Source organism: Ceratotherium simum, chromosome 4, assembly GCF_057802395.1.
Source record: "Ceratotherium simum simum isolate JZ-2026a chromosome 4, ASM5780239v1, whole genome shotgun sequence".
Lineage (NCBI taxonomy): Eukaryota > Metazoa > Chordata > Mammalia > Perissodactyla > Rhinocerotidae > Ceratotherium > Ceratotherium simum.
The window spans coordinates 9,378,825-9,667,182 of NC_141903.1; the positions used below are offsets into that span (position 1 = coordinate 9,378,825).

A 288,358-nucleotide genomic window follows, 5' to 3' on the forward strand; every position below is an offset into this window, starting at 1 on the left:
TCTGCTGCTGTGGAAACGGCAACTTTCATTTTTTCCTTCTCCTTCTTAAAAGCTTTGATGAACGGAGGCCCGGACCCTGGCAATTGCTGCGACAGGTTGCCCTTTTCCCACACCCCACGGGACAACCAACTCTCTTTCCGTTGATCATTCATCTTAGGACCCATTCTGAATCTTCCTTCCATCCTGTCTTCTCTCTGAATATCACCAGATGCTGATTTTCCCCTCCATATGGGGCACTCAGGACTGAATTGGGTTTCTTACTTGTGGTCTGGCCAGCAGAGGGAGACGGGTGCCAGCCCTTCCACTCTTCTAGAACAGGGCCTCTCTGCCCTAGATGTACACTGGAAATCACTTGGAGAGCTTTTAAAGCCGACTGATGCACATGGCCCCACTCTAGAGATTCTGATTCAGAACCTGGGATAAGGCCCAGGCATTTAGCACTTTAAAAAATTTCCCCAAATGCTGCTCCTCAGTGATTCTGATATGCAGCCAGTGCGGAGAAACACTGTCCTAAACCTTATAAGGGCATTTAACAAAGGCATCTGAAAAGGTCAGAGGTATGTATAGCTTCAGATGTGGCTTGATCTAGCAGCTCAATGATCTCATCAAGAGCCCAATTTCTGGTTTATTTTTTTATTTTTAAAAATAATCTCTCTTCCTTGCCATCTGTGATTCTGGTTTATCTGCCCTTTGGTTATCAGAGGACCCCTCAGCATTCCTAAATGGCTACCAACATGTCTTAGGACTACATGCTGTCTCATTCATGTCCAGTAGGAGAGAAAACATTTTGTCCCAGTGTTCCTAGCACAAGTCTTTTTTTTTTTTTTTTTTGTGAGGAAGATCAGCCCTGAGCTAACATCTGCCAATCCTCCTCCTTTTGCTGAGGAAGACTGACCCTGAGCTAACATCTGTGCCTATCTTCCTCCACTTTATATGGGATGCCGCCACAGCACGGCCTGACAAGCAGTGCATCGGTGCCCGCCCCGGATCTGAACCTGGGCCGCCAGCAGAGGAGTGCGCGTGCTTAACACTACGCCACGAGACTGGCCCCCAGCACAAGTCTTGAGATTCATGCTGTGTGGATTGGCTTAGGAATCAAGCCCAGCTCTGAATTAATCATTGTGGCCAGGGGCATGGCTCAGATCATGTGCTCCATTCTTAGCACTGATGTGGTCAGTTCCCCATCTTAGCTTACGGTATATACTACAATCATCTGGGCAGCTTCTAAAGAATCTGATGCCCGGGCTCCACCCTCAGAGATTCTGCTTCAATTGGTCTGGGGTGGGGCACGGACATCGCATTTTTCAAGGTTCTCCAGGTGATTGTGACGTGCAGCCAGGGTGGCGAACCACGGCCTGGACCTTGTACAGCCTCAGGATGCAGGTTCAGACCCCACGTGGGAAGGGTCACAAGTATAGAGCCTCTGCGTGGGCCTAAATGTATGCCTTGCTGGGGGCCAGCCACATGTCCAGCGCCCTTAGATGGCCACATGGCTGCACTCGGGAAGCCCAGACAGGGAAACAGAAGTGTGGCCCCTACAATTTCCAACCATGACAGGCACAGCCAATGGTGATCAGATCTGGAGTATTTCACGCCTGCCTGAGCTGTGGTGGCCTGTTCTTGCTAGTGATCCAGGAGGCTTTCCCCTTCTCTACGTTTGTGTCCTCATCTGCTATTTGGATTCAAAGAATCCCTGTGCCTCTCTGAACTGACTGCAGAGGAATGAGATATGTGTGAGGTCCCTCAGTTCCTTGGGGTGGGGCCTTCCTAGTAGGAAGCCTTTAGGATGGAGTGGGAGGAGTTAACTCTCTCTGTGTAGCTGTGCTACCTTAGGCAGGTGCTCTTACCTCCCTGAACTCCAGTGTCCTCACCAGCAAAACCAGGAATCCACCTCCCAGAATGCTCTACCGTGAGCATGAAATAAGATATTGTATATAAAGCCCCTAGGGCAACGCCTGGCACATAAGAAGGGTTTAGTAACGTGCTTTCCTTCCACAGATACCACTGTTAGCTCTTCATCTTTCTAATGTGATGTCAAATGGGGAAACCAAGACCCATAGTGTCCGACATAAGTAATCATTTGCTGCTTATAGGCTGAAGCCACTTGATCAACCCCTGGACTCCAAGGCCCTCAGCAGGAGGTCCCGACCACCTCTTCATCTCTGTATCCCCATCATACCACATGAGGCTCCAGACTTTCTACCGCAGAGCATCTTGGGAGTGGGGGTCTTGTTGGAAGAGTGGTGTTGAGAGCTGCAGTTAAGCTCTCATTAAGCTGCATTTCATAAGGTCACAGTATTTGCATTTGAATTGGATGTTTGCTTAGGGGCAGGTGAGGACGATGCCCTGCCTGGCACAGGGCCTGGTACCAAGTCGGTACTAATGACTGAGTGCCAAACGAATGGACTAGCCTCCCCTTTTCACAATTTACCTCTCCTGCCCAATGGGGTCATGGAAGAAATGAAGATTAAGAGTGTAAGAAATAGTTCTGTTTATTGATTAGAACATGGTATAAAATTACAGCAATTTGCAGGCATTCTGGGCTTTCTGGGAGGGACATGCAGCGCTGAGCTCTAGCAGGAGATGGAGAGGAGGCGTGGGCCCCTGGGCCTTGGCTCCTTTCCTGGGCATGTTAAGGGACTTGGACTACCAGCACAGATGCTAGTGTGAGAGAGCATTGTTGGTCCTTGCCTCTGGAAACAAAGGACGTGGGCAGTCTGGATCATCAGACAATGCCATGCTTAACAATTCAGTCCTGTCTCACATATGTTAGCTGCTGACTCTCCCAACCTAGTCATGGTAGATTCTTATCGTTCTGTATAATGCTCATTCTTCCCGCCAAAGGAAGGGCAACAGGCACATTGGTTTGGGAGGCCATCAGAGAGTGGTGTGCATTTGGCTCAGGTCATCTTGCTTCCAGATACATCAAGGTCTGCTGGACTTGGAGGCAGTGGGCTGGGGCACGCAAGCAGAAAAGTGTGCACTACTGTTTAAGCTCGAGCAGAGGGACCTTCCATAGGGCAGCAGTGTGAAGAGATGAGCATGCTTCCAAAACAAAGCCAATTTCATCTTGTCTCTCTCAAGAAGAGGGAGGAGGAAGAGCTGGCCATCAGAGACTGAGCCACGTGATGCTGGGTTCCATAGAAAGTCTTCAGCAGAGAATTCTTCCAAAGTGTAAAAGGCATTTCTGTCCCAAGAGTCGGTGTGTAAAATCAGAACAAGGGCAGATCAAGGTGTTAAGGTGGTTGTTTAGTACAATGTCTCTGAGAGCCGGGTGGCTATGTCCACAGTTACATGACATTTTGGAACAGCTGGAGGGACCTCATGATGTTGTCATCCTGGGAAGGGAGGAGAGAAAAGAGAGGATGGTTAGAACTCTCCCAGGCTCCTCCCTGAGAAGCTCTGTAACTGGTGAGCTAACCTCCAGCGTGGGTTTCCTACGCAGAGAGAACCCTGCAAGGGTATGAGAAACAAGGAGTAAGGGGTGGGGACCTGAAAAGTGAGCAACTCAAGGCAAGAAGCACCTTCTCTGCCCTTAGAGACAAATTCAGAAGAAACAAATTATCCAGTAAAACCGTGAGTACTGCATTTTATGAAATGATTTTTCTACATCTACTGAAAAGATCACATGCTTTTTCTTTTTTATTCTATTATGTCATTAATCACATTGATTAATTCTTGAAGGTTAAGCTAATCTAGGATTCTTGTAATAAACCCTATCTATTCGTGATGTATTATGCTTTTTCCTATTGCTGGATTTGATTTTTTGCATCGATGTCCAGGAGGAATATATTAGCCTGAGAATTTTTTTATCTTGTAATGCCTTGTCAAGCTTCCGTATTAGGGTGATGATAGCCTCATCAATCAAGCTGAGAAGTTTTCCCTCTTTCTTTGTTCTCTGAGTTTGTATAAGATTAGCATCATTTCTTTCTTAAATGTTTGGAAGAATTTACCAGTGAAGACATCTGTGCCTGCCATTTTCTCTGTGGGAAAGTTTTAAATTACAGATTCAATTTCTTTAACAGACATAAGACTATTCAGATTTTCTTTTTTTTTTTTTTTTTAAATTTTTTGTTTATTGCAGTAACATTGGTTTATAACATTGTAAAAATTTCAGGTGTACATCATTGTACTTCTATTTCTGCATAGATTACATCATGTTCACCACCAAAATACTAATTACAACCCATCACCACACACATGTACCCAATTATCCCTTTCACCCTCCTCCCTCCCCCCTTCCCCTCTGGCAACCACCAATCCAATCTCTGTCCCCATGTGTTTGTTTATTGTTGTTATTATCTACCACTTAATGAAGGAAATCATACGGTATTTGACCTTCTCCCTCTGACTTATTTCACTTTGCATCATGCCCTCAATGTCCATCCATGTTGTCACAAATGGCTGGATTTCATCGTTTATGGCTGAGTAGTAGTATTCCATTGTGTATATATACCACAGCTTCTTTATCCATTCGTCCCTTGATGGGCACTTAGGTTGCTTCCAAGTCTTGGCTATCGTGAATAAGGCTGCAATGAACACAGGGGTGCATGTACCTTTGCAAATTGGTGTTTTCAAGTTCTTTGGATAAATACCCAACAGTGGAATAGCTGGATCATATGGTAGTTCTATCGCTTGATTTTTGAGGAATCTCCATACTGTTTTCCATAGTGGCTGCACCAGTTTGCACTCCCACCAGCAGTGTATGAGAGTTCCCTTCTCTCCACAACCTCTCCAACACATGTTGTTTCCTGTCTTGTTAATTATAGCCATTCTGACGGGCGTGAGGTGATATCTCATTGTAGTTTTGATTTGCATTTCCTGATAGTTAGTGATTTTGAACAGCTTTTCATGTGTCTGTTGGCCATCTGTATATCTTCTTTGGAGAAATGTCTGTTCAGGTCTTTTGCCCATTTTTAATTCATTGGGTTGGTAGTTTTTTGTTGTTGAGATGCATGAGTTCTTTTATATATTTTGGAGATTAAGCCCTTATCAGATGTATGGTTTGCAAACATCTTCTCCCAATTGTTAGGTTGTCTTTTCGCTTTTGTTGATGGTTTCCTTTGCTGTGCAGAAGCTTTTTAGTTTGATGTAGTCCCATTTGTTTATTTTTTCTATTGTTTCTTGCCCGGTCAGATGTGGTGTTTGAAAGGATGTTGCTAAGACTGATGTCTAAGAGCTGCCTATGTTTTCTTCTAGAACTTTCACAGTTTCAGGTCTTACATTCAAGTCTTTAATCCATTTGGAGTTAATTTTTGTGTATGGTGTAAGGTAAGAGTCTACTTTCATTTTTTTGCATATGGCTATCCAGTTTTTCCTAACTCCATTTGTTGAAGAGACCTTTCTTTCCCATTGTATGTTCTTGGCTCCTTTGTCAAAGATTAGCTGTCCATAGATGTGTGGGTTTATTTCTGGGCTTTCGATTCTATTCCATTGATCTGTGTGTCTGTTTTTGTGCCAGTACCATGCTGTTTTGGTTACTATAGCTTTGTAGTATATTTTGAAATCAGGGAGTGTGATACCTCCAGCTTTGTTCTTTTTTCTCAGGATTCCTTTAGCTATTCAGGGTCTTTTGTTGTTCCATATAAATTTTAGGATTCTTTGTTCTATTTCTGTGAAAAATGTTGGAACTTTGATAGGGATTGCATTGAATCTATAGATGGCTTTAGGAAGTATGGACATCTTAACTATGTTAATTCTTCCAATCCAAGAGCACGGAATATCTTTCCATTTCTTTGTGTCTTCTTCAATTTCTTTCAGAAATGTTTTATAGTTTTCGGTGTACAGATCTTTCACCTCTTTGGTTAAGTTTATTCCTAGGTATTTTATTCTTTTTTTGTTGCAATTGTAAATGGATGGTATTCTTAATTTCTCTTCTTACGTTGTTAGTGTACAGAAATGCAACTGATTTTTGTATGTTGATTTTGTATCCTGCAACTTTACCATATTCGTTTATTACCTCTAAAAGTTTTCTGGTGGATTCTTTAGGGTTTTCTATATATAAAATCATGTCATCTGCAAATAGCGACAGTTTCACGCCTTCCTTTCCAATTTGGATCCCTTTTATTTCTTTCTCTTTGCCTGATTGCTCTGGCTAGACTTCCAATACTATGTTAAATAGGAGTGGTGACAGTGGGCATCCTTGTCTGGTTCCTGTTCTTAGAGGGATAGCTTTCAGTTTTTCACCATTGAGGATGATATTTGCTGTGGGTTTGTCATATATGGTCTTTATTATGTTGAGGTACTTTCCTTCTATTCCCATTTTATTCAGTGTTTTTTTCATAAATGGATGCTGGATCTTGTCAAATGCTTTCTCTGCATCTATTGAGATGATCATGTGATTTTGTTCTTCATTTTATTAATGTGGTGTATTACGCTGATTGATTTGCTAAATGTTAAACCATCCCTGCATACCTGGAATAAATCCCACTTGATCATGGTGTATAATCTTTTTAACATATTGTTGTATCGATTTGCTGGTATTTTGTTGAGGATTTTTGCATCGATGTTCATCAGTGATATTGGCCTGTAATTTTCTTTTTTGTGTTGTCCTTGTCTGGTTTGGTATCAGGGTAATGTCAGCTTCGTAGAATGAGTTAGGAGCTTCCCTCCTCAATTTTTGGAAGAGTTTGAGAAGGATAGGTATTAAGTCTTCTTGAATGTTTGGTAGAATTCACCAGGGAAGCCGTCCTGGTCCTGGACTTTTATTTTTTGGGAGGTTTTTGATTACTGTTTCGATCTCCTTACTGGTGATTGGTCTATTCAAATTCTCTACTTCTTCTGATCCAGTTTTGGAAGGTTGTATGATTCTAAGAATTTATCCATTTCTTCCAGATTGTCGAATCGTTACATATAGTTTTTCATAGTATTTTCTTATAATCTTTTGTATTTCTGAGGTGTTTGTTGTAACCTCTCCTCTTTCATTTCTGATTTTACTTATTTGTGGCTTCTCTCTTTTTCTTGGTGAGTCTAGCTAAAGGTTTGTCTATTTTGTTGATCTTTTCAAAGAACCAGCTCTCGGTTTTATTAATTTTTTCTATTGTTTTTTTGGTCTCTATTTCATTTATTTCTGCTCTGATTTTTATTATTTCCCTTCTTCTACTGATTTTGGGCTTTGTTTGTTCTTCTTTTTCCAGTTCCTTTTGGTGCATTGTTAGATTGTTTATTTGAGATTTTTCTTTTTTGTTGTGTTAGGCCTGTATCGCTATAAACTTCCTCTTAGAACCGCTTTTTGCTGTATCCCATAAATTCTGGCATGTCGATTTTCTTTTTCATTTGTCTCCAGGTATTTTTTGATTTCTTCTTTGATTTCTTCATTAACCCAGTCGTTGTTCAGTAGCATTTTGTTTAATCTCCATGTATTTGTGGCTTTTCTGATTTTCTTCCTATAGTTGATTTCTAGTTTTCATACCTTTGTGGTCAGAAAAGATGCTTGGTATTATTTCAATCTTCTTAAATTTATGGAGACTTGTTTTGTGGCCTAATATGTGATCAATCCTGGAGAACGTTCCATGTGCATTTGAAAAGAACGTGTATTCTTCGGTTTTTGGATGGAATGCTCTGTATATATCTACTAGGTCCATCTGTTCTAGTGTGTCGTTTAAGGCCAATGTTTCCTTATTGATCTTCTGTTTGGATGATCTATCCGTTGGTGTAAGTGGAGTGTTAAAGTCCCCACTATTATTGTGTTACTGTTCATTTCTGTTTTTATGTCTGTTAATAATTGCTTTTATATATTTAGGTGCACCTACATTGGGTGCGATATTTACAAGTGTTATATCCTCTGTTGGATTGTTCCTGATCATTATGTAATGCCCTTCTTTGTCTCGTTTTACAGTTTTTGTTTTAAAGTCTATTTGTCTGATATGAGTACTGCTACCCCAGCTTTCTTTTCATTGCCATTTGCGTGAGTATCTTTTTCCATCCCTTCACTTTCAGTTTGTGAGTGTCTTTAGGTCTGAAGTGTGTCTCTTGTATGCAGCATATATATGGGTCTTGTTTTTTTATCCAGTCAGCCACCCTATGCCTTTTAATTGGAGCATTTAGTCCATTGACGCTTTAAAGTAGCTATTGATAAGTATGTACTTACTGCCATTTTTAACTTTTTTTCCTCAGTGTTTTAGTAGTCCCTTCTCTGTTCCTTACTTCTTCTATACAGAATTGATGGTCACTTTAGTTTGACCTCTGTCTAAAGCTGTACTCTTTAACTACCCTCCTCCTCCTTTTATGTTTTTGATATCATATCCAACCTCTTTTTTGTGCATTTGTATCCATTACGCTTCTAATCGTGGAAATAGATAATTTTTCCTATTTGTGGTCTTCTTTTCCCCCTTAAATCTGTCCCTTTAACATTTCTTGTAACACTGGTCTCTTGGTGACAAACTCCTTTAATTTTTGCTTATCTGGGAAAATTTTGATCTCTCCTTCCATTTTGAACGATAACCTTGCTGGGTAGAGTATTCTTGGCTGTAAGTTTTTTTCCTTTAGCACTTTAAATATATCATGCCATTCTCTTCTAGCCTGTAAGGTTTCTGCTGAGAAGTCAGCTGATAGCCTTATGGGGTTTCCTTTGTATGTAACTTGACATTCTCTTTATGCGGCTTTTAGGATTCTCTCTTTATCTTTAATTCTGGACATTTTGATTATGATGTGTCTTGGTGTGGGCCTCTTTGGGTTTATCTTGTTTGGGGCTCTCTGTGTCTCCTGTACCTGGATGTCTGTTTCCTTCCTTAGGTTAGGGAAGTTTTCATCTATTATTTCTTGAAATAGATTCTCTGCCCCCTGTCTGCTTCTCCTTCTGGGACACCTATAGCACAGATGTTAGTGCGCTTGATGTTGTCCCAGAGGTCCCTTAGACTGTCCTCACTCTTTTTAATTCTTTCTCTTTTACCTGTTCACCTTGGGTAATTTCTTCTAGTCTTTCTTCCAGCTCACAGATCCGTTTTCTTCTGTATCCTCTACTCTGCTTTTGAGTCCCTCTAATGAGTTTTTCATTTCCAGTATTGTATTCTTCATTTCTGATTGGTTCTTTTTATATCTTCCATTTCTTTGTTGACATTCTCACTGAGTCCATCTATTCTTCTCCCCCAGATCAGTGAGCATCCTTCACTCTCTTAGTTTCAACTCTCTGTCGGGTGGGTTGCTCATTTCTGTTTCACTAAGTTCCTTTTCTGGGGTTTTGTCCTGTTCCTTACTTGGAATGTATTCTTTGCCTCTTCATTTTGCCTCTTTCCCTGTGCTTGTGTCTACGTGATTAGGTAGGTCAGCTCGCCTCCTGCTCTGGATAGTTGACCTTATGTAAGTGATGGCTTAGAGGCTTCCAGTGTGCTTCCTCGTTCTCAATGTTCCAGGGGTGACCCCTATGTGGGCTACGTGTATCCTTCTGCTGTGGCCTGTTAGCTCTCCCTATAGGCGCCCAGGGAGGCTGAGTTATGCTCCTGGCCAGCTGTTGTAATGCTCAGCTGCTTGTAGTTGTTGTGGGCCCTTCAGTCTCTTTATCAGCTGTGGGGAGCCCCAGCACAGGTGGCTGCAAGGTCTAATACCACATTTGTGTGGGAGGATTTCTTTTAAGTGAGTAGGCCCCCACCGTGGCAGGTTGTTAGGCTCAGGGCCTTACAATTGCTGTAAGCCTCTAGCCTATTAGGTCTCTTGTCAGCTCTCTGAGGATTGCAGCTGGGTGGGGCTGGCCTCAGGCACAGGAGCACCCAATCGTTTCAGGCTTTGGAAGGTGGGGCAAACCTCCTATGTGGGTCTTTGAGAAGCACAAGTCTTCTGCAGCTGACAAACCCTGCTGCTCACAGGTCCACACACACAGTCAACACAGTTCTGCCCCGTGTGAGTGCCCCAACCTCCACAAGTGGACCCAGTCTCTCCATGGCAGGAGCTCCACACACTCTGCCACCGCCCCACACTCTCCACCCGCTCCTTGTGCACACCCTGCCCCGCTCAAGTCAGCTCAGTTGCCAGGCTGCAGAGAATCCAGTCACCAATCTATGCAGGCCCACACGTTGCCTGAGGGCTTGTTGTTGGGTGGGGCTAGTCTCTAGGGTGGGCTGCCTGCCCTGGCTGAGCTGGATTAAATCGGTGCTCTAGCGGGTGGAGCAGACCCTGGGCTAGCAGGCCTCAGGGAGAACTCCAATGGCGTCTGTGTCAGCACGCTCACACCAGGCCACAACAATGGCCGCCGCCAATGTCCCAGTCCCTGGAGAGGTCTCACCCCTCACCGAGATGCACTCAGGGCCTATTAGGTGAGTCTCTTGTCACCGGGCACTGTGCACCTTTCTTTCTGGTGATTTTAGGATGCTTTCTGAACGGGTGAGTTTGTGCGCGGGCCCTTTAAGAGCCAGTTTTAGTTTCTTTGTGAACCGGGTTTTCTGGGGTGCTCCCCAATGCTTTAGTAGCAGGCAAAGTCAGATATTATGCCGCCGCTGGTCTCGACAGTGCTGGGTCCACAAAATGCCCACAGCGGGGAGCGCTCCCGGCTCAGGGCCCCGCGCCCAGGGAGGCTGCGTACCTGTGAGCTGCTCCCGGCGCCGTGAAGCTGGCGGCTTGTGAAGGTGCCAGCTTTTCCTCTCGGAAGGAGTCTCTGCCTCTTCTACCCCAGTTAGGATTGTCCGTTGTTGCAGGAGTTCCTCTTATCCAGTTTTCAGTTCTGTCTCAGGGGTAATTTTTCCACGAGTAGTTGTAAATTGGCTGTGTCCACGGGAGGAAGTGAGTTCAGAGTCTGCCTACGCCGCCATCTTGACTCCGCCCTATTCAGATTTTCTATTTCTTTTTGTGTTAGTTTTGATAAATTGTATTTTGCAGTGAATTTGTAGATTTTGTATGTTGTCAAATTTATTGGATAATCAACTATTATCCTTTTAATGTCTGTAAAACCTGTAGTGATGTTACCCTTTTCATTCCTGATATTGATAATTTAAGTTTTCTCTCTCTTTTGTTTAAATCAGTCTTGCTTAGCATTTATCAACTTGATTAGTTTTTTCAAAGAGGCAACTTTTGGCTTTATTGATTTTCTTATTGTATGTTCTCTATTTTACATTTTTTAATTGTATAATCTTTAAGGAATAAGTATTGAAGTCCTCAAATATTTGGATATTAAACAACATACTTCTAAATCCATGGGTCAGAGAAGAAAATATTTTTAATTAAAATATAATGAAAATATCACATATCAAATTTGTGGGCTCTAAAATAGTACTTAGAGGGAAATTTATCTTTTGAAATGCATATATTAGAAAAGAATGGTTAAAAATCAGTGTTCTAAACCTCCATCTCAAAAAGCTAGAAAGAGGGGCCGGCCTGGTGGCACAAGCGGTTAAGTGTGCGTGCTCCACTGTGGCGGCCCGGGGTTGGCTGGTTCGGATCCCGGGTGCACACCAACGCACTGCTTGGCAAGCCATGCTGTGGCAGCGTCCCATATAAAGTGGAGGAAGATGGGCACGGATGTTAGCCCAGGGCCAGTCTTCCTCAGCAAAAAGAGGAGGATTGGCAGATGTTAGCACAGGGCTGATCTTCCTCACAAAAAAAAAAAAGCTAGAAAGAGAATCTAGAAAATTGAATTAAAATAAAAAAGCAGAAGGAAGGAAATAATTTAGAGTACAAATGAATGAACTAGAAAGCAGACCTACAATAGGAAAGACCTACAATCAGCAAAGACAAAAGTTGATTCTGGATATTTGAAATCTTTTAAAAGTTATTCGAACTTTTAAGGTAAGTATATGGGTTCTGGAGTCAGGCTGCCTACATTCAAATCCTGGCTCTATCACTAACTAGCTGGCCAGTTATTTAATCTCTCTGTGCTTCTGTTTCTTTATGTGTAAAATGGGATTGATCACAGTATCTGCCTATATATGGTTTGTGAAAAAGAAATGACATAATTAATGAATAGCTATAGAGATTGCTAATGTGAGAAACTAAACTAATTTAAAATCTTCACTTACTTGTTAAACAAAGTCAAAAAAGCACACTGCAGTAGGGCATGGAATTTGAAATTATAGTGATGGAGTTCAAGTTCCATCTCTGTCTCTTACTGTGCCTTAGCCACGTCTCTTAACCGTGCAGTGCCTCAGTTTTCTCTTCTTTAAAATGGGTATGATCAATACTGCTGTTCAGCCAGTTCACAGTGATTAAAATGTCTAAATATCTCTAACCCTGTTGATAAGTAGCTGTGACCTGAGCCTCCTGCCCAGCATCTTCCCCTCTGGCTACCTGGTAACTGGCCCAGGACCCATGGGCCACCCAAAGATCCATCAACTAACCGGTTGGCAAGCTTAGCAGGGGTCCTTTAGGGCACTGCTCCAGGGCATTGGTCAAGGTCAGTGGTCAATTCTCAGTCCATTCTAGTTATTAAATATTCTGATGATCACCCTGGATATACGCTGTGCTCTCGGGTTGCTGTGAGGTTTCCGCACTGTACCTGAAACGTCTAGGTGCTCAGTATGTGTCAATCACGTCTCCCCAGCTTTCTTACCGGGTGGAGCTCAGAGTAGCTGTGAACCCTTCTGAAATAAGGTGGGGATATAAATGCATTTTTCTAAAATAGATGAAAGCAACTATTTCCAGCTCAGTCTCTGGCAGAGACGCTGGAGTAACGAAGGTGTGGTCACGGACAGGCAGCACCAGCATCACCTGGGAGAGTGTTAGACGGCAGCAGCTCAGGCCCCACCCCAGGCCTGTTGAACTAGAATCTGCAACCAGATCTTCAAGCAGCTTGTTTTGCCCTTTAAAGTCTTAGAAGCAGTGAGTGGTTCAGGGCATTTGTGTCAAAATGAGGATTTCAAGACCCCCATCCCAGATTTCTGAGACTGAGGCCCGGAAACGTACATTTTCAGAATCATCCCAGGCAATTCTTGTGCACACTATGGTTTGAGAATCACAGCTTTGCATTTTTCCCCCGGCTATTCTCTTGTAATCTGGGTAGAGGGTCAACGAGCCAGAGGCAGGTTGAACATGATGGTGTTGCCCAGTTGAGAAGTCTGTGGTTTCACAGAGACCCCCTCTGGGCTTTCCCATCCCCTACACCCCACTCAGTCCTTAGCCAAGACCAACCACAGGCCAGTCCGGGGAGTGGAGATGGTTGCACTTCTGAGTTGTGCTGGTGGTGTTGGCGGTGACGGCTCTGACCTGAGGGGGTCTCAGGTTTCTCATTCTTTTCCTTCAGGTCCCCAAGCCCCAGATTGCCTTTCCCAGATTTAGAGGTTTTTGCCCTGAGATCTCTCCTTACCTCCTGACAGGATTCGAGAAATTCGTCTAAAGTCACAATGCCGTCTTTATTTTTGTCCATTTTCTGAAAGACACAACAGGAAGCACTTGAAAGAACCTGGTAATCTGTATTCCAAAACTTACTTTTTGTCAACCAGCTTTGTCCTGAGAATTAGGGTGGTCTTTCACTGGCCAGACACCTCACCCAGGCCCTGGTTACAGCACCTTGACCCCCATGAGCTTCCTTAGAACTAAAAGATGTGCTACAGACTTTCATCACCTCATCCCTGGGTTGTTCCGCTGACAGCCTACGTCTTCCCCAGACTCTCCTCTAGCCTGTCCCTCTGGCAGAGACAACACTGGACGTGAGGGTTCTCGTTCTGTCTCTGTCACTTACTGTGTGACCTTGAGTGAGTCTTTAAGCCTCTCTGAGCCTCTGCTTTTCCCATCTGCAGAGCGAGAGGACTGGACTAGAATGAGCTCTGACGTTGTTTGAGACTCTACTACTCCGTTAACTTTTTACTAAAACACCACTATGACCGTGCCACTCTTCTACTCATAGATGAACAGTAGCCACCCACCCTTTACCGGAGCAAGGCCCAACTCTTCAGTGTAAAGATCTCACAGTCCCCTCACCTTAGTTTCCAACCTCCTTTCCCCTTATTCCCCAGATATAAATGCTCAACACCTACACAAATGTGCTTAAGCATGTCTTCTCTGTTTACTCTGATCCCCCAAGAATTTTTACGGAATCTAGAGTCCATACTATTCCATTTATACTTAATAATATGCTTCCCTGTTCTCTTCTGTAGTGTATGCTTGTCTGCTTAACGAGATCATCTGTTCTTGGAGGACAATACACCTCATAATTCTTTTCTGTTTCCTGCAATGCTTAGTGTCGGGTCGGACACAAACCGAGGCTCAGATGCTTGTGCACTGACTCATCTAAGTTGGGCTCAAAGCTCATGCACAGGGTGTGTCCGCTTACTTGGAAGAAGACGTCCACGTGCTGCCTTGGAGTATCTTCTTTGAGCACAGGATATGTGTATTTCCCCATCATGTCATAGATGGCTTTGACAATGTCCATCATCTCCTGGGGAGGGGACATGGAAGCACAAAGTGTGGGAACCGTGAGGTCAAGCTCTTCTTAGGTGACGGAGTTTGGGGCTTTTTGTCCCCCTTGCAAATAAAAGTGATTAAAAGGACCTTCTTCAGCTGATGAGAGGGAGTTAGAAAGCAAGCTGAAGGGGCTATATTCTGGGAGCTTCCTCCTACAGAGAGGACAGTAGAAAGTTTTTTTTGCCTTCAGAAGCTCTTGGGTAGGTTACCTCTTCTTGAGCATTGTCCACGAGGGTTATGTGTGGGATCAGGGTGGACATGTTTGTGCACTGATCAGCCTCCACCCCATTTTTGGAAGATCTTCTCCCCACTCCATAATTCCTTTGAGTGGTTGGGCCTGGGTGGCTGTGTTTGTACCAGGTGACCTATCTCTGTGGTCACAGCTGATTGGAACAAAGGTGGATATCTGACTAAAGCTGAGCTACTCAGTTTTTCTCTCTTGAGAGGTTTGAATGAAGAGGCACAGAAATGTAGGCAGAAGTGGTAGAACCCCAGAGCTGGAAAGTCCCGTGGAGTTGGGGCCAGAGTCAGCGCCATGGGCGAGCTGCTGCCAGGTTTTAGCTGAGGTTAAGGGAGAGCAGAAACCCAAAACTCCTGCAAAAGAGTAGAACTTCTGTAAGGAGTTATCATGGAGCAGATGCACAGGGAGTAGAGCTGATGAGAGAAATGCTGGGAGAAAGCGGGAGAAAAGAGAAGAGAGGAGAATAGAAGAGTAGAGGGAGGAGGAGGAAGGTGGGGATGGGGGAGAAACAGAGAAACGTTCGCAGGAGCATGTGCATGTGCACACACACCCACACGGACACAGGCTCTCGGAGAAAAGCAACTGAAGAAGAACCAGACAGTAACAGAGACCAAGAGAAACCATGGAGAGGCAGTGTCTGAGAATGGTTACCCTATACACTAAAACCTCCTCTTGGGCCTCCCCCACCCCTATGTTGGAGGCATCTTGAACCTGTCATTCTTGCAGAGGAGAATGGATCCATCTTGATCTTGGAAGATGCTGGAGGAGGGGGAGGAAAGAGAGGGGAAAGAAGAGGAGACACAGAGAGAGAGAGGCTAACAGCTTTCTAGTTTCAGTGGGGATTAAATGTGTTTCATCAGACTCTATATCTTTACAAAAGTCTCTCTTAACTTAAGCTAGTTTATGTTGATGATTTTCTAGTCTTTGTAACTAAAAGATCCCTTTTTCTGAAGCCAATAACTACTGTTCTCGGTTGCTGGAGGCTGATAGATGTTACAAATCCTATCATATTTCTTTCCAATCTTTCGATACTTCCTGATATAGAGTAAGTGATCAGTAAATACAGGTTTCCCCTGCTATCCGAAAGTGGACGGTTCCTTACAAAAGCCAAAATGGCATAAAGTGAAGAAGAAATTACCATTAATTTATATGGGAAAAATTTTTGAGCGTTCCCTGACCCCAAAAATAATGTACCAAAATAAATCGAGATAAAGCACAGATGCTTTGTCTTTTTCACAGACACAGTTCAAAGCCATGGCGGCTTGACAATGAGATGCTGAGTGTAGTTTTGGAGGAAGGAGCTTGGCGGCGCCACTCTCCCTGCTTGGGGTGTAGGCTGCCTCTATAATGGCTTACTGCAAAATGCAGGCTGAACGCTATTTTCACTTTTTGTTTTTTTCCATAAAAGTTAAAATCCTCCTCATATTTCTTTCGGTTAGCGAAAACAGGTACTAATATGGGTCTTTCATAAAAGGGGACTCCTGGATAGCAGGGAAAACCTGTGCTTGTTAAAATAATTAAGTTGTTCCTAATATTAGTTTATAGCTCTGTTTCCCTGAGACTGTGAGCTCTGTGAGGGCACATGCTGCGTCCTTCGGTGCTAAGGTCTCTGCACCTGGCTAGGAGCCCAGTAACAGTTGAGTGCTTCTGTGGTGTTCTCCTGATCGCACTGGCCAGGCATGGAGTTCCATGGCTTACCTGGCCCCTCCCTCCTCAGAATGGGGGGAAGGAGTGTAGGAAGACAACCTTCTCTTAGGGGTGTTTGCAGTAGTGTCTACAGAGACCCAGCCTCTGTCCTGGGTTCTGTGCCTGCTACTCCTCATTCCATGGGCTTATTTTATTTATTTTTTGTTTTGTTTTTAACCTATTGTTAATATTTTTAGACTGAACAGAAGTTGCAAAAATAGTACAGAGCGTTCACATATACCTTTGACCCAGCTTCCCCTGATGTTAACAACTTAGCACAATGATCAAAAGCAGGAAATTAATAATGCTATAATACTATTAACTAAATAAACTAAGAGCTTATTTGAATTTCATCAGTTTTTTCCCTAATGTCTTTTTTCTGTTCAATGCAATTGAATGTGTTGCCTGTTCAATGTGTTCCCACATTGCATTTAGTTCTTTGTCTCCTTAGTCTCCTCTAATCTGTGACAGTTTCTCATTCTTTCTTTGTCTTTCAAGATCATGACACTTTTGGTATGAGTACTGGTCAGTTATTTTGAAGAATGTCTCTCAGTTTGGGGTAGCCCCTGGTTTTCTTATGATTAGATTGAAGTTATGCATTTTTGACAAGAATACCATAGAGGTGATGTTATATCCTTCTTAGTGCATCATATCAAAGAGGTACATGGTGTTGATATATCTCATTACTGGCGATGTTAACCTTGATCACTTGATAAAGGTGGTGCCTGTCAAGTGTCTCCACCGATTTTAGTATCTGTCAGTGGATACTGCCTGCAAAAATTATGACTGTGGTGTTTGCCTAATGATGATTTTATATTTCCTTTATTCTTCCTATATTTATTAATTGGAATTCTTCTTTAAGGAAGAGTTGTTCCCCACTCCCCATTTATGTATGTATTCAATTATTTATTTGAATATGTATTATTATTTATTTGAATACATACTATATTATTTGAGTAGATGTATTATTTACTATGGACTCATGGATATTTATTTTATAGGTTATAATCCAATACTATCATTTTTTATTTTGCTGCTCAAATTGTTCTAGCTTTGGCTATTGGGAAGTCCTTCAGGTTGACGCCCATAGTTTTTTGAGATGCCTATACCTTTTTTTTTTTCTTTTTAAGCACTTTCCTACTTTCCAGCAGTGCAAGACGCTCCAGGCTCATCTTGTATTCTCTCTTTCCCAGTCCTGGAATTAACCAGTTCTCCAAGGAGACTGGCTCCTTTTGTTGGAGAATGGTATTTAGAAACCAAGGTCTGGGTGCCAGGTGTGCTCATTGCTACAGGCCCTGTCAATGGACAGAACTAGGAAATATATGTCTTTATCTATGTGTTTATTTTAAAATGTGTGCTTTACAAGTCCTTTGCATCCATAAGCTGTAGGTTTCCTTCCTGAGTATCTTTTATTGGAGCAAGGACTTAAAGACCAATTTTGATTGCCGTCTCAGGATTTTCATTGCCTACAATTTTGATGAGATTATCTCCAAATGACTGTCAGGGGAAGATCCAGCTATATTTTCTAGGAAGCTGTTTATCCTCACTTTTCTTTTCTTTTAAACTGCCATCCAGAGAGGTCTGATGGGTATTAATGCGGACAATTTTGTCTGGTTTCAAATAAGAAAAAGGGAACTGGAGTTAGTGAGATGATTTAGTGATGAAATAACAGTTGAGCCAAGGTTGAAAACCAGTGTTATAAGTCCCATTTTATATATTTCTTTATATATTTTGTGAAGTGGTGTGTGAATATTTTGGAATATCATATATTTGAGTATGTATAGAAGCATTTAATTATTTACAAAATTGAGATAATATTATATATACTACTTTCTAAAGTGATTTTAAAAATATAATGTATCATACTAATTTTTATATCTTATTACTCTTGCATGATTATAAATGACCAGCTGTTATTCCATTATATGTATTTACTGGAATTCATTTAACAAATCCGATACTAGTGGATGTTAGGGTTTTCACACTTTTGGGTTTGTTCACCACTTTATCTTCAGTACCGAGAACGCCTAACGAGCCCTCAAATATGTGTTGAGCAAATACATGACTGAATGAATGAGGAATGAAAGCTGGGAGACCCTTGTGGGGTTGAGGTGAGGATTGGAGATGATATTTGTAATCCAGGCACTGTGCCTGGCATGTAGGAGCTCAGGAAGTAGATGTTCAGGATGGTAAATGCAAGCTTCCACTGAGATGCCAGGAGACAGGGGATACCAAAGTGAGCTTTGAGGTAACCTGTGGGCCTCTCCTTACTAGACACCACATGTACTCTGAGGCTCTGCAAGTGTCAAGCAGTGAAGATTCAGAAATTATTTCTGATGATTTCTTTAGGGATGGCTGCACTTCCATCACCCTCTTCTGTGCTTTTATTTCTAGGCAAAATAGGTGTGGCCAATATGATCCAATGGTGGTCTCCTCCTCCTCAAAGATCTCCCTCTTCTCTTCTAGGAGATGCCTGCAAGTCTACCATTCCAACTTTTAGCTTTTTTTTTTTTGTTTGCCTTGGAGCAGTAAAGTCCCTCTCCAGGAAATTTTTTTTTCCTTTGGTGAGGAAGATTGGCTCTGGGCTAACATTGTTGCCACTCTTCCTCTGTTTTCTATGTAGGATGCCTCCACAGCATGGCTTGATGAGCGATGCCTAGGTCTGCGCCTGGGATCCCAATCTGTGAACCCCAGGCCGTCGAAATGGAGTGCCTGAACTTAACCACTACGCCACCAGGCTGGCCCCTCAACTTTTAGCTTTAACTCATGGCTGTTAACCTGTTCAAGTGCAAGTTCCCCTGGGAAGAGTAACTCTACACTAAAATAAATCATTTACACCTCCTTCGAGATGTGCACTGAATACATGTGACCCAGTGAGAATGAATGAAGCTGCTTAATCCTTTCTTGAATGCCTGGGAACAGGGCAGGGTAGGGCAATGGGGGAAGTCAAAGGCCATGACCTTCTTCATTTTGCCGGAAACTAGCTCTGTTAGCCCCAAAACAGAACTCTCCTCATTCAGACAATTTCATCGTTATGACTGGGGCTGTTTTCTGTTTAATCAAATGCCTTCATTGTAGCTCTCTCGTGCCCCTGGCCTCAGCTCACTTACCTCTTTGTTTATGTATCCATCTTTATTGATGTCATACAAATTAAATGTCCACCTTAGTTTCTCATGAACAGTTCCTCTCAATAAAATCGACAGAGCGGTTACAAAGTCCTGAGAAGTGGAAGAGGCATGAGCTACATTAACCACCAAGCCATCGGGGAGGGTGAAGCTCTAACGTTGGGTCAGACTCTATGACTGCTTTTATAGAATGGTATTGCCCATGTCCTCAGTCCCCTGAAGGATACGATCAAGCTCACTGAAGAGCGTCCCCCTTTCCATTCTGTACCCTGCCCCATTTTTGGGAAGGAGCCCCCTTGAAGAAGAATCGAGCTCTGTGTGTGCCGACACCTCCAGACACAGGCAAACACAGCCTCCTCTGGTATTGCCTTATCCCATGGCTGCAGTTATCATACCAGTGGCGGTAATCTAGTGGCTAAGTACGTGGACTGTGGAAACATACTACCTGGGTTCAAATCCCTCCTTTTCACCTTGGGAAAACCACCCAATCTCTCTTTGTCTTACTTTCCTCTTCTGTAAACTGGTAATAAATAATAGAACACTACCTTGTAGGGTTATTGTGAGGATTAAATGAGTTAATATATGCAAAGCACTAAGTACAGCGCCTGCCACAAGGTAAGCTCGGTGTGCATGTGAGCTGTTAAACTTGTCGTTAGTCCCTTGAGGCCCTGAGTTCCTGGAGGGCAGGAGCATTTGCTTCTTCTTCTCTCTGTCTTCAGGAAATGCTTGTTAAATGGATAAAGGTTTCTTTGTCTTGACAGAAGCATTTGATGATCCAACCCTTCCCCCAACACCCCACAATTTAGAGGAAGAGGTGATGGGGACCCGGGGACTCCTGGGACAAGCATACCTCGAACTTCACGGAGCCTGTCTGGGTGGTGTCGAAGGCATGGAAGAGGTAATGGGCATATGTGCTGGCATCTGTAAGGCAGAGAAAGGAAGGCAGGTCATGGGAGAGAGTGACCTCCCTCCCACAGAAGGGAGGGAGGTCACTTAAAACAGTAAGAAAGAGAACGGTGATGCTGGGGGACAGAAAGGAGAAAACTGTGGAGTGGGAATTGCTGCTGGTGTGAATCAGGACCAGTCTGGCCCTCCTGGGGTTTAGGTGGGAAGTTCTAGCAAGAGCCCAGGCAGGCCCTTGCCCCTCCATCCATCCATCCCCAGAGAAAAACTCTCCTGCCTGTCTGTGTGTATAATTCTTGGTGGGTGAACGAAATGTGTGGAGACGATGTTCTTCTGAGTGGCAGTGCCGTGGAATGAGCACTCACTGGGGAGCAGACAGACCTGGACTTGGATAGCAGCCCTGTCACTACATAGCTGTGTGACTACAGGCATCTAACACAACCTCTCTGAGCTTCACTTTCCCATCTCTGTACAATGGGATGTAGCAAGACCTATTTCTTGAAAAAGTTTTTGAAAAAGTATGTTAAACTTTTCACATAGTCACATCATTGAAACCATCATCAAGGCTGCCACGTAGTCAAAACTCAATGAAGAGTGGCTCAAGAGAACTCAACAAACAGCGATTCGGGGTCTTGCATGCGACGAAGCTGCCTCCCTGCTTGGGTAGCGGCCCTATACGGGGTCCCACACACAGGAAGGCTCCTGTCTGCTGCTAAAGAGGCCTGTGAGAAACAGAGCCCAGGAAGTGTTCGCTATGCTTGGATGTCCATTCCGTCAGGACCCAGGGGAGGGGTCCCGCAGGAGTTAGCTCCTGGGGGCAGGAAGTGTGGTGGCACGTGACACATGGAAGCCACAGGAAGAGCCACTGATGTCCCAGGCCCAAGGGGCCAGAGTGGGTTCCCGCCGGAGTCAGGCAGGGCAACAGAGGATCTGTGGGCCTGGACACTTGCTAACCTGGATTTATGAGCACAGTTTTATGCTCCCTGCATCTTTTTGGATGAGTTTATTTTGATAATTCTGGTGTTTACTAAAGTTCTTTTTTGACAGCTTGCCTCAGCTGTTGTGAGGGAAAGCCCGGAGAGTGTGTGGCACGACGGCACAGCTAACACGGCGAAGCTTTACCACAGATACTTACGGGACCTAATCCTGGTCTGCCGCTCGCTGGCTGTGTGATATTGAGTGAATTGCTTAACCTCTCTGAAACTTAGCTGCCCCATCTGAGATAACAGTATCTGCTTTCTAGAGCTGTTGTGAGGCTTTATAATACTGCTTTATCTCTCCTTCTCTCTTAGCGAGGGTCTATTTTCAGAGCTCTTTTCTGCTAAAGCTTAAGCAAATTCCACATCTTGTAATAAGGGAGAAATCCTGCTCTGAACTCTCCCTGACCTTCAGGAGGAGGCAGACAACAACGGAGCACGAACTTGGAAGAAGCTGGGAGGAAGAGAGGGAGCTGGGCAGGATCTTTCTCAAGGTTGGACTCACCTCCATGAGGGAAAAACTGAGCGTAGATCTGCTTGAAGGTTTCCTCGTTGACCACACCGCTGGGGCACTCCTGCGTGGAGGGCGAGAGTCAGTGGAAGGTTCTGAGGGCTGCCCCAGGAGAGTAGACCAGGCCCAGCCCTGAGGTCTAGGGTTCCCCGTGATCCCTGGTGGGCGGGGACTGGGCCACCACCTGTGTGCCTCCATGTCTCCAAGGTGAGTGGTCCGGAGGTAACCCCACCTTAGGACGGAAGCTGCTTTGCAAAATGATGAGATGTTATCAGAGGATGGGCATTGTGGGGTGGAAAGAGCTTGGGTTTTGGGACTAGAAAGACTTGGGTGTGGACCCTGGCTCAGCCCCTTATAAGCTGTGTGACTTTGGGCAAGTCAGTCTCCGATCCTCAATGTCCTTACCTGTAAAATGAGGCTAACAGTACTTTCTCAGCAAGGCTGCTGTGAGGTTTAATATATGAAATAATGTGGTAAATTAATCCATTGGCATTCAGGATTACACAGCAGTCTGTGTGAGCTCGGTTAGCAGACCTAACTCCCATCATTTGGGGGGCACCAATAAGATCAAGAGTGTGAATGTGTTATGCTAACACTAGAACCTGGGCCAGGGTGAATTCTCCAAGGTTGTGTCATCCTGTGAAGTGTCTGGGCTGTCGGCCCCTTTCCTGTCTACTGAGATTGCCTCATCCTTGCCTGGAGTCATTCTTTCTAGCCCAGTGGTCTTGCTCTCATGCCCTCTTTATAGATTCGGCCTTCTTTTTCCAATTACACATCTGGGAAAGCTCCCTGATGGGCCCCCGTGGCATTTGGGAGAGCTTAGCCCGAGGTGGGAAATCCTGCCTAAGCCTTTGGAGGCCGCGGGGCTCTTACGTTTTTGAAGCCTCGATAAAGGACTTGAAGTTCCCTCTTGGTGAAGTTGGTCTGGGCCTCAAGCTGCTCCAGCCCCTCAGGCCGATGGCAAACCATGGTCATCTCCAACTCATCTTCAATCTTATCTGGAACCAGAGGAGATGGCATTGGATTGGCTCACCTTGGCGGTCACTTGTCAGACCACAGTCTGGGCTGTCAGAAGAGTGTCATGACCCAGGACATAGGATTGTGGGCTGGGGGTCACACTGCAGATGACCTTCCTGTCTTGAACCCCACCTCCCTGCCCAGTCACTTTCTGTCCCACAATCAGTCCAGCCATTACTCCAGTGTGTCAGACGCCACCTAGGGAGGGAGTTTCGGCATCGGAGATAAACTGTTCCAAGTGGAGATGAGGGCAGAAGTGCTAAAACTAAGTCCATATGAAAACATTTCCCTTTCTTTCAAAATAACATCTTTGCTTATTCAATTTGCTGCCCATTAAACTACCTGAATATTCTAGAGACATAGGTTAGTGAGCGGAATGATTAACATCCTCCAAATAGCAAAGGGAAAGAAATCTATTTAAAAAAAGAGTTAACTCTCACCATTTGGGACTATTAGAGGAAGGTTAGCATCATTTAGCAAAGAGTTCAAATTATAGCATGTTAAATTTTAATTTAAAAATATGAATGTATTTTACAGTATTGTTTTGTAGTATCTACTAGATATCCCTAAATAATAGGAAAATGACTTAAATGGGAACTACTTTATATAAGTGAAAGCTTCTGAAGCATTTGAAGGGCTCTAAAAACTCTTGTCTTATGTAGTAGTTTAACTATTCCTCCTATGTGTACTACAAAGCACTATAATTTTGCACTAGTTATCTAGAAAGTGTCAGTCAATTAAAGCGAGAAATCTGCCTGTCTCCTATTGAATGATCACAAAATGCAAATAAGTGGAACTTGCAACGTTTTACCATCACAGAAGGGTAAGTGAGTGTTTTCCTCTGGGCCCTGCCAGAATGCTTTCTATAAATTTACTCCAATCAGGAATCAATTGCCGTCTAACCTTCTCTGCCCATTGTTGTCATGCAGACATTACCAAATCCATATATTGAATGACTGTTAATCTGGGCTGGTGAGAATAGTGATGAGATGGGCAGGCTGCTGGGAATGTACACACACCCCATGACGAGGGAGGGTGAGGAGAGGCTGAGTCTCTGTCTGAGAGAACAGGGCGAGCAGGACCATCACACTGTGTGCATTTCTCTAGTCAGTGTCAGTCTCTTCGCACCAGATTCTCTCTGCAATTGTCACTTTTCCTTTTGAGACTTTGATCTTAATACAAAAGGAATCCATCAAAGTGAGTTTATTTTGTACGTCTTCCCTAAGGTACTGGATGTTTGGGTAAGTTTCCACACGAGAGGCAGAAGAACTTGGTAACAATTCCCAATTGTCATCTTTCTCATGTGCAGGCAATATGTATCACCTTATCCTGCTGGGAGGAAGGCAGATTGTTCAATATAAATAAGATATTCTGTTTATACAACATCGCAGCAAGTGGCCAATTTCCTTATAATTCTTACAGAGCCTTTAATTATTGTTATGTTTGTAGCTAATAAGTTAAGTAGCAATTACCTAAACACTGCAGTGTTTCTATATAAATCAAAGGACCGATTCTCAAACAAACAAAACCCCCAACATAAGTCTAATTCAGAATACTCACAGATCTTTTTAACTCATTTAAAAATAGAAATCAAATAGTTGGTTTAAATTTCCTAGCACTAGATTTAATTGCAATTTTATTTTAAAAAATGCATACATATTTAACACTGTGGAAAGAGGTGAAAGCTATATTAACATGTAAATAAGAAAGATGGAAATGTATTTTTGGAAGAAATGATGTATTTTTGAAGGTGTCTGGTATGCCTTTCCAAGTTTATCTTATCTAGAAGTTTAAAAGATTTTTTTGCAGTATTGTCTTATTTCTATGAATCCTCCAATGACTGAATTCCTCACAAGCTCAGGGAAATCTCCTTGCAGAAGTTTGAGAGAATCTTTCTGATTCAGAAACAGCTCTTGCTTACCATCTCCTTTATTATAAATGCACTAAGTATTGAAATATCAAATATTAAACCCACTTCATTAAGGTAGAACTGAACTTTATCAATAAAGGAGTTTTTTGCTGTCTGGGCGGCAGGATCAATTTCCATATCAAACAGAATTTGTAATATCTGAATATTTGGATATCGACGGCTGAGATTTTGTTTTGTTTTGCTTTTTCATCCTCCTCTAATTGTTAGGCTGTGGTAACAACTGTTACGGTAGGAAATTCATGTCTCTGGGGCTCAGGATGCTGGGAAGTAGCCTGCATGCGAGGGGTAGGGGCTTAAGCCAGTGGTTCTCGAATTTTTTTTTTTTTACTGTGTTTCACAGTAAGAACTACAATTGACATCACAATCCAGTATACACATACAGATAAGCAAATATTTCGTGAAATAATACTTTCTCTCACTAATGTGGGATGCTCTGTATTCTCAATTTTAATCTATTCCTTTTTAAAAATGTGCAGATTGAGTCCCTGGGCGCTATACAGGAGGTCTCAGTAAAGGAAGGAGGGTGGGCCAGCTCCCTGGTTGCAGAAAGAGGAAACAGAATTAACAGGTGGGGAGCCTCCTTCACAGTTTCTTTTGAGGTTTGTTAAGAGTCTCAAAGGCCAAATGTTGCTTGTTATTATTATTTTTGTTATTAAAAATAATAATGGGCCAGTTGCTAAGTCAGATTGAGTTTGGATGACAGAGATCAAAGTTAACCCAGCGATTTAATACTATGATGATAACTTTATAACAGGAATAAATTAGATACTTCTGTCTGTAAAGCACTTTTAATCTGTAAAATGTCTTCATTTTGGTCCCGCTACAACGTTGCAGGTGGTTGGAAGTGGGGGACTATTATTCTCTCCATCTGAATAGTAGGAAGATGGCTGTCCTAATAGATAAAGGGGTTTTCTAACTGTAAGTACTTTCAAAAGAAATGGACTATCTATTACTGGGAAGTAGTTAAAGCGAGATAAAATAACCACCTGTTGAGGATGCTACACAGGAAATTCTCAAGCTGAAGGAGAGGTTGGAGAAGATGATCAAGATTAAGTGGTCCTTAATGTTTTGGGGTCACAGACTCTTCTGAGTGTGGGATGAAAGCTTTAGACCCTCAGAAAAGGAAAATGCACCTAACCATGGCATTTTACCTGTTATTTCAGTGAGTTCCTGTATTTCTTAAACACATGGAGCCCATGTTAAGGGCTTCTAGCACAGGAGATCTCTACCAAACTCTGCCACTAACTGGCTTTGCCTGAGTCCTAGGTCGTATAGCCAGTTGGTGACAGAACTGGACCTGGAATCCAGCCAGTCCAGGGCCTCTTTTATAGATCTGGCTTCCACATGCCCCTACAATGGTTTCTGCTTCCCTTGAGCACAAATTGCACATTGGTTTGTAACTAGCCTTGCAGTAGTTCTGCTCCTAACAAGCTCTGTGTCTGTGTACACGTGAGACCCTTAGATATGAATACTAGGAAGACCCAAGCCTTTGGTCTTCTCTCTAGTGAGGTGTCTCCTCTGTTAGGTCCATGACCATGACCATGACAAAAGGCCATGACCACGACCATCTCCTTCTCCCTGGACTGGAGAATAGCTTCTCCATCATGGGGATTCTGAGTTGGACTTTATACTGACCCATCTAGTTTTGAGGTTACAAAATGGTGGCCCTTGGCATGAACACAGCCCAAAGATAGGCCTTGTCTGGCCTATAAAATGTGTTTTCGTTTTCTTGGGGAATTAATTGCCAATATTTAAAGATGAAGGATTCATGTACAAGTTTGGATCCTCTCTTGGAAAATGGGATTATCTGACAACTTTGGTCTCAAACTTTCACAAGGCAACAATCTACTAGAGCTATGCAGTGGCTGTTCCCTCCGGGCAGCCAAAGCCTTTAGAGCTCCCTTCACTCTCCTCTGGCTCCCTTAATTCATTCATGCTCCCTGCCTGGCCCCGTAGGCATTTGAGCTTTTGGTTCCTGAGCTATGCTGCTAACCTCTCACTTGCCTTCCTCCTACCTCACACCACCCAGTCTACCACCCTCTCTCTCCCACTATTTGCTTATTTAAACACATTCCACTTTGTTTCACAAAAGACTTGAAGCTCATCATATGAAATAAATATAATAAAATAAAAAGAGATAAAGTAATAAGAAAAACTGCTTCAGAAAATGTTGATTAGATTAGGAGGTCAAGACCACAGGGAAAAGGAGAACATAGAAATTTAGGTCATTTGTTCTAAGCAGTTACTACACTTGAGCCACAAATTGGCTCTGAGCTTTTCCATGTGTCTTGTTGCCCATGAGAGGAAAACATACCATTTTCTTCTGGGAAGCAACTTGTCTCTAAAATAATGTTTCCAACTGTTTCTGTATAGGTGAGGTTTGCTAATAAGGGACACAGAAAGTTGGGGAGTGAGAAGACTAATTATAAAATATATACTTGATTAAGAAGTTCTTCCTTTGAAAGTAATGTGACCAAAGCAGTCAAGTTATTTTAAACATTTTTACCTCTCTGATACTGGTAATACCACCAGGCGATGTCTAGGAAAAAGTAAGAAGACATTTTACCAAATCCATTCATCAAAAAAGCAAAACACACTTTTATTTTCCATGGAGTTTCCGCTCTGAGGGTGTCCAGGTCACCGTCCAGCTTGAGATATGCGATGAGGTCTCATAGCAGAGCTGGGGCTGACCTTCTTTCTGTCTCGTTCCCGGGTCAGAACAGGCAAGAGCAGTGGGTCACCACGCGGTGCCCACGGCTCCCAGCAGGGGGCTCATTGAGCATGCCCACAGCCATGCAGCCATGCAGCCTGAAGAGAGATGGGATGGCGTGGGGCAGAGGATGCAGGGATGTGGATGGGCCTTGGAAACACCCGCAGGTTTGGTGGAAGGGTGGCTTATAAGATACCCTCCATAACGGAGGTCCCCTCGCCCCTCTCTGCTACTTTGTGATTTGAAGCTGCACATCTTGTAGGATTCTTTATTTGCTCATTCAACAACTATCAATGAAATGTCTACCATACATATATCTGTGAATGAAACAACTCCATTTCCTGCTCTCCTGGAGCTTACAATCTACACGTCTTTGCTTCTCTCTTCCCTTCTCAAGCTTAAGAAGTAACACAGATGCAGAAAAGGAAAATGGCTGTTGAAAACACTAATTAGCATGTGAGGACACGGGCAGAGTGGATGTAGGCGAAGTCCTCTGATATGCTAAATATAAGACATAAGAAAAACATCAGACCTGGAAAATCCTCCACGGCATGGTGGAGCTGGGGGGATACAGGTCCCAGAGAGCAGGAAACAGGGTTTCTATTTGCTGCTCTCCTGCTGGCCTTTTGGGTCTATTTGGGGGTCAGCCTGGTCTTCCTCTGAGGCTATTATTTGAATGTCCTCCTGTCTTCCCAGTCCCCTGACCAGGAGTGTGTCAGGCAGCCCAGCCACCACTCTACGTGTGTTTTGGTTACTCCCACCCCCAACCCCAGAGAGGAGGGGCTTGTTTTCCTGCTGCTCCTACAAGTGGTGGTGTAGGTGGGTGTCCAGTGGTAAGTGTTCTTGCTCTTATTGCCTGACCTGAATCCCATGGAGGAACTTATTTTGCTGAATTTAGTTGCCCTCTTTTATCACTCTGATTAAGTAGCATTTGTATCTATTTACTTTTTCTAATAGACTTTATTTTTAGAGCAGTTTTAGGTTTACAGAAAAATTGCACAGAAAATACAGAGAGTTCCCATACACCCCACCCTCACAGTTTCCCCTATTATTAATATCTTGCTTTGATGTGGTATAACTGTTACAATTGATGAACCAAGATTGCTATATTATTTTTAACTAAAGTCAATAGTTTAAAGTTCACTCTTTGTGTGGTACAGTTCTATGGGTTTTGACAAATGTATAATGTCATGTATTCACCATTACAGTATCCTGCAGAATAGTTTCACTGCCGTAAAAAATGCTTAGGTAGCATTTTCACAGAGATACATCTAAAAATATGGATTGATATTCTCTGGCACGCCAGGAATGTGATACATATTGGGATAGGGAGGAAAAGACATTATGTCTGTTCATATGGAGTTCTCAGACTGGTGGGGAGACACACACATGGACCAGGATTACAAACTCACATGCCAATAGTAGTTGGTAGGTAATTTAGATGAGTCAGGTGATGGGCGTTCAACTATAGAGAGTGGTGGGGACTGAGAACTGGAGACTCATTGCCCCATGAAAGGGAAACAGCTATTACACACCCAGTTGTTGTCATGTAGAATTTAGGCCCAATGAATCCAGATCTTTAGATTTTTCAAGAGATGTTACAATTAGAGATTGTTTGTGTCCTGATTCTTAGCTATTATCAATGAGTTTAACATTTAAAACATACAGCATGGGCCACCCATGATATTCCTGTTTGTAGGATGCTGTGGATTGCTAGTCTGGAACTCTTCAATGACAAATCATTCCAAGCAAGGTGGACACGGCTAAGACACTGGGAGCCAAGAGGAAGAAGCTCTTAACTAATGCCACCTCGATGACAGGGAACGGGAAGGGGTGGCAGGGACGGCTTCAAGGGGAGGTGATCATTTATTTGAGTCTTGAAGGAAGAGGGGACAAGGGAACAGCATATGCAAAGACACAGAAACTGAAAGACCTGGGAACGGTGAGCATTCTTGTAGCAGAGCTGACATCTCACTGAGAACAACTAGAAAAGGAGGATTAAGAAAAAAATTGCATCTGTTTGAAGGCATTGGAAAGCTAACCAAGGTAGCCCGCACTTTAGAAGCCACGACTCTGGAGGGAAGAAAAACTCATTAAGGTGAGCCTGACAGTCAATGCTGCTTTTCAACTCCAAGTGTATGCTGAGTTATAAGTGGCCTGGGTAATGAGGCTGACAACCCGAGCAGAAAGGGCCTGCTGAGAACAAAGGACGTGAGCAGAGCTTTCAGCAATCTGGGAAGACAAACGTGGGATCAGCTCTACTAAGACATTCAGGACTTGAGGGGCCAAGACTGGAGGGGCCACAGAGAAAGGGAGCACAGAGAAATGAGCCTGATAGCTGAGCTGCTCATTCTCTCCAGGCTTTTGATAATTCCTAAGTGACAGAGGTCAAGAGAACCTAAGCAAAAGCCATAGCCAGAAGGTTGCAGAGCTTCCAGCAGGCTCACAGTGTTGGGGGGTAACTGCTGGCCTTCAGGGAACTCCTAGGAGGAGGGTTTCCGGGAAACACTCAGGCTACATTCTAGGAGCGAGGGCAAATTAGAACTAGGTCAGTCTGTACAAAGACTGAAATTCAGCCTCGAAACAGCTCAGTCCCTATTTGGATTAAGTTTATCTGCCTCTACTCTATTAACTTCCAGAAGCTGAAGGCTCCGCCAGATCGTTTACAAATTTTTTATCCTAAGGTCCACACTCATGGAAAATTTGCCAGTCATGTTGAGAGACAGACCAAGAGAAAAAGACAGAATATGGTGATATAGTAATAGATCTATAGGTGAGCTAGATATTGGACTTATCAAGCATGGGCTTTAAAATAATGGTGAAATATGCTCAAGAAAATAGATAAAAAGATGGAGAATTCCACCAGAGAACTAGAATATATACAAAAAGTAAATTAAAAATTCTAGAATTGAAAAATATATTATCAAAAATTAACAACCAAATAGATCAGTTTAACAGCAGGTTAGCCACAGATGAAGAGAGAATTAATGATTTGGTAGATAGGTCAATAGAAAAAGATACAGACTGATGCACAGAGAGAGGAAAAAAATGGAAAATACAGACAAGAGCATAAGAGACATATTGGACATGATGAAAAGTTCTCACATATGTGTAACTGGAGTCTCCAAAAGGGAGGAGATAAAGAATGATACCAATGCAATATTTGAAGAGATAACAAATGCTAATTTAAGAAAATAGATGAAATATATCAAGCCACAGATATCAAGTCACAGATTCAAGAAGTACTACAAACCCCAAGCAGATAAACACAAAGAAAACCACACATAGGAACATCCTAGTAAAACTACTGAAATACAAAGACAAATAGAAAATCTTTAATACAAGAGAGCAATTTCAGATAAAAACCAAACCCTAACTAAATGCTGCTTGCAAGCATAAGGACCCAGCAGAGGTAAAAGTTAAAGGCTGGAAGAGGAGACAGCAGCCAAACCCAAATCAAGAAAAGCTGGCATGGCTATTTTCAGATCAGATGAAGTCAACTCTAAGGCAAGAAGCTTGGCTAGAAAGAGGGAGTTTTTGTAATGAAAGGGGCCATCTACCAGGAAGATAGAACAATTCTAAATTAGTATGTGCTAATAATACAGTTTCGAAATACATACAAAGTGAAGGCTGACAGAACTGAAAGGAGAAATAGCAAATTCACAGTCATAATTGGAGATTTAAAAACACCTCTCTCAGTAACTGATAAAACAAAAAATCAATAAAGGTAGAGAAGATAGGAGCAATGCAATTAACAAACTTGGCCTCGCTGACACACTAGAGCTCTCTACCCAACAACCATAGACTACACAGTCTTTTCAAGTCACGTAGAACTTTTACCAAAATTAACTGTTTCCTGGATCGTAAAGCCAATCTCAACAAAGTTCAAAGAACTGAAATGATTCAGAATGTTTTCTGTCCTGAGTGAACGTAAGCAAGAAATCAAGAGCAAACAGAAAATAAGGAAATCTCCAAATGTTTGGAAATCAAGCAACACGGTTCTAATTCTTAAGTAACCCACATGTCAGAGAAGAATCTCATGGAAATTAGAAAGTATTTTGAACTAAATGATAATGACAATATGACGTATCAAAACTTGTGGGATGCTGTTAAAACTATATCCAGACGGAAATTTAAAAGAGCATGACATACTGGAACTGCAAATAATTTACATGACAGTGTGCATAAAATTGAGTGCTGTGCTTCCTCCTGAAATCATATTTCTAGTGTTTGCAATGGTTCATTTTCAATGCTGCCTAGGCTATGTTGGTTATGTTAGAGACTATATTAGTGATGGCATGCAGGCATTGGAAATATAATCTCTTCTCTCCCCTAAACACGGTCGGTTGGTTTATTCTGGATGAGTTTAGCACCATCTTTCTGATTGACGACTTACCCAATATAATCAGGGGTGAAGACCCTTGTTGGTGCCTGCACAGAGCAAAGCAGGAAACAAGTTCCATTTGGTTCTGAAGGGTAATCCTGGAGGCTGGGATTCTTACAGCTGAGGCCTGGAGGCGAGTCATAAACTCACTCAGACACACACAACTCACCAGCTCTGAATTTTTATAAACTTAACAATGAGTCCCGGGAGTGCTAGCTGAGGCTTGATAAAGATTTTCTGAGTGTTCCAGACATTTTTTCAGTCTTCTTGGTTCAATAAAACTCAAATCATGTTTTGCTCCAAGCATTTGTTCTCTTAATCTTGAAACCCTCCTGCCCCTTTTAAGCAAGATTGAATTTATACATTTCTCATTCATTTACACCGCAGTCCTGAAAATGTTCTGAAAAAACAGAGTCCTACAAAAAAAATCTTTCAGTACTGCTACTTCCATTAGATGAGAGTTTCCAGATCAAATGACTTAGAAATTCTTCCATAGATAGTGTATTTTAGTTCTCTGATCTTTCTTCCAAAGTGAGGGTGTTTTCGAGCGCAGCCTTCACATCAGCACACTGGCTGGGGTGTGAGTGCACCTCACAACTGCTTGGGAGGGTTGTGGTGATAGAAATTAACTGTCAGAAATGTAACACAATTATTAAAAGCCCACAAAGTCACTACACAGATTGTGACATAAGTGACAATTCTGTTGGTTGTGTGCCAGTGTGACATTCACACATTTTTCACCAATACTGAAAAAACAAAGAAATTCCTGGGGCAGAAGTGAGTCATTTAGCTCTCAGTCAGCAGAAAAAAGGAGCCCTACAGGGTGTTTCAGGACAAGGAACAAGGCCACATACATTAGGGACCCTTCTGTCCCCTCATCCTCAAAGCAACATTTTAGTCCAGCTAAGCCCCTGACCAGGCTTCAAAGGAGAAATGTCAGGTGCACTGGAGCACCCCTCCCACAGGCAGAAGTCTCTAGATACGCTTTAAGTGGACCTCTTTGTCTGGAAAAAGTGCCCGGGATGAAACTCTTGATGGTTTACTTAGGCAGCTCCAGCAGTCTCCACAGCGCTAGGGGGCAATCAGAAGAGGCCCAAACCCTGCCACCAGCTGGCATTCGGGGAGCAGTGGGACAACCTCCCACCATGTCTCCTTTGGTCTCAGCTGGACACTGCCCTGAAGTTCCAGCACCTGGAGATAGCCAGTTAATGAGCGGCGGCTGCCCTGTGTTGGGGACAGAGGGCACATTGCCCAAGATAAGTGGGTCTAGAATATTTCTGCAGGAAATAAGAGGATGACATGGGTGGGATGTTATTACTCCACTTGACTGAGAAGCTAAGATGATGATTCACTGCAAATGAGAAGCAGGACAGAAAAGTAGCGTCCAGGGAGAAAGGGGGCTTTTAGGTTTAAGATGGAAAAATGAAGGTGCAAGGTTGAAGGAATTACTCCAGGGAAAAGTAAAATTGCCCCGTGAATAGGACTTATCTCAGGTTGGCACAGAATTTTCTCATCCATGGAAACTCATTGGATCAAGGTCAGGCTAAGGTGTGAAAAGCCTGTCTTTCAGTCTGCTTTTTGAAGAGTAGTTCACTGCTATCCAGATAACTCAGCAACTTGCTAAGTGATGGCTTGCTTTGGTGGGCTGGTAAATGTTTAACAACTGGCTCTTGGGGAGGGGAGAAAAGCCTGATTGATACCATTTTCCAATTTCCCTGGTGTAAATATTCCCACCATGGCCTGGTTCAGGCTGTCAATGTGAAGTCGCTGAATATGGATTTAGGAAGCGAAGCTTACAATCCACCAGTGTGACCTGGTTCCATCACATCACTGCTGCTATTTTAGCATACTTTATCTCACATTAGTGTGCTAAAGTCCTGAAAACCAAATTCGTAAAGTAGGTTTAGCCCCTGTAATCCAACCAAATAAACACTTTCTTTGTTGTTAGTGTGAAAATAAACTTCTGTACATCATATAGAACAGTCACAAGCTGGGAAATAACGGAGATTGGCCAAGCAAGCTTTTGCTGGAATTCAGTATTAACAAATCCTCATATTAAACGCCCGGCTTGGTGAGCTCAGAGAGCATGGTAATAGTTTTAGAATTGATCTAATCATCTCACTGTCCCTAGGAGTTATGTGGTTATTAGACTAATTTGTGCTATAATCATACCCACCTTGTAGCTGTGAATCTAAAGGAGAGAAGATATGTAAAGTGCTGTATGCACACAGTAGGTGCTCAAGACACAATTCCCAACTTATAGTGTATCCTGACTGTGATTTTAAGGGTCATTCTCAACAGTAGAATTCAATAACCATGTCTGTTAGACACTTTCTAGGTCACGATTATGCTTTTTCTGACGGATCTAGTTAATTCAGCATGCTTCTCTTCGATATGGGAAGATTTTCTTGTTCTGTGATTACTTTGTCAGAGAGGTGCTTAATTGCCAGTTCAGATTGGACATTAACTGGCTAAAGTGAATATTATCACTCTACGTTAACTGCAACGGACATAAACAAACACAAAACCCTGGATAAAAGAGCATCGAGCACCTCGGTCTGCAGATTGCCACGGCACAGGGCACAGTATCTGCGGGGGGTGGACACCAGAAATAGAACCTGGAGCGTCAGTAAGTAGACATAATAACTAACAGTCATTGAGAAAATTTCCTGCCTCTTCTCCCCGAGAGTTATTACATGGCTCCATGTCCTCTGCCCTTAATAATCCAGACAGTCAACAGTGTATATTGTTTTGGTCCATTTCTTAGCTGGAGAAGGGAATTGGACATTACCCTCCACTGGAATGTGAACTGCCAGATGCAAAGACTGCAGCCAGTTCATCTGAGAATGGATGTCTGCCTGCCCAGAGGCAGGGAGAAGATGGCAAGGTGTCATCTCCAGGACTCAGCTCAGAAGCCTCTTAACTGTGCACTTAATAAATGAAGCCTTGACAGACATACCTTGAATTATTAATGAGGTTATTCAGCTTTGATTGTTTCCTTCTTTTGGGGAGAGGTTATTCACTCAAATGCCTTTGATTAGACTATACAGTACATCACAATTGGGCATATTTTATGTGCAACTTTATGGTGATAATAGTTCTGTCTCATTTAGAAGCAAATCAGACATTATGAACTTCTTGATTTATTAATGTATTGATTTCTATAAATGTCAGCGCATCTCACATCCCGTCACAGAGCCCGGGAGCAATCAGCGGAGAGCCAATAAAAATGTAAAATGAAACCATCATAAAAAAAGGAAATACTGCCTGTTTCAAAGTTCTGCTGCCTCTCAGAATTGTTTCAGGATCTGGATCATTACCACGAAGGCATCCTCCCACCCCGAAGGAAACACAGCCTGCGCGAGGCTGTCTGGGGGTGCTCTGTCCTGCTTGTCTATTCTGTGTGGACTGAAATAAAGAAGAGGTGAAGAGTCGGACCTGGAGTGGCCCCCAGAGCCAGTGCCAGACTCCTCATCCCAGAGAAAGCAAGAGGATACGGGGGTCCCTCTCCAGCAGATTTGCCCCACTACAAGCCACCACCTCCCTGCTGAGGAATCTTCAGCCCAGATTCTCCAGCTGGCGTTGAAGGGTTTACACTGGGGGCCCAGTTCTCCTTTCCAGCACAACTCCCCACAACTACCTGGCATGGGTCTTCTGCAATAGCTGCAGTCTACTGGTGTGTGTGGACCTCTGCCTCTGCCAGAGCGTGTGATGAGCTGACCCCAATCCTAGCCACCATTTAAACCTGGCGTAGTGCCGTCTCCTCTGGGCAGCTCTTGCAGACAACCACATAGACAGCTCTCTCTCTGTCCAAACCCCTGAAGCGCTTATTGTCTCTAACAATCACCCAGCAGATATCAGAGTCTACCTTTGGGTGTTGCAGTTTCCATTTACAGGAGTAGGGGTGGGGTGGGGTGGGGGTGGGGAGGCTGTGTCTGTTCCTGTTTTGTTTTTATTTTTGGCATCCCACTCCCTCCCTGATGTTTAGTATCCACTCCACACACAGTAGGTGCTTAATAAGTGCTCATTATTTGCTAAAAGTGTGTAGAGCTACGAGGAGCTAAATAGGCAACATATGGGGCCGGCCCCGTGGCTTAGCGGTTAAGTGCGCGCGCTCCGCTGCTGGTGGCCCAGGTTCGGATCCCGGGCGCGCACCGACGCACCGCTTCTCCGGCCATGCTGAGGCCACGTCCCACATACAGCAACTAGAAGGATGTGCAACTATGACATACAACTATCTACTGGGGCTTTGGGGAAGAAAAAAAGGAGGAGGATTGGCAATAGATGTTAGCTCAGAGCCGGTCTTCCTAAGCAAAAAGAGGAGGATTAGCATGGATGTTAGCTCAGGGCTGATCTTCCTCACAAAAAAAAAAAAAAAAAGAATTCTGAGACAGCAGCCAAGAGGACATCTGGAAAGTATTTAGCTAATTTAGCAGCTAATTCCATCGTTTGACAGTTTAGTTCAGAAATCACAATTTGGCAGCCCATAGGGTACAGTTATCATCTCACTTCTTTTAAATGTGAATTTTACTAACATTTATTTCACATAAAATAAGGATTTTTGGCTTCTCTTTAGAAATCTGAAGTTATGGCTATGCACGCTCACATTACCACATGGCAATAATCGGCTGGAGCTGACGAGCAGTTGCTTGCTTTAGACAGGGCATGTGCTCTCTAGTAAACCACAGTCCCCACGACTCCCTATTACCTCTCCAATACTCAGACCACGGGACAGTTGTTATCCATCATCTCTCATTTACATTACCTACTTTAGTCTGTGATCCCTGTTTAACAGTCCTTCTCCCCTTCCCCATGCCATGTTTTTCCAAGTGACTTTTGTGTGTTTTGTGATAATCTAGAAACATTGTCAATCTAGAAATAACAGAATTTCATTTTTGGGTCCCAAGCAACATGGAGGAAAAAGGATGCCTGGTGATTAGAGAGGACCTCTCTACAGATTCAGGCTGTGCCCTTACATGTACGCTTCTGTGCTGCTGACACCACACGTATCAAGAATGGGGTAGACTTAACTTACAGGCTCTGGTTCAGGACATTTCAGCCTTACATTTTACACAGTACTTTTCACGATGCTTAGCTCATCATCTGATTGACAGATGCTTTCTGGCATCAGGGACCATCCAATGGGTCTCCCCTGGACCCACTCCGGTGTTTTTGTGGTTGTTTCTCTGTCTCAGCAAGTGAGGGACCCAATTTCTCTATTCAAGCTTCTCACACTTTCTGCACTGGAGCATTTGCGAGGCCCAGTTTGCGGTGGCAGGAGGGGAGACATCAAATAGTTTCAGGGGTTCCTCCTCCCTCCCCCTCCTCCCCTGCCTCAAGCTCCTTGCCATCCATTTAGCATTTCCAATTTTGCTTCCCTCTTCTGAGCATGAAAGCAGCCTTCACTCTGGGTGACAAGTTGTATAAGTCACGGAGCACACGAGCTACAGAGAGATGTTTTCATCCTGCCCTCTAACTTCACAGATATGGCTCCAGGGCCCAGAGAGGGACCCAGACTTGTCCAGGGTCCAGAGAGGGACCCAGACTTGTCCAGGGTCACACACTGGATTCCTGGCAGAGCGGGATTAAACTCAGGTCAGTCCTTCCTTCAATTCAGTGTTCTTTTCATAGCACCATTTGCTCATTCATCAAATAATTACTGCATGCCTATTAGGTGCCAGCCGCTCTTGTAGGCACTGGGGATAAAGCAGGGAACAGAGGTGGTGATGTGTGCTGTGAGTGAAAATAAAGCAGGGTTACAGGACTAGAGAGAAATGGGTTGTGGAAGGCACATTTTTATACAGGGTGGTCAGGGAAGGTGGCAGCCCAATTCAGCATCAGCAAGAGGGGAATGATGGTAAGCTTTGCAGCCAAAACAGTCAGGCTTGAATCCTAGCTCTGCAGCTTAACAGCTGGTGAGCCTGAGCAAGTCTCTTCCATGCTCCAAGACTCAGTGCTCTCAACAGTAAAGCGGGCACAGCAGCCCCCACTTCCCACTCTGTTAGGCTCAAAGGAACCACTACATAGAGAGTGCCTGGCATGTAGAAGGAACTCAGTCAAGTCCCCTCCTAACTTGGTGAGGGCGGCTGGGGCTCAGCTTCCTAATGGGTGTCTTTGCTTGGCTGTGAGTGGGGTGCAACCTAGGGAGAGCCCACATGACACTCCATTAGCCCGGACAGCCAGCTGGAAGACTTTTGTAGTTTAAGATGGTGAATGAGCCAGGATTAATTAGCTGAGTTAGTTTGTGAATACATTAGTGGGTCACAGGGCTCTGAAGCCATTTAATCTGAGGAGTGGTGGGTGGCATTTGCTAAGCCTGGAGTGATGCTTTGATGGAACTTTCCAGATCAGAGTTCGGCTTCAATTCCCAGCCCTTCTGCATTCTTCACTGTGAGATAGCAGTATTTCTCATCATTTTAGTCTCAAAGTGGCTTACCATAAAGCTTAAGTTGGATCATAGGAGTCTTTGAAAATTGAATATCATATATAAGAAACCCAAACAGTTTCCAGTCATGCCTTCTCTGTGAAGCCTTCCCAGGCCTCCCAGCCTGCATCCAAGCTGGTCTATAATGATCACTTCTACGGGATGATGTGGTGGGAGACTTGGAGAGGAGGCACACCTCCCTTTTCATCTTATACCCTTCACTACTGTTGGAAATATTTTTAAAGCTATGTGTATGGATTACTTTTATAATTTTAATGTTTCAGTAAAAAACATTACATTTTAAGTCGGATAATGGTAGGTAGATTCCATGTGTTTCAATGTGAAGATGGTCCTGATAAGTCTGGTCTGGTGTAATTGGTGTTTAGTTGTTGTGTTTGTTTTCTGGAATAAAACTTTTTTCAAACAGAATATGATACTGTGGTGATCTTTAGTGCTCGTCACCAACTATTTCGGTTCTCCTCCTTCCAGGAACATGCTTGGATGCACTTCCTGCCCCTTTGAAGGTAGGTGGATCATGTGACTGGTGCTGGCCCATCTAAGGGGAACAAGAGTGATGCGTGTTCCCTGATGGAGACAGGTGTTAGGTGAATATGTTTTGAATTACAGTTGAGCAAAGTGCTATGGAGGAAAGGTATGGGTTGCCGTGGGAACTTGAACAGACAGATCTAACCATAACCTCAAGGCTTCTCTGTGGCAGTTCGGATGCCGAGCTGGAAGGAGGAGAAGGGGATGGCCAGGTGGAGAGTGAGGGAGAACACTCTGGACAGAGGGAGGGAACAGCCTCTCCAAGGGCCCTGAGGTGGGAAGAGAGGCCTGCTCTAGGAGATGAGAGAAGGCTGGTGTATCGGGAGGCTGGGACGTGGACAGAGTGTGAGGCACTTAGGGTCCCTGTTAATAGTTTCAGGGGCAAACAGCAAAACAAGTACAGTACAGAGGTTTCTATTTTCTTGAGAGGACGGTGGAGAGTAGTGAGTTACAATAAGAATCACCCAAGGAGGTCTGATATTAATCTTAAGAGAACTGAGACATACCCAGCCCCTCCCCGCTTGGGGGCACTTCATGGAGAATGGCTTTGCAGGGCCAGCTCTCTGCCTGATGGCTTTCTGTCCCTCCTTTCCTTCCTGGCTCATTGCGATAGAGAGCCTCCATCAATCAACAGGCCTGAGACCTTAGCCTCTGTCCCAGCTCTCTGCAAGAGAGAGAAAAGGAAGAAAGTCCATTTCTCCCTATCAGCTAATATAACTTACAATTTGAGATATTTGAAGTTTCAGCTGGGATAACAAGGGGCTTGGTAATTCCTATTTAGAATGCCGAAGGCTGAGTCAGGCGTGGCTGGAGACCTGAGTCCATGGCAGCAGGAATACCACAAGGCTGGAGAAAATCTCTTGGGACTGTAAGATTTTTTCCTAGCTAATCAGTAACTTCCTGCTTTATCCTTATTTTACTTAGCCCATGACCTGCAGGAGGAAACAGATCCTGGTAGTTGTAATTAAAAGGGAGAGATTAAATATGCAAAAGAGATGTGATAATTATTGAAGCAAAATCTAGGAAGGTGGGAAGCAACAGCACCAGGATCAGGGATGTGGGTAACAGTGTACGCATTTCAGATTACTTCTCAGAAAAATTCCTAGAAGGGGAAAAAAAGCAGGTTTTGTAAAACAGAAAATTTCTACCTATCTATCTATCAATCATCTATCTATCAATCATCTATCTATCTATCTATCTATCTATCTATCTATCTATCTATCTATCATCTATCTATCTATCTATCTATCATCTATCTATCATTTATCTATCTATCTATCTATCATCTATCTATCATCTATCTATCTATCATCTATCTATCTATCATCTATCTATCTATCTATCATCTATCGTATACCTATATATCTCTAAGATATCATACACAAAAATTTTAGCAGTGGTTATCTCTGAGGGTTGGGGTTAGGGATGGCTGTTATATTCTTTTTGCTTATGTGTGTTTTCTACAATGAGTAAGTACAAATTTCTAAGAAGAAATCCATAAGGATTATTTTAAAATCGATTTAAAGGACAAATGTGGAGCACCTCAGAAGCCCTGGGATTAGGGGTGGGTGGAGCCCAGAGCCCAGCGCTGCCCTGGGGGTCCATTCTCTGCGGGGGAGCCTGGGACACCAGGGAGGCGAGGGTGCAACGCCTCCGGCTGGGAGATCTTTGTGTAGCCTTGGCAACATGTTATGTTTATCAATCTCAGTGTCAACACTGGGAAATGGTAGGAATAACCCACACTTTGCAGGGCTCTTGTGAGACTTAAATGAGATAATAAATGGAAGTGAGACTGGCACGAAGTATACGCTCAATAAATGTTAACAGTTCCTGATAACTCTTTTCTGACTTGTGAAGAAAAAGGACACAGCACGGCTAGAGGCAGTGGGTTCGACAGGATGCCCTCCATTCTGGAGGAGGCGTTTCTGAGATGTGGGGAGCTGGGGGTGGGATGTTGGGGGGTCTTCCATTGATCAGAACAGTAGCTGACATTGTGGAAGCATTTCCCGGGTCCCAGGCCTGCATCTAGTGCTTCATGTACATTGTCTCATGTAACCCTCTCAAACCCTGTGAGCTCCACAGCGCTGCCCTTGTAAAGACAGAGAACCTGAGACTTAAACGTGTAAGGTAAACGGCCCAGGGCCGCACAGTTAGTAAATGCAGACCTGGGACTCAGATCCAGGTCTACTCGATGCCAAAGCCCATGTTCTTAACAAACAGCTGCATTATATCACTCTAGCTTTATAACCACATAGAACTGGGTTAAAATTCCAACTTCGCTACTTGACGCCTGATCTTGCCCACGTCTTACCCATGTCTCATGAGCCTCATGAGGACCAAATGTGACAAGGCTTGTGAAAGGCCTGTAACTCGGCCTAAACCCAGCAGTGCTTGTCATGTGGTGCTTCCCTTGCTCCCTCACCCGCTCCCCCAGAGGGCATTCCCACAGCATCTGGGTCTTCTGAGGAAGTGTCTCAAAGCTACGCTGCTGAAAAAGCAATTTTTCGCTGTAGCTGTATGGATAGATTTTTAATATTTAATTAGGGAGACCTTCTGCTTGGAGAGAGGGCAGGACTTGTTATTAAATCCCTGCTGCTTGGTCTCCCTCACATGCCCGTGGGATTATTCATTCATTTCCAGTCACACAATTTAATATTGCAACAGCTAATGGGGAGATGTTGATAATTTGTAAAACTGGTTGGTCCCGAGGCCATTGGAGAAGCTCCATGCCTGGGCCTGATGTGGGGGCTAAAGCAGATTCTTGGGAGATGAGGGCTCTCGAGAGCTTCTTGTTCATTATTGCGAATATTCATGCGCCTTCTGAGCACTGGAGGCCATGTTGGGAGCCATGAGGATTAGAAAGGCGTTTACCACACATTCACTTCCTCAAGGAGTTAGGACTCTGGGACACCTGAATGCATTAAAGGGTTTTTGTGTTAAAATTTGTACCCGGGATTTGTTTTAATCAGGTAGAGTAAGACATGCAGACATGGAAATGACTGTCTTGAAGGAAGAAGTTTATTCTCACAGATTCCTAGAAACAGGAGGCATTGAGTGCCATGCAGGGCCACACGGGGAAGCACCAGGGTTAGTCAGGAGGCAGAGCTGGGGGAGAGGGCACAGCATGGCCCAGAGCCGTTTTTGGGGTTTTCATGGGAAGGAATGAGTGAGGCAGGACAGGTATGTTGAATAAGCTTAGGATTGGAATGTTTGAATAATTTTGGCAATCTCTGGGCTATAGGAGTGGTCCCTAGTTGTTTGGTACCAGGCACTGGGGTGATTTAGAGCAGAGGGAATATTGGCTTGGTGTGTGAGAGTTAGATAAAGAAGATGGCTGGCGTGTGGGCTCTGGATTGGTTGGTTTGTTTATCAAGGCACACTTGCAGTGGAGTCATTTACTATCCCTAGGAATTAGCTAGCTGTAGGAGGGGCAAGCTCTCCAGGATCAAGGCCCCAAATGCCAGAGCATCAAGAATACAGAAAATAAGAAAATACAGCCAATAGAGTTTGGTTCTGCAGTCAGACAGATGTGGGTTCAAATGCCTACTTTGACATTTTCTAGCTCGAGTATTGGGCATGAACATCCCTGCGTCTCAATTTCACATATTCATCATCTCTCCCCAAGACTCTGCAAAGCTCCAGCCCCCACCCTGTAGGCTCAACCCTACCAATGGGTTCTCTGCACGAACAGGCAGAAGGATCTTTGTAAAACAGTCATTCTTAGAGCACATAATTATGGAGCATCTAGTACCTGCCAGGCACTTTGTGGTTATGGTTTGGTGCATCAAGGGACTTAACCTAAGAATCACAGAGACAGGGCCAGCCCAGTGGCTTAGCGGTTAAGTGCGCAGGCTCGGCTACTGGTGGCCCGGGTTCAGATCCCAGGCGCGCACCGCTTGTCGGCCATGCTGAGGTGGCATCCCACATACAGCAACTAGAAGGATGGGCAACTATGACATACAACTGTCTACTGGGGCTTTGGGGAGTAAAAGGGGAAAAAAAAGAGAAGGATTGGCAATAGATGTTGGCTCAGGCTGATCTTCCTTGAAAAAAAAAAAAAAGAATCACAGACACAAATATAAAATTAGAACTGTGAGAAGTGCTGCAGGCGGGAGCTATTTGATGCTGTGGGAGGGAGCAGCAGGGGGCTCTGGTGTGGTGTAGACAGTCAGGGAAGGTGTCCCTGAGGGAGAGGTGGTGGTGCTGAAATCTGAAGGAGTGGGAGTTTACTAGATGGGAGGAAGGGACGTGTGTGTATGTGTGTGTGTGACATTCTAAGTAAGTAAGGAGGGAAGACGAGGTGAAGCTTTCCAGGAACCTCCTGTGTAGAGGCTCTGGGGAAGGAGAAAACAAGGTGTTCAAAGGAAACCCATCTGAATATGTCCCTCACTTTAAAGCCTTCAATGGGGCCCATTGCCTGCAGGAGAAAGGCCACACTCTTTAATAAGGCATTCAAGGTCTTTATGATCTGCTCCCTGCTTAGCTTTCAAGTTCTGTCTGTTGCTTCTCTCCTACCCACTATCACCCCACTACACACACACTCACTCTCTGCAAGTACTTGCTGCTCCCCCAACACGACTTCCTGGGTGACACTTTCACACCTTTGCACAGGCTCCTGCCTCCATCTGGGGCCTGATTTCCTTCCCTCTCTGCTGGGTTATTTCCTGGGTTTCCCTCAAGTCTATCCCATTGCATTGCACACCTCCAGGGGGCACTATTTAGATTACAATGTGAACCGTGCCTGCTGGAGTTGTGTATTGTGCAGCCCTCTATTAAATGTCACCTCAAGAGCTGCTTCCTCTGAAACGGAAGTTTTTCTGTCTTCCCTAGACAGCATGAGTCTGACAAGATCCCTCTCCTGCAGCATCCATCACTTTGCCTGGTGGATACAGAGAGGCTTTTCTGTCTCTCCCGACCACGGGCTCCTTGAGGGTATGGCACATTCAATCACTCATTTAACAACTATGTGTTGAGCTCCCATTCTGTGCTAGGAACTGTTCCAGGTGCCAGCAACATGGTCACAAACAAGTTAGGCAAGTCCTCTATTCAGCAAGACTGACACGTTAAACAAATAATTGCACAAATGAATACGCAATTATGAATATTCTTAAGTGTCATGAAGGAAAGGAGCGGGGGCAGCATGAGGAAGAAAAACCAGAAGGAACTTTATTTAAGTTAGCGGGAAGGAGAGTTTGCAGACATATGAGCTGAAGCGTAAAGGTGAGAAAGAGTGGTAGGAAAAGAGTGTCAGGGAGAAGGAACAGCATATGCAAGTATTGTGAGATGAGAACGAGCTTGGCCTTTTGTGGAACTACGTGGAAGCCAAGTGGTGGAGCAGAACAACCAATGGAGGAAGTGGTGTCAGGTAAGATGGTGATAATCAGATCAGTCAAGTTCGGGTTTTTATCTTTAAAAGCAACGGGAAACAGAGGTATCAAGTTTCTAATTGCCCCAAACTGGAAACTCACCCAAGCGTCCATCAACAGTAAAATAAACAACAAATTGTTAGCGTATTCACACAACGAAATACTACACAGTGATGTGAATGAATTAACTACAACAGCATCCAACGATATAGATGACTATAGAGTGCAAAATAGGTAAAATTAATCTCTGCTGTTAGAAGTCAGGATAGCGGTTATCCTTGGGGAGGAGTGACTGGACTGGAGCAAACAGGGGGCTTCTGGGATACTGTAATGGTCCTCCTTTTTTTTTTTTTTTTCAATATCTGTGTGTTTGTTACATGGGTTCTGGTGCATATTATATTTCTTTTTTTTTTTTTTTTTTTTTTTTAAGATTTTATTTATTCAGTTTTTTCCCCCCAAAGCCCCAGTAGATAGTTGTATGTCATAGGTTCACATCCTTCTAGTTGCTGTACGTGGGACTCGGCCTCACGTTGGACGGAGAAGTGGTGCCTCGGGGCGCTCCCGGGATCCGAACCCGGGCCGCCAGCATCAGAGCGCGCACACTTAACCGCTAAGCCACGGAGCCGGCCCGACATATTATATTTCAATAAAAGTTTTTTGTTTTGTTTTGTTTTTTGAGTAGATGTAGAAGAAAGACCTGCTAGAAGAGTGTTGCAACTGGATAAGAGATGATGCTAACTTTGAAGGAGACACATGAGAGGCAGATTGTGATTCTGGCAGAGAAAATCCAGCAGACTTGCTGATGCAGGGGAGGGGGTGTGAGGAAAAGGAATCGAGAGGTGACAAAGAAGATTTTCCAGGCTTGAGCAATTGGGTGGATGGTGGAACCATGTGGTGCAGTGGAGAAGACTGGGAGAGAGCTGTGTCACACTTCTTTCTGTACACCTAGCCCCAGCAATTGGGCTGTTACGGAGAATGAGTTTAGTTAAGGCTGACTTATCTTTGGCTATTGTAAGTCAAAAACCTGATGATCAGGTGGGGTAGTAGAGCTAGTTACCACCCTTGTATTCTACACATTTCATCTTAGGCTAGTTCAGAATTATCTGTTCTCCAAACTCAACAGCTTTTTGTGGGAGGGTTCATGGATGTCTGTCAAATGGACAGAACATATGTATTCTCTGTGTGTGTACAATGCCAGGTTATGTGCATGGGCACATATGTGTAACAGCTTCAGATGTTCCTCATGATTCTAGATGTTGAGAGGAGAGGAAAGGACATCTAAAGAGCCTCTCAGTGCAAGTTGCTGTGTCCAATGCATTTCACACCCTCAATTATATACTCTTTAGATAATCTCGTGAGGATTATTTTATAAATGCCCATTTTCTAGGCCATTAGGGCTTGGTTATTAGTTATCAAGTGACAAAGTTGGAATTTGAACTGTGTTTGGTTTTGATTTTGCCACACGCTTCTGTCTGATCAGGGATGAAGGTCTGGCGATCAGTCTGTCTTAGAGAGTGATGGAGTCCATCTTCCCATCTCAGTCTCCATGATGACAAGAGGAAGTCCTGATGCTTAGAAGGTGCTTGGAGAGCTCTAAAAGAGAGCAGCTCTAAGGTTCTGTTTTGCCATTTTAAAAAAAACATTTACCCATAATGTCTCTTTATAGGATAATAAAAATGAACCATCTGTGTTTCATAGGAAAACATGTCTCAGGCTTATTAAAAATATATGAATTTTTACTTTAAGATGGGATGGCCATATTATTCAAAATTGTAAGCCAAAACGTATTATCTATTATTAATTTATTTTTAATGGACATCTTTCTTATAGATTAGCATTCTAATTACTTCTGAAAAAGTGGGCAGCAGCGAGGCGAGGTTTCCAATTAAAATTGTCCTGAAGATAAATTGAGGTCTTTGGCTGAAAGCACTTCAGCCTTTTCCCCATCTGAGAGCAATAGCATCTGTCATCTCGGAGGGGCTGGGCTGGGATTCTCACTCGTGTTAGATCTGCCCCAAGAGTTTGAGGTTCTTCTCGGGAGTGAACCGAGGTGCTTCCAACTACAGTTCTGCAAAGGCGCCATCCAAGAGCCAGATCGGTGAGGGTGAAAGGCAGCAGGGCAGAACCGGCTCCAGCCTGCCTCTTGCTGCTTTCCCTCCCCTCGGCTGCCTGCCCTTCCTAAAGGCCCCTACTTGCTGCTTGCTTATCTCCCCACCAAGTAAAAATCAAAAAGTGCCTGCTGTAGAGACTGCGGCTCATATTATATGAAAGGAGAATTTATGGGGTCTTTCAAATACTTTATATAATTGAAAAATCTCAGCATTTATAGTTTGAATGAAGCTCATTCATGTCAAATCAAATTAGGTCATGTTGACTGAGAGCCTTCTATGGTCAGATGTTTGCATCTGTGCAGTTGGAGAAGTGGAAAGTCTTGGACGCTGTGCCCAGGAGGTTTGGCTTGAAATCTATACCTGTCACACACTCGTTGTGTCCCTTCTGCAATTACGTCGCCTGCCCAATGGTGTTTCCTCGTATGTGAAGGACACTCCCTTCTCAGGGTCTCCCCAAGGATTAGGTGGACACTAAGGACACGGCACATAGTAGGTGTGCAGCAGGTGTGGCCCCTTTCCTTTCCCCTCCTATTCCTGTGTGAGGAGGGCAGGGTGGTCCACTGAGCTTTGGGTCATCTGCCTGGGTGTCAATCTGGCGCCGTCTTTAAGGGGCAATGTGTAGGAGGGCTGGCCATCCCCAGGGAGGCCAGCACAAGGGAAAGAACACTGAACCACACCCCTCAAGCCCTGGTTCGGTGTTCTTTGCTGGGCTGGGCATTTCCATCCTCTGAACTTCTATTCCTTCTGCAGGAAAAAGTGGGGTGGGAGCAGTGGCACTGGATTTCTACCTTTCCAGCCTTGGACAGTTGTCTCTGTATTTTTAGTTTATTAATCAATTATGGATCTAGTCTCCAGAAACTTCTCTAAAGTCACCTTGAACCAATGCTATTTTCAATTTATATTAATTTCCTCTTGAGATACCAAGTTTCAGTAAGTTTATTAGTTTTGGGTAAGTCAAACTTCTTTTAATCCATCCTAGTTTACTTCTTTTAATCTTCTAATTTCAGTACACTTGGATTTGCTCAACATTCATTTGTGTAACAAGCATATAAAGATGTCCATGCTCTCCATATTCAGATTTTAGGAAAGAGAAGATTTATAGAAAGGAAGTTTAATGCATTCCTACTATGTAAAGATATGCTAAGTGCTTTCACATTTGTTAATCTCCTTTTATCTTCCCAGCAAACCCAGGAAGTGATATTAGCATACCCAGTTTGCTATCAGACAAGCTAAGTCTCAGAAAGCTTAAACCACTCTCCCGGGTCCCACAGAGAGTAAAGCGCTTGTACTGGGCTCTGTCACCAGATCTCTTTCTGTAATGTAATGCTGCTTACATGATGTTGCCATGTTGCAATGTCGGGCCCGGCTTCTTTCTGCCTTCCTTCTCCTCTTTACACATCAGAGAGATGGAAGTTATTATTCCCAGAGCTGCTCAGCATTGATTCTTTGCGTCTTCAGACCTGGAGGGTTTTTTTTTTAAGCCTCCTGGCCTTGTCTGAAAAGGCTTGGGAAAGGCTTGGAGTGAAGACTCAAGAGGAGGAGTCCTCCAGGGCTACCATCCAGCAGCCCGTTTCCTGCTGCACTTGGCCTTGGCAGGATCTTAGGATAAAGTGCCATGACTGTTGCAGCTTAATGCAGACCTGGCTGAGCAGCAGAATGTACATTTAACACCATGCATGTTTAATTGCATCTGGCCAATGAGTGTGTTGTATGTTTGGGGATCTTTACTTAGGTAGTTCTTGGGGAAAATTGAGGGCACGTATATCAAGCAATTTTTGAATTATGTCTCTATTAGCATCTGTGAATGTCTCCTCGGGGAAGCTAGGAAAGCTCTATTAGCGGAGCAGTTTAAAACAGGATTGGAGGAAGCAGTGGGGGAATATCCCAGAGGGAACAATAATTACAAACAGCACTTCCGTGTAAACAGGTCTTAATGTGTTTTCTATACTGAATTCCTGAGAGCGAGACTCTCAGGTGGTGTCTCAGCACCCCCTCCAGGACCGCACCCCTGAAGTGTTGGGAACTGAGGCAGATGGCTCAGTCTGCCCGCTGGATCCCTGGGGACCAGAAGCCTCTCAAACCATGGCAATGCTGAGCTGAGGGCAACAGGATGATAAGGGCATTGTTGTGTGACCTTGGGCAAGTCACTTCTTCTCTTCAGGCCCTTGTGGAATATTTATAAAGTGTTAGCACTGAGCCAAATGCTCTCACTCAATTTATTTCAATGACTCCTCCCACATCTTGCAAGGTGGATTATATTACCCCATTTTACAGATGAGGAAACTAAGTCTCATGAGAGTTAAGCACCTTGCCCAAAGTCATTAGTCAGAAAATGGCAGAGCTGAATGTTAAATTCTGGCCTGTGACTCCAATTCCAGGGCTACATCAAGGACAGTAGATCATTTCCATGCTCTTTAAAGTCTTATCCAGCTAAACATTCTATGAAATATACCTCTTTGGTACCAGACGCTTGGTGATCTCATCTTGGCTCTTGCAACACACCCTCAACTTATTTAGACTCTAGCAGCCTCGTGAACAGAAACATCACTCATAAGTTCTGTGTTTTATGGCTGCTGCTGGTTCCAGTGTTCTAGAGGTTATGGCTCAGGCCCAGCGCATCCATAAGGCATCTTAACTGATGGTTGGTTGTCATGGTGATGATACCATAGAGAAATGCTGTGGCCCTGGCTGGGTCGTATCTCTTCTGTCCACCTTGAAAGCAAGTAGACCATATGTAAGAAGTTACATAAAATAGAATCATGGAATCATGAAAACTTCAAGGCTGGACAGACCTTAGATATCATCCAGTGGTTTTCAAACTCCTATAAAGGCAAGAAATTCTTTAGTCAAAGAAAATTTTGGAGGCTAAGTATATAAAATAGATGAAAGCAATCAGATGCTGGGGTTAAAGTGGGAGATGAGGAGAATGTCATTTTCCTTCCCCAAATCCCATACAGTGGACCTTAAGGGGATTTTGCAGATCAGCATTTGAAACCACTGATCTAATTCAACCTGCTCATTTTACAGTTGGCCAGGGTGGGCCCAGAGAGGGACACTGATGTGCCCGAGGGATGGGGCTGAGGCTGGAGTCCAGGTCTCTGGGCATGCCGCCTAGGGCTCTTTTCCTAACCACGCAGAAATGGCAATGAGGGTGCCCCAGGGTTGGGCTTGAAAGAATTCTCAGGTCCTTTGCTATGAAAAGGATGGTAATTAATTTGTGCATTAATCCATTCACTCACCAGCTTTTACTATTCGTTAAATAGGAGAACTTGCTTTATTCTTGGAATATTCTCTGAAATCTCAGGGGATAACCCCAGGGCAGGCCAGAGGAGACTAGCAAGCTTCTATAAATATTTGGGATGTGTATTAGGAGGGGAATAGAGAGGTTTGGAGAAGGAGCTTGCTTTGGAGGAAACACAGGCCCACTGGAGAGCAAGGAGAAGGAACTGTGTGTGGTGGGAGATGTGCAGTCTCTGCTGGCCAAGTGGGAAGCCTTTGTCTTTGGCCCTAAATGCATTCTGAATTGTGAGGAAGCTTTGGAGATAAACTCCTAGGCCCACGATTTATTGGTTAATTGTTCATTCATTCGATGCTTACTGAGCATCTACTACCTGTTGGGCATGTGCTGAGCGGAAGGAATCTGTGGTGAACAGGCAGACACAATCACTGTCTTCACTGTCTTTGCCCCTCCCCAAGTCTCCAATTTGTCTGTGGGATAAAGGCATTTGTTCATTTGTGCATTCATTCAACAAATGTTTGTTCTTGGGGCCAGAACCAACTCTTCTCTTAAAGTTGATTCCCTCAGGAGGCATAGCTAAGAGTGAGGTGAGGGGACAGGTCACCTCAACCATCTTCTCCCTAGTTTTTAAAATAAGCAAATGTGGAAGCAGCTAATAGTCAAAAGCCAGTATACTATGTTAGCACCATCATTAAAAAAGAAAAAAAGACTTTGCTCAGGCTCTTCACACACAAATTCACAGACAAAATGATTGCCTAAGCAGGGTCTATTTTTCAAGAGTAAGTCGAGGTCAGTCAGGGGGCAAAAGGAATGGAATATAGGCCAGGTAAGCTTTGATGGAGATGGATTAAAAGCAGGGAAGTCAGGGAGAGAATGAATGGGAGGACAAGCCGAGTGGGCATCACAGGAGAGGCCCCGAGGAGCATGAGGGAGGTTTGGGGCCCTGGGGCTGGACAGAGACAAGACAAGGGGCACAGAGAGGGAAGGCGAGGGTAGAGAGGAGGAATCTTCGACTTTGTATTCTTTGAATGCTGCCTTGAGGGAAATAAAGGAACAAGACTGCAGTGTTTATGCATTTCAAGGGCAGTGGGCCACCGGAGGACTGAGCTAACTGTACTAAAAAAATGACTGTGTGCGACACAGAACTCTATTCCAGAAAACCTCAGATGCCCAGCCCGAGAGATGCCTGAGGAAGTAACCAGATAGATTGTTCTTTACAGCCAGGTTTGTGGACATTGGAGACAAAGGCTGGGTTCCTCCCCGGGGCTGGTTTTGTCTGGGGGGATGGTGTTCTAGCCGCAGCGCAGTCTCTGGAGGCTGCAGCACCAAGAGCAGTTGGTAAGCTGTTAATTAGCTAAGCAGACTCCAAAGGCCAATGATTACAGGACAGAACTCACTGGACACTCAGGTGACCCAAGGAGAGTCAAGTGCTTGCCTCTTGACTGGCTGAATGTCCTCCTGTTAGTGCCCTCTGTCCCCACCCCCCTCACTCACTCTTCATCTCTTCTCTGCCACTTCTGACCATTTCTCTCTTCTCTGTTCTCTTTCCTTCTGCCTCTCACCTTCCCGTCTTCTCTCTTCTCTTCTCCTTTCTCTCCAGTTTCTTCTATAGTTGAAAATATTATGGACATTCTAAGCAGATTTATTTTATTCCTTAAATAGATTTTATATTCACTTTTCCTAATATAAAAATCAGGTGGTGATCCTTCTCTGTCAGGACCCAGCAATCCGCACCATCATCTTTAGCTTCTGAGCCCTGGCTCACAGTAGCACTCAGCCCCGGTGATAAAAGTGCACTGGGCAGTCAGGGCAGGCTATGGGCACTTCCACTATTATAGACTGCAAAATAGCAGTTATTTCACACCAGCAAATCTAGTGTGTCTTTTGCACTGGATTTTCAGAGATTTTCTCAGCTGCAGGATGGGTTTGGGGGGAAGGTGAGCAGGTTGCAGAGGGGGACCTGAAGTCAGTCTCATTTTGTTGATCAGGTTGGGGGTATTTAGGCTGTGGCTTAATGAAGGGGTGGCCACTTAGGCCCGGGCAGCTCTGAATATCCCTTTGAGATCCAAAGGGCTGCGAAGGCTTCTGAACACAGAATGCACTCTCCTGACTGGAGGAGGGGAAACCCGTCTGTCCAGTGGCTCGTCATACAAGTAGAGAAGTTTTAGAGATAGAACTAGGAGCCCACCCACAACAGGAGACGGGGTTGTCCTCATGGGAGATGAGAGACCTGAGGAAACCCCTCCAGTCACCTTGAAAGAGGTATGTTCTGGGAACATCATAAACCTTGACAATGTGAAAATAATAATATCATGAACAGATTTGGTAGGTAGAGGAAAAGAGAGAAGTAGAGGAAATAAAAGTGTCCTCGTCTTCTGATTTTCAGAGAAAGTGGGCATTAGATACTGCTAAAAGCCAGTATTTAAGTAATCAAGGATTAAGTGCACCATTTAAAGTATGTCTACAGAAGAATTACAAATAACTAACCAAATATGGAGCTATAAAGAGGAAAAAGAGAAAACAGAGAGGTTTGGGGCTAAGATTGTAGAGGCGTAATCCACCGGGTTACTTTGTTTATTCAGTGGTGGGAAGGTATATGAACTCTGGAGATATATATATATTTCCCCAGATCATGACACAAACACACACACACACACACACACACATATACGGGATGCTCCTTTTAAAGGCGCTAGGGGAGAATCCACTCCTTGCCTCTTCCAGCTTCTGGCGGCTGCCAGCACTCCTTGACTTGTGGCTGCATCATGCTGATCCCTGCCTCCATCTTCACATCACCTTCTCCTCTTCTGTCTGTGTCTAATCTCTGACTGTGTCTCTTTTATGACACTTATGACGGCATGTAGGATCCACCCAGATAATTCAAGATAATCTCCTCATCTCAAGATCCTTAACTTAATCACACTTGCAAAGAACTTTTTCATTATAAGGTGACATTCACAGGTTACAGGGATTAGGACCTGTTATCATTGGATGGCCATGATTCAGCCCACTACAACATAACTGTATTAGGTTAAGTGTATTTCACCAAGAAGAATAATACAAATATTCGATGAGTAGAAATAGTGATATTCTAATGATCCAGGCACAGCTTAAGTGTGAGTTTTGCTGCATCTGGATACTGGAAAGTGCCCTGGAGTAGGACTCAGAAGACTTGAATTGAGTCCTGAAATTGTTACTTCTTAGCCATGTGGCCTTGAAGTCAAAGCCCCACAGTCTCAGTTTTTTTAAAACTATAAAATTAGTTCAATAATAACACAAGATCTTTATATCTCACAAGATTTTTCCACTGTCCAAGTCAAACACTGGATAGGTAATCGTTTCTTAAACTATAAAGTACTAGACAGGCACTAAGCCCATAAGAAATGGCTACAGCTGGAAATGTGTGCGTAGTTGGCTTCATATGAACCAGATTTCAAGTCTTTGTCCATCAATTGGATCAAGCAAACCTCCAGAGTAATACTACATGTTTCACACAATTTAGAATGCATAGAAAATTGACTCTTTCTAAAGACCCCAATAAACACACCTAGATTGTCATGGTTCCCCCAAGAATTTGTCAAGTTATTATTGTTGCTATTATTTTTGGCTGTGGTTCTTGCATAGCCTGTGACATTCCTGATTTTACATGGTCAGAGACACAGCAAAATGACCCTATATTTAGACAGATATAAGATATGGCAGCACTTTGAGAAACACTGATATGTGCCCAACTGCTTCAGTCAATGCTTTCACAGGAACAGTGACTCATTTCTGAAGTTACCATGGCAGAACCAATAGACATGACACTTTGGGAAGGAGGGCTGTTATCTGGTGAGGGTAAAGTTATATACGGCTGGCCCAAGAGCAGCAGGTGAGAAGAGGCAGAGAATTAACTGGTAATGGTCTCAGAACCTTCTGGGGGGCGTTACCTCTCTGTCTCCTTCACGTCCCTGCTTTGATCTTCTCTCTGCAGCCTCTGCTGTACTCACTTTGGTGGAAGTGGTGATGAGCTCAATTGATTAGCAGGCCCTGGCAGTGAAAGCTAGGTATGCATGGTGACATAGCATAATGGAGAAAAGTCATCCCAGTGTTCCTACTCTGGAAATTTCATTGGCAACTTCCAAATCCAAAGGGAAGGATTATACTGCCCAAGAGGCCTGGTGGATTTAAACCAAAGACATAAAGCATGGGTTTTGTCTTTTTCCCCTGATGAGTAGTGTATTCATTTGACTGACATGATCTAAAGCATTAAGCATTTATGAAGTAAATAATAAGCTTGGTACTTCCCCGTGTGGCACTTCATTTAATCCTTATAACAACAACATGCAGCATTACCACTACTGTTATGGGTTGAATTGCATCATCCAAAAAAATATGTTGAAGTCCTAACCCCTGGTACCTGTGAATGTGACCTTATTTGGAAATAGGGTCTTTGCAGATGTAATCAAGTTAAGATGAGGTCATTAAGGTGGGCTCTAATACAATATGACTGGTGTACTTATAAGAAGAGGACAATACCATGTGAAGACAGAGACACACAGGGAGAAGATGGCCATGTGGAGATGGAGACATAGGTTGGAGAGATGCTGTCACAAGCCAAGGAACACCTGGGGTTACCAGAAACTGGAAGAGGCAAGGAAGGATTCTCCTCTAGAGGCTTCAGAGGGAGCATGGCCCTGCCAACACCTTGCTTTTGGACTTCTAGCCTCCAGAATTGTGAGAGAATAAATTCTGTTGTTTTGAGTCACCCAATTTGAAGTAATTTGTTACAGCAGCTCTAGAAAATTAACACAACCATCATTCTCATTTCTCTATTTTTACAAATGGGGAAAGTGAAAGCTAGCTAAGAAATGGAACTTGCCCAAGGTTGCACAACTGATAAATGGCACAGCCAGGATTGGACCTGGCTTTTTTGACTCTGGGGTCAATATCTGTGCTATTTCAAAATTACCACTAAAAAATAAAATAAGAACAGGGCCAAGGGCCTAAGAAAGACTACTGATGGTTTCTTCAGAGATGCTCCACTCCTCACTTTAAGTTGATTGCATCACCTTGGTCTCAGGGTATTTAGGAGGAGGTGGTATTCTCTCCTTAATACTGAAATGGGTGAACAGTTTCCATATCACATACACATTAAAAATGTGTATACACACATTTGGACCATGCACATTTTGGACCATATGGTGAGGGTTCTAGCATTAGAGCTTATTTGTTGTATAGACTTAATGACAGACCACAGACCCCATCTAGAGGTGGCTTGTTGAGGCAGTTGGTGTCAAAAACAGAGGGTGAAATTTTAGAGACAAATACCTCCTTCTTGCTATTGCTGTATCTTTGGAAATTTTATGTAACTTCTCTAAACATGTCTTCTTCCTTACGTAAAAGGAACAATGATATATACTTTCCAGTGTAGTTTAATTTTTTTCCTTAGAGTGTTATTTTGAGAATTACATTAGCTCATGTGTATAAAAGCACCTGGCACTATACCTGGGACATTGTAGGTGCTGAATAAATGTTAATCCCTTCCTTCACCTGGAGTTCCTGGAGGCAGTTTTAAACATATGTTCTTTACCTTTCACCTTAATCCTCTCATTATTATAATATTAGATGAATATTAGATGAATAGCCTCTGTGGTAATAAAGCCAAAAGCTGTAAGCTTGAGAACCTAAAGCAAGAAAAGAGAGATGGATATCTCTGGAAGAAAGAGCAGGGTAATATTTACACTGCACCTTTAGCCTTATAAGGAAGACAGAAGCTCCTGCATTAATTTGTAATCTTAATGGATGTCTGCTCTGAAGCTATGAACAGGGATGGAACATGTTCTCTTGGGATCTGGTGGAGAGCGAGGCTTTGGTCAATTGTTATGGACTGGCAAGCTGAGTTTGGAGCTTTAGAAGAGAACTTTTAAGGGACTGAGGGCCAGAAAAAGTCTCTGTGTGCACACAGAACCATTCTTCTAGATTGTTAGATTTCAGGTGGTTTTTTTTGTGAGGAAGATCAGCCCTGAGCTTACTTCCATGCTAATCCTCCTCTTTTTTTTTTTTGCTGAGGCAGACCGGCTCTGAGCTAACATCTATTGCCAATCCTCCTCCTTTTTTCTCCCCAAAGCCCCAGGAGATAGTTGTATGTCATAGTTGCACATCCTTCTAGTTGCTGTATGTGGGACGCCGCCTCAGCATGGCCGGAGAAGCGGTGCGTCGGTGCGCGCTCGGGATCCGAACCCGGGCCACCAGTAGCGGAATGCACGCACTTAATCGCTAAGCCACGGGCCGGCCCTCAGGTGGTTTTTAAGAAAGAAAAGTTTTCTGAATGTGCTTCAGCTTTCAAAATCTCAGGAAACATGAACGTAGACTCATAGAATCATAGATTCACTAAATTTTAGCTGAAGCTTAAAAAGCTCTTACTTACAGGGCTAACATATAGAACAGATAAAGTGGAGCTGGTTTTGTTGAAGCAGGGATGAAGGGCTCAGAGACTGCCTTACCTCCCTCCCCACAAAACTGAATACAAAGAAATCCTTGGGTCACTGTAGAATTCCATGAAGCAGAGGTTGAAAATTATCAATATTCTCATAGGAAAATAAGATCCAGATGAAAAAAAATGACTTGACCAAGGTTAAATAGAGACAGATCATTGGCAGAAACCAGGTCTCTTGACTCCTAGTCAAGACAGCTCACCAAAACACATCATTCTGCATTTCAGTCTCTCATCTACCTCAGCTTTGGCTGGTACTTTTGCTAGTCCTTTGTCTACCAATGTATTTCATTATGATGTATGGTTATGGCATGTGATACTTCTTGGAAGAGAAATTCTGTCTACACTATGCAGTTAAGGAAGAATATACGTTGAATACGCATTGTATATACATTGAATATACATTGTTGGAGGCTGGTCTTGTTTAATGCATTGCTCATCAAAATTGGAATCTTTCCAGGAGCCTACTTTAAGTAATAAGAATCATATAGAAAAACTATGTTCTATTTGGAACAAAATCTCATGAGGAGGAAGAAAGTACTCTTCATTTCTTGAGCTTTTTTAACTTTGGAAACCAAACCACTAACTTTCTAGTCATAATCAGTGTAGTTAACCTGAATTTTTAACCGCATTTTCACTAAGGAATGGAAGCTAAAGTCACAGCTGATGAAGTGGTTTTAGAGTAAGGACTCTTATAAGAATTGAGGGTTAAGGGTTGGGAAAAGGAACTGACATTTGTTAAATGTCTTCTAACTGTTGGGCTCTGTGATCAGCGTTTTACAAAAATTTTTACCACCATAATCTTCCCCAACTAATTCTTAAAGTTAATCAACATAATGACTTTTAAAAGTCATTGGCTTCTGCCAACAATAGAAATAGAAACTTTGAGACAGGACTGTGATGTATTGTGCTAGTCTCACACAGCTAGAAATCCACCAAGACTCACATGCGCATAGACCGGAAAGAGAGGATCCTAACGCCCCTCGCGTTCCCCCACTCTCCCGGCGCCACGTTTCAGGACCACGGACAGCGCACCACTGGGGGAAAGTGAGGAGGGCGGGGATCAATACCGCTCTGATTCAGCCCGGCGTTTTCAAATCTCTGGGGTCTCCGCGCTACTTTCCGTGCGTTTTCTAAACTACTCTCACGACAACCTAAGGTGAAAAACACACTCATATAAAACAGGAAAGGAAGGTTCGCTTACCGTCTGACAAGTCAATCAGCCCCAGGTAGTGCAAAAGTTTCAGAGAGGAGCACACGACCACCACTATTCCCAACGTTTGGAGCCCCTCTGACTCGCCCTCCGCCCACATCCTCACGGAACACCGGAGCACCAGCCAGACGCCAGGCGGACATTTAAAGCCAGAAAACCACGCTTCCAAGCCTCCCTTCCCGCTGTTCTCCTAAGAGCACGGTTTATTTTCACCAGTCTCTCTTCCTTGCTGTCTCCCTCCCTCCCTCCCTCCCCTCCACTCCTCCCCTCTCTCTCCTCCTTTCTCCTCCTCCTAGCTGGCAATCTCTACGTTGTTTCATAGTTATCTTTGCTTTTATTTCCTCTCCTCCCAAGGCAATTCCCCCAAAGATTAAGCAACCCCTAAACATCTGCTACCTGAGTGTAACCACAATTTGGCAACATCTCGGGACATATTCTCTGCGACTCAGAGAGAATGTGTGTGAGTGCAGACTATATCAAAGACATCCAGGAAGAGGCTTATGCTTTCGATCTGAAATAGACTTGGAGGTGAATGCTATTTTTCAAAGGGACAGGAATTTGTATTTACTCCTCCAGTGAAAAACAAATCAAGCTTATTTTGGAGTACGGGGGGTCCCTGCTTTGACATCACAAAGGGTCCCTGGAAACCATATCACCAAGAACGTAATTGCAAACTGGGCAGAGTCCACAGTCATATTTGTGTTTGGGCTGGTTTTATAACAGTAGTAGAAATTGTTAAAATGGTAGTTAGGCTGATGAAGTGATCATTGGGCAGCACTGAATGAGCAAAACTTCTGGAAATAAAGCAAAAAATGGGAAAGCAAAAGAGTGATGCTATTGGTGTGTCCTAAGCTTCTGGACTTTGTGGGGAACTTTATTCTCTTCCTACACTGAATTGTCAGCTGTGAGCCTGGAGGGGAAGGGTGGTCAGCATGGTGAAGAGGGAAGATTGGAGACTTAGGCCATAGAGACCTTCCTTGGGAAAGTTCCTTGGTCTCCATGAGGACCAGTTTCCTCTTCTGTGAATAAACCTACCCTAAAGAAGAGAACCCATGCCAAGTGCAAGAATAGCGTATGCACTCAACAAATGCTGGTCTCAGATTTTGAGAATACGCTGTGTTGGCAACAATGTGGGGAAAAGACACTCTCATGACTTGTTGGTGGGAATGTAAATTCATACAACCTCTTGGGAGGGAAAAAATCCATCAGAAATAAAAAGTGTATATACTATTTGGTCCTGAAATTTCATTTATAGGGATGCCTACATGTGTGCACAAATATATATGTACAAGGATATTCATCGCATGATTTGTTTATAACAGGAAAAGACTGAAAAAACTTATATGCTCATCAGTGAGGAAACTGTTAAATAAATTATAGTGCATATATAAAAGGAATGCTATACAGCCATTAAAATTATACAACACATTTATGTATCTTTTGCTGGAAGAATCCTGAAAATATATTAGTAAATGAAAAAAGTAAGTTGTCTAGTACATTACCCTTTTAATTTTGAAAAGGGACACACACAAACACAATGGCATAATATATTTCCAGAAGGATACACTGATAATTGAGAAGTTTGGTTGCCTCTGGAGAGGAGAACTGAGGGTCTGGGGTCAGAAGGAGACATGTTGTTGACATTTTCTCCCATGTAAATGTGTAATCGATTTTAAACAACAATAACTAAATGTGAATGCTGGTCTCTCCTTCCTTTCCTTCTTTGTGAAAGGGGCAGAAATATTCTACATATCTGAGTGAGACTCAGGAAACTCTCATCTTCTCTGCTCTGCACCTCCCTTCTTGGTTCAGTATATCAGTCTCCAATCTCATTTGTGCCTGGGCAATGGTGTCCTGGAGTCAGCCCATTCCAGCTTGTGACAGCTGATTGTTAAATTTTCAGGAAATCAGCAAGGCAATTGTTAAACTTTTGGTGGCTTGAAATCAGCCACAGCAGGAGTATTTACACCATGGAAATTGGTGAACACTATAAATCAGGGCTTCCTCCCCTCTGCACCATCACAGATTTACCAGGACACCCCTCTGCCATTCTGGATCCCACCTGCCCCAAGGAAAACCTGATAAATTCACCTGCCCAGAGGTTTTCCTGACTTAGTGTGTTTCCTCTCCTCTGGAGCCCTAGCAAATGTAACCCTTAACCCAATGGGCTTAGTCAGATTTTAGGCATTAGCATAGCCAGACATGAGGAATTAAATTAGGAGCAGAGGGACTTCCAAGTTTCTGGTAAGCCAATACTTTGTTCTCTTGGCTTCTCTAGCCTGTACCTCTCCTGATTTCTATCTGCTCCATCCTCTCTACTGCTTCTTTTCCAACAACTTGCTGCCTTGTAAGACTGGTGCTGTCCCTGACTCTCTCACCTCTGCATTCTCCCCTTGTGCAAGCTTACGCATGCTCACGGCTCCAGATGTCAGCTCTGGGGAGAGGCCTCTGGTCTCAGCCACTTCTCCGTCCTACATTTTCACCTATTGCCCTGTTTTACCTCACACACAACATTCCCAGTTCAGGTCCACCAACAGGTATTACTGAGCATCTGTTAGATGCAAGGCCAGGTGCCAGAAGCTAGACTTAATTCCATGCCACTTTCTGGAATTTTTGGGAATGAATGACATGAGAAGGAGGAACAGTAGTTCCCACTTTCTGCCTTGCTGTCACCATGTAAAGACTTAAATTCTTCCACGAATTCTGGCCTCAAAGACAAGTCCCCTCCTGATTGTCTCCTAACCTTGAACTTCAGAAATACCTGCCTCTCAGGTGAGTTATCTCAATGACAACTAGACAGTCTTAGCTACTATTTTCTAGAAATTGTGAGGTGCTTTACACAGGCTGTGCCCCTGGATTCTCGTATCATATCTTTGGGGGTATTGCCACTTTTCACCCCCAAAAAGATCAGAGACAAATTCAGGTGTCATAGGTAGTGGGTGTCTGAGTATCAAAGCCAGGTCTACCTGCCTCCAAAGTCCACGCTTTCCCACACATCCAGCTAATAAAATGTGTATCTGTGGTTTGGTATTTGTGAGAGATACATGAATTATTTATTAGAGAACCTGCCTTTTTCTCACATCACATTTCCATCCAGCATCATGTGGTGTCTGCACAAATCTCCCCTCTCCGTGTAACCTCTGTTTAAATTTTTATTGAAGTTCCATCTTTCACTTGATGAAAAACTTCTGTCCTAACTGGAGAACTTGTGGAATCCATTTCACAAATTGCTTTTCCTTATTTCCATATAGATTGTAAGTGAATGTGTTTGCATTGTAGATATGAGCCTGCACAGAATTGGACACTTCTCTCGCTAATTTGTACCAAATTACTATTTTTGGCCAAGAATCTTCATTTTGTTGGCCCTCTTCAATTCTTTATCAGCACTAGCAGGTATTTTTTTCTCCAAGCTGTTTGCCATAAAGAAACAAAGGTTTGATCATTCATGAGAGATTCTCTCTGCATGAGGATGGCAAGGGTGGGAGTGGGGGTTGGGGGAGAGAGGGATGTGGGTGGGTGGGTGGTGAACCAACCTCATGTACCAGATACCTGACTTTTGTTCTGACTCAGACACCACAAAAGACTGGCTCCCAATTCAGACCTTCACATCCTGACAAATGAACACTGGCCAGGGTCTTCAAGGTTCCTTAGGAATCTTGGCAACCAAGATGGTCCCACTCACAAATGCCTAGGGTCTTAGTCAGCTCAGCCTACTATAACAAAATACTGTAGACTGGGTGGCTTAAAGAACAGATATTTACTTCTCACAATTCTGGAGGCTGGGAAGTCTGAGATCAGGGTACAGCATGGTCAGGTTCTGGTGAGAGCCCTCTTTCTGGCTGTAGATGGTTGCCTTCTTGCTGTATCCTTACATGGTGGAAAGAGAGAGAGAGCTGTAGTCTCTTCCTCTTCTCATAAGGACACTAATCCAATCTTGAGGGTTCCACCCTCTTGACCTCATCTAAACCTAGTTACCTCCCAAAGGCCCCAATTTTAGCTACCGTCTCATTGGAATTAGGGCTTCAACTTATGAATTTTGGGGGGGGACAAAAACATTCAGTCCATAGCACCTACTTTCTGCCAAACACTCGCAGGGTCACAAAATCTCTGGGTTTCAATTTTAGCTCTGCCATCTACTGGCTGTGTGACCTGGGACAAATCATTTAAACTTGTGCAGCCAATTTTCTCACTTGTAAAATGGGGATAATATTGGTACCTGTATCATAGGATTGCTGCAATAATGAAGTGCAAAAATGCCGTAATTGCTTAGCACAGTCCCTGACACTCAGTGAACGGCAGTAAGCACAGAGGTTCAGAGCACAGCTTCCGGGGTCAGACTGCCTGTACTGACTCTTAACTCTGCTTCTTCCTTAGCTCTGTGACTACTGGTGAGTTACTTAACCTCTCTGTGCACGAGTTTTCTCACCTGTAAAACAGAGATAATCATAATACCTACTTAAGAGAGTCATTGTAAAGATTGAGATGAATTAGTAATTATGCATGGAAAGAACTATTTTAGTATCATTATCATCATTATTATCCATGTGCTCGAGGAGATAATAATCAGCAGGGTCCCATGGAGAAGGCATAGGTTGTTTGTGTATAGTTTGGAGGTTTGGATCTGGACAGACGGAGGAATGCCATTTCAGCTAGGGGAATCAGACTTCCTCGGGAAATCGCTAGGTGCTTGAACTTTAGATCTCCAGCCACACAGCTTCCTTCCAGACAAATGCATTCAGCTGAGTATGGTTTGTTGCTGCTTAAACTCCATTTGTGTGTCTGCCCCCAGCAGTCAGAAAATAAAATTCTATTTTAGCTGCTACTTCTGCTGCTCTCAGCTTGTTCATTGCTGTGTAACCTGAAGTGAGCAGAGGTGTCCTGTGGTGCAGTGTCCCACAAGACTGGAGTTGTTCACTTAGTTAACAGAAGACACACATGCGATGCCATGTCCATGGTCACCTGAGTCTGTAGGGCTTGCTGTTGGTATGTGGTGTCTGAGTGGTTCTCCTGGTAAGGTGCTGTCTAAGTCTCATTTTTATAAACTAATATGGCAGGAGCTTCATCTTTCAAAATGTTCTGCTGCGGTTGGTATAAAAATAATGCCAATAATTGCATTTGGAGTTTTCTTATCTTTAAAAGGTGGGAAAGAAATGAAAGAATTCCTCAGAGCACCATCTCTGGGCTCTCAATTCTATCAGAAAGCAAATTATTTAACTGCAAGATGGTTATGGTTCAGAGAGAAAATCATTACTATTCCCATCACTGGTCAAAATGGGAAAATTATTTCTGTATTCTTTATCCTAGCCCTTATCTTGGTGCCCTTTTGGGGGCACTGGCTGGATTTGTTTAAATTAGTTTTATAACGATGATGATAATTGTACAGTAACAAAGTAATGACATATGCCTCTGTCCCTCCTTCCTGCCTGCCTGCCTTCTTTCCTTCCTTCCTTCCTTCCTTCCTTCCTTCCTCTTGTCCTCCCTCCCTCCCTCCCTCCTCCCTCCCCCCTTTCCTTTCTTCCTTCCCTCCCTCTTTTCCTTTCTCAGATATTTACTGGGCATGTTTTAGACACTGTGCATAGATGAAAAGAAAACTTCCCTTTAGGAAGTTCATAATGTCTAAAAAGTCCTCTAGAATTTTTAATTTGCAAAGTTCTGTGTAACTTTTTAAATCACTTTGCCTATTGTAGTTTCTCAACAAATATTTATTGAAAAAAATACTAAGCCACTCTACGTGTTAAACTTTTAAATTAGGGCACAGCATTATTTTTGTTTTACAGATAAGAGAACAGGGGTAAAGAGAGGGAAACTAAATGCTCTTAGCATTTTTCATGGGCAGGCACTGTGCTGGACTTTCACACAGGTTTTCTCCTTTATCTTAATTATCACAACAATGGGTACCAACTTACAGAGGAAGCTCAGACAGGGTCAAGTGTCTCCCAGGAGGTGACCTAGCTCGTTGGTGGCAGAGCCAGGCCTGGCGTTCAGGTCTGTGTAATCTTTCATTTAGGGTGTTCTCTGGCTACCCGAGGCTCAGCTTCCCAGTGGTCAGGAGTGGTGGGCAATTAAGCACAGGGCTCAGAGCTGGTCCTGGTCCACAATTTTTCTGTTTCTGCTCAGTTCTTTCCCTCAGGCCCTTTGCTTCTCTCCCCAATAATAATAATTGCAGTAATAATCGCCAGCCCACTCTGGGTTAGATATTTTATACTTGTTATCTCATTTAGTCCCAACAATGATCTGACTTTTTTGCTAGTCATTATTGCCCCGTTAGGATATTTATGGGACGGGGCAGATGCTGAAAGGTAAAAAACCTCTATGCATCTGGCTGGAAGCCCTTCTCTCATAAACACATCACGGGAAGAGGTGTCCTGCATCAGTCAGCTTCCCATGGAATCCCAACTGGGCTGGTTCTCCACCCCCGGGACCCCAGGCCCTCAGCAGTCAATTCTCAAAGCCAGATCTGTTTATTTGCTTTTGGTTTATCATCAGCTCCATGGAGACTGGGGGCAAGGGAGACAACGAGAGAGAAGCTTCTTGGTTTTTCTTCTTGGATTTTAGAAAACCCTCAGGAAAGATCATCCCAAGCACCTTAGGAGATCAATTTGGGGAGGATCTTGAATGCTGCTTCCAGAATTCTGTGTCCTTTGGGATGAACTTCAGTCACCCCACATCCCTCCCCCGCCCCGAACTTTCAGCCTGCAGGACTCATTCTTCATTCCCCATTTCCTCAACATTCCTCTCCCTTCCCCGACCATAGTCCCAGGCTGAGGAGGTGGAGATGTAGGTCTCTCTGCTTAAAACAGGCTAGAATATAGGAGCCGTCACTTCCTGGCAGGGAAGAGTAATGAGAACATTTATTGATGAGTGCACAATGTTCGCGTTGATTGTCAGTGCAAATCATTTGTTGGTTTGAGCAAAACTTAACTGTTGTTGGTGGAAAGTCATTTGTAAATAAAGTCAGTGAGTCATGGTGTTTAAATATCCACTGACGTGTTTCAATTTTTACCTCCTTTGCTTTCTTAGGAGGGATCCAGGCTCTGCTGCTATTTCAACAGAAATTTTAATTCAATACACACATTCTTTCCTTCCTTCCTTCCTCTCCTTCATTGCTTTCTTCTTTCCTGCCTTCCTACCTTCCTTTCTTCCTCTCTCCAATATAATGCTTCCTGTCTAGTATACTCCAGACACTAGGGATTCAACAGTGATGAAGTTCAATCTCAGCCACCAAGGAGTCTCCAGTCCAGCGACTGTCCTTACAAACAGAACCACAGACGGGGCACCAGTTCTAACCAGCCATGTTCCAAACAGAATGCATTTGATATTGCCTTCCTGGCTCTCAGAATTTGACTTGCACTGCCCTCCACCCATTCCCTCATCTGTTTTCCTACATGGAACGTTCTCTCTGCTTGGCTCAAGACAACTCGGTCATCTCTTGGGGCTCAGCTGAAGTTTTGACTCTCCACAATCTTCTTTCTCTGAATGCAGGGCATGTATTTATTTGTCAATCATGTGTTTTTTGGGGGAAATCTCTTGCTTTAATTCCTTGCATTGCTAATTAATTCTCAGTTACACTGGTGAGAGTTATTATTATGGTAGGAAGGCAGCATGGCAGAGACACAAGGACGGGGTTTTTTTTTTTTTATAATTTTATTTATTTATTTATTTATCTCCCAAAGCCCCAGTAGATAGTTGTATGTCATAGTTGCACATCCTTCTAGTTGCTGTATGTGGGACGCGGCCTCAGCATGGCCGGAGAAGCGGTGCGTAGGTGCGCGCCCGGGATCCGAACCCAGGCCACCAGTAGTGGAGCGCGAGCACTTAACCACTAAGCCACGGGGCCGGCCCCGAGGATGGGGGGTTTGAAGGCAGACCTGGTTCCATTCATGTCTCTGACACTCACTAGCTGGATGACCTTCAAATGACTTGACCTTACTAAGCCTTCATTTTCTCATCTGTGAAATGAAGACAGTGGTGCTTCCTGAGTCCCAGGACACCCCCGTTGGCCATGAAGACAAGAATGGTTCCAAACACTCTGGCAAGAGCATCCTCCTTCCTCCAGGAAGGCATTCTCCTCCTGCCCCCGAGGGATGTGTCTGTGGGGCCCCGTCCAGGGCCTGACATGGGACAGTCCATGGGCTGACCTTTGAAAACTGGGGGTGGGGTGGTGTTTGCTTATGTGTTTATCTGCCCAATAGGCCCCCAAATTCATTTCTTTTATGGGATAATAGAATATTAGAGGAGACAAATAAGTCTGAGGAAGCATCCTCAAGAATTCTCCAGTGCCAATGATTCTCAACCCTGCAACACCTGAGGGATGACACATTCCTATGGGGACAGCAGCTGAGGCAATGACTCTTGCTTGATGATACAGAGGTGAACTGGAGAAAGGATTTCAGAATCTCCAAGGGGCAGATGTGTGTAATCAGGAGAAGTTCCCCAAGTGATTCTGCTGTGTGCTCTTTCCCCATTAGAACCTGTTCACTCTAACTCCTTTAAAAAGCATTACAAAATACTTCAGCATAGAAAGAGGTATACAAACAATCTGATGAACACTCAGATGCCCATCCTAGGAAATAAAGTTATACCGACAGAGTGGAAGCCCATGTACCCTGCTCTGATTGTACCCCTCCCCCCTAAATAACCATATCCTGAATTTGGTGATTTTCATTTCCACACATTTCTTTTTAGTTTTACTACATATACACATATATGTACATTCCTTAAACAGTACATGGCATCATTTTACGTCATTAAACTTTATATAGATAGAACCGTTCCACATGTGGGCTTCTGCAATTTGCTTTTATTATTATTTTTTTTTGCTCAAATAAATGTTTACGAAATCATCTATGTTGACGTATGTAGCTGCAGTTCATGCATTTTCACTTTTTTATTATATTCTACTTGGTGGCTATGCCACTATAAATACACCATTCAACTGTTGTAGATAGTTAGGTTGTTACCACTTTTCTGCAATTGCAGACTCTGTGGCTCTGACTGTTAAGCAGCACGCTCCTGATGCACATCTGTAGGAGTTCCTTTGCGGCAGTGGTTTTCAATGGCAATTTTGCCCCCCAGGGGACACTTGGCAATATCTGGAGACATTTTTGGTTGTCACAACTGGGGATGCTACTGGAATCTAGTGGAGAGAGGCCAGGAATGCTGCTAAATATCCTAAAATGGGCAGAACATCCCCTACAACAAAGAAATCTCTGTTCCAAAATGTCAATAGCGTGGAGGTGGAGAAACCCTGCTTTAGGGTAGGAGCGGAATTGCCGTATCACAGAATTTGTGCATCTTCCACGTTACTAAGTATTGCTGAGTTGTTTTCCAAAATAGTTGTACTTATTTACACCCCAACCAATAGAATGTGTAAGACTCCCATCCACCCCCATTTTAGTGACTTTTTTTTTGTATTTTTTTTTTCTGAGGAAGATTCACCCTAAGCTAACATCCGTGCCAATCTTCCTCTATTTTGTGTGTGGGACACCGCCACAGCATGGCTGACGAGTGGAGTAGGTCCATGCCTGGGATCCAAACCCACAAACCTGGGCCACCGAAGTGGAGCACACGGAACTTGAGCCACTTGACCTTTAGCCACGGGGCTGGGCCCAACAGGTTTTTAATAAAACGTGAGGCTTGGGAAGGGTGTGGAGTGACTTGGACAAGGGTATAGAATGAAATGACATTAATAAAGTGTTGACAAAGACACAGATGTTATATCTTCCCAGAGAGGACACAGCAAAGGAAGATAAATCTAGCCCTCCATCCAAGAGACATTTACAAAGTGTCTATTATGTGCCAGAAACTATACTTTACACACAGTGTCTCTAATCTTCCCAAACTGTAGAACTTAGTATTGATAGAACAGCGTGCTTAAGAGCATGGGCTTTGAAGTCAGATAGACCTGGTGTTGAGTCCCAGAACAGCCCTGAGCCTTGGGAAAGTTACTTGACTGTTCTAAGTTTCAGTTTTCCTCACCTGTAAAATGGGGATCATAATAGTACCTACGTCATAGTGTTGTTGTGACAGAGATAATGCAATAGGTGATCCATAAATATTAGCTGTGATCATCATCATCATCACTCTCATTTAATAGATCAGGAATAGAGCCTCAGAGTTTAAGCAAATTGTAATCACAGCTAGTAAGTGGTAGAACTAGAATTTGAACTCAGGTCTGTCTGACTCCAAAGTTCATCTCATTTTGACTATGTCATGTTGCCTCCCTAAGAGGGAAGGGCTCCTAGCCCCATCCCACTAATCTGGACTTTTTTGGGGGGTGGGGTGCAGCCAATATGCATTACTAAAAGTCAGACTTCATCAAATGCTTTTAAATAACAAAGTTTAATGGTTTCATGAATATTTAGTAACTCAACTAAGTAAAACAAATGCTGCCAAGCCATCCGTCCCCTGGGGACCTGCTGTAATAGACAGAAAAGGATGATCTGTAATTAGAATATGGACTGCATGCAAATGATGATTCTATAGAGTAGGAAACAACTTACTCTCTTACAAATTATGAATATCTCCTTTACCATATTATTGCTATTAACCTGCCCCATCCCTGAAGACAAACCAACTAAAACCTATCGCCTCTGCAAAGGATCACAAATTTCGAATTAGTGGTGTCAGAATGAACGATGCTTGCCTTCCTATACCCTGTTTGCAATCATGTCCTCCAATTTCTCCTCCATTCCCCCCCCCCCCCGCTTTCCTCCTGGGAAGACATTTGTCTTCAGAGGCTGGCAATGAGACATTTGCCATTATACACATTATGACATATTTTACATATGCTCCAAGAAGCCGTGGCTAAATTATACTGGTGAGTTATTAAAAACAGCTCTCAATGCTATTATTATTTATTGCATTTCCAACTCTCTGCAGCAGCTGATTACACTGCTTAATCTTGTATTTTTTTTAATTCCCCACCCTGAAATTAATTCTCCCTGCAATGAATAAGCAAGGTCAGCCACACTGTGCACCCTTTGGAAAGGAAAGTTTGGATTCTGGAAAGGAGTTTGATTGACAGCCCTGGGACGGAGCCTCTGTTTCCCCCAGGGAGGAAGTCTCTCACTTGAAATATGAGCATCTCTTCTCCGAAGCGCTTCCAGAAGGAGTTCTCCAAATCACAGGTCTCACCAGATCAGTCCCTTCCGTGCAGTGTCTGCTGCTCTCTTTGGTATCATTGAAGGTCCTTGGTGATCTGGCCCTGCCTACCTCCCCGCCTCACCTGGTCCAGCCCCCCCTCTCCATCCAGAGCAGTCATCACAGGGACTTGCATTTCCTCCAGTGCCAGGCCCTGCCTTCTGAGCCTTCCTACCGCCAGTTCTTTCACCTCAAATCTGCCTCTGCCCTTATTTCCTTGGCAAACACCTTTTCCTTTCAGACTCAGATTTGGAAATCTCTCCTTTGGGAAGCCTCCCCAGTGGGGAACATGAGCGTTTCTTCCCTGTTTCCGTGAAACCCTGTACTTACATCAGTGTAGCACTTGACAAACTGTATTGTCACTGTGTATTTGTTTCTTGTCACACTGTGAGCTGCTTGAGAGCAAGGGTAAATCTCAGATGTTTAAGCTCCCAGCATAAGGCCTAGCACAAGTAAGTGCTTTAGAAATTAAGAAATCCAAAAATGGAAGCAGTGTAGTAGAGCAGAAAGAGGCAAAGCTCTTGAATTAGGCACTTATTCATTCATTCAACAAATATTTATTGAGCATCTATTATGAGCCAGGAACTGTGCTAAACACTAGAGATACAATGATTAGAGATCAATGGTTATAGTGCCCATGGCCTAATGAGGGAGAGGTACATGACTCAGATAATAGCATAAGCATATAATTATAAGCTGTGACAAGTGCTATAAGGGAAAAATACTCAGGGCTATGACAACATAAACATAAGGCCCAACTCAGGCTGGAATTGGGGTAGGGAGTTTCACCAGGGGTGCCTTCCTTGGGGAAGTGATGCTTGAGCTAAGAGCTGAAGGATGAATAGGCATTAACTAGATGGCAGGTAAGGCAAAAGCATTTAAGGAAAAAGGGACAGCATGTGCAAAGTTCCTGAGGTGAGTGGGAGCCTGAGTATTGAAGAGGTGTCTTGGAACTGACTGCAGGCCAGTGCGAGAGCCAGGGAATAGGCAGGGGTGGAGGGGGCATGGTGACGGATAAGACTGGAAGACACTCAGGGGTCAGGCCATGCAGAGCCTTATAGACCACATCAAGGATTTGTCTAGCCTGAGCACAATGAGTTTTAAGCAAAGGAGCCACATCATGAGTGTGTGTATGTGTTTTAAAACGTCTGCAATGTAGAGACTAGAATGGAAGGCGACAAAGTGCCCAGAGATTGTGGGGTATACACCTGCAGACTGCTTCAGATGACACAGCAGCAAGGGGACTTAATGACTAAAGCACCACATGGAGGTGGGAAGCCTTCTAGAGGTTCTCATGGAGACAGCTGGACTATATGTCAGGGTCATAGGCCTGCTCCAGGATGTCCTTCTAATGCAGAAGCTCATACTGGGGAACGCTCAGCCTTCCCTGGGGTTAGCTGGTTTGGGGGCCTCTGCTTTAGAGTTGAGATCCCAGGAGCTATCATACCTGAGCTCAGGTATGATACTAATTTATAGTTTATGTCTCTAGGGTAAAGAGATTAGAGAACTAGACTTTACCTCTAAGTTCTACCTCTAACTTCTAGGTCTTGGAAGGGTTAGGTCAGCTCCAGAATAGACTTAACTTGCTACTTTAGGAAGAATGAAACCTTGGGATGTCATCTGGTTCATCTTTCCATTCCATCCATCCATCCATATCCATCCATCCATCCATATCCATCCATATCCATCCATCCATTCACATCCATCCATCCATTCTCCATCCATCCACCCATCCATCCACCATCTATCCATTTATCCAACAAATATTCACCGAGAAAATGCTGGAAGAGGGTCTAGAGCCTGGCCTCTGGATCCCTAATACAGTCCTTGTTTTGCCCTGGTCCACACCTGTCATTACGGGTTAGTGTCTCTCAGCTGTAGCCATGCGGATGGAGTCTGGCCCAGATGCTGTCATAGAATTCTGTTCTTTCAGTTCTTTTGTTGCTGAATTGGAGCCCTAGGCAAACCCTGCATTCTTCTCTCTGGATTTAATTGGCCCATTATTTTAAACTTTTGTAGATAAGGGAATAAAAAAGTCAGTGGAATATTGTATTCATCACATTCAAATTAATATGCTTCATTACCACAAAGACAAGGAGTGTAGTTGCAATATTTTCTCAAAACTTTTAATTGAACAGAGCATGGGAGGGGGGAAAGCGAAAACGGAAACCACCAAGCTCAGATGTTGTTTTTCACTTTCTCAGAACGTGTGCTGTTTGTGATCCGCTCATTTCATTAGTGTTAATTATGAACTAAAATAAAATGGCATTTAACACTGTGCTGAGACTTTAACTAAAGCCAAACCTTCATACCCAGAGACTCTCTGAAGTCCAAGGTGGTTATTTTAAAATGGTATAAACTTCTACTGAGCCAGTGGTGCCCCCACACCCACTCTATCCCCTGCTGTTGGAAGCCCACTACTTGTGGAAACCATCCATCCACCCATCCCTTCAACAAATAAACTTTAACTTCAACATTTAAACTTTAATGTAACTCTGGAAGAAGAAAACGAATATTTGTCAAGTATAGCATCACTTCAAATACATTATCTGAAACCTAATACAGCATCAGAAACATAAGGAACTGTAAGCATAGTTAGTAGTATTGTATACATTATCTCATTTAATTGTCAAAACAGTCCCATGAGGTGGGGACAGATTATTATTATATCTATTTCACAGGAAGTAAAACTGAGGTCCAGAGAGATTTGGTGACTTGCCCAAAGTCATATTCACTCCAAGTTTTCCTGCTTTATAATGTTGAGCTAGAAGGAGTATTCTGGATTATCTGTATTCATTCATTCATTCATTCATTCATTCAACAACCATAGATCACGTACTATGTGCCAGGGCCTGTGCTAGGAGCTGGGGAGAGCTCAATCCTGTTGCTCACGGGTTCAGTGGGGTAGGCAGACAATTGAGTGGTGATTCCAAGTCAGTGTGATGGGTGCTGAGATAGAGAAGCAGAAGGACTGTAAGGGCACCAAGCACAGCTTGGGAATCTGAGAACGGTTCTCCAAGGAGGTAAGATTAGTGGAACAATTTCATCCAGGATTCCTACAGAAGGACAGAGTTAGAAGGGTGGCCTAATGGCTCTTCTTCCAGAGACTCTGGCAACCCCAAGCCCAGTTGCCCAGCAGCAAATATGGCACAGTGCTGATACAGCCAGACTGCAAGAGGAACTCCAAGAAACGTGGAAACCACCCCCCCATAGCACACCAATGACTGACCACAGTCATTCGGGCTGCCTGGTATCAGGCTCCGTGGATAATGTTGAAATATCAGTGCCTGGCACAGATTAGGCACTAATATGTGTTTGTATTCCCTTCTTCCCTGTTATGGTTCCCCAACTCAGCCTGGTTACTGAGTTTTGATACCTTAACTGGGCTCATCCCCTGCACGCCTACAGTCTCTTTAATGAAAAAAATCAATACAAGAGAGCAATCACTGATATGGTTGGGAATCCAGGGACTTCTAGGGCTGCTTATTAACAACGGAAGAGGTGGTGGCCCAGACAAGGGAGAGCCACCTGCCCCATACAGCACAACCAGGACTTGGACCCTGGACTCTTGACTTCAATTTGCTGATATTTTCCTTATCTTAGCCTAGTCCAGTGGGGAACCTTTTAGGAGATGCTCCTGTACTAGGCGGGAGGTCAGGATGCTGTAGAAAGTGACTCTTGCTCATAGAGATTAGCTTTCTGTTTGCCCAAGTCCCCTCCCCTAGCCAGGAGCCTCACTGCATAGGGCCTCGGTCTGTCTGTGACTTGTCCTGTCAGCTCAGTACTTAACCCCTCAGAGGTTTCTCCTCTTAAGCTTCATCTGCAGGGAAAATGGAAGCAGTTTCAAGGAAAAGCACATACTGCTTTTGGCCTCTCCACATCTGTTCCCTGAGATTTCCTTCAGGCATGAAACCTGTGACTCAAAGTGGCAGTCGGGTCTTAGGGACCCCTCAGTCATGGTGATCAGTTTAGGGATGGGCACACAACCCAATCAGAGCTGATGAGATCTTATGAAACTTTAGTTACATGAGCCAATAAATTCCTTTTAGCTTAAGCAATCTTGGGATGGTTTTTCTGTTACCTGCAACCTAAAGAGTCCTGAATGATGAAATAATAAAAATAGTAATTGATATGAATTGAGTGCTTACTCTGTGCAAGGTACTGTTTTTGAGTTCTTAATTTTATGAGCTTATTTAGTATTCACAGCCTTATAGATACGTAACACTGTTATCCATACATTAGACCTGGTGAGGTTAAATGTAAGTGATGGACTGGGATTTGAACCTGGGCAGCCCAGTTCTAGAGCCAATGTTCTTGACAACAACGCAGTACTGCCCCTCGGTCTATACCGTTTTCAGTTAAACCCCAAGGGCCCTCTTTTCCATTTGCTGGCCCTGTAGAGAGATAGTTCCTCACCCATCTACCCAAATTCTTGGGAAGTACCTGATCAATTTTCATAAGGTCCTTGCAGAGGAGTAGTTTTCTTGTGTAAATACATCCCTCCCAGAGGCCTGCCTACCACACTAAGCCTGCACTTCTATGATTGGGGGTGTGTTTCTTTGGATTATTAATAATAATTGTAATTATAATAATAGTTTTTACTCGTTTAATACTTGCTATGTGCTGGGCCCTCTTTTAAACACTTTGTACACATTATCTCATTTAATCCTTAGAAAAGAGGAAAGTAAAGTCAATTCTTGTGGCCAAGGTCACAGAACCAGGAAGTAGTCTTGCCCTCTGAGCCTGCTGGAGGACACACCCTGACTCCTGGGCCTCCTGGATCTGTGATCACCCAGAGGGAGGAGTGGGCAGGGGCCCAGGGAACAGACGGCTCAAGAAAGGCCAGAATGACTTGTCTGTTCCAACCATATCTGCGGGGCCGGGAGCAAACCATTTCCTTACTCTCTGGTGGTGATATCCCTTGGTCTGATGGACAAGATCAGAGTGGAAGTACAGAAAGGACTTCTTAAGAGCTAGCAACTAGCAACAAGGCCAGGTGGAAATACCCCAAACTGTGGCTTTCTCTGCTGTTGAGTTATTAGGGATATTAATCTTCCTCCCTATTCTTTTATATAGTTGCTAGATTTTCCACAACAAGCATGACTTACTTTTATACTCATAAAGAAAAGGAAACAAAATAACAACTCATTATGAAAATTAACATAGGATTTTCCAATAATAGGAATCAGGGTTCCTTGGAGAAATGGAAGATTCTAGGGCTGGGGCAGAAAACACACAAAATGAGCCTAGAGCATCTTATAGTGCCAGAGAGCAAGGAAGTACTCAACAAACAAACAAAACCCCCCACAATGATGGGGGTATGTTAAAGAGACACAGGTGCCAACAGAAAGGGTGCTCAGAGCCCAAAGGTGGAACAATTTGAACAACTACAGAAGAATTCCACATAATTTATGTAGATACTTCTTCACCCTCAAGGAGGTGGGGCATAACTCCCCACTCCTTAGGTGTGAGCTGTGCATACTGACCTCCTTCCAAAGGTGACAGGATGGAAAGGGGGAGGGGGATAAGCTTTACAAAGGGGAAATCTGACAAACACTGCCTCAGCCAGGTGACCAAGGTTGACACCACAGTGATAAGCTATGTTGACTGTGTGTGTCCCTGACATGATGTGGTGTGGATGGCACGTTACCTCTGTGGTTTTCCTCCCCAAACCCATAACCCTGGTCTAAGCATGAGAAGAACTTCAGCTAAAACCCAACTAAGGGACATTCTACAAAACATCTTCACAGTAACTCCTCAAAACTGTCAAGGTCATCAACACGAAGGAACGTCTGAGAAACTCACAGCCCAGAGGAGCCTAAGGAGACATGCTGACTGAATGTCGTGTGGTATTTTGGATGGGATCTTGGAACAGAACAAGGACATGAAGAAAAAACTAAAGAAATCTGAATTAGGTATGGACTTTAGTTAACCATAATGGAGCAATATTGTTTCATTAATTGTGACAACGCCAAGGTAAGATGTTAATAAGAGGGGAAGCTGGGTGAGGGGTATATGTACTCTCTGTACTCTTTTTGCAATTTTTCTCTAAATCTAAAACTATTCTAAAACAAAAAGTTTACTTTTAAAGTTAGACAGGAAAAATGAAAAGGAAAAAAAACATAGATAGGAACAGGGAGGGGCAGAGGTTGCAGATGTGTGTCCCAGAGGCCTGGGATGGTCACTTAGCCCCTGCAGCCACTCGGCTGGAAGGAGAAACTGTTTAACTTCCAAGGACTCTTACTTTGCCCTTTTTTTCCTTAGAAAAACCTAGATTTCTGTAAACAAGTCTGTTTGCTGGACCAGAAGGGAACAAGGTTATTGTAACTAACTGGCCTTCCCCAAGTCCCACAGGAGTCTCCAGGCAGTAAGATTCATTAACTTGGTATTTTCTAATGATTAACTCTGATCAATAATCTGCTGGGTCTGGCCTTAAATCAATTGCCCCGTTAATGAGAATGAAAGCACCATTTTATTATCAAGCCCTGGACCTTTGCAGAAAAGGCTTCTGGGGTTTTGGGCTTCCATTCCCTCTGCTGAATGTCAGGTTAATTAAAACTCCCACTCAGGTACCCAAGCCTCATGCTTGTGACTCGGAACAAAATTAGCTGGAGGGAAAGACTTCTGGACAAATGGTTAGAGTCTTTCACTCAGTGAGACACTCAGTTGGTGAGTCAACTACATTTTACTGAGGACCTACTAAGTGCTCAGGTCTCTGCTCAAACACCACCTCCTTAGAGAGACACCCCCTTACCTTACCACCCTATCTAAAGCATCAGTGCCCATATGCTCTCTGGCCACTGTTTTAGTTTTCTTTAGAGTGTTGATCACTACTTGATATTATATTTAATATGTTTGCTTATTGTTGTTTTTTGTTTTACTCCCCCACTAAATTGAAAGCACCCAGGAGGGGCTTGATCCTGAAGGTGATGGTGGGCCATGGAAAGAAGTGGCATGGTTGGACTTATGTTTTGGAAAGATGACTCTGTTTGGAGTGTGTGGAGGACTGGAGAAGGATGTAGACAGGACTGGAAGAAGGTGTAGACAGGATTGGAAGAGAGTGTAGACAGGATTGGAGAACAATGTAGACAGGATTGGAGGAGAAAGCAAGAGGGAAAGCATAAGGCCAGCTGGGAGGCGGTTCAGAGATCTGGTGAGATGTGACGGTGCCGATGGGATGGAGGGGAGAGGAAGACTGCCGTAGATTCTCAAAAGGTGGAATGGACAGGACTTGTTAAATTATTGGCTATGGATGGAGAAGGGGAGATTTCAAGGATGACTCTCAGATCTCTGGCTTGGGTACCAGTTCTCTGAGGTTGAGAACATTGCGGAAGGACAGACATGGGGGCTGACCTGAGATCGGATGTTATCATGTTTCCTAGGAAAGGAGCATTTGATGTAGAATCCAGGAAGTTCTCTTTCTGTTCTTCCAACTCCGATAGTGCCCCCAACCCTTGTCTTCTATAGGAGAAACTCTGGAGACTGGAGTTAAAATCCCCATTAGCTGGCCTGGTGTATGTGCTGGATAGAGAGGGCTGGTGGGAGCAAAGGGTCGGGGGTGAGGTGGGAGATGAAGGCTCAGGCTACCTCCCCGCTGGCTCCTACTGAAATGTGACATGTACACAACTTCTTTTGGACCCGTTGCGTCGGCATGGTGGTGATGGTGCTCAGGGCAAGCTACCCCAGGAGGTACCACTCTGATATGCAGATTATTTTGAGCTGAAGACAATAAGGACTCAGAGAACTCAGGAAGAATATTTGCGTTTCCCCTCCCAAACTGCCTAAAGAATTTAAAACAAAAGATCTGTTTCAAGAAAGAGTTATTATCATGATGGCTGTAAAGATAATGTAGGATAGAGGTTACAACAGGAAAGGCACCAAGCCTCTTTTATCAAAAACCCTGTCTCTCCCTGACCACATTATCTATAGATGACCCTGAAAAGAATTGTCTTCCTGGCCTCTGAAGTCCCAGACCACTACCCACCCCCAACACAGTTCCTCGCCTTTAGCTGCAATACTTAAGCGGGCAGCTTAGACAGAGGGACGAGTTGCTCATTTCTGAGTTTCTCCCATGTATACATGTTATTAAACTTGGTATTATTTTCTCCTGCTAACCTGTCTTGTTAATTATTTGGCCAGCCATAAGAACCTTAAGGAAAAGGGCAGAGGGAGATTCTCCCTCTTCCCCCGACAGTGGGAATGAACAAGTGGGTAAGCGTGCAACATATACTTTTACACTGAATTGCAAAGAGATGAGAAGATTGTAATATAGAGTGGGGGAGCCATAACTTATGTGCCTTTTCAGCCTCAGCCCCTTTCTTATCCCTGAGCTCAGGAAGGTCCTCTGCTGGGTCAGGGAATGCAGCTGCTGAAGGCTCCAGATGGAAGTACAAGACCCACATCCAACCACATGGCTTACAGTCTTAAGACTTCTCCACTCCTGCTTGCCCAAAGAAATCATGGATGGCTCGGTCATCATGATTCACCAACTCCTAGAACCTTGGAGTTAGCAAGGATCTTAAATGCCACTTACTGTCATCTCCTTATTTATAGGCCAGGAGTAGATGGACATACCTCGACCAAGGTCAGACAGGAAGTTGTGATAGATGTGATATTCCAAGTCACGTATGTGAATGTACACATGTGGACAAATACCCATGTGTCCCCATGTCCATGGACACACACCCTCAGGGAAATGTACACACAGACCCATTTGTGGACTCCCTTCATGTGCTTTACATCATGGATAACCCCCAAACGTGTAATTCCAGCCTTGTCTGACCTCTCCCTTGACCTCCAGACTCATATTATCAGCTGTCTGATCAATATCTCCACCTAGATGGCTAACTGGGAGCTCAAACATAACAGGTCCAAAACCAAACCCTTGATTTCTGTCTCAGCAAACTTGCTCCTAAATAAATCTTTTGGTAAATGACAACTGCATCAGGTCAAACCTAGGCGTCAACTGAGATCTTCTCCTTCCTTCGCCCTTCCACTCTCCACACAGATGCCCAGCAGGACCTGTTGGCTTCATTTCTAAAATATATCATGAATCTCTATTTGTTAATCTCACTTGGTTCTCCAGCAAAGGACACACCTGGACTTGGAAAGAAGTCCAAGAAGGAAAGGAGTAAGGGGCAGCCAAAGGCAGGGGTTGCTGAGGTCTGCTCGTGGTGAAGGGGAGTATGTGGAAATGGACAGCTGGGGGGAGGGTGCTCTGGCTGGTCAGGAGCAGGGAGCCCACCTTGGTGGGACTCTGGGGCCATCTGAGGAGGAAGCAGGAGAGAACCTGTCCCTCTCTCTCTCCTCTCTCTGCTTCTTTGGCCTAGAAGCAGACAGCAGGCTCAGGGGCTGAAATCCGCATATGTGTGGAACAGGAAGGCTGCAGCAGAGGTGAGAGCTGGGCCTGGAGTCCTGGTCTCTCCTCACTCCAGGTCTTCAGCTGCCACCCAGCTAGTAGGGGAGGGACATAAGGACAAGTAGCCGTTAACTGGGCTTCTCGTTACAGAAACTACAATCAAAAGTGTCGAGCTCTGATCCCCAGCTGGCACCACCCTGTAATTTACTTTAAGCAGGCAACTTAGCGCTTTGTATAAAAGTCATTCTTCTTTAAATATTAAGGGGAAAAAGTTTCTCATTTTCTTTGGCGTGGTTTTTATTATATCTTGAGGGCAAAGACTTCCAATTTCAAAATGGAAATCAATGAGAAACATGATTGAATTTTGGAAACTTGGTATCACAGCTAACAGTTCTGGACTGTGTTGGAGGTTCTGAAGGCTATCAATAGGTCTATAATTCATACTAACAGTTTGGGGATTTGAAAAGTGACTGGGTCTCGCTTTCCCATGAAGTAAACTTAGAATCCAGTGTTACTTCAAGCCTATAATGTTCTACATTCTTTTGGGGCTAGTGACATCTTGAGATAAGCTTATTTCTTTGTACCTTTCTCCACACTCTTCCCACCTCATTGGGTCAGGGTAAGGATTAAATGGGCTGATGTACATCAAGAAACAGGCCAGAGTGGGCAGTAAATAGCAGGTCTTATAATCATTCTAATCTTGGGATCCCAAAGGGGCCAAGAAGAAATCCAGGGGTGTTATTAGGAGATGAACGGCAGAGTTGTAATGAAATGGAAGTAATTCCAATAGTAAAAGCTCTCCTCTTGAGGTTAAAGTTCTGAAAGCATATTGAAACAGGGAACAATAAGGCAAGGAATCTGGTTCGGAGCCTGGTTTAAGACCCAACACGGAACGTTCCCTCTGCTGTGTGCATTAGTTCTTCACTACCCTCCACATATTTTGGAACAGGCAAGATATTTTCAGACATGCAAGATTCTGAATGAGCCTTCAGGAAAGAACTCTCTAGAGACACGAGGAGAAAGGAAGAAGGGAATCCCCCCAAAAGTGTCAACAATGCTTTTCTCTGGGTGGCTTCTTTTTCCTTCTTTCCAGTCCTCTGTATTTCCCAGGTTCTCCATAATGAACAGAGACAGCATTCATAATGAAATCCAGGGTCCTACACTCTCAGTGTCTCCCTATACCCTCCCACACCTCTGTCATGAGTCCCTTTGAAATATCCCAGTTTGGGTGTCCATCTGTTTCTTGTTGGGATCCTGACATAGACTCAGAGAGAAGGAATTGTAACCGTGAAGAGAGTAAAGTGAAGCAATGCCATGAAATTCTAGTGGCTCTAGAATTTCCACAGGCTCTAAGATCCCTGCCTGCCTTCTTGTGGTGTTCAAAAAAAGGGGATGGGAGAAGACAAACTTGTATTTGTGAAGCATTAAAGGCATGCCAACAAGAAATACAACTCTTGTCTTTGAAGTACACAGAGTGGAAAGAGAACAGAAAAAGAGTAACTTTCTCACCACGTGTCCAGATGTTTTTGATGCTGGGCCTGCGCACCACCTACATGACCTTGTGCACCACGGGCCCTGTGTTTTTGGAAACATTGGCTTAGATGGCTGCTCATGTTCTGTCTGCTCTGAGGCTGGCCGAGTTTCCAGGCTCCCAAGTCCCAGACAAGAACATGAGAACAGTTGTATGTTCAGACCCATTGTGGGAGGCGTTGTTGGATTGGGAACTGGGGACTGATGCAGCCTTTGGGGCGACCCTTCTCAAATGCAAATCTGATCAAGTCACGGCTCCATCCGTTTCTTCCTCCATTCACTCACTCACTCGCCAAATACTCCCCATGTTCCCACCCTGGCCTGGGTGCTAGGTCTCAATGTGGCACAAGACAGACCCTTCCTGGGCATCCCACCACCAGCAAGAAGAGAAGGTCTTTATACACAATGGAGGGCCTCCGTGATCTGCCCCTCCCCCCACTTTTAAAACTCATCTCCCGACACTTCTAAGAAAAGCGATTGGTGGTATGACACCCCATACTCTTTTGGCTTCTGTAGAATCCCTCATGCTAACTTTTTTTTTGTCTCGGTGCCTTTGCTTATACTGATCCCTCTGCCTGCAATGCCATTGCTGTAGGCCCCGCTCAGGCGTTACCTCCTCCATCAAGATCCTCCTTAGAGACCTCTTAGATGGCCCCTGTGAGGATTCCTATCCCAGCAGTTACTGCACCTGAGGCCCCATCTGTTTCCTTTCCGGGATGTGAACCCTTTGAGGCCAGGGCCTGGGTATCATTCACTTCTCAATATGCCTGGGGTCCAGCAGTGTGTCTGGCACCCAGTTGGTGTGCAGTAAAGGTTTGCTGAATGACTGAGTGACCGAGAGGAGATCCAGGGCTGCTGCCCAGCCTGGAGGGAAAGCCACCCAGTTTCTGCCACTCTGTGGGTATGCACACACACTCTTGGAGCAGCTGGTTTTGCACTAGTGCTGAAGTCTCTCTCGCCGTTTTTAACTCTGATTTACCACCAGCAGTCAGGAATCTTAGGTGATGGGACAGGTGGTGTCTGTAGGAGCCGGGGAAGTGCAAGGTGGCTAGAACGACATGGGGGCAAGTTGTCCGTCCTTGGGAAGTGGTTAATCTCAGGGGTGGTCAAGGGCCCCTCACCTTCTATATGGACACTGAGGCCCGGCCGAGGAGGGGGGCTGGGCCTACAGAGTGGGCGGCAGAGCTGAGACTCAGAGGCAGGCCTCTGACCTCCCACCCCACCCCCATTTTCCAGGGCTCTAGAGTGCTGTCCTTGGGGTCTGCGCTCTCATTTGACCCTGACTGCAAATACGGCTGCGGCCCTGCGGGAGAGGCCTAGTTCAAGCTTTGGGTGTGTGAGTGTGCTTGTGCGTGTGGACGAGCAGAGGAGTGATGCTGCATTGTCCTCATGTGGGGACAGGGATGTGGGTGAGCACACGTGTGGGCTGCACCTCGGGTCTGGGAACCGGCCTTCCCCTTGGCCTTCAGGTCCAGGATGGCAGTAGTTTCTGCTGTTGTCAGTCCCAGGGCATTTCATCCTCCCTTGTCCCTTCTCTTCACCCCTCTCCCCTTTCTAAACAGCCCCCTCATAAAACTCCCTTTGATTGCCTTTTTGATACCTATTTCCTCCCGGGGCCTTGACTGCTACAGAGTCATCATCTTTTCTACTTGTATTTCCCCCTTGCCACCTGCCCCGACTCAAAAACACAGAGTTCTCTCAGGTGGGGTGTGTCAGGGCAGAATGCACAAACACCAACAAGTCTACCTGGTTAGGTTTTCAAAGGTTGCAAAGCCCCAGAACCAGAGAAGGGCACGGAGCTGAGACAAGGCGTCTCAAGCAGAGGCGGGGGAGTCAGAGGCTTGTCCCCCTCCTCCCTTGACAAAGAGGGTCCCTGGGCTCGGGGAAGGGGAGGAAGAGGGGAAGTTCTATGGGCTTCCTGGGGCTAGAAGAGAACTGTTGAGACCTCAGAGGGAAAATGGCCACATCGTGTGTGCAGGGGCTGCGACCCAGAGAGGTGCCGTGCTTCACGGATGGAGCAGAGCGTGGCCAGCCCAGAAGGGATGCTGATGGGATGGCAGATCTCTTAGCAGAGGTGGGTGACTCAGGATTGGATGAACTTCCAAAGGGCTCAGCTCTGTGTGAGCCTCCTGGGACCCTGACATCACCCCAAGGGGTGTTTCCTGGACCAGGGCTGGGGGCACCGGAGGAAGCCACAACCATGACTCACGTGTCTGGAGAGGCTGGAGCCATGAAATATACACAGCTGCTGTCAGATCTGCTGCTCCAGGCAGAGAGGAGAGGGGAAAGATACTACCTTCTCCCTTCTTCCGACCCTCCCATATCCTGCCCGTGCCTCTGTGGTGGAATAAAGATGGTGCAGACTCAGAAGTCTGGTCTATGAATCTGAATCTGGGCTTGAATCTGGGCTTCCTGTGACGGCTCTGACCAGTAGGGTGCAGTGAAAGTGATGCCATGCCCATTCTGGGCACAAGGGGACTGGTGGGTCCGCCTTGGTCATTGGAGCCCTGAACTGCTCTTTGAGAAGAATGACTGTCCGATTGGGGACACTGTTTGGAGCACCCCTGCCACTACACCAAGAGGGGAGGGGCTCAGCTGCGTCCAGTCTGCCAGCTGTCCCTGCCAAGGCACTGGACGTGTGAGTGAAGCCATCTTGGACTGGCCGGTCTAGACCAAGCACAGCTGAATGTCATCGCGTGACTCCGGTCAACACCGCTTGGAGCAGAAGAATCACTTGGCTGTGCCCTGTGCAAATTCCCGGCCCCCAGAACTGAGAGATAATAATGCAGTGGTTGCTGAGTTTGGGGGTGGTCAGTTGTGCAGCAACAGACAACTGGGACAGCCTCCCATGGGGGGATCCCAGGTAGAAGCCAGCTGGCAGGGAACCCCAGAAATGCAGGCTGCAGGGTCACGCCCAGGATTGTCTCAAGGGCTCAAAATAGAAGTTAATTCTAGTATATTTCTTGCACACTTGAGTCTGTGCACCAAGATTCATTCCTGGAAAACTGGAAGGAAGCTTTTCACAGGGCCTGGCCCATATACGTGCTCCATAAATTGCAGCTGTTGCCTATTATTAGGACAGAGTGGCAAGGGACTGGGAGAGGCTAAGAGGCCATGTCCTCCTGGCCATGCCCCTCAGAGCTGGGCTCCTCTGGCTGCTTCGGGAAGGCAGGGGGCCAGAGGCAGAGCTCTGAGCCTTGAGAGCCAGGAAAGGACGCACAGAGTCAGTGCCAGGCCTGCTCTGCACTCTCTCTTCCCCTCACCCCAGCCCTGCTACGCCAGCCCCTTGGGTGTCCACGGCCTTTCCAGGGCTGTTATTCCAACCACCCACAAGCTTTCCCCCAAACGCAGATCTTTTCTAATTTCCTGCCATGTGGCAGAACCATCCGTCAATGAACAAGATGACTGATGGGTCTGAGAGGGACTTGCTTCCAGAACAGGATTTTCCCCCACAGCAGGAACATGGTAATTAAACCCATAACTGAGAGAACCACGTTTCCCCAAGCAGAATGTCAGTTCTCACAGCACAATGCAAATCAGAAGTGGAATGGAAACGGTCAGGATGCCAGCCATGGAATGTGCCTGTTCTTATCACACTTGAGGCCAAGTTTCCTCCTTCTCTGACACAGCAAGGAGGGCAAGAGCAGTCTGGGCGCCTGAAACCGGGGGAAGAAGCCAGCTCTGTAGACCCCTCTATATTCCCCATGGCCATCAGCACACGGGGACCTGCTTTAGTGAGGGTGGGCACAGACTGCGGTTGGCCTGTCTGCATGCAGCCATCTCAGACTCTGGTTTTGGTTAGATGCATGTGAATTTAACCAAGTGGGGGTAAAAGTTTTTTTTTTAATCAGAGAGAGAGAGAGAAAATAGTAAAGTGGAGTGGAGGAGAAGAAACTCAGTCTTGCCATCTGGAGCTACACTCTACAGCGAGTTACGATCTCTCACGGCTGTGGTTTCCCAGAGGCGCCTCTCCTGGGTTCAGTGTGTCCTGCACATTAACGTTAACATATATCGAACATATATAGTTTTCATACAACGTGGCCCCAGATACATGCCAATTTCTTCATCCAATGCACAACTAAACAAAGAGAAATTTCTCTTAATGCTAGAGGAAAAAAGAAAGGGTTTTGTTGGACGTGTTTTGAGTTGGTATATTTTCAAATATTACATTTTAATTTTCATATATTACGTGATGACTTAGGGAATTTCAAGGGTAATTTTGATTATACCCAATTTTTATCTTTTGTGCTGACTCTAGAGCCACTGAAGTCATTATTTTATAATCTTTATCCAGTTAACTTATGAATTCTTATTTTTATAAATAGTAATGATGCAAACTTGATCCCAGATCATTTTTGCATTGTTCCAAACTTCAGGTTAGCATGCTCCAAAATAATGGTTTTATAACACACATTATAAGTAGAGTTTAGAACCAGATAGTGTTAACATCATCTTACTATATTCCAAAAAGCCATAAAGAAAATTTCTGTTCTCACCATTAACCAGGTAATGTTAGTGCAAGTCATGTACCTAAATGTCCTGGCCCCCAAAATACTCTGGAAATGAGTTAACATTGTAATTTTCCCCAATAAATGGCTAACCTCATTTAGCCACAGGTAGACTTGAGCTGTATCCAGATGTAAACCACGGATAATGTCCACATAGGAGAGAGTAATGAGCAAATCCAACAGTAGCTGGAATGAGCACTTCGTTTTAAATATGTTTTACCCTCATTAAATGTATTAATATTCATGAGTAAATGATTATATATATGAATTTCCTATGATAATGACCCAGAGTCAGCCAATCTTCCCCCTTTTTAAATGGAGACCCAGGGCCGGCCCCGTGGCTTAGTGGTTAAGTGCGTGCGCTCCGCTGCTGGCGGCCCGGGGTTCAGATCCCGGGCGCGCACCGATGCACCGTTTCTCTGGCCATGCTGAGGCCGCGTCCCACATACAGCAACTAGAAGGATGTGCAGCTATGATGTACAACTAACTACTGGGGCTTTGGAGGAAAAAAATAAATAAAAAAATTTAAATGGAGACCCAGCATCAAAGTACAGCACAATTTTATTGTGATGAGAGTAGTATATACAATTTTAGGAATTTATTACCAAATTGTGGACATGACTGGAATGTGAGTTCATTCAAGGTTTCAGTTGCAATTTACTCTTTGGGGTGTCCCCACAGCACTGAGCACAGAGCCTGGCACATGGTGGGCGCTCAGGAGCACGTGACAAATGGAATAACAGGTGCCCAGGTGAATGGCATGGATACTCCATGGCAGAAGAACACAGAGAAAGGCAGGTCCCAGCGGCGCAGGGACCAGGACAGCCTTCTTGGAGGAGGTGGGACAGAGCTGAACCCCAGAGAAGGGGAGGCCTGGGGATTGGTGGAAAGTTGTGCAGAGGACATTTCAGAATGAGAGGAGGGAGAGACAGACAGAGATAACGGTGTAGGAAAAGTGAAATGGCATGGGAAAGGGATGAGGACAGTGTGACTTTTGGAGAAGGTGAATTGCTGGGTAAAATGGTCACTTGTGGGCTGGTCAGACCAGCACCCTCTTCCGAGGAAATGTTCTCCCCCAGTTCAAATGTTTTTAGTGAAAATTGCAATATTCCTATAATATGAGTTCGCTCCCTGGTCACCAGCTACTTAATGGGTGGGACTCATCCGTCTTCTTCATGGAATGTTGGAGCTGGGATAAGGGTATCAATTCACTCTCTCTCTGGGAGGCCAAGCTTTTGATATAAACCTGGAGCTGTTGGGGGATGGCCATACTCTGCCATGTAGATTGGAAAAATGACAGCATGTCTGCAGGTAAAGGGAGGCAGAGATGAGAGAGTGCGAGAGGGAGCGAGCGAGAGAAAGCGGCCTGGGGACGCTGTGCGTTCCAGGCTGGTCCCACCCAAGGCCCAAATGCCACCCTCCATCAGGATGCCTCTGAGAAGTCCTCTCTTAGGCTTAAGATAAACGGAATCGGTTTCTGTTACTTGGCACCAAATTAGAGACTTTTATGTGCATCCTTAGCATGAGTCTGGACTGCGCAGAGAGGGCCTCACAAATCATGGCACAAAATCCCTTCCCAAACCTGGCTGTATTCTCGCTGATCCATGTTTTACGACCATGATGAAGAGGGAGGAGGAGGAAGCGAAGAAGATGCGTTCATTTCACGGCTTCCTGCTCTTTGCCAAGGTCATCGAGCTGATCACACCTGGGCAGCAAAAATACTTCTCTCACGGCCCAGGTGCACACAGCAAGATGCAAAATTCTGGGTCCAGAAAATTCTGACAGATGCCATTTCCCTTGACAGAAAAGGGGTCCAGAGCTGGGCTGTCTTTCCTCCACTTCCTCCCCGGCGGTTCTTCTGTCCGTCCCCCAGTCCTGCCTGCCTGGGACTCCCGCCTCTGACACCCACCAGTCTCACTCCCCACCTCTCTCCCTGGGGAAGGGAGGGGGCACTGAACCCTCTGGATTGGGCCTGGACCTTCACTCCTTCATCCCTGTCTGATGTGTTTTCTCTCATCCCAAATAAGCAAAACTAACAATGAAAAGCTAGGCATATAAACTTCCAGAACCAACCTAAATGGTTGTAAGCTTCTGGAAGGCAGGGACCGTGCCTTAGTTTTTTGTTTTTTGGTTTTTTTTTTTGCAGAGAGGGGAGGGAGGATGCAGAGTGGTGTCAGAGAAAGAACTTGGGCTTTGCTTAACCCCTCTGACCTTCAGCTTTCCCATCCATAAAATGAGAAAGCAGTAACTATCTTTCCACAGGGATGTTTTAATGAGAAAAAGAGAGATGATGGATGTGGAGGCACTAGTACACGCCTGGCATGTCATGGGCATATAAATAAATGGTAGTCCCTCCCTGCCCCAGCAGGTACCCTCGAGTCTGACACCTAACGTCACTCAGATAAGCACGTGACAGTCGGAAGACTTCACGTGACAGTCGGAAGACTTCTCCAATCCAGCCCCCTGCTCTTCATCCTAAGTGGGCAATGCCCTCTTTCCTCTGTGTCTGGCTACCTCAGATGAGACCCAGTGACTTCAGGCCTTCTATTCATGGCCCCCGGGAACCCCCTGCCCCCAACACAACTACCTGCAGCTCTTCCCTGCTCTTTGTTTCCCGAGCTCTCTCCTCCTCTGCCACAGCCAGCCAGCACCCCCATCGCTCACCCGGACAGCCACAAACGCCTATTTATTTGCCAACTAACTTCCTGGTGGTTTAATATCACCTTGAATTACTGTACAATCTCTTTCAAGTTATATTTGATTATTTTTCACATTTAAAAACATGAACACAATTACCCAACAATGGCACGTGTGGTTACAGTCAGAAATAAAATAGTATAGCAATACTATCTATGCATCTTAGACAAGTAGTCAGTCCCCGGAAATTATGTCTCCAGCACGGAGCCAGATCTGCAGTGATAGGTACCATATAAATGCATATGAGACCATAAACAGTTACAAAGGGAGAGGATGCTGAATAATTAATCCACCCGCCTCTCCAGGAACGTTCTTTATAAATCTGTCCCAGGCGTTCATTTATTTTTTTTTTACAGAACCAAATATTTAAAAGTAAAGAATAAGTAATGCCTGGGAAGGAGAGACATAAAAAGAAAAAAACAGTGGGAGGGAGATAGAAGATTATAGATGATGAGAGTTTCAAGATTGCTGTGACATCGCCTGGATGGCGCTTGTTAAGGAGATGGGCGAGTGAGGACAGGATGGGGTTCCATGGGGAGACAGGATTGGTTTGGGGTCAGATCTAAGCATTAGGTAATCATGCTGGATTAATGCCATGAACATCTTACCTAGGCTCAAGTCTATGTGTACTTGGAGAAGGAAAAACCCACAGGCACATTTAGAAATTTCTAGAACTCTCCTCCCTTCCTTTGATACCACTAGATCTCCAAGAATCTCAGGATAAGCAAAAGATTTTATGTGAACAATCCAAACTTGGCTTTGATTTGCACCCCTCTGTTTAGGGATACCTACCACCTCTCAGGGTGACTTGTCTTATCTCTGGAAGTCCTGACTGTTAGAAAGTTCTTCCTACAGAGTCCAGAGTTGCCTCTCTGAGACCCACCTATCACTAGTTGCCCCCCAAAAGCCAAGAAGAGCCGCAACCCTTCACATATAGTACCAGCGATCAAGTCCTACCCACCCCTTCCCCTGGCTACTGGGCCTAAAATTCCTCGGATCTGAGATTCCTTTGGGTTCAGAAGCCCCCTTTTAAAATGTGCTCCTTGTACCTATTATTCATACTTTAGCAAGAAACCCGCTTGTTACTCTCTTGGTATATTTCAGATCTACGGTCTTGATCAGATACATGCTTCGCAAATATTTCCTGTCACCCTGTTGCTTGCCTTTTCTTTTTCTTAACAATACCTTTTGGAGCAGAAGTTATAAACTTTGATGAAATCCAACTTACTAATAGAGTGATGGTAGAATGTAAAATGGTGCGACGACTTTGGGAAATCCTAAATTGGCAATTTCTTAAAAAGCTTAGCATTCAGCTATCATATGATCCAACAGTTCCACTCCTGGTATTTACTCAAGAGGAATGAAAGCATATGTCCATATGAAAACTTGTACATGAGTATCAGAGTGGCTTTATAGGAAATAGCCAAAAATTTGATATAACCCAAATGTCCATCAACAGGTGAACGGATAAACAAACTGTGGCATATCCATACAGTGGAATACTACAATACTCCTTAGCAATAAAAAGGAGCCAAGTATTCAAGTATGCAACAACTTGAATGAATCTCAAAACAACCACGCTGAGTGAAAGAAGACAGATAAGAAAGAATACCTACTGTGTGATTCCATTTACATAAAACTCTAGAAAATGCAAACTACTCTAAAGTGACAGAAAGCAGATCAGTGTTTGCCTGAGGTGGGGGACGGTGGGGAGGGGGTGGTTGGAAGGAGGGAGTTACAAAGGCCATGAGGAAACTTTTGGGGGTGATGGCTATATTCGTATCTCGATTGTGGGAGTTTCAAAACTAACAACATTTTACCCTTTAAATATGTACAGTTTCTTGTATTTCAATTATACCTCAAAATATGTTTTTTTAAAAAATAGATTTGAATCTTTACATTAAAGGGTATCCAACTTATAACCTTAGCAATACTTCTTAAAATCCCCTTTTCCCTCCTCTCTGATTTTCTTCCTTCTCCCAGCTGCTTGGGAGCCTCTCATTCGTAACGCACAGACGGCGCTCTGGGAGATGCGTCCTCTGCGACTTTTCTGGCTCTTTCCTCACTCACCCCACTTCCTCTTTATTATGAAGACCCACTGCGCCTTTCGGGCTCCGTTTTCAGTATTCTTTCATTCCATGGGGCCCTTACCTGAATTTTTCACAACCAAGGAAAGACAAGGAATCACCTGGCCTTCCTCCTGCCTCTGTCTCTATTTCCCTTGTTGCAATAAGAAGCCTGGGTACCTGCCTAGTTAGGACAGGATTGTACTGGAATGGAGGGGTTTCGTGGTGAACAGGGCAGGGCTCCTACTAACGTAAAAAGTGTCTTTGTTTGAATTTGAAAATGACTCTCCCTATGGGTGAATGAACTTGAAAAATACCTCCCACTGGGCAGACCTAGACTTGTAAGAACCCGGTTTTGGGAACAGATGGCATCATTGTGTGAAGTAAAAGGTGTCCCCTTTCTCTGGCAGACATAGCCCTGCAGCAGGGCGCATGGCTTGGGGAGGAGAGCATGGCTGGATTTCAGTTATCATTCACTCCCTTATCAAGAGCTTTTGTTCAGTGCACGAACTAAACAACAGAGTGGCAGCCCTGGCAGAGAAGACGCTTTGATAGCAGGCAAAGCCAAATAGACTTGAGAGGCAGGGAAGGTTGAGAACACCACTTGATAATAAATCTCATTCCTACATGTATTTTTTTTTCATAAAATGAATTTATTCACTCAATTTTTGAGGGACATTTAAGTTGTATTCAGTTTTTGCTGTTGTAAATGATGCTGCAACAAATATTCTCGCATATATCTCTTAAAGGACTTGTTCAACAGTTTCTGTAGGGTAAATACCTAATTGTAGCATTGCTGGGTCATTTTTGGGTCATGTTCAATTTTTCTAGGCATTGCCAAACTATTTGACAATGTGAGTGTACTAATTTACTTTCCCACCAGCAATATATCAGAGTCCCTGGTCCTCCATGTTCTTACCAATTCTTTGCTACATTTCTTAATTCTTGTCGATTTGGTGGTTATGAAATTGTGTCTCACTGTATTTTAATCTGCATTTTTCTGATTACTAATGAGGTTGGGCAACTTTGCATAAAGTTGTGGGCCTTTAAATACTTTCTCTTCTGTGAAACTCCTTTTTATATCTTTTGCCTATTTTTACGCTGGGGTGTTTGTATTTTTCAACTTAGATCCTAGGCCGTGTTTATACTTTCTGGATGCTAGTCTTCTGTTTGTTATACATGCTGCAAACATCTTCTCCCACTCTGGGGCTTGTACCTTTACCTTCTTTAGAGTGTCTTGCAGCGGACAGAGCTTTTAATTTTAATGAAGTCAAGTTTTTATGGTTTGTACTTTTTGTATCTTATTGAAGAAATTCTTTCCTAACCTGAGGCCACAAATATATTTTCCTCTATTGTCTTCTGAACGTTTTAGCATTTTGCTTTTCACATGTGGGTATTTAATCCACCTGGAGTTGATTTTTATGTAGAGTATGAAGTAAGAGTTCAATTTAATTTTTTTCCCTCATAGACTACCAATAGTCCCAGCAGAGTTATTTAAAAGTCTGCTGTTTTCTCCACTGCTCTGCGTGCATCTCTGTCACATGTCAAGTGTCTATATCTGTGGGCGTCCTGTTCTGAGCCCTCTGTGGTTCTCCGCTGGTCCATGTGTTTACCCTGCACAACCGCATGTCCTCACCACTCCTGCTTTAGCCTCAGTCTTACTTGGTGGTTAGATCAGTCCTCTCATCTTGTTCTTCTCCTTCAAAAGTATTGTTGTCATTCTTAATCATTTGCATTTTCATAAATATTTTGGGAGTAGCTTTTAAAGTTCCTAAAATGTTGGAATTTTAATCAGAATTGCATGAAATTCATAGTTCATTTTGGGATGAATTGATATCTTTACCATGGGGAGTCTTCTAATCCAGGATCATGGCATATTCTCTCCTATGTAGGTGTTCTTTAATGCCTTCGATACAGTTTTATTAATTTCTCTACACACGTCTGGCTTGACTTTTGTGAGATTATTCCTAGATATTTTATATCTTTAATATTATTATTATTATTTTTGGTAAGGAAGATTGGCCTGAGCGAACATCTGTGCCAATCTTCCTCTCAATTGTATGTGGGTTGCTGCCACAGCATGGCTTGACGAGTGGTGTAGGTCTGCACCTGGGATCTGAACCCACGAACCCTGGCCACTGAAGTGGAGCGTGCTGAACTCAACTACTACACCACCGGGCCGGACCCTATTTAATATTATTTTTAAAATTCCATTTTCTATCTTTTTGCTTCTGGTGTTTTTTTTTCATTGATTTTTATCCAGAAACCTTGTCAAATACTGGAATTCTAATAACATATCTTAGATTATTTAAATGTAGACAATCATATCATCCATAAGTAAGTTTTTTCTTTCTAATTCTTACACATTTTATTTATTTCTTTTGGCTACTGTGCTAGCTGGGATTTCCAAAACCATGTTTAAAAGAAGTGATGTCAACGCCCCTAAAGTTAAAGAGAATGCTTTCAATGCTTCTTCCTTAGGTGTGATGTTTGCTGCAGGCTTTTTCCAGAGATCCTTTATCAGGCTAGAAAGCTCTTTCTATTCCTGGTTTGCTATGTTTTTAAAAAAATAATGGATAGAAGGTAGATTTTGTCAAATGCTTGCACCTCATCTGTTGGTGAGTACATAATTCTTGTCCTTCAATCTGTTAATGTAAATTTCTTGAAGTGACTTTCTAATATTAAACCAACCCTGCATTCCTGAGGTAACCTCAGCTTTTTTATATTGTTGGATTCAGTTTGCTAGTATTTTGTTGAGGATTTTCAAAAATTATGTGTATCTCCATACATGATATTAGCTTTTAATTTTCCTTTCTTTGTTAGACTTTGATGTCAAAGTTATGCTAGCCTCATAATGAGTTGGAGAATGTTCCTTCTTAAATTTTTCCTCGAATATTCCTTACAATCTACTGGTAAAAGTGTCTGGGCCTGAGGATCTTGTTAAGGAAAGGTGTTTATCAACTGATAATTTCTCTAAGGTTTCGATTTCTTCTTGAGTCAGTTTTGGTAAGTCTCTATTTTTATAAAAAATATTTATATTTCCTATAGGTTTTCTAATTTCTTGCAAGAATGTTGTTCAGAATATCCTCTTGAATCTTTTAAGGTCTTCAGCATTGTACATATGTTTCCTTTTTCCTTCCTAATATTTATTTATGCCTTCTCTGTTTTTCTTGACCAATCTTACAAAAAGTTTATTTTATTTATTTATTTATGTACAAAAATTAATTTCTGCTGTTCTTTATTAGTTCCTTTTATCTACTTTCTTTAGATTTATTCTGTTTTTCTTTTTCACATATGTCAAATTGTATACTTTGTTCATTAATGTTCAGCCTTCCTCCTTTTCCTATATAAGCATTTAAATCTTCAGGGCCAAGCACTGCAGGGCCTGGGGATCATCTGCTCCCTCCTGAGGCCTGAAGGTCGCCCTCTTTAGCCCTCAGCTCCTGCTTTACCATAATCACTGCACCAGAAGCTTTTGCTGAACTGCTTAGGCCCAGCCTAAGACAAGGCCCGGCCTGGGGGCCTTAGAGAGCCAGCTGGACCCTGGGCTTCCTGCCGGCACCCCCTGCGACAGCCCCAAGTCTTCCAAGGCCTCTCCATTGGAAGAGGCAGCTGGAAACCATCTGCAATTCTTCTCTCCCTCCCTTGTCCCCAAAATCTGTTGAGACACCCATCATTTTTCCCCTGAGCACTCACTCCATGACTTGCCTGGGTGCTGGGGACAAAGACACAAACCAGCACTGCGTCTGGGTGGAGAGGCAGGCATGCACACTGTTGCTGTTTCTCAGCTCAGCTCTTCTCCCCTCAGCCAGAACTGAAGCAATAGTCTTGACTCTGCCTCTGGCTTCCTCCACTCTGCTGTGCTCACCCAGAAAAGCCAGACCAACGCTTGTAGATGTCAACACATTCAATCTCGGCTCAAAAGTCTACGGTGCTTGATCGCTGACCGCCTCAGGCACTCATCCGGCCGCTCCACGAGGGCAGGGACCTTGTGGACACCACTGAATCCCCAGGACCTACCACAGAGGCTGACACTGGGTAGGCGTGTGGTAAATATTTGCAGAAAGAATGGGAGAAAAGTGGCATTCAAGGTCCTTCATAATCCGGCCCCACCTTACTCTCCCCAAGACATCTTTTCCTTTCCCAAGATTCTCCATGGACCTTCTCCTATAGCCAGACTTCTCCACGAGGAGAGAGAGGCAATGGCCCTGTTTTGGGTCAGCCCTGCCATGTACAGGTTAGCGCTGATGGTTTAGTGCAGACGAGGAGGGTAAAACTCGGGGAAGTTCAGCGACCCATCCAGTGAGGGCTGGTGAGTGCTGTGTCATCTCATATACCTCACCTTGCTTTATCCCCAGAATGACTCCGGGAGGGGCTACTAACGACCCATTTAGCAGGTGAATGCACAGGGTCCCGGGTATCGAAGGCCTGGCCCACAGATGCCCAGGTAACTGGGATCTGAGCCCAATATTGGATTGCAAGTCCTCTGCCTCCTACACGACCACTTTTTCCTACTGTGGGGTGGGGGGCGAAGAAGACATAGAAGCCACACACTGGAGATAGTTACATAGGTAGGGCCCCTGTCCTAGAGAGGCTGAGAATCTGATGGAAAACTCAGAGCAGCCATGAACAGTTTGTTTTGGTCTGAATCTGGAAGGTGAGTCTCACTTCCTGGGCACCTGTGACACATCAGGCCCTGGAGACACAGTGATGGTACTCTGTGGTCCCTGGCTTCAGGAGTCCTGAGTCTAGGGGAGTAGGAGAGCCTGGTGGGATCCACGGAGGCAGAGCAGTGAGGAACACAGTCAGAAGACATGGGGTGTAATGCTGGTGTATTAGTTTCCTCTGGCTGACATAACAAAATGCCACAAACTTGGTGGCTTAAAAGAACAAAAATTACTCTCTTACAGTTCTGGAGCCTGAAGTGTGAAATCGGTCTTGATGGCTAAAGTCAGGGTGTCTCCTGGCTCCCCCGGAGGCTCTGGGGAGAACCCCATTCCTTGCCTTTTCCATCTTCCAGCCTGCGTTCCTCGGCTCGTGACCCCTTCCTGGCACCATTCCAACCTCTTGCTCCCTTCATCACATCTCCTCTTCCCTGTCTGATCTCCCTCTGCCTCCCTCTCCTCCTCTCCCCTGTCTGATCTCCCTCTGCCTCCGCCCCTGTCTGATCTCCCTCTGCCTCCCTCTCATGAGGACACTTGTGATGATGTTTAGGGCCCACCCTGATAACCCAGGATCATCTCCCCTCTCAAGATCCTGAACTTAGTTACATCTGCAGAGTCCTTCTTGTCATATAGGGTAACTTTCTGGGGGCCGTTATTCAGCCTACCACACCCAGATTAATCACTTCTTAACCAGTTGATCCTGGGTAAGTCACTTCATCTCTCAGAGCCTCGGTTTCCTCCAGTGTGAAATGGAGATAATAATCCTCATTGCAGCTCACGGGTTTAAAGATTAAATGGGATGATATGAGGAAATTACGTTGCATTACACAGGATATCGCTTTTAATCATTGCACTTGAATTCACTTTGCTCAGATCCACCCTCACCCCTCGGCCTGCCCTGGCCAGGTTTGATGCAGACACAGGTAGACAAGTTTAAAAACAAAATGGGGGGTCTTGAAGTAAATTCCTTTGGAACTCCCCCACATCCATCCTTTACACCTGGCTGTGGGGCAGGAGAGCACGGCGGGTGGGCTGAGGCTTCGCTCTGATGACGGTACTTGGAAAGCAGAATGGGAGGCTGATGGTGGCACTTCCTGCCGCTGTTTATTCAGTGAGCTGTGACCTTCTAGTGACAGTGCCTATCGGGAGAGGGGCAAGTGTAGGGGGAGCCATTCCATCCGCTTCCACAGGCTTTGGGTGGCTGTGTCACTAGAGGAAATGAGTGTCAAGTTCCTGGCACCGTGTGCCTACAGTCAGTACTCAATACATGCAGGCGCCCTCCCCTTTGTCTCCTAGGTGCCCCTGCTTCTTGAGGGCAGCTCCCGGGCTCTTGATGCCTCTTCCCTTCTTAGGTCTAGAAATCTACGAGGAGGGGTGAAGGCACCAGCCAGGGGCACCTGCAGCTCTGCCGCCTGCTAACCAGTGACCTGGGGCAATCTGACTGCGAGGAGCTGAAGACACCTCTGGGAGGCTGTGAGGATGGAGGGGGATGGGGCCGCTCAGCACCCCCAGGGCCGCGGCAGGGAGTAAATGCTCTGTAAACAAATGGTGGCCGCCAAAAAGAGTCATGTGTTGACCCTTCTCAGGGGCGTCTGCACGCTACAGGGGAGGCGGGGTGAAGACCCTGCTGGAGGGAGGATGGTCAGAGAGAGGGATCCTTCAGACAGGGGGGCGGGTAGAGATGCTTGGGGGTTTGGGGACTGTGTGACTCAGTGGCGCTCAGAGGACCTGTGAGTCACCTCTTACGCGGGCACCCTCGTCGGATATGAGGAGGATAATCATTTATTCCCCCTTCACAGACAGGAGGGGTTCGGGCAGGCTGGAGTGAGCCAGGGTGGTGGGAGTGGCTTGGAGAGGAGAGGGTCTGTGCATTGGGAGGGGGCTGGGTCCTGCAAGAGGCGACACCTTTGGGCACCTTCTCTCTGCCTCTTGCTGTGCTGATGTCCCCGTGCCTCCTCAGATGTGGCAGTTAGTCTTAACGATCATCGCACCAACGAATCACCTTGCAATTATTTTAAAAGAGACCTTTGAAGTGTTTAAAAATGAGCTATATCTGTGCTCACAGGGCTTTCGTGCGAGTCAGACTAGAAGATGTATGTGGGAACGGGTGAGCCCCGAGGCACCCTGCCCCTGTTATGAGACGCGGGGCATTTCTCTTACCCCCTCCCTCCCTTCCTCCAAAGGCCTTCTTTATGTCAGAGATACTCCATCCATCCTGGGGAGAGTGGGATGATTTATAAGCAGAAACATTCCATCAATTTGAATTTGGGAAAACAAAGCCAATTGGAAGGCCAAAACATCCCCAAGAAAATGACACTGCTTTGGGGCCCCGAGACAAGGCTGGGACCCAGAAGAGCAGGGCCCCCACCCCAGCAGACTTGAGGATCCAGGGTCTGGGACGAGGTGGCCTGGGCCAGGAGGCAAGGGCACGGGGTCTCCCTGGGGAGAGACCTGCTGTCGTCTGGGGCAGATCCTGGGCTGAGGTTTGGGCCAGTATCCTGGGGCCCACAGCACCTGCCTGGTCTCTGGGAAGTTTCCCTTACTTCTCAGAGAGAGCGGTCTGGTGCCAAACCCTGGGTTCCCCACCCCAGGCTTCCTTTCTTAAAGCTGGCGGTTTGAAGGCATCTATCCCTTCATCCCTTATTCCCAGTGGATACAGGGCCCCAGAGGCAGCCACCCCAAAGGGCCTTAGGGGAAATCTTCTGCCAGCCTCTTGGGAGCACCTAGTCCTGAAGCGTCCTGGGAACAGTAATTTGCATATGGCTGACATGTCCTTTTCCCTTAAAAGCCAGAGAAAATGAATTTGCATAGCATGACAGTAGGAGAAACTGTCCCGGGCAAGAGATGGCCCTGTCCAGATGGCCCTGTCCACAGCAGGGTCCTGAGGCCGGGGACCACAGGAAGGTGAAGGGGTCAGGAGGAGGGTTAACCACCAGGTCCTGGGGCTGCACACACAGGCAGATGCTCCTCGTGCTGTCACTTCAGAAACCCCGCCCTACTGAGATACCACAATCCAACCTCCCACTCACACGTGCGAGTAGTTGGCGTCTAAAACTCGCTCCCATTGGCTGCATCCTCGACGTGAGGCGATGGGTGGGAGACAGTGAGAGGAAGAGACAGAGCTGGGGGCGGGGGAGGTGGTGACATGGCTGGTGGGATGCCGTGAGTTTGGAAATAGCCGAGGCTGCGTGTCCCCGAGGATGAGTGTCTTCTGGAGCATCCAGGTGAAATTGATGAGGTCCCGGAAAGCTCCTTGCACCCCTCCATCTCATGCCAGTAGGTCTCAGCCATATGAAGCTGCCAGAAGAAGCTCCTCAGAGCCAACATTGTGGATCACGGGGGGTGCCCCCCTTGGAGCAGGCAGCCCAGTGCAAGCCACATGCACAGACAATGGGGCCAGGTCCTGGCCTGAGGGTACCCAGAAGCCACTGTCCCTCCGCCTCCCTCAACCAAGGCTAGGGGCCCTGAGTGGGACCCCGAGGTTCGGCATCCCCTTTCCAGACCCAGAGAAATCTCCTTTGAGAAAGGAGACGTCTGCACATTGAAGCCCACCCCAGCTGACGATCGAGAGGCAATGAATCAATCGCGTCTTACTGTGGATGCTTTTGCTCCCAAACTGCCAAATGTGTCACCACACAACCCTCCTGGCTGCTCGAGCCTGACTTACCTGCAAGAGAGAACAGAGATGGGGATGACAGACACCTTCCCTTGGGATCAGCACGGCCTCCGGGACCGGGCCAGTGCAGTCCCTCGCACCAAGGGAGGGCCCGCTCTGAGAAGGCCTCCCCAGCAGGGCACAGCCACCAGCGTAACCCATACGCTTCTCGCGATGCCTTGACCTTGACCAAGCCAAAAGCCTGAGAGAAACGTGATTAGACACAGAGGTGGGGACTCAGGGTGCTCGGAGGCTATGCCCACAGGCTTCGATGAGCATGAATGCATGTCTGGAGGTGATAAAAGAGATTTGCTTTCTGAGCTGAGAGCTGGGGACTCATTTGCTTGAGTCTTTTCCTTGTGGAAGGGAACAGTCGGGACCAAGATACACTCTCTTTACTTAGCAACCAGGGGCTTTGTGGTCCACTGCGAGCCAAAAGGAACGAGCAACTCTGGGGTGGGGTCTGGATTCTCCTTTAAAGATGATGTTGCCTCTGCCCTGTCCATCCCAGGCCATACTGCCTTTCACTGTGCTTCCCTTGCAAGAGACTCCCAAGCTTTCTGGTTCTCCAGGTGTGAGGCGTGCTGGGGTCTCAGGCAACCGCAAGACGGGGCTGCGAGTTTTAACACCGAGGCTCCTCCCCAAATATATATGAACATGCCTCACACACACGAGGAGATTTTAGTAAACACGGTTTATCCCCCCTCATGTTATATTTCATTTCTGACTGCTCTTATATCCTGGTATGTGTGCGGAGTAACGGACACTTTTCTGCTGTCAAAAGCCTGAAGTACTTACTTGACAGTCAAACACTTTCACTGTCAGTTTTTCCCTGAACCTGATTAATTTGAACCCACCCCTGGATATTGATCTGCAGTTTGGGAGCATCACCATCCAAGGGCGCAGAGCCCAAACCATAAGTCAAATGTTCACCAGAATTCAAGATGGCAGCTCTGGGCTCAAGCTCACCTAGATTTAGTTGACTTTTCCACACCCTGCTGATGTCTTTCTAGCACCAGGCTGGGCTAGACAGCTTTCTTCCCCGCATGCTTCCTCACAGTGTTGATATGCTAATGTACATTGTGACTCTCTAGTGCCTACACCTTGCTGGCCATCGGACCACTGTCCCTGTCTCAGGAGATGGGAACAATATCCATCTGGTACTCATATCAGCTGCTCAGGAGTCACCCTTAGCACCACCCTGGTCTTCATTTCCACAATGAATCCATCACCAAGTCCTGTTGATTTTACTCTCCAAATCTCTCTAGGACCTACCATCATCATCTTAGACCAGGCCACCCTCATCTATGGAACTGATGGCCGGTGCTCTAGCAGCCATCTTGGACCATGAGGTAGCAGCCAGGGACTGATATTGGCAGAACAGGAAGACAGAAGTATCCCAAGTTCCTCATGATTTCTTGAAGCTGCTGTACCAGTCCCACACCACCTCCTACCTTCTTTTATGTGGAAAGAAATAAACTTCATGGTCAAACATAATCTTATTTTGGAATTTGATCACACACAGCTGAACTTCATCCAAGTGAGTCACGAGGAGAAGAGAGGGGATCTGACCTTTGAACAGGTATCACCAGGTGCAATGTGCATGACTCTTGAATTGGAAAGTGCTTGGAGGGGTAGATGGGAGGAGAGGAAGGTTCCACAGGCGAGAGTGGGCCAAGGGGACGTGTGAGGGAAGTTATCACGACTACAGGCAGATGGGCAATTACTGAGCACAGGTCCTGTGTGTCCACCTGTACCACCTCAGCCATCCTCACAACACATACCTGTGAGTTTGGCTCCATGTTATTTCCTGTAATTTGTTATTTGAAATAACAAATGAGAAGAGGGAGTTTAGGGAGTTGAGATCACACAGTTAGAGGAGGAGGCAGATTCAATCCCAGGAAGCCTGGCGCCAGGGCCTGGCCCTCAACCACTGACTTCTGGAGGGGTGTTTGTTTTACTTAAATATCCAACAGATGGGTGTTTTTAAAAGGGATATACCGATTTTTCAAATTGCTAAACTACAAACAGAACTGTCAGTCTGGAAGGAAACTTAAAGATCATCTAACAAGAAGGCTTTCAGTTTATTATTATTGTTATCAGTCAGTACAGAATCTCTTGTGGGACCTTGTGAAGAAATAAAAGGTAGGCTGCCCCAGGTGAAGCAGGGTGTTGGAGTGGAAACCTAGCTTGCTCTCCTGTGTCTCCTCACCCTGCAGAGGAAATGCCCCCGACGTGGAGGCTCTTCTCTCTGCAGCCCGGGCTGCCAGGCCCTCCCCAGGCTGCTGCTGCCCTCTGCTGGTCACAGCTGGAATCGGTGGACATCTCCCTCAGTTCTGCTGAGGCTTTCTGGGGGCTGCTGTCCCCATCATTGTGTGGGGACCGTCCCCGTGACTTGTCAGGAGCTGAAGGAAGAGACAGTTTTCTGTGGATCCTGGCTGCCCCCAGGAACTACCCACAGGGATGCTCTGGGCGCCTGGACCAGGAAGGAGAGGAGGAGAGAGGGAGCCTGGAGTGGGGTGGGGGCCAGGAGGATGAGGAAGAGGAGGAAGTTCTACTGAGGGGCTGGGACCACCTCATTATGGCCTCTAAGTGACACACCTACATCCTGAACACAGCAACTATTACTCTTATGTTCAGAATGGCCACTTGGCTGGTAAGATACTTTCTGTTCTGTAGCTGTCCACAGACCTTATGGGGTCAAACCGTGGAGTCAAGTCTCAGACGCCAGGAGTGTGGGCTCTCCAGGCCTGCCGGGTCTCTGTCGGGACCTGGGGCTGCCGCAGGCTGTGGAGGGCCGTGAGGGGAAGCCCCGGGCTGATGCGGCGCAGGCAAAGCTCCAAGTCACCGAGTGAAGGCAGTGACCGTCCAAGGCACACCTCGAAATGGTGCAGGGCTTGAACCTGGTCTGGCTGCTCCTCCCAAGGGCGGATAGCCTGACCAAGACCCCTGGAGCGTGGGCTAAGGTTACAATGGGTGTGCTGTCCTCTGAAACGCAAACTGTCAATCTGGTGACACGGGGCCCTCTGGCAGCCATCTCAACTCCCGCTACAATCTCGGTCTCTGAGGTCTCGGAGCACGTCCCCACTCCGTGAGCCCCTGTTCTTCATCCTCTGGGCACCTCTCGCTTCTCTCTGCTTTGAGCTGAACAGAGAGGGTGGAGAACAGACAAATCTTTCTCCTGGAGCCCCTGCACCATGTTACATGACATTCCTTTATACAAAGAATATTTACGGAATGCCTTCTCTGGGCCTGCCACCATTCTAGGGGTGGGGGAATCAGCAGGGAACAAAACAGGTGATCCACCTGCCCTCATGGAGCTTACATGTAAGTAAGGGTAAAGGGAGGGAGGAAATTGATGTGTAAACAAGTACAATATATAGTGTGATAGAGAGTGAAAATGTCAGGGAGAAACAAGAAAGCAGGGAAGGGGGAGGAGTGTTGCTGTCTGAAATGGGGGGTCAGGGAAGGTCTCCCCAAGGGGACATTTGAACAGAAGAAGGTGAGAAACTGGACCTTGTGGATGTCTGGGGGAGGAGTGCTCTAGGCAGAGGGTATAGCAGGAGCAAAGGCCCTGAGGCAGGAGCATGGGCGCCATGTTTATGGAACAGTGAGTCGGGGTTGGGGGGAGGGTAGAGGAACTGAGGTGGGTGGGGGTGGTTAGGATCACGTAGGGCCTGGCCTTTACTCTGAGTGAGATGGGAACACTGGAGGGGTTCTGAGCAGAGGAGGGACATGGCCTGTCTTATTTTGTAGCATATCCCTTTGTCTACTGGCTGAAGAATGGACTAAATGAGTGGGGGGCAAGGGCAGAAATAGGGAGACCAGCGAGGAAGCTCCTGCAATAATCCAGGCCAGAGAGGTGGCAGTGGTGGCTTCGCCATGAGGAAGCCTTGCCAGACATTCAGGGTCTGAGGAGAAGGAGGGTGTTGCAGGGATGCCTGGGCCAGCGCCTCCCGGCCTGTGGGACTCTGAGTGGACCAGGGGTAGCTGGAAAGGACAGAAGAATCCATGTCCCACCACGTCCACGTGCACAGAGTACACCTGGGATACATGTGTATATCTTTATTCTGACACATGTAGATGCTGTTGTCATAAAAACAACGTTAATTTTAGGATGTTGCTGATTCACTGTGTGTTGTGAACGCGTGGGTGTTTTCATTCAGTGGACCCCACCTATTACTCTGTCGGTGGTGTGGGGTGGGGCCAACCCACTGCAGACACGGAGGTGGACTGTGGATTCAGACAGCGTGATCTGCAGGCCTGGCTCTGCCACTTACGAGCCATGACCTTGGGCAGGTCGTTCACATCTCTGAGCCTCTGTTTGTCCATCTGTGAAGCGAGGATTACAGGACCTGCCTCATAGGGGGTCAGTAATGGGGGCCAAGCACTCGGTGTGTAGGAGGTGTATACAGGAGGTGCTCGGCAAACGCTGGTTCCCACCACACTTTCTGCCCCGCCTCGTGCCCCCTGACAGCTGGCCTCTGTTTTTGCTTTAACACTGGCTTGCTGGGTGATGGTGGGGGACATGTCCGTCTCTTTGGTTCACCATTTCCTCCCCTATCCAACAGGGATGAATCCAGGATGGAAAATTCCTGTTCAGAGGGCTGGGATCAGGAAGTGTGACCGAGTCATATTAGTTGAGCCATTGACGCGGTCTTTGCATGCAGAAGGTGCTGGATCAATATTCTCCTTGTGGATGAGTCGATGCTGCTGGCACAGAGGAGCAGGCTCAGGAGATCTTGTTCCAAGGCTGCGGGCCTCTCCACGCAATCCCGCTGTGGTCAGAGCTCGGACCCCAGGGGCAGCTCCCGTTTGCCCTCTGCTTTCTGCCTCCATTGCCCCTCTGTGTCCCTGAGGTCTCCAGAGGGTGACAGGGGCCTTCAGGGCTCAGGCCCCCTCCTGCTCTTCTCTTGACTCTCACTCTCTGGTGAGCTCAGCCAGCGGCACAACTTCACCCACCGTCTCTGTGCCACGATTCCACACTTTATATCTGCCACCAGGCTCTGCCCTGAGCTCCAGCCCCCTGTTTCCAGCTGCCTTCTTCACATTTTCTCTGCGATGTCTAACAGACCCCTCAGACTCAACAAAACAAGACTGCTGATATTTTCCCCAAAACCTGCCCTGTGTCTTCCCGCGGCAGTTGACGGAAACTCTTCTCCCAGTCTCTCAGAACTCCTGGAACCGCCTCACATTTGTCTCTCGCACACCCGTATCCAGTGCATCACGTATCCTGTGGGCTCTCCCTTCAGATATACCCAGAGCCTGGTCACTTCTGGCCACCTCTGCCTGCACCCCCAACCGCCCTGTCCGGGGCCCCGCTCCCTCTGCCTGGTGACCGCGGTGGCCTCCTGACTGGTCTCTGCCCCCCTCGGCCTATTCTCCTCACTGCAGCCCAGTGATCCTTCTATAAATTGAAGTTAGATCATTTCATAAATTTTATAAATGTAAGCCGAGAAAGTTTCTGCTCAAAACCCTCCAATTGCTCCCAATTTCCCCCTCAGAACTGAATAAAGATCGTTGTGAAGAAACTTGTCTTGGCTGGAGACAACACCCCGAACAAGGCAGAAACTGCCTGCCCCTTGGAGCTCACAGCATGGGGAAAGCAGACGGCAAGGATGGAAACAGCTCACGCACAGAGAGTTCCAGACTGTGATGTTCTGGGAAGACCATGTGGACTTGGTGGAGGGCGACCTTGTCCAGGGGTTCAGGGAAGGCCTCTGAAGAGGCGATATTTAAGATAGCGAAGAGACTTAGAGCTGAAAGGGCCTCTTGAGCCATCTAGTTTAATAGCTCCTCCTGTGCCATTTATGTACGGAGGAAAAAGAAGCCCAGAGAGGTGAAGTTACCTGCTCAAGGCCACACAGCATATTACTTACAGAGCTGGAATTCCAAGGCAGGCCTCCTGCCAGCCTGGTATGTGGCTTATGACTGCTGGCCTAAAGCCGCAATTCCTAACAGGGGTGTCTGGGAATGCTATGAGATATTAAGCTCCTCTTAAAATATATATACATTCTATTTTTATTTTATTTATTTATATTTATAACATGTGTTTCATATATTTTATTATATTATTCACATTTATTTTTAATATATCTCTATATTTTAATAATATACATTAATATAAATATATTTATATTTATTATAAAAATATATATAAAATAAAAAAGATATAGGATATATAATATATCAATACAATATATAATATTATATTTATAATATATCATATAACAATATTATATTAGTATTATATATTAATTTATAATATTATTTAATATTAATATAATTATATGTGATTATATTATAATTATACTATATAGTTATATAATTATAATATATAACATAGGAGGTATATGTAATATGTAGCATATAACATATATATCTCCTTAATTTTTGGATGAATAAGAATCACAACATATACCATGTTACCTATGAGGCCCATATCCGTCTGCCTCAGCAGCAGACTCTGACACCATGGATCACTCCTCCTTCCTGAAGTCCTTTCTCCTGTGGCTCCCAGGGCATCACGTGTGCCTGGTTTTCCTCCCACTCCACTGGTCTCCTTTGCTGATCCTTCCTCATCTCCCCGACCTCCTACCACTGGGGGCCCAGGGCTCTGGACTCGACCCTCTTCTCTCCCCTTCTCCACCCGCTCTCTTGGAGATCTCACCCAGACTTGTGGTTTTAGGTGCCAACGACTCCAACATCCTATCTCCTGCTGGGCCCTCTCTCCCGAACACCAGACTATATATCCAGTGGCATACTTCGGTGCTCCTCAAAGTGTGGTCCGCAGTCTGGCAGCATTAGCACCACTTGGGAACGTGTTAGAAATGCAGAATCTTGGGCCCCAGCTCAGACCTACTGAATCAGCAGCCTGGGCAGGGAGGGGCTAGGGGAGCGTCCAGCGTCTAGTTAACAAGCTCTCTGGCGGACCTGATGCACGCTGACGTTTGGAGCATTTTACTTCTCGACCTCTCCTCTTGGATGTCTAATAGGCGTCTCACTCTTGACATACCCAGACCTGAGCTCCTGATGCCTCCTCCCCACGTGTCCTCTGCCGGCGGTCCCCACCTAAGTTCCTGCCCTTTGCTCAGACTCAAACCTGTGCAGTCGTCTGGACTTCCCTCTGTCTCACCCCCACGTCTGGTCTGTCAGCAAGTCCAGCTGGCTCTATATCCAAAATACACCCAGAATCTGACCCCCTCCCCACCTTCCCTGGTGAACCCACCATCACCCCCACTGGATCCCTGCAGGAGCCTCCCTGGTGCACCCCTGATTTGCGGTGACCCCAACAGTCTATCCACACACAGCAGCCGAGGGATCTTGTTAGAATGCAGTCGTCTGGTCTCCTTTTACTCCAGACCCTCCACTTGCTCCCTTTCTCATGCAGAGGAAAAGCTATAGCTCTTCCACGACCTGCGCTCCTGTGCCCGCCCTGGCCACATCGCCTCTCCTCTCCCCTGGCTCTCTGACCCTGGCACGCTCCTGGCCTTGCACGGGCTGTTTCTTCTGCTTGAAAACGCTCTCCTCTCGGACACTGCATATCGGCCCCTTCCCTCCCCGCACTCGGTCACTCTCCGTCCGGCCTCCCGACCTCCCTGGCTGAAACGTCAGTTTGCTCTTACGACTGGCTGCCCTCCTTACTTTTCTTATCTCGTTTGTTGTCTGTATATTCAGTGGGGTGTGCGCTCCCCGGGCGCGGCTTGTGGCTGTCTTGCTCCCAGGGAACCCCCCTCGTAGACTGCGCCTGGCTCCCTGGACCAGCGCCGATTCCCGCTGGCGCCTGTCTTGCCGCCTTTGGACACCAGGTGGCGCCCCACACCGCTCCAAGCTCCCGGCTCCTCCGCTCCTGCAGGAACGAGAGACGCCGAGAATCTGCCGCGGAGGCCTGGGGCCTGATTCCGCCGGCGACCTCCTCCGGAAGGAGGGTGCCTTTTCTGACCCCACAATGAGGATGGCTCCTCTTAGCCCGGGGGGTTCACAGTTCTTCCTGACGAAGGTGGTAGACGAATGGCTTTTTCCAGGTTCAGTCCGGGCTCAAGTTCCCCATCCGCCACCCCATGCCAGGAGCTTTGTGGAGGGCATACTGTGTGCTAGGCGCAGTGCTAATTGCTTTTTCCTGGGTGTCCCACTGGATGCTTGCCATAGCTCTGTGATGTCAGTGTCATTGTTTCCATTTTTAGACTTTGAGGAGGAGGAAATAGGCTCAGAGAGGCCAGTTGCGTGCCTGAGGTCACACAGCTGGTAAGTGCAGAGCTGGGATTCCAACCCAGGCCCTTCTGACGCAAAGTCAGGGTTCTTCCACTGTATCAAACGTCCTCCCACTGAGCAGGGAATGGCCTGGACAGAAGGCAGAGCTGGAGGCTGGTCCATCCTCGGGTTATCGCATTTTAAGAGTCAAGGAAGGGAAATGATACTTTGTGCTGGCCACTTTCATTTACTTACTGTCCACCTCCCTGGGGATAAGGATGTGCAAAGTGAAGCCAGAGAGGTTATGGCACTCGTCTGAGGCCACCAGCAGAGCTGTGTGCTTTCCCCTCACCTCACTGCCTCTGGGCCCTGTGCGGGGACGGGACGCCCGGGTGGGGAGGTGGAGCTCTTTGCAGCCCGTGCCCCTGCAGAGAGGCGCGGGTTCTCTTCAAAGGATTCTTCAGAGCCTTGCAAGGAAGCACCATGGGGCCGGGTGAAGCCCAGGAGGGGGCTTCCTTTGGTGGGAAGAGACACAAGATTGGAGGAGGGAATCGTAATTACAGAAGAATTAATAATCCAGCAATCCACCAGGCTTAGGTCGGGCGGGGCTTGATTTCAGGGGTCTCCTAGTGTTTCTGTCTCTTCCTTGCCCTGTCCCCCCAGGTATTTCTTTTCCCTCACCACTGTGAACCTTGATTCAGATGCTTGCTTTTCTGCTCCCCAGATTCAGATAAGCCTGGGCTGGGAAACAGGCAGAAGGACAGAGGGACAGGAGGACAGGAGGACAGGAGGACAGGAGGACAGGAGGACAGGGGGACAAGGGGATGGGGGACAGGAAGGACAGGAGGACAGGAAGGACGGGGGGACAGGAAGGACAGGGGGATGGGGACAGGAGGACAGGAAGGACAGGAGGACAGGAAGGACAGGGGGACAGGAAGGACAGGAGGACAGGAGGACAGGGGATGGGGGACAGGTGGACAGGAAGGACAGGGGGACAGGAAGGACAGGAGGACAGGCGGACAGGGGGACAGGGGGATGGGGGACAGGAAGGACAGGGGGACAGGGAGGACAGGAAGGACAGGAGGACAGGAAGGACAGGAGGACAGGAAGGACGGGGGACAGGAAGGACGGGGATAGGGGACAAGAGGACAGGAAGGACAGGAGGACAGAAGAACAGGGGACTGGAGGACAGGGGACAGAGGAACAGGGGACAGGGAGGACAGGGGACAGGGACAGAGGAACAGGGGACACAGGGGACAGGGAAGACAGAGAGGACAGGGGACAGTGGGACAGGGAGGACAGGGGATGGGGGACAGGGGACAGGGGACAGGAGGACAGGGAGGACAGGGACGGGGACAGGGAGGATGGGGGACAGGGACAGAGGAACAGGGGACACAGGGGACAGGGGACAGGAGGACAGGGAGGATGGGGGACAGGGGACAGGAGAACAGGGAGGACAGGGGACGGGGACAGAAGAACAGGGGACACAGGGGACGGGGGGACAGGGGACAGGAGGACAGGGGGACAGGGGACAGGGAGGACAGGGGATGGGGACAGAGGAACAGGGGACAGAGAAGACAGGGGACAGTGGGACGGGGACAGGAGGACAGGGAGGACAGGGGAACAGGGCACTGGGGACAGGAGGACAGGGGACAGGGGACAGGGCACAGGGGAACAGGGGGACAGGAGGACAGGGAGGACAGGGGACAGGGTGACGGGGACAGGGTGACAGGAGGACAGGGAGGACAGGGGGAACGGGGACAGGAGGACATGGAGGACAGGAGGACGGGGACAGGAGGACAGGGAGGACAGGGGACAACGGGACAGGAGGACAGGGAGGACAGGGGACAGGAGGACGGGGACAGGTTGACAGGGGGACAGGGAGGACAGGGGGACAATGGGACAGGAGGACAGGGAGGACAGGGGGACAGGGAGGACAGGGAGGACAGGGGGACAGGAGGACAGGAGGACAGGGAGGACAGGGGGATAGGGACGAAGGGCCTCTGTGCAGGGAGGGCTCAGAGCAGAGAGGGCAAACTGCTGTGTGGCGGTCCTGGGCCGAGGGTGGGCTGTGAAGGGGGCACCTGCGTGGGCTGGGACTGTCCATATGGCCCACTGTTGCCATCATGGCAGTGGCCACCCCTGAGGTGTGTGGGCAGGTGCTGGGCAGTGCTGCGCTTCCTCAGGTCTGGACTCGGGCTGCGGGCTGACAGGCCCTGGTCACCAGCTAGTCGGGGGGGAGCTGGGATGCCTCCCCTCTCTGTGGCCTCACTGGCCCCAGGGGGTTAGAGCGGGGAAAGGTGGGCTGTGGGAGGGGAGGCCCTGGAGGAGAGGCAGGGAGCACACGCAGCCCCAGCTCCAGCGCGGCATCTGGAGGGGAGATGCGAGGGGCTGTGTCACTGCTAGAGAGACTTTTCCTCCACTCCTGATGAATACAGAAAAATAAGTAAATATGTAAATCAGCAGTGGGGGACCTGGTGCTTCGTGGTGGGGAAGACAGCTCTCCCTCTGTGCAGGGAGATAATTCTGCTTTTTTGTTTGTTTGTTTTAAATTCCATCTGCGAAAGCTCCTGTGTTTCTCTTGCCTCTTCTTTGGGTCTCCAGCTGCTTTTGAAAAGCCTTGGCTATGGAGAATGGCAGAGACCAGTCGCCAAGGCTCAGACTTGCCCCTGATTCCTGAAGCCCGTTCCCGGGTCCTGGGGACCATGCATGAAGACAAACGCAACACCCTCTGCCTTTCCTGAGCACCTACTATGTGCCAGGCTCCGTGCTCAGGCTCTCACAGACACACTTTGCTTTCTTCCTCACAGCTGCCCTGGGAGGTAGGAATTATAACACCCATCTCACAGATGAGGAAACTAGTTGTCCAGTGAGCTACAGACAGTGAAGCTGGGTATCTGAGGGTTACTGTAAATATTCAATAAGAATATGGTTAACTTTCGACCTTGTTCCCAACACAGACATAGATGAAAAGAAGTTAATCTTGTCAATCTGCTGTTTTCTTGTTTAACCTGAGGGGTGACTCAAGGGTCACAAGGATTTATGAGCTTGTTTTGCAGAAGAAAAAGAATGCCTTCAAGGAAGTTACAATCACCAGATAAGCAGCCCCCAGCTGCCACACCCAGAAGTCTGATTGCCCAAGGGCTTATCTGGAGTGAAAGAGACATGGATTACCCCTTTGTCTCTGAAACTCCTCCTGCCACACCCCTTAGCTCTATAAAACCCCCTGCTTTCTTGTCTTGTGTGGGTGGATTTGAGAGAACCTATCCTCCTCCCTTCTCGTTTGGCCAATTTGAATAACCCTTTCTCCATCTCCACGCACGGATGTCTCAGTGACTGGCTTACTGCGTGTCAGGCACACAAACTTGAGATTAAGAGGTTTGGTACCAACAGGAGGTGCTCTCTCCTGTACAAGGCAATTTCATAGCCATTATCTCACAGAGCTGACTGTCCCTGTTCATAGAAGAAGAAACAAAAGCTCAGAGAGAGAAATCACCTGGCCAAGGTCACACAGCAAGTCGCTGACAATCTGAACTTGAGCCCTGTCTCCTAATTCCTAACCCGATGTTCCCTCCACTGCCCCACACTCAAATCTGTTCTCAGTGAATGGGAGAGGAAGGTAGCCTTGAAGATACTATTATCTGGACCCAGCACCAATCAGAATGGCTTCCCTTGAGCTTCAGTTTTCGGACCTGTAAAATGGGAGTCATGCTGCACTCTGGAATTGTATCTTTGAGATATGGTCTTGCAATCTGTTTCTTTTTTTCCTACCCCCCTCCCCAGACATTTCCTTCTAGGTCACAAGGCCATGCTTGCTCCCTTGGGAGATAATCATTTTATCCCCCGTCTCACCGTTCCTCACACGTGCTGCCCCCATTCACATCCCAGGCTGGTGCCTCTGCCTAGAGTGTCTTTTCTCTTTTCCTGGATCACATTTCTCCTTTATTTCATAACTTACAGTGGCTCCAGATTAGCTAGCAAGGCCCTTTTCTTCTGCCCTCCCCCAAGTCCCAATGCACCCTGCTCCATTCCAGTCATATACAGAACTACACTCTAGACTCCCCAGATAGACCAGGCTCTTTCTTGTCTCTCTGCCTTTGCACCTGCTGCCCCTCTGCTGGGATGTTCTGCTCCCCTTGTGCACTAGGTGAACTCCTACTCATCTGTAAAACCCAGCTCAAATGTCCCCTCCTTAGGGAAGTCTTCCCTGGTCCTCTGGCCCACCTTGGGTGGAGGTAATGGGGACCATAACACCTGGTTCATTACTTGTGTTCACTGGCACATGGGAGGGACAATAATCATGTTGATTGAGTCATAGCATTCAGCACATTGAATTATCAGTGTCTGTCCACTTGTCTGTCTCATCCATTCCCTCACTCACTAAGTAAATATTTATTGAGCCTTACTGCATGCCTGGTCCTATCTTTAGCCTCTTTTTCTGACATGGCTGTGAGTTTCCTGGGGGGAGGGACTGTGCCTGGATCACCTCTGTATCCCCAGAGTTGGCATCTGGCCTCAAAAAGGTCAGATACTGTTTACCTAAAGATCACGTCGGACTCATTTCTGCTCTTCACTGGAGGAGCCCAGCTAACCCTTGACCCCGGCTCCCTGCCCATCATCCCCAGGCCCAGACTGGCCAGGAAGCGGATTCCCAGCCTGCAGCCTGGGGAGAGTCCTCTCTCAGCACTGCTGGCCTCCCTGGCCTCAGCACCAGCCCCGTGGGAGGGACAGACCCAAGCACTTACCTTGGGGTGGGGCTGCGCGGGGGAGGGATTCATTTCCTTTCACAAAACCTACGGTTTATGGGGAATCTGGCCTGTCTCGTTTCCGTTTTTCAGGTTCAGGTTTAATTCATTTCACAAATACGTTTGGGCGTGCATTTGATGCCCCTACTCTGTGTAGGGGGGTGTGGCGGGGCGTGGGGGTGGGGGCACTGGAGGTGGCAGCCCTGAATGCTGGTGTAATCTTGCAGCGAGAGAGGCCAGCCAAGGTAGGGTGGGGTGAGCCTGACATAACTGAGCAATGGGAAGGAGGCCAGAGTGTAGCTGGACCAAGGCATCCCAGCTGCCGCCTCTGGGCTGCAGTGGCTTTGCAGCTGCAGGGCCTCCTGTTGGCTGCCTGAGACCCTCCTCACTTCCCCTGCAGGCCTTCCCCGGGGGCTGATAAGTTGGTCTCTGGACCACTTGGTGGGGCCTTGGTTGTCCAGGCCTCTCTCAGGGCAGAGCATGTTCCCACAGAGTAACCCTTGGCCTTCTGAGTTTCAGCCTGACTCATCTCATCTATCTCTTTCCTCCTAGCCCTGACCTTAGCCAGGAGGTCCCTGCGTGGACAAGTGTCCTCCCCACCCCAGTGACTCCTCCTGTTGGAATCCCCAGGCCTGCCTGCGCCCGTCCCTCAGAGCCCCTGAACTGGTGCTGGGTCATGAACGAGTGTCTGTTTCGCAGGGCTGTGAGTTTAAGTAGCCAGACTAGCATGAGATCGATGCATATGTCAGGGGGAAGAAGGGAACAGATGTTTTCTGAACAGCAAATCCATAGACATGGGAGGTGGGAGGGGAGAGGAAGGAGGGATAAGATGATTTTGCACTCCGGAGTCAGCCTGCTGTGTGACGGATGGAAGTGCTCAGCAGGGGCTGGGGGTGAGGGGCAGCCTGTTGGAAGTACTGAAGTACAGGGTGGGCTGAGTCTGCCCTCAGCGGGTATCCAGAGCTGCCCCTCAGCGCCACGGGCAGGAGGCCTGGGAGGAGGAGAGGAGGCTGAGGGCAGAGTTTCTGTCTGACCCTCAGTGCATGGCCAGAGCTCCCCGTTGGGGGCTGGGGGCCAACGTGCTCAGACATCCCAGATATGAATCCTGCAAATTAACCTCGAGCTTCCTTCTCCCAGAAACTCCATCACCAGAAACGTAGGCACTGCAGCCATGTGTGTGCGTAAATATTCATACATTGATGGGCGTCTTAGCGGAACAACCAGGCCTGGGGTGAGATCATTAAATCATAGCTTTAGATGCCAGATCCTGGGCATGGAAAATACCCCATGTTGCTTTTTATGACAGTTATGAAGAAATAAGTGCCTTCTTCTTTATTACATATTTTATTGATTTTTTTCCCCCAATGTTCCCAGCAGTTTCCTCATAGGGTCCGTGGGGAGCATTATGGCCAGGAAGGAAAAAACGCAAAACCTTTGGAGTCAGAGAGCCTGAAGCTGAAATTCTCGCTCTAATACCTGTCATGATGCAACGTGGAGAATCTCGGCCTCCCCGGGTCTCAGTTTCCCCACTTGTGGTAACGGGGATAGTAATGCACCTGTGCGGTTATGAGGATGGAATGCCCCAGCTTCTATAAAGTGAGTCGGGCCCGCAGGAGCCCGTGGGGGTGGTTTGCCTGGCCTTTTGGTGATGAGGATTTTGTGTTTGGGAGGAGGGTGAGGGGAGTGGCTGGCCATGGGGCGTGAAAAACACGCTGCCTAGGAAGTCGCGGGCCCAACAGTTCCCCCCTTCTAGGCCAGATGCCGCCATGGAGACCCTTCTGGCTGCATTCTCATTTTCTAATGCCATCTCTGTGGTGGGGAGTGACTCCAAAGGCAGGAAATCCCCATATGCTTCTCCACAAAGGGCGGAGAGGAAGGAAGTGTGGGCCAGGCCAGCATCCTTGACACCTGTTAGATTAGATCCTGCACAGCATCCAGGGTGAAGCTCTGGCACTTACTGGAGGGAGGGGCCCCCTGACGTTCTCACACCGCTGAGACGTTTCCCTGGGGCCTCTGGGCTCTGGAACTGAGGGGAGCCCCCACGGCCCTCTCCTCTCCAGCGCCATCCCTCAAAGCATGAGTGATGCCCCCACTGGGGCCTCGGTGCTGAGCAGGGCTGAGAGGCAGGGGGCAGGTGGGGGCTCCCACCTTGGCTCCGACAAGCCTCAGCCTTTCTGTGTGTCACCCAGGGAGGGCTAAATGCCACAGGCTGGTTCAAAACAGACCTTCCAAGTGCTGTCTTCAAGTCAAACCACAGTGTGGTAGGCTTTGGCGCATGCCTGGGGGCCATGGGCGGCCCCCACTGCTTGGGCACCCGGGTCCATGGGGTCAGCAGGCTCTTGGCAGTGGGAGGAGGACCTGGGGTGTTGCTGTTTTTCTGAGACTTGCAGTGACTTTAGCCCCTTCCCAGAGAAGTTTGGCATCATGCAAAGCAATAGCCGACTCCTTGGGGGTTGGAGGGGATGGCAGCCTGGAACATTCTCACCCCAGCATCAGGCAAACCTGATGCTGGTTCTGGTGGGCAGTGTTGGGGATTTGCTACCGGCAGAGACAATGTGCCCAAAGGAGCTCAAGAATCAGGGTGAGCTCACGGTTCAGGAGGCAGGTAAGCCAGCAGGGCTGTCCCGGGAGGGCTCCTCCCAGAGGGCTGGCTGCTGCGAGGACTGGCGGCGGGGCTCAGCCCAGCGTCGGGCCGCTGAAGCAGAAAGCGGATTAATGAACAGCCCTGGGAGGCCTGAGAGCCAGGCCTGGAGATGTAAATATTCTCTCTTAATTACAAAATAAATTATTTTGTTTTTTCTCATACTGTTCAGGGCCAGGCCAATAACAGCTCTGTCTCCAGTACCACTCTTTGAGAGCCACTGAACAAATGGTGAGAGAGTTATGGGGAAGTGCTGGAGACCCAGGTCCTGTTCCTGTCTTCCCTGTGAAGTCCAGGACAGCAACAAAGACAAGCCCATCGGCCTCCAGGGAGGACTCTGGCCACAGCTCCTGCTGCAGCACCAGGTTAGCTCCTCCCCTGGCCGGTCACCTGCCTCTGTCTCTGGCTCCCAAGCCGCTGGGCCGAGGACACGCTCACACCCTAGCTGCACGGGGGGCTGGAAGGTGAGTATCTGGCTTTCCAGGCTTCTCAAGGGGAAGGTGGACCCTGCTTCCCGTTCAACTCATGAGGTGGGGGAGTTTCTCAGACCTAGGAGGGCTTTTCAAATGCTCAAGTAGCCATCCCCAAAAGACAGATGTCACTACATGCACCCTGTGTGACAGCCTCCCTGCAGCAGGCCAACCAGACTCCCCAGGCTGTGGCCCCGAGAGGTCCAGCTTCTGCTCCTGCCTGGGCGGCAGCAGGGCAGGGAGGCCTGGGCGGCAGCAGGGCAGGGAGGCTGGACGGGAGGGTTCCTTAGGGTTGCAGAGTCAGGGACAGCTGGCAGCACCCTCACCCCACTCCTGCCCCTCCCTGAGTTGGTGTCTCTGCCCCTGGGCCAGCACGGGTAGCTGGACACGGAGTTTCTTGTCACCTTGAAGTGGTTGCCCAGACCTTCCCTCCCAGCAGCATCTGCTCTTTCTCAGCCAGTTTCCAGGCTTCCTGGCTGGAGCAGTGACACGGGCGCAGGGCGGTGGGGCGGGGCAGTGTGCCCTCTCACCCCCAGTAGAAAGCAAGTATGCTGAACTGGAAGAGCTAAGAGCTACAAGTCTGAAAGTCCTGGGCTTGAATTTCAGCCTCAGTTTCCCCTTTGTTGAATGCAGGTGCTCAGACCTAGATGACACGGTTCTTCTAAGGATTAAAGGAAGTAACGACTTCGACATGCTTAGCATGGCGTCTGGAATGCCTAGTCTGTTCTCCACGACAGCTGCAAGAGTGTTCTCTGCTTCAAACCTTCCAGTGACTTCTACAGCCTGGATGGCCCTGCAGGTCTGGGTCCAGCCTCCTCTCCTGCCTTATCCTATGCCACTCACCCCGTCTCACACTACACTTCAGGCCCCTTTCATTTTGTTATGCCCAGCGAGGTGGTTCCCGCGTCAGGGCTCTGCCCTCACTCTTCCCAGGTCTGCGATGCTTGTGCCCAGTCATGGCCCTGTGGCTCCTTGTCACTCAGGTCTCGCCTCCTCAGTGAGGCTGAGCCCTGGGTCCAAAGCAGCACAGCTGCCCGGTCCCCATCCCAGCTATGCTCTAACACGTTATATTTTTACTATATTATATATTATCATATATCTATATGTTTTACTGCCCTTTGAACACTTTGTACTCTCTGAAATCATTGTAACAGAAGGTGGAATGAGACATCCTGCTGTCCAGAATTTTGGCTAAAGCTTGAAATCCTGGGACAATGGCTGGGAAGTAGCCCAGGATAAATAAATAGAACAGCAAATAAATAAATAGAGTTGCTTGGATGCGTGCTGGACTTGCGAGAGAAAGTGGGGTCGGTTTTGTGACCACCATCCCATCTCAGTTACACAAGGGAAGGCTAGAAATCCCCAGGGAGGTGGTGGAAGGAGATTCGTAGGCGTAGAGAGCACTCTGGATTTTTCTCCTTCCCTTCCACGGAGGGGTCTCCCCTAGTCACAACTCAGCAGCAGAGAGCCAGGAGAACTCTCCCAGAGATGAGGGTGCCCATGTGAAGGGAGGCTGGCAGCCCATGCCACCACTGGGGGTCCTGAGCTGCAGATCTATAGTGTAGCCACAGGCCTGAAGCTTGGCGACAGAGCCCTGGAGAGAGAGCTTCCTGTGTTCCTGGGTACTGGCGGTGTCTGTGAGCATAGAAACTGCAGGTTGAATCCCCCTGGAGAATTCAGGAGGCTGGGGCTGTGCTGAAGCAGCCTCAGATGGCTGACTAAAGAGAGAGGGCAGCTGGGCACGTTGGTAAGGCGAAGGTTCGCAGTTTCCCCTGGCCAGGGGGGCTCTGAGGAAGGTGAGCAGGCTTGAGGCATTTGTGTGAGATACCCTCCCCTCCCCACCAAGGGGGCTGCTGCTGGACGGGAGGATCAAGCAGAGGGAGGCTGTGAGTGACTAACCGGGTGAAGGGGGCCCGGGAGCTGAGGACAGGGGGATGCTTACAACAGCTCAGCTGACGAAGGCATCTATCTACAAGAGACGGGGAAAGGGCCCTCCAGGAAAGCACCAGCATTTGGACGCTCGCATCACGCCATGTTGCAGAACATCGCAGTCAGCCCACGTTGGCTAGGAGAACATCACTAACAGCACCAGCCAAGTCCAAAGACCTTTGTGTCTCTTGTGCCAATTCTACCCCCGCCCTGGGCCAAAAGCAGGCATGTCAGGCCATGGAGGAAACTGCGGAAGTGCAGGCGGTGCCCACCTGCCCCCCAGGTCTGAGCGCTGGGGCAGGCGAGAAATATTAAACCGTGTGAGGTTGAAGCTCTAATTGGACGGGCCTTTCCAACACTTGAGGACTGAAATTATGACTGAGATGAGAGCTGAAGTGATTGGAAAGCTAGGAGAACAGCCAGAGATGTGGTAAATGGAGAGGGAGAGACCCGAGAGACCAGAGGGCAGAAGACAGAGCAGAGAAAATGAAGCCCTTTGTTGTCTGCATCCCTTGTTGCGTCTAGCCCAGTCAAGGAATCTGTTACCTTCTGCTTCACTCATTCCTTCATTTCCTGCCTCCCCACCCTACTTGACTCTAAGCTCCACCGGATCAGGCGTCTTCTCGGTCAAGGTCACTGCTGTGTCCCCAGCACCTACACCAGTGGCTGGCACACAGCAGATGTGTGCCAGTAATGTATGTCAATCAATGTACATTTGAATGAGTGAAAGAACAACAAAGCAGGTGCTCAAATATGTTCAGCAGTATTGCTGTGACCTATTTTGCTATTGCTGTTTTATTAGGTTGGTTGAATGTATTATTCAATATTTGAGGACCGAGTTTGCCGCAGCTAAAGCAACCCTGAATCCCAGGCCTGGAGGGCTGAGAGGTGGCCGAGGGACTGATGGCCCAGGTCAGTGCGTTAGGCAGGGCCCCCAGAGACCGCACCACTGGAGGCAGGAGGCCCAGAGCCTCGGAGAGTCTGGGGTGTGGACTGAAGGCTCAGCCTGGCCTCAGCTCGGGGACACAAATGTCACTGAGCTCCTGCTGAGAATGGCTGTGTGGGCGCTGGTGGCTCAGAGCCCCAGCAGGAGCCCTCCCAATGTAGGAATAAAAACCTTGCCCTGAGCACTTATGTGGGCCTGGCACTTGCACACCCATCCGGTTAGTCTGCAAGCCACCACCAGAGGGCAGGGCTATCACCCCATATCCAGAGTTCAACCCCTCCCCCATCCTTACTGCCCAGTTGCCTCCCTCACTGCCTTACCTGGACTTCATGGAGTTGTGTTCACATCTGTTTTGTTTAAGGGGACAGAGTTGGGGGAAGGAGGGTGTTTTAGTTTCTTAGGGCTGCCCTAACAAAGTACCACAAACTGGGTGGCTTAAAACAACAGAAATTCCCTCCCCGTTCTGGAGGCTAGAAGTCTCAAATCAAGCTGTCATCTAGGGAAGAATCCTTCCTTGCCTCTTCCAACTTCTGGTGGCCCTGGGCGTTCCGTGGCTCGTGGCAGCAGAACTCCATCTCTGCCTCGGTCTTCACACGGCCATCTTCTCTGTGTCCTCTCTTCTTCTTATAAGGACACCAGTCGTCGGATTTAGGGCCCACCCCTAAATGCAGGATAATTTCATCTTGAGATCCTTAATTGATTAAATCTGCAAAGACCCTATTTCCAAACAAGGCCATACTTTGAGGTTATAGGTGGACACTACTCGATCCAACACAGAAGGAGTCTTGACTGAGGACCCACTGTGCTCGAGACTGTGCAAGCCACCTGCATCCTCTACTTTTTATTATGTTCCAACAAACTGGGAGAGATGCATTATTGTTTCCTTTTTTTTTTTTTCCAGACAAGGACACTGAGGCTCAGAGAGGTTCAGTGCTTTGCTGCAAGTCACACAGCTGCTTAGCAGGGGACTAGGGTTGAACTAGGGCCTTCGGACTCCAAAGCTGCCTATGCTGGTTTATGAGCAGCTCGAGGACAGGGGTTTTGGTCCTATTCATCTTTCCATCTCTCTTCTCCCATCATTTCTGGACCTAGTGCTCTGCACATTCATAGCTCTGAAAACTGATAAAAGAAGGGAGAACATGGACCTTGAGAAAGACCTGGAGCGGGTGTGTCGCTGACTTGGGTGCTGAACCTCATGGCTGCTGGGGTGTGTGGCTGACCATCCTCCACCGACCTCCCCAAACCAAACTCTGTGGGGACGAGTGATAATGCCATCACTCATCACCTAGCTGCCTCTGCTCCACCGAGAAATCCTGCAGCCCCTATAATCTCAGATCTACGCTAGCCCTGGAAAATGGGAAGGGCAACCATAACGATGATAAAAATCTAGACAACAGTGACAATTTATCAAATCCCTGTAGGCTCTCAACCAGGCATTTATATATGTGATGTCTTGAAATCTTCACAACAGTCCAGCAAGGTGACTATTACTATGCCCCTTTTGCAGATGGGAAAACTGAGGCTCAGAGAGGCGATGTGACAATGGAAGCTTGGGAGAAATAGAGCCTGCACTCTGATCTGAATCTCCCCGACTCTGGAGTTGTTCTTTCCGCAGCCCCGTCTTGCTTCTCTCCAGCTTCCCTGCCACTGCCTCCCAGTGTGACCAGGAGACGGACACCGCTGTCCTACAGCAGATTCCCTCGGTGAAGGGAGGAAGTGGAAAGAGCCAGGGAGCAGAGCGTCTAGCTTGTCAGTTGAGAGGATATCTCGGTCCATGAGGGGGGGCCCCATATTGCTCTGAGTTTCAAATGACTTGAGAGAGCAGAAACCATTCCCTGGAGAGCCAATTAATGCAAGTGAATTTGCATATCTAAATTGATTCATGAAAATTGTGACAAGCTCCCAGTGGACTTTGGGGGTGGGTTTATGAATGCTGAATATCTGAATATCTAAAGAAGATTTTTAAGATGCTTTTTGTTTTATTTCTCCAAAAAGTTAACTTTATCTAAAAAAAAAAAAGTAGAGGGAATTCACTAGCTCATGGATCTCAGGCTTCAGGCACAGTTTGATCAGGATGTCAGTGTCAAGTTCTATGACGCTCACCCCATCCCCAAGTTAGTTTTGTTCTCATGGCTAGTTCCTGCTAGTAGCAAAATGGCTGTTGCAGCCCCAGCTCTCCTTTTTACACCAAACTCCTTCCAAAGAAAGCTTTTCTCTTTCTAATCAACAAACCAGATTTCTGAGCTTAAATCTTATTGAACCAACTTAGGTCACGTGCCTTCCCTGCACTGGTGAGTAAGGCCAAGAGAACTAATGGGATTGAACTGCTGGGTTCATCAGAGCCCCCCCCGCCCCCACGGCTGGAGGCGGGATGATGCCATCTCAGCTGCTACAGGACAGGGAAAGGGTGGGACGGGTGTTGGGAAGACACCCCAATGTCCGCTATAAAAGTTCTCCAGGGAGAAGGAAATGCAGCTGACATTCTTCGAGCACCTGCTATGAACCAGACTCTATGTTAGTTTTGATAACACAACACACGATAAGTGTTTTAATTTCCATTTTCAAGACGAGTAAACCGAGACTCAGAGGTTTGTAGTATATACCCCTCTTGATGTTAGCAAGTGGTGGACTTTGGGTGGGAACCTTGGGCTACTTGCCCCTGCTCCTGCCATCACTGAGGGGGTTCTGGCTCTGCTGCCTCCTCTTCCTCTATCTCCTTCTTCAGACACCCACCCTTCATGCCGGCTGGAGCCCTGTGACTGGGGGATGCTGGCACAGAGGTCTGAAGATGCCTAACTGATAGGTGGACAGAATCCCAGCGTTAACAGTGCCAGGAAGCTGCAGAATCCTCTAACTTTCCCTAGCACCATGAGTCAACATTCCCCTTCTTAGACTGTTAGGTAAAGGCACAGAGAGAACAAGAGGCTTTATAGGGGCCACACAGCAACTGGAGAAGGGGCAAGAACAACAAGAGGCAGAAGGCCTGTGTTCTAGTCATCTCTCGACTGCTGGTGGAGGCCCTGGGAAAGGACTTGCAGGGGAGGTGGCGTTTCATCTGTGTTCTGAAGGATGAGGGAAAAGGCAAGCTGTTAAAGGGTCCCCTCACTGGTACAGTGCTTTTCAGATTGGTGTGTTATTGCCCATAGAATCACTCACTCACTCATTCCTTCATTCAGTCACGCATCCATCCCTTCCATAACTATTGAGTGGGCATCTACTGTGTGCCAGGCACTGTTCAGGTTCTAAGGATGCAGTGACGGACAAGACAGGGTCTCCATCCTTATGAGGCTTCTGGTTATGTGATGTCTCAACAACAGGCAGAGGCAGGCCAGATGTCAAATCACCATCCCCATTTGACAGACTAGGAAACTGAGGCTTAGCCAAATGGTGTGACTGCTCCAAGGTCACATACCTTAAGCAAGTAATATTACTAGGATCTGAACCTCTCCGTTACATTGCCCTGCACACCCATCAGATGGAAAAGGAGAAAATGTCAGTTTTCTGTCTGTCTTTCTCTCTCTCTCTCTCCCGCCTGCCCGCCTCCCTCCCTTCCTTTCTCGGCATAAAAATATAGAGCATACGGTGCACTCTCACTAGGCTCCTTGTGGAGAGCTGCAGTCATGGGGGATACTGTCCAGGCCTGGGGACCCTCCCTGGGCTCCCAGAACTTTGGGACGAAGGTCCTTGTAGGAAACTGTTAGCATGCGCGCAAGTCATCGCAGCCAAGCCGGGGTTTAATCAGGCGGCGTTTAAACCGTCCCGTGTTGTCTGTGATTGTGCTGGATGTTTACATCATTTGTAATGAGACAAATTGGGACAAATTGCCAAGGACACTTATGTAAATGAAACCGACAGAAAGGCTCCCATCTCCAGTGGCCAGTTGGAGGGCGTGTTTCACTTTCTCTTTCCTTTCTCCCCAGGGACGTTGTGGGGAAGAAATGGTACTTTGTATTCTGAAAACCTTCTCCCTGGGCAAACAGCCTATTCCCTGGTAAGGCAACTGCTTTACATCTCGGGTTGTAATTCTCTCCTTCATCTTATTTACTCTCTCACCCACCTCAAAGGAGAAGTCCCTCCCCAGTAAATGCGATGGCTTTAACTTTCTCTGTCATTGCCTCCCTGCACAGAGACTGGGGTAGGTCTGCATTTCCTGGAGGACACCTGCAGAACGCTGGCTGGCGAGTCATGAAAAGGATTCCTTATTCAATCACGTTTAGGTAACCAGGCTCCTAAAGTTAACCTGGGGTCTTTCCTGCAGGACTTTTCAGAGCTTTTGATATGCTAATAAGCCATATCTCTCTCCAAGAGCAGATGTGGCTTATAGGACCCAGAGCCCCCTTTGTAGGAGACCTTTGTGGAATTGGTCAGGGGCAGAACCAGCTTTGGAGTAAGTCATGTGAACACCATCTCCAGAAGGGCCTGCTGAAAGAGCCTGGCTGGCAGCAGCCCAGACCCCCTGACCTACTATAATCTGTTAAATCTGGTTTATCGTAACTCCGATTCGGGAGGGCAAGGTCCCAACCCGGGTGGGTGGCCTGACTGGGATATATGGGAGCAGAGGATTGTGGGGGATGGGCCTGGAGGGGCAAAATCTGCCCGTGGTCACTTTTCCAGCCACCTTCACCTGCTGGCCTCGACAAGGACCTGCACATTCTGGTCCCCTGGCCTCTGCTCCTGGTGTGGCCTCTGCTCCTGGTGTAGCCTCTGGCTGGCACGCTTCTCTCCTCTCCCCACACTTTGTAGTGACGGCACATTATTCTGCAACTTCACCCTGTCTTCCCTCCAGGCCTGGGATCTTCAGGACAGGGACCCTGTGTTCCTGTCTTAAGAGCCTTAATCTCCAGCTCAGGGCAAATATTTATTATATGCTCACTAGGTTTCAGATCCTGGGCCCTAGAGATGCTGAGACAAATAACACGTGGACTGTGCCCAGAAAGAGCATGCTGCTTAGAGGAGGTGACGGACAGGAAACCACAGTTACAATCAATGTGACCACTGGGGTGATGGGGACAATCAAAGGGTGGAGGCAGGGCAGAGGGGACCCTGCCCAGCTTGGGGACATCTGGGAAGCCTGGATTCCAGAGGACATTTCATTGAAGCACTGACATGACGGATAAGTAGGAGTTAGTCAAGAGAAACAGGTATATGGAAGTGTGTTCCAGGCAGATGGAACAGCCTGTGCTAAGGCTCAGAGGCAAAAGACAGCATAGTGGTTTAAGGAACTGGACAAAACTCAGTGTGGTTCTGGGGGAACATGGGAGATGCAGAGACTGATAAATGCCGGATTGGGTGTCTCAGGAGGAGGATGCTGAGAAGGGAGCACCAAAACCTGCCTCTTCACATACAGAGGGAAGCTTGAGGGCAGAAGGAGCACTGGCTTTCACAGCAAATGCAGACATGAAATAGAGACCCAGCCCCCTTACCCAGCCCCTATATGGGTACCGGACCCAGCAAGGTCCTCCCTCTCCTTGGCTCTGGGCAGGAAAATATTTGAAATTACTAAAAAAAAAAAGTCAGTGGTAGAAGCATGCTCTAGCCTTTGTCCTTGCTGTTCCCTCCCTCCAGAACTCAACCCTTGGATCATCACATGACAATGGGCTTGCTGTCTCACTATTAAAGCCTCTCCTCAGATGATCAAGAGACTCTCTCTGCAGAGCCTTTCTAGAAGGTGGCCCAGCCTTCTCTGCCTCCTCACCTGCTCATTTTCTCTCCACTGCACTTACCACCCCCTCACGTCTGCTGTCCACGGATCACCCTGGTCACCGTCCATCTAAACGACACGATGCAAAGCTCCACGAGCACGGGGGCCTTTTCGCCTGTTCCCTGCTGAAGCCCCGTGCCTAGCTCAGGCCTGGCCCACAGCAGGCGCTCAATAAAGTCGTGGACTGAATCAACAGACGAGAGAACAGTCACGAGCACCAGGTACTTCCATGTGTACTGTCTCACGTTCTAAGAGCTACCCCACAGAATCAAAGATACCGTCCTCACTCGGGGGCAGGCTTGGCCGGGAGGGACTTGTTTAGGGTCCCCCGGTCGGTCATGGTGGGACTGGGACGTGAAGCCACATCTGCAGATTTCCCCTGCTCCAAACCTAATAAAGCCCTGTTAGATGGACACTACATTTCTCCAAAGGCTGCCGCCCCTGCTAAAGTCACCCTCCTCCCGCACATCCCCATTCTGTCTCTTCCAAGGTGAGGCAGCCCCCTGAGCTTTCTGGAGGAAAAACAATAGAACAAATTGAATAAATAATAGGCACAATTTACCGGGTGCTTGCTATCTGCCAGATGCTGTACTCATACCAACTTGATTAATCCTCACAACAACTCCACTTGCTAAATAAAGAAACTGAGGCAGTGTAAGTAGCTCAAGGCCCCAGCAATAAGTGGGGAGGTGTGGATTCAAGTTCGGGCGCAGAGTTGGCACTCCTCTGTGACCACAGCCGTGAGGGGCCCTGGTGGCAGAGAATCTCCCTCTGCCCCTCGGTGACTCTAATCTGGTGGAAAAGCCCAGGCCACTGGGATTCTCTCTGCAAGGAACTAGTGAGATCGTGATTGTGATGGCGATGGTGTTTTGCTAGGACAGACAATTAATCAGGAGTATTAATGAAAATGCCAGCTCCATTACTGCAGAAACTTAAGTAATTTATTGGAAATTGAACTCAGACTATTAAAATGTTATTACAGGCTCGTCACTCGGTGCTCCGTGTGCTTCTGCTAAGGAACCACTGCCTTAATGAATTGCTTGACGCTCCTGACTCAGAGCTGATGATGCCCGAGCGTGCTGGGCCAGCGACCGTGACCCAACACAGCTGCCCCCGGGGTCGCGCCCCCTGGGCTGGGGAAAGCCACTTTCCTGTTCTGTCTTGCTTTAACCATTTGTTAAGCCCCTACTATATGCCAGGCACTGAGAGTGTCAACTGACTTCGTTCCTCAGAAACTCAAAGGTGGGTTTGGAAGCAATTAACTGTTTTCCCAAGTTGTTTCTTCTCCTTTTGTATGTTAAGAAGATGTAACCACCAACCATCCTGAAACTGACCAAGCCTCACCACAACAGCTACGCTCATGACCTTTGCCTTATTATTTTTTTTTTTATAATTTTTATTTATTTATTTATTTATTTTCCCCCCAAAGCCCCAGCAGATAGTTGTATGTCATAGTTGCACATCCTTCTAGTTGCTGCACGTGGGACGCGGCCTCAGCATGGCCGGAGAAGCTGTGCGTCGGTGCGCGCCCGGGATCCAAACCGGGCCGCCAGCAGCAGAGTGCGCGCACCCAACCACTAAGCCACGGGGCCGGCCCCCCTTTGCCTTATTTTTAATGCAAAGATCTCTCCAGGAGGAGCTTAGGCCTCATTATGTGGAAGCATGTTCTCCAACTGAGCCTGTGTGAGCGAATACCCGCCTCTCCCTTTTGAATATTCATTCCTCAACCAAATAAAAGTTCCTGCTTCCCTTTGTTCGGGGGCGCCATGACTTTGGAAAGGATTCCTCATGGCCTCCTATTTGCTGCAAATACACTTTACTTTGTGAGACAACGTCCACTGGTGTAGAGTCTTATTTAACTCACTCAGAGGCGAGCCCACTTGGTTCAGTAACAAGAAGGGAAGTAAACAACGTAGACACAGACTCTGCCCTCCAGGAGCTTGTAAACTCAGGAGGAAAACATGTATGTAAAGATGGCGATATGAACATGCAAGAAAACGGCACATGCAGTAATGTCAGAAAGCTCAATTTTGGGGGCCGGCCCCGTGGCTTAGCAGTTAAGTGCGCGCGCTCCGCTACTGGTGGCCTGGGTTCGGATCCCGGGCGCGCACCGACGCACCGTTTCTCCGGCCATGCTGAGGCCGCATCCCACATACAGCAACTAGAAGGATGTGCAGCTATGACATACAACTATCTACTGGGGCTTTGGGGGAAAAAGGAGGAGGATTGGCAATAGATGTTAGCTCAGAGCTGGTCTTCCTAAGCAAAAAGAGGAGGATTAGCATGGATGTTAGCTCAGGGCTGATCTTCCTCACCAAAAAAATAAATAAATAAAAAGAAAGCTCAATTCTGGCTCAAGGTGGAGGGGAGGCTTCCTGGAAGAGGTGTCACTATGCAAAAAGAATTTCTTTCCTGGTGAGTCGCTTCTTTCCCCTAAAATCTGATGGGACTGATTGCAGAAATTGGTTATCTGAGGGTTTAGTGTACAACATGCATTCTCCTCAGGGGTGTGTGTATGAAAAAAAGCTTACTCTTTATGTTTAAAGCACAGATATACATATAGTATATAAACAGGCATAGAGGATATCTCTGATATTAAAATTTCATAGTGCCTGACACTAATTTGGTGGGAGGGCAGGTGGTGGTCAGAGTGAGTGACAGAGAAGGCTCAACAGAGGAGGAGACACTTAGGGAAAAGCAGGTGTTTGCCAGGTGGAGACAGGGGGAAAAGCATTGAGGATGAAGGGATTGGACACTAGGTCACGGCAGAGTGAGAAATCAGCACAGCTCGGGGAGGAGGGGAGAGCAGGAGGGAGTCATGTTCAAGTGTGAGTTCAAGAAAAGTCTCTTTGCTGTGTGAGGAGTGGACGGGACCAAGACTCAGCCCAGGACCGTGAGGGGGCTGGTGCAACAGTCCAGGGGGAGACAGGAGAGACTTTCAGGAGGAGGAACCAGCAAGATTTACAGCTTGAGTGGCCCTAGGGGGTGGAGAAGGAGTCAGCCACAGGTTTCTAGCCCAGCTGGGGGGTAGAGAAGGGCACAGCCATTATCTGAAAGAGGATGCATCATGGGTGAAATCAAGTTCCCTGAATTACGCCTGCCACATTCGCTAAAAGCCAAACCTAACATCGTTAGTCCGGGGCAGGGCGATCAGTCTGTTCTCCTCCTGCCACCATGACAACGAAACTCCACTCCATTAAACCAATTTACTCCATCTCCTTAGACTCAGGAAAATGGGAGCAATCTCTGGGGAGGGCTGTCTGATCTCTGACCTCCGGCTCACCCCGGGAAGCCGTGCCCTTTCAGCCCTGTAGGCAGAGGGCCTGTTTGCTGTCCCTCATCCACGCTGTTATTGAGGTTCCGGGATGTGTGATTCAGCCGTGGGATCTGTGTCCTCCTCTGCAGTTAACCCACATTAGTCTCGGGAAGGGAGAGCAAGTGCTTCTTACTCGTGGTGGCTTAGTTTCGCTAATTGCACTTAATTCCTCTGCACTGTGCCCAGCAGGGGCCTGCTGAGAGCTCGCTGGCATTCTGCGAGGCTGGCTGGCCCAGGCCACTTGAAAATGAGCCTGTGGCTGTGAAGGAGATCTGGCAAAGGTAAGGAAGGGGAGAGCGGCCCAGAGTGGGGGTGCACTTTGTGCCAGGTAGGTCTGGAGCTCACACATGCTTTTTCCTTCTCGCCCCGTCTGTGAGGTAGTTGGGTGTCTGTATGCCTGATTTCCCCGTGGGCTGTGAGCTGCTGAGGGCACGGATTCTGCTGTGGACATCTTCATCTCCGGTGCCTGTCCAAACCACTCATAAACACCTGTGGATAAATCAAGGGGTTTATTCCCTGGAACGTCAGCTCCGTGAGGCCAGGGGTTGGTGTCTATATTGTTCACTGCTCCATAGCCGGCACTCAGCACAGTGCCTGACAAGCGTTCAATAAATCCACACGGAGCCAATGAATGAGCAAGTCTTCCCTCCCCACAGCCCTGCAAGGCGGGTGTGGTAGATCGCATTGTTGGGTTGTAATTCTTCCCTCCTTCCCTGCCCTCTTCAGCCCCCTGTGGGCTTTGCCGTGTGACTTGCTTTTACAGTATAATGATTGGGAACCCAGCCTGACTCCAGAGTTGCTGCTCATTCCTCTGAAGACCATGAGGTCAGGGAGGGAGGGAGGGTAAGGTGGGCTTGTGAGGTGGGTGTGCCAGGTTCTGGGAAGGCAGCCGTGGCCGTGGACTCCAGGAGAGAAGGGAGGCTGGACAGACAGATGCTCTCTGTGGCTCTGAGTGGGTTAATGTGATTCCCCCCAAAAAGGGCTATGTGGATGGTTCCACATCTTCTGACCTTTGCTTGCTCTGAGCAGCTGGCCCCGAACTCTCTGCCCTGCCCCCTCGGACTCTTGCTACACTCTGTTACTCTGTTGTGTGGTGCTTTTCATGGAATTAATCTCACCCTTCAAAGATGCGGTGAGGCATGGGGCAGAGAACTGAACGCCAGATGTGGACGGCTGGAGCACTGACTCTGCTGAGCACTCACTCAGGGACCCTGGGCAAGGGAAGCCCCTTCGTAGCCTGGACTTGCACAACTGCAAACCAGGAGCTTGAACCACACACACTCTAAGGACCAGTCCTGCTCCAGTTCTAAAAGACGCCTCCCTCCTCACATCCCTAGCTGGGGCTGAGAGCCATGTGTCCCAGAATCAAAGTTGACTAGAATTGCCATCAGAGAAAGCATGTGAGAGATCCTCAAGAAATGATTGATGAATCTGAATCAAATTGTCAATCCAGAAGACCTGGAATCAAATCTTAGCTTCAGCAATTTGTACCTGTGTGACTTTAGAAAAGTCAGCTCATTTGGGGGACCTCGGTTTCCTGATGGAGAAAATGGGTAATAATAGCTACAGTGCAAAGCTGCTGAAAAGATGGAAGGATATAATATATGTGAAAGAACTCTGCATGTGTTAGGTGCTCAATACGTTTGGAATATTCGTCTCTAGAATAATCCTCCAGGGGAGGGAAGGGGGATTTATCACTGTTGATGGTGGCAGGAGACATGGATATAGGCTGGTGGCTCGCAGGATCATCTGTAAGAAATACACTCTATCAGTTTATAATCATTGCATCATTTATTAAGGACTTAGTAATATATTAATGGCCATACTGAGCACATTGCCCCTTGAATTTTTAGAACAGCTCTGCAGAATAGGTAGAACAGTTATCCTCATTTTACACATGAAGAAACTGAGGCATGGGGAGAGAATTAAAAGAATTGGCCCAGGCCACTCAGTTACTGAAAGGCACAGCCAGGATTCAAATCCGGGTCAGCCTGGCTCCAGAGTCCTGCTCCTAACGGCTGTGCAAGGATGCGCCCCAGGCTTCCCACGGCTCGGAGCTGTGAGTGAGCGTGAAGCCAGGCTGTCAGGCTGTGTGTCTGACAACACTGCTTGGCCCCTCTGGAACTGCTCTCATCAGACTGTGCCTTGATAAGAGTCCCCACGTCTATGCTGAGGGGAAACCTAAGCAGCAGTCCTACAAAGCTCATGATGGTGTTCACAATAGGGATTTGGTTAGAGCAACAGCTCACTGCATCACGCAGGGCTCAGGGGAGAAACGTCTCTCAGATATCAATGTTAGGAACTGTGTGTTCTCATTCTAAGGTCATGGTTCTCAAACTTGAAGGAGCATCATCATCACCTGAGGGCTTGTTAAAACACAGATGGCTGGGCCTCACCCCCCAATTCTGGGATGGGGCTGGAGAATTTGTATATCTCACAGGTTTCCAGGCGATGCTGAGGCTACGGGTCTGGGGACCACATGTCAAGAACCACTGCTGTGGAGATTTGTATAACAGATCATGTTTCCTTCTTGCAGGGGCTGCTACGAAGCGCATAGACAGATGAGGAACCACTCCAGCAAAAGTTCACGCATTTTCCCTTCTAACGCTATGCCCAGCTTGCTTTCTTCCTTACTTGCATTTTCCCATTTGTCACAATTTCCTCACTCACATAAATGAGCAAGCTAGCATTTAAAAAATTTTGTTCAATTGTATCTCCATACATCACCAAAAAACCCTGTAAATACACAAAAACTAATTAATCAAAAAATTCAATGAAATGGCTAAGTGCTTAAATTCCAGAGTTAGGCTAACATGGGATTCAAATTCAACCTCTCTATGCATTAGCTTCCTCATCTGTGAAACAATGACTCCTGTTTCATAAGTCCTTTGGAAAGATTGCATGCGATAACGCACGCTGGGAAGTGCTTAGCATGGAGGCTGACACAGACAGCTCGATAAATGCGAGTGATCATTGTAATTACAATCAGGCAGAAAAATAAATAAATAGCCTTGTGGCTGTCATTGCTCTCTGTTGACTCTCCCACGTGACTGGAAGGAAGAGAGGGAGAGCTTTCTCATTCTGTGTGATAAGAAGCCACCATGGGGAAGACAGCCTTCTCTCTTCCCGTCTTTGCTGTATATGTTCTGCAGGAGACAGTGAACAACACACACTGTGGTGAACAGCTTTTCCTGCTCAGAGCATGACATTGTGGGAAGCACCAGGGGCCCCATTATATTGTTGTCACACTGGGGGAAGCAGACATCTCCCTGTTGGAGAATGATGAAAGCTAATGTTAAAGCACAAAATCCAAGAAGACAGAGCCCAGCTCCTGGCCAGAGTAGCCTTTCCTGCCTCCACCCAGGATCATGCTTCCAACGAGGCCCCTAATCCTGAGTTTTTAGCTTTTCCTCCAGCAGAGAAATTTTTACAGAGCACTGAAGGAGCAGGATGGCCTTGTGGCTGTCATTTCTCTGAGCGAAGTGCTTTCACAGACTAATTTCCCCTTCATGCTAATTTCACCTCCATTATGAGTCAGTCAGGTACACACAGTTCTCCCCATTTTAATGGTGAGTAAACTGAGGCTCAGAGAAGCAAGTGCACTGCCGAGGTGGCACGATTGATGCTGTCTGACTTGAGCAACCGTTCCACACGACTACAATGTGAAACCTGACAGACTTTCTGTCTCAGGGTTTGAGGCTCCTTCAGCGGGACCCGCGCACCTTCCCTTCACCACTCTTTGTTCTTCTCTATTCATCACCAGCTCCGCCAACCTCTGGGTTTGCTTATCAACACTGGTGACAGCTGGTGGATGAAATGGGGTCTTATCTGGAATGAATTTGATGGTGTCCACTTGCCCGGTAGGGCCTGGGGCCTGGGAGACAGCTGTGGGAGACTGGGGAAGGGGGCAGGATATGGGTGTGTGTCAAACAGGCCTTGGTGCAAGTTTGGTGCCCATTCTCTCCCTGTCCCCACTGCCCTGGTCCTCGCATAGGACTTGAGGGGAAAGCCTTTCAGATGGTGTCCAGGTGACCCAGACAGGTCCCAAATCAGGGGCCATTAGCATGGAAGCCCCAGCCAAACAAGGAGTGGGAGTGGTGTGCCGTCGTGGAGAGAGCTTTGGAGCTGGGTCAAGACAGCCAGGTTCCAGCCCTCGCTCTGTCCTGTGCTGGAGGTAATGTGATCCTGTGTGTGACCTGAATGTGATGTGGTCCCTCCCGGCAGCCTGGCCTCCAGCTTCACACCCATCTTGAGGCCATACTCCTTCATTCCATCCTCCTATAGTGTGCTAAGGCCCTCAAGCCGTCCATGTCCTCATCCCTGGAACCTGTGAGTGTTATCTTCTATGGCAAAGGGTTTGCAGATGTGATTAACTTAAGGATCTTGAGACAGGGACATCATTCAGGATTATCCGGGTGGGCCCTAAATGAAATCCCATGTATTCTTAAAAGAGGAAGACAGGGAGATTTGACATAGACAAAAGACGTGACCAGGGAGGTAGAGATTTGAGGGATGTGGCCACAAGCCAAGGGGTGCTGGCAGCCACCAGAAACTGGTAGAGGCAAGGAACAGACTCTCCCCCAGAGCCTCTGGAGGGAGTGTGGCCATGGCAACACCTTGTTTTCCACCCAGTGATACTGATTTCAGAATCCTGACCTGCAGAATGGTGAGAGAATAAATTTCTATTGTTGTTAGCCCACCTAGTTTGTGGTAATTTGTTACAGCAACCACAGGAAACTAAAACACCCCTAAACAAAGTCAACTCTAAAAGCATTGGCAAGTCATGTAGATGTTACTGAAGGTTTCCTGGGAAGATGAGGAAAAGCATTCACATTGAACATGATATAGCTGGAAATTAACCAGACTCCACATTAGAGATCTCTGTCCTCCAGGATCCCTCTCCCTCAGCTGAGACCCTCATCTGGTCTTCATACAATCCTTCTGTGACCCTGGAGTGTCCTGGGCAGTTTGTCCACTGCTATCCTTGCACAAACAAAAGGACCCTCCTTAGAACAGAGCACTCAGGAGGTGGGGATTGATGGTACATAAGAAGACGTTGTATTTTCTTTGCCATGAGTGAAACTAGCATGGACTTTAGAGCCAGCCCAATCCGGAGTCCCCCTCCAGGCTCTCACTCACTGCTGGGAGATCTTGACCTCTCGGTGGGGGCCTCATGACCTCATCCATTGACTGGGGTTTGGAATACCTACCTCTTAGGGTTACTGTAGAATTAGGAAAGGCACCTACCCCTGGGTTTGGCATAAAGGCGTCACTCAATCTGTGATCATTTATTTTAGATAATGATGCTTAGATTAATTGAGCATTTACTGAAGGTCAGGCATTATTCTAAGCTTTTTACAGGGATTAACTCATTTAATTCCTCACTTCTGCTCTATGAAATAGGCATTATCATCATCCTATTTCACCCATAAGAAAACAAAGTCACAGGAGGCTAACTAATGAGCTGAAAGTGACTATGGCTGATAAGTGGATCCAAAAGGGCAGTCCTACTCCAGAGCCACACCCTTAGTTTTCTGGGACCCGGGAGGTGAGCAAGATGAGGGTGTCCTGCTGAGAATCTAGGATTCCAATCTGGGAGGTGGCATGTCTGGTCTTGCTGGTGGACCAGGATGGTCCTTCCATGGCCCTTGGCAAGGGGACCTGAGTGTTTCCTGTGAGGGAACACATCCCAGGGATTGGAGCTCATGGGAGCAGCTGGGCAGTGAGAGGGCAGCCTCGTGGCCGACACTGGCATCTGGCCCCAGCCTTGGGCGCTGCCTGGTGGGAGGGAAGGGTTTCTCGGACAAAGCAGTGCTTCAGGGAGAGGAACTGGGGCAGCAGGAGAAAGAAACAGCTGATGCCACATTTGTAGCTGAGGTTCTGCAAAGAACGAGCAAGAGTATGAGGCAGGGACATTTCAGTTATGGCTGTCAATGTGGCCCCATTGACACAGGCTGGTGAGGCAATAGTTATTAATTTACTAAGGGTTGTTATGGGGACTAAATGAAGTCATGCCTGTGTCCTAGACATGTCACATGGCCTGCCATGCCCAGGTCCCCAAACTGCCCAACCCATAGCCCCAGAAGAAAGAAAAAACCTGAGATGACCAAGTTGAGGCCAGGGGTCTCTAGGCTCCTCCCACCCTGCTGTTCCCCAGCAAGCTGATTGGCCACCAAAGGCTGCCAGTCATTTCATACACTGCAGGGAGATTGCTGCCTGGTGAGGTTTGGAAAAAAAAAAGAAAAGATAGGCTTCACACCACTAAGATGGCCATAACCTTAAAAAAAAGGAGAACAACAAGTGTGGGCAAGGATGTGGAGATACTGGAACCCTTGTACATTGCTAGTGGGAATGTAAAATGATGCAGCTGCTATGGAAAGCAGTTTGGCAGTTCCTCAGTAAGTTAAACACAGAATTATCATATGACCCAGCAATTCCACTCTTAGGAATATACTCAAAAGAATTGAAAATAACTATTCAAACAAAAACTTGTATGTGAAAGTTAATAGCAGCATTATTCATAATAGCCAAAAGGTGGAAAAATCCCAAATGTCCATCAACTGATGAATGGGTAAATGAAACATGGTATATCCATACCATGGAATATTATTCAGCCATAAAAAAGAATGAAACACTGACACATGCTGCAACATGGATGAGCCTTGAAAACATGATGCTAAGTAGAAGAAGTCAGACACGAAAGGCCACGTATTGTATTATTCCACTAACATGAAACATCCAGAGTAGGTAAATCTACAGAGACAGAAAGCAGACTGGTGGTTGCCAGGGGCTGGAGGGAGGGGGAAAGTGGGGAGTGACTGCTTAATGGGTACTGGGTTTCCATTTGGGGTGATGAAAAAGTGTGTGAACTAGATAGTGGTGAGGGTTGCACAACACTGTGAACATAATGCCACTGAACTGTATGCTTTAAAATGGTTAAAATAGTAAATTTTTCATTATGTATATTTTGCTACAATAAAAAAAATAAAGATGGGCTGGGTTTATCTGATTTTCCCCGTCTCTCACAGAAATTGTAAATGGGAAATAGCAAGAAAATGTGAAAGCTGGAGCAGAGGCTAAAAGATCTTAAGGAATAAGAGGCCCAGAGGGTTCCCGGACCTGTCATAGCGATGAGGATGCAGGGACCAGGGTGAGCGGAGACGGGACAGAGAAGAGAGGGCAGGCAGCTGGTGCAGAGGGCATGGCGGAGCACCTGGAATGACCTGCAAGCTCCCGCTGCTGTGGTCGCTCACCCCACTCTACAGTTTGGGAGAACTCGGGCTCGGAGAGGTGAGCCCATGCCACGCTGCCCACTGACACAGAGTGGACAACAAACTCAGGTCTTTAACTGCTGCATCACACTCACCCAGGTTGGGTTGACGTCCCGCCCGAGCGATTTCCTGAGCTGGAGGAGGGAGAGGGGGAGACCCACGGGCCCAGAGAACCTGTCTGCTCAGGAAAGAGGGACTGCAGGCCCAATGCAAAGGGCCTTTAGTTTTTCTGCAGAAAAGCTGTTTGCAGGTTCCTTCCTCGCCTCTGTGGTGCATGTGGAGACATGCCCTGGCCACTCTTCTCCTGGGGGCTGAACCCATCTGGGGTGCAATTCTTAGTCATTCCAGTTGGACGAGACCACTGAGTCAGTTCCAGGGAAGGGCAGATGTGAGAAATGTCCTGCGGGGAAGGCTCCTGCAGTCAGCTCCGGTGGGAGGGTCTCCAGCCTCTATTAAGAACCGGAAGGAGCAGAGAGCGGGTACTTGTTTTTCTGTGGCTTCCTCTCCTTCATTCTTTCATCCGGCTGACCCCTTCTTGGGGACGAAACAGCCAACATTTGCACAAAGCCTTGCCATTCCCAACTGCCCTTTGGCTTCTCCCTACAGGTGTGACATGAGCCACAGTGAGGGTCAAGATGGGCTGTGGGCCAAGGGTCTGAAACATCCTGGCCAGCCTCATGTGGCATCTGCTGTTTGCCCCTCTGCTGCTGCAGACCCTCCACTGGATCTCCTCTCCCCAGCATGACATGCTGCCCCCACACTCTGGCGTTAGAGAGGGCACTGAGGCTCTGATGCACCCCACCCCACCTTCCCTAAATGTCATGACTCAACACGTTCCCCAAGCTCCTTCCAGTTGGCTTTCTGTCACTGGCAACAGAAGAATTCCGGCAGATAGGACCTGAGGAAATTTCCCTAAAGTTGGGGCCTCCCTTCATTCCACCCTCCCTATTTCTGTAAGCGGTGCCACCTGTTGGTCAATTCACACACTTGCGAGGCCTCTCCTGTCCCTCATCCCGCGGCCCATCAGTCACCATGCCTAGTTGATTTCACTTCCCAACATTTCTTGAACTTGTCCCTTTCTCTCCACCTTAGTTCAGGGCTCATCGTCTCTTGCCTTTAGCGGTTTTCTTTATCAGTTTCCCAGTTGACTTCTGTACCCTCAGTCTCTTCCCCTCCACCTCCTGTTTCTCCCCCAATCTATCCCACCCCCGCCCCGACAGTAAAGCCAGAGTGGTTTTCCTGAAACACAAATCTCATCCCATCTTCCCTGTCAATAACATCCATGGTCCATACACTCAAGGCCAGGTCTTTCTGCTTGACATTCAAGGCTCTGCCTGCGTGGCCTCCACTTACCCTGCAGCCCTGCAGGAGCCCTTACCCAACCACGTAGGACTGAAGAGTGTGTCAGGCTCTCACTCCCTGACCTTGCTCATGCTGGCCCCTCGCTGGGACACCCTCCATCCTCCTCTGTCTGGCTAACTGGTCACCTGCAAGACCCCTGCCCTCACACGCCCTCACTGCATCATCACCTGCCCTCCTCAGGGCTCCTACCCAGACGCCTGTGCATACCCTATCCTGTCACATGTCTCTGTTGACTTGTCTGTCTCTGTGAGTTCCCTGCGTCTAGAGATGCCATCTGTCTCATCTGTCACTGTGCCTGGCTCCCAGTACAGGGCCTGACACATAGTAGGGGCTCCATATCGAATCAGTAAATAAGTTAGTGGAAAATGATCAATGACCTGAGCTCGAGGCCCCCGGCTCTCAAGTGAGGCAGGAGGAAGCTTTCCTCTGGCCCCTCCTTCCCGCCAAAGGTGTGACTGGGGCTCCTCTTTGCACCAATTTGGCTCAGCAGAACCTCCAGCAACACTTTGAATTCCTGTAAATTACGTCCCTGCTACGACTTGTAAGCTGGGTTGCCAAGCAACGAGAGCGGATTTGGTCCTTATCAAAGGGCCCCCTCCACACACTATGCACTTGAAAGATGTCTTAGGGCAGGTCAGGGGCGCCAGAACCCCACTCCATCAGCTCCTCTGCCCTACTGAGCACACTGGCCTCAGCTGGGGTCTCACCCCTGGTCCTGAAAGGAGCCAGTCATGTTGGGGGCGTCTGAGACATCTCTGTCTGAGATGCTACCCCGACTGGCTTACTTCCTGCGGGTCAGGACAGGAGAGAGAGCTCATGAGCTGTGTGACCTCACGCTGAACCCTGAAACCACACGCTGTGCAATCAGGAAGCTCAGGGTTTGCAGCCCAGAACTGGCACTTAGCCATGTGCCCTTGGGAAAGTCCTTCTCCTTGCTGAGTCTGGTTCGGTCACCAGGTCGGTGTAAACACTCAGACCCACTCGCCAGGGTCGTGGGAGGATTAAATGAAGTGATACGGTGAGAGACTGCGGCGATGGCCAGCACAGGAATGGCCGCTGTTGCTCTTCTCCTTGAGGTCTGACGCCTCCTGGGCTCCAGGAAACCACGGCACTGGGCTGTCAGGCCTCGAGCGAGAGCCACTGCTTGTGCCCAGCACTGAGCGAGGGAGCTACCAGAGGGAACAAAAGAGAAATCAAAGTCGCTGTTGTGGCCCTTTGGGAACATTCTGTCACCCCCCTCACAGCGCAGACGGGTGGACGCTCCACCTCTGACTTTCCCTTCAACCCTGAGCGTTTCTTCACCTGCCGTGTCCTGGGCTTCTGCTACAGCCTGGAAGCAAGCCAGGCGCCCCCTCCTCGGCCTCCCAAACAGCCTGTGATGAGGTTGTTACTGTCTCCACCTGCACCGGGAATCGGCTGTGGGGTTTGAATCCAGGCGTGTCTAGTCGGAAAGTCTCAGCGGCTGAGGAGCAGAGGGGCGAGGTGGTGAGTGGTGGAGGGTGTGAGGCCAGGTGGGAGGGTCACTTCCGTGGGCCTGGACTGGTGCCAGTGTACGGGGCCCCTCGATAAGTATTTATTGACCAACTGGGCTTAAAAGCAAAGGATATCCATGCATTGTGCAGAGTCTGATCTTAAATTCCTTCCAGAGTTCTGTGAATTAAGGGCATCATAGAAAGGTTTGTGTGTGGTGCAGGGTGGGCCACCCGGCCTTCTAGGGTCTCTGAATCACACACACAGGGAGCCACCTGCCTCACCCAAGTGGTGATAGTCCTGGGTGGGGTCGTCTGATGCTGACCTCAGCTTGGTCCTCCTGGAACTATCGCAGCCTTGGTGGTAGCTATTTTCTCCTGCTGCCTGCTTGGCTGCCCTCTGCCAGGGCCAAGGCCCAGGTCAACCTCAGACAGGCTCCATCTCTTCAAGCACACCTTCCCTGATGTCTGCAGGCCGCACTGATGGTCCCTTACCTTGCTGTAATATCTCCATCACAGCGCAAAGCACAAGTTCCCACTGCCGTCTCCCACCAGCCTGGCCTGGGAGTTTCCTGAGCACAGGAGCCAGGTCCGGTCCATCTTTGGTCTGCAGAACCCAGGACAGGGCTGGGAACGGAGCAGGTGTCCAGTAGAATCGTTGAGAGGTGGAATGAGTGTAGTCTTTTTTTCCTGCTTTCTCCACTGCTAACATATTTATTGTTTCTGCCCCTACCTGCCCTCGAATTTCATTCCATTTCCTTCTTTCATGTCTCATGATTTTTTAATACAACTTGTGTCCTACTGGCATTAAAAACTAAGAGAAGCCCTGAACAGCCAAACTGCCTCATCCTAAGAGAGGGCAGTGGAGCCACAGCCCTGGGTGTTCAGGGCAGAGCAGAAGCCAGGCTGAAGTCTCACAGGATGCTCCAGTCCGGCTCCCAGGCGAGGTTCCACCTTCTGCCTCCATCTCCCGTCCTGTCTCTGGGGAAGGCTGGCAGCTGACTGTGGTTTGGATCCATTGCTCCCATAATTACTTCCAAATGTTATTTTCACGAAGCCATATTCTCCTCCACACCGCTGTGACTCCCAGCTGTCCCTGTCACATGCCCCAGGAGCTTCAAACCCAGAGCTGGTGTATTTAAAGGGCACTGCAGCCCAGCCCACAGCCCTGGAATACAAACTGGGTCAGGGCTGCTCTGGAGAGAGAAGGCAGGACATCTACAAGGCGTCTCGAACTTGGCAATGGCAGGCGTGCTCTTTGCAATGACCTGTGGTGTTGGTGCTGCATTTATAATCCCCGTTTTAAAGAGGGAGGAGGCTGAGGTTCCGAGAGGGGGTGCAACCTGCCCAAGGCCACACAGCAAGTCCATGGCAGAACTTGGGCTTATACTAGGGCTATCTGGTCCCGAGCCTGTGCTCCACCTCCTGCCCACACCTCCTCCCACCTTCCTGCTCAGAGAAGCCCAGGTGACCTGGGACCACCTCTTGGGAAAGGCAGATGTATAAAACCAAAAGTCCTAGGGGACAGAAGACCCTTTTTGTCCAGGCAGCTCTGCCCCCTCCCTCTGTCCTCACAGAGCCTGCTTTCCCTTTGCTGCATGTAGCTGGGAGTCTGACCCAACAATCTCGCTCTGGGCTGGCCCCAGGTCAGCCTCCCTGGTGAAATTTCATGTCACTAAATGTAGAGGTGTGCACCCGTTGCCAAGGCCATGCGGGCCTAATTCAACAGACAAGCACGTGTTTGTGTATTTGGACAATAAATAGGGAATACTGAGTGAGCGCTCACTGTGTGCTGGGCCCACGCTGAGCACGAAGCCTCACAACAGTCTCCTGATTCAAGCCTTAATATTAAGCTCATTTTCTAGACGAGGAAACAAACTCAGGGAGGCTGGCTGACTTGTCCGAGATCACAAAGATGGAAAGTGGTGGAGCTGGGGTCTGATCCCAGCCCAACGCTGAAGCGCGATGTTTCCCAACACTGATTGGCCACCTGCTCACTGCGTGCCCGGCTCTGTGCTAGTCAATTCATACGAGCCATCTCATTGAACCAGCACAGTGACGTTGGAGGCACATCCCATTTATTATTAAACTGAGTGTAGAGAAGGGGAAACTGAGGCTCTGAGCAGCTGGCTGACTTGCCCAGGGTCACGCAGCTAACAAATGGCAGAGTGGAGATTTGGATCCACTCTGGATCCAAACTCTCGTTCCAGAGTTTAAGCTCTAACCATTTGCTGTCCTGCCCCTGCAAATAGTGCAAGCCTACTGAATGCAGGGCACCAAGCTGGCCCTTGGGAGACAGCAATGAACCAGATGTGCTCCGGGGAAGACAACAAGGAAGTCCTCAGTTGCTGTGCAGTGTGAGAAGTGTGGTCTGAGCTGTCTCTCCAGGGTGGGGGAGGTGGGAGGGGGTGGGCATGGGTGCACGGAGATCAAAAACAGCTCCCAAGAGTAGGGGTACCTTAAGCTGGATCTTAAAGGACAAGGAAGATTTGAGCGGGGGGCAAAAACAAAGGAAGAAAGGAATTCCGGGCAGAGGGAACAGCCTGTGCTAAGGCCAATGCCACATGGAATGACCTGCATTTCCCTGAGTACATCATGCTGTATTTTGTGTTCTCTACCCTCTCTTTCCCTCTCGCTCTCCCCCACCACACACACACAGGTAGGGGTCCTGGAGGGAGCACATTAGACATGCTTCTGGCCTCTCTGCACTCTCAATACCTTGTTTCAGCTTCAGCATCTGTGATGGTAAGAAGCTCTTTCCCCTTTGGGGCCTCAGCTGACTCATGTCCACTGGTCCCATGCAGAGCAGGATGGCCCCCTGTTCCTGTAGAGGGCCTTCAGAGGGTGAAGGGGCGACTTTGGGTGGCTCCAAAGCTTCCCTCTCTGTGCAAGACCGAGATCTCTTCCACAACGTCCCGAGCCGCCCCACTTCTCGTCTGTGGGTGTGCTTGGTAACGGGCGGTGACCGGGCAGGGCTCTGAATGGTGCAGTGTTAGTCAGACAAGCTGACTGGATCCCAGGGTCGGGGTGTTTGTACAGCCTGCTAGTGCTGAAATGATGCCTCTGCCTCCCACTTCTAAAACCTGTGTGTCCACCTCTCTTGCTCCTTTGAGCCTCATAAAACCCTGTGAGAGAGGCCAAGTAGGGATCAGTATCTCCGCTCTACAGATAGGTATTATTGTCCCCATTTTGCAGATTAGAAAAATGAGGCTTGGAGAAGTGAAGTGACTTGCTCCCCAAGAGTTGGAGTGGGAAACTGAAGCCAGGTCCACCCGAGTCCTGCTTCTCTGCTTCTTTCACCCATTGTTTCTGTGGGTTTGCTGCTGTACTCACAGGGCTCGGTAACTTGTCTGGGGTCACATGGCTAGAAAACGGTAGTGACAGAATTTGAACGCAGAGACCCTGGCCAGGTGTCTGGTGCAGGACAGGCGTTCACCAAATGTAGATTCAGATGATGCCCTTGAGCACCCGTCTGGCCAGCCGTCTCCTCTCTCGAAAGTTCCTGCCGGTCTGGGCCCCCACTGGCGATCTAGCGGGCGGGGGGCAGGGCTGGCGACTCCTCCCTTCTCCCAGCTTCCCCGGCTATGGGAGAGGCAGGTGGCTTCCCCTCATCTCCATTCAAAGGGCGTCGAGCTCGCAGAAGGCAGATGAATGAGCTGGTCAGCCAGGGAAGATTTTGCTGCTAAAATACACGATCTGATTACGAGTGATTGAGGAGCTGGAGAGAGAGAGCGTGGTTGGCTGTGATTTGTTCTGATCTGAAGTAGTTCTAAACAAGTCACCGGGAGGCAGGAGCGGGGGCCGCAGAGTTCAGTGGCGCAGGGCCCTGGCGATGATACATTTCCTGTGGACGCCAGGGCTGTTTCTGACAATTCCGGACAGGGTTTTCAAACAGTTTTTGAAATCAGATTCAGGACATTTAGCTTGTCTCCTTTCCATTTGGCATGAAAGCATCCCCATTTTTGTCTTTCTCTCTTTTCTTTCTTCTTTACATATATATATATTTTATTTTACTTTTTTTCTCTCCAGCATTGAAAGTGAGCTGCAAATTAAGTGGAGGTGGCTTGGGAAACCAAAACCAGCCTGGTGTGGAATTTTATGTTATCTGTGGCCCGATATCCCTCGTGGCACTGCCTCCCGTGTCTGTGTGACAAGGAGAATCTGCTTGAGGGAATTCATCCTGTCAGGATTGAAGGCAGTAATTGGGGCCAGTGATTCATGACCCTTTTATGGGCTCATGAATACATTCATCTTCCAGATTTATCTCATTTCTAAAATCCACGATAGTCCGTTCCAGTAGAAGGTGGTGGAGCGGGTTGCCGTGGTGGGGGCGCCGGCAGGGGGGCGGTTAGGGAGAAGCTTCTGCAAACAAAGATAAAGGGGGAACACTCCGTGTGACGGGAAATGTGGCTCAGTGAAGAGGTTTCAATTAGCCGGCTTGTGAGATGACTGAGTCAGCCCTGCAGTAACGGCTGACGGCTCTTCCCTTACCAGAGGAGAGGCTGAGCGAGTCAGACCCCCCATTTGTCACTTCTGCCTTGGTTTGAGTCACAGGATGGCCACAGCTGCAAGTGACTGTTCTGCTCCTGTCCTTTAAACCAGCCTGCGCCAGCCACCCACCAGCGTGGACTCTCTGGGACCCACATGCTTGTTGAGGGATGTGGGCTCTGGACCGACCCCAACAGAGGCTGGATGACAGCGGTGAGGAGCACGGTGAGTGAGGAGCCAGGTCAGCAGGCTCAAATCCTGGCCTTTCCCTTTAGCAGCTGCTGCATGAGCTTGAGCTTGTTACTGAAATGCTCTGTGCCTCAGTTTCCCCATAAAATTCACCTATAGCCTGACCGTGCGGCTGAAAGGAATGAACATATATTAAACACAGAGCGCGGCCTGGTACACAGCAAGTGCTCAAGCAGTGTTGGCTGACACCACACATGCTCCCTTGCTTTGCCTGCCTGCTTCCCAGAACCTCTGATCAACATCTGCTTCCAGTCCCCTTGGTTGGGGACCCCTGGGGCACCCCCCCCTTCAGCTTCTAGCATCCTCGCTTCCTGGATACATTTTGGCCTTGATCACAGCTCCACCTGTGGCCCCCCAGAATCCCACTGACTAAGCAGGCCCCCAATTGGAGGGGTGTTGGGACAGGATGACAGCTATGAAACTGTTGTCCAACGGGGTCTGTTTGCAGATGGCCGAGGCCCAGAGGAAGGAAGGCCCTTGCCCAGGGTTGTGAATCCAGGGACTGGCAGAGCTGGCACTCCAGCTCCTAGTCCAGCGCTCTCTCCACCATTCCATGCTGCTTCTGGTGGTGTTCTTTCTGTGATGCCATTTCTCTTCTCCTTGACTGTGGCTCAGGCTGAAGTCCTGGTTCCTGGATACCGTCCTGCTCGCAGACCTCCGGAACACGCCTCTGAGTCTCAAGTGACACCCCAGTTGGCATGGATCTCTAAGGAAGGGCTTTCTCCCTCAGCTTTTGGTCCAAGAGGCAGCTGCAAACAATGACAGGCTCTCCACATGGCAGCTGTGGCCTCACAGCAGGCATCATGGGTGCGATGGGTGGGCGTGGCACAGGACACCAGCGTTTGCAGAGAGCAATGTGCTAATGTACAAATGGACAGATGAGCCTGCCTGTATGGGGCTGGGGGGCTGGGGATTCTCATCTTCTAGAACATGTTGTTTGGATTACTGGCTCTTTCTTGTGTACAAGAGAATAAACAAACTCTTTGCATGCTGCTTCCTTTCTCTGCTTTGGAAGCCATGTTCTCAAAGCCTTGGAGCTTCAGAACAACTTTCTGAGTCCCTGCATCTTAACGCTGAGAAGGAACCTCCAGTAGCTCCCTATTTGCACCACTGGCAGCCCTGTTCTCCAGGCAGGTTTGGAATGAGCTTGGATGAAGCCCACTGCCCTGACACTCATCCCCACACACCTCCCCGCACACACCCCTTCCTTAAGGCCAGGAGAGAGCACTGCATGGCAACCTCGTTAACTATACCCATGATGCAAACCTGCAAAAGGTAAAGGGACAACCGATCGGCTGTAGAGAGCCTGGCTCTCGGGAGTCAGAGCCCTGGGTTCATGACCAGCCATCTGCTAACAGTTTGACCTTGACAAAATTATCTTTGGTCTCTAAGTCTCATCTTCCCCTTCTGTAAAATGAGATAAAAATACTTATCCTGCAGAGTTCTCCTGAAGATGGAATGAGCTAACACAGGTGCTTAATTGGTGCTAGTTCCTTCTCCTCTCCCCATCTTCCCACGTCCCAAAACCTGAGCACTGGAGCCCATCACAGACTGCAGCCCGGAGAGTCAGTTCCAGAGACGGGCAGGGAATCAGCCCTGAGGGGCCGGCGGGGGACAGATGCAGCCTCTTCCTTCCATCGTCTTGGGCTCTCTATCAGAGCCCCTCCAGGCAAAGCGCTCAGTGCAAATACAATGCCCCCTTGCTCAGGAGATCTCAGAGCCTTTCTCCCAGGGGAGAGCTCATCTTCTGAAATGGCTTCTTCAGCCAGTCACACTTGCATGTGTTATTTTTATCGATTCCCCTACTGAGGAAACTGCGTGGTCCTCTCAGACACAGCTCCCTGATCCCAGGGGCTGTCCTTGTGGGCTCTGCTTCAGAGCAGACACACAACTGGGTGGCATCACTGCCTCCTCTTTGCCTGCACTCCTCCTACACTCCATCTCCATCCCTACCTCCACTCCTCACCCCTCCAATCCCCAGCCTAGCCAAGCCCCACCACAACCAATGAACACCTGTCACTCAGGAATCTTGGAAGGAGCCAGGCCTGCAGAGCTGCTTGGCAGGATTTTGGTGGCCTTGAAGTGGACTTATTCATGTGCTGCAAAAGAGGTGGACTGGGGCACCTGTCTGAAGAAGAGGTGACTCAGTTGGATTGACCTGACGGTCCCTTCCATCTAGCTGTGCACACAGCACTGAAAACCACATGGCCAAGCGGTACCTGCTACGCTTTTCATGAGAAACCCAACGTGAACAATGGCTAACGTTTACCACATGTGGACACTGTGCCAGGCATTGCTTTTCATAACCCATTGAGGAGACTACTGTTATTTCCAATTTATAGAAGGAAACTGTAGCTAGATAGAGTCTATAGCACACCCAGCCCCATAGTGGGAGACGATGTCTTTGAACCTGGCGTTCTGACTTTAAGTGCTGCTCTCTTAACCACGTAGCTAGACCCCTCTCTTGGAGGGGAAAGAGCCAAATGCCATCTCATTCTACCCAAGGCAAGGGCTGATCCAGGATGCTTCCCAAAGTGTCCAGCACACTGTGGCTGGCTCTGTACATCCTATATAATCTCAATGGATGTGATTTATTATGAAGGAGGAGGCACCAACAAAAATAAGGACAGACAAGAACATTCCTGGAGTTCCTACTGTATGCTTCATACTGTGTTGGGTACTGTTGAGTAATCAAAGACCTTGGCCCAAAGATGAGGACCAAGCTGTGTCATGTGTCCTTTCTAGCTGTGTCATATAGGGAAAGTCACCCTTCTGGAGTCTAGGGTCCTTCATCCATGAAATGGGGAGCTCCCCAAACGATATCAAATGACTCCTCATTGAGCGAGAATTCTATCTTGACTCAATTTCTCAAGGGTGATCTTGTATTTTGTTATACCACATAGGTCCAGAAAGGTTAATTGACTTGTCCAAGCTCACATCCCTCCTGAAGCTAGAGCCCACGTTCATTCCACCATCTCCAGCCTCCTCTCCTTTTCTACAGTAATGGCTGGGAAGGGAAGGTCCCCACACAGGTTCCCAAACTCCAGCCCTCTCTTGAGGCCCGTGCTGCTGCCACAACCGCTCCACCTCCTTCCACTCTGGGGGAGCGTGACTGAGAGCCCCGGGAAGAGGGACCCCCAGCTGGGGATGATGTCTCATTAATGAGGGATTGTGGGAGGGTGGAAAAAGCACCCGATTTATCTTTGTTGCCTAAATACCTCTTAAGTTCTTCCTTGAATACTTCTAATTCAGCAGAATGTGAACAATTATAGCAGGAAGCTATTCATAGGTGGAAGGGGGCTGATGGAATTATTTATCAAAGTGACATTTTAATTATAGTGAAGAATGAGTTTGTTGTCACCAAGATGGAAGGCGGTGTTATTACCAGGCTTCCACACACCCCTCCAAGAGTAAATTAAAAATGCTGCCCTCTTCATGATAACTCCATTAGGTCCTGGAGACGCAGGAAGCAAATGGCAGGTTCTTTCCGGTAAGCATTTCTGGGTAAATTCCTGTGAGGGGTTCTGCTTCATGCTGGGAGGTGTGGGATTTCTGGGTCTCAGGGGTGTGGTAGGTAAAAGCCAGATGGATTCAGAAGAATTTCCCCAACTCCTGTGGACTGGGCCCATTGCCCCCACTATCCTGGAGTACACTCTTCTAAAAGGTAGTATATACTCATGGTAAATTCCAACTCTCCAAAGTATACACAGTAAAAGTTAAGCCACCGGAAGTAAGTCAGCCAGTTTCCTTAACCTCTCTGACTCCTGTCTCCCCTCCTCTGAGGCAATCAGTGTGTCCAGATTCTCCTGCGTTGGTCCTGAGATAATCTACACATATACAAGCACATTTGTAGTCTGTGCTGGCTTCGATTTTCTCCTGTAGTTGTAGCTGGGCTACTTTATCTCCCCAACTAGGAGGAAGGCAGGCAGAAGGCTGGAATTATGTTCTAGGCTTCTCTGTTTGCCCAGACCTCACAGCATAGCGGTGTTAATGATTTCTACCATTTAGTCAGCATCTGAGACACACCAGGCACCATGCTTAGCACTCGGCAGAGGTGTTAGTTCGAATCTTCCAAACAGGCCACTGAGGATTGAATTTCTATGCCCATTTTGTAGATGAGGAAACCCAGGTTCGGAGAGGCTGAGCCAAGCATCCCAAGTCATGCTGTGCCGTCTTTCAGGGGTGGCACTGGGCTTGCATCCACTGCTTCAACACCTGACAGATTCTGCCACTGTGTCAGAGATTGTGAGGACACAGTCTCTGATCTCCAGGCACTCACAGTCCACATGTGGGTGGAAGAGGGAGGAGGGCAGATAGGTAAATCAACATGATACTATGGGGTGATAATGTCGGCTTAATAGAATGTGCTTAGTGTTTGGAAAGAGGAAGATTGATGCTTAAATATAAGCTCTGTCACTTTCTAGGTCATACATGATCTTGGATAAGTCATTTAGTTTTCTTAGGGCTTAGTTTGCTTAAATGTAAAACGATCATAAATAATACCCACTTCACTGGGCTGTTACAAGGATTGGGAATAATATTTATAAAGAAGTGGGGGGACTTTAATAGATGTTTCTCAAAAAAATATATACAAATGGCCAATAAGCACATGTCAAGTTGCTCAACATCACTAACCATTAGGGAAATGCAAATCAAAACCACAATGAGATACCGCCTCACATTCATTAGGATGGTTCTTGTCAAAAAACAGAAAATAACTAGTGTTGGTGAGGATGTGGAGAAATTGGAACCCTTGTCCACCGCTGATGGGAATGTAAAATGGTGCAGCTGCTATGGAAAACAGTATGGAGGTTCCTCTAAAAATAGAATTATCATATGATCCAGCAATTCCACTTCTGGGGATATATCAAAAAGAATTAAAAGCAGCAGGCCGGCCCCGTGGCTTAGCGGTTAAGTGCACGAGCTCCGCTACTGGCGGCCCAGGTTCAGATCCCGGGCGCGCACCGACGCACCGCTTCTCCGGCCATGCTGAGGCCGCGACCCACATACAGCAACTAGAAGGATGTGCAACTATGACATACAACTATCTACTGGGGCTTTGGGGAAAAAAATGAGGAGGATTGGCAATAGATGTTAGCTCAGAGCTGGTCTTCCTCAGCAAAAAGAGGAGGATTAGCATGGATGTTAGCTCAGGGCTGATCTTCCTCACACACACACACAAAAAAGAATTAAAAGCAGGGACTCAGATATTTGTACACCCATGTTCATGGCAGCATTATGCATAATAGTCAAAAGGTGGAAGCAACCCAACTGTCCACTGATGGATGAATAGATAAACAAAATGTGATATATACATACAATGGAATATTATTCAGCCTTAAAAAGGAAAGAAATTATGACACATGCTACAACATGGATGAAGCTTAAGGACATCATGCCAAGTGAGTAAGCCAGTCACAAAAGGAGAAATACTGTATGATTCCAGTTATATGAGGTCCCTAGAGTAGTGAAATTCACAGAGACAGAAAGTAGAAGGGTGATTTCCTGGAGGTGTGTGGAGAGGGGAGTGGGGAGTTGTTGTTTAATAGGTTTCAGTTTCAGTTTGGGAAGATAAAAATGTTCTGGAGATGGATGGTGGTGATGGTTGCACAGTAATGTGAATGTCCTTAGTGGCACTGAACTGTACACTTAAAAATGGTTAAGATGGTAAATGTTATGTTATGTATATTTTACGACACTCAAAAAAAAAAAAAAAGAATTGAGAGACCTCAACGAGTGTTTATTCTATCTCCTTTCTTTCTCCTTTCCTCTTCAACACACTAAACGGAGTGTCCACCACAGTCCAGATCCTGGGAACATAGCCCATGGCTCCTGCCTCTGTGTGGTTCAGACTTTAATGGGAAGAAGGACACACAGTCAGGTGACTATCACTCCCTGTGATATGTGCTATGCTAGAGGTCAGTGCACACACACACACACCTCTGGGTACCTTGGGAAGGTGGGGGTACAGAGAATGCTTCCTAAAAGAGGTGATGCTTCAGCACATGCTCTGTGGATACGGAGGTCAGCATGACACAGCCTGGTAAAACTCCTTTGTATCCGAGTTGTCTTCTCTCTCGAGGGCATTTGCACCCACTTCCAAGCCTGCCCCATACAAATCTCTCATTCTCAATGGAGGCTCCCTTTCCTCATCCAGCAGCATTAGAGAGAGGACCTCGAGGAGACAGAGGAGGGAGGAGCCACAAGAGAGAAGGAGCCTGCATGGAGCAGAGGTGCAGATGCACACTTTCACTCTGAGCAGCACTGGCGAGAAATAAACTATTACCGTGTTCAGTCACTGAAGCTTTGGGGCTGTATGTTACAGCATTTGTACTGTTCTGACTAATACAGTCCAGCAGGGGACCTGATTATCTAAAACAGAGACGGTCTCAGGAATGTCAGTGTAATAGTGATTTCTTCCCGGTTGGGTTGGTGATGTAGCTGGTGGCGGGTGGAGGCACCGGCAGTTTAGTGTGAGACTGGAACCTCCCCCAACCCTCCCATCACCCTCTGACCCAGTGCCTCCCCAACACTGACCATCACCAAGCTGTAAACCCGAGCCCAGCCGCTAAGCCCCTGCCAACTGGACAGAAACGTTTCAGCCAGTCAGCCACCCTCTCCTCGGATTTTATTTCTGGCTCCAGACTTGCTTGCCCACACTCCCTTTGCCTGCCTCCTAGCCCTCAGGGTCAATTGGCAGGATATGGCTCCCTGGTCCCCAAGCTTTCCCTCTGAGGAGCTGTGCCTGGCAGCTGTCACTTGGTTGATGAGGGCCCCGGCTGGGAGTGGCCTTGGCCAAAATGAGGTACCAGGGTGCTCTGGGGTAATAGTTCCTCTGGCCTCTCCCAGGCTAGGCCAGGGAATTGTGCAAGTTTCCAGCTGCCCGCTCTCTACATTTAAGGTCATCCTCATTTTGCTCCGAGTTGCCAAAATATTCATATCTAATAATACGTATATCTGCGCTTATCAATTACAGAGCGTGTACTCTATGCCAGCTCCTCTGCTCACGCTGTACATGGTATCTCTTCTAATCCCCAACCCATTCCTGGGTGTTCTGGGCCATCCCCATCCCCATCCCCATCCCCATGTTGCAAAGGAGGAAATGCACATTTAGAGAGGTGAGGCCACCTTCTCAAAGCCATGCATCTCGAGAGTGGCGGAGCTAAGATTTGGACCCTTGACTGCAAAGCTTGCTCTTCTGGGCCAGGCTTCAGGACAGATCTAGAAGGCCGGTGGGCTCCCAGGCCAGAGTTAGCCCACAAAAAAAGAACAATTTATGTCCAGTCATCAGGCACCTTCACATACTCCTCTCATGTGGGCCTGTGCTCCCACGTCACCTCCTCTCAGGGGCCTTCCCTGGACACCCCATCTAAAATAAACACATCCCCAGCCCCCAGGCACTCTCCACCCCTAGCCTACTTCATTTTCCTTCAGAGCACTTATATCTCTGAACTTTTATATTTATTCATGAATTGGTGTCTTACCGCACTAGAATGTGAGCTCCATGAGGACAGAGACGTTGTCTGCTTCCCTGCTGAACTCCCAGCACCTAAGGGTGCCTGGCAAGGAGTAGGGGCTCACTAAGTATGTAAGTTAATTAACCTGAGAATCTGACTACCTAATTAAATTAGGTAATGATAAATATACTTATTTGGTACCTTTTAGGTGTGGGGAACTGTGCTAATGCTAATATGAAAGTATTATCTTATTTTATCTGTTGTAGGTTGTTGTAGACCTGAAGAGGTAGACACCATCATTATACTCATTTTATCAGATGAGGAAACCCAGGGTCAGAGAGGAGAAGTGACGTGCCCAAGGCCATCAGCAGAGGCAGAGGAGGGTGAAGAGCCCTGATCTGTCCAACTCCCAGGCCTGGCTGCTGAGCCTCTGCACTAGACACCCCTTCCCCTTCCGGGCTGACCTTCGTCCTCAACCTGTGGTCGTGTGCAGCCAGCTGAGTCTCAGGAAACAGCCTAGACAAGTGAAGACTTAGAACAGGGAGTAGTTTGCTCTGCACAGCTACCATGCTCCCTGGGCAATGTCTTGTATCTCCTCCCCAGGGGAGGAGCTGCTGCAGAGAAGCCACACTCCAGGGAGCTGAAGGATTTGGGGAGGAAGGTGTGGGGGGCAGGCTCTCCCTTGGCACTGATTTGAGGCGGCCTTTCCCCTGACTCCATCTTGTTAAACAACGACAGGTCATCCCCACAGGCACGAGTGAGTGACAAGCATGACCACAAGCTGATACTTGCTTTTTTAAACCTTGCAAGACTGAAATCATCATACATAAAATCCAGCAGGGAATTAGGGAGCTCCCTTGAGGATAAAGCTGGGTGGCCCAGGAGTGGGTTTATTAAATGTGTGGGATGGAAATAAGAGTGCTGGCCCTGCAGCCAGGCAGCTGCTGTTGAGTCTCGGTGGATCTGCACTCATTAGCTGTGTGGCCTCAGCTGAGTGACTGCACCTCTCTGTGCTTTAGTCCTTCATCTGAGAAATGGAGACAACAGTGGCTGTTAGAGAACTATGGATTAGATCAAGCACCCTGCGTGGGGGCTCAGTACATGGTTGGTTTCGTAGGTCCCTCTCTGACTTTCACCTCCAGATGGAGTTTTTTACATTATGAACCTGAAGGGTTTAACTCTCCAGTGGGTCTGACCCTTGATGCCTGAGGGCATATCTATGAGCAAAGTCATGGGTTCTCACGGGACCCATGAGAGCCCATTTCAAGTCTGGCTGGCCTCGTTCTCTCCCTCTCTCTTTCTCTGTGCTTCATTTGTTCATTCATTCATTCATTCATTCGTGGCCTCTGCTGTACCAAGCACTGAGCATGGTGATGGCAAGAATAGGACTTACCCAAAGGAGATTTCCCCTGTGCTAAGCTGAATAATGGCTCCCTAAGGATGTCCATGTCCTAACCCCTGGAACCTGTGAATGGGTTACCTTACCTGGTAAAAGGGACTTTGCAAATATGATTAAATTAAGCATTTTGAGATGGGGATACTATCCGGAATTATTTAGGTGGGCCCAGTGTAATCACAGTGGTCCTTAGAGGCAAGAGGATGAGAGTTAGAGGAAGGGGATGTGATGACAGAGGCAGAGGTTTGAGTGATGCACTTTGAAGAGGGAGGAAGGAGCCATGAGACAAGGAAAGAAGGCAGCACCTAGAAGCCGGAAAAGGAAGGGAAACGCTGTCTCCCCTGGAGCCTCCAGAAGGAACGCAGCCCTGCAACACCTTGATTTTAGCCCCTTAAGACTCATTTCTGACCCCCAGAACTGTAAAATAATAAATTTGTGTCATTTTAAGCTACTAAATTTGTGATGATTTGTTATAGCAGCAATACCCCACCCACATCACACTATTCTGTATCTTGTATCTTGTGGGTTTTCTTCAGAGCATTCACTCCTACTTGTAATTACAAACTTGTCACTCGTCTGTCTTCCCCACTGGACTGTGAGCTCCATGAGGGCAAAGATGCTGTCTGTTCAGTTTCCCAGTGTAGCCAGAGCCGAGCATAGTGGCAGGCAATGAACAGCTACTGGAGAAATGAATGGGTGTTCTTTCCCTGCCCTCAAGGAGCAAGTACACAGCAGTACACAACCCTTCTCTCAGTGGGAGTGCTGATCTGTGCATTGGGGAGACCAGAAACGTACCGACAAGAATGACAGCAGTGCCTACTATAAATTGAGTGTCTGCCAGGCCAGGTACTGTACTAAGCACTTTATGAGCACGGCTTCATTTACTCCTGCCAACAGCCTGACAGAAGATGAGGGATGGAGGCCCAGCCTAAGAGAAATGAAGTAACTTCCCCTAGCCACGAGATGAGTAATAAATTTAAGCACAACTGTCTGGCTCCAAAGTTCATTCAATTTCTATTGTGACAAACAGCCGTCCTGTGATTTCTAAGGCCCATTAGGGCTTTTACATTTTCACCTCTCTCCTCCTCCCCACCACCAACATCATCTTTATCATCATCACCATCTTAATCACAACATCTTACTACAGGGTCTAATATATGCAAAGCATCGTGAAAGTTACAAAGAAGTAACCCTTATTATATTATTATTATTACCATTGTTTATTGAACACCTACTATGTACCAGGGACTGCACCAAACACTTACATACATGATCACATTTAATTCATATGACCACCCCATGGGATAGGTATTAATTATTCCCATTTTACAGATGAGGGCACTGAGACTCAGGGAGGTTGACCAGCTTGCCCAGAAGTGAGGGGGTAAGTTGGAACTTGAAAGCCAATTCATTTGACATCAAAAACTGTGCAATTAACCACAATGCTCTCTAGCCTCCCTGACTGCAGGGTCAAGGCCTCGTACCTGAGAGGTGCTCTAGGAGACATGTGGAAACACCAGCTGCTCCCAGGCAGGGCTCAGGAGGCCAGGGTCTAGGGATGGAAAGCTCTCTGAGGCATGGCTAGACGGGGAGACAGCTCTGCTCCTGAGAGATATGAAGGTGGCCCTACAAGTGGGTTCCATGTGAATATCTGTCATGGGCCACTTGGTGAATGGCCCCACCTACTCTGGGAGGAATGTCTACCATGAATGCTTTCAGCTCTAATTTTCTCTGTTCACTGTGCCATTATGAACCAAGTTCTAGATGCCACTGGGTGCACTGATTGCTCGAGTAATAACAGAACCATCTCTGCCACGGGGATGAGAGGTGGGGGCTGATATGCTCGCAGGTATCCTGGGCCTGGTAATGGGCAGAAACGGTGTGCATGAGAGACTTGCTGGTGGAGCTGAAGGTCTTTGAGCATGGGGGATGGAGAGCCACAGGGCCTGAGGGGCTGGAGAGACATCACGAATTCAGTCTTGTTAAGGCCTTGTTGAGGAGCTAGGTGTCAGGATGTTAGGATATACCCGGTCGATACCCAGTGTGGGGGAAAGATGGTGGAATGTGCGCGAGGATGTCAACAAGCAACATACAGTAAGTGCTGTGGATTCACGCTTTCTCCTACTATTGGGTTCACGTCCAAGCTCATCCTCTAAATCACTGGTGACCTTGGACAAAACACATCCCCTCTCTGGGTCTCAGATTCCCCCTCAAGTAAGGGAGTCATTGGATTAGATGTTCTTTAAGGACACTTTCACCTGTGAAACTTTATGGCTTAATTAGGTCAGAGGCATGTAGTCAAAGAGAGCAAGCTTTGAACTCAGACTTTATTAAAAAAGTGATTTTTGTTTCTGGATTTACCACTTATTAGCTGTGTGACCTTAGGCAAGTTATTTTGCCTTTCTGAATCTCAGTTTTCTCACCTGTAAAATACAGATACCAGTAGTTCCTATCTCATAGGGCAGTTGGGGGTTAGAGGGGATAATGACTGTGGAGGGTCAACCCTGTGCTGGACACTGAGAGGACTCAGTAGATGGGGGCCATGCTGATGACCAGCATGAAGCCCAGGCCTGCTCTGCTGGGCTGTCAATTTTTTCTCTTTGGGAGGGGGGAATGTTAGGCTCCGGGAGACTGCAGCCAGGAATGTGGAGCAAGGGAAAGAAAGCACCTGGATTGCTCTATTACCACTGATTGGAGCTGAAAATAAAACTGAAATTCAGCTAGAAAGGAAGGAGCATGTGAGTCACTGGGGAAAAGAGCCCTCTGCCAGCCGCCAAGTCCTGTGAGTTGTCCCTCCACGTCTTCCTGTCCTTGTCACCGTGACCTTCCTCTCCCATGGGCTGGGCACCTCCCCCACACCTCACACTGATTGCAAAGCTCTCCAAGCTGGTCCTTCAGTCCCCTCAGCTCCCCGCTGCTAGATTCTGGTGTCAAATGTGGCTTTTCTTACATTATTCCCCTGAGCTCAAACCTTTCATGACTCACAGCTTCTGAGTTTGGTATTCCAAACTCTTCCAAGTTCAGGTCCCAGTCTCCCCTGCCGTCCTTATCTCTAACCGTCCAGCCTGGACTCCCATGGCCGCTCTGAATGGGCCATGAGCAGCCTCTCTCTCTTCCTGCCTAAAACTCCTTCTCTAAACCTAGTATTAATGAAGTAGTTTATGCGTTCATTAATTTATCTAGCCAACAGAGGAGAATCAGAATTTCTGAGAAGCACAGTCTAGGGAGCATGGCATGGCACCGGTGGCCCATGGGCGGCTGCTCTCTGGTCTGGTGCCCATGGCAGACATTACTAGCAGATCATAGCATTTTTTACTCAATAAGTGCAGATGCAGCCACAGACTCTCCAAGCAAACCCTCAGGCAGTCTCTACTCATCAACTGAGCTGGCCCAACTCAGATTTCATCTTCAGGTAGTGGAGATAGACGGGGGCTCTGGCCCCATCCCAGTACCACCCTTAATCCTGGGTGACCTCAAATGAGGTGAACGTCCATTCTGAGCAGCCATATCCTCAATGTTAAATACGGACAATTAGTTTGACCTCACAGGACTACTGGGGGATTAGAGCTCATGAATACTGCACGATAGCATTCTGCGGTTTCTCTCAGCAACATTCATCGCCTCAGGAGTCGGAAGATGCAAGAAAGCTGAGAGACATGTAGTTTATTGAGCCTCAAGAGCCTAAGCCCTGAAGATCATTTTGTGCTCAAAACAATACATTTCGAAGAACAGAGGAAGAAGCAGACTATTCTGCCCTCAGGCTAGATAAAGCTTCTCTAAACCAGGGCAAGGAGGGGAAGGAAGAAGAGAACTCAGACGCTGGCAGTCACTGTGGGGTGGGGAGAAAAAGAGAACCCCTAAGTCAGTTTGGGGATAAGAATGCAACTGAAAAACAGGCTGGGCACTGGGTTTCTCTGTGTACAGCACGGCATGGGAGCTGGAGAGGTGTCTAGGAAGATGCTGGGATGGCCTCCCAGGATGCCCACGCCCGGGCGTGCCGCCCAGAGCAGAAAGAGTTCCTGAGTGCCGCCTGGAGGTGGCCTGGGGAGCGGGTAGCCCTGATGAGGGCTTGGGGTGGGACAGGGAGGAGGCAGTGGTGACTGCCCAGAACCATATGGGAATGAGGACATATGGTCCTCCCCGCATTCGCTGAGACAGATGAGGACAACCAAGAGCTGAGTGTCCTTAACCCCTGCTAATGCACTGACCCCAAATGAGCGCCCTCGCTTCCCTCCCTTTCAGCCCCTCCCCCAAGCTTAGATGCGGCTGTTAGGAAAGAAGCTGGGAGAGAAACTGAAAGGACGGAGATTAAGGTCCTGCTACCCAAAGGGTTGGGGGCTCCAAATGGATATGAAATTCAGTGATAGAAAAACAAGTTTATTTTTCTTCCACCCCTAAATTTGAGGGCTGCAGTTTGTACTCATCATGTATACAAAGTACCTGTTAGCTATTAGTATTGCAAATTTCAGCCATTTCGCTGCTAATTATTGTTGCAAAATGGAAGTATTATTAGCGTCATTGTTGTGAGGAGTAAATGAGCTAATGTTATGTAAACCATCTGACACACAGTATGTGCTCAGCAGATACTAGCTCCCTTCTTTTCCCTTCCCCATTATCGGAGTTAAATCCCTCCCACCCATGGATTCTGAGAACTTCCATTTCCATCATGTAGGCACCTTCTCAGGGGCTATGAGGACTTAACAATCTGACTAGCTTGCTGGCTCTGTTGTCAAGTACCTTTAATCAGTTCATCAAATGGTCTTTAAAAAATGCTTTGCACTTTGATAAATTTGGGAGGCAGACTGCTCCCCCGTAATTCAAGAAAATATGCAATCCTTCAACATCAAGTCCTCAGTAGACTTCACTTTCATTGTCTCTGGCTTTTCCCCAATTTTTAGGACCATGGGTGTGGACTTTGAGAATCCCCATGAAGGAGGCCTGGAAGGCAAAGGGTACTACGGAGGTAAGACGGCTACCCTTAGCTTTTCTGGCCTTCCCTTCTTCCCCTTCTCGGTCAGCTATAAAGCTGGTTCTGGGATCTCTTTGGGAACAAAGGACTGCAAAAACCTGCCCCAGTAGTCTGCAGTTGGTGACCTATATGTCCCCGGCACTCTCCTTCTGAGTGGCCATTGCTGCTGACCCTTTAACAGCCTGGAAAAATACTAACACGGAGAGCAAAGAAGAGGGTAGAAGCAATATTATAATGCTAGTACTTGCTACCATTCCTTGAGCAACTTTGAAGCATTAGGCTGTGCTGAGTACTTTACTTATATTTTCTCTGTTCCTCACGGCAACCCTGTGAGGGAGACCTTACCCTCATTTTACCGACTAGCCAAAGGATCTCGGACAAATACCTGCTCTCAACTGACCAACACGTAAGGGGTGGAGCCACCTGCCACCCAGGGCAAAGCACCTTAGTGAGGAAGAATTAGAAATTTTTATTCACACCATCTATATTATCACTTGTCATCTATTGTTGGGGCTTAAGGCAACTGTGCATCTTTTTCATTCCATAGGTGAGTTTAATCATCATACCAGGATCCTTGAATCATTTTCATAAATGAGGTGGCTACGGCCTTATCGCACCTCATAATCTCTTCTGCAGTATTCATGTCACTGCTAGAGAGCTCAGTTTGCACATCCTAAAAGTCACCAAGATGGACTAGCTCAAGGATGCCAAATCCTTGGCACGCAGGTCGTCACTTCCCCAACTGCGCCCAAGGCAGCCATCATGAATGATTTACAGATCTCATTTCCACTGCACCCAGATGTGGCCCCAGAATCCTTTTGAAACAGCTTTTCAGGAAACCATGACCAATGAGTTAAAAGTTGGCACAGGATGTGAATCCTATTTGCCTTCGCTGGATGAAAAGATTGCCAAGGGTCCTTCATGTTCTGACGCTCCATGAGGCCGTGTGGGGTGGGAGGGAACTAGCAGTGAGCTCGGGATTTGGGAGCCAAATCAACCACTTGCCAGCTCTGTGACCTAGGGCAAGTTAGCCACTGTCCCCAGGCCTCAGTTTCTTCATCTGTATCATTTACCTCTGTGGTCCCATCTAGTTCCACTAACCTGAGACTCATGACAGATCACCTGATGGGGACTGGATGTGAAGTGATCCCACAGAATTTGCATCCCAGGCCAAGAAGACATCATCTGGGAGGGATAATACCTATCTTTAGACTTATTAAGAAGGTGTCTGTGCTAGGCCTCTTAACAACAGCATAGTTCTGTTCAGATGGGGCTCCAGTGAATCACAATAGAATCACATATACTCACCATCAAAAGTGCCTCAAAAATTACTTGTGCCATCTGTGTCTGACACTTGAGACCCCCCTATACGATGTCCAATGAGATGCTGCCAAGTCTCTGCTTGTATGCCTACCTCCCAAGGCAGCATGACCCTCTTTTGGACACTTCTGAGTATTTGAAAGCTTTTGCTTATGTGCTGGCATTACTTTAAGTCATTGGACCTCGTGACTCTTGGGCTCATACAGGGCCATCTAATCCCTTTGTCTCTTGACAGATCTTCAGGTATTTGAAGTTAGTTCTCATGTCTTGTGCCCCTTTACCCCTGCTTAGCCCCTGCCATGGGAGTAACTTGTCTTCATGCTAAAACATCCTAAGTCCTGCCACTGTTCCCTATGCAAGGTGGTTCTGAGTCTCCATGCCCTAGATATGCCCAGGGTTGTCTACAGGAACATCCAACCTGAATGTGGCCACACAGGGGTTGTCTGCTCAATGTAGCGTGAAGTGGGAGGTGGTGAAGTGGCTGAGGGTCTGAGTCCTGCGGTTGAAGGACTTGGATTTGGACCTCAACTCTGTGTGACCTTGCATAAAGGACTTCTCAGAACCTCAGCTGCTTCATCTGGGGGACAGGGGTGGGAGAAAGGCAGAAAAAGAAAAAAAAAAAGAACCTCAATTGCTTCATCTAGAAGAAAGAGTGATAACAGTCCTTGCCTCATGAAGTTATTACAAGAGTTAAGTTGGCTAATGCATGCAAAGTACACACAGGAAATGCCCAATTAATATTAGCTATTACCACTACATCTTTCTGGAGATGGTATTTCTGTTAATATAGACTCAAGAAATAACTTTCCAGCAGTGTTTATAAGAAAGCACAGATCCCTGGGAGCAGTTCTGTCATTCTTAGAGTGGGCCATGGACGAGCATGTGGTGGTAGAGGGGTTGGAGGAGGTTAGCACACCCAAGCAATTAATGGCCAGGAGACCAAGAGCCATCTCTCCTTAACGACTCAGAAAATCAAATTTAGAGCAGAGAAAGCTAAACCCTGGCCTGACAGAAAGCACCAGGCATATCTATGAACTTGCAAGAAACTCGTTACTATTTTTTCCTTTCCAGTTTAGGGCTGTTCATCCCAGGGCTGAACGGCGTTTAAGAGCGGATTCAGGGCAAAGTATGTGAGCCGTTAATGAGCTTTCGGAATGCCTCCCCCCACTCAGGCGGGGGATCAGACAAGACGCAGCCCGGCTGTCAAGAAAGGCGGAGAACCCTGCTTTGATTCCTGGTGAGCCGCTCTAAGTCCTGGCCCAGCAGGTCTTCCTGCCTCCAAGCGAGGAGCCAAATCCGGCTCTGAGCAGCGGATCAGGAGCCTTCGAATTCCAAGAAACCTCTCAGGGCTGTTTGAAGAACCTCTGACTTCACTTTGTAATGCCAGAAGATCCAGCAGAGCTCAGTGAGGAACAGAGCCCTGGGGGACGTTTGTTATACTCAGGAGATGCCATTAACTCATGGCTTTCCTGGCTGAGCCAGCAAGATGGCATCACAGTGAAGAGATCTGTGTGCTAAAGATGCCCAAGCATGCTTCGTGACATCAGCAACTGGAGGGGGCAGCGCCAGTTTCTTAACTGGTAGGGCCAATTTTATGGCCTGCCTGGGGCTGTCCTTGGTAAATTTTCCATTGTTGATTCTCCAAGTGTGGTCCATGGACAACCTTCATTATAACTATTTGAAGTGGTTTTTTAAAATGCAGATTCCTGGGGCCTTCCCCAAGCCTGCTAATTAGACTGTTTGGGGGCAAGGCCTAGGATCTTATACGCTTAACTAGCTGAACAGGTATTTCTCACGCTTATTAGGGTTTGAGAGCCATTGCATCCAGATGTAGGACTGATTCGTATGTACTCAATCCATTCTGAGGCTGCTGTGGCTTTCAGAGCAGAGAGTTGTACATAGGGAGGTAGTGAATATGGATGGAAATAGAATAGAATTTGGAAAGATTCATACCTGGTTTCTAGTCTCAGCTAGTTGTTGTATGCTGCTGAGTTTTGGGGCAGTTTATTACATAGCATTACAGTGACAATTGCTGACTGATACACTTACGCTGGCCATTTTCAACTTAGCTCACTAGGCTCCACTCACGGCTCTCCTGTTCCTCAAACACACCAAGCTTGTTTCCACCCCCGAGTGTTTGCTCTTGCTCTTTCTTCCGCCTGGAGTCTCACTCTCCCAGTCCATTCACCACTAACCCTTTTGCAATGTTCACATTTTAGCTCAAACATCCTCTCCTCAGAGAGATTCTCCTTGACCAGTCAGTCTCAGTAGACCCCCTCCCCAACTCTCTTTATTTCCTCCATAGCATTGATCACTTTTTAAAACGTATTTGTTTGTTTATCATCCATCTTCTTTTCTTTCAAGATACCTTATCTGTTATGTTTCTTGCTGGGTCCTCATTGCCTGAGACACAGCCTGAGATACAGTAGGCATTCAACAGATACTTGGTGAATGAGTAAATGCACCACATGTCTTAGGTAACCGCTGCTAGCTCTGGGGTCACTTTTCCAACATCCTCTGAACTGTCGCACTCAGAGATCCCTGTCTAGCTTTTCCATCATTCCCAGCCCCTGCCTTAGCATTCACTGCTGTCTGCGAGATTCGTCTAGTTTTCTTTCTTCCCTTCTTGCTCTGTTGGCTCTGGGAAGGCGGAACCTCTTTGCCCACCATTGGGCCTCCAGTGTGTAGAGCAGCACCTGCCTAGCACATAGCACTCAAGACACACTGTTGACCAAGTGAATACATAACAGAATATATACTTCGCCCTAACAATTCCACATCTGGCAAGCTGACCTAAAGAGGTAATCAAACCTGTACAGAGTTGTTCACTGAAACATTTTTTAGGATAGCATGAAATCGTAAACAATTTAAAGTGTATCAAGAGGGGACTGATTAAATAAGTTGTGGTGTGGAATAACATGGAATTGGCAGCCAATATAAATGAAGATCTGGACATACATGCATGTAGGTGACTTTCAGCTTTTCTTTTTGCTGTTCAAGTAACACTGCATTGACTATCCTTCTTCTCAAATACATGTGCTCATCTCTGATATGTCCTTGGGATAGGTCCCTAGAATTTGAATTATTGGGTCATTTGGTATGAACTTTTTTCTTAAAAGTCCTACTCTTTCTGAATTCACCATGCTGTCTCCAAAACGTAATCAACAAAATTACTCAGAGCACCTAAGAGAACACTGTTTCTTTAACCCTTTTTAATCAAATGAAAACAGTATTGGCCTGGAGTCAGAATTAACAAGTGAGACGTTCCATATTAACAGATTCAGTAAGAACGAAGACAAAAGCATCGTATGAGCTCTGACACTCACATGCAACAGACACATAAATGGATTTCTCATTGGCTCCAGCTTTCGACTCAGTGTATCCAGGCAACAGAAGTCTGGATTTAATAACAGATGTTCGCTGCATAGCAATCACCATATAATGCCAGGGTAGACTAAAACAGCATTTTATCAACCAATAAATGTGCTGTTTGCTTTATTTTACCATGTTGTTCTTCAGTTCCCTTCAAAACCGAGAGGACAGATTGAGTCACTCGGCATCTGCTGGGAGCAATATGCTTGGCTTCATTTAAAATGAAAAATCAGGTCTGTGTTTACATTTTTCACCAAAGCATGGGATCTGATGTGCTAACATTCCCAACTGGGCTAGCCGGAAGGGCTTTCAGGAAAATCTCAGGGGAACTGGGATCGAAGTGAAGAGTCAGTCACCCTTCTGGGAAAGACATATGGTGGCCCTTCCTTCAATCAGCCCCACCAGAGGGAGGTCCGGATTCCCCCCCCCATAGACTGAGTGTTGGCAAAAGGGCCCCTGATGGGTTCCTTCCCACAGCTAGCAGCTCTGAAAACAAGAATCTACTTTGAAAAGGCCAGTCACCCAGAAATGTTTGAATAATGATCTATGTGTGACCTGTAAATCTAGGAATGCACACACATAATTTTCTGAGGGAAAATGCTTTCAAGGTGGTAGCCAAGAAGAATGCCATTTTGAGTCTGTCCAGGTTGACTGAGATGAAGTTGGGGAAGTGAGAAAGAAGCTAACATTTGTTAGGCATGAACTGTGTGCCAGGTACCAGGCTAACTTCTTGTATATTATCTCATTTAATGATCAGAGCATTGCCCTAAGGTAATGCTCATTTGTCCTCACCTTACTGGAGGAGACAGAAGCTTGGAGAGTTGAAGTCACTTGCCCAAGCAGCTAATTCATGATGAGGAACGGTGGCAGGGTGGAAGGTCAATCCTATGCTAGCCTTGGGTGTGACTGATGGTGTTTTCCAAAGATGCTTGCAACCACAGCTTCCGTCCCATCTGCTCTTTTAGAACCTTGCCACTTCTCCATTGAGCGATGCAGTCTGTGGCCCCATCTGTGAAACTGGGTGGGCTTTTGTTACAATACCAGCCAAGAGGGTGTGATGGAGGTGACACTATATGACTTCTGAGGCTAGATCATAAAAGGCTACACAGCTTCTACCTTGCTTGCTGGAATACTTGTTCTTGAAGACTTTAGTTACCATGTAAGCAGTCTGGCTGCCCTGAAGTTATCATCTACTGTGAGGCCCAAACAAGAAGCCTATGGAGAAGCCCCTGCCCACAGCTCTCAACTGACAGCCAGCAGCAATTTGCCAGTCATGTGAGTGAGCCATCTTGAAAGTGAATCCTTTCAGGCCCCAACTGAATTACCCCAGGTGACTCTGCTGGAACAGACACAAGCCATTCCTGCCAAGCCCTGTACAAATTGCAGACTGTGAACAAAATAAATAATTTTTATTGTTTTAAAGTATTACATTTGGAGTGACTTGTTACACAGCAATAGCTAACTGATACATTGGGGAACTCAAAAGATGATTTAAAAAGCTCCATTCACTCTCTAATCTTCAGTGTCTGGGCAAAACTTCTCAGTAAAATAAAAAAATGTTTTCTATATATCAGTTGTAATAAAGTGAATTATTAAGAAGAAAGACCAGTTATTGTTAGCAGTCTTCTCCTATGCTGTCTCCCAACCCCACACAGGAAATCAAGCTATCATTATGTTTCTAAAGGCCTATTGAGAAAAATTGTGCTCCCTTTGTCCAGAAGGAAAGAGGATGAAGGGAAAGAGGGCTGAGTGGGCATAAAGGAAGCAAGTGGGAGGACCAAGTGAGGGGTAATTTTGAGCCACTCTGAGCAGCAGAGCCTAAGGGATGGACAGCGGGGATCAGTACACACAAATGCAGTGTAGACACAGGAGCGATATTAAAAAGTGGTCACCTCCCTAAAATGAGAACCTGGTTCCAACTTAAGCTGAGGGTTCTTATCTGACAGTCCTCTCTCCCCTGGGACTAGGGCAGGGCCCTCCCAAAATAACTGAGATCGAATTTTCTGCCAGCGCTGCAGGTGGTGACTTAGAGCAGGTTACACTGATTTAAAGATATAATGTAACCGATATTTCTTGCATCCACTTTTCCTACTTAAACTTGAGTAACATATGCCCTATTAAAGGGGAAAAATTTCAATATGTGTTGACTTCAATTATTTTTATCATAATGTTACTTAATATGGACAAACATAAAGCTAGGTATAAAATCCTTATGCTTATAGCTCTTATTGAGCTACAAAATGGAAACAAATTTCCAAATTAAACACAAATAAGACTGCAAAACCAATAACCTTCAAATTAGCAACATTAGCTGAATGTGAGGCGGTCTGGTTGACAGTGACTTGCGGCGTGTAGTGTCACTATGGTGTGGAGCTTATGTTTTTTACATTTTCCTGTGGCCTGCCTGTCCACCTCGTGCTCTGATGGCGCCAGTCTCTCACGGCCCCTCTCTCCTGGAACTACTAGTACATTGTATTCACTCACATGCAGGTGCTCCAGGTACCTAAGTCCTTCCCTATTTTTTTTCCTTATTTGCTCATGACAATAAAAATAAAAACAAAAAACAAAAATAAACAGGATACCCAACTCAGCTGGAAGCACAAATGTAATGTCTCAGCTGGAAGCACAAATGTAAATATGTACTCTAAAATCACCTTGCATAAATCAGGGGTCGGTGAACTTTTCCTGTCAAGGGCCCAATAGTAAATATTTTCTGCTTTGCGGGGCTGTATGGTCTCTATTGCAAGTATTCAACCCTACTGTCTTATTGTAAAAGCAGCTATAGATAATATGCAGACGAATGAGCACTGCTGTGTTTCAATAAAACTTTAGTTATGGACATTGAAACTGGAATTTCATAAAATTTTCCAGTAACATGAAATATTATTCTCCTTTTGATTTTTTTCCCCCCAATGGTTTAATACTGTAAAAATCATCCTTAGCTCATAGGGCATACAGAAACAGGTTGGGCGTTGATTTGGTCCATGGGCTGAAGTTTGTGGACCCCTGGCATAGATTGTTACAAGGTGGTTACAACAGATGATCTAGAATATTAAATTGATGCTAAATTATTATTATTTCAATGAGAAATTTTAAATTATAAAAGAAGTTACCCCTGAGAATTCATAGACCCTGGAGAATAGCTCCAAGGATTTGAGTTGGAGAGGCACTGCCCTGGAACACGCCCACAGAGGAAGCTCAGGCACGTTCAACAGGAGATGGAGAAAGGAGAAAGCTCTGGACTGAAGCTCCTCAGTCCTCCACAGCATCTCCCTTCCCAACCCCCAAGCAGAGGGGACACAGTAGGTGCAAAATAAAAGTAGCAGCAGTACCCCTAGACCATCCACAGAAGCACTGTAGTAACTGGAGTTTCTGCAAAAAATTGTTCCTTCCAGGCCAGCTTGGAGAAAACTACGTGGGTCTGCGTGGGGGCTGGGCATGAGAAGAGCAATGCCCGAGCTGAGGCAGGGGCCCTGGACACGGAGCCAGCCTCTGCCCTACCGCTTATTAGCTGTGTGACCTTGGGCTTAACCTCTCTCTGCCTCCTTTACTTTGTGTGGAAAATAGTCATGCTGTCACCAAGGCTTCTTGCCTTCTCCCTCCCCAAATATATGACAAGGTGTTATGAGGCTTAAATAAGATGGAACATGTAACGTGCTTGGCACAATACCTGGAGTATAGTAATCATTCAATAGACATTAGCCATGAATAAAGTCACAGTAGTGATCGTTCTTTGATAGTTGTTTGAGCTTCCCTGAGCCCCACTGGTAAATAGGGGGTCCAGGGTAATCACACTTAGTCTCAGGGGTGGGTGAATCAGCCAGCATAAAACCCTGTGCAGCACACATGTGCCACAGGCAATCATCAGCCCCTCCCAGGACTTGCATTTGTTCCAGAAGCAAAGCCTCGAAATGAATATTTCTGTTCCAGTCAATAACATCGTACAATTTGTGGTGAAAACTGAGAGGCGATTAATCATTGAAACGGGAAGCATTTGATCCTACAGCAGAGAGGAAACAGGAACAATGTGCGCGTGATTTCAGCACTCTGTGGATGCCTTGATCTTTTAAGCGCTGCCTGGTGGGGTTATAAATATTTTTCCTTTGCTGTTGGGCTTTGCTGACGCTTCAAGACAGCTCTGTGAGCATAAGAAGGGAGTGTTTTGGGTGCACCTAACCGTAGGCATTTGGTGGATTCTGGGTGTCGGGGGTCCCACTCCAGTCCATCTGCAGGGAGCTTTTCTCTCCGCAGCAGGAAAATGTATGCAGAAGTTGCAATCTAAGAACCAAAACCTCTCGGCAGATGTTTTATTTGGTTTGTTTATTTTGTTTTTGTCTGTGTGTGTGTGTGTGTGTGTGTTTAATTGAGGCAACTCTTTAAAATTGGGGCATTATGCATACAGTCTATTTCCAGCTTCTTTTGAAGTCAGGAGATCTGGCCACATTCCCCTGGGCAACAACAGACTGGATTTGAGAAGTAGGTGTCCCTTTGGACGGATCCGAGCCCCTCCATTCACCAAAGCCCCCGCCACTTCCTTTCATCTTTCAGACAAGCGGATGACTTGGGTCGTCATTTATTACTGTGTGTGGGGCGCTATTTGTCTTATAGCAGAGACATAGTTCTCTGTATTCACATCCCTATTAAATGTGAGGAGATGAAAGATAGATCAAGAGGGATGCATTTTTCAAGGAAAATGATGGAAAACATATCTTTTTGTGATGTTGAAGAATATTCCTCCATATTTTGTTTGCAAATGGCTAACTCTGCTCACTTGCATGCCTTGTCTGGCCCAGAGATGCAGAGTCTGCCCTATTCCCTAAGCCTCCAGAAATCCCCACTGTTAAGCGCAGTCTCATTATTCACAGAACTCGCTCAGCCAGCGTCTACTGAGTGCCTGCTCTGCACTGGGCGCCATGCTTGGCCCTGGACCGCAGTGGTGAATCAGGCAGACATGCCCTCTGTCCTCTTGCAGTGTGGCCAGCCAAAGGAATCCCAGCAATGCAAACAAGCCATCCCAACAAAGGGCTGGTCACTGTAAGACGAGGAAAGCCATAGTGGTATCAATTAGGGGGGAAACACCTAATGAGGAGTCAGCAATCTTTCCAAGAAGAATCGATGGTTCAGCTGAGACCTGGAGAGCGAGACAGAGTGAGTTGTTCCAGGCTGTAAAAAGCATGTGCACAGACAAGAGAGAAAGGTGTTTGAGAACAGAAGGCAGCTAAGTCCCACTGCGGTACACTGCGTGGAGGTGAACGGCTTGGGGGACTATCCAGAAATGAGTCTAGTGAGGTGGGTGACAGCTGGGATGTGATGCATAGGCCACTGGAAATGGTTAGTGGCTTGCTGGGGGTCTGAAATGCATGGATAAATCCCGGTAGCCAGAGGAGAGCAAGAGTCAGCCAGAGCCCACAAGACAACCCTGTGGGGGAGGAGGAGGTGAGCAGACTGCACAGATACCTGAGGGTTATGGGGCACAGAGGACCGTGCAGGCTTCAGAGCTGGACAGGCTGGCCGTGCCACTTTTGGATGGGTCTTGGGACACAACTTAACATTTTTTAGCCTCAGTTTCCTCACTTATAAATTGGGATAATGATAAATACTTCCCTGAGTTGCTGTGAGGGTTAAATGAGGCTAAAAGCATCTGGCACTTAAGGAGAACGTAGTAGGAATAAGTTGATTTTCAATTGATTTTGGTGTGCATTTTAAAACTTGATGCCTAACCTGGGCGGACTTAGCTTATCTTCTCCCAGGAGGCATCTCCCGTTCAGTGCTCCACCTGGGAGATGCCCTTCTCGTGCCTGCCATCTGGCGCTGGTGCTCCAGTGCTGCCCTGGAGCCTGGCACGGGGCCGCAGGGATAATTACCACTTCTGAATCGATCCCATCGAGCCCTTTGAGCAGGCTGAGGAATGTTGTGATTAAAATGATTAAAAACCTGCCTTCTATTTCACAGCTTTTAATATTTGATAAGATTTTGGAGAGAGGGATGAGAGCAGGCATGAGATCTGGCAGTTTACAATCTCAGCTTCCAGCTGTCTCAGGAACCCATTGGGGCACTCAGAAAGGGAGAGGGAGAATGAGAGCCAGAGAGGGAGAGACAGAGGAGGAGAGAATATGTTTTCTCTTTTCCCAGGGGAAAAGCATAGAAAGAAAAGGAGATGAGATTCTCCTTCTTCCAGGTTGTTCATGGTTTGAATGCTAGTAATAATTAAGATGATTAACTGGTGAAAATAATGATAAGAAGACTATAGCAGCTATCATTTATCAGGTAACCAATATATGCCAGGCGTATGTGTAAGGACTACATCTTTAATTTTCCAAAGATCTTATAAGGGGATCTATTTCTTCTTCGTTTTATAGAAAACAGAGGATCAGAGAGATGAAGTGACTTTTCAGGTATCACTCAGCCAGTTACTGGGAGAGCCGACATCCACATTGGGAATTGGACCCTGCACTCTGCCACATACATCAGAGCAGAATCAGGAAATGCTGCCGATAAGCAGACCTTGGACTTCTGTCCCCATCTGTGACAGCTGTCTTTAGAGAGAACCACTCCAATGTTCAGATATCAAGTGCCTCAAGTTTTGCTCTGTTACTGCAGCTCATTCTTCTCTTCATGCTCATTTCTTTCGTTCACCTTAATTTTGATGACTCTGCTGGAGTGTAAGCTCACCGAGGACAGCATCTTGGAGGATTAAAACAACCCTCACAAAGCTAACTGTGGTTGAGTGCTTTCTAACTGCCAGGCACTGTCTCATCTCTTTTCCCGCCTGTTATCTCACGCACAACAACCCGATGAGTTAAGTACTATTATTATCTTTATTTGACAGATGAAGAAACCGAGGCTTAGAGGTGTTGAGCTTATTCAAATAACCCTGATAGGAACCTGGACTGCCTTCTGGTGTGGAAAAGACAGACTGAGGCTTCCGAAAGCGAGGTCTGGGAGAGACACAGAAAGTCAACCAAGAATGTCAAAGAGTCATGTTCTAGAAAAGCTAGTCACTGAAGGTCCCTCTCCTGCGGTGCTGGGGGCAGATTTTGGAGAGTTCAATCAAGCTGGGTCAGAACAGGCTCCTTAGAGAGAGCTTAACAAGTCGCTTTGTTCTCTCAATTTTGGGAAAGTGAGAGAATGCTGCAGGTTATCGCTAAAGAGCTCTCCATGTCTATCTTTCTGAGGTCTCCTCAGGCCCCCTGGAAGGCCATAATTTGTTGGGGAAGGGTCCTAGGGTTGCAGCCATCGTCTGCTTTCCACCTTGAGGGGGAAGGGATACACCAGAGCCCATTCTGGGGAGGGTCACTCCACAGTGTGGGGTCTATAATCCCCCCTGATCCCGCGGAGGAGGCTGCAGGGGAGTGCGGTTAGCCTTTGAGAATTCTGAAGGGGATGCAATGTGGGAGAGGAAATAAACAAATCTAGGCAGTTTCAGAGAAAGAGCCAGGGCCAGTAAGACTGTAGCTCAACACAGATCTGAACGTTTTCATGGTCAGAGTGGTCTGTGAAAGGAGCCACCCACGTCAGGAGGTGGTGAGCTGGTCAGAGCATACGAGCCAAGACCATGTACATATTGGGGATGTTGTAGAGGGTACTTAAGCCCAAGGAGGGAGTTTATGAACTTTAAGATCCCTTTCAAACCTCAGGGGTGCAGTAAACAGAACAGAAATCAATCTCTATTCTTCCATGTAATTTTAGCATTCAGCATGTGTTTGGGACATACGAGATGCCCGGGAAACGTCTGTTGAATGAATGAATGATTTTGCTGCAAGAGATATGAACCAAAGTGTTCAGAAACATCAGTGAGGGAATCATGTTCCAATAATAAGAATAGCAACCACAAAGTCCTCTACAGTTTAGGTAATCCACATGAGTAATCACCTTTATTGCTCCCATTTTATAGATAAGAAAACTGAGGTTCAGAGAGGGGCAGCGCCCTGTCAAAGGTCACACAGTAGAAGATGGCAGAGCAGGGATTTGGACTTGCACAGGTCTGACTTCATAGCCCATGCTCTACACACTGTGGCTGCCCTGACCCTGGCTGCAAACCTCCCCCTTTGCTGAGGATGTAGCCTAGACCCAGGGCAGCTCTCCAATGAGACTCTGCCTGGTGCCTGCAGTGGGGACTGTATCTATGGCCAGAACAGGAGGAGTGGAGTAAGCAGCTGCCTCCATAGTCCGTTTTTCTAGCTGGTTTGCATTTTCCTGCTTGGAGATTCTTGGTCAGGTGTCTGCTCTCCTGAGAGCACTACCAATACTCCTGGTATTGGTGGCCTCCTCATCCCCCTCAGGGCTCTCTCCTCTATCCCTGCTCTCAGCCACTGCAGGTCACGTCCTTGGAGTCTGGGGTGGAATTTTCAGATGTCATAGTCCATTGCTGGCCCCTGGCGGTGAAGCACCCAGGCCCCTTGGCTTTGTCAAACTTCTCTCCAGAACACCATCCCCTTGACCCACATCCACCATGCTTACTCCCCATCCAAACTCTGATCAGGACGGCTCCTCGCTGACGGCCTTTCTTTCTGGCTCTGGCCTCAACTGTCCGTCAGCATTGCTTCTTGATCTTGGGTTCTTCGATGGTTAGATCCTGACCTTCTGTCTGAGCTCTGGTGTTCGTTTCCACCTCCTGACTTCTTGCCTGACCTCCTGTATTACCTCCTAATCTGACCGATTGCTTAAGGTCCTTCTGTCCTCTTAGCTCTTAGCCCCTGGTCTGACCTCTTTTTTCCTGACTTCCCATCTGATGTTTGGTCTGGCCTCCAACTTTCTTACCTCCTGTATCCCACTTCTCACCTATTCCTTAGACAAAGGTTTCTCCACAGTGACACTTTGGGCATTTGGGACTGTATAATTCTTTGTTGTGGGGACTGTCCGGGCATCGTGGGATGTTTAGCAGCACACCTGGTCTCTACTTTCTAGACACCAGTAGCGCCTCCTCCTGGTTGAGACAAACATGCCTCCAGATATTCTCAGGGGCAAAATCTGCCTATGTTGAGAACCACTGCCTCTCACCTATGAGTGCACCTCAGGCGCTGACCTGTATTCCATTCTCTGTAAGAATAGGGATTCATGCATTTCTGTTTCCAGCTCTCTTAGGTAACAACTATTCCGCGCCCGCCCCCCGCCCCCCACCCGCAAGCTACAGACCCCTGCCCTCCAGAATCCTGAATCAGGTTATTTTTCTGAATATCCACCTGGTTGCCACAGACTTTCTGTTCTCCATACTCGATGCCACAGCTTCCTTCTTCCTGATTCTTTGTGTTTGTTTTTCTCCTTCTCCTGGTTTGTGATTGTGCATTTTAATAACCAGTTCAATTTCTCAGGTGATTTGGGTAGGTCGTTAATTTCACGGTGCTCCACTCTCATTAACATTGCCCTTGAAAATCAGAGACCTGTTTAACCTCCACCCCCTCCTCCTCTGCCTTGTTCTTTGCTTTGATCCAAGCCTTTCTCACTGGTCCGGTCTCTAAGAGAGAAACCAACACTGGTCCATGTACTAATGTAGACTATGAGGTCTCTGAACCATTGCAAATCTGTTTCCTGAGGGAGGTGAGGCAGTGTGGTGTGTGGGGAGAGTATGGGTATTAAAAACAGATAGTACTGAGCCCCATCTTGGTCCCTCCAGTTGTTGTGTGACCTTGGGCCATCCACTGAATCTCTCAAAGTCTCAGTTTAATCCAATCCTTTTTCCTTTACAAGCACAAATGAAAATGCATAATAGTACAGATAGCTCAGGAATCAGAAGAGGACAAGTTTCCTCCCATAACCGTCCTCTTTCAGTCTTTATCCTTATACATATATTACTTTCAAATTGTTGCTAACATATATCCTGCATTTGTCTCATTTTTCTCATTTTCTTACAAATTAGGCATCTTAACACTTTGCTGTGTCATGTGGAGATGAGGCACTTGGATGTAAATACATTATTTAATTACTCCTCTCAACAATCCTAGGAGACAGATATTATTTCCTCCCATTTCATGGATGAAGAATTTGAGGTCACAAGGTCCCACAGGCAGAAAGCGGCAGGGCCAGGATTGCAATCCTAGTTTTCCCTACTTAAAACACATGCTTTGAAACAAATAGCATATTTCTTCCCATATAAAATTAATGGATTTGAATGAGATCATGGATATAAAGTGCCTAACAGTTCCTGGCACATAGTAGGTACTTATCAAATGTTAATTCCTTTTCTTACCTATGTTTTTGGAGAGTAATAAATAGAAACTGTGAGTGTTTCAAAAACAGCAAAAGACCGGGCCGGCCCCGTGGCTTAGCGGTTAAGTGCACGTGCTCCGCTGCTGGCGGCCCGGGTTCGGATCCCGGGCGCACACCAACGCACCGCTTCTCTGGCCAGGCTGGGGCCGCGTCCCACATGCAGCAACTGTAGGGATGTGCAGCTATGACATACAACTATCCACTGGGGCTTTGGGGGAAAAACAAATAAGTAAAATTATAAAAAAAAAAAAACAGCAAAGGACCTTTGAAGTTCTTTCCTCTCCCTGGCCACACTCTGCACTGGGCTCTAGGTTCCTTTAGGCAGAAGTACTATGTGTCCGTGCTTCCTGCAGCACCTCAGACAAGGCTTAATAAATAGTTATTGATTCAACCATTGATTAAAGCAGCACTGGGGGTGCCAAGTCACCTCCATGGTGGCTCTGTGGGGAGTGGTAGAGCTGGTGTGCTTGCCCATGGCTGCTTTCAGACAAGGGTGTTTGCATAACTGGAATGTGCTGTCCCCATCTTTAATAAAGATCCGAACGTCACTAATTGGCAGGCAGTGGCTGTGTTCTCTCTGTGGGAATCAGAAGGGAGCAGAACATGCTCTGAATGTTAATTTCCTCTGCAGCCTGCACTTGGGGGTGGGGGATGAGAAGGGGAGAGGAAAAAGGGCCAAGGGGCACAATACGCTCCATACACAGAGCTCTCGTCTCAGGGCCATTTCATTAAAATGTCCTGAAGTAAAATTAAAAGGACACAGGATTTCGAGCCAGGTAACTTGAGTTGAGTTTCTGAATCTATTTCTTACAAGCTGTGTCAGAAACAAATCTCTCAGTGTCTCTGGGCCTCAGTTTCTGTGTCTGTCAAATGAAAATAAAATGATAATAAGTGTAACTGATAAAAACATTTATTGAATGAATGAATGAAACCTGATAGATTTTTCAAAGGGATGAGTCATCAGCAATATAAATTTTCTGTTTGTTCTGTAAAAGTGTAAACAGGAAAAAAAGTCTCATAAAAATAAAAAATAATGACAAATCACACACAGGCTTCCAGGTGAGGTTGGACAAGAGTCACCTGCCTCCGTGAGGAGCAACACCATTTGCTGTGTGGTGCCCACACCTGGGACTGGGCGATTATTTGAGGTGCTTTTAAAGATACACGTTCACAGACCACATCTGCGAAGAGAGTATGGTTCAATAGGTCTGGGAGGGTAGGGAGAATCCAGGAATCTGCACTTTTATCTGTATTCCCAGTAATTCATCCTAGAGGCAATGCTGATTCAGGACCATGGTCAGCACCACCTCACCATGCTTTCTCCTGCTACCGACATCTTTGATCGCTGGAAAGACCAAATGAGGTATTATAGGGAAGATCCTGCTCAAATAAGTGTTGTTGTCTCCAATTCACCTTCCAGGACCCTTGGGGACATTTTAAGGAAATCTGATCAGGAGTGGGATAATAAGAAAAATATGGAGCTGTTTTTGAACATCCCCAGAACTTGAGTATAGTTTTTAATATATTATTAGCATTGGCTACTGTGCTAATATATGATGTACCTTATAAAACATACATAATTGTAAAAATTAAAAATGATAACATAAAAATTTTCAATGGAAGGCCCAATGGATTCTTCCTGCATCTGTGATGTGATGTTGTGTACCCCTAGTGTGTGGGCTCCTCGTTCTGATGATGACCGCTGTCGACGATTCAGCAGACCTTTATTGAGCATCCACTCCTTCATGTGTTCATGGTGTGCTGGGACATGGCAATGGACGAAGGAGGATGGAGGGTGGTTGCGGACTCTGTGTGTGTGTGTGTGTGTGTGTGTGTGTGTGTGTGTGTGTATAAGAGTGGTGTTTGGGGGCATGGATGTGTTGGGATGGGAACCTTCTTGAATATGTCCAAAATCATAAAACCTCTTCTAAACTGTGTGGGTATGCCTTTGCATTCCTCTACAAGTAAGATATAGGAAAGAGGGAGATGAAGGAAAACTTTTACTGCATGACTTATGCCAAATATTTAGTGCAGATCTCCTTGCTTTAGAAATCTAAGGCCAGAGTGTGAGGTGTCGGGGGAAGGACAGGCAAGAAAGCCCTGTACATGGGCAGTTAATATCAGGGCTATAAAAATTAAATGTAGGATTGTGAGCCTGTATCCAGCAGGCTCTGGCTACCACTCCATGTAGTTCCATCAATAGCAGCCACTGGGATCTAATTCCAATAAACTGAGCAACCAATTGATCCAAAGTCAGAACAGTCACTAGACTCATTATTTCCACTGCTGTGCCTGCACAGCTGGGCAGTGTGAACTGTGCCCCGGCCAAGGTGGAGAGGAGCAGAGCCTGACAAATCAATAGGCAAGATAGTCACCTGTGCTCTGGGGGAAGCTTCTGACCCAGAGTGGAGTTGAGTAAACAATAGATTGGTGGATGGAGGATGAGGGAGCTCTGATTTCTCAGGCTTTCCTAGCAAGTCTCTAGCACTGTCCAAGACTGAAAGGGCAGATGATGAAGGGAACTAGATCTGGGTGTAGAGGGGTGTGGATGGGGTGCGAAATGCCTCTAGATATCAAACCGACAGTCTAGAAACTTGGTGCCTCAGGCTGTGGGCTCCCTTTCTAGAGTGGAGGAGAAGATGAACACCTGTCTTGGGGCTGGAGATTGCAGGGAGCCACAGGACTAGACCTGGCCCCATGTGTCATTCCAGGGCGTGAATCCCATTCTAGGCAGACGTCCTACTTGCTGCGTTTCATTCTCCAGCTGTGGCTTAGAGCCCTGGGCTTGGGAAGACAGATTTGTCTGTATTACACAATTCCAGAAACTTTACATGCAAATTTGCCCCTTGTTGCAAGGAGTTTTTTGAGAAAATGGAGCATGTTGTTCTCAGACACAGCAGCACAGGGGCTAGGAGATGGCGTGCAGGGGATGTGGGAATGGGGTACCCACGGGATGCTAAGCTTTGAGAAGGGCTTTTGCAAAATAAGTGCACTTGCAGGGACCCCATGGGGCTTTGGGAACCGAACAGGGAAAGGGAGGCCAGAGAAGAAAGCATTTATTTATTCATCTAACAGATGTTTATCAAGTGCCTGCTATGCGTCAAGTGCTCTTCCTGACACTGGGAACACAGTAGTGAACCAGACAGATGAGGTCCCTGCTCTCACAGAGCTCATGTGCTGGTGGCAGACCCCATGAAGTCACATGATTCCTGGGCACGGGTTTTACAATGAAGTTGTTGTGTCCCTGTCCCGTCCACTCGGTCATCCCTTGTCACTGAACCCTCCTAGATGCAGCCCTGTCTCCACATTTGTGCCGGGCCCCTTGCCTAGAATTCTCTCTGCCTCCTATCTGCCTTGCAAATGCATGTTTGTTCTTTGGGTCTCAGCTTTATTTGAGCTCCCCCAGGAAGTCCTCCCTGTTATCCTTGCTGGGCCAGCTGCCTCTCCTCTCTGCCTCCATCTATCTTAGCATTTGCCTTTTCTGTTTGTCTTTGAAAACATAATATACTCCTTGGGGCAAAGCCTGAGTCCTAATCGTTTTTGTATCCTCAGTTCCTAGGATAAGGCCTCCTCCCCAGTGGGAACTCAATAAATAAGTATTGCAAAGAACTGAATAGATCACTCCTGTGTACCTACTGTGTGCCAGGCACTGTGTGCACTAAGCATCACGGGCGGTGGAGACATGAATCAGACATGGACCTCAGCTTCAAGAAGCTTCCAGTCTAGTAGAGGGTGATCAGCCATAGAGGCAGAGACTGACTTTGGACCTAAGCCATAAGTGTACAAGTAAGCTTTAGGCAATGCCCTGAAGGGATTAGGACAAGGGGAGAAGAAGGCAAATGCTGCCTCTGATCTCGCCTCCCATGAGTCCCCTTCATACACATGCCTCAGCTAACTTGCTGCACAGTCCTGCTCCCTGCCTGGCACCATCCCCTCCCTGCCTGTTTTCCTGCTGTCCTCCATGCCTGGAATGCTCTCACAGCCACCTCAGCACATTCAGACTCTGCCCACCCATATCATCACGGTCACTGTGGCCGTGTCATCCACATGCCAATAGCCCCCAGTGAGGTTGGCGAGGCAGGCAGGGAGCAATGTTCATCTGAGGATCTAGGGTCCGGCCAAGCAGAACCGGGACTTTTTAATTGACATTTAAATGTCATTGCGCCACATTAAATGTTATGGGTATTTCATCACAGCCCGTGAGGAGCATAAACATCTCCAGCTCCTTAATCACTGTCCACACTAATTACAGATGCCTTTTGGTAAGTGGAAACAAACCCACTGCGGATGCCACACTCCAGCCAGGAAGCTGGGCTCCTCCTGCTCGAGGGCAAGATGTCCACCTCGTACAGGGTGCTCGGCCTGGCCACCGGCCCCCAGAGGGACCTCTTCTTATGAGAAGGATGGACAGTTAGAGAGAGATCTGTAGAGAGGGAGAGCAGGGGAGAAGGGGTGGGAGAGGTGGACGGAGAAGCAGGGAGAGGGATGGAGAGGAAGGGAGAGAGGGGAGGGGTAGAAGGAGGTGGAGAGGAAGAAACACACAGAGTGAAACTCACTGAGAGAAAGAGCATTAGAGACCAGGGGAAACAGGGTGAAGGCAGGAGACAGCTTAGGACAGAAAGAGACAGAGAAAGGAGGAGGAGACAGAAAAAGACACAAACACACATAGAGAGGCACAGAGAAATTAACAGAGAGGGAGAAAAAGAGATCGTACTGAGATGCATGGTTTCTTGCTAGAACGACAATGTTTATTGCTAGATAGTCCCGGGAACTTGAATCCCTGGGATACACACAAGCCACCTGCCCCCAGAATCGAACCCCTTGATCCCTGGGGATAGGTGGAGGAGACAGAACTACTGGTCATCATGAGGGGGTCCTGGGAGGGAGCGAATCAGTGAACTCACAACACTGCTGTGCACCAGGGAAGTCCCACCGCCCCCCATGAGGCAGCCAAGAGCCTAGGCCCAAGGTCACAGGGTGAGACGCCCAAGGTCACAGGCAGAGTCAAGTATAAAACCCAAGTCTTGTCTTTTCCAGGGTTTTTGCCATGAGCCATGAGCCTGTCCAGACCATCTCTCCCTCCCTCAGATCTGAAGCCTGACCCAGTGCTTTTATGCTTTCAGCCCAGATCCAGGCTGGGTAACGCGTCCTAGGGTGTGCACAGCTCACTGGGTCAAGTCACTGAGAACAGAAAATTCTCTCATGATGCTTTCTGTTGGAAGCCCAGAGGCTGAGAGGGAGAACTGAAGGGTGGGTGATGGGTGGGTTTAATGAGTCTGCCTGCCCCACAGAGAGCTTACTACCCAGAAACCTTGGCTCCTCCTGAGAGGTCCCCAGGTGCTGCAGTGCTGGCTCCACAGAAAGAGTTTAGGGAACTTCTAGAACCTGTTTTACACCGACCGTCTGCTTTATTTAATGATTTTTAAATTTTGTCTCATAATTTTTTTGTTACAAAGCAGTTGATTTACACAAAATGAACATACGTAACATATGTCTGTGTTGCAAAGCATACTATTGAACATCACCGATGAACTCCCTACTCCCCCAGCTTAAGAAACAGAACAGTGACCAAGTAGCTGAATGTCTCCTGGGAGATACGTGGACCTTATTTATATGGGTGAGGGATAAGGAGGAGGGAACGGGGGAGTGAGAAAGGCGTCAGGGGCTGGAACGGCAATCCAGACGCTATCTAGGGCTCGGGTGAGGAGTCTACAGCTCTGGGGTCTTGCTGAGTTGTGGGCATCTGTCCATGTTTCGGTGGTTTTATTCAGACCCCTGAAACACCTGTTTAATAGCCTCACAACTGTCAGGCAATTAAGTTCCGTTTCCCTATCTTGTACCAAGGTCCTCCCAGATCCCGGCCAAGAACACTGGGGACTCAGAGGTGAAATGTGCAGGGGCCCTTCTTTGAGGAGGCCCAGCCTAGAGGGGAGCACTGACAGTAAACAGATCCTGGCAGCACACAATGTCCTGAGCAGTGGAAGAGGGATGGGTCTGAAGGAACCAAAACTAAGACTTAGCCTGAAGGAGGCAGAGTTTAACAGAAGAGGGGGTTTTTGAATTGGACTTTGACAGATGAATAGAAGTCTGCTGAGAGGCCAAGCGGAGGGGAGGGCCATCCCAAGCAGTAGCTAGAGAAGATGTGAAGTTATAATTTGAGGAACTAGGGCATATTTGCAAACAGCTCCTATGCCAAGTACCGGGGAGGAAGCCAAAGATGAATAAAATGTGTTCCTGTTTTGTAGGTAATTTGACATACATGCAAATAACCGTGGGTTCATTGTGATAGCTTAAATAAAAATGATATAAACAATGCTTTGGGAGCACAGAAGTAGAATTTTGAAAACAACGCATTTATCTTTAACTCTATCAAATTTGCAAAAGGAGGTTAGGTGGTAAGAGGAAGGAATTAATTCCATCTAGAGTGATGGTGGATGCTGCCTTGAGGAGTGATGTTTAAGTTGTGATTGGGAAGAGGAGGCTCAAGAGCAGATCAGACACGGTATCAAATAAAGACACCATGTAGAACTACCATAAGATCCAGCTGTTCCACTTCTGGGCATTTATCCAAAGAACATTGAAAACATTAAGTCAAAAAGAAATTTGCATCCCTATGTTCATTGCAGCGTTATTCACAATAGCCAAGACTTGGAAATGACCTAAGTGCCCATCAATGGATGAATGGATAAGGAAGCTGTGGTATATATACACAACGGAATACGACTCAGCCATAAGAAACCATGAAATCTTGCCATTTGCGACAACATGGACAGACCTTGAGGGTATTATGCTAAGTGAAGTAAGTCAGACGGAGAAAGTGAAATACCATATGATTTCACTTATATGTGGAAGATCAACAACAACAAACAAACACATAGATACAGAGATTAGATTTGTGGTTAGCAGAAGGAAAGAGGGGAGGGAGGAGGAAGAGGGGTGTAATAGGGCACGTGTGTACAGTGACAGATGGTAATTTGTCCTTGGGTGGTGAACATGATGTAGTCGACACAGAAATCAAAATATAATGATGTACACCTGAAATTTATATAATGTTATAAACCAATGTTACCTCAACTAATTCTTATATTTTAAAGATGGAGAAACTGAGGCCCTGGGAGGAGATGAGACTTGTTCAAGTCCACACAGCTTATTAGGGGCTAACAAGATACAGCTCCATACGTTGATCTGCAATTTCTGGGTTTTAAACAACTCTTGGATTTATAAGCCCTTTGTTTGATTTTATTAGATCTCTGTGTCACAGCCAATGCCCTTAAGGATTTCTGTTTGTGCTTTTCCAGCTCATTAAAACATAATAATAGACTTGGGGACCATTAGAGTTTCAATTCCCTGAATCGGCACTCTGCTGCCTCTTTCTGGAAGATGCACAGGTGGGTTGGATGGCAGCACTCAGGGTCATTCCCAGCTGGCCCCAGGGGCTGAGCAAGCTGCTGCGTGGTCGCTTCCTGTCAGCGTAGTCAAGGTCACTCTGAGTGTCCTCCTGTGACCTTGAATGGAGTCACTCTGTCCACTCCGACCTTTCTCTGCAGGTGAGCTCAATGTCCCCCCGTCCAATGATGCACCTGTCCCAGCCACCTTGAACCTTCTGCTCTTAGAGCGCAAGAGCAGTTTCAATAATGAGCATCTTTGACCGCGGCACTTTACTAAGTCCATTGTCACAGCCACCCGGGGCAGGGATGTGATTTAGCCATTTTATAAAAGCTTAGGGAAGGAAGGGGGCTTGGCTAAGTCACACAGCCAGGGAGCTGCAGAACTGAGACTTGTCAGCCAGGTCGATGCAGCTTTAAGTACAGTGCTCTTTCCTAAACCAGAATGTCTATAATTTGCTAGTAGACAAGAGACAGCCTCAGTACTGAGTGTGGAAAGAGGAGAAACAGCCATAGTAAAGGCTAATAATTCTTTAAGGCCCCAGTATGGCAGCTGCTGTTCCAAGCACTTTACCTGTCTCCTCTCACTTAACCTTCATAACGACTTGATACTAGAAAACTCAGATTAAGCCCAAACTTCTCACTGTGGCCACGAAGCTCTCTATACTTTGACCCCTGGCTACTTCTTCAACCTTATTCTTACCCATCTTCTCTCCCTTACTCTAGTCCAGCCTCCCGGGCCTCCTTCCTGTTTCTCAAACATGCTCTTATCGCAGGGCCTTTGCACAAGCTCTTCCCTCTGTCTGGAAATGCTCTTCCTTGTAATGGTCACATGGCTCAAATATTACGTTCTCAAAGAGGCTTTCCCTGATCCCCAATAGCACTACCTCACAATCCTGTAATTGTTTGTCCTTGAGAGGACAGACCCACATTGTTCATTGCCAGATGCCTAACCCCAAGCGCAAAGCTTGGCACACACCAGGGGCCTCAGTAAATTCCCACAGCACGAGCCGCATGAACGCCAGGGGCAGGCAGGGAGGAGGAGATAAGGGAAAGAAGGTGTAAGTGCCAGAACTGCCTCCTGTTGTCACTCCGAGATGCCACATCTCTTTGAGATGGCTTCACAATGGACTCATCTTTGGGAGAGAAAAGTGTTGACTGAAGTTCATCCATATTCATTCCAGAAAATGTGCACCCTGCCCTGATAGCGGCTGACATGTTTGAGTACTTACTATGTGCCAAGTCCTTTCAATGCATGTTTGTTTCATCCTTTGACAACTCCAGGAGGTGGAAACCTGTGGAATCCTATTTTACAGCTCAGGAGAGAGGCCCAGGGTGTTGAGTCACTTGGCCAAGGTCACACAGCTAGCAAGGGGATCACACACAGAGCCGGGATAGGAGACTCGGCAGGCTTGGCTTGGGAGTCTATGCACTTAACTTCTACACTCCACTGCCTCTCAAGGAGGGCGGAGGGACCTGCTCACGGTCACACAGCTAGTATATGGAAACGCCGGGATATAAACCCGGGTCTGTCCACCGCCTAAGGCAGGACAGCCCACGAAACGTTTAAAGGCAGCCTCAGCAATTGGAATCCAGGCTGCAGATCAGCTAGAATTCCCTGATGTGACAGTTGGAGCCGACTGCAAGATGAGGGTCTAGAAATATTTTGGTACATCGAGGGGTGGGTCCCCCAAGTGTTCCTGCCTTTCCTAATCACAGCTCAGGTTCTGGAACAAACACCCAGGGCCTCCTTCACAAAATGAGCCATCCACAGGTGGGGCTGGATGGAGACAATCTGAAGAGATGCTTCAGCTGGCCAGAGCTGGGCAGCTCTGCTTCCGGGCCCATCTGCCGCACACCCCGTCCCTCCCCTCTCTTCCCTGTCCCTCTGTCCCTCTTTCCTGCGGACACCAGGCCCTGCCGCGCCTCTGCCCTTGCCTGGGGCAGAGACTCCATCCATAGGGAGCAGAGTCCTGACCAGTGAGGGGAAGGAAAGTGTAGACAGCACCCGAAGGTGCACAAGAGGGCGAGTGAGGCCACCTGGCAGTGAAGCCAGGGCCTGGTGACAAACGGCACAGGGGGCAGCACTCCAGGAATTTCCCGAGGTTGGCAGCTCAGAGGCATTCTTCCCTGCCTTCATCCCCAAACCTTCCTTGCAGCTCCTCCAAGAAGAACTCTGGACTTGGGACTCCTAGAACACAAGCGGTACGGAGGGAGGTTTTGTAGCACAGTGGTTTAGACAAGCTGTCAGGCCTGCCTGAGCTTCCCCTCCCATTTGCTGCTTGACTTAGGGGAAGTGGCTTGATGAGCCTCACTTTGCTCATCCATCAAATGGGAATAATAACACTTTCTTCTTAGGGCCTTGAGAATTAAGTGCACTGATGTGTTTCATGTATATAATGCTATGTGTAGTATGTATTTTGTGCTCAATAAACAGTGAGGTCTGCCCCATGCTGGGGCAGAAGGCCGGGGCACAGGGTACCTGGAGGCTGGGCTGGGCTTGGGTAGTGTTTCCATCCTGTTAGCCTTTTCCTCAGTGACTTCCTTCCCCTGCCTTGTATCCCTGGGGCCCCCAAATTATGGGACAGTCTCAATAACTTGATTCTTCACAATTCCTAAGGACTTATCGATTTTCCCAAGGCTTTCAAAGATGCCATCCAAGTTCATTTCATGAGGACTCTGAGACCCTGTTTGAGAGATGAGGACAACCTCACTGCAGAATCACTGGGCAGCAAGCCTCAGGAGCAAGCATTTGCTCCCGACACAGCTAGAGCTCTCCAGCACCTACCCAAGAACTTCTGGGGCAGAGCCTGGGCGGGGCGGGGGTGGCATCCCTGGGACACAGTGCCATAAAGTAGAAAGAGCAGAAGCTGTGGGGTCAGCTAGCCCTTGGTTAAGGCCACCACAACTGACTGTGTGGCTCTCCCTCTCAGAGCCTGCTTCCCCATCTATAATATGGGATGATAATGCCAACCTGGCAGGGCTGTTGAGAAGATTAAACTAAACACCAGACAGGCACAGAGTAGGTGCTCCATACATGTTAGCTCCTGGAGGCGTAACCTCTGTCCTTTTGCGGGGCATGGTTCCCACCTCAATCCCCTGCCCCAAAAGCCTCTCCTCAGAAGCAGTTTCTCCAGGGCCTGGAGCAGGTGCTCTGAAGTCACCGCCACGGGCGCTGTTGATAGTCTCGTCTGCATCAACCTGAGTGATGCTTGAGCTCCGTCTTGGCCTAACTGGTGAACCTAGGCATGCGGGTTTTTTACTGGCCGAGCGAGGCGGAGACTGAGTACTCTTTTTCTGAGAAGATAGGGCTCAAAGGAAAGCGATTCTGACTCTGCCTGCCAGCGTCACGGGATAATTACAGCGCTTGTCAAAATAAGACGTGGAGATGGAGCCCATACCCCCCAGCCAGCTTCTCAGATCCCCTAGGAATCCCTGGTTTAATTAACTACCTGGTGCAAACGCGCTCGGCGCTGGGTGTCGGCAGCATGCCTGGATTAGAAGTCCACCCCAAACGGAGCCAGGATGAGCGCCTTCCCCCTCCCCTCCTCACAGGCTCCGGGTGGTGCAGAGGAAGGGGGTGCGGGACAAGACAGCAAAGAGCAGAGAGGGAAGGAGAGGATGACAAACACGGCAAAGAAACAGATGGACAGAGTCAAAGGAAGCTCTGGCTGCAGCAGAAGGGATTAAATGGGACATAAAAAGAATTTCCCAACTGGGAAGCGTGCCTGCAAAGAAATTTTCTTTCTTGATTAAGAAAATAAGACTCACATCCTTGAGTCTGGCCATGGGTGGTGAATCTCCATCTAGGGAAGGGGAGCTGGGCTGTCAGCCCTGAACCTGGCCTCTAAGACAGTGCAGCTTCCTGAGATTCATTCTCTCATCAAGCCACCTTGCACCATTCCTCTGGCCTCAAAAGCTGCCGGCCCTTCTTTACCACCCTGGCCCGGTTTTGTACACAAGACCCATCCTTTAATCCTCTTCAGAATGGCTGGGCTTGGCTGCAACATTAGGCAAGACTTAACTGCAATCCTGGGATGACAACCGGAAAATAACCGCCGATCATATATTGAATCTGGATAAGCAGGCATGCAAAATGCAACTTCCTCTCTAGGCTTCTGGGACCCTCTCATTCTTCATAATGGTCACCAACCCAGAGCCCATTCTAGCCCTGCCCCTACCCATTCTAGACTGGGGGTCTCAAACTAGTGGCCTGTGGGCTTGATCTAGTTAGTGCTTAGATATATTTTCTTTGGGACACACAGTCTTTTAAAAATCAGATAACTTTTCATGACATCTCTATATCCAGGTTCTCATGAAAAATTAGAAGGCCTGGTCACACAGGGTCACAGTCCTACAGGCTCCCTTTAGATAGGACACGGCCTTGCAGGCATTTGACATTGTCACACTGATCTAGACCCTGGGATGCGAGGGCAAGAGCCATGACATTGCCCTTCTGCATTGCCCGCCTGCAGTGTTCTAGGTATTGAGTCGACTGTAAAAACCTCAGACTTCCTCATAGGGAGGGTGAGCCCGTGTTCACACATTCATCTATTCATCCACTCACTCATCAGGCATCACTGAGCCTTCCTCTGTTCTGGGTACTGTGCTAAGCCTGGAGATAGAAGATTACACAGGACAGACATCCTGGGTCCACCTTCTCACTCTGGGTTTCCTCATTTGTAAGGAACTGTAACTGGGAATGACCTCCCCTTCAAGACAGGCCCGCCTTCCCATGAGTTATCTTTATCCTCACAGACCCCAAGATGATAACTGTGCTATGAAACAACTCAGCAACACCACCATGTGTACAGGACATGCATTAGCCTCCTGGGGGTGGGGCTGGGGGAAGATCTTTCTATTGTTCTGTTGTTCTGGGGGAAGTGGCATCATGTAGAGTTAAAAAGAATGTGGATTCTGGGTTTAAATCCTGGCACAGTGCTACCTTGGCTAAGTTAGCCTCTCTGGGCCTCAGTTTTCCCCACTTGTTAAATGGGGATAATGATAGTTCCTATCTCATGAAGTGGTTATGAGAATTAGTATTTGTAAAGTGATTGGAACAGAGTAAGAGTTCTCTTTAAGGATGTGATTAATAAATACATGAGAACCAGGGATACACACAAGTTCTGAGACAGGAGTACAGTCATGTGATTTCCAGGCATCCTTCTCTGTCCAGGATTTAAGAATTCATCTGTAAAATAGAGGTGGCCTTCACAGGGCTGTTGTGCCTATGGTGTTCCACGCAGGGTTTAGGCCACAGGAGGTGCTCACTGGGGTTAAGCTTCTTCCTCCCTCTCTCCCTGGGCCGACAGCTTGATGCTGGGTGTGTGGCCTCAGCAGGCCCTAGGGAGGAGTCCCCTGCATGTCAAGCAGCCCGGAGCTGAGGATGATGTCATTCACTGGGAGCCCTCCAGGGCCGCTGGGTTTTGAAGGAGGAAGGGGGGTGGGTGGAGGGAGGGGAGGGCTGGCCCCTGCTCCTCACTAGCGCCAGCCCTGGCCTGACAGCTCCTGACTGCTTCTCTGCTCCACCCCATCCCCTCTCTCTGCAATTCCTGCCCCACACCTAAGCTTTGAAAAGCATCAATGGGAACTTGTCATTCCTGCTTAAAACCTTCTAGTGGTCTCTCATTGCACTTAGAATAAAAGCCCAACTCCTTAGGGTGGCCCACAAGGCCCTGTATGGCTTGGCACTTGCTCATCTCTTAACTGCTTCTTCAACTACCCTCCCCCTCATTTGCTGTGGTCCAACCACAGCTGCCATCCTTCTCTTCTCTCTGGCTGGGATGGAGTGGCCTTTCTTCTCCTCCCAGACATTTACATATCCAGCCCCTTCCAGTTATTGAAGCCTGAGCACAAATGCCACCTCCTCAGGGAGTCCTCCCAAATTTCCCCTTTTAAAGCCGCTCTCTACTCCCCCTACATTACCCTCCTCCTGTCCCCCTGTTTATTTCCTTTGTAGCCCTTATTATTGTCCCCAATTATCTTATTAGTTTGTTTCCTTGATTGTTGTCTGTGTCCACCCCTACTAGGATAGCAGTAGATCTATAAATCCCATGAAAACAAGCATTTGGTTCTGCTCTTTTTTGTTCGGCTCTACATCCCCAGCCCCCAGCACGGTGCCTGGTACACAGCAGAGTCTCAATAAATATTTGTGGAATCAATGTGTGAAAATGGATTCATTCCTTTCAGAGGCCAAGAGATGTATCCTGGTCCCTCCCAGGGTTTGATGCTGCACTGAGACCTCCTGTGACAAATGGTTCTAATTTTAATAATTTCTTCAAGGCTGGGAGAATGCAGTGTCCTGGATCTATAGAGCAGAGGACTGGTTCTCCCTCCAGCCCATCCCTGACATCACCATGAACACACACACATACACACACACACACACACACACAACCACCTTTGTGAGAACAAATGATACTGTGTGGATGAAGGGGAAGAGAATGGGGTTTGGCCTTAGACTCCCCTGGATTCCAAATCTAGTAAAGCCCTGGCCCAGGACTGTCAGGAGAAAAAGTATGGGCAACACATAACCTGTGAGAAGAGAGGATCTGGTTCTGCACAGCTGTCACTCCATGGGGGTGCATTTACCCTGTACTTTTGTGATGGCTGTCCAAGTATCTGTGGTGTTCTATACTGTGAGAGGGCTAGGATGTACTGTGAGTCAGGTATGGTACGTGACCTCAAGTAGCACCTCCAGAAGTGGACACAGATAAATTACATGGCTCTGGATATGGTGAAGGCCATACGGATAAATGCAGAAAGCATTGCAAGAGGCCAAGCAAAGGAACATTTCAGTCCATTCCAGGGTAGAGATCAACCAAAGCCTCAGAGAGGCTCTGATGCTGAGCTGGACCCTGAAGGATGAGTGTATGTTTTGCTAAAAGACAAGAAGGAGAAAAGACAAGGAGAAGAGCATGAAAAAGGCATGAAAGTATCAATGTGTGTGGTGTGATTGGGATGCCATAGGTTTAGTGTGGCTGAGCAGAGGATATATGGTGAGAGGGGAAGAGGTAAGACTGAGGAAGGAGGCCTTGGTGAGTCTTTAATCCCTGTTAAACCACCCAGGCACCTGCAGTGTAGGCCTTGAGGAAACTTCGGAGGCTGCTTGGCAAGGAACAGCTATAGTCAGATTTAAGCTTTAGGAAGATAACATTGGTACAGTGTGAGGTATGGATTGGAAGAATAGAAGTTAGGGAAATGAGGGAAGGGAGCCATTGAGAAAGGATCAAAGTCTGTTCCAAGGAAATGGAATTTCAGAGAGAAATGAGAGGATGGATTTAAGAGTTATTTAAGAAGTAGACTCACAGTTCTTCGTGACCAACTGAACATAGTATTGAGTGAAGGAAGGAGTTGAAGATTACCACTACTATCATCATCATTATCATCAACACCATCATTACCATCACTATCAGCACCATCACCACCATTGTCATCACCATCACCATCATCAATACTATCAATCATCATCATTACCATCACCATCATCATCATCATTACCATCATCATCACCATCATCTTCATCACCATCACCACCATCATGATTCCAGCTATATACATTTACTTAACTTGGTCTATGAATCAGACACTGTTACAGGGCTTATTTGGGGAAGAATCTTCAGATCCATCAGAGATTCTGCAAGCTTTAAAAACACCTGCTTGCTTACCTGTCTTTCCTAAACTTCATTCCCTAGATCAACTCTTTCTGCTGTTCCAGAACCAAGTGTGTTTGTGCTTAGCCTTTGCATGGTTCTCTTAAGTGGTACAATTAGTCAGTAAGTTTTGCAGCTTCTAGGCTAGATGCAATAGCCAAATGCCCAGCCAACTGCCCAGCTCATGGGCCTGTTCTATGGCATGGTTCAAAGACTTAAGGAACAACTGGGTTCTAACCACTTTATATTTCTTTTTTAATGCTTCCTATGACAGCCTAATGCTCCTATAAACTCCACAAGATAGACACCATTTCTGTTTTATTCACCGATGTATACCTACAGTGGTAGGCATAGTGGACATTCAACAAATATTACTGAATAAGAGTTACTTATCTCTACAAACCCACTTTTCAATGTTCATTGATGGCATACAAATTTCTGTGACAGAAGTGAATTCTACCCAAAAAATGAATTATCACTGTTCCAAGTTCCTTATATTTCTATGGTCAATTATGATTTGAAAACATCAAATCAAACAAACTTTTTTTTTATTGTAGGACTTCTTAGATCCTTTAATATTCTTACTGTATGTTGTGAATCTCCAATAAAAGGTTCAAGTTCAGAACATTTCTTAAGCTTAGAGAGGCCCTTTTTATGGTCTAATGTTTCAAGAAACACACTTTCAGAAATGCTGGAGTTAAATCAAGTATTCAGTGGTTTCACCAGCAGTAAAACAGCTTACGTTATCCCAGATTTCCTTAATTATATTCTTAACATGGTTAAGAGACAGATAATCAATTTTATCAATTAGTTGCAGGAATGTCAGTTCCTTAAATTAGGGCAGGTTTTCTTAGCCAAGAACATTATCATGGTCTAAGGTTGGGACTCAAAATATCTTTGTTTTAATAACAACCCAAGAATTCAATATTTGAAACTGTTAAAGTCTAGATTAACCAAAACTGATATACGGCATATACTTTGCGAGACCAGGTGAGATTTCTTTCTATTAGAGTGAATACAGATTCTGATGACAGCATCCCTGGCTCTGGTGGACTTGGAGTGGAGACAGAAGGGCTTACTTTCAGGTGTGCAGAAACCGAGCAGGGACCCCTGTCCCTCATAGTGATCATGAGTTCCCTAGTGCACTGCCTGGTTTCTCCAGCCCCAGTCCCCATGCTGAAGGTCCCAGCATCAGGATTCTCCCATCTGTAGAGGGACAGGATGGTTGAGCCTGTGGCAACTATGAAATCAGTGACTCTGAGAGCAGGTCCACTGCCTTTAAAGGAGTTATAAAAGAATTAGTTTATGCACTCATGGGCTACTCCTAGCCCCTGAGGTTAACCTCAAACCTTGCTTAGAAACCAGTAGGTAAAACCTAGGCCCTACCAAGTAGGTAGAGGCCCAGATGTAAAACTTGGAACACAAAGCGCTAGACCTTTAATATAAAGGATAATGAATTAATTTTGGTGTATGGTGTAAAATAGGGGTCCAGGTTCATTCTTTTGCATGTGGCTGTCCAATTTTCCCAATACCATTTATTGAAGAGACTGTTCTTTCCCCATTATATATTCTTGGCTCCTCTGTCACAAATTGACCATATATGCATGGGTTTATTTCTGGGCTCTCTTTCTATTCCACTGATCTCTGTGTCTATTTTTATGGCAGTATCACACTGTTTTAATTACTATAGCTTTGTAATATAGTTTGAAATCAGAGTGTGATGCTTCCAGCTCTGGTCTTCTTTTTCAAGATTGCTTTGACTATTTGGGGTCTTTTATGGTTCCATACAAATTTTAGGACTGTTCTATTTCTGTGAAAAATGCCATTGGAATTTTGATAGGGATTTCATTGAATCTGCATATTGCTTTGGGTAGTATGGATATTTTAACAATATTAATTCTTCCAATCCATTAGCACGAGTTATCTTTCCATTCATTTGTGTCTTCTCCAATTTCTTTCATCAATATCTTGTAGCTTCCAATACACAGGTATTTCATGACCTTGGTTAAATTTATTTCTAGGTATTTTATTCTTTTTGATACAATTGTAAATAGGATTGTTTTCTTAATTTCTCTTTCTGATAGTTTATTAATAGTGTATAGAAATGCAACAGATTTTTGTGAATTGATTTTGTATCCTGCAAATTAACTGAATTTGTTTGTTAGTTCTAACAGATTTCTAACAAGAGTCTTTAGTGTTTTCTATACATAATACCATGTCATCTACAAATAGTGACAATTTTACTTCTTCCTTTCCAATTTGGATACCTTTATTTCTTTTTCTTGCCTAATTGCTCTGGCTAGGACTTCTAATACTATGTTGAATAAAAATGGTGAGAGTGGGCATCCTTGTCTTGTTCTTTTCAGCTTTTCACCATTGAGTATGACGTTAGCTATGGGCTTGTCATATATGGCCTTTATTGTGTTGAGGTACATACCCTCTACACCCACTTTGTTGAGAGTTTTTATCATAAATGGATGTTGAACTTTGTCAAATGGTTTGTCTGCATCTCGTGAGATGATCATATGATTTTTATCCTTAATTTTGTTAATGCAGCATATTACATTGGCTGATTTGTGGATGTTGAGCCATCCTTGCATCCCTGGAATAAATCCCACTTGATCATGGTGTACGATCCTTTTAATATATTGTTGAATTTGGTTTGCTAATATTTTGTTGAGAATTTTTGCATCTATGTTCATCAGGGATATTGACTTGTAGTTTTCTTTTCTTGTGGTATCCTGGTCTAGTTTTGATTTCAGGGTAAATCTGGCCTCATAAAATGAGTTTGGAAGAATTCCCTTCTCTTATATTTTTGGAAGAGTTTGAGAAGGATTGGTATTAATTCTTCTTTGAATTAATGTTTGGTAGAATTCATCAGTGAAACCATCTGGTCCCAGACTTTTGTTTGTTGGGAGGTTTTAGATTACTGATTCAATCTCCTTACTAGTAATTGGTCTGTTCAGATTTTCTATTTTATCATGATTCAGTCTTGGTAGGTTGTATGTTTCTAGGAATTTATCCATTTCTCCTAGGTTGTCCAATTTGTTAGCATATAATTGTTCATAATAGTCTCTTGTGATTCTTTGTATTTCTGTAGTATCAGTTGTAACATCTCCTCTTTCATTTCTGATTTTATTTATTTTGACTCTTCCCTATTTTTCTTGATGAGTGTAGTGAAAGGTTAGTCAATTTTGTTCACCTTTTCAAAGAACCAGCTCTTAGCTTCATTGATCTTTTCTATTGTCTTTTTAGTCTCTATTTCATTGATTTTTGCTCTAATCTTTGTTATTTCTTTCCTTCTACTAACTTTGGGCTTCATTTGTTCTTTTTTTTCTAGTTCCTTGAGGTGTAAAGTTAGGTTGTTTATTTGAGACTTTTCTTGTTTCTTGAGGTAGGCATTTATCACTATGAACTTCCCCCTTAGAACTGCTTTTGCTGCATCCTATAAATTTTGGTATGTTACATTTCCATTTTCATTTGTCTCAAGGTATTTTTAAATATCTCTTTTGATCTCTTCTTTGACTCATTGGTCGTTCAGTAGCATGTTGTTTAATCTCCACATATTTGTGAATTTTCCAGTTTTCTTTGTGTAATTAATTTCTAGTTTCATACCATTGTGGTCAGAAAAGATGCTTGATACGATTTCAGTCCTCTTAAATTTATTACAACTTGTTTTGTGGCCTAACATATGATCTATCTTGGAAAATATTCCATGTGCACTTGAGAAGAATGTATATTCTGTTGCTTTTGGATGGCATGTTCTGTAAATATCTGTTAAGTCCATCTGGTCTAATGTTTCATTAAGTCCAATGTTTCCTAATTGATTTTCTGTCTGGATGATCTATCCATTGATGTAAGTGGGGTATTAAAGTCCCCTACTATTATTGTATTGCTGTCTATTTCTCCCTTTAGGTCCCTTTAGGTTAATATTTGCTTTATATATTTAGGTGCTCCTATATTGGGTACACAAATATTTACAAATGTTATATCTTCTTGATGGATTGACCCCTTTTATCAGTATGTAATGCCCATCTTTGTCTTTTATTATAGTCTTTGTTTTAAAGTCTATTTCATCTTCCATAAGTATAGCTACTCCAGCTTTCTTTTGGTTTCCATTTGCATAGAATATCTTTTTCTATCCCTTCATTTTCAGTCTCTGTGTGTCCCTACATCTAAAATGAATCTCTTGTAGGCAGCATGTAGATGGTTCTTGCTTTTTTTAATCCATTCAGCCTCTCTATGTCTTAATTGGAGAATTTAGTATGTGTTTATTGCCATTTCGTTAATTGTTTTCTGGCTGTTTTTGTAATTTCTCTCTGTTCCTTTCTTCTTCTTTTGCTCTTTTCCTTTGTGGTTTGATGAAATTTTTTACTGGTATGCTTATATTCCTTTACCTTTTGTGTATTTACCATAGATTTTTGCTTTCTGGTTACATGAGCCTTACATATAAAAACTTATACCTATAATAGTCTCTTTTAAGTTGATAACAGCTTAAGTTTGATCCCACTATAAAACTCAACATTATTACTCTTCCTCTCTAAGTTTTTATTTTTGATTTCACATTTTACAACTTTCTCTCTTGTGTATCTCTTAACTAACTATTTTAATCATAGTTATTTTTGCTACTTTGTCTTTTAACCTTTATGCTACCTTTATATAAGTGGTTAATCCACTACTTTTACTATATATTTACCTTTCCAGTGAGATTTATTCTTTCATATGTGTTTGTATTGCTAATTAGTGCCTTTTCTTTTCAGCTTAACAAAGTCTTTTTTAACATTTCTTGTAAGGCTGGTTTAGTGGTGATGAACTCTTTTAGCTTTTGCTTGTCTGGAAAACTCTATCGCTTCTTCACTTCTGAATGATAACTTTGGTGGGTAGAGTATTCTTGGTTGGCATTTTTTTTCTTTCAGCACTTTGAATATACCATGTCACTCCCTTCTTGCCTGTAAAGTTTCTGATGAAAAATCTGCTCATAGTCTTATGGGCTTTCCCTTGTACATAGCAAGTTGTTTTTCTCTTACTGCTTTCAATATTCTCTTCTTTAACTTTTGACATTTTAATTATAATGTATCTTACGCCATACATAAAAATTAACTCAAAGTGATTAAAAACTTGAATATAGGGCCTGAAACCATAAAACTCCTAGAAGATAACATAGACAGTAAGCTCCTTGACATAGGTCAAGGATTGACCTATGATTTTTTGAGTCTGACAACAAAAGCAAAAGCAACAAAAATAAAAATAAACAAGTGGGACTACATCAAAATACAAACCTTCCACATAGCAAAGGAAACCATCAACAGAATGAAAAGGCAACCTACTGAATGAGAAAATATTTGCAAATCAAATATCTGATAAGGGGCTAATATTAAAAATATATAAAGAACTCAAACAACTCAACCACAACAAAAACAAACAACCCGATTAAAAAAGTAGGCAGAGGATCTGAACAGACATGTTTCCAAAGAAGACATATAGATGGTCAACAGGTACATGAAAGATGTTCAACATCATTAATCAACAGGAAATGCAAATCAAAACCCCAATGAGATATCACCTCACACTTGTTAGAATGGCTATTATCAAAAAGACTAGAAATAACAAGTGTTGGTGAGGATGTGAAGAGAAGGGAACACTTGTGCATTGTTGGTGGGAATGTGAATTGTTGTAATCACTATGGAAAACAGTATGGAGGTTCCTCAAAAAATTAAAAAATAGAACTACCATATGATCCAGCAATTCCACTTTTGGGTATTTATCCAAAGAAAATGAAAACACTAATTCAAAAAGATATATGCACCCTCATGTTCACTGCAGCATTATTTATAATAGCCAAGATATGGAAACAACCTAAGTGTCCATCAATGGATGAATGGACAAAGAAATTGTGATATATATATATATATATATATATATAATTCAGCCATAAAAAAGAATGAAATCTTGCCATTTGCGACAACATGGATGGACCCTGAGAACATTATGCTAAGTGAAATGTCAGATAGAGAAAGACAAATACTGTATGATCTCTCTTATATGTGGAATCTAATATATATATTATTATATATATGTATAGTATGTATACTATTATGCATAGTATATATACACACACACACAGTCATGCTTTTCTTAATGACAGGGATATGTTCTGAGAAATGTATCATTAGGTGATTTTGTCATTATGCGAACATCATAGAGCGTACTTACACAAACCTAGGTGGTATAGCCTACTACACCTAGGCTATATGGTACAAATATTATGGGACCACTGCTGCATATGTGGTCCGTCACTGACTGAAACGTCATTATGTGGCACAACTGTATAGAAAAAAAGAGCTTATAGATGCAGAGAACAGATTGGTGGTTGCTGGAGGTTGGGGGTGGGGGGGTGGGAGAAATGGGTGAATTGTTGTTGTTTTTATTTTTTTTAGTTTACATAAATGGAATAATTTTTTTAAAAATTAAAAAAAAAAAAGGAGAATGAGAAATTATTATATCTTAAATATAAAGGTGAATGAGAAAAGAATTACCCAGAAAAATCTGCCTGCCCTGACTTTGATGCTAGGGGTGGGGAGGGGATGCTAGGGAAGGGAGAGGACTCATTTTCCCTGAGAGTTTATAACCATATGCCAGCCCTCATTTGGGTTTGTAGTCTGAAAAACTTCAAGTAGAAAATTTAATTTAAAGTGGTCTTGGATTGGTAGTTCTCCCAGGTGACTCGAAGAAGCAAACACAGTCCTTTCCAGAGAAGTGACACTTTAACTCAGTCCTCAAATAATTCTCGAAGATAAAGTTCCAAAGAACATTCACTGTCAAAAATTATAAAACACACAAGGAAATAAGGCACTATGAGAGAGAGCCAACAGAAACAACAGATAGCAAAATCAGATCAGCAAAGCTTCAGATATTAGAATTTTTATTAGACACAGAATATAAGATGGCAATATTTATATGTTTAAAGAAATAAAAGAGAGGCTCGAAAATATAAGCAAGTCATAAGATACTATAAAAACTATTTTAGCAGACATGAAAAAGAATCATATAGAAATGAAAAATATGTTAATTAAAAAATTTAAAAGTTTCAATGGATGGATATGGATAGGTTAAAGGACAAATTGAACATAATTAAAGATAGAATTAGTAAACAGATAGATATAAATAAAAATTTTCCAGAATGCAGGCTAGAAAGACAACGATGGAAAAAATGAAGGATGCTTACAAGACATGGAGGATAGAATGAGAAGATCTAATACAGGGCCACTGCTTATGATTATTCAGATAGTATGCAGCACAATTCTAGAAGGTGCAGGTAACATCACAATCTATGACAGAGAAATATTAAAAGCAGTCAGGGAGAAAAGTTAGACCATCTACAAATAAACAGCAATTAGGCTAACAGCTGTCTTCTCAACAATAACAATGGAAGCCAGAATGTAGTAGAATATTTTCAGTGTGTCAAGAGAAAATAAGTGACTACCAGCAGATGTATACCAGAGAAATTGTATTTCAAGAATGAGAGCAAACTAATGACATTTTTGGACAAATAAAAACTGAGAGTTTACCACCAACAGATCCTCACTAAAGGAAATTCTAAAAGATGTAGATTAGTCAGAAGGAAAATTAACCCAGATAGAAGTTTTGAGATTCAAAAAGGAATACTAAGCAAATGTGTGATTAATATGAGAGTAAATCTAAACTAATACTACTGTATGATATAATAATAATAATGTTTAATTTGTTGACTTGAAAACAACAATGTTCAATTTCTTGACTTTCAGGTAAGATATAGTAGATCGTGGCAGGCAACTCCCCCACTGCAACAACTATAAAGAAAACAGCTGCAAAAATAGAAGTTTTGAAGATACCAAAGAGCCGTGGAAATGAGGACTGTGGGAGATCAAGATTTGGCCACCCTGAAATATCTCTCTTTACTTTGATTGTTTTCTCTGACAGACATTTGACCTCCCCCACTAACTGCCTAAAGAATTTGACATGGTGGCTCCTTCCTGGAACAGATCTTCCATCTGATGGCTGTAATATAATGTAAAATAGATGTTACAATAGGAAAGCACCAACAAGCCCATCTTATCAGAAATTCTGTCTCTCTGGCCACATTCTCTGGATGGCCCTGCAAGGAGTTGCCAGACAAACATTTACATTTATAAGGGAAATCTCCATTTGTAAAGGTATCTCCCTCTTTGTCTTGGGAAGAGGGGGGATGACCTCATTTCTAGAAACTTATCAATGTGGAAGGTGAGGCCTTAAATCTGCATAATAAACTTACTCTTGTTTACTGTGCTTTAGTGGTAATCTCCTGTAACTGACTCCCCCCACCCCCAACATCCTCCTTTGTGTTTAGCTGAACACGGTATTTAAGACGAGAATTTCTGCTATTGTGTTGAGAAACGCAGTGTCCCTGCTTTCTCCCATGTATACATGTTATTAAACTTGGTGTTATTTTCTCCTGCTAACCTGTCTTGTTAATGATTTGGCCAGCCATAAGAACCTTAAGGGAAAGGGCAGAGGGGGATTCTCCCTCTTCCCCCAACAGGACTAAATGGACCAAAATTGCAGGAAAGGAAGAGCCCTTCCTAGGTCAGCTGATAATTGCTGACAGCTGTCTTCCCTGGGGGCATTTGTGATTCTGGACATGGGCTGAAGCTTGGCCTTGGCCCAAGCAGAGGTTGTCCACTGGAGAAAATGGAAAGTAGCGGAGCTTTGGGCAGTTGTGCAGGGCTGGCATGATGGATTGGAAACGAGAGGAGCCAGAAATATGACACCAGTTTTCCCCACAGGACATTGCTGAGTGCTGAGGCAGCACAGGTAAGGTGGAAGCTAGGATGAGATGCTGGAATAAAATCTCTTATAATCTCATGGTATTTAGCAGACAGAGTTCTGCTAGAGGGAGGGCCTGACATGAATGCCAGACTGTTTTCCCCTTTTGGAGATGAGGAGACAGAGACCAGCTCGGCTCTCATTCAGCAGCCTTGGAGGGCCACACTCAAGGAACAGGGACCAACCAGAGGTGGTAGACTCAGTCTGTTAACACCTGCAACCCATCAAGGACCCACCTCAATTCCTGACTGGACTGAGAGAATCAGCCTCTCATCCTTTCCCCCAACAGAGAAAAGGGGGAAACTGACAGAATATGTCAGCTGGAGCCACCACAATTCTCTAATACACCATGTCCAGCAAACAGTCCAAATTATAAGGGATGTAAAGAGGCAGGAAGAAGAGAAAATGAAGCAAACAACAACAACAGATCCACAGATGACCCAGACATGGTAGTCATGAGACAAGGATGTTTACTATAATTACTATGTTAAAGAAAATAGAGGAAATGAGGGACAAAATGGATGCAAATATGCAGTCTTCTAAAGTCTACTGTCTTTCAACAGTTACTTGGAATCAGTAAAAAGGTACAAACTTATGCATGGGTTTAACAGCAGACAAGACACAATAGAATACAGGATCAGTGATTTAAAGACAGAACAATAGGTAACAGGCAAACTAAAATCAGAGAGAAAAAAGAAAGAAATGTTAAAAAACAACACAATATATAAGCATCATGTGGGTCATTGTCAAAGGTCTAACAAACACAGAATTGGAGTCCCAGAAGCAAGGAGCGAAACTGGGTATAAACAATACTGGAAAGATAATAGTCAAGAGTTTCCAAAACTGATGAAAGACACCAACTCACCAATTCAAGAAGCCCAGTGAAGCCCCAAAAGGATAAACAGAAAGAAAATCACACCTCCACCCTTCACAAACTGTTGAAACTAAAGACAAAGAGAGATTCTCACAAGCAATCACAGAGGAAAAAAGGCAAATTATCTTCAAAGAAAAACCAATGAGTCTGTTAGCTGACTTTTCAACAAAAATGGATGAGCTCTAGAAAACATCTTTAAAGTGCTGAAATATAAAACATAACAAAACTGCTACTCTAGTATTATACACACAGCAAAAAATCCTGCAAAAATGACACAAAATAAAGACATTTTAGATAAATGAAAGCTAAAAATCAGCAAAAATGGAATGCCATCAGACCGGCACTAGAAGATACATTAAAGGAAGTTCTTCAGACTGAAGGAAAATGATTCTGGCCAGAAGCACAAAATTGTAAGAGGGAATGAAAGACACTACAAAGAAAATATCTGAGTTAATATGAAAGAATATTGACTATTTAAAACGACAATATTAATAACGTCTTGTGGAATTTATAACATAGGTAGAAGTCAGGTATTTAACAACAACAGTACAAAAATCAAGAAGGTAGTAATGGAGTTCAACAGTCATAAAGTCCCTGCATTGTTCAGGAAGCAGTAAAAGTGCTAACAAAAACAAACCGTCACAGGCTAAGGATGTATATTGAAATTTGTAGGGTAACTACTGAAAAATAATTCTAGAACGTGAAACATAAAGCCAGTACAAGAAAAAAATAGAATAATAAGAATATTTAATTTCAAAAAAAGCCAGGAAAGAAGAAATAAAGGAAGAAAAAAGAGCAATGACAAATAGAACAGAAATAGTAAGGTGGCAGAATTGAACCCAACCATATCAGTAAGTGTACTGAATACACGTGGACTAAAAATAATAAGATAGAACTGAAATAATGAACCACAGCATACAAGTTGGGAAGGAGGTAATCAGAGTCCAAACATTGTAAGGCTGTTATTGTTCAGGAAAAGGGTAAAGATATCAACGAGATTTAGACTTTGTTAAGAGTGCATGTTAAAATATCTAGGGTACCTACTTAAAAGAACCAACGTGTTCTGAATTCCTATTCTCTATTCTGAATTCCTTTAGAAATTCTTGTCAGTTACTCTGAATTTGACAATTAAGTCATTATTCAAGTCTGCACAGTTACAGGGTTTGGTAGAGAAGTAAAAGTCTTCTTAAAACCAAAATATTTACTAATGAGCTGGCCACTTAAATACTTAGTTTACACTCAAGTATTACTCCCCATTAACACTATTTTCTATCCTGACTCATCTCACCTATGTCTGCTGATTTTCTTTCTTTTTTTTTTTTTTTTCCTGAGGAAGATCAGCCCTGAGCTAACATCCATGCCAATCCTTCTCTTTTTGCTGAGGAAGACCGGCCCTGAGCTAACATCTATTGCCAATCCTCCTCCTTTTTCTCCCCAAAGACCCAGTAGATAGTTGTATGTCATAGTTGCACATCCTTCTAGTTGCTGTATGTGGGACGCGGCCTCAGCATGGCTGGACAAGCAGTGCGTCCGTGCGCGCCAGGGATCCGAACCCGGGCCGCCAGTAGCGGAGCGCGAGCACTTAATTGCTAAGCCACGGGGCCGGCCCCCGTCTGCTGATTTTCTTTGGCTTGTTGGTTGTTGTAAATGTCTGAAGATAAAAAGGAAATGCAAAGGAAACTGATAAAGAGAAAAAGTGCAAATCTCACAACAGATCACGATTTCAAGAAGTTAGCAAGAGGGTTGTTGGATTCACTCCATTCAAATTTAAATTACAAATAAAGAAATGGCAGAATTAAACTGGTCAACAATCAAAGATGAGAAAATAGACAAAGATGCTAGCTGTATCAAAAGAGAATAATTTTATCATCTAAAAATTGGAAGATGCCTTTGGGAAAACTGATAAATCTCTGAAATATCTGCACAAAATGAAACTCTTTATTATCATGCTCTGAAAGTCAAACACAAAATGAAGAATGTTATATTGTGCTAGATATAATTCTGTCTAAAAAATTTTATCCCTCTTAAAAAAAGACCCAATCAACATGTGATAATTCCTATTTTTAAAGGAAAAAATTAGCACATTTGACATTATAACCTACATTTTGTTAACAGAAGATAAAAAGACTTGTTTTCACTCTTTCAGTTTCAGTTTTTCAAGGTATGGCCCCATTCAAACCTTTTTCCTTCACTATTTACAATGACTATTTTGACTTTTGTCTTGAGCAGATTGTCTTTAAGCAGTATTTTACTGGTACCAATTATCCTTAGAGAAACGACGACTGCCTGTGTCTACTTTCTTTTTCCCCGATAAGCATCTTTTTGTGTATTTATATAGACATGTGCATCTTATTTTCTTTTCCACACAGGATTGAGTATTGACCCTTTCTGGGTTTTGACAGTTACCGTGAGCCAGGCACTTTGCTAAATACACATCACGTGTCATCCTCCCAGAACTCTCTGAGACATTTTAGATTTAGAAGCTGAGGTCTAGAGAGTTGAAGTGATGAACTTGCCCAGCGCACACAAGGAGTTTATGACTCAATCCAGATCTCTAACCCAGATGTGTCTGACACCCAAACCAAGCTTTCAATTTTGATGCTACCCTTTCTTATCCATCTTTCTCTCTCTACGGGCCATCACAGAGCCTGCCACATAGCAGGTGCTTAGTGAATGTTGTCATGTCTGAATTGTGCCTTAACACAGGTCCTCGGTTCAGTGTGACACGGCTGAATAACTATTTTTATCACTGTTCAGTTTGACTTTGGGTGTATGGCTAGGAGCCCAGGTGCTATAAATGGGGATGCCTCTTTGTGCAGCATCTTTTTCTCATCTCACTTTATAGATGATATTACTGGGATGGAAGAACTGGAAAGGCCCCAGCAGATCCTAAGCTTCTACAATGTGCCAGGTGTTGTCTGGGATGTTTCAAATTTGTTATCTGTTAAAGAACTCTGTGGTAGGTATTATGATCTCATTTTTGCAGATGCACAAACTGAACATCAGAGAGTTGAAGAGACATGCTAAGGCTGGACAGCCTGCAGTGGCAGAGCCAGGGTCTGAGCTGTCTGACTGCAAACCTCTTTCCCTCGTCACATTACTTTATCACTGCGGTTTGGAGCACTTAAACTGGGTCAGAAAGTGGGGGGGGGGGTGGACCTTTGCTTGGTGGTTCTGCCACTGCTGGGAAGAAGGACAGCAAGGTACTCAGTCACTTGGGTGGCTGGAGGGTGAGGTCTCAGGAAGAGAGCTTACTGGTGACAAGGATTGAATGGTCCAGCTCCAGTTTCTGGGGCAAGGCTGAGAGTAGCATTCATTCAGCCCAGAAAGGTGAGTCCCTCCCAGGGTGATTAATGGAGCCCATAGCACCTGCTGTCTGGGACTGGCTAAAAGCTTGTTCTGACATCAGATAGAAGCATCACAAACAGGGGAACTGAGAAACGATTGTAGCAGACTCAAGGGGGTCAGAGTGAGAACCGACCAATCCAAGAGGAATGCCCAGGCCTGGCACACCAGACAGAGATGGCCATGGCGACCTGTGGGACATTAGGTCACTTGCAGTGTAGAATCATATGTAGCAGTAGAAAGGGGCCTCATAAATGGTAAAATTAAGAAGAAAAACAGAGGAAGGTAGGTGGGAAAGGGAGTGGAAGGAAGGATGGTACTGGAATATTCTGTTTTCAGCAAGGTGGAGTGTATATAGTGTATTTTGTTTTTATTGCTCTCCAAGCCCATATTTTATAGCTGGAGAAACTGGAGTTCAGAAAGGAGAAGTTGCTTGCCTAAGGTCACCCTATGAGATCATCTAGCCCTACACCTCCATTCTACAGATGGGATCACTGGTCCAGCGCAGAATGGCACAGCGAGTGGCATCAGATCTGTCAGCTTCCACCCACCTTTTGGTGTGGCCACCAAGACCTTCTCCACCAGGGACAGCGAGATGAGTTGGGGGTTCTTATTTCACTGACCACACACTTCATCCCTGTTGCCTGCCAGGCTAGCTGAGGCCTTTCCGCGACCCCATCTTCTGCAGTTGAAGGAGGGTTGGTTTGAAGAAAGAGCTGCTGTCATGCAACCATTAGGGCAGGCAGGGGAACAAGGTAACCCCGTCACTGTTTTTGGTACTTCAGATGCCTCAGGGCCTTGTCAAGAGTGGGTCACCGTCACTATCTTATTACTGAGGAGGGGACTGCTCGATCGTCTCAACCTCTAGTCATCGTGCTGCGCTAAGGGAAGGGCAGGTCTTCATCACGTGGTGGGTTCTGTGAACTCTCCCCCTGTTATCTGAAAAGCAACATGGCTGCCAGTGTAACCGTGGATAAATTACAGGCCCCGTGATCTGCGCAGCAGCGCCAGGCAGCGCTTGTTGCTGCAATAACTCATCACGGGGACGCTGGTGAGGACCAGGCATTCATTTTCTGTTCGCTAAAAGCAGGGCTGTAAATACGCCTGGGCTCCAGCAGCCTCCTCGCTGTGCCTCAACATACCTTTTGAGGCTTTTGCAGAGTGGAGTGAGGGGTGGCTTCCGGGGCCAGAGCTCCATCCAGGAAGCCCAGGTGGTCTCTCTGTAGGAGGCGGGCTGTGGGAGGCACACCCTAAGAAAGCTCCTGGCCGATTTCTTTGCCTGGAAATCTTGGTCGTCTCACATTTGAGTTTTCCTGGGCCTGTTGTGAGGATAGATTTCCTTGGGATCTAGAAGGGAAGCAGTGTGTATCGGGAGCCTCATCTTACACAGGAAGAACTCAGGCCCAGAGAGTGAGTAACAGGTTAGATCCACACAGTGGAGCCACGGAAGCCAGAATCCAGGTTGAGGGATGATTCCTTTATTATTATTACTATTTTAAAAATCAAATCTCTTCTCATTTCAGCTTGGGCATGAACTCACTGGGGAGGATAAACTTTTATTCACCCTGAGTCCTTAAAACGCAAGATAATCACCCTGAGAACAGACAGAGCTAGGTTTAGAAGCTGCACTTAAACTTGTAGCAATTATTGGGACATTAACCAACACCCTGGCTATGGGCTTGGCATTTGCTGAGCACCTGTGCTGTGCCAGGCACTGGAAAGAGCGGTGAACAGGCTGACTAGGTCCCTGCTCTCCTGGGGCTTGAAGTCTAGTGGGGGCGACAGACAAGAAACAGGCAAACAAACAAATCCACAAGATTCGTTTAGGTTGGGATAAGCTTTATTGGGGACATAAAACAGGGTGATGAGACGAGACACTCGGTGAAGGCAGGGGCTACTTCAGACAGAGTGATGGGGGAGGCCTGAGGAGATGCAATTCACTGAGACCTGAATGCTGAGAAGGAGCTGCCAGCCCCTTCTTCCCTGGGGAGGTCTAGGGGCTGATGGCAGGAAGAGCCTGGAGTTTGCAGAAGCCCAAGGAAGCCACAGCGAGGGGTAGGGGATGGGTTCAGGGAGGTAGCAGGGGCCAGAGCAGATGTGGCCTTAGTCAGGAGTGCGGTTTTCACTCCAAGTGCCAAAGGAAACCACTGAAAGGTTTTTATGCCAGGGAATGACTGATATGTGAGTTGACAGTGACTTGCAGGAAGCAATCCGGAAACTACTGCAGTAGTCTAGGCTAGAGATGAGGTTGGCTCAGACTAGGGAGGCAGTGGAGGAGGCGAAGAGCAGTGGAAGAGTCGAGATATATTTTGGAGGTCAAGACTACAGGAACTATAAATTGCACGTGGTGATGTTTAAGGCTAGGAGAATGCATGAAACCGCAGAGAGAGCGACAGGGAGCCAGCCCAGAGCCCTGGGGCCAGCCACCATTTAGTGGGTACCAGTGGAGGAGAATCCAACGAAGGAGGGTGAGAAAGAGTGGCCAGAAACTGACTACTGAATAATATTGGTTAAATGAACGAATGCGTGAAGGGACATGGGCCAAGTAAGCGTTTGCTGTAGAGGAAGATACGGTGGATTCCTCCCTCTGGGCTCCTAGGAAAGAGCACACTGTAGTCATTGCTTCAAGACCATCTCCTCCATGGACTGAGAGCTTCTGAGGGCAGGACCTGGGTGTCATTTATGCATCTCCTGTGCCAAAGATATGGCTTGGTGTGAAGGAGGCTTTTGAAATTAGGACTGGAGGACACAGCCATGTATGTCACGGGATATGAAGTACCCAGGGGCCACCTATCCTAAAAGAGTGTGCCCCACACCCCCGCAACTACCCTTACACCCAGTAGCAATGCCTGAAACTCCAGCATTAAACTCACTCCAGGCAAACTCGCTTCAGGCCTAAGTCTTTCATTCTGAGCTGAAGCCCCGTCTCTAATTAAGTTTTACATCCGCAGAGGGAACGGGCGTGCTTTCTCCCACCTCCCTAGGCTTCATGAGGAGGAGGACAGAAGCAGGAGGTGACAGAGGGCCTTGGAGGCAGGAATGGGGATGGGGAGGAATGCAGGTGGGAGTGAACGAGGAGGGACAACAGTGTGTGTAGACACACCCTCCCTGTGGCCCTCAACCCAACAGAGTCCTAAGTCAAGGTGATCCAACTGGAGTGATGAGAACATGGGCTGGCAAGGCCATGAGGAAAGAACTGGCCTTAGGGGGATTTCCCACCCCTAACCTATTGGGAAAGGGTTTTGGGATAATTATAGTAACAGAATATTTACCATCTATTGTATATCTGCTTTGTCAGGCCATGTGGGGCTCAAATCACCCCTGCTGAATTATCAGCCTGGATTCCAGACTAGCGCTAGCACGTTCCTCAGAGTGGTGATGGGGAGGACATGTCTACTTGAGAATATGCCTTGGAAGTTTGAGCTACATGCACTCAGAGCTTGTCTGTCCATGCTGCGGAGAGAGTGCAGGACAGTCATTAAAGGCTCTAGACTTAGCGCTGACAGAACAATTCTTGGAGCCTCAGTCCCATCCCTTGGGAGCCCTTCCCATCTGCAAAATGGGAAGAACCATAGGAGGTTCCTCGCAGGGCTATTTGAAAGCTTAGGCGATCTTTTACATGTAAAGGGTGTAGGGTAGAGCTGAACTCAGCTGTGTTAATTATTCTTGCTTTAAAAGCCTGAAGGGAAATGGTGCCAGATCTGTGGCCAGAGGGGCAGCTGCTTCAGTCAGGCTCTCAGCAGGACACAATGGCCCACTCAAATTGGGTAATTTGAGGGCCGTATAACAAAGGGGCTGTTGACAGTGGAGAAGGCAGGGTGTGGGAAAGCATGTGAAGAGTGCAGGAGCCCAAGCCAGGAACAGTGGGGCCTCCCACATCCTGATCTAAAGAGTAGAGGGCGGCTATCAGCACCCAGAGACAGAGAGATGTGTGTGGGGAGGGCTGCCTGAGAGAGACTTGGCCCTCTCTAGAGGCCGGGCAGCCTGCCACAACCCCATGGGGATGCAGCCCAGGAGTAGATACCTTGACGTCACTCTCCTCCTGCCCTCAGACTCATGCCGAGCCTCCATTTAGAACAGCCAGAAACCAGAGGCAGGGGCTTCATTGAAGGATCCTCCCACAGGAAGGAGGAGGGAGAGACAGGGACTATCCAGCACAAGGGTCTGTACAAGCAGGACAGGGAGAAAGCAGACACCTACCCACGCCCACGACAGGCGGAGAAGCTGAGGCTCAGAGGGATGACATCACTGGCCCAGAATCGTAGAACCTGGGCCATCTGACTCCCAAGTCTCTGCTCTTAACCATGATCCCACATGGTTCCACTCCTCAATACCCTGAGTTGGGTGTTATTGTCCTCATTTTACAGTTAAAGTAACACGTGCTCACACAGGTCACGTGACTAGTCCAAGGTCACACAGCAGGGTTAGGAAGGTGGAAACCAGGCCTGGGGGCCCCAGTGTCAGGCTGCTTTCATCACTCAGCACAATCTTGCCTTGCAGGAGGAAAGAAGGTTCTGGAAGCTATGTTTAGATCAGAGCTGATACCTCTCTGAGCCACAACCCCAAGTGAGGTGTCCTGTGCCAAAGGATGGCTGTGAGGGTGGGTGTCCGGGGAGAGCTGTTTGTTCCCCATCTCACTTTGTGAAGCCCCATTCTGGTGAAGCTGTGAGGGTAGTCTCTCCTCAGTAACGATTTTCCCAGAGCAGAGCTTCACGGGTTTGACTCTCTCCTCCTTAACCCATCTTGCCTAACACCCTGGAGACGTTTCCTGCCATCCTGCCCCCCTCCTTTCCTGCCTGCCCGAGCCTCCTCCCCCAACAGCAGGTCTCCAGACTTCTGAGTGGGTTTCTCTGACTTTGTTCTCTGCACTAGACAGACAATACATGAGGCTGTTTGCCAAGGTCATTTTAATGCCAGTGCGCTGCAGGTGAGGGCGAGTTCAATCACAGAGAGCCAGCCTAGGGCAGCTCCACTCTCCTTAAGGCCTCAGCAGGCGAGTGTGGGGTAGGGGAGACTCGGGCCCCTTCCCTCCCCTCACTCCAGCTTGGCTCGGTGGGACTGGGCTGGCAGCAGGGAAGTGTTTGCCTTCCATTACTTCATCCTTGGGGAGGATGGAGAGAGAAAAGGTCAGAGGAGGAGGGGGTGATTTTCATGATGACAGAGAAAAGGTTCTGGCCATGGTCTGGACAGAAAATGGTCAGCTCCCAGGGGAAGGGGGGACAAGGATCTGCCTGTTTCCTAAGGCAGAGGTCTGGCTCTCTAATAATACACCTGTTCTGCTACTGGGAAAACTGAGGTCCAGGCGCCCAAGACACACAGACGGTAATAACTGGTGGAGTGAGATGCAGACCTCCTCTGCCCTGGGGCTGGTGGAAGGTGCTCCAGGTTATGACCCAGGAGTCCTCAGTTCGAGTGTGGACTCTGCTCTGACTTGCTGTGTGAGCCGGGCAAGCTGCTGCTGCTCTCTGGGTTTCAGAGTTTAACGGTTTTGTTCTTACCAAGCACCTACCACGTGTGAGGCACTGGGACACTGCGGGGAACAAAATCCTGCCTTTATGAGCTTATATAGTGGAGCAGCCTCTCAGGTGGGCCCTCGGCAGGCAATATTTCCAATCCGTATGACAGCCACCTGAGACAGGTGTTAACACCGTTTCACAGGTGGGAAGACTGACTTCATCTCCACACTGGCGGCACAGGAGGAGACGACTCCTCAGACAATTCCTTCTTACCCGCACATCTTCCTGGCAGAGAGAAGTGGAGCCCAGTTCACATGGAGCTGCAGATCGTGGAGAATTGAAATTTTATCTATTTGGTCTGGAGATGAGTGATCAGATTTTTTTTTCAAAAGTAGATTTACCTTCTTAATTATGTTTGAGTTAGATTTACAACAATATTAATTCCCACTCCCTGAGTAAACACAGAGGCAAGTGTTTGCTTAGGGAAAGGCCTCAGCAAGTGTGAGGCAAGGGGTGGGGGCGGGTGGACTGAGATTTCAGGATTTCCTGCATGTTTTCAGAGAGTGATCATTGTCACAGGGGAACACTGGGGGTGGGGGGGCTGGATTTACAAAGAGTTTGAGGCTAAGTAGGAGGGAGCCTCTGAAGGCAGTGCCCTCTCATCTTTTCTCTGCTCCTTTATCAACAGGAGCTGGGTGCTCATCGTGCACCTGCTAAGAATTGTGCAAAACCCAGTTCCCTGTTGCTATGGTCTGAATGTTTGTGTTCCTCAACTTCTTATGTTGCAACCCAACCCCCAACGTGTTGGTGTTAGGAGGCAGGGACTTTGGGAGGTGATTAAGTCCTGAGGGTGGAGCCCTCATGAATGGGATTAGTGTCCTGATAGAAGAGGCCTCAGGGAGCTCTCTTGCCCCTCCCACTAAGCGAGGACACAGCAAGAAGACAGCCGTCTGTGAACTAGGAAGTGGGCTCTCACCAGACACCGCATCTGCCAGAGCCTTGATCTTGGACTTCCCAGCCTCCAGATCTGTGAGGAGCAAATATTTGCTGTTTATAAGCCACCGGTTCTATGGCATTTTGTTATAGCAGCCAGAATGGACTAAGACACCTGTCTTCTGGCTTTTTCTCTCCCACAAAAGCTGCCGGCCTCTCCTTGTGGCCTCCGGCTCAGAGTAGCGACATCAAAGAAAGCTCATGTCTTCCCTCCTCTTCTCCTCACCCCCCTGGGGCAGCCCACCATGTTCCACTGAGTTATGACGTCAGAGGTCAAGGAGAAATTCCGCCTCTGCATCAAAGTTGGGGAGAGGAGGACATGGCCTCCCCTGCTGAAGTCTCCGAGGACAGGAGCTGACCTAGTCTACGCCCTCCGGTCAGAGCCCAGCAGGCAGTGCTCCTCCTGACCTCTCCCAGGTCGCTGGCATGGTGCTGGCACTGCAGCCCCACAGCCCCCACAGCCCCGCAGCCCCGCTGGCTGAGTCAGCCACCACAGGGTCTGCAGCCACAGGGACGATTTAGCAGCTAATGAGAAATGGAAACGCGAGAACAAGCAAATGAAGCAGCTATTGCTGTGGGGGAAACGCGTTTATCAGACTCCCTGAGAAACCAAGGCAGCCGGCACAGGCCACTGCACACAGGACGAGGCTTCCGTCTAATGAGCCATCCGGGGCTGGGAGACAGCTGCCAAGGCCCGACTCCCGAGAGGCCCCACGTCACCCCACAGGCTCCCATCTCTCCCGCCTCACTTCTGCAGCCAGTCTCGTCTGGAGCTTCTATGGGGCAGAGACTGACGGGAGGGTGGGGCTGGGCACTTTTTGGGGCCACGTTGAACCAATGAACAAACAACTACCTAGGAAAATGCTGAGGGCCTGACCCCAGCTAGCCCACCCAGTCTAGTCCATCGCCCTCCTGCCCCTACTCCCTGCTGGAACCAACATTTATTTACTGTATATCACAGATGTTGGCTGTGCCCATTCTGTAGACCAAGAGACTGGCATTTGGAGAGGGGACGTGACCTCCCTCTCTAGAAGGGCTGTAATCTAGAAGATGAAATTTGAACTTCATGCACACAAGTCTTGGGATTCAAAGTTGGAGCCCTCTCCGTCAAACAACTTTAACCCGAGCCACTTAGTGTTCACAGCAGCCCTCTGCTAAAGGATGTACTGCCCCCATTTTAAAGAAGAGGAAAGTGAGGCTAGGAGGTGTTAAGCCACTGATGTGGTGCCACACAACTAGGAGATTACAGAGCTGAGTTCCATGTGCTGGGCCCTACCAAGTTCCAGACACTGTGCCAAGCGCTGGGCATCTGAGGCAGTAGAGCCCAGTGGTTAAGGCTCCAGAGGTTTATACTGCATGGGTGGACTGCGGACCCTGGCAGCATGGCCTCCGGCAAGCTACTCAACCCTTTCTGCATTAATTTCCTCGGCTGAGGAATTAAGATAAAAATAGTCCCTGCCACACAGGATTGTGAGATAGCTCGAGGAGAGCAGTGCCACGTTCACCAGACACGCCCCATGAATGGTGGCTGGTGTTAACCCTCACTGCACTACGCCTGGTTTCAGGGGAGTAGAGATGAGGGACGCCTTTCCCCTCTCTGAGCCCTCTGAGTCTGAGTGTTTGCCTTTCTTGCTGTTTTCAACACCCAGAGTCCCCTCCCCAATTTGGGGTGCAGGCAGGGTGATCCACACGGACAGCCTCCAGGAAGCAGAGAACAAAGAAGGCACTGCTTGACTTCTGGGTCTCTAAACAGACTTTGACAACTGCAGTTGTGATAGAAAGGTCTTTTGATTTCTTGGGCTCTCTGAATTCCAAAGCCCAGAGCTGTGAAGGACTCCTGGAGAAAACAACAGATCTGGAAACCTGCGTGCCTGGTCAGAGAAAGCTCTGCCTCACCACTCCCTCCCCTGCCCTACATTAAATGTGCCTGCATGGGGGACAAGGAGGAGGAGGAGAATCAAAACGGAAGGAAGACTAGGTGTTATTGGGGTCACCTGGAAAGGTACTGTGACCCTCCCCTCCGGCTGAATCCCCTGGGCAGGGAGGCAGACGCTCTTTACCGTCGCAGGAGTGGGGCGAGTCTGAGAGCAGAGAGTAGCCACGCAGCCTCGTGGCCGGTGTACCAAGATGGCTTCATGGGCCTCCAGCACAATGTGTCTGAGGTGGTGTCAGAGGACCTCATCCCAGAAAGCCCAATATCTCCTAGTGCCCAGGAGGGTCTCAGGAGTGTCAGAGAGAGAAATAGAAAGAACAAGAGAGCATGTGCTGGACTCAAGAGGCTTTGAGGCTCAGATGAGGAGAATACCCCAGAAATCAGCATGGACCTGTGATCTGAGGCAAGACAGGTCAAGGACATCTGGGTGGATGCCAGCACAGACAGAAGACTGAGGACCAAATGCCCCCAGCCCTGCTCCATGCCTTGGCACCATGCCTGAGATAGCATAAACTGCCTGACATGGAAATGCAACTCCAGAGAAGGCGGCGGGGAACCTAAGCTGACTAAGATTTTGTTTTTTTCACTTGACAGGGTGGGGGCTTGAAGCTGAAAATAAGTTCCATTACTGAACAATAAAGAAAGCAACATTTCCTGCATACCCAAGTCTGTGGTCTAAGTTTGCTGTAGGCTATAAGCCAAGAAAAAAATTTTTAAATGAAGTTCTGATCTCTAGGATTTAGGTGAGCTTAAGAACTAGAAAGAAGGAAGGTCAAGGAAGGCTTCCTAGAGGAGGTGACCCAGGAACTGGGTTTTGAAGGTCGTAGAGGAGTTGGCCATATGGATAAGGGTGGTGAGGGTGTCCCAGGCTTGGGAAATGCCCATGCAAAGCCTTGGCAGAGAGAGAGGGCTGTCCTGTTAAGGGAGGTAAGAGTGGCCTGAGGCCAGGTGAGCAGGGAAAATAGTGTGAGTTGAGTCTGGAAAGAGATGGGGATGTTTGTAGCTGGTGAAAATTTCAGAGGCCATGCTGGTGGCTTCAAGGGCCTGCTTCCTCTGGGTTGGGGGACTGGGGCTCCTGCAGTGCTTCACACACTGCTGGCACTCCCTGGGCAGAGTTAGAGGTAAAAACAGCAGACCACATTCCTATCATGCGGCACTGTAAAGGAACCAATCCTGTTTCTTCAACAAAGCAAATTATTAATATGTCCTCATTAGAAGCAGGAGCGGCATAACAAAGCATGCTAATTATGAGATTTGAAGCTCCTGGTGCCTTAGGACTGATATTACCAAAGACCGGAATAATTGTTAGTGGTGGACCTGCCAGGGGAGGATTTGATCTCATTATTTCATGAAATTGAAGTCAGCACTCATGTAATCTGCGACATTTGCCGGAGGCCTAAGGGTCACAGGAACCTCACCACCTACTGGTGGTCCTTGAACTACCAGCATCTGCAAAACCTGGGGGGCGTGAGGTGGGGGGGTTGGAAACACAGGATCCCAGTTCCCAGCCCAGACCTCCTGAATCAGAATTAGCATGTTAACAACATCCCCAGGTGATTTGTGTGGACAAAGTTTGAAAGTACTGACAGAAGACGCAAAGCCTCCCGAAGACCCATCAGCGTGACAATTCCGCTCTTTAATTCCCTACGGGTCTGTCTGCTGCCACATCCTCACCCAGTTCTATTGATGGTCCAGAGCTCATGCCGCCTTCCCACAGGGTCATGCCTGAAACCCACACGCTCCACTGAATGTGGATGGGCCTATCTGTCAGTTTTCTTGGTTGCAAACTACAGTACCAATGCTAGTTGGTTTATGCAACGAAGGAATTTATTAAAATATATTTGGTAATTCAGAGACTCTCCAAGAGGGTAAAGATGTTAGATTTGAAGGCCACCCTACCCAGAACAGTATTTAAGCCCTGACATGAGGGCCTCTCTAGGAAAGACCCCACCTGCTCTCCCCACTGCTCAACACAGGCATCACCGGCCACACTGGGAAGGAGACACCAGAACTTCCCCACCACTGCCTCCAGAAAGCTGTTTGCCTCCTCTGCCACCCTCGCCAAAAATGGGTTTTGTACTTCATTCACTTCCTCAGGTGGATGAAATAAAGCCTCACGTGGGTCCCTCTGTTAACTTAGCCGGAGATGCAACGGTGGCAGGAAGTCTGAGTATGAGCTCCCACCTTGGAGAAGGAGAACTACTAATGTCAAGAATTCTTCAAACATAGGAAAAGTGTTCAATAGATCCTGGAAAGCCACAAACTGCCTATAGGGCAGCTCCCTGGGTATGAGAGACAGAAGGGTATGAGGGAGCCAGGCAGCCCCATCCTCGTCCTTGAAACTCAGCTACATGATGTGCTAGACTTTGGGCAAGTCATTTCACCAACTTGAGCCCAGGATCCTCATCTACAAAATGAGGAGAGTAATATCAGCATCATTGTATTGTTGGGAGGATTGAAAGGAGCAGTTTGCAAAGCCCCTACTATAGTACCTGACACATTAGCTATCATTAATATAAGACTCATTAGCTATGAGATCATCACCAACAATAATGAGCCTATCCTGGAGTCCCAGCAAACTTCTGTGCTTTGATTTTATTTATTTTATTTATGTTGCCATCTCAACAAATACGTGATGAGCAATGAGCACCTACTGTGTGCCAGGTGCTGTACTAGGTGCTGGAATGGTAAATGAGAGATATGGTCTCTGCCTTCCAAGAGCTGGCCATCCAGGAAAAACAAACACATCCACTGTATTCTGCAAGGGGGACCATGGTGGCATAGGAAAGGGTGTCACCCAGCATTAATCCCAGAGGAAACTATTCAGACCAGAGAGCATTCAAGGATGGGTTTGGCAATAGAGCAAGGAGTGGGAAGAAGGAAATTTAAAGTCTAGAGACCAACAAGAACAAAGGCACGGAAGGGTGGAGTTGCAAGGCACTTTTGGGGAAGACTGTATGATCTGATGACTAAGAGCCTACACTCTGGAGCCAGACTGTCTAATGTGGGTTCAAATCCCAACTCTGCCATTTGTAAGCTCTAACCCCGGGCTGCATTGTTACTCTACCCCTAAGTCTGTGGTTTGCCATCTGTCAAACGAGAATAACGAAAACAGAACATCTCAGAGGCTCACAAGAAGACACACGTTCGACAGTAAGCACAGAGCCTAACGTGAAGCAGGTGCCTGGCAAATGAAAGCGACAACTTATGATTATTCAGGCTGGAGGTTAGGGTGAGCGGTGCCTCGGCGTGAGATTAGTCTTTACTAAGACCTTGCATCCTTTAACGAGGCAGAGACATCTATTTTTTCTGGCGGCCCAGCAGCCATTCCCTTTCTAGGAAGAGCTCCTTGGATTTCTTACTCCTCCAAATACAATCCACTTGGTTGTTAAGGTAGAATTCTCCTTCCTCCCAGGTCCTGGCTATCAGAGCACAGCACACGGCCAGTCTAGGCCAATGAGAGCCAGCCCTGGGACTTTTCCTGGAACTACGGAGGAGAAGCACTTTCCCACTGAGGTTGCAGAGCTGGCAGAGTGCAAATCTGGGGCTGCTGATGGCTACTCACGGCACCCCAAGGTTAGAGCTCTTCTGAGAACCAAGCCAAAAGAGAGGAGGGCAGACCTGAGAAATGGAAATCAACAGATTCTTGTTGACATTTTCTTTGAGCACCTGGATTCAGCTGTGACTGAAGTTAACCCTACATTGGCCTTTTTACTACATGAACCAAGAAACCCTCTTTATTCCTTAAAGAGTTGGGTTTCTGTTGTTTGAAGCTGAAAACATCCTGACTGATGTAGATGGGATGCCCAGTCACCCTTCATCCCACAAAGGCGCCGCAGGCCCATCTCTGGAGCTAACGATTGTCTTCTATTCATGAAGACTGTCTGGCTCTGTTGAATAGTTCAGTGGAGCCCTGTGGGCTCCTTTCTCAAATTCAGAGCAGTACCCCGTCTGAATGACATTCCCACACGCATTCAGAGACGGTATCAGTGCAAATCTCTTCCTTCCCAGATGAAAAACGGCCTATAGTCCTTTCAGACCCTTGGATTTCTTTGACTGGGTATCTATGACCTTGTGACATCTTGAAGTCCCAGATTTCCTGCCTATAAACAGAGAGGGAGGAATGGAGGGTAATGGGCCCTATTAACTCTGACATCCCACAAAGCCCTCACTTCTCCAAATAAGCCTGGCACAGGCCCCATCAGCATCCTTACACCCTTGGACATTTATTTCCAATCATCTTCCAGACACCTTAGGAGGATGAACTAAGTTTTCTGGAGCTCTTGCTGTGCCTAGGCACTAGACAAACACTTCTCATTTATTCCTCATGCCAGCCATACGGGGTGGCCCATTCTACAGATAAGGAAGGTCACCCAGCTAGCAAATAACACAGCAGAACTGTAGTCTGGCTTGCAGCTCTTTGCACTAGCCCAGATAGTGTTGGGAGGGTCTAACAGGCCTTTGAAACAGCTATCCAGATACCCAGAGATGGCTCACTTGCAGCTCACTCCTGCAAAAAGGGCCTGCTGTCTGGGCGGGCTACTGGGAGAGGAGAGGCGGGATGGCGGCCAGGGAGCCCCAGCAGCCTCTGGTTCCAGAGCAGCTGGCATGCTGAGCCAGAGCAGCTTGGATGGGATTGGCTGCTGAGATGCAGGTTTCCTCCAGGACAGGCCCCTGGGCAGAATTCATCAAGCTCCTACTGCAGTCAATCCTGGATGTTCCGAGGAAAGCTCCAGAGGCCTTCCCAAATCCTCCAGCTCACAAATACCACCGCAGCACGCCATCTCCCCTATAACATGCAGTAAAGGGGAATTGAAAAACAAAATGACCCCTTTAGAACTGTTGCGTTTCTATAAACACAGGACAATAATAGTTTCTGAAACTATTGAAATAAACTCTGTCCCCCAAATAAACGCTACATGGCATTAGATGACATCATTACTCTCGAAACAAAGGTGTTTTATTTTACTTTTTAAATACTTTCACCATTACTGAGAACCCAAGGACAGACAGAGGAACATGCAATTGTTTTGAGATGTGTGTGCTGGGGGTGGGCGTGTGAGTGTGTCAGCATGCGTGCAAACCTCCAGCTCAATGACCGTCCCACACCTCCAGGCCTCCAAGGAACACCATTCAAGTCTGTACCTTCACAAAATTAATCAGTGACCACCCGCCATGGGTCCTCCGATCATTCATGAATAGTTTAAAAAGGCCCATGTCAAGGTGATCTGCCTGGTTCTCCCACAGCTCTGAGCCGCTGACCTTGGCATGTGGGTTCACAACGGCTCCTCATGACAGTCAGAGCCCCATTTTGTGGGTGAGCTAACTGAGGCTCTAGGAGGTAAAAGGAGTTTTCCAACGTTCTACAGAAGCCACAGGGTCAGAATCCTCACCCAGGTCTCTCTGATGCCCTGCCCATGGAGTTTCTCCTGGGCCAGCACCCCTGCCTCAGTCTGCTTCCGCTATGCAAACATTCATTCATTCAGTTGCCTCACATCTCTTTTGTAATAAGGCTAAATATTAGCAACACAGCCCAGAAAGAGCAGAAAAGCCCAGGGCTTGGAACCCGACAGGCCAGGGTTCAAATCTCCCAGGAGCAAGTTCTTTGACTTCAGGACCTCTCTTTCTTCACCTGCAGAAATGGGCTACCGTGTAAGGCTGATGGTGACAGTATAGCTGACTTTATTGAGCGTGTACTATGGGCCAGGCACTGTCCTAAGCACTGCAGACTCCGTTCTCACTTCACAGTCACGACATATGAAGTGAGTTTTACAAACGACGAAAGTGGATCCCCAGGAAGGTGACAGGAGCACAGCAAGGTCACACAGCTGGAAAGTGGAGAGGACAGGTTTTGAACCCAGCCATGGGTGAAGTGCCTAACGATCCTGGCATTACAGTGAGAGCCAGAAACGAGAGACTCAGCAGGGCTGAGCCGGGGCCTGGCACTGGTAGAAACTCCAAGGGCGGTTGTAAGATGGAATTGCACGGAGTACGTGTTGCCCCAGGAGAGCAGCCTGGTTGGCTCTGGCATCCTCGGCAGCCGCGTTTCCCTGGTGACTCTGACACAGAGCCCTGTGCAGAGACGAGGCTTCCGAGCACAGGATGCAGGGTGGGAGGCAGAGCCAACACGTCCTGAACTAATACCCTCACCCCTTGCTGAGGTGGACATCAGAGACTCAATTACTGGAATTACTCCCTTCAACCAGGTGGACCCTGGGGAGTCAGATGGCCTGCCCCATCGCCTACTCTCGCCCCAGGAGAAGCTTGCAGAACACTCCTGCCTCTCCTCAGTTGCCTGGGAAAGGGGCTTGTCACCACGTTTGGCTGGCATTGTGATACTGCAGTCTGAGTCAGAGACACACACGGCAGGAAAGGTCAAGGCTCCCAAATTAACTCAAGGAAAAGCTGCCAATCAGCAAAGATATATGTAGGGTTTTCACCGAGGTCTTCCTTCCTCCGCATTCCGGGGGGGAACGCACACTGATTATGTGCAGAGAAGGGTGCTCTACCGACATCGGCATGCTTGGTTAATTTCACTGTTAGATGTATGTTGACTCTTTGCAAAGTCTTAGGCACGACCTAGGGGTTTTTACACAGATTATTCCCTTTATCCTCATGATAATCCTATGAGGCAGGTGTCATTATGATCCCCCATTTTAGAGATGAGCAAACTGAGGCTCAGGGAGGTTAAGTCACTTGCCTGAGGCCACCCAACTGGTAAGTGCTGGAGTGGGAGTTAGGACCCAGGCAGTTTGCAGAGTCCAGGCTCAGCCCTCAGAGACCAGAGACAAGACCCTCCCCCTCTACCCCCTCTTCCAACACAGCTGCTTCCCAAGCCCAGGCCAGCCTGGCTCTCCAGGTGTGGGCTCTTCTCACCATGCTGGGCACACAGCGAGGACCCAGTAACTGGGGCACCTCAGATGGAGCCCAGGGCCTCATTAAAACTATAATGTCTTAGACAAAGTTCCCCAGGCCTTGGATGGAAGCCCACTCTAACTGTACCTGCAATCAGATGTCCCCTTATTTGTTTAACCTGGAACAAAACTGAGTTGCACACTTTTCCTCCCCTGCCCCAACCTGCTTCTCAGAGGGAGGGGTGTTGAGAGGAGGAATCCCTCTCACGCCTGGCGAGCCCTCAGAGAACTCAGGTGGGCTGGGCCTCAGAACAGAGAGCTCTGGCCTGGGGTTCAGGAGTCAGGCTCCTGGGGCAGCTGAGGGTAAGGCCCTTCCCCTCTCAGGACCTCAGTTTCTCCCTCTGTAACATGAAGGTGTGGACTAGTTGAAATCTTTTTTTTTTGGATTTGCTGTTTTATGAGTATCCACCTTGGGACACGCAGCAAACATTTGATAAAATAGCTACCATGCACTAATCACGTTCTGAGTGATTTACGTGAATTATTTAACTGAATCCGCCTAAGAACCTCAAGGGATAGGCTCTATTGTTACTATTACTGCTATGTTATAGATGGCAAGAAAGAAGAACAGAGGAGTCAAGTCACTTGGCCAAAGTCACACAGCTAGTAGATGATGGAGCCAAGATTCAAACCCAGACAGGCTAACTCCAGAGCCCAGAACATTCACTCTTACATTCTCCCACTCCACACATATTTTCAAGCACAGTAAAGCCACCTTCAAGGAACTGTAAGTGCACAGTGGCATCCAATAGGTTGGGTGTCGTGAGAGTGGCAGGAGATGCAGTGCTGGGGCACAGCCACATTGGAAAGGGCCTTGAGCACAGCCTGAAGGGGTCAAGTTGGCACTGAGAGTGATGGGAAACCATCGAAGGGAACTAAGCATGGGAAGATGCAACTAGATTTACATTAAGAGAGATGGATCTGGGGGCAATGGGAGGATGGTCTCAAGGGTGAGGGTGGAGGTAGGGAGGCCAGTGAGGAGGCCACTATAAGAAAGCTGGAGATGACCGTGGAGCCTGGACCTGGGCCACGCAAGTGGGGCGGGAGGAGAGCAGAATGCAAGAGACACGTCTGCTGTACAGTTGACATGACATGGCCTCAGAGGACATGAGGATGGCGGAGGAGAAGGAGAAGGTTAGAAGACTCTTGGGTTTCTAGCTGGGAGTCTGGTTTGGGAGGATGGGGTGCTGCAGGCTGAGAGGAGAATATGGCCTGAGGGGCAGATTGGGGCAAGACAGCATAACTCAGTGGGGCATGATGAGTTGCAGGAGGCCTCTGACGGAGATGCCCAGCAGCATTTGGAGATGCACGGCTGAAGCTTAGAGGGCGACTTGGGGGCTGGAGAACGTGATGTCATCAGTATGTAGGCGCTAGTGGGAGAGGATGGGCTCACCCAGGAAGGCAATGCATGGAGGGAGTACACAAGAGGGCTTAGGTTAGAGCTCTGGGGACCCTCTTCTTGAAGAGGGTAGGCAGAGGAAGAGAGAATCATTAACTTCCTACCTCTCTTGGCTTTACGTTTGCCAAGTCCTGGCCCTGCCAGAAAGAATTCTTAGGAAGCCGAATGATTACCCTCCTCTGTAACTCCTGGCTCTGAGAAGCAGTAACCGGCCACAGTCCCAGAACCCTGCCTCTTTGCTCTGGCATCAGCCCAGGATTCTCCAGCAGCCTCTGAATCTTGTAATTATCCATGCAATAATTATGCCTGGCAGAAAGCTTTGGCTTTTCTGGGGGAGGGCTTCCCAGAGCATCACCGAAGAGTCCAATCACCATCAGCCTGCTCTGAGGACACTCGCTGCAGCCCAAGCAAGCCCTGCCCAAGATCAGAGCACATCCCTGGCGCGAGGGAGCTGTGACATCCCGTGCAGGAGCAGGTGGGCACCTGTCAGTCTGTCTCTTCAGGGTAACCTGTCAGCACCACTTGGTTTGGCTTCCTGGACGTACACAGCCCCATCTTGGGCTGCTCCCACCCAGCGAGGTTCCACCAGCTCCCACGGCCCTATTTATGACCCAGAGGGAAGAAAAAATCTATCAACTTGGAGCAAGCTGCTAATCAGTTTACTTGGTTGCCTCGGGTCTTCCAATGTAATTATAATTCCTACTAAGGCACTGGTGAGTGTCAGACTCATTTCAACCACTGCAGACGCGATCATCAAAGCACCAGGATTCCTTTGTTCTGAATCCTGTACAGACGAGGCTCACAAGGTATGCTTTGGAGGGAAAACTAAGCATGGGATTTTTTTTCTCACCTCCTCTCCTTCCTGCTTCCTTCCTTACAGAGATCAGGGAGAAGCTGCCAGAATGTCCCACATGCAGCTGAAAACAGACCCAGACCTATGGGGCTGTGAATGTGGCTCCCACATGCTCACACGGGCCGGCCAGAGAAGCCTCGTGATGAGGCAGGAGCGACACCCGGGGAGGCTGCTGGCTGCATGCCAGAGACCTCACAAGGTGGCATTTCCCTTGGCGCATTCCCCAGCCTCTGGCCCCCAGCCCTGGAGATTCAGAAACCTGATTTTGCTGGCACACCCAGAAGGGACCCATCTGTCAGGAGAACACTCCCATTAACCCAGATCATGAGACCAAAATATAAACCACACTGAGAAATGGAATGGCCATGCAGAACAGGACAGCTGAAGTTGTCGTGACCAGCATTCTCTCTCTCTGGAGGCAGAGCTGCCTGGGGAGGCATGTTATAATAATAAAGTTTCCTGGTGAATCTAGAATCATCTAGGATGCTGGTTGAAACAGTCGAATATTTAATGGCATCAGGCTCTGACTATCTGCTGCATCCTCTTCCAGGGAGGGAGAGAGTTGACACCAGGATGACACAGGCCATGTCCCTGGTCAGGGCAGGACTTCCTTGGATAGGTTTGGTGTGGACCTTGTCAGCTGACTCTCCAGTTCTTGAGCTGCCCTTCTCCATGCCCAAGATGACCAAATAGCATCAGGACTCAGACTCCTTCCCCAGGCGGGACCCCACTCAACTGGCTTGGTGTTCATCCCTGAATTGCCGTCTGTGGTAGGCCTGGCTGTGGTCTTTATACTACCCCCATCTTGGGCTTCCCCAAGAGTATAAAATCGTTGCTGGGCCAGCGGAGACCATATTTTCTGCCTCCCACCCCCCGTTGCATCTGGGTGGGGTTAGGAGCAAGTACTTCCCAATGAAATTTGAGCATAAGTGATGTTTGTCATGGCTGGGTCATAGTGGTTAAGAGGCAGTGTGTCATCTCTACCCCCTTCACATAGATGTAAAGGAGGCCCTAGGGTTGGTGGAGTGACAAGATGGAAGGAGGCTGGATCCCTGAGTGACCACATGGAAGAAAGCTACTTGCCCACCAGGAACACCCACATTCAACAATTATATGAATGATAAACAAAATTCTATGTGTTAAGCCATTGAAATATTGGGGTCTATTTGTTACAGCAGCTAGCATTACCCTAAAGAATAAATTGTTCTAGTCTAGGCCTACCTCCTTGAGATTACAATTGTCAGCCAATGGAGGGTTAAATCTTCTGAGACTTCAAGTTCACATTCAACTACCCTCTCTTGCGTCAATCCTAAAAATGGCTGATGGTGAAAGCCGAGTGTGGATTTTGCTTTCCCAGGTTCTAACGTGATTCCCACACACACCCCTCCCAGATATGAGCTGATGTTCCTTGCAGATCCCAAGCCAAAGGGAAGACACGGCAAGTGGGATCCTGCAAGTACAGAGATTTGTACAAATAAACTAACAACAAATGACTGGAATGTTCTTTCAGCCTGGAAGAGCAGTTTAAACACACACACACACACACACACACACACACACACACACAGAAATAAACTCATAAAAGCAGACTAGAGACAGACAGCCTGGGCTATACAGAGGGAACAGCAAATGTGAACTTGATTAGAACCGGGATGCAAATAAATTTCATCTATCTCCCATACCAACTGCAATCAATTGGTAGTGACTGCCTGGAGTGCTGTGTTAAGAAGGATTCTGAGGTCATATTCTAGCTCAGAAGGAAAAAGTACTGTGATGGATGGTGAATGTCTGCCACGGGTAGTAGACGAGGGAGTGATAACACGTGCCAGGAATCGTCATACTTGTGCTGGGGATAGGACTGTGGTTGCAGAAGAGGCTTTATTTATCAAGTCTAGAGCTCGAAACTCACTGGGTCAAACCATAATAACCAAAACCGTGTTAACCCTCAAATGAGTGCCTATTATGGAGCAGGTATTTTACACACACCTTTTCAATTAATCCTCACAGCAACCCTACGAGGGAGCCATTATCTTTATTTTACAGACAAAGGATCTGAGGCTCAGCAAGAATAGGTGACTTACCCAAGATCACACAGCTCATGAAGGCAGAGCCAGGTCCCAAACCAGGCCTGCCTGGCTTCTACGTGTGCATTAAACTGTCACATGGAGCACTCTCTGGATTAAGTGGGGTCTGGATTGAGAGGGGGCAATACGTCAGACTTGTAGTCTGGCTCTGCCCACTGACGTATTAGAGCAATGTGGGGTGGGGGTGTCTCCCAGGCAGCTCAGATGGAAGTCGTGTGGAGAACAAACGGGTTTGGGGTTTGAGCTTCATACAGCCTTTCTTCGTCTCTTGAGTTGGTTTATTGCTCCCAAAAGTTTTGAAAGAAGACCAAGAAAGGCAGGAAGAGGAGGAGAAGGGATGAGAGGTTCTTGTGTTGTCAGTTCCACGATGTGTGAGCCACCAGGGAGAGATCATGGAGCTGGCAGTCAGGAGAACTGCGATTTAGCCTCGGGTTGCTTCGAGCTGGCCGTGCAACTGTGGGAAGCAGCTTTCCTGAGCCTCAACTTCCCCAAATGTCAAATGGAGCTAACACCAGCTATAGGTGTAGAATCTGAAGGATGGCACTACAGAGACCTGAGGGACAGACAGGCCTGGGTTCAACACTGTGCCTGCACTTACAGCCAGGTGACCTGGGGCAAGTCACTTCTCTCTGAGCCTCAGCTTTCACACCTCTAAAGCAGAGATGATACCAGAATCTACCTCATAGGATCGGGTGACAATTAAACGAGATAATTTAGGGGATGCGCTCAGCACAGTGTCTGATGTTCTCTACAGGATAACGCACTTTCTCTCTCTCCACACAAATACACACACACTAAACACCCTTCAAACAGCTCCTCCCGGTTGACACGTAGAGTCACTGGGTGGTATCAGAAGTTTTAGCGGGGGCAGCCCACCTCAGTTTCCACCCTTTGTGGATTGCACATGGTACTTTGTAACCTTGAACAAATTCGCCTGGGTTCTGTCCACCCTCCGCTCTCGCTCACCCCGTGTCTTTCTCGAGTTCTCTGTTCTACCTGGGTTCCCTCCCACACCTCTTTAACAACACTAAATCGAGCAATAAAAAGGATAAGAACCAAAGAATTCTCCCCGTACTGCATGCCTGCCATGGGCAGGCAGCCTCTGCCCTCACTCTACACGTTTACACTTCCTTCCACACACTTGTTACCCCCTCCCTCCCTTCTTCACCCCCTTCTTGACTTTGTTCCAGGATTTGGGGAACAATAATCAGCTCCAGAGACAGATAAAGGCTGCAGGCAGCTCTCATCTCAAGACCACTTCGGTCTTTCCATTACCTCCTAGAGAGGTAATGGAGACACAGCCTAGGAGACAAATCCCGACCCTCATTCCATTTACACTTTATTTTCCATATTCTTCCCAAGGAGCCGATGTGGCCAGTATTGCCAACGGGACACACGAAGAAACTAAGGTTCACCTAGTAACTTACCTAAGGTCACACAGCCAATGAGAAGCAAGTCTGGGATTTAAATCCAAGACTATCTGATTTCCAAATCTTATTCCTTATTCAAATGGATTTGGGGTTTGAGCTTCCTAGGTCCAAGGAACAGCGCTTGGACCCAAATGCCCACAGGTCATCCCCATCTTTCTCAGCAACCCCACAAACAACGTAGGATCCATTCAGGGGACCCCCTCAGGCTCAGAGTTCCAGGATCAGGGGATTCAAGATGAATCCAAGCTACACATGATCCACCAAAGAGAGACACACAAAGTCTCTGGTCTATCATTATGCACCACTTACTATATTCTCTCTCCACTAGGGATAGAAATAATAAATGAAGCCAATATTAAGAACTGCTACCATGTATTAAGCCCTTACCATGTGCCACATACCTAAAAGCCACAAGAACCCTACAATGTCGGCACGCGATTATTTCTTTTCCACAATGAACAGCGGCCCTACAGGTGCTTCTAACGTGCCCTGGGTAGAAGGTGGGCTGTGGAGGCACTGGACTTGAAGCCACTTGTGTAATCCCTCGCAGGCTCAGGGGAGGACCTGCTGCCAAGAAGAACATCTCCAGAGGCAGGAATGCACCTCTCATTCCTGCTGCATAGAAAGGGTGCTAAGGAGGGAGGCACGGACACTCCAGAGGCAGCTGGGGGCAGATGACGTTTTCTCCACTGGTCCTTGTGCTCAGTCAGCGCAGAATCAGGGCAGAACACAGTTGGCCAGGCTGACATCCAGGGGGCTCCTGGGCAGAGTAGGTGACAACGAGTCTTCCCAGCTCCAGACAAGATGGGGTGCTGAAATGTCCACGCTGGTCGTGGCATGAGTGCAGGTACATTCTGATGGGACTGGGAGCTGGTGCCTGCTAACCCCACATACTCTCAGAGATGAGACATTTAACTCCAATGAGTTTTTTCAAGAGCACAGCCTGTGTCCTTCTGCAAGCTTATTCTTTCATTCCACAAATATTTACTGAAGACTGACTAGGTACCCGGCACAGCACATGCTATGTGCTGGGAATGCAAATGACAAGAGGGCAGCTTGTATGAAAATGGTTTTGAAGCTACCAACCATGAATAAGAGGAGAAATCTGGAGGGCTGGGCCGATTTGTCTTATTCTTTCCTACTGTTGACGAATACATCAGGGGGGTTCAAATTCTGGAGGTTGGAAATCCTTCAGTGTAGACTAGTCGAAGATGATAGATTGGACAAACGGAATGATGGCCTCAAGTTCACCACTGCCACCACCAACACTACTACTAACACCACTATTCCACCACCACCATCATCCCTACTATTATCACTACCATCACTAATACCACCCCTCACTGCACTACTACCATCGCACCACATCACTACCACCACCACCCCTATCATCAATGTTATCCCTACTATAATCATCACCATTACCACTAACATCATCATGCTCCAAAACCACTATGAGCGCCATCTATCATCACCACCATTACTACCATTAACACCCCTAGTATCTTCACTGTCCCCAACACCTATGCCATCATCAACATTATCTCTACTATAATCATCACTACCACCAATAACATCATCCCCTATCACCATCATCATCGCTACCACCACCACCACCATCACCACGAGCACCATCACCACCACCACCATCAAAATCATTACTGCCACGATGCTCATCATCACCATCTACATATTGATACCCACCATTTATGCATTGCCTTATAGTTTACCAAACACTTAGATTCACATTATCTCATTTAATCCCCATGACGATCCAATAGGTTTATCTCATGTTTGTCGCTATTTAATAGATAAGGAAACTGACGTGCAGAAAGGGGTTAAACAATTTGCTTCAACTGCACAGCCTGTAAGGGGTAAGCTAGGACTGGCCTTCAGTTCTATTTTTCCCAACATCCACACCTTTTTCTCTCCATCAACTGTAAGTAAGCTATTATGGAATGATCTCCAGTGCTCTGTGTTTTTGCACTAAACCATAATCTTTGACATTCAGATCCTGTGGATATGCTGTGGGGGGCCTCAAAGCTGTGCCCAAGTTTCTTTGCTACACTAATTCCAATTAGGGAATCCCAAATCCCTGTGCATCTCTGTGAAATGTCAATTTAAGTCACCAAGTACCAATCCTGTGCCCAGAACTGTGTTGGGCTCCTTGAAGAAGCTCAGAAGGGCACAAAGAAAGGTCCTGGTCTTTGAGGAAAGTGTACTCTTACCAGAGAGTCAGGGCATGCTTACAGGGAGTGATTATAGAGCAATTCAAGGCAATCAATTGCTAAATCATGCAGGACAAACACAGAGTGCACTGGGAGGAGGACTGGAAGGGAGTGGATGTGGGCTGACGTGATCACTGGGAGACTTTTTGGGAGACAGAGTGGGGGTGAGAGAGGACAGTGCTGCTCCCTACTCACTTTGTCCCTTCCTTATCCACTACCTACCAGGACTTTCCCCCACCTTCCTGAATGTGGACAGCCTGACTGTCTCTGCCTCCATTCTGTTCCCTCCCATTTCTGATGATAACCTTCCTATCGACATTCTCCAAGTCACAAAAGTGCAAAACATCACTGTCATTTTTATTCCTTCTCCTTTCTTGTTGTCAACTTCAGTGACATTGCTGAAGCTATTCCTTCTGCCCAGAACTTCATTAACCTACATTCCTGCATGGGCCAAGCCCTAGCTCTTCTATAAACCTCAAGCACCAACTCCTTCAGGCATCCTATCTGATTCCCCAGCCCCCACCCCTGAGCTAGAGATGCCCTCTCCCTCCCCCGACTCCCCACAGTGTAACACAATCTGCAGTTTAGTAAAGTTAGATGCCCAGATTCAGTCTAGCCTGGTGATGAAGCGGGAAGGTGCTGGAGTCACAGCATCTGGGTTCAAATCCTGGCTCGGCTACGAGCGAGGTGAGACACGGGACATTTCCTACGCCCCCTGTTCTTCAGTTTCCTTATCTGTAAAGGGTCTAGCAATAGTGCTGACTTCCTCACAATGCTGTAAAGCTTAAATAAAACCAACCCGCTAAAGCCTCTGCACATAGAGCTCTATAGATTTGCTGCCAATATTACCATTATTGTCACCAGAGTGGAGCTCCTTGAGGGCAAAGACAGTGTCCTACATACTCTAATCTCCTTCCAAGAGCTTCTTCTTCAGGGGAAGGCAGATGGGAGCCCGACTTGGCTCCAGTACAGCCTACACCACGTGGATCCACGCACAAAGTGATCACTTTGGAAGGTCAGACAGAACCAGGGATGGCAGGATGGCAGCACAAGGTGAGGACAGATGTAACAGGCACTGGGGAGGGACAGGGTGGCCCTGGAAAAGTCAGGGCAGGATTCAATACTCAACTTTTAGGCCCAGGCTTCCCACCCCTCCTTATAACACACCCCGGGGGTCACATCCAATAACAGGGTGCTTCTAGGAAATGACGGGGGCCTACATTCGGAGCCAGTCAGAGCTGGCGTGAATCCTGGTTCTTCCACCAGCTAGCTGGGGGACTTGGGCAAGTCCCATCTTCCTGAGCCTCAGTTTCCTCATCTATAAAATGGGGGGACCAGTGCCTGCTTCTTACCGTATGAGATTTCATCTGGGAAATGGGGATAATCACAGTTCCCACCTCATAGGGTTGTTGTGAGGATTAAACTAGTGTAATGTATCAAAAGCACCAAGAAAAGTGCTCGGCACAAATCCTATATAGATGTCGTTTCTTCTTACTATTCTTCTTAGCATCATTATAAGAGCTTCTAAAACATGATTTGTGTTATTGTTATATTTGTCAACACCTTGCACAGTGCCCAGCACACAGTAGATGCTCAATACAAATCAGATTTTTCTTTTTCCTGTCCTGTTCCAACTCCAGTGTTGAAATACTCAACAGGCACATTCAAGAGATGCTTAGAGCACCAGCAAAGTATAGGCATCAAAAATTGTGAAAAAAACATGTTTTGAAAGTAGATTATATTTCAAAAAAAATCACCAAAGCAGTCATCACGGGAAAAATCCAAATTTTATTCAGTTTCCTTAGATTTATTTTACTGTTTCTGTTTGGAATTGTCTAAGTAGCAATTAGTGGGGCTGGGGCTAATCATTTTAGCCTTAGAGCCTTTAGGGCTTAGAGTCCTGCTCCAGCCCATCGCTGGCCGTGTGCAAAGGGGAAAGGACCGGAAGCGAGCCCCCTGCAGCCCCGACCACGTGAGCAGGGAAGCCTCTGTAAGAACCCCCCCCGAGTGTGCAATTGGGCCATGTGGGGGAGTCGTACATGGGTGAGATCCAGGGATGGAGAGAAAGTGCTGCCTCAGCCACACACGGATCCCAATGCACTGGCTCCCTCAGGGCAGCTGGGTGCCGCATGGCCTCCAGGACCCTCCCTCACCGCCAGCAGAGCCCTCCTCTCCCCGGGGCCCAGGGTCGGCATGGGTGAGGAGCTGATGGGGCCAAGAGGAGGCCAGTGCTAACACTTTTGGTTCCGGGAGCTCCACTCCAGCAGCAGCTGTTCAGCCTCCTCTCGGGGATGGGAGGGCTGTGTGTCCTGGACGCGCCCTCAGGCTGGAGCACAGGCCACGTGGTGGGGTGCCTTGGACTCAGACACGCTTCAAACCCTTGCTTTCTAATCACTAGAGAATCACAGAACCAGCCTGATCCTCACTTTCCCAATTTGCAAAGTGGGGGTAACAATACAACCGTCCCAGGACTACTGTAAAAATGAAAGCAGATTAGGTATGTGGAAGAGTCTGGAATGTAGCCGGCCCTCAAAAAATTTGAATCTCTCCTCCTCAAGCAACATTTCCCCATCTCTCCAATTTTGACCCCAAACAAGCCTATTGACCCTGGAGGAGTCGTGCTTAATTGGTTAGTGCAGGAAGATTTCTATAATAACCAGAGGATTGTTTGTTTTTCAACAAAGAGGTCTATGTCCCCTAAAAAAGGCATTTGACTTTCATGTTTCAGGTCCTTGCTTTGTCCACTAGACTCCTACTAACTTCTGTCAAGTCTTCTGGCTTCAAATCCAACACAAAGGCTTTGCATGTAAACCAGGCTGCCAGCCTGTTCTGCGATTCTGAGCAGTGTTGGTGAAATCCCTCATGGAGAGAGGTGTCTAGTCCACAGGACTCTGTCCTGCACCCTGTCCTGGCCTGTGGTCTTAGAGGCAACTTAGATGAAGACCCAGAATGCCTCCTTGTCAGATCTCCAGGTAGCACAGAACTTGGAGGTATAGCTCAGGTGATGGCGGGAAGAATCAAGATTCAGGATCTTACTTGGCTGGAATAACATTTAAAATTAGTAAATTAAAACTTAATGGGCATATACAGTCCTACACTTCGGTTTTATTAGAAAAAAGAAAGAAAGAAAAGCTCAATTGCAAAAATGCTTATCTGGGGAAATCTGACTTCATAGCAATTCACATGAAGACAAGCAGGGCTGGGGAGGCTTGGGGTTCAGATCCCGGGTCTGATGCTCAAGCTATGTGACTGTGGGCCAACCACTCGCCTTCTCTGGACTCCATTTTGTTATCTTAAATGAGATTGAACCAAAAGTCTTCAAAGGTCCCTTCCAGCTTGATATATAATCTTATAATTACATATCTATAATTATATTATAATTATATATCTTATAATTACATATATATAATATATATTATACAATATATACATAAGTTTGAGAAGCACAGTGTTTCTCAAACTTCAGTGGGCATACAAGCCACCTGGAGTTCTTGTTGAAATGCAGTTTCTGATTCGGTGGGGGCCTGAGACTGCATTTCTAACAAGCTCCCAGGTGATGCTGGGCTGCTGGTCTGAGGACCACACTTTGAGTAGCGTGGTTCCAGATGGTAATAACTTACCTCTAGTGCATTCTTGCTATCTTCCATATCTCACTGTATCTTACATGCACTATTGCATTTAACCTTTGTAACAACCTTGGAGGGAATCACTATCAACATCCTAATTTTCTAGATGTGGAAACGAAGGTTCACAGAGGCGAGGTGACCCGCCTGAAGCCACATAGCTAATCAGTTACAGAGCCAGGTTTTGCATCCAGATCTGTCTAAGAGCATATGCCATAACCACCACACCACATACATACGTGTAATACGGATTTAGGCCAACGTGTGGCTAAGGACCGAGGGAAGTAACGAGAGAGCAGAAGGCAAATAACCAGCAAGTTCTTGGTTTGTTTCCTTTGCAGTGATGACCACTCATCCCCTGACTGACCCCTCCCTGCCCCTCTGCACCACATGGAAACACTGACTGAGTCTGGTGCCTGACTCCCAAGGCTTGAAATTCTAACATGCTTGGAGATATCTAAGCGCTGGATCCTTCCCTGACAGGCAATGATGGCTGTAACAAAGGGAGAAGAATTTAGTTCACATAAATGACTAGAGCAGAGGAGAGATGTTTAATCCTATTAATGAATTTGCTAACTGGCCTTCTGCTCCCAACCATTTCATATCCAGGCTTTTGCAGTGACAGATTAAATGGAAACAGATCCAGGGGTGGTTTGAAATGGGCTAAAAACATTTGCTCAAGGCCTGCAGATGGCTCGGTTGTTGAGTATGGCTAATGAGCGCTTCAGTCTATCCCTGAATGCCTTCTCCCCGACATCCACACTCCCCATCTCGGCCGTTGTTCCTGAGGCGAGGCCAGCAGGGGAGGAGGTTGGTGTGGTGCTTAAGAGCTCAGGCTCTGGGACCAGCCAGCCACAAGCTGTGTGACCCTGGGCAAGGCACTTGCCTTCTTAGTGCCTCGGTTTCCACATCTGCAAAATGGGAACTGTAACAGAGTCTGTCCTCCAGGGCTGGGAGGAGGTTAATAAAATAACGCGGGAAAACAGCAGATCAAGGTGCCTGGCACAGAGCGAGGCCAGATCAATGTTAGCTGTTACTATTATTAACTCTGGCAGATGATCCACATTTTCCTATCTCATTATCAGGAATTTCTTTCATCATCTAAAATTGACAGCCTCCCACAGGAATTACCAGAGAAACTGCTTTGGGTTCCAGTGGCCATGGTTGTGACGGCTCCAGGCCTTAGAGGGAGAGAATCAGAGGCCACAGCTTGAAAGGACAGAGATCACCAAGGACTACCCAGTCACTGTACAGACAGAGCAACAGAGGAGGGAGGGACCCACCCTGAGATGGGACAAAAGGCAGCAGAAAAGCCAGTACTACCCGATTTGCTAAAATCATCTCACCTTATGTGAAGCACCATGCTCACTATTTCCTTGACTCCTTACGCAGCCCTCTAAGGGAGACACTGTCATTGTCCCCATTTCACAGAGGAGAAAACTGAGGCTCAGAGAGATTCAGCTAAGAAGTCACAGAGCCAGAGTTTGAACCCAAGTCTCCTACTTTAACTCAGTGGTCCTAACCATTATGCAATCCTACTCCTAGCTCCCTGATTCGAGTTGAGGGCAGGTCCCATTTCTCCCGAGTGCCTCAGTGAGGTTTTCAGTTTGGCCTGGAATAGCTAGAATTAATCCAAAATTCTGCTCCCATGGCTAGGGTATTGGAAGCTAGTGATATCCCAACTGATTACAGCTACTCACTGAAGGTGACCTATTTAAAACACTACCTGGAGGGAGGGAAGCGTTTAAAGATAAGCCAAGTTTCTCTGAAGGTCCCAGGACTCAGTCAGAGCGTCTCTCCCTCTCTCTCTGCGTCTCTCCCTCTCTCTCTCTCTCTGCCCCAAACGCTGCTCACTCTGCCTGATGAATGGGAACATCAGCTCCAGGGCCATTATGTGGAACTGGGCAGGCAGCGCTGCTTCCCGTGAGCAGACCTGGATTTCTCAGATGCGCCGCCGCATTCCTGCACTACTCAGAGCCATCAAGTACCCACATCCTGGTCCACTCACCCTTACCTCCACACAGCTGACATCCATCAAGTCTAGACCCAATATCAGGCCTGACAGAGGCCCTGGAATGAGAATCCCCCGAGAGCTAATCAGAGAGATAAATGTGTAAACCCATAATCACATAACGTTCAGGATTGTAGCAAGGGGAAGCAGCAACAGCTGTAGGGGAGCAGGGGCGGGAGAGAGGTGCTCTGCCTGCAGGAGCGTGGGAGCAGGTGACACTGAATGAGGTCTTGAAGCACGTGTAGGAGTTCACCAGGTGAATGGGGAGGTGGAGAGAGAGTGGGGAAGCCAGAGTGGATCCTGGGTCGAGACAACATCAGGGAAGCCATGTTAAAGGACACTTAAGGGATTCCTCAGGAAGAAAAAAATGGGTAGACAAATATACAGATTCTTGATCTCACCCAGACAAGGTAAATTTGAACCTGAAATACAAGGGAGGCCATTCTGGCTCAGTCCTTGCTTTAGTTTTTTTAAATGAATCAACAAAAGACTAAAAGCTTTGAGATACTTTCCCATTTTCCCATCTTCCCCAAAGACACTACATACCGACTGGTATCCAAAAAGTTTTCAGCACTTTTCTTGACAGAATTTATAATTTTCAGCTTTTGAAGAAGTGCTCGCTATAAGTTTTCTATTAACTATGTGTACTAGGGCTTCCTGTACCACTGACTCCTTCCAAGTTTCACGGTGTGGGGCTTAGATCCAGGATTTGGGAAGCATGACTATTAACGCCCTTCATGTAAAGACAGTCTTTTATTATATAGCTTTTCTAAGGCTTCATGACTCATTCTTTAATTTATGGACACATTCATTCATTCACACACTCATTTCTTCAGTCCTTCCGTCTGTCGTTTGAGACTTCATTTGCTTCCTTTCACTCATTTATTTATTCCCCCATTCACTCAATCATTCATTCTTCCACTACCCTGTTAACACACACACTCGTTCACTTGCACATTGATGAAGCATTCAGTGAGTGAAGCCCTTCTAGGTATACAAAGAGGGCCAAGACACGGTCCCTTTCCAGGCGCCAGGCTGAAAACCCCACTGATTTTAGGCAGTAGTTCCTTTACTTCCATCGTTCAGTCTTTTCCATCTCCCTCTTTCCGTTCGCCTTGAGCTCCACTGAGTTCCTTCTGAGACTGAGGGACCAGGACTGTGCCTGGTGCCGGCTGTGGGCTCCCCATTCCTTTGTGACTGCCAGGGGGCTGGGGAGTGGGAACACTGTTCTCAGCACTTCCGCCCTAAATGGTAAACAGATTCAGTACATTTCACGGACGAAGCCAATCCAAAGCCAGCAGACCAAATAACAGAGTTCATTCCAGGCAGACGGCCGGTTACTAAAATTCCAGCGGGAAGCTAACTTTTCCTGCAGGGTCTGCAATTCTTGGAAATAACAGAGAGCGGCCAACCATTCCATTATTTATAATTTCCTCCAGAAAAGATTTATTGAGTACCTACTATGTGCAAGAAACCAAGCTGAAGACTGTGAAGAATGATTCGGACAAGCTCCCCTCTGAGAAGCTGACCCTCTGGGGGTTGGGAGAGGGTGTTAACACTTCCACCAAGTGCCTAATTCAAAGCATGACTTGAGAGTCATGACAACATACACCACACCTTAAAAGAGTTAGGAATTTACGGGCTAGCCCGGTGGTGTAGTGGTTAAGTTTGTGCGCTCTGCTTCAGCAGCCCGGGGTTCGCGGGTTTGGATCCTGGGTATGGACCCATGCACCACTCACCAAGCCATGCCATGGCAGTGTCCCACGTATAAAGTAGAGGAAGATGGGCACGGATGTTAGCCCAGGGCCAATCTTCCTCAGCAAAAAGAGGAAGATTGGCCACGGATGTTAGCTCATGGCCAATCTTCTTCACCAAAAAAAAAAAAAAAAAGATTTTGGAATTTAGATAGGAGAAGTCACTTCTTTCCAGGGCTTGGGGAAGCCTTCCTGAATGTGGAAACAGTTCACTGAAGTCTTGGAATGCGGGTAGAATTTTAACTATTAGACAAGGAGGTGAGAAGAAGGGTAATACAGAGTGAAAAGGATGGACAAAGACGCAGAAACAGGTAATACCCAAGGCCCGCGCACCTCTGTAAATCAGTTCCTCTTTCAGCGATAAGGAAACTGGCATTTCTGAGGTGAAACGACTTGCCAAAGGTCCCTTGAGCCCAGGCCTTGTGAAGGCAGAGCCAGCGCTTCTGTACGCCTCGCTGCCTCTCCTTGGTCTCCCAGATCTCTCTCAATCGAACGTGCTGCCCCAAGCAGCAAACCCCAAACCTAGCCAAATCAGGAACCCTCTGCTTCCATAAGTTCTCCAAGGGGTTCACTGATCTAGGGGTGGGGGCCTGTCCCATTCATCTCTAACTTGCCACGTGACCTTAGAAAAAGCATCCAATAGCTGAGGGATTTAGTTTGCTCATCTATTCAATGAGCACTCTGGAGATCCCAAGCTCAGCCCTCCCTAAAGGTTCTGAGTGCTTTCTCTTGGTCATGGAGGACCGATCATCCAGCCACCCATGCAACATGCGATTATTTGCTCACAGGCAAATCTCCATTGAGATGGCCTTGGCCTAGCAATGTTCTCCCTAAATTCTCTTGCCCCCAAAGGCCCAGCCACTGCACCTGCGTGATCCTCCTTTGGTCACCCCCGACACCCCAACCCTTCTCACTCACCCATTCAGGCCCAGAGCAGTGTCTTTGGTACAACAAGCACATGCAAACGACTGGAGCCAGAAACCCTGCCTGGGACGGGGATGCAAAGGCCAAATCCCCAAAGCAGGGCTTTCCCTTTCTTTCTTTCTTTCTTTTTTTTTTTTTTTTTGGTAAGGAAGATTAGCCCTGAGCTAACATCTGTTGCCAATCCTCCTCTTTTTGCTGAGGAAGATTGACCCTGAGCTGAAATCTGTGCCCATCTTCCTCTGTTTTATGTGGGACGCTGCCACAGCGTGGCTTGACGAGTGGGGCATCGGTCCGTGCCTGGGATCCAAATCTGTGAACCCCAGGCTGCCAAAGCGGAGCGCACACACTTAACCACTACACCACCCGGCCGGCCCCCAGCTTTTCCCTTTATTTAAAGACTAACAAAGATCCCAAACAGAGAAGGACAGGAAATGAATTGGAATGTTTTTATTCAGTGATATAGCTCTTAAATTACTTTAGATTTCCGCTGCCTTCAGGAAGCTCTCCCTGAACACCCACCTTGGGCTAGGCACGTCCCTCTTTCAGCACCAATCATATGGAGCTTTTGCTGTATTTTAAAAATATATATGTTTCCAAATTATATTTTCAAAACATGCAGGGTATTCACTGAGCAAGATATGATGTTTTCAGGACCAGCCACAAAGCAGAGGTCAGCGGGGGTGGCAGCACCAGGACCAGCGTCACACACCTGGGCTTTGGGCCCCACTTATCTGGGCAGGGCCGGAAGAGGGCTCCAGAAACGAGCTGTTAGGACTCCCAGAGCACTGACTACTTCCAGGATGGCCTTACTCTAGGCATTTGGAAGCCCCAAACAAGAGAGCCATAAATTGAATAGCAGCTAAAATTTGCTGACCACTTATTATGTAGCAGAGCCTGTGCTAAGCATTCGACTTGCATTATCCCTGAAATCCACACAGTACAGCAGCTATTTTAAGATGGTAACTACTACTGTCCTTGTTTTATAGGAGAGGAAAACAAGGCTTAGTCATACAGCTAGTAAGTGGTAGAGCCTGGATTTGAACCCAGCAGGGAGACTGATTCCTGAGTTGAAGATCCCCACCACTCTCTTCTGACTGCTTCTAATTAGATCTGAGCCCAATGGCTCAGAGATCACAGTAGCAGCTCTGGTAAGATCATCAGCAATAAAAATCTTCAAATTTGAGAACCAAGAGGAACCTGAAGAAATGTCTAAAGTAACTTCTTCCTTTTGCAAAAGAGAAACTGGAGGCCCGAGGGGGGAAGGGACTCGGCCAGGAAATGATCCCTGACCACTAGCCTCCCCAGCCAGTTTCCAAGCTGCCTCACTTGGCAGGAAGAGTCTTCTGCTGATTAGCATTCCATGGAAGAAACCAGTAAGATAAGACTCTGCGCTGGAGCAAATGCCTGGCGGAATGTACACAGCTGGGGCCCTAGACAATTCCAGCCAATGTGGCAGGACTCTGTGCAAGAGGGCTGACCACTTGGTGCTGGGGCAGCTTGTCCTGGCGGCCCCCTCTACAGCCCTGGACCCGCTATGAGCTTCGAGCAGGCATTGTTGTGCGAGTTAAATGAGCAAGTGCAGAGAAAGCTCCTAGCACTGCGCCAGGCACACAGCAGGGGCTCACTGGATGCCAGCACTCCCTCTTCTCTTTCCTAGAATCCTGGGAGAGAGAAGCAAAGAGCTGTGGCATCTGGGAATCCTGTGGGAATTCATCCAGAGTGACCTGGAGTTTCGTGTAGGAGAAGGAGTTTTGTGTAGGAGAAGGGAATGGTAGACAGTAATGTCTGAGTAACGTCTGAGCTCTTCATCTTTGCACAGCTCTGTGTGCAGAGCTCCACGTCCATCGTGCATTTGATCTTCACATCCTTACAAGAATCTTCCCTGGGTCCTCAGTGGCTGCGGCCAACACAGTATATGAGGCGGAGTCTTCCCTCCCTCCACCTCCTACACATCCAATTGCATCTTGGAGGTATTCTCATGCATTTTATGGATAAGAAAACTGAGGCTTAGAGAGGTGAAGGGACTTGCCTGAGGTCACAGAGGGAGGGAGTGATGGAGCTGGAATTCACACCCAGACTCCACTGGACTCTAGAGTCCAAGATCTTTCTGTGACACCTAGCAGCCTCCCAGGAGTGCCACACGCATTTAAAATATTTTAAAACAAACCCCTGAGTTTCTTGTTCCCATAGTCCCCTGGCCTCTGGGACTTCACGGTGGTCAAAGAGGTGATGGAGGAGAAAATAGGGATGTGGGTGCTGAACTCTGTCCCCAGTCAAGCAGTATCTGAGGCTCTGTGAGAAGCAGGGCTCTGTATGTCAAGGTCCTGGGCCAAAGCTTGCAGACCTGTCCTGCCCAGGGCTGGTAAAAGGACAACCAGTCCCGGGCCGGCTCCGTGGCTTAGCGGTTAAGTGCGCGCGCTCTGATGCTGGCGGCCCGGGTTCGGATCCCGGGAGCGCCCCGAGGCACCACTTCTCCGTCCAACGTGAGGCCGAGTCCCACGTACAGCAACTGGAAGGATGTGAACCTATGACATACAACTATCTACTGGGGCTTTGGGGGGAGAAAACTGAATAAATAAAATCTTTAAAAAAAAAAAAAAAAAAAAAAAAAAGGACAACCAGTCCCTTCCCTGCCAGAAGGATGTGTAACTCAGCTGGACAAATGGGTGAAAGCCTCTTCCCATGTTCTAGGCTGTAAATGCCAACCCAGCCTCATCACCTAGGATCTCCACCCAGAGATCTCATTTCTCAGTCTTCAGCCAGCCTGATGTCTCTGGGGGCTGAACCGGACGCCCAGACCTCTTCAGGACAGGGCACTCTGTGACGCCGACTTCCCTAATGAGTCAGGCAAGACCAACCAAGTCCTAAGAATAGACTGACTGAGCACCCTCGGGTCCACCATTATCCTAAAACAGTTCTAATCACCAGCCAGCACAAGGGGTGGGAGCTGTAATCCCCACCTGTAACCAGAACCTGGGCTCCACTGGCAGAACTTGAAGCTTTAGGTGTCAGGTTACTTAAAATTCCTCCACCACTCATAACAGTATTTGAGCATTAAACAAAACAAAACAAAACAAAACAAAACCAATCATTTGCTTTTCCCTGGCTGTACCCAGTCTCTTTATTCCAACAGCCAACTTTCTACCTGCTAGACAGGAGGCCTGCATAGTCCCCCATGGTGCAACACGTTTGCCCCAACTTCACATGGACCCATTTGACAACTGTCCCACTGGTGAGATTGGGCATGTCTCAGCTGGTGTCCAGGCAAGAGGCACTCCAGGATATTATGCTTTCCAGTCCTTGATGTAAGCTCACCTCTCTGCCACACCTTGACAGTGCCCTCAGCTCCCCAGCAGTTCCCAGAGCATGGCAGCACCCTGTGTGATGCCCCTGCTGCTGAACCTCGGATCCCCCAGGACATGAGCCCTGGGACTTTTACCACCTGGCAGGAGCTGATTCCTTTTGGCTTGCAGAGGTTTATTGGGGTGGGCAGACAGAGCACTTCCTCCCTGATGAGGGACTCCCAGGTCTGCACCAGCATCCTGCCTGGCAGGAGCGTGTGAATGTGTGAGCACCCTCGCTGGGTGCCCACAGTTGCACAAACGCCAGCCGTCACGAGAATGAGAAGAGCTTCCCAGCATTTCCGCCCAGACAATCCAGTCACCCCCACCTGTGAATTTGCCTCCTCTGCTCCTAGAGATCTCCCCGGGAGGAGGGTCCGGGCATCTGGTGCCCCAGAGGGGTCCGGTCGCCCTTGGAGCCAGAGACCACGCTGGCTTTCTTCTCTGCATGTTCACACTAACCCTCCCGCGGGTTGGTTACTCCTTTGGATACAGGAACCTGAACCCGCCCCTCATAGAGACGGGGTCCGGGCCAAGGCAGGCAGGTGGCAAACCCCCGCTCAGCACCGAGCACCCCCAAACCCAGGCAGAGGAACAAAAGGAAGAAGGAGGTGGCTTACCTTTCGAGGGTCGTCTTTGTTTGGTTTGCAGAGAGGAGAAGGTGCCCATGACAGCCCCCATGGCAGCGAAGACTTGTATGCGACTTGGGACCCCGCGCCTTGCCCCTCCCCTCCGCTGGAAAGAAATCAGCGTGGATCGTCTACTCCGAATTGGAGGAGGAAAAAAGCACCGGCAGCTCGCCTGCAGCTTGGTATTCAGCGAGCGTGGAGCTGGGGCGCTGGGAGCCTCTTCTTTCCTTCTTCAGCCCGGCACATGCACTGACTCACGGGGCCAGCCGCTCCCGGCGAGCCTTCGGAACCCGGCCCGGCCGCTTCCCTCGCCAAGGGCCGAGGACGATGCCCCGGAGCCTGCCTGGCGCCGGACACGGGGCGAGCGCGCTCTCCCCGCCGAAGCTCCCGAGCCAGCGCCGCGTGTGGTGCGGGAGCCGCGCTCCGCCCGCCCCTCCTGCCGCACGCTCGGCTCCCCTCCCGGCGCTCGGCTGGGTCCCGGGGGACCGAGTACCAATCATGAATGAACAGAGCCGGGGGGCGGCGTGGGGGGAGCCGCGCGCCTGCCTGCCTGCCGGCGCTCGAGGCGAGTCTGAGCCGCGCGCAGAGCGGCGGGCGGGCAGCCCGGGAGAGGCGGGGCGGGGCGGGGGCCGGGCTGCACGAGGGGCGCCTGGCTCGGCGCTGCCGCCCCCGCCCCTGCGCGTCCCCATGAGCGGGGGTGTGCGGACTCCGGAGGCTGCGCTCCTGGGCACACGACCCGGGGGCCAGGCACCTGGCTGATGGGCGGGGTTCAGGGGGCAACAGATTGCTCCCTGGGAGAACGTGTGTGTGTGTCCCTGTGTGTGTCCCTGTGTGTGGTGCAGTGTGTGTGCGTGTGTCCCCCTGTGTGTGGTGCATTATTTCATTTGACTTCAAGGGAAATCTTATTTAACCCACCGCCTAAATTCAAGGGGTGGGGGAAAAGTCTGCCCTACCCAGGGAGGGATGCAAAATATACATCCAACTGGGTCGTCATGGGAGGAGGGGACTCTCCTGCTCCTCCAGCGCCAGGGCCACCTTGTGATGACAGGGAATTGGGGGGATGGGGGGTGTGCAAAGAAGCCGTTGGCCCCTCTGGGCCCTTGCTTTCTCTTTTTTCTGTTTGTTCCCTCCCTCTCTCCCTCCTTCATTCTTCCTCCCCGGAAAAAAAAAAAAAAAATTTATTAGCCATGCGCTCCAGGCCAGGCTCTGAGCTAGTGCTGAGGGGGAAGTGGCTGGATTTAGGAAGCGTTCTCCCCGCTGTGAGTTCTCGCTCCAGATCACACAGCCCCCCACCTCTGTCTCTGCTTCTCATGCAAAAGGACAAAGTTTGGGTCCACTGCACGGATTCTCCTCAGCTCCTAGTGGTGCTGAAATGCAAGGTTTGCTCCCTAGAAGCCTGAGGAGGAGCCACCTCTCCCCCAAATCGGAGCTGCCTGGGTTCCCACTCTACACCATGTTCGCAAGACACAGGGCGCCCCAACATATGGCCTCATAAACACACACATGCACATCATCACACAGACATATGGGCACAGGTCCCTCAAGCCCACACAGACATTACTGTTGTGCACACAGACAGACTCATAGCCCATAATACACCCATAGGTGCATCCAAAGGACCCCACACAAGACACAGACACAGGCACATAGACACACACAGTCAGTACAAAACAGCATCACAGTCAGCCACATTCACAAAGCCACACAGACATACAGTCCTACCCCAGGGATGCAGGGCCCCTCAGAAGCTGCTTCCCCTCATTCCAGCCCATTAGCTGCCCTTTCAGGGACACAGGTGGCCTGCAACTTGGCCAGGGATCTTGAATAGTTTTATTCGCTTATTCAGCATTTAATGCTTTCTCAAATCCCAGCACACGTCCTATTGTGTGCAACAGGGAAGGTGTGCTTAATAACATCCACCCGTTTCGTTTGCATTGCCCATTGCCATATAGCCCACATCTCCCCACACCCTGCGAGTTAGGCAGGTTGTGTCTAATCGTCACCACAGAGAGAAATTGAGGCTTAGTGAGGGTGAGAAATTGGCCTGAAGTGACCCAGCCAGGATGTGGGAGTCCAGGGCTCTGTCACAACCTCCTGGGGATCCTCCTGTTGGGATGTGGACCCTGGGTGCCACTGAGCTGGAGAGATCTCTTCTGGGTCCCACGAGATTCAAAGCCTCAGTTCTCCTGACTGCCAGTGAAGGACTTGTCTGTCTGTGTCCATGAGGCTTGCAATCCTGGATGAGTGAGCAGGACTAGTAGGGGCTGGCCCCTCCCTCCCTCCTGCCCTCCCTGCTGGGGAAGGAGGAGAGGGGGACCTGAAGCCTGGGGTCACAAGAGGACCTACTAGGATGGCCAGGACTCAAGGAACAGAGGGATCTTTGCAGGGGAGAGGGTGGCACAGCTCCCAGGCTTCTCAGACCTCACTTGATGGAGCACCAGACCACTTCACTTGGGCCTCTGCTCATCTCCACGCTACCTGAACCACCAGGAGCAGCACTTCAGAGTCTACAAAAGGCCAGGAAGCCATTTTCTCATTTCCCCCTCCCACAACCAACTGAAGAAGCATCCGAATTGCTCCATTTTACAGATCAGAAATAGTCAAGCGTTGGGCCAGCCTGGTGGCTTAGCAGTTGAGTGCGCGCGCTCCGCTACTGGCGGCCCGGGTTCGGATCCTGGGCGCGCACTGACGCACCGCTTCTCCGGCCATGCTGAGGCCGCGTCCCACATACAGCAACTAGAAGGATGTGCAACTATGACATACAACTATCTACTGGGGCTTTGGGGAAGAAAAAAAGGTGGAGGATTGGCAATAGATGTTAGCTCAGAGCCAGTCTTCCTCAGCAAAAAGAGGAGGATTAGCACGGATGTTAGCTCAGGGCTGATCTCCCTCACACACACACAAAAAAGAAATAGTCAAGCGCCTCTGGAAGAGTTCACTACTGGCTGCCTCTGAGTAGTGGGAATAAAGTGAAGTCCCCAAGATAAAGTCCAAACTGCTGAGCATGAATTATGAGACCCTTTTGTGGCCTGGCTTCATCTACCCATCACCCTGCTCCCTGGTGCTTCCTCTGGGGCTCCAGTCACATGGACCCTCACTAATTCCCAAATGTGCCCGCTATGGTTGTGTTTCAGGGCCTTTGCACATGCTGTTGCTCTGCCTTTCCCCATCTGGCTCATCCTTAAAGATCTACTTAAAGTGTCGTTTCCTCCAGGAATCCCTCCCAGGCCTCCCTTGGGGTTCCCTCAGCACTTGGGGCTTCTTTCCCATCAGAGCACTCATTTCCTTGGTTTTCATTGTCCCTTTCCTTGTCTGTCTCTCCCCCTGGACTGCAAGTTCCTTAAGAGAAGGGACCACTACTGATTTAGCTCTACACTGTCTGCTTATCCCCTGGTTTCTGACAGGTGTTCAGTCAGAATGAATGAATGAATGAATAAACAAACTGATTTTCTTTGCTCAGTGATCCCATTAGCAAGTGAAAACTGACGATTACCAGATCATCCTTGCCCTTCAAAGGAAGAGGCATGCTCTCCCAAGTAAAGATGCATTTGTTCATTTATTTAACAAGTATTTATTCATCCTTACATCTACCATGTACCAGATATTTACACGCACAATAGCTCATTTATTCCTGATGATGCCCCGAGGGGTCGGTATTGTCTGTGGATAAACAGACACACCACATGCACTGTATGACGCAGCAGAAAATACCCCTGAGATGCTCGCGAAGAACACATCTAAGTAGGAACACATGGTAAGTGTGAGGGACAAGAGAGAAAGAAGAAGACAGTAGACCCATTCCTTGCCTCTTGGGGACTTGCAACAGAGGGCAGAGAACTGTGTGGGGAGAGGGGGAGCTTCCCATCAGTCACCTGGCTGCAGGGGCCATTTGTCCTGCTGTCCCCAATGGGCTCTACCCCCTAAGGCCGTCTTGCCAGCCCCAACCAACCTGGGCTTCAATGGCTGTGGCTCCTTCCACTCTGGAAGGTGATCTGGCTCACATCCTCTCTCCAGCTCTGACCCGTCCCTCATCCATCCTGTTATGGACTGTGTCCCCGCAAATTCATATGTTGAAGCCCTAACCCCCAGTGTGACCGTATCTGGAGATGGATCCTCTAAAGAAATAATTAAGGTTAAATGAGGTCATAAGGGTGGGGCCCTGATCCCATGGGATTAGCGTCCTTAATGTCCTTATACGAACAGACATAGAGAGGTCCCCCGACCCCCGCACACGCGACTGAGGAAAAGCCTTGTGAACACACAGGAAAAAGGAGAAGGCGGCCATCTGTAAACCAAGGGGAGAGCTCTCACCAGACCCCAACCGTGCTGGCACCTTGATCTTGGACTTTTAGTCCCCAGACTGTGAGAAAATGAATTTCTGCTGTTTAAGCCACCCAGGCTGTGGCATTTTGTTCCAGCAGCCTGAGCAGACTAACACACACCCACAGCACCCATCCGTGCCCTCAGAAGGCTCTGGAGGCAAGGCCTCCCCTTCCCTCTGACATGGGTGCCCATATAGGACTCTTTAGGGTACCCCTGGCAGGCTGTTCAGGGAGGAAGGGTGAGCTGTCACAGACCTGCAAGGATGCCGTGAGCACATGCACATGTCTGTGTTCACGTAACACACAAGCCGTGTTTGTTCCCTCCCTGCCTCTCTCCTTGTTGCTCACTCAGCCATGTTCCTTCCCATCCTTTGGGCAAGGGCAGTTCACTGATTTCCCACCACACACGGAGGCAGTGGTGTCAGATTAAGGGCTGCTAGATCTGGTTTCAAATCCTGATTTTGTGCCTTGTTAGCTGTGTGACTTTAGGCCTGATGAGTACTTTCTCTGAACCCTACTTTTACCTTCTGCAGATGGCATTAGGACCTACCTCGTAGTATTGCTGTGAGGAGCAGTGAGGTGATGTTTGTGAGGCCCTTAGTAGGTGTCTGGCACCTAGTGTGGCTGGTGATGGAAGTTGGACCGCTGCTACCACTGTTGCCCAGGGCCAGGCTTTGTGCCAGGCTAGAGCTGTGCAAAAACAAGGAAGCCACAGCCTTCTCCTTGGCTTCCATCTTTGCTCTTCATCTGTTTTATAGGAAATCTATTCTCAGGGTCCCCATCTGGTATTAAAAGACTCAGATTAGTTAAGGAAGGGAATGTGGTTGGCACCTGGTTATGTGCAATTCAGCACTATGCTAGCTGCTGTCTTGTACCATTTCCCAAATGTTCTACATGCATAAGTCTGGCCTCCTCAAATAGACTGTGAGATTTTAGAAAGCAAAGCATACACCTCCTTCCCCTGTCCCCATCCACTACGGCTCCGCCTGGCCCCGGACGTCCTAAGTGTTCCACAAATTCTCACCCTGAGGTCATTCAGGCAGGGGAAAGGGCTCCATCCTTTAGGCCTGGGTTCAAGTCTCACTTCTCTTATTAAATGTGCATCTAGGCCTCAGCTTCTTCATCTGTGAAATGCAAGCAGGACCACTTCAAGGGTTGGTGTGAGGACTGGGTCAGATAAAGTAAAGGGAAAATGCTTGGTCTCTGTAAAGCGCGCTGCAAATGTCCTTTACTATTACTTGCTCTGGGGGCTCATTTAGTCAGTTCATTCAACAAATATTTATTAAGTGCTGTCTACCTGCCAGGCGCTATTCTAAATATAGGGATCAGCCATGAACAAGAAGAGGCATAATCCCTGCCCTCAGGGAGCTGTGGTCCAGGACTGAAGACAATCCGATTCTCTTCTCATCACAAACTGCAATCAGGAAAGAGGGGGCAGATGAGCTTGGGGTGGGGCGGCGGTGGGGGTGCTTGGAGAAGCCAGGTGAAATAACCTTTTGTGAACTACGAAGTGATGTCACAAGTCCCTGTGTAGCCTCAGAGGGCAGGGAAGTGGATACAGCTTTTAAGTTAGGGAGATCAGTTTCGAACACGGGGTTTGTTCTGTGACCTTGGGCAAGTTATTTGACCTTTGAGAGCCTCAATTTCCGCACGTGTGCAAGCGGAACAATCCACAAATGTTCATTGCAGGGTGAGGCTGAAAGTGATCGTGATTACAAAAGTCCCTGAAACAGGATACCCCTGGCTCAGAAAATGCTAACTCCATTCCTCAGTTTCCCCTTTGGGTCTCCTTTGCAAGCATTTTCTTTCCCCTCTGCCCTGGAGGAAGGAAAGACGTTGGAATAGGACTTGGGCTTGGGAAGCGCCTCTTCTGGGCCACATCCTTATGCATCTGGCATGGCCTTGTCTGTTGAGGCTTATCACGCCCCTGAGGAAGCAGCACTGACCTGGGCTGCGGGGGAGGCAGGGGAAGCCAGGACACGGACTCTGCCTTTCATGTCCTGATGGCTGCGCTGCCCCAAGGGTTCCCCCTTCATGCTCCAGCGCTGGAACAGTCTCCACTAGGGGCTGAGATGAGTTCAGACAGAGTGCAGCCACCCATGCAGCCCAGACGCTGGCAGCAAGGCCATTCCGAGTTACCCAGATCCAGGGAGCCCGGAGTGACATTCCAGAGCACCTCAGTTTTCATCATCGTTATGTGTCATGAAGACCAGAGAAGTCATGTGTGCCTCACCAGACCAGGCACAAGGCAGGTACTTCATGAAATTGATCAATGGCTCCCTGGGGGTGGATGGAAGGTTGGTGGAGGGAGGAAGGGTAGTGAGGTGGGCAGACTCAAATGTGTTCAAACAAACATTTAAGTGTCTGATGAAACCTGTGAACCTCCTCCCCAAAAATAACCATGCATGCATGTGCACACACTCAGACTTTGCAGAAAATTTTACGATGTTCACGACTTCATGAAACACATCCATGGACACTTGGTTAAGAAAATTTGTCCTAAGGAGAAAAGATTATAGTAAGGGATGTGATCCAGCCATTTCTTAGCTGTGTGACTTTAATTTCTCTGAGTCTTAGTTTCAACATCTGTAAAATGGGTGTAATAATTGTGCCTTTTCTTAGGATTGTTGTGGGAATTAAATGAGAAGAAGCATTGAAGTGCTTTAGTGTAGCGCCTGGCAGGTTGCAAGGCTCAGAGAAAGGTGCTGGTCATCATTAACCTTCATTCACTCATTCATTCATTCAGTTGCAATTTAGTGAGTGCATTTAGTGAGTGCCTCCTGTTTATCACACCCTGAGCTGGTCTCTGGGGCTGCAGTAGTCCACTCTCACTGCCTTGGTGACCTCACAGTCTAAGGGGCAAAGGGCAGATAAACAGTTCACTCTAACATTCCAGACTTCACCAAGAAACACGGGCATGACCTCTCCAGCTCTGCCGCTGAGGAAACCAGCCTCTGCCTCTGGCCAGGCTGGCCAGCCACCTCCAAAGTCTTGCGGAGAAACAAAAGTTTGGACTCAGCAAGGTCAGGGGCCTAGGTCAGCTTAGGAGGGCAAAGGTCAAGGTGGAGAATTCCAGGGTGGAGCTGGGTAGAAAGGGATGGGGCTAGAGGGAGTGAGGGCGGGAGTCAGGGGCAGAGCTGGGCTGAGGTGGGGTGGGGTGGCTTTGGACAGTTGCCATAGTGGTGTGGCAGGGTGGACGGGTGATGCTGAAATGGCTGGGGTGATGGGGACAGAAACCATGGGCAGAATTTCCTGTCTTTCTCAAGTGTGTGCAAAATATAGATCTATAATCTCCTTGGGGAAATGTCCAGGAATCGATCATGTTCACTTCCTTGTTTATTCTCCTGAGGTTACATAATAACTACGTTAACAACGGTAGCCACCTTTCACAGAGTTCTTACTATGTGCCAGTCATGTCCCTGGTGCCACTTAATCATTTCAATGCCCCATAAGGTAGGTACTCTCATTATCCCCCATTTTATATATGAGCCAAGCACAGAGAGGTTAAGTGAGCTGTCCAAAGCCACACAGCAAGTAAGTAGTGGAGCTGGCCTTGAACTTAGACAATCTGACTCCAGAGCCCACACTCCCTGTCTAGGCCCAAGTCCTCCTGCTACTGTTGCAACTGATTTCTTCCAGCAAGTTTCTCCGGAGAGGTAGCAATTCACCAGAGACTCATAGGTATCGTGTAGCTTCTTGGAGCCAAGGGACACACGCAGAGGGGAGATGCACGAGTCCTGGCCCTCTGAGTGGCGGGTGCTGCTCTCACCTGTAACCTTAGACCTTGGGGGCTGCAGGCGTGCCCACCAGCCTGTGGGGATGCACACAGGGTCTGTTTCCCTCCATGACTTCCACCCACTGAAGACTCTGGAGGTCGTGAGCAGGGAGGGGGAGCAGCCACCATGCTGCATGATGATTAGTAATGATGCCGGCCGTGAGCGCGCCCCTGGCCCTGCACGGCCCACTGAGCCTGTCAGCACTGGCTCCCAGCTTCCCAGCACCACTGGAGCCTGAAGAAGAAAGACAACCAGAGCAGGGAGGGAGGACGGCAGGAAAGGGGAAAGAGCTGTGGTTGCCTTCATGCTGAGAGATGACTCTGGGACAGGGCGGCAGAAATGAGGCCTCTTAAAATTACAAGATATCAATAGATGTTGCCTCTGTTTTTTCCTGTGACCTCATACCCTGCCCCGCGTGCATTTGAGACCTGTGGCATTCACCGCCTGGGGCAAAGATGCCCCAGAAACAATGGGGTCACCTTCTTGGATTTTGACTTACAAAGGCTCTGACTTCAGATAAAAGGCCTGGAAGAACATGGGCTCTTCCCATAGGTGAGAGAGCTAGAGAGGGGTTTGTCCTTGACCCACTTCAGGGGAGCACTGTTCAGCACTGAAGCCCCAGACTTTGGTGGAATCTGGGTGCTGAGGAGCCCCTGCCCCTTCCTAAATACAGCCGCAAGAGTGGACACGGCCCGAAGTCCCTCTCCCAGCTCTGCCAGCCCTCTATGCGGCAGGAATGTTGCACACTCCACTAGTCTGTGTATCTTTTCTAGGAGTGGGGTCCTGACTGGTCTTTCCTGGCCGAGTCTGGCAAGGAGGAGAATCTTTCCCTTGCACCCAGGAGGGATGTGGCCCCGAAAATCCCGGAGAGCCAGCAAACCTTGGTTCTAGGCTGGGGGGCCCCAGCTATAACCCAGATGGTGCAGTGACCAGAGAATGCACAGGAAGTGGGACATCTGGAGGCTGCCTGCCTGCAGAGGCTACGGGCTGCACAGCAGAGGGTGAGCCCATCCCACACCTCCATGCCTCGTATTCAGAATATTCAGGCCAAGCTGGGGGGGGGCATTCTGAGTTTATTGAGATTTCATTTCTGCCCCCCAAGAAGAATGGGAAGTTGAAATAGAATTTAAGTTCAGCAACTTAAGAAATAAACAGTGTAACATTTCTGGCACACCAAAGGAAGTTCCTGAAATTCTTAGCTACTCATAAGACAGTCCTCACAATACGGCTATGGCAGGCACTGCTCTCTTTTCCATTTTACAGATTAGCAAACTGAAGTCCAAAGAGGTGATGTGATTTGTCCAAGGCCACAAAGCTGGAGTGAGCTGTAGAGTCAGGGTTTGAACCCAGCGCTGTCTGTCTTCAAAGCCCATGCCGTTACCCACCAAGCGGAGGGAGTGGGGAAGGGAAGGGGAGGACGTGGAGGAAGCAGAGCAGCACCAGGAAGAACAGGTGGGGTGATGGGGAGCCCTCCGCTCGTCCCCTCCCGGGATGACTGCCCCAGGTCAGAGGAAAGTGGCTGCGAAGAGCCTTTGTCTTGGCTTACAGGACACCCATGGGACACGGGCACCAAAGCCGGCTCCCAGGTGGCCCAGTGCGCAGGTGGAGGGGAGGGGTGATGCAGCACCAAGAGCAGGCACGCTGCGCTTCCTCCTGAGCACCCCTAGAACCCCCCTTCCTCAGAGGCCGGCCCTCCCCTCCCCTCTCACTACGTGGAGGCTCCCTTCCAGAGCTGCCACAAGGCACTGCCTTGACAACAGTGGCACTTCAAGATGATTTCTGTTTCTGTTGTCCCTTCTTGCACTGGGCTGGCCCCTAGCAAGCGAGGGGGTTGGGCGCTCTAGCCGTTGCTGAAGGAGCTAATTGCCAGTCCAGGGCTCTCTTTCCCTGGGCTGGCATTTGCATGGTGCATTAGTATTCGTGCCCACAACTCAGGGCTGTTCTGAATGGAGGATGCTATGCAGATGAGCATCAAGGCTGGTGTGTGGTGAGGACTTGATGCAGTTTGCTAGGAATCAAGGCTCTGAGTTAGAGGAGGCTGAGGAAGGCTGAAGAGGGGATGGGGGCTCCTTGCCTGATTCCCCGAAGGAGAATCTGCCATCTATGCTGTGTGAGCTCTCAGTCAGTCCCTCCAACGATTCAGCCAGCATCCACGAACCCCTGCTCTGCCCCACCTGTCCTATCATGGTGCCAGAGAAGCAGAGAGGTGCGGTGGGCTCAATCCTGGCCCTCAGGAAGCTCAGAGTCCTGTGGGGACCGCAGCATATAAATCATTTGAAGACAAGGGGAGGAGCCTATGGCAATCAGCTCAGAGGCTACACCAGCTCAGAGGAGAGACGTCTAATTCAACCTGGGGAGGAAGAGTGGTGGAGAAGGGCAGTCAGGCAAGCCTTTTCAGAAGAGGAGATGCTGGAGCTGGGTCTTGAAAGACGAATAGGAATTTGCCAGCCAAACACCACTGTGAACACATGACTTTGTTTGGGGACCTCCTCTTCAAACCGTGGAGCCACAGTCTATCTGACTCTCACAGTGCTGCCCCAATGCGCAGAGCAACAATGCCTCCCCGGCCCTATTTATGGATTTCCCAAACCTACAGCTGGACAGACGTTGGAGAAAGCAGGTGGCTTGACTTGATAAAACCTGTGATAGATGATTGAAGTGAGTGACTGAGTCATCCAGAAACAATTGGATCTCCTTAAAGATCTCCAGGGATGGAAATTTCCTGGCTTCTGTGTGCAGCCTGATCTAGCATTATACCGTGCCCAGAGCTAGTGTCACCAATGTCTCACCAACATCTGCTAAAATGAAAAGCACTTACTCTTACTACTCCAGGAAGCAGGGAATAGAATGCCTTGCCCGAGAACCCTTCCTGTAAGCTCCCAGAGCCACCCAAAACCCTGAGCACCCCAAGCAAGCTCCCAGGTGGGGTGCTTACAGTGGTGGGGATACAGATACTTTCCACAGTGGAAACTGAATGGCGGGAGTGAAGGTGAGGGGGGCTGAGGGACCTGACCTGCACCCCAGGCTTTGATTCTGAATGTGCGTCATCTCAAAAACTCAGAAAGATTCTCCCTGGAAAACAAGATGTCTCTTCTCTTAGAGTTATACTACTCAAAGCTAGAAAGGACTTTATATGCCATACAGCTGGGCCCCTCATTTTACAAATGGCCCGGGGATGGAAAGAGGTTTGCTCAAGGAAACCCAGGGAGAGACCAACAGAGTTGAGACTGTAACTCTGGGCTCTGGAAGGGGTCTTGCACATTTTAAGATACCAAAAGTTCTCCTCAACTGTCACAACCTCCCCTCCAGAACCAGATCCAAAGTTTCTCTTGGCTTCCTATAAGGCATAACATCATGGACACAAGAAGACACCTCTGTCCCAAAATGTACCTCCCTCCCCTTTACTGAAATTCCCTCAAGATGAATTAATATCAAATAAAGTTTAAATTACAGACGTCTGGAGGAAGTTGGTGCTTATTTGGAATTCAGACTAAAGTATAAATGACTGATATTATACTGTGAGCCACATTTGCTAGATTAGTGATTAGGAGGAAGTAAGGCCACTGGAGACTTGAACTGCATGGAGGGTGAGAGATGCGACCAGGAAAGTAGCCTAGGGCCTTCAGTAAATCCGGGAGATGGGTGTGTGTGTTTAAGTCATAGTATGAGTCTTGGAAGAGAACCTTTGCTCTAGGTGACTTTCTCTTTACCTCTGCTCAAATACTATCTTGTGTGATACATCCATCCAACCATCCATCCATCCATCATCTATCTGTCCGTCCATCCATCCATCCATCCATTCATTCATCTACTATTAATTAATTTTCAGTACCCATCTGCACATGCCTGTCCCCGTTGTAGGTAACAGGATATACCAGTGACCAAAACGGACATTTTTCCTGCTCTCTGGAGCTTCCATTCTCGTAGGGAGGGGAGGTCAGGACAGAGCACACTAGATATGCAAACAAACATAAGGTCATGTCTAATGATGGTGGGCATCATAAGGACACTAGACGGGCTCCCTGGGGAGAACTGATGGGGTCAACCTGAGATAGAAGGCCTTGCTTAGAAAAGGAGATTTATTCTGAAATTTGAATGACAGGCAGGAATTACTCATGCTTAGGATTGGGAGTGCGAGAACTTGAGTTGAAGGAAACAGCAAGACTCAAGGCCCTGCAGAAGGCGTGCGCCGGGTGGGCTCAAGGCCCAGAGGGAAGGGCGACGGGGCTGGGCTGCACGGAGCAGGGGGGAGGTTCCAGAGAAGGCCAGGAGGCAGGGTTGCACAGGGTCTGTGGTCCTTGGTGCAGAGTTTGGGTTTTATACTAAGAGCAATGAGAGGCTGTGGGAGAATTTTTTTTCACTTTTTATTTTGAAAAGATTATAAACTCACAAGAAGTTGCAAAAATAATACAAAAAGGTCCTGTGTACCCTCATCCAGTGTCCCCCAATGGTGACATCTTACATAACTATAATCCAATATCAAAACCAGGAGACTGACATCGGTACATCCACAGACCTTATTCAGATTTCACCAGTTTTACAGGCACTCACTTGTGCATGCATCTGTGTGTGTGCATCTCTACGCCATTCCATCACACGTGTACACTGGCGTAACTACCACCACAGTCAAGATACCCAACTGTTTCGTCACCACAAAGGAGCTCTGTGTGCTCCCCCTTTAGAGTTGCCCCATCCCCCCCTGCATCCCGTCTCTACGGGAGAATTTTAAGGAGGGGAGTGAGAGGACCTGAGAGCTGTCAGCTGGGTCAGGGAGTGGCCTAGCCAACTTTGGATGCCCTGGAGGCCTCTGAACAAAGCAGGCTCACCATGAATATAGATTGCTTTGAATGCCTTCACTTTGCAGTTGAGGAGCAAGAACAGAAAGGTTAAGCAACTCAAACAAGGTCACACAGCACATCTCATGGCTCACTGGCTGCTCTATTTAGATGATTCTAACAACTCTGCAGAGCTTGGTGTGCTGATGGCCAGGGGACCATGTGTCGTGGAGAAAAGAGGCCAGCCCCCTGCGTCAGGGAGCTGTGCAGAACCCCGGCCCTACCACTTCAGGGCCTCCTCCCTTAATCTCTTTGCACTTTCCTATCCCATGGGTGAAATTGCCCATTGCCTACCTCAAACAGTCACGGTGACGAATTGATTCAAAAATACTTGGGGAGTGCCAAGCATAAGGAGAAAACATTTCTGCTCCCAACATGCCAGCGTTGACCCCAAAGCACTGGAGTGAAACTGCCGTCCTTCCTCTCTCCCTCCCACTCCCGTTTCAGGGGGAGGGTGGACATGATCTCATTGGGAGATTGGCAAACGGCCCTCAAACCTGTAGCTCAGCCGCTTCTCATAGCTGCCAGCTTCCAGGTCTCAGCTCTTGCCCCCACACGTGGCAGACGTCCCAGGGCCCGCCTGCATGGCTGTGGGGTGAGGGGGCCATGCAGGAGACCCCCAGTTCTCAGGTGCTCTGCTTCGGACCCAGTGGCTAAATGCTCTTAAGGCTGGATGCTGGGCATACATTTCAGCTTCAGGCGCCATCCTCCCATGTAGTTCCCAGCAACTATAAAGGGGTTCCTTCATCTGCATTCCACATCTTCACTGATTTCCCAAGTGGTCCACAGGAAAGGAGCGGGACTGACGGTTACCTTGAAGCTCCAAAACCAAGGACAGTTCTGGGCACAGAGTCCCTGCCCCAAATAATGCCACAGTCGTATTTAGAGTGGTCTGCTCGGAACTGCCTACAACTGTGGATGTTGTTTGGAGGCAGGGAGGGCAGGGGATGAAGAGTAGAGGGTTGAGCAAGATGGAGAGAAGGCAAGGCTTGGGGAGGCTCCGGGCCTTCACAGGGCCCCGAGGGAGATTAGAAGGGTCAGCCCCTGCCCTGGGGCCCTCCTGCAGGAAGCCATCAGCCCAGGTCAGCACCCCCAAGTCTGCCCTGGCCCAGCGCCTGGCAGCCACCAGGCAGTCTCGTTCCTTCTCTGCCCACAGCAGTGCAATCTCGATTTCCTGCCTCTCCTTTCTCAGGGGGCATTTCTGCCTGTTTCTGGCAGCTGCCCTCCATCTTTGGGGTAAGTGCCGAGGTAAAGAAAGGAGTCCTGTTCTCCCTCCTCCTTCCTTTAGTGCCAGTAGCCTCCCAGGCTGCTCCATCACCACTAAGGGGCCAGGGGTCAGCCTCCCCGCAGGGCGAGCCTCCTGCCCTCCGGCCTCCCGGGGAGTAGGCACCTCCTTCCTCTCCAACACTACTGAAATCTCCCTTCTGCTCGGTGCCCAGCTGGGCTCGGGGTCAATCTTCTTACCCACTCAGCTCGGCCCTGTGCTCCAGCTTGGTAATTACACCCCGCACCTCATCACAGACAGGCCCGGCTCAGGGCACAGGCCTGCCTTCTAAGCACCATCACCTCCTGGAGGCTTCAACAATCCTCTCGGGGCTGCAGGGGCTGTTGGTGTGTGAATTCTCTCCCTCGTCCAGGTCCTTGGTCGGTCTGGGATCTGCTCACAACCGTGTCCCCCAACACACATACTCAGGACACCCTTCTCGGGTCTCTGTTCCATCCGTCCGAATCCTATTCCTCCCTCCCGGCTTCACTCATGTCACATCTCCCCCAGGAAGCCTTACCTGATTTTACCACATCGCCCCCCTCTATATGCAGAGACCTCTGATACTCACAGTGACTGCTTGCTTCTATGAGCACCGAACACCCGGCGCTGGGTGTGGTTCCTGGTAGGTGCATAAAATAAATTATGAAGGGAAGAGTGGATGAATGCGTGGATGGGTGGATGGATGAATGAACGAATGAGTGTGCACTTATATGTCTATCCTCCTCCCCTGACACTTAACTATATGTTATTTGCTTCTGCTTTTTAACTGCTTCACAGAGAATGATGATGGAAAACCCTGGAAGGAAGGGACGTTTACCTAAATGTTATTCATTCACCGTCCAGGCACGTCCAGTAGACCTCCTACTGTGCACCAGGCACGAGGCCGCAGAGGAATTAGTAAAGCGTGTCTCTGCCCCTGAGAAGATCTGTCTAATGTCATGGCTCCTGACTTCCTGGGAGCCTTTTAAAAATCTGATGGAATCTGTGGACCCTCTCCTCAAACACATACACACAAATGGGTAAATTATGGGTCAATTCCAAGAACTCCTGAAATCCCTGGCCACAGTTTAAGAATCCCTGGTCTGGTGATAAAGAGAAATAAGTTAACAGACAATTTTAACGTCTTTTGCTAAAGGCTCTGCTAGGAGGCATGAACAGCTTATACTGGGGATCACAGAAGATGAAGTCATTAACTCACTTTGAGTGGGATGAGGTGTCTCAGGGAGGTCAGAATCGAGGAATAGATTTCAGAAGGTCTTCCTTTTGAGCATCGAGTAGAAATTTACTGGGCAAGCAAAGGGAGAGGAGGAGGAAGGTGAACCAGCATGTGCAAAATACAGAAGCATGTAGTGGTTGCCAGGAGCTGGGAGAGGGAGGATTGGGGAGTGACTGCTAAAGGGTCAGGTTTCTTTCTGGGGTAATAAGATGTTCTGTGATTAGATAGAAGTGATGGTTGAGCAACTTTGTGAATATGCTAAAAACCACTGAACTGTACACTTTAAAAGGGCTAATGTTATGGCATGTGAATTTCAATGGTTAAATTCATGTGCCAACTTGGCTAGGCCATGGTGTCTAATTGTTTGGTCAAACACCAGTCTATATTTTGCTGAAGGCATTTTTCAGATGAGATTAATATTTAAATCAGTAGACTATGAGTAAAGCAGATTACCCTCTGTGATGTGGGTGGGCCTCATCCAATCAGTTGAAGGTTGTAAAAGAATGAGGTCCCCCAGGGAAGAGAGAATTCTGTCTCCAGACTGCCTTGGGACTCAAGCTGCAACATCTGCTCTTCTCTGGGTCTCCAGCCTACCCGGCAGATTTCAGGCTTGCCAGCCCCCACAGTCCAGTTCGTTACAACAAATCTCTCTCTCTTTCTCTATCAGTATATACACATCCTATTGGTTCTGTTTCCCTGGATAATCCTGACTAATAGATGAATTACATCTCAATTTAAAAGTGTTTGTTAGTGGGGGACTGATTCAATAAATGATGGGAAAACCATAAGACACAGATGCACATGCGTGGACCAGTGTGGCACACTCAGGGTGGAGCAAGACAGCTCAGCGCGGCAGGCACGGGCGGCGGGGGGGAGCTGGGCAGGGCACCCTGGGGGCAGGCCTGGCCCATGGGTCGCCTTGATTATCATGCTACAGCTCTCTAAGGCCTGCAGGGGAGTGATATGTTAATTAGGGTTATTTTTGGTTGCAAGCAGCAGAAACGGACACTGGCCCGCTTGAGCAGAAAGAAGAAATTATGGGAAGAGTATGGGAGCTCACACCCTTGGAAAATGCTTGACACCCAAATCCAGGCACTGCTAGGAACCAGGGCAGTCACAGAAGGCTTGGCAACAGGAACTCGTGAGTAGGGTTTCTTCAGGAGAAGTCAATTGCCATGGCTTTTTTGTTCTAGGTTACTCTGCTCAAAATGCACGATCTCAGGAAAGAGAAACTGATTGGCCACACTTGAGTCCCTGTGACCAACTCTTAAACTGGGAAGGCAAGGCAGGACTCCTTATTTGTCCTTCCTGCCAGTTGGATGGTATCTGGGAAGCATAGTCAGGGAGCAGCTGCTGGAAAAATGGGGAACTGGTGCTGGCAGGTAGATCAGCAGGCGTGCATGGGGCCGGCAGTGCTGGGTTCCTTGTCCAGCTAGTAATGTGACCAGGGGCCTGATGTTCACTGAACTGAATTACTGGGTCTTCATCCCAGCAGTGACATTGCCCCTACCCCTGGCTGTGTCAGGACCACGGACCGCCTGTTACCAGGGAACAGAGCTATTTAGTGGGAGGACTGGAGCTGGACAGGGCCCTGACGCTTCTAGCTCTGTGGCCTTGGTCAAGTCACTTAGCCTCTCTGAAACTCAACATCCTTATCTGTTTGGGGCAGGCCGTTGTGCCCACCTTCTAGGCTTCTTAGCAGGTGTAAATGAGAAGATACGTGGAACAAAGCCCGGCCCAAGGTCTGACATATTCCAAATGCTCTGTTCTTCCTTCCTTCAGGGATGGTCTCCAGTCTTGACAATGATGCTGAGTCTAGAAGAATGGCCCAGGGGAACTTGTCCAGTCAGTTTTCAACTAAATTGTGACCAGTGGAGCCTAGGGCCGAAGATGTGGGTCCCAGGACAGGACTCAGTCATTCAATCTTTGGGCTCCCTGCCTTCTCCTTCATGTGCCAGCCCCAGCGGCAGCCTAGAGGCTGCCTGCCTTCCTCTGAGGCTGTGTCCTCAGCAGCCTCATCTCACCAGCCCCTTTGGGAAGGGAACAGAGGCTCAGCCACTGAGAGGCGGAGGGTGGGTCCTGAGGAGACTCAGACCTGCCCCAGCTCCTTTGCAGACTCCTGGAGGTGGTGCCCAGTATAGTCCCTGCAAATCCACATGCCCCTGAAGGTGGTGTGTGTGTGGCGGAGTGCTGTTGACTCACAGGGCTCAGCTCTAGGCCATCAGCCACCTTCTTTGTCCAGACCCTGGGCCCAGAGCTGGGCTCTGTGCCCTTGAGTTTGGAAGATGTGGTGAGGGAAGGAACAAAGCCACCAGCTGGAAGGAAGATGAGATTCTTATCTACGCCCAAGGCCAGAGGCCCCAGTCAGGCCAGGAGTTAGACAGGAGTTGGGGGAATCAGCTCTGACCCCCACTGGGTATAATGGAGATGGGGTCAGGGTGCGAATGGAAGAGGATATGGAGGAAGCAGGAAAGAGAGCCAGAGCCAGAGAAATGGATGGAAAAGGAGACTGAGAGAGACAGAGGGTGGAGAGGTGCAGGAGACAGAGAGCTAGAGAGATGAGCCCAGCTGAGAGAGATTTGAGAGAGGAGGGGAAGGGGAAGGGCTCAAGGAGGAGAGAGAGGGGAGAGCCAGACAGGGAAGGAGGTGGAGAAGGAAGGAAGGAGAGGGGTGGAGAAAGAGAGGCTTGGAGAGAAAGAGAAGAGGGAAAAATGACAAGAGAAAGAAGAAGAAGAGAAACAGGTCGACAGAAGCGGAACAGAGAGATGGAATGCAGGAAGGAGAGACAGAGAGAAGGGGAAGAAAAGAAGAGGGGGGAGAGGGAGAGACACTCAAAGAGAGAGAGAGAGCACCTTGGAGGGAGAGACGGGGCAGAAGGGAGACTCTGTGACCTCCTGGTTCTTGCCAGCCTCCCCCAAACACGTGTGGCAGAGGGTGCGCTGGCTGGAGTCACCAGCCAATGCTCGAGCTGGGGCCGCGTGATGGTTCCTGGTTTTCGCTCTCTGATATGTGACATGCTCTAAATGATCTGTTAAAGCAGAGTGAGTTCTACAAATGCTTCCACCCACCGCCGCCCCTGGGGAAACGGACTATATTTGCGGGGTGACTCATCTTGCTGCCACAACCCCTGGGGATCCAAGGCAGAATGCTCGGCATGAGTTCACCTTCAAAAGGCCACAGGGAGAGCAGGGATGAGCCTAGAAAGGGTGAGTGTTTGTGAAAGGAGAGATTTGGACGAGTGAGTTTGTCAATCCCCTTGGGGTTGGTGATAATCTGACCGGGCAGCAGGGCAGCGGAGCGATGGTGGAATATTGCTGCCATGTCTGTGGATGGCTTGGAGTGACTGCTTCCCTGTTGATCCTTTAGGCTACATCCCACTGAGGGACCAGAGAACTTGTCTAGGAGCTTCCTGTTTCTCTCGGAAGCAGAGTGAGCAGGTGGAAAATACCTGTTCTTCCTTCTGGTCACAGCTCAACCCCAGTTGCATGCTGTCTTAGTACCACCTCCCCCTACTTCATTGCATTTCCCAGACTCGTAATATTACATTTATTGGTGAGGTATTCACATCACGCCCAGCAGACTGAAAGCTCACTGAGAGCACAAGTGGTCATGGGCTTGGGTCAAAGTTGTGTCCCCAGCATCATGGTGCTCTCTCAAGAAACATTTACAGAATGAACCAACACAAACATGACTATTTTGGAACCTAGTGATGCTAAATTTTTATTCCACAGAGGTATTTCTTACAATCTTTTTGCAAATAAGGAAGGTGAAGCTCAGAGACATGTAGTAACTGACCTGAGAGACAAAGTAGAAAGGGGAAGAGTGTGGATTTAACCCAAGACTGTCTGATTCCAGGGACATCCTAACCATCACTCTGGGAACTTGCAGCCTGAAATTACCACCGACAGACATTTGCCTGAGTTATCAGTGATATGTACTCTCCCCTTGCATGCTAACTCCATAAAACAAGGTTGATGTCTTTAAAGAAAGAGAAGCAAAACGGACTGTGGCAGACTGGAGAAGTGGTCTTGAACTGGAGAGGCTGGTTCAGCCCATTTTCAGGGGGCGTGGAAGCTTACCTCATGCAGACCTGGGCGATACCCCAGTGATGGTCACAAGAGAGTGCCAAGTCACACTTCTTCCCGGGGAGGAGATTTTGGCTTTCATCCTTTTAATCAGAAGGCCCTCAGCCGTGGGTCACCCTGGGTGGTTCCCACCACAACCCAGGTAGCTCCCACCCCACAACCACCTGTCATTTCTGAGCCTGAGTAAGCCGAATAAACACCCGTCTCAACAGCCTGCAAACGAGCCCTTGCACTGCCCAAACTGTCCAGATGCACAGGCAGGAGACCCACCTCTGACCCTGTTCATCCTTGGAAACGAGACAGGAGCAGACAGAAGTGAAGAAAGCCTATTTCTCCCATCCGATATTTTAAATTTAGATTTTAGACTTAAGTCTGCCAGGGGACACATGGAATCTAGTTACCGCCTATTTGAAATTCTGTAAGACCAGATAAAACTTCTCATGACAAAGGGACTGGGACAGAAGCAGCAAAATGCTTCTCTTGATAAATATCCCAAATATGTGGCTGTGGAGGTCACCAGGGCTGGAGGGTGGAGTTGGTGGAAGAGGCTTTGGAATTATTATAATTTTGGAGTTAACAAGTCTCTCTCCATCTCCCTCTCCTTCTCTCTCTCTCTCTTTCTGACAGGCTTAGCCTTGGACATTGCTGGACTCCTATAGCATTCCAGGTATAGTCTTCCATAATTCTGTCAGGATCCTGGACTTTTAAAATATCGGCAAAGACAAATTACATCAGAATCTCTGGGGGCTATGGCTTTTGGCAGGGGGCGTGGTTCCTCAAAACACCAGCATCACGTACACCTGGTTCTGGGCTCTGCCAGCAATCAGCTGAGACCTTGAGAAATTACTTCAGTTACCTGAGCCTCGGTTTCCTCAAAGGTATAATGAAGCAAATAATTGTGCAAATTTCATGGGACTGTTGTGAGGATTTTATGATATAATAGCCATAAAGTGCCTCATATTGTGCCTGGCACACAGTAGGGATTCAAAAGTTGGCCATTGTTGTAATTATTGTTGTTATTATTACTAATAAATATTGACTAATCCCGGCTAAAAATCCATCCTTCCTTGAACCCCAGGAAAAGCACATGGACTTGACCGGAAACATCCAGAGTTACAGTAGGTGGGGCAATGCTGGGGGAAGATTAATAGTGTTACACAGGAAGTGTCTTGTTCTCTCTAAATGGTGGATCTTTTCTCAGAGTGGATTCCAAGCAGTGTCTTTTCCTGCTAACAACTCTTTCAAAAGTATTAATATCGCCTATATTCTCGGTTGGACTAATACCCTTCTGCTAGAGGGAGTGCCAACATGTCATGCTTGGTGGAAAATACAGATTGCAAAGCATCCCATAACCACAGCCAACAATATGTTAACCATGTCGGAGTGAAGCAAAATGCTTTAGCAGTTGATAAAGGACTGGGATTCAAAATTTCACTTTACTATATCCATAAACAAAGAATAAGACTTAGAAATAAGGGCTCAGAGGCAAGAAGTGGCAATTGTACTTCAGATATGACCATGTGGACCACTCAGAAAAGAACCCGCCGCGGGTTAGGTCCTTCTTTCCACTATGAAATGAACTCTAAACAGCTATTATTATAGAAGGTAGGCGGGGTTATCCCCAACATTTCTTTGTTTCTTGGTAATAAATCTCAAATAAATAAGCCCCTTTAGAAATGTTTAGATGTGGACCCTTCGCTGCAGTGGACCTGACCTCACTCCTACCTTCTGAAATCAACTGACTACAGATGAAGGAATAGCAAGTGTTTCACAAATGTCAGACAAAAGAAAAATGAGGTACAATTTACCACTTACACAAGAGATTAAACTGTTCAGTATGCTGTTGAGAAAATATATTTGAAAAACAACATAATTGAGCCATGCTAGAGTTAAATTAGAAACACTAATGTGAACTCCTCAACCTAAAATAAATATTTTCCCGCCTCTGTCACTAAAAGTGACCACAGCAGCAGCAACAGCACTTACGTCCAACCACCAACGCTCACGTGCCCACTATGGCTTGGATTTTATCTCTAATAATTTTCTCCGCTGAAAGGAACGAGGGCTCTTTGGAGGGTAGCCTTAAGTAGGAAGGAAGTTCCCTCTGTGGTGAGAAAGCAAGGATGCTCCCTAGAATGTCACAGGGTAGTTCTGAAAGGACCAAAAAGCTGGATTAAAGAGGCTTCCACCTGTCAAGCTCTGACAATTTGAGTATCAAATGAGACTGATAAGTATAATTAATTAAAACCCATGGAATCTGTGAAGGGCCATAAGTTCCTAATGAAGCTCCAAAGAGAAAAGTTGATATAAATTGTACAAAAAGGGTGAACATGGTACAGTTTCATTTTATATTATTTTTAATAGCTGCCTTGTGTTACGTATGAGTGATTTATTTCTTCTATTAAATATATGTTGGCTTATTAAATAGGCACTTTTCTCTGTCTTTGTAAGGAGGAAAGAGTGGATTTTGAATACATCTAATAGTCTTGGGGAAAAAATAGAAATTAGTTGTCATGTACAATAGCAAGAGGGAACCAATATGTGGTAGGAGACACTGAATTGGCCAAATGTCTTCGTGAAGAGAGCCAATTGCTGATTTTCAATGACCGGTTTCCTGGGAGATGAAACACATCACTTTAGGAAAACTCTCTGGTCACAGGAAAGAAGATCTATGTGAAGGGAGTGGACTTGGACATTCTTGTGAGGCCACATTTAATAATGTGTTAATAAGAAGTATAATAATGTTGGAAGACCCTATTGGTGTCCCAAATAAGAATCAGTAACTCCAAAAGTGCTGGCCTGAGATAATACTATTTTTCTTTTGGTTCTGGAAGAAATTTGTAATCCTAGGAGAAACTGGATCTTTTTTTTTTTTAAATCCTCATCCTAAGACATTATCGTATTAATTCTAAGAAATTAACTCTGGGAAAGTATAAGTATAAAAATAATGAAAAATCTGGTATAAATGCCTATGATCTTTATACTTTTGTAACCAGTATAAGAGTAACTGTAAGTATATATTTTTCAATCATTGTGATGTTTTGTGTGCATTTTGGCTGACTTTTCAGGTATTTGAAGCATTTAGGAGAGTCTGACATATTAAACTTACAATTTTAATTAAAAATTTTTGAGAGTGTGGTTAAATAATTTTGTAACCAATGTTTATAAGTTTGAGAAATTCTAATTTGTTCAATTTTTAATAAGTTTTGATTTATCAATTATTCAAATAATGTTTGAATATCAAGGGGAGAATTGTTTAACAGATTCATAAGGTTGGGAAGTCGAATATTAAACAAAGCACAAATCGGCGTGCGTGTTCCTCCTGGTGACAAATGTCCCACAGGCATTGAAGGACCTATCGAGCATCACAACCAAAATTTCAGAGCTCCTGAGTGGGCTAGAAAATAAGGTATTACCTTTACGGAACTGCACTGAGAACAGAGGGGCTGATGATTATTTGTGCCTGGGGGTATGCCATGCTGCGCTTGCATTTTAATGTGGAGATTCTTAGAAATGGAGAAATCAAATCCACAGGAATTGTTTGAATGGAGCTTTTCCAGGTCCTACGCAGAAGGTGAGAGGGGTCTTTGGGGCAGTGGTCCTAACCTCTCACCCAATTGCCTCCAGTGTTCTCCGCCAGCACCCCCACTCCCCTCACCTGAAATTCATTTCTTTTTTCCCAGCACTCTGGTATTATTATTGTTATTATTTTAACCCATAAAAGCAGTATTTTATCATATGGGAGACAACAGGCCACAGCCTGCTCAGCGCCTCTAGCTGGTGACTTCAACAAGCCCCCAGTTCTCTTAGCAGCCGAAGGAGAGGGGCCCTCCCCTAAGGCCTGGCCCCTGTGTGGCAACACCACACGCTTTTGGATTCCTCTGGTTTGATGACTCTTTACAGGTTACCTGCAACTCTACCTTTCAAAGTCCAAAGAAAATGGGATTGAAACATTTAGGGGAAAATGCCCCCAAAATACTGCTGACCGTTTGTTTACCTTTCTTTTTTATTAACTGCCTCGAGAGCCATTCATGAAACTCAGATCCATATGGCTGTTTCATCTGTAGGGAGTGTTCGGCTGTCTGTGTCATTCGTATTTACCTAAGCACGTTGAAAGTCCCATGGAACGTAATCTGGAAAGCTACTGCCTCACAAGAACCTTTTCTTTTTCACTTTAGAGCTCACAAATGTGTCCTATTTAAAAGGAACCCAGATGCCAAACTTCTTACCTAGAAACGTAGACATGCAGGCATTTGTTCTGGCGATGGAAAGCTAGGCTTGATGGGCAGATGGTTCCCCCGGGAAACGGGCCTTGGAGTCGCACCATCTTGCAGTAAACTGTCAGACACGGGCTGAGATTGGAGTTTCCAGGGTCATCGTGAGTGCCCTGGAGGTAAGACATCCTCATGAGGATGGCGGGGGGAGCACCCCATAGGCCTGAGGGATCCACACCTCATCAGGACTGTCCGTCATGGGATCTGAAGGCTAGGGAAGCTTTTCTCCTCCCACGAGCACTGCTGCGTCTCCTTGTCTATTGAAGGAGTCAAATGAAAGGAACTCATATCCTCTGCCTGTGTCTGCGATATCTTTCTGGCCATCATGCCACCAAACTTTATGTAGGTAATAACTAAGCAAAGAACTTAGAAAAGCTGTCAAAGGAATATGACTACCGTAAAGTCTGTTTGGATAAAGCCCCCATTGTTACCTGCCCACCAGGTCTTGATCGTTTAACCCCTGCTGCCTTTCTGGCTACATCTTAAGCAGCTTCCAGTGCTCCCTCTGCATTGAAGGATGCAGGCGTCCTGGATTCAACCCACTGCTCCAAGCCTCCAGGAGGCATGAAGATCCAAGCTCCTCCTCAATGACCTTTCTTCTCGGAAGCTGTCCCTGACGCCTCCCCACCACAAGTTGACTTGTTGCCTCCTCCTTGGATGCATGCCTATTGGAGTTTTTGTCATACTCTATTACGAATATTAATCTATAAGTCTCTGAAGATATAAACTCTGAGGACAGAGCCGTGCAGGACTCATCTCTGTCTTTCCAGTGGCCTGCACACAGCAGCACTCAAACATATTTGTTCATGGAATGAACAGTGACCAATAGAGCCTAATGATTCTAAACCAGCCTCTTACGGGGCCGGCCTGGTGGTGCAAGTGGTTAAGTGCGCGCGCTCCGCTGCGGCGGCCCGGGGTTGGCCGGCTCAGATCTCGGGCACGCACCGACGCACCGCTTGGCAAGCCATGCTGTGGCAGCGTCCCATATAAAGTGGAGGAAGATGAGCACGGATGTTAGCCCAGGGCCAGTCTTCTTCAGCAAAAAAGAAAGAGGAGGATTGGCAGATGTTAGCACAGGGCTGATCCTCACAAAAAAAAAAAAACAAAAAAAAACCAAACCCAGCCCTATTAGGTAAATAGTTAAGAGCTAACCCGTGAAATAAGCATCTTTCGAAGTGGTTATATCTTAGACTTGTAAAAAGAAATATTTACTTTCCAATAGGTATAAAATCCCAGCGTGACTTCACAGGTCTTGGTAACATAGGAAATGTCTTCATCTCGAGGCCCAAGGGAAGGCCATTTATAATAAAATATTTTGCATTTCAAAACTGTCTTTGTGCTTTGTAATTTATGTTGAGCCTTACCGCTAGGACATGGTGAGAATATTTTCATTTTTCCTGACTGAGGAATTTGAGACTCTTTGCTATACGGTAGGGAGTAATATGTTAGCTTGTGGGATAACACTGCTTTTCCCTGAGAACGTATCTCCAATGCAGAAGTCAGCAGAAACAGTTTATTTTATTCACCAAAATTTGCTTTACAATCTAAAATTTCAGGCTAGTAAACATTTCAGTGAGTCATATCACTATCCCAAGACTATATAACTTAGAAACAAGCCATCATTGAAAGGTCAAAATTCAAGACAAATTACAACACGCCTATTTTTAAAAGCTAAACAAGAATATCTTCTACTCATTCTGTTTATCAACAGTTTGTCTTTTATTAATTAGCTGTGAAGAGGGAGAAAAACCCAGATTGGAACAGAAGAGAAGTCTAGCATCTAATGTACGACACTAAGACGGTTAAGTCAAGATGCAGAGAAACAGAATCTGTGGGTTCCTGTGGGAATTGAGAGGGCAGCTCTACTCTATGACATGTCATCCTCTGTTATTATAATTAATCAAAGATATGAGCATCTAAAAATTTGGAACTGCAAATTAGGAACAAGTTTAAACCAAAACCATCCCAATGATCATGAAGTCATCTTCTTGACCCCAGAAAGCATGGGCCACCTGCACCCCTTAAACTCATCACTGAAAAGAGGAGATAGTGGATCCTTTAGGATTTTGCCCTGAGCTGGTTATAGGGTCAGCTTCCCTCGGGGGTGGATTCCTGAACAAAATTGGTTTTATTAGCAAGCAGCTAGGAGGAAAGGGAGGGAGAAAACGGAAGTGGGAAATAATCAATGTCTGCTTCAGCATTCTATTAGGGCCCTTGAAACTCTGGAGATAGAACCCCCCAAAGGGGGCCTTGTCCCAGTTGTGCTGGGAGAAGAACCCGGAACAGAAAGATATTTTGAGACTGCTTGTAACTTTGTGACTTTCTCCTTTTGTTTTGTTATTTTTATCTCCTCTGTTTCCTTGTCTTACCAACAGTGACAACCCTTAACCAGAAAAACCTAAGAAAAGCTGCCTGCTTATTCCTGGGACAGCAGCGTGGGAGAGTGCCTCTCTGGGTCTGAGATGGGAAGGAGGGGGGCTTATCTCCGCAAAGATCCTCCTTTTCCTGGAGAGGATCGAGCAGACCAGCTAATGATGACATGTTCAAACAGCCCTTTGGCCAGTGCCTGGCACACAGTAGGTGGTCAATGTGAGGCTGGAATGAACGTGTGGACATGGATATGATAGAAAGAAGCGGAGCAGTGGAGGAGAAAGGCTTTGAGGTCAGTCAGGGCTGGGTTTGGCCTTCAGCACCGCTATTACCTGGTTGTATGACCTTGGGCAAGTCATTTATGCTCTCCGAGCCGTGGTTTCTTTTTTTTTTCTTTCGTGAGGAAGATCAGCCCTGAGCTAACATCTGCCAATCCTCCTCTTTTTGCTGAGGAAGACTGGCCGTGGGCTAACATCCATGCTCATCTTCCTCCACTTTATATGGGATACTGCCACAGCATGGCTTGCCAAGCGGTGCGTCGGTGCGCACCCCGGATCTGAACCGGCGAACCCTGGGCCGCCACAGTGGAGTGCACACACTTACCTGCCTGCGCCACCGGGCCGGCCCCTGAGCCGTGGTTTCTTCATCAGCAAAATGGAGATAATATCACTGACCCCAGAGGAGTCTTGTGAGAATCAGAAATGATGTATGTAAAGCATCCATCAGGACGGGGCTGGCACTTAACAGGTGCTCAAAAATGGAGGCTGACCTCTCTCCTTCTGGATGCATGCCCTGTAATTATTTTCAAAATTAATATGCCATATCCTAGCCCTGTGTCAGCTATACCACCTTGTTCATCTTTGACGTGGGGTTGGGGGCAAAGAATCGGCAAAGACGTAGGACCACGTTGCTATCACAGGATTTGTGGATGAAGTGGCAAGAATGGAATCCATCTCACTTGTAAGCACCACAGGTGCCCACATCCCCACGCCAAGCTGCCAGGGCCCCTGGTGCTCAGCTGAACCTCTGCGTTCCCCTCAACTTCAGCCTGAGGTCACCATGATTGTAAAAACTCCTGGCCCCTCCCTGATTTCTCCCAGGGCATTGACCTCCTTGGTAAGAAGGTGGACTCTCCAGGCTCCCCCGGCGACTAGCTCTGTAACTCCAGACACATTGCTTTTGCCTCCCTGTGCCTTGGTTTTCCGATCTGTAAAATACGGATAATACTAGTACCAAACTTACAATACTAGCAACAGTTAGGGCTAGCGTGAAAATTCAGTGAGCTTGAGCACGTAAAGCCCTTGGCACAGGGCCCAGAATATACAAAGCACTCAATACATGTCAGCTATCATTGTGACTATTGGGGACCCCCAATTTCACCTGGTTCCTTACCCAGGCAAGCACACCCACGGGCTGCTGGGAGCAGGTGTCACCACGGCCAGCCTCCACACCTGCAGTCTGGCCTCCATCAGCCTGAGGAGGCTTCTCATTTTAAGACCTTACTTCTGACTCCCAGTGGTTCTGTCAGGTTTGGGCTGAAAGTAGTCCCATTTTGCAGATGAGAAAGCTGAAGCCCAGAGAGACAGCATACCTTCCTTGTGATCTGCCCGGCAGTCTGTAACAGAAGCAGGACTTAGTCCTCAGTCTCCTGATTCCACGTCTGGGGCTCTTTCCCGCCCCACCTCTTGGGTGTGAGGAGTAAGGCAGGTGGGCTGGTGAAGAAATAAAATGTCGGGGACTTGCCTCCCCCACTGCAGCTCCTGAGGGGCCAGAAAGGGCTCTGACACTTCCCACCCCACAGCCTCCACTCCTCCCACCTGGCTGCCAGGAGGCCTCCAACGGAGGAGTGAAAAATGAGCCATTAAATGTGTTATGACTTGTGAGGCTGTCTTAATAATTAAGTTTTATTAAAGCGAACACCAAGAAATTTCCTGACATGGCCTGCCTGGTGGAGCTCATCACAAGGTAATAAATGAGTCGGTTCTGGGGAAAGAGAGATCTAGAGGGAGAAGCAGGGACGCAGAGAGAGGCCTCAGGGTAGAGGGGCAGGAGGAAGGAGGCAGGAGCACCCTGCCTCGGGTGGTGCAGGGCCAGGCCTGCTGCATTCCTGCTTCTGTCTGGGTTACCGCCCAGGCTGTGGGTAGACTGGCAGGGTTGCATGGTGAGCAGAGCTTCTTCATCAGAACAGACTTCAAATCCCAGCTGGGTCACTACTAACTATGGCAGCTCATCTCTCGGAGCCTCCCTCCCTCCCTCAGCTGTAAAAGAGGGAGTTGAGTAAACTACTCTCATCTCTAAAGAGACGTAGACAGCCATCCATTGTGGGAAAGTTGGCCAACTCTTCCGCAGACTTCTGCCAAGATACTCACCAAACTGTGCTTTCTTCTGGAAAAGGCATGGGACTGGGGGATGGGGTTATTTAGAGAAATTCTGTTTTCTGGATCTTCTACCATAAGCGTGTATTGCCTTTATACAGAAAACCAACAAACACCTCCACCCCACATACATCTTAGGTTGCTGGACTGAGATCAGTGCAGGGTGAGGGCACAAATCAATCCAGACCCTGGTCCTGCCCTGGGGAAGCCCACGGTGGTCTGGGGAGAGGGGACAGAGAGGCAAGATGGGATTTTACTCGTGGGGTGCCTGTGCTGGGGCTACAGCAGAGGTGGACCCAGGGCAGCACTGCAGAGAGGAGCCTCAGGAGAGGTTTCTTTTCCTGGGCAAGGGGTCACCTGAGCTGCGTTTTGAAGACTTGGACTGTTTAGTAGAACAAAGGAGGAAGTGGGGGCAGGGAAGGGCTCAAGTGAAAGCCCAGAGGTATGAACACACTGGGAATCCAAACACTTGCATCTCATTCCGGAGAGGCGGGAACCTGTCTCCGATGGGCTTTTCAGTTTCCACACAAGGATATCACTTCCACCATCTGCTTGGCTGATAACTCTGCCCTCAATCAATAGCCCAGAGTGACGAATGGCACTCTGGATCTCACTAGAAAATATAGTCTTGAACCTCTGTTATTCCATCTCTTATTAAGAAAGAAAGAAAAAAGTCCTGTGAAAGGAATTGTTGTTTATGGAGGATTGAGTGAAGGACATTCATGCCTCAGAAGAGTCTAGGTTTTATCCTTGAATCAAATCAGGCCATCAGAAAACTTATACCCTAGGAAAGAGAGCTCAATGGAACAAAAAGGAAAGGCCAGAAATAAACCCCAATACAAATGGGAAGTCAGCGCCAGATAAAAGTGACTTTGCAATTCAGAGAGGAAATGATGGCTCGGCTAGGGGACCTGTCGGGAGAGCTGACTAGGCATTTGGAGATCAAGCAAAGCTGGAGCCTCATACCTCACAACCAAACATTGATCAAACGTTTATATGTAAAAAAAAAAAAGTGAGAGTACAAAATACATGAAGAAAACATGGATAATGTTTTTGTAATATTGGAGTAGGAAAAAAATCATTCTTAGACGAACACTAATCTCAAAAGCCACAAAAGGAAAGATTGGCCAATTTGATTACAAAATGTAAAAGTGTCCATATGCCAAAAATAACATGCAAAATGCAAAACCAAAAAAAATGATAGCATGGGAAAGAGATTTTTAATGGGAAGTTGCTAAAGGGTTTTAAGCAAAGGACTGTGGGGTAGGGGATGAGGTGGGGAATGAGTTATCATAGTTAGGTGTATATTTTGAAAAAAAAAAATCTCTCTGGGCATAGTGAGGATCATAGAATGATGTGGAGAGAAAGGCACTGTGGGGATCAGAGAGCAGGCTGTTACAATATGTCAGATAAGAGATGATGGCCGCTTAGGGTAGGCTGGAGGGGATAACCAGCAGCGGAGGCTGAAACATACAAGGAGGCTTGGTGGTGCACTGGATAAACGTACAAGGAGGCTTGGTGGTGCACTGGATAAACGTACAAGGGGGCTTGGTGGTGCACTGGATGAAGGGGCTGTGGAGGAGAGAGAGTGTCAAGGACGACTCCCCAGTTTCCAGGCCCACAAAACTGGATGGTGGTGGTGCCATCCACCACCACATGAAGACAAGAAAGGACAGATTTGGTGGTGGGGTGGAAGATGTATGGTTTTTTTTAGACTTGAGTTTGAGATACCTTTGAGCAGGGCCAGCTTCATGGGTGCAAGACTCGTGCAGTCACATAAGGCCCCACACTTGGTTTAATGCTCTTTTGTCAAACATCTTGAAATCCTTAATAAATTTTTAAGAAGGGGACCTGCATTTCCATTTTGCACTGTGCCCAGTGGACTGGGTGCTGCCTTTGAGTCTTCTGGGAGCAGGTGTCCAGATCTATCAAGAGCTTGGAGGGGCCTTCTGGGCTGAACTTATACAAATGTGTGAGTCACCTGCACATGGGTGGGGATGGGAGCCCTGAGTAGGGATGCAATCACTTCAGGAAAAGACGTAGGATGGGTGACCAGAGGACACCTAAGGACCGGGTTTTGAAGTACTTGTAGACGCAACGTCTAGGTAGGAGAGGATGTGAGACTAGAAGAAGATGATGGCTAAGGCAGGAGACTGTGGGAAGCTCAGTAAGGGAGAAGAAAGAGAGGGCAAATCCCAAAAGCCGTGGATCAAGACAAAGACGAACAGCCCTCTCTGGTGGATTCGGTAACCTGGAAGCCCTTGGAGCCCTGGGTAAGAGCCATGTCTGCGTGCCGAGGGAGTCTGTGGAGTAAGTGGAAAGGGGCTGGAGACAATGAGAGCACCAGCTCTGGAGAACTTTGGCCGTGACCTGGAGGAGAGAGATGAAGCCACATCCCAATAAAGGGGTGAGGGGTGAAGGGAGCAATTTTTATCTTTATTTTTATAAGAAACATGAATATGTTTCTAAAATATGTTGCTAAGCAGAAAAGCAGCCCAGAATATCAGACAGAATAACCCTCTTTGTGTACAATGGTGGGGGGGGAGGCTGGATTATATGTGTGCGCAAAGAAAGTTTCTGGGAGGACACACAAGAAACTAGTAATGATGCTTACCAAGCGGGAAGGGCCCAGGGACTTCACCTTTTCCCTTCGATGTTGGAGGAATGTTTATCATAACTATATTTTTTAATAATGAAAAACTATTAATTTGAGGCCCTCAAGGGAAGCTCTTGGGCACTAAAAATATTACTCAAAGGTTTCCTTAGTTTTTTAAAATTAATATTCAATTTATTAAAGTTACTAATTCATACAGACCCAAGTTCTTCTATAAGCTTTAAAGTTCAGTTTACAAATCTTATTATTTATTTATAAATCTAGCAAATTTTAACAATCACTTTTAAGGGAACCTTTGAGAAATGTTTCTTCTCATTTAGAAATGCGTTTAATTAAATCGCTCTAAACATTGTAAACTGCATTTATAGATTTAATATATTTGAATCTCTTTTTAAATACCTCAATTGTCTAACAAACCTCAAGTATTTAAGTAACTACTGCAAATCTAATTCATTAATTAGATTTAATTAATATTAAATCTATTAAATCTAATATTAGATTTAATATTAATTAAATAATAATTTATTTAATTAATAAATATAATATTTAATTATAAGTGAAGCTTATATTCTTTTACAGGTTCCAATATTTATTTAAATTTAGTAAGATTTCCACTTAAAATCTGAAGTCTAAATCAATTGCTCAATTAAACATTTTACATTAGAATGGAAAAGTTAATATATGATTTTAAAAGGTCACATGTTCTTAAACATTACAAGTACATAAACACAGCTTATTTCAAAGCACACATATTTTAATGCAAAAGGCTTGATTTTCTTCTACATTTCTACACTTAATTCTAAATATTTCCAGGTCTAAAAGATGCTCACCTGCTGTGGGCTGGAACTCATACCCGACCACAAAACTCTTCTCCTGGAGTGTTACAGCTGGACTACATTTCCCAGCCTCCCTTGCAGTTAGGTATGACCATGTGCCCCAGTTCTAAGCAATTTGAATGTAAGAGGAAGTGATGTAAGCACCTTCTAAGTCTGGCCCGTTAAACCACCCATGGGCACACATTGCCCTAAGAAGTGCAAACCAGCTCATTCTTTTTTGTCTTTTGCTGGTCCCATTGTTAACAAGCCTTAGAAATCCTAGATTATGCTTAAGATCAATTCATCTGAGAACTTGACTTCACATTTTTAAATTAAAAAAGGTAAGTTGAGAACAGCCCATACTAGCATGTCTAGGATAATCTCTCTTGGGTATGGTGACTTTCACTTTGCACTTTACATCCTTCTGAACTGTTTTTTATACATTTTAAATATGAGCATGAATTATTTTTATATAAGAAAACTATGTAACTTGAAAATATATTGCCATCTGAACCCTGAAACATTGGCACTCACTGAATTGTGCTTGAGGATTATACTCCTGACTTTCCTCACTTCATGGAACCTATCATTGCATTTGCACCTGGACGTCTCCCATCCCTCCCTGTCTCCCAAGCCCTCCTTCTCCCACTTCTGAAATTGCTGCTCTAAGATCCTGATTTCCTCTGTTTCCTCATATGCATTCTCTCCAGCTCCATGCCTTATATTAATTCAAGTTGTCCCCTCAGTAACCACTTCAACTGTGGCTCAAACCTATGATCCTGCCACTGTCACCTCCCTCATCCTAAGAAGATGCCCTCCTAGCCCGGACCATGGGTGGGCTCTCACTCTGCTCCCTGTGGCTGCACCTGCCTCTCCTTTCTTCCTGTTAGAGTGTAGAAGCTGGCCCTCCTCCCAGCAAAGGCCCAAACTATTGCTTCGCTATTTCCCAAACCTTATACGTTCTGAAGTGCCGAATATTCATCATTTTTTTCTCTCTGCTATTGTATTCCACAGTTCCCTCTCCACTTGGATACTACTCACTAGCATTTTAAACATGCTCAAGTCTACCTCAAAAAAATGAATAAATGAAATAACTGACTCCCTTGCCCTTCTAGCTACCTTCCTCTACATCTCTTCCAATTCACACCAAACTGCTTTCAGGAGTTGTCTACACTGGGTAGACATCCTCATGTCCTCACGTTCATCCATCACTTAGCACACTCCAGTCTGGCTCTTACCCATCGCTGTGCCAAAACTTCTCTCCCTAAGGTTACCAAAGACATCCGTGTTACCACATCTAGTGGCCATTTTTCATTCTTGTTTTACTTGACTTCTTAGTGATGTTTGTCAAGACTGTCTTTATTTGAAACATTGTACTATCTTCCCTTCCACGACATTATCCTTGTCCGATTTTCATCCATCCTTCCTGGCTACTCCTTCTCTGCTTCTAATATTGGATTTTCTTTAAGATTTTCTTGGTCATAGATCATTTACTCTTCTCACTCTCAACTCTTTCCCTGGCCAATTTCATCCATACTTTTGATTTCAATCCCATCTCTTTGCAGGTGGCTCCCAGGTTTATATCTTCACTGTCTTCTAAGCTCCAGCCCTACATATTTACCTTCTGACTGGACATATCCACCTGGATATATACCCCAGCTTGAACTCATGCCCTCTCCCCTGCCGACCACATCCTCCTCTTGGGTGTCCTCTCCCGGGGAATGGCACCATCACTCATCCTGTTATGCAAGCCAGATTTGGGTGTCATTCTTAACACTGACTTCTCTCTCCTACTCTGTACCTCACTCGTCACTATGTCTTGTCCATTTTTAACTCATAAATATCTCTTAACCTTTCCCATTTGTCTCTATCTCAATTTGAATCACTCTAGTGCCAGCTACTGTTATTTCTTTCCTGGACCAACACAAGAGCTTACTCGCTGGTCTCCCACATCTGTCCTGCAAACCCCCTGGCTTGTCCAAACCACAGTCCATAAAATCCAAGGCTTATCACTCTATCCATCCCTTCTAAAACCCCTCAGTGGTTTTATGTGACTTTTAGGGTAAAATCTAAAATTCATAATGTGACCTTCCTGACCCTTGCCTGCCTCATTCTTCTGCTACTTCCTCCTATTGTCTGTGCCCTTGAGACACTGGTCTTCTTTCAACGGTAGGAATGGACCATCTCCATCCCTCTTGGGACTTTCCAACCATTCTAGAATGTTTTCCTGATGTCCCCTCACACCTGTTTGACCAGCAAATTCCTACTAATTTCTCAGATCCCAGTTTAGAAACGCTTCTCTGCCCTCTGGTCCAGAGTCAGAGCAGTATCTCCATTTCTAAGTATACACGTATTAGCATGGTGATTTGATCAAAGTCTGTCTCTCCCTATGAGCTGTAAGCCCCTTGAGGCCAAGAGCCACACATTTCTTGGTACTTCAGTATCCTCAGAACCTAGCACTGTGCTTGGTACATAGTAGGTGCTCAATAAATAGTTGTTGATTGGCAAATGCTGTGGAGGCTAACGTTCCTTGTGTCCTTTGGTGCCCCTGAATGAAGAAATTTATTTGAGAAATAAGAGCTTGGAGAAGCTACATTTCCTCTGAAGAACTGATATGTGAGAAGGAAGTAGGGGAAGGGGAGGAGAAGAAAGGCTGGGGGTGGGCTATAGACTCAGACCAGAGGCAGGCTGGTTTTATCCAGGCATTTGCAAAATCACGTTTACATACTAGTGAGAACTAAGGGATGTGTTGGATCTATAGTGAAGGTTTGTGGCACAGAAAAATGTCATCCTCTGTCCTCCTCCCAACAAGCCAGTATCATGTTAGCTCAGCTGGATCTAGGTGGCTGCTTCGCTCTCCAATGCCCAGCTTGCCCCGATACTCATGTGCCACAGAGTCACTCACATGGCTGGTCAGTGGGAAGACCACATGACAGATCACCAGGGTGGGGGGGTGGAGCATGTGTACAGAGCACTCATGGGCACACAGGTAGCAGCAGAGGTGACTGAAAAATGGCAGCCCTGGGGCTTGCCTCATGACTACCTGGGCACCTCCACCCACGCCGGTGGGATAGAGACAAGAAAGGAGACCATCTATTGGATGACACCTCCAGAAATGAGGACAAGTGTGACACATCTTTTCAGGTGACTAAATGAGGTCCCTGCAGGGAGGCTGGGCTGAGGTGAAGACCACTCTACGGCCCCTTTAGAGGTTAGGATTCCGTGACTCCCAAGCTTCACAGGCTGCCTGTCTGCAGGTTTTGTAGTAGAGAAGCCTAGGTGTGGCCTGCGCAGTGGCTGAGAGCATGAAAAGACTTTACACTCAGGCAGACCTGAGTGTGTACCCAATTTGTGGCTTCCCAGCTCTCTGACCCTGGGCAACTCCCCATACTTCTTTGATCCTAGGTTCTGCATCTTATGTACCAGGGTAGTGATTCCACCTGATTGTGTCCTTGTGAGGTTTTGAGGTGATGAATACGCTGTGCTCAGCTCAGTCCCTATCATGTTAAATGGAAGTTGTCTCTTCCTGAAGATCAGGCTCCGTTCCCCACATATCATGCCGTCCTCATCTCCTTGACCTCTCCTCTTGAGGGTTTGCAGAGCCGTTTTCTGCACCATCTCTTTTCTTCAGTCTCTTTTGTGCTGACCCTCACGCTATTCTCTTCCGTCTTCTGACTCTGAACGCCCCCAAACTAAAGCTGTCAAATTTGTGTCCCAAGTTCATATCATATATTAGGAAGAGTATAGATTTGGGAACCAGACAGACCTAGGTGTAAAGTCTGTACCTTCCACTGCCTAGTTCAGAGACCTTGACGAGTGGTTTAACTTTCTAAGCCTCCATTTCCTCATCTGTACAATGGGGATAATAATACATGTTAGCGAGGGAATTTCAGGCAGAGAGAGTAGCATGGGCTGAGACACAGAGTTGGGATCACAGAGACTGCTAGGAAAGCTGGCGTAGTCAGGCGTAGCAGGAGCGACGGGAATAGTGACCACGTGGGGTGCCTGGGGTCAGGTGGGCCATGCAGGACCATATAAAGTGGGGCTTTATCTTGAGATCAAGGAGGAGTAAGGGAGTGACATTGTCAGATATGAGTCCAGCAATTTAACAGATGTTCATTGAGTGTCTACCATGTGCCAGGTGTTTGGGATAAATCAGTGAAAAAATAGATTTAAAAATTCCTTCTCCTGTGGAGGTTATATTCTAGTAGAAGGAGAGAGACAATAAATAGACCCCTCAATATTAATTAAAGGGGAAGTTGAAAGAGATAAGTGCTATGGGAAAAGTATAAATAGAGCAAGAAAAGGGGAATTGGGACTTCCTGGGGTGGAGTAGGGGAGATGGGCACAAGTTATAATTTTAAATTATAACTCGGAGTGAGGCCTCCTCAGGGTGAGGCCTTGTTGAGAAGTTGAGTTTTGACCAAAAACTTGAAAGAATGAGGGAATGGAACATATAGTTATTTGACGAAGAGGTGGGCCAGGTGGAGAGAAGAATTAATGCGAATGTCCTGAGGGAGGAACATGCCTGGTGTGTTGGAGAAAGAGCAAGGAGCCCAGTGTGGCTGGAGTGAAGCAAGCAAGGAGGAGAGGGGAAAGGGATGAGGTCAGAGGTCAAAGGGCCAGATCATGCATAGCCATTGTAATGAAGCTGCCTTTGGGGTGAAACAGGGAGGGATTGGAGGATTTTGAGCAGAGGAGGGACATGATCTTCTTTATTGATTCATTGACTGATTCATGTTTTAATTACTCTGCTGTGTCCAGAGAGGAGACTGAGGGTGGGCATCTGGCGGCAGGGTGATCAGTGGGGATCCTGGGGATAGCCAATGTATGTTTTTATGTAACAGCTTTGTTAAGATATGATTCACATACTATACAATTCACCCATTTAAAGTATATAATTCAATGTGTTTTAGTATATTCACAGAGTTCTGCAACCATTAACATAAATCACTTTTAGAACATATTTTCACGTCCAAAAGAAATCCATTCCCACTAGTAGTCACTCCTCATTTTCCCCCAAACCCTGTCCACAGTCCTAGGTAACCGCTAAATCTACTTTCTGTCACTACAGATTTGCCTATTCTAGGCATTTCATATAAATGGAATCACATAATATGTGGTCTTTTGTTGAAAAAGTCTGTAGTCTTTTTTCACTTAACAAAATGTTTCTAAGGTTCATCCACCTCGTAGCATGTGTCAGTACTTCATTTCTTTTTTATGGGTGAATAATGTTCTATTGTATAGATGTATAACATTTGCTTATCCATTCATTATTTGATGGACATTTGAGTTGTTTACACCTATTGGCTATTGTGAATAGCGCTGCTATGAATATTCATGTACAAGTTTTTTGTTTGAACATCTGTTTTCCAAACTTTTGGGTATATAACCAGGAGTGGAATTGCTGGGTCATATGGTAATTCTGTATTTAACTTATTGAGGAACACCAAACTGGTGTTCATAGCAGCTGCACCATTTTACATTTCCACCAGTAGTGTATGAGGCTTCCAGTTTCTCCATCTTTCCCAACACTTGTTATTTTCCATTTTCTACATAAATTATAGCTTTCCTAGTGAGAGTGAAATGGTATCTCTTTGTGATTTGGATTGCATTTTTCCAGTGACTGATGATGTCGAGCATCTTTTCATGTGCTTATTGGCCATTTGTATATCTTCTTTGGAAAAATGTCTATTCAAGTCCTTTGCCTATTTTTAAATTGGATTGTTTGTCTTTCTGTTGTTGAGTTGTAAGAGTTCTTTATATACTCTGGATACTAGACCTGTATCAGATGCATGACTTGAAAATATCTTCTCCCATTCTATGGTTTTTTTTTTCACTTTCTTGTTGATATCCTTTCATGCACAAAAGTTTTTAATTGTGATGAAGTCCAATTTATCTATTTGTTTTTTCTTTTGTGGCTTGTGATTTTTGTTGGTATCTAAAAAACCATTACCAAATCCAAGGTCATGAAGATTTATCCCTATGTTTTCTTGTAAGAGGTTTATTGTATTAGCTCTAATATTTAGGTCTTTGATCCGTTTTGAGTTAATTTTTGTATATGGTGTGAGGTAAGGGTCCAGTTTCATTCTTTTGCACGTGGATGTTCAGTTGTTCAGTACCATTTGTTGAAGAGAAAATGTTTCCCCCATTGAAAGATATTTGCACCCTTATCAAAAATCATTTGACCATAGATATATGGGTTTATTTCTGGACATTCAATTCTATTCCACTGATCTATATGTCTATCCTTATGCCAGTACCACACTGTTTTGATTACTGTAGCTTTGTAGTTAAGATTTGAATCAAGAAGTGTGAGACTTTGTTCAAGTGTGGACTTTGTCCAACTTTATTCCTCTTTCTCAAAATTATTTTAGCCATTCAGGGTCCCATGCAATCCATATGAATTTTATGAACAACTTTTCCATTTCTGCAAATAAAGCCGCAGGATTTTGATAGGGATTCCGTTGACTCTGTAAATCACTTTGAAGACTATTACCATCTTAATATGTCTCCTGATCATGAACATGGAATATCTTTCCATTTACTTAGATCTTCTTTAATTTTTCAACAATCTTTTCTCATTTTTAGAGTATAAATTTTGTGCTTCTGTTAAATTTATTTTTAAAGATTTTATTCTTTTGATACTATTGTAAATGAAATTGTTTTATTAATTCCATTTTTGGCTTGTTTGTTACTAGTACATAGAAATACAATTGATTTTGAATATTAATGTTATATCCTGTAACCTTGCTAAACTCATTTTTTAGTTCTGGTAGTTCTAACACTGGATTCCTAAGGCTTTTCTATATGTAAGCTCAGGTCATCTGAAAATAGAGATAGTTTTACTTCTTTCTTTATAATCTGAATGCCTTTTATTTTTGTGTAATTGCCCTGGCCAGAACATTAAATACAATGTTTAATAGACGGGTTAATAGTGGGCATCCTTGTCTTGTTCCTGATCCTAGGGGGAAAGAATTAATTCTTTCATCATTATGTATGATATTAGCTTTGGGTTTTTTGTAGATGCCTTTTATCAAGTTAAGAAAGTTGGTGGAAGTTAAGGAAGAAGGTACCCTTCCATTCCTAATTTGTTGAATGTTTTTATCATGAAGCGTTGATAGATTTTGTCAAATGCTTTTTCTATGTCTATCAAGATGATCATGTGTTTTTTTTGTCATCTTTTCTATTGAATAATGTATTACATTAATTTTCAGATAATAAACTACCTTGCATTCATGGAATAAAACCCAACTGGTTATATTGTTAATCTTTTTAATGTGCTGCTGGATTTGGTTTGCCGGTATTTTGTTAAGGATTTTTGTGTCTATATTTATAAGCAATATTGGTCTGTAGTTTTCTATTCTTGTAATGACTTCATCTGGTTTTGGTATCAGGGTAATGCTGGCCTCATAAAATAAGTTGAGAAGTGTTCCCTCTTCTATTCTTTTTGGAGAGTTTTATGCTCTTTTCTCTCTCTCCTCTCCCTCTGGTACTCCCATTATATGTATATTGGTGTGTTTAATGATGTCCCACATTTCTCTGAAGCTCTGTTCATTTCCTTAACTCTTTTTCTCACTGTTCTTTGAATAGCATAATCTCTATTAATCTGTCTTCAAGTTAACTGATTCTTTCTTCTGCCAGTTCAAATTTACTGTTAAGCTTCTTTAGTAAATTTTCCATTTCAATTATTCTACTTTTCAAGTCCAGAATTTCCATTTGATTCTTTTTTGTGTGTGTGTGAGGAAGATCGGCACTGAGCTAACATCTGCCAATCCTCCTCTTCTTTTGCTGAGGAAGACTGGCCCTGGGCTAACATCCATGCCCATCTTCCTCTACTTTATATGGGACGCTGCCATAGCATGGCTTGACAAGCAGTGCGTTGGAGCACGCTCGGGATCCAAACCGGCAAACCCCGGGCCACCGTAGCGGAGCGTGCGCACTTAACTTCTTGTGCCACTGGGCCGGCCCCTCCATTTGATTCTTTTTTAAAAAATAATTTTTATCTCTTTATTGATATTCTTTACTTGATGAGACATTGGGATCATACCTTCCTTTACTTCTTTAATCATGATTTCTTTTTGTTCTTTGAACATATTTATAATGGCTACTTTGAAGTCTTTGTCTATTAAGTCTGATATCTGTGTCCTCTCACAGGCAATTTCTGTGTCCTGCTTTATCTTCCTGTGTATGGGTCACGCTATCATGTTTCTTTGCTTATCTTATAATTTTTATTGGGAACTAGACATTTTAGGTCATATATTGTAGCAACTCTAGATAACTGATTCCCCACTCCGTCTCTACCCCTGTGGCTTGCTTGTTTATTTGTTTGGTGACTTGACTGGACCATTCTAGTGAAGTCTATTTCCCCATAGTGTGAAGTCTCTGATATCACTCCTCAGAAGTCTCAGCCTTGGGTACACACATGGTCACCCTTGGATGATAGTGGTTTTAGAGGGATTCTCTTCCCCTGATCTCCCTATTAAACTGTTTGCCTCTGTTGGTATCATACTATTAGTCTCCACTAATTGCTCAATAATGGGGCATACATCGATTCACAGTCTGATCCAATTAAATTTGTGCTCCTTGGTTCTAAGCTGTCTCCTTCCCTCATTATCTCTGGCAAACTGGGTAGCCTGCAGTTTAGCTTGTTGCTCTCATAAAGCTCCCAACTTCCTCTTAATTGCTTACTACCCAAATCCCCATTGTTTTTGAGTGTCTTTGAGTCTAGAATTTCCACATACTCTGTACTAAAAAAATCAGTTTCTCTGAGGAATGCTTTGAAGCTCTCTGTCCTTATGGCCTGATTTTCCCCCTAAGCAAAATCTGGCCTGCTTCTCTGAGAGTGACATCCCTATTTTATGAGCAGAGTGCTTCATGGGGGCAGTAGTCTCTCGTCATCTTGGTTTGCTCCTCCCAGCATGAAACCTCCACTGTAGGAGCATGCTGGGGCAAAGGTGACCAAGGCCGCAGTATTCTCGGCCTCCTGAACCTGGAGTAGAGCCTCCCCTGAGGGGTAGGGGCTGGGTGTAAGAAGGGACCCCTTGACCTCTCATTCATACTTGCCTGGAATTTAGCCTCTGCAACACAGAGCTTGGTGGTGGGAGGTGGGGTGGGGAGGAGAAATGCTGGTAGCCTGCCCCTCCAGGGGAGATTCCATAGTCCTTGAGCTCTTAGTCAGGATCCCTGGTGGTAGAGTTCCATCCTGTTGGCCACACCCTCCAGGGGGGAGCTTCCATCACATTGAGCTAGAGTGAGGGAGGGAGGGAGTGGGTCATGGCTCAAGTGCCACAGACTCTCACTTTTCTCATCTAGATTTAGTAGATTTTCTTGAATAAATGTTTCTTCATGTTCTGTATGTCCTTAGGACAATTTCCAAAGCCTTTAATTTAAAAAAAAATAATTTTCCCCAGTTATGGTTGTTTTGCTGGGCAGGGGTCTGCAGAGCCACCTTATGCTGCCAATCCTGAAGTGGATCTCTGAGGATAGCTAATATTTATTAAATCATATATGTGAGGCACTATTCTAAGCACTTTCTATAACCGTCTCATTTAATCCTCTTAATTATTTTATGAGGGTGTACTATTATAACCCTGTTTTAAAGATGAGGAAACTGAGGCTCAGAGAGTTGCAGAGATTTGCCCAAGGTCACACAGCGGGTAAGGGGTAAGATGAGAGAGAGATGAGGATGGTGTGAACTAAGGTAGAAAAGATGGACATGACTTCCCAGAATTTACACCATAGTGGACCCCCATCCCCCTGTTCCAGTCATCAACCCTAGAATTAGTGACTTAAAACACCACCATTTATTTTGTTCTCTCTCATAGTTTCAGTGGGTCAGAATTCAAGAAAGCCTTGTCTGGATGCTGGCTCAGTGTCTCATGCAATTACTGTCAGATGGTGGCTGGAGCTGGAGCAGCTGGGGGCTGGTTGAGCATCCGTCTCTCTTTAGGTAGTCTCAGGCACCCTTGACATGGTATCTGTGCATGGGCAGGTTTGGGCCTCCTCACAGCCTGGTGGCTTCAGGGCAGGCCCGCTGCATATAAATCAGCTGAAGGCCTCAAGAGAGAGCATTCCAGCGAGCAAAGTGGAAACTGAGTCACCTTGCCTTTGATGATCTAGCCTTGGGGAATCACATGGGGTCATTTCTGCTGACCTTTATTGGCCAAATAGTCAAGTACCACCTAGATTTCAGGAGAGGGTACAGTCTCAGTGGGAGGATCGTCCATATGACATTGTAGATGAGCAAGTGAGATGCAGTCACCCTGGAAAATACAAGCTGCCACACCCACCCTCAGAGGAGGAGGGACCCCCGGCCCAGCCTGAGATGGGAGGGTGCATTGTGACCCCGCACTCTAGGATTTCCTCTGCTCACCTCCTGCCTCCACCCTCCATGCCACCCCACAGACTAGAGCCTGAGGCCCTGAGCCAGGCCTCTCCCTGGAGGTCAAGGGTGCAGGAGGCTGGGCTTTCGCCTAAGCTGCTTTGTATGGCACTGGCATCTGAGCACACTTTTTGAGCTCAGCTCCATTCTGGGGACTGGACCCAGGTCCAAAAGACATTAAATGGAGCTGAAAATGATGGCTAAGTAGAATTCCAGTGGCTAATGAGCATGAGGGGAGAAAATTCATAGACATGATCCTCTTGGTGAAACAGGTAGACCTTCCAAAGTGAGATCCAGACAGGACTAGATAGTGGTTGCAGAGGGTGAGGAGGGTGGCAGAGAGAAACACATTTATTGGACATCATTTATACGCAACACGTCTTAGGCACACCACAGGCATTTATCTTGTGTCACCATCCCAGCAACTTCATGGGGCAGGTACTCTGTACTTGTAAAAATGAGGACAGAGGTTCAGAGAGGTGAAATAATATCAAGGTCACACAGCTGATAGGAGGCTGAGCCAGGACTGCAAAGAAATTTGTCCAGCCTCTGTTAGAGTGCTCCTCAAGAGATATGCTGCGAAGTTACTTTTAGATCCTTTCAAAAGCAAATTGGAACCAGCAATGTGGTTCCCTTCCTATATGGTGCCTGGAAGTGTACCTGCTCTCAGTGGGTGGTGTGGTGGCTGCAGATATCTGCAAACTGCCTTCCCCAATCCCTCAGCACTAATCCTGGATATTGAAAGACACAACAAAGACCATTATATTGAAATAGGGGTCACTTCCCCTAATACGGTAACTTTCCTTTAAAGTTAAATTGAGAAACTAAGTGACTGTGCAATATCCTTTTAATAGCTGCTGAGTGTAAATGCATTTTGAGAGCAAATGCTCCTTCAGAAAAGATCATTTCTAATGTTCTTTCAAATTGTCAATTTGGAGGGTGAAAGAGAATGTGATTAGAAGACCAAAATAATAAAGAATTTTGAGACCAGCAAAAACGTTGACTGCACGAATGTGTAATTTAAACTGCCAAAGTGCTAGTGCATTTTTGATGCCAAATATACTTAATCAGTAATAATCCTGTCCCTCAAGAAGGCTCCTAATTTGCTTTATTGCCTTTTTAGATTTGTCCCCTTTCATTTTCTAAAATATAATCATAGTTCAGCGACTCCATCTGTGAGAGATCCGGCAATGAATCCTGGGTGGTAATCATGTACAACCAGCGAATAACAATTCCCTAATCACGCTGTTTCCTCTATTGTCACCTCATTGGAATTCATGGTTTTCAGAAAATTCAATTATATTTGCAATTTCATCAAGAAATTACTCAGATAAATAACTGATAGAGTAACAGTTCACTTATTTGTCAGGTACGAAGCGAAAGTGGGGGTTGGGGGAGAGAAAAAAACAGCAAAAGACAAATTTGATAAAAAACGTCATAAAGAAGTTTTGCTTTCCTGAGAGGCGAAGGGGAAGGGTGATGATTTTACAGCTGCAGATGTCAGCTCGGCCTGGACGTGGGATGTGACGGGAGCCCCGAAACGAAAGTTTCTCATGGATCAAGCCTGGCTCACGTCCTTCTCTGGAGCTGTCATTGGCTTTTGCTGACATTTGTGACGCCCTGGCCCTCATTCCAGGTAGAAATTGATGACGGCAATTTGTCACCCCTTGCCACATTTGTCATGAGTTTCATGTTGGATTTCTGCTGCCACACACTCCAGGTGCTTTCTGAATGCTGGGGAGAGGTCTTACCTTAACTTTAATCCTGTCCATCAAGATTCTCTGAGTTTAAGAAGAAAATTAATCACCATTCTCAAGGCAGACGAACATCTGCCCCTGTTAGAGTGACTCGGCCCATTACCCACGTGCTGTCAGAGAAGGTCCAATTGCCACATGGTGTGTCTCTGATCTGCTCTCAAAGCCCAAATCTGTTCTGTTCTCAGTCCCAGGTGCTACCAACCAGGTGCCATTCTGGATGTTTCCATGGGAAGCAGGACTGGGGAATGGAGCCATAATGGTGTCCATTGGACAGTAGTGATGTCACCAGGCATTTTTAAGGCTGGCCTTGCAGAGAGTTACCAACCCACGACAACAGCCACTAGCTCAGGCCCTATGCAGGGCAGCTCCCGAAACAGACGGCATTTGCTGCGTGTTCTCCCGGTAGCAGACGCAATCAACCAATGATAACATTCCTGCTTTCAAGGAATATTAGCTGATGTTCTTCCAGAGGAGTCATACCCAGTCACAGACACCCAGGACGGCAAAGCTTCCTTCTCCTCCCTCCACACACACAGGGGAGGGGAAGCTGAGACAACTCTCCAGCAATGAAATATTATATTCAAGGCTCTCTGCTCCGCATGTGCTCCCCATCAGAAATACGTTTCTCACCATCAATTAGTTTGCAGGTGTTTTTAAATTAAGTATTTTTTAAAAATAAATTCAGGGTAATAGGAACTAGATGACGTCATTGCCCTTTAGTGAAAGACCCCTAGGGACACACTTCAGTTGAACAGAGTTGGGTGTATTGACTCATTGCAGGGAGGCGGAACGGGCACCGTGGGGAACATCGAGGTGCCTGAGCAAGAGAGTGTCAGGAGAGACTCCCGACAGGCTTAGGCTTGTGCTGGGAGATTCTGGAGGGTTCGAGGAGGTGGGGCTGTGATCTGGATTGGATGCTGCCAGGCAGCAAGGGTAATTCTGTTGTTGGGGAGCTTTATAAGTCATATCTGTGAGGCAGAGGGAATGATACCGTCCGTCATTGGTAAACAAACAGTAGTCACTCAGATTAGCCAGAAAAGGGGGATGTTGGTCATTTTCATGGTTCAGACAATGTTCTGTTTTTGTCTGCATTCAGACATGCTTACAAAATAGCCTTGTTTGTGTCTTGCTCATCCTGGTCTTGCCTGACGTCCATGTTCGTGAAATCATTTATGTTCAACAGGTGAACACCAGGGCCCAGCTGTGAGTTCCAGGTCAGCTCCCACCTTTTGGGGCTGTTTGTCTATTTCTCAATGAGAAATGATAAACTTCTTCAAGGTGATTAACACCTTCTTCATATCTATGTTCTCAGTAATTTCACACATTCTTCTAAATGTTATCAAGCACCTCTTGTATTGCAAGTGTCAGGAGCTGGGACCATAGAAGCACACAAGTCAGCCACGGTTCCGTCTGCCCCAGTCCTGCAGAGGCGACAATTACAACGGAGTGTGGAGAGTGCCCTGCTTGAGAGTCACAAGGATGTTATCAGCCACAAAATGGAAGGCACCCTGCACAGCCAGGGGGACACTTCCTCTAAGAGCTGAGCCTTCGAGGAGCCTTAAAAACAAACAGGATGGGCCAGCACCGTGCCTTGGCGGTTGAGTGCGCGCGCTATGCTACTGGCGGCCCAGGTTTGGATCCTGGGCACGCACCGACCCACCGCTTATTGGGCCATGCTGAGGCGGCGTCCCACGTACAGCAACTAGCAGGATGTGCAACTATAACATACAATTAACTACTGGGGCTTTGGGGAGAAAAAGGGGAAAAAAAAGGAGGAGGATTGACCATAGATGTTAGCTCAGGGCGGGTCTTCCTCAGCAAAAAGAGGAGGATTGGCATGGATGTTAGCTCAGGGCTGATCTCCCTCACAAAAACAAACAAACAAACAAAAAAAACCAAGTAGGAGTTGGCCAGAGAAAGAGAAAAAAAGGGTTTCTAGTAGGGGAACAGTTGGGCCAAAGCTTAGATCCTTGAGATCTGAGAGCTACAAGTGGTTTAGTGGGGCAGGAGTGAGGGTGAACCTCGATGGCAGCAGGAGCTGGACCAGGGGAGGCCTCACAAGCCCCTCAGAGGAGTCTAGGTGGGACTGAGCCTTACAGAGCCACGGAAGGGTTTTCAGCTGGAGGCACATGGTCCCATTTATGTTTTACATGAAGAGATGCTCACAGAGTGACTGGGAGAAAGGAAGGCAGGCATCGATGGCTGAAGTGGGCATCTTGATTTGTGAGTAGAGTTCCCAGGCCCCTGGGGCCCCTGCTTCTAGTTATCAGAGCAAGAGAAGAAACTGCGTGGCAGGTGGCCTGGAGGTAAAGTTGAGAGAACTGGCCATGACTGAGCACCTGGCACCTCTGCTACTTCTAATACTGGCTGATGCTCACTTGGCACTTAACCGACCTGCCTGGCATTGTTCAAAGCCCCTTCCACAGATCACTTTATTTTATCCTCACAACAACCCTATGGGGAAGGTGTGTTTTTTCAGTCTCAGGTTATAGGTGAGGAAACTAGCACAGACAGGTTAAGCAATTTGCTCAAGATCATCCAGCTACTAAGTGATGGAGCTGGGGTTCAACCCTGAGCAGCCGTTTCAGGATCTGTGTTACTTTCCTCTGGGATCCCCCAAGCCGTCCAAGGGCCAAGCTCTGCTCTGGGCTCTTTGCAGGCTATGGCTCATCTGGGCCTCACAAAACTGGGCACCAAGGGTGTGTAGAGCTCAGGGTGGTACAGTCAGGGCCCTAAGTGCAGCTTGGAAAGGGAAGACTAATTTCAGGAGTGGGAAAAGGAGCGGAAGCCCAGCAACTATGGAGAAGCTTTTTAACTTAGCAAGTGTGCCAACTTTGGGTCCTAAGTGCCCAGCACAGGGCGTGCTGGTTTTGCACTAAAAGTTTGAAATTGTTATGTATGTTGAATAAATGAATGAAGAATGAATGAATGAAACAAGTGACTGCCTGTCTTTGAAACAGATGGCAATAGAACAAGGTGGAGATAAGACTGGAGTCTCATTCTGAAGAAGCTTTCTCATGGAGATGCTGTGACAATGTTAACGGCACTGGGAGCATTTGCTGCCTTGAACTAAGCAGGAACTGAAACACTGCCTCTGCACTTCCCAGCTGTGCAACCCTGGACAGGTCACTTAAACTCTGTGAGCCTCAGTTTCCTCATCTGTAAGATGGAAATAATGACGCTTACTTTGTAGGATTATCTTCAGGATTAGAAAGTACATTTTTTAAGTGTCTGTTAGGGTGTGTGGCACATAATAGCTGTGGGGTAAATGACAGTAGGTATTAAAAACAGTAATTTTACAATAGTTTTATAGATCAGTGAAAGGTACAGCTTTATTTCTCTGTGATGGGAGTGGAGGAGGAGTGAGGAACAGGCCTTCAGTTGGGTCCAGACCAGCTCATGCACTATCATTTGTTTGCAATGTCTTTTCACTTGTGGCTTTGTATCTTGACCATTCTTGAAAACTGTTAAATAAATGGATGCTTCTTTTGGTAACTGTTCCCTTTGGTGGTCAGTGTTCCTCAAGCAACTCTCTCCATCAAAGAGTCACCAGGGCAACTGGCCCACTTAAGAGGCTTGCAGCTGGTCCATGCTTCTCCCAGGGAGCAAGCAGCCACTCCTCCAAGTCCTGGGGCTGGCACAGCTGGGCAGCTGGGCAGAGAAGGAGGGAGTGGCAATGTAAGTGCTTCTACCTGCAGTATCTGAAATGTGGGTGTAAGAGGACATGGGGCCTGGTACACAGTAGATATACAAGAAATGCTGGGGGTGGGGGAGAGGTTCTGGAACAGAGCAATTTCCCTGAGTCCAAAAATTTAAGATGACCCATGTTGCTAGGAAGTGATGGTGGGGGCTCCACTGGGAATTATTCTGGCCTGGGATAGTGCCATTCATTTAGTCATTCATTCATTCAACAATATTAATAGGCCAGGCACTATCATACAATGCAACAGATGCAGTTTCTAGCCTCATAGAGCTCAGAGTAGTGGGGGAGACACAGAAATAAACGACAAAATGCAACGGGGCAAGTGCTACCAGGAGGAACACAGGGTGCTGTGGGCTCCCAGACTTGGGGATCTGGGAGGGCTTCTCAGAGGAAGAGCCGTCAAGCCTGGCACTTGGGTGGATGAGAACAGTCATCCAGAAGGACAGGGTGTGGATGACTGTTCCAGGTGGAAGAAATGACATGTGCAGAGGCCTCAGGGTGAGAGGAATCTGGATGACTCTGATTGGAAACTCAAGACCATCTGTCTCAGTCAGGGTCTCATTTGTAAGCAACAAACACTAAGCCTGGCTCATCTAAGCAGAAAGGAGGTTGATTAAGTGGCATTAGTTGGCTCACTGAATCTCTGAGAGGCACTAAAATCAACTTGGTGGCTAGGAGCCAGGAGCAACTCGTGAAATGACACTGAGGAACTGGTCCTGTGAAGATGCCCCACTCTGGCAGCTGGCACTGATGTGGTGGCCTGTGTGGCCAGCATCACTGAGGCTGGATTCTGGATGCTGCCCCTGGAAACTAGATGTGGTGGCTTCCCTGCTACCCCCTTCACAAATGTGTCCTTTGTGGTTCCTGATTCTTCCGGTCACAGCTTCCAGCTCAGACCTTGATGCGGCAGGGTTTGATTGACTGGGCCTAGGATGTTTGCGTTCACCGTAGCTGCAAAGGAAGCTAGGGCAGAGGGTATATGGCATTCCCAGCTTTATGGTGGGAGGGGGGCTCTGTCTCATAAGGTGGTGGCATTTCCAAATTTGGTCTGGAGGGATAGGAAATGGCAGTGAACTGACAAGGACAGCATCATCATGGAAGACACTGGGCCCATAGAAGTGAGTAAGAGATGATAATTACCTTCAACCTAATGGACATGACAGTCCTCTCCGTAAATAACACAAGAGAATGGAGCAAGTGAGGGGAGGGAGCAGTGCTGAAGATGGGCAAGGAATAGAATGAGTCAATGTCAAGGTTCCAAACCAGAACTTGGGATTGTGATGTGGTAGGAACAACTTTGACACCCCACACGAGTAATGCCAACCTTGAAGCATCCTGCTGCCAAGATCTGAGTCATTGGGACCAGAAGAACATAATGGCCCTCCAAAGGTGGAGTTGTCCTCCAAACATCTGGTTTCCCTTCATCAGCCATTAATCTAACCCTTCCCGAAACAATCTTTGTTTCATATTTGTAATGACATGTTGGATACCTGAACCTGCAGGCCTGCAATTTCACACCTGAGTTCCCCCCCCAAACTTCCCCTTGAATCTTTTGGTCTATCACCTAATGAATATGGCATAAATCCTTCAGAGTCCTGATGGATTTGGGGAGGTTTTCAGCCCTCTGAGGAGAGGAGAAACTGCTGAGGGAGTCTGAGAAGACAAATCTTAATACCTCAATAGAATGGGGGAGCTATACTGGAGCCTCTTACAGGATGAAGCGTCTGGATTCCTAGCCCTTTGGACAGGACCTCTGTTCTCCAGGATTGGACACAGCAAATCCCTTACCTCTTAAATAGGACCACGGGGGGGCATCTGTATTTCTATCTGTCCTAGAATATTTTAGTTTCATCTTAGCTTTCTCCTTTTAGATATTAATTTGTTATGTATTTAGGTAATTCTGCTGTTCTTCTGACTCACTGATGCTGGTCAGGGGTTGAGGAGAAAGTCCATATTCACCCAGAACTCTCTCAGTGCTTGTGGTCGGTGGAATAATGGCCACCTCAGCTATATCCATGTCCTAATTCCTAGAACCTGTGAATATATTATGTTACACAACAAGGGGAAATTAAGGTTGCAGATGGAATTAAGGCTGCTGATCAGCTGACTTTAAAATGAGGAGATTATTCTGGATTATCCGGGTGGACCCAATGTAATTAAAAGGGTCTTTGAAATGTGGAAGAGGGAGGTGGAAGAGAGAGACTCAAAGAGAGATCTGAAGATTATATGCTGGCTTGGAAGGTGGAGGAAGGCAGCCACGAGCCAAGGAATGAAGGTAACCTCTAGAAGATAGGAAAGGCAAGAGAACCATCCTCAGAGCTTCCAGAAGGAACCCAGCCCTGCTGAAACCTTCATTTTAGCTTGGTGAGACCTATTTTGGTCTTCCAACTTCCAGAACTCTAAGACAGGAAATGTATGTTGTTTTAAGCCACTGAGCGATGTTAGTTTGTTACAGCAGCGATAGCTAACGGATACAGTGCTTGCTGTCAGGGCTTGACTACCAGGCAAGAAGCCATCAAGAAGAAGTAAGGACCAAGACCCCGGAGGGCATAGAGTTCTGAATAGGGAACAAATGCCACATTTGTAGACTTGCTCCTTCTGAGAAACGATGATGCCAATTTCTCGTCATGGGATATTAGATTGTTATGGTGATGGGAAGAAGTTAGTCTAAACTGAAAGGAGCTATTTTCATTGTGTGGGGAGCTTAATCTTAAAAAAAAAGTACTCTTTTGAACTGGTCCTGAGATGCTGCATTACCTGTTAGCCATCATGATATCAAAATATTCCCTGAGATTTTTGTCAGCCAGATGGGTTTCTGTTGTCTGTTCTCAAGAGATCATGTTCACTGGTGGTGGTAACAGAATTGACGAGCAGTGGAAAACAAAGGTGAGTTAATTGGGGGAGGGAGGACTTCTCTATATCCTAACGGAATACTTGGGGTAATCTGCAGCCTGTTGGGAGTAGAGGGGCTCCCACTATTAGAGGGGCTCCTCCCAGCTGGGTCCTGCGGGCCGAGCATAGACAAGGGTGGGACTCAGATGTTAAAATAGACACCAAGTGAAAATGAGGGAAATTTGGAGTAAGGAAGCCATTCCTAGGCATTTGATGAGAACCTAATCGGTAGTAAATGTGGCTATTTTGACTGAAACCAAGAGCCTGGAGCACATATCTTGTTTTTGTACTCCAAGCATCCATTATTCCCCTTTCTGCTAAGAAATATTTGCCCCACCCCCCTTTAAGAAACTACCCCCTCCCACTTAGTTTTTTTGGTTAAGATGGGGTTAAATACATCCCCTCACTCCAGGGGCACACGACCTAGAACTGGCCAATCACAGAATTCCATTCCCCTGGCCACAGTGATTGGTTCGTTGTTGGGCACGTGACCCAAGCCGGCCAATGAAAGCCATCCTTGTGACAATTGAGATTGCTAAATGGACAGAAGGTAATTTGGGTGCTGCTAATGTCTATCTTGTTACCACGGAGAGGAGAGCCTTCCAGACAGCAAAGCCAACTTAGTGGAAAGCAGCCAGAGGGAAGGAAAAGATTCCTGAAGACATTACTGGAACATCTAGCTCTAGCTGTGCTCGAGGCCACATCTATTCAGTCATTTGGGTCAATAAATGTGCCCCGCCCCCCCTTTCCCTTAGTTCAGTTGGAGGTAGGTTTGTTCTCTTGTGGTAGGAAGCTTTCCCAGCTTGGAGCCCAGACAGGAATTCAACACATAGTTCCTTCTCCATGTGTAAGGCATTGTGCTAGGCGCTGAGGAATATTCAGATGCCCTAGAAGATGGGGCTTCACCTGGACTTCGAGGGGTGAAACATCAAATGGGAGACACAGACATATAAAGGATAAAACTAGACCTAAATTACACCATTGGTTAATGCAGAAACACATATTACGCCTTAGGCACCTAGAGAAAGGAAACTGAATTCAGTCAGGATCTGGAGGAACTCACGTGTCTTGTCACAGGATCCCGGGGTGGGATGTGAGGGCCCCGCTAGACCACTTTGTAGAGTGCTGAGGATGAGAAATGGAGATCTGGATGTGCCGCAGCCCTGCCTCCCCTAGAACCGGGGCTAAGATAAAGGTGGGAGAGGTGGGATGCTCGGAGCTGAAACCCAGAACTGCTGCAATTTCTGGGCAGTCAGGTGAAAGGCCAGAACTCAGAAAACTCGCAGCAAGACTCGAGCTCAGAGGATGTAATCCCCCAGGTTCACACAGCCCTTGGGGGAGTCGGCTGACTCTAAACCAGGGCTCTATGCACCACTCCACAGCAGCAGCCGTCAGATATGGATTCTTCCAGCCAAAGAGGTTTCTAAGCCTCACCAAACGAAACAGAAGGGGAGAAAATCCCCAGTTCTCCATCCCCTCTGCCAGTAGAGGTGCCTGGACAGCCGTGTGGCAGGGACACTTGGCTGGGCTCACTGTAACGGCCGGCTCCCGCTCGGAGCGTGTTCAAGGGTAATAACAGGACAGGTGGGAGCCGCTCGATACATTTTAAACTGTCAGTCTCTCTAGGTCGTGCCCCGTGCTTATGAAGGATTGAACAGAAGAGACGGCGGGTGGCAATTTCCCTGGTCTTGGTGCAAATTTCCTGGAAGCTGCACAGATCAAGCACTTCTGTTTTTGCTCCCCAGGAAGGCAGCAGAGTGATCGAGGGAACCGAGCTGGGAGTAAAGGGCCTGAACAGCATCGCCCCAATACAGCCCTTTCACATGTCACCCCTGATCAGCATAGCCTGGTCTTGAGGCCGAGATAACTCAGGCCCAAGGAGGTCTCTGGAGATGGGAAGGGGCGGGGGTAGTGGGAAGGGAGAGGCTAACAGCTACCGGATGGGATCTGGGGAGACCATACATGTACCTGTGAGGGAAGGAGGCAAGCTGCTCTCCTCAGTGAGGGTTCAGGTTCAAATCCCAGCTCCCATGCTCACTCGCCGTGTGGTCTTAAGCAAGTTTCTTCTTAGTAGCTCAGCTTCTTCATGAGTGAAGTGGGAATGATACGAGGAGTCAGCTCATAGGTGGCTGTGTGGATTAATAAAGTCCAGCAGGGGCCGGCCCCGTGGCTTAGCAGTTGAGTGTGTGCGCTCTGCTACTGGCAGCCCGGGTTTGGATCCCGGGCGCGCACCGACGCACCGCTTCTCTGGCCATGCTGAGGCCGCGTCCCACATACAGCAACTAGAAGGGTGTGCAGCTATGACATACAACTATCTACTGGGGCTTTGGGGAAAAAAAGGAGGATTGGCAATAGATGTTAGCTCAGAGCCGGTCTTCCTCAGCAAAAAGAAGAGGATTGGCATAGATGTTAGCTCAGGACTGATCTTCCTCACACACACACAAAAAATAAATAAAAAATAAAGTCCAGCAGATGCTTTGTAATCAGCAGTGGGAATCCACCCCAGAACTCCTCCTCGATTGTCTTCCCATGTTCTCTTTCATGGCCATGGTAACAGGCCTCGGCCAGTTGTCCCCTTTGGCTTGCTCTCTGTTTTTCTGATTGACCTGGTATGGTCATTAACTGTCAGATCAGGGAGGGCCATTCATTCATTCAACAAACATCTACTATGTTCAAGGCTTTAGGAAAGACAACAGTGAGCAAGAGAGGCGAGGGCCCTGCCCTCATAATGGGGCTCTTTTTTGGCCATCTAGGTGCTCATGAGATTGACAAGAAATCCGAGGCCTAGAGGGAGGAAGGTCCCTCCCCACAGTGACAGAGGTAGCCAGTGAGGGTGGGATGTGTGTATTTACCACCTCTGTGTCTCCAGCTCCAAGTACCAGGCCTGTGAGAGTAGACACTAAATCAATATTGGCTGAACTGGGGAGTACGTGAATCGACAACTCCCAGTGTAGTGCCCTTTCTATGTCCTGTTCAGAAATAAAGGGCAGTGAGTGTGTGTATGGAGAGTGAGGGCTAGTACTTTCGGCTGTGTGGCCCCAATTCCCTTTTCCCTCTGCAAAGGGTGGGCTGGGAGAGTTGGAGGGGCTTTTATCTCTGCTCTCAGGACATCGCATCAGGAGCCTAAGTAACATAACGGTGTCATTCAGAAATGTGAAGCTCACATCTGGGCCTGCCAGCTGTGTCAGGTACTTAGACCTGGGATCTAAAGGAAATCAGACTTGAGGAGAACCGTATTTTTTAAAAAGAAAAATATCTCAAGCACTAATACTATTCTTTCAGGATTCAACAAATCATAACCCAAACTTCTGAAGAGTGTGGAACAAGAATACAAACAGAGGGTGTGGTGGACACGATAACGGCCCTCTAAAGGCGTCCACATCCTAATCCCTGAGCCTGTAAATATGTTAGCTCATGTGACAAAGGGGTATTAAGGTTGCAGATGGGATTCCGGGTGCTAATCAGCTGACGTCAAGAGCGAGAGATTATCCTGGACTACCCGGGTGGGCCCAAGTAATCCCAAGGGCCCTTGTAAGTGGAAGATGGAGGTGGAAGTGAGAGAAACAGAGATGACAGCACAAAAGAGCGTTGGCCAGCCATTGCTGACTTTGAAGAGGGAGGAAGGGGCTACGAGCCAAGGGATGCAAGCAGCCTCTAGGAACTGGAGAAGACAAGGAAACAGATTCTCCCCTAAAGCCTCTGGAAGGAACGCAGCCCTGCTGACCCCTTGATTTTAGCCCAGTGAGACCCATTTGGGCTTCTAACCTCCAGAACTGTAAGATAAGACATTTGCATTGTTTTAAGCCACTAAATTTGTGGTCCTGTGTTGCAGTAGCAATAGGAAACGAAGGCAGAGGCACACTTACCTTATGTCTAAATATTTAAAGCTATAAATCAAGTCGATTACATCCTAAATAAAGTATGTTCTATCTTCCTCTTAACAAATGTATCTTCTTACCCACTTGGTTTGCAAGTCTTGAGACTTGGAGCTCCCCCCAGAGGACGGCAGTGCGGGGAGAGCAGGCCCTAGCCCCCACTCCTGACCCGTGGCCTGACCCCGTTTCTCTTCCCTGCACTTCTCACCCGTACCGGGAGGGGCCTTCTGCTCAGGCGTGTGGGCCCCCCAGCCTGCTGTCCAGGCCCATCCACAGCTCCTGTAAACAGCTGCTTCTCAGGAAGACAAACCCAGAAACAGGCCTGGGCAGGCCCAGAAGCCGTCTCAGGGCGATTTGGACATTTGGACAGGGAAGTGTGGGGTCCTGGAATCCAAAGCACAATCTAGAGAGAAGGACGGGTGGGGTCCTGGTGGGCAACAGCCCGTGACCCTGTCTGTCTCCTCACCCTGTGGGGAGGGCACAGCTGAAGGAGGATCAGGGGGCCATCTAAGCAGGGGCCCCAAGGCAGGCACCCGTCCTGTCCAGACCTGAGGGAGGTTCTGATCCTCAACACACCTTTGTGAGCCCAGAGGAAGTGGAGTGATGAGTTGACAGGCAGCAGGGTTTTGTTGCCACACAAAAATAATTCATTTCACCCCCCCAACAACTCTTTCTGGATTGGAATTTCCTTTACCAACACAGTAAACCCCACTGAACCAAAGCCTGCTAGTTCACATTACAGTTCAAATCCATGGTGAGGCCTTGAAAACCAAACAGGTCACGGACTGCAGAGTCCAAGGTCAGGACCAATCCACGGAAGTGGGAAGAAAGCAGGACTGGCCTCAACCTGATGCCCTTTGGTCTCCACTCTTCAAGAGCCTGCCTTCTAAAGAAGTGAAGCTCCCGTGGAAGGGAGTATTCAAGAGCGGGGCAAATGGCTATTTCTCCGGGGTCGTAGCAGGGATTCCTGCACACAAGGGTGCAGGATTCTACGTCCCCTGGAGCACATTAGAAAAGCTGTTCTAACAGCTTGAGTCCCTGCCTCCACCCCCATCCCATGTCCTGCATTCTCTTCTGTTACAAAACAGGGCTGGGCTGCCATTGTTCTATATATGCCCTTCTCAGACAGAGCCGAAAGATCTCCACCCTGGAAGGTGTTGTTGAGGACATCAAATGACTCAAACGGGGTGATGGCATCTCCAGATTCACTTGGCAGAATCAGGAAACTGTCTCAAGAGCAGAGACCCCTAGCACCTTGGGAGTCTTGTGTGGTCCCCACAGCCAGACTCGGCAGGGCTGGCGGGATGGGTTTTCCTTGGAGACACTCATCCTGCACACTGAGTGAGGATGCGTCTCCAGTTAACCCAGGGTAGCGGCCCAGGCTCAGGCTGGATCCCAGAAGGTCAGCTCCAGAACCCTTTGCAGATAGATGAGCACAGTGCCACTGAGAGTGGGGGAGGACTTGACCACGGGCACCTATCCAGTTAGCGCCAGAGTCCTTAGCAGGGCTACAGGGCCCTGAGGATCTGGCCCCGCCGGCCTCTGGCTTCACAGAGGCTCTCGGCCACTTGGCCTCTTTTCCGGTCTCTGAAAGGTCGCTGCTTACTCAGCCCCTAGAGCCTTTGCAATGCTGTCTCCCCCACGAGGAACTGCTGGAAGGGAAAGGGACTTACCAAAGGTCACATGGCTTTGTCACAAGTGGCAAAGCCAAGATGTGACTCTAGCATCGACCCCACTGCACAGGCCTGCAGGTGACAGGGTTTAAGAACAGTTCAGGGGATGGATGGAGGTTGAGAACCACCCTGGCTCCAGCACTGATCAGCTGCTCCCTCT

At 47.1% G+C, this 288,358-nt stretch overlaps 1 protein-coding gene across 3 annotated transcripts; it reads right to left on the reverse strand.

Moving 5' to 3' along the window:
• Positions 1 to 2,474: 2,474 nt before the first annotated feature.
• KCNIP1 (potassium voltage-gated channel interacting protein 1) lies at positions 2,475 to 232,500 on the reverse strand. 3 transcript variants are annotated; one of them, XM_014786109.2, is made up of 8 exons: positions 231,957 to 232,500; positions 22,639 to 22,763; positions 21,760 to 21,829; positions 20,225 to 20,295; positions 19,360 to 19,467; positions 14,192 to 14,296; positions 13,226 to 13,288; positions 2,475 to 3,338 (listed from the first exon to the last, which is right to left on the reverse strand). In XM_014786109.2, exons 1-8 carry the CDS (start codon positions 232,015 to 232,017, stop codon positions 3,291 to 3,293), a joined length of 651 nt encoding a protein of 216 aa, XP_014641595.2. In that variant the 5' UTR covers positions 232,018 to 232,500; the 3' UTR covers positions 2,475 to 3,290. The 3 variants fall into 3 exon arrangements, with proteins under 3 accessions (XP_014641595.2, XP_087285564.1, XP_087285563.1); XM_087429438.1 differs by lacking the exon at positions 19,360 to 19,467; XM_087429437.1 differs by lacking the exon at positions 14,192 to 14,296.
• Positions 232,501 to 288,358: the final 55,858 nt, after the last annotated feature.

Bases quoted from the DNA above. Each gene is read 5' to 3' on its own strand.
- KCNIP1 (XM_014786109.2), bottom strand. From the start codon at position 232,017: ATGGGGGCTGTCATGGGCACCTTCTCCTCTCTGCAAACCAAACAAAGA. The intron at 19,468-20,224 runs GTATGCTTGTCC...TCCACTTCTCAG, and splicing joins CAGGCTCCGTGAAGTTCGAG to GACTTTGTAACCGCTCTGTC. The intron at 13,289-14,191 runs GTAAGCGGACAC...TGTGTCTTTCAG, and splicing joins ACGTGGACGTCTTCTTCCAA to AAAATGGACAAAAATAAAGA.